The sequence below is a fragment of the Babylonia areolata genome, chromosome 25 (genome assembly GCF_041734735.1).
Source record: "Babylonia areolata isolate BAREFJ2019XMU chromosome 25, ASM4173473v1, whole genome shotgun sequence".
Classification (NCBI taxonomy): domain Eukaryota; kingdom Metazoa; phylum Mollusca; class Gastropoda; order Neogastropoda; family Buccinidae; genus Babylonia; species Babylonia areolata.
In genome coordinates, this window is record NC_134900.1 from 16,182,101 (window position 1) to 16,465,598 (window position 283,498).

A 283,498-nucleotide genomic window follows, 5' to 3' on the forward strand; every position below is an offset into this window, starting at 1 on the left:
ATTCGCCCGCAGTTTCAAGTGGATTGTTCTAGGCTCCTTTCCTGCAATGTTCAAATGTGGTTTAATTGGCGGAGCTTCCTTTCCTGTAATGTTCAAATGTGGTTAATCTGGAATCTCTTTCCCATCGTGATTTCAAACAGGCTTAAATCATGACTTCGGGTAACATCAGTTTTATACCACATAATACTTTCATACTTGGTTTTTGTAATGCATGCCTATTCTTCTTGAATGGCGATATCTGGACCGGAAATGGTAAATAAAAATGACCATAAAAAAACCCACCTCACTCTCCTGGTCAAACTGAGAGAGAGAGAGAAACCGACCGACCGACCGACAGATTTGGGCAGAGGGAGAGACAGGCCGTTTGACAGGCAGAGAGACAGACTGCTTGACACAAGGTCAGTGACTTCATTTATTTCAAGACCACTGCAGTGCATACTGTATTTAGTATTTACTATGTGTTTTGACAGAAGGTACTATTTTAGCGTCCTAGATTCAGGTACCTATTTTACCGACAATTTTCGTTTATAGGCGAAACGATATAAACGGATATTACCATAAGTATATGCTGTTACCCCTTTTCTGTGGTGTTCGACTCTGTTTTGAGGATTTATTTCAGTCGCTTTGATGAAGATTCAGTCGCTATCACTGACGTGCCGCCATCTTGCTCTTTCCGAATTTAGCCCCGCAAACTGAACAATGAAAAGGTAAACAAAAAACATGGCGGCTTGAGACGACAAGTGTCGGTTCGGGTTCATGTTATGGGTCATTCTTCGTCGTATTATGCCTAATTTTTGGAGGGGAAAAAGGTTGATTACATGAAAAATGTCATTTCTCCCATGAATCTATCACAAAACACACGAAATTCCTCATCTGAATAGATCCCAGAATTTAGGACGCAAAAACATGAATTTCCGAAAGTAAGGGCGGAATGAATGTTGGAATTATAACTTACCTGTGCCGCGAAAGAACCAGAAGTACCCAACGACGACAAAAAGCACACAAAAGCAAATCTGTAAACAGCGACGACACTGCATAGTGTTTCTTTTTTCTTGCTTATCCAGTTAATATCCACCCACGACGTCACTGTTTACGTCACGCTCGACAGTGACGTAATTCGTTTGGCCCATTGTTCTGGAATCTAGGGTCGACAATTAATCGTTTGCGAGGAATTAGAGAGAGAGTGGGAGATAGGCAGATAGTCAGACAGACGGAGAGACAGAAACAGATATGCTGACCTTGTCAATATTTCACATTAATTTTAAAAGAATTTTTAAAAGATCAATAAGAATGGTGCTTGATAATACTGTTTGCTGTTGTTGTTGTTTTTTTATGCTTGCAGGAAAAAGTTCCTAAAACTCTTAGAAAACAGGCACTCATAGCCGAAGTAATTAACAGAATGCTTCAATGAAGTGATGTTTTATCATAACACATATTAACGATGTCTCAAACAAAACATAACCACAGAATCTTGACGATTTGAAATGTGAGAAGTTGGGGAGAAAAAAAAAAAAAAAATATATATATATATATATAAAGACGAATATGTTCGATATTGGGAGATCTGGGGGGGGGGGGGGGAGGATCGAACACACACACACACACACACACACACACACACACGTGTGTGTGTGTTTAGTTTTTTTAGTCACATTTTGGTGTGTGTGTATGTAACATTGATGTAATATACTTTTATAATACTTTTAATATACTTGTATAGCACTCTATCCAGAAATCTGCTCTATGTGCTTCACAAAAACACTTTGTTTACATAACACATTACATCAATGTTTCATACACACACCAAAATGTGACTAAAACACACACACACACACACACACACACACACACACACACACACACACACACACATTTGTATATACTGAACAACACTTCCGAAATCTCCATCTTCCGTCCATCAAATTTACCACTTATCATGGTAAACAGGCAGAATACTTTTACGATAAGTTAGAAATAAAACAAGGGGAAATAGTCACTGGTGTGTTCAAAGGACACTGTTGTTGATTCCTACACCCACCCCCATAATTGTAATTCATCAGCTGCGTTCAAAGAATTTATCCCAGGTGAGGGTTCCAGGCTGAGAATGACCTGTTGTGATGATCAGACTTGGGGTAGAACGGGTTGGGTGAATAGAAGAAAGAGAAACACCCGTAGGTGCTGGGGAGGACCCAGAGAAGCACTGTCTCCACCCGCCCTTGGAACAATCCTGCACCACCCTTGGAGGCCTGCGCTGTGTTCACGAAGGGTGCAGGCACGCACAGGACACTCCATTAAGAAGTCAAGGAACATAACTGCTCCCGAACAGAGGCAAAAGAGACCACATGATTCAACTCGCGACAGCCTTAAAAGACGTATCCCCATGGGTGTTCCAGCCAGCATTTCATGACTGCAGAGCCCACCGGCAAAAGACACCACCCTCCAGCTGCTGAGCACACCCCACAGACCAGACCGCCCCTGCCCACAGACAGATGAAGACAGTGCCACTCCAGACACAGCCATACGGTCTTTTGTGCCCTCAAGAGAGAATCCCAAGTTGTAGTCTTTCCCACTGTAAACAGGACTTTCCCTGTGGTCAGTGGGTCTTTCCTCACCGTCACTGGACTAGGCTGACCCTGGAGAAAGGTCCAGTGTTTACCATGATAAGTGGTAAATTTGATGGACGGAAGATGGAGATTTCGGAAGTGCTGTTCAGTATATACAAATGTGTGTGTGTGTGTGTGTGTGTGTGTGTGTTTATTTTTTTAGTCACATTTAGTCATATACTGTTTTGTGACGTCAGGCAGGAAAGCTCAGAAAGCCACGTTAGACTTTTAAGTCGGCGCTTGTACAGACCGCAAGACTATTTGAAACCAAGCACGCAAACAGAAAAGTTACGAAACTGGCATGGGTATTATCTTATGACCCCAGATTACCACACAGAGAGAAAGGGAAGATGGGGGCGGGGATAGAAAGCCAGAGCAAAATAAGGAAATCAGAGAAGGAAAAAGACAAGAGGTTACGGAGATTTGTAAGGATATGGATGGAGTCCTCCGCTTTTCAATTAAAGGGAATAGACTCAGACAGACTGAGGCTAAAGCAACGAGTTTCGATAGCCTCCCTTCCATGGACTCGACTGTGTGTGTGTGAGAGAGAGAGAGAGAGAGAGGTAGAGAGAGAGAGAGAGTGTGTGTGTGTGCGTGTACGTGCGCGCGCGCGTATGTGTGTGTCTGTGTGTATGCGTGCGTGCGTACTTTTGTATGACACTGCCAATCACTTTTCCCCACTGATACTTGGAAGGTGCGCAATTCTTCATTCTCATTCTTGCCTTTCTCTTCAGCAACAAACAGAAACACACACACGACTTCACAAAGAAGTATATGCATTTAATTGAATGAAACAGACGATAAATACTTCCAAAAAATCACAAGTAGTGTTAAATACTGTTACGTATGTACAGATTGCGAACAACGTCATATTATGTCACTGAGTAAACAGACATATCACGTGGACGGCTTCTCTCTGAATACGATATCACAATCCCCCAAAACAATCAGGAGTGAATGAAAATGTTAGTATTCTTGACAGAGATAGAGACCGGGGGGGGGGGGGGGAAGACGGGTGTGTGGAAGGAGGGGTTGGGCGGGAGGAAGAAAGAGAGAAGAGGCAGATGGAGAGATGCATACAGAAAAATCAATAATCATCAAAACACAGCGTAACATAAAGGGTTAAGTTATTGCCCCCCAAATTCCCCCGCACCCCCTGGGCTCCCTACCCCCACCACCCTGACTACTCTATTATCACACACACGTACATAGCGGCAACGTCCACTTCCCTTCCTAAACCTCATCACATAATTTGTTTCCGGTTACTTATCTAGGGCATGTCAAACTTGGCAGCAACTGATTTGATCATCACAACTGGGTTATAGACATGTGCTTGGGAGTAATGATCGTAATACATCATAATATGAGCCAGAGATACCCACCTCATCTCGTTTTAACTTTATGTATTTAAAGAATAAAGAGCGCATGTCATGCAGAAAATGCATGTTATTTCTGTCAGATGTACATTTCAGTTTACTGTCGACGTTATTATTGGCTTGAAGAATTTACGTCAACCTTTGATTTTTGAAGTTTTGAGACGTTGTCGACGTTATTATTGGCTTGAAGAATTTACGTCAACCTTTGATTTTTGAAGTTTTGATTTATCAAAACACGATGTTCTGCGATTGTGGAGAGGAGTATGGTTCATTTTGACCGGTTTACTGTTGGCTACCCAAGTGCTATAATAAATGAACGTGTGCATTACATATGCATTTGCTTAGTCTGCTGTGTATGATACTATCTTCGAAACGACTGAACGTTGAACAGAAACCCGAACTGGAGTTAACAACCCTGAGATTTATATTTAATGCTCGGGAATATGTTTGCATAATACTCACACAGACATAACAACATCGACTTGCCACCAATGTTCATGTAAATTTAAACATATATCAACTCTGGGTATACATTTTAACAATACTGAACAGTCTCAATGCTGATAGCTTTGAAGACTGTGTAAACAGTGAAAATCACATTTGTTTTTTGTTCTTAAGAAACTTTATGCCATTCGTTTGTCAATTTTGATTTGTATGTATAGAATGTATCACATCGCCATATTAATGTTTTTTAATGGTATGTAAACATACCCGGTTCTCGGTCATGATTCTGTAAAAAATACTTTTGCCTTTGGAAGCACCCCAGATGTACATCACTGAAGACGTGGAATAAGGCATCCTAATATGATCACACATTCTGCTTGAAATGACAAATCGTATTTCACTATACTTAGGACAGCGCAACATTACTGTTTAACTCAACTTCACATCATATTTAATGCGGGTCGACATCACGGAAATAAACAATTGACTCATCACAGCTCTGAACGTTACATCAAAATTCGTAACATCACTTATCACATTCATAGCCGTCACACAAAAATTCGTAACGTTTTCTATCACATGTGGATTATTCAGATCCCCCCTCTCCACCACCCGAACTTTTTCAGTAGTCAACAAACCTTTCTTGCCCATACACCGTAAATATAAAGCAAAGCGCCAGACACACTAGTCGTGACACAAAGCTATATTGGGCCTCTGTCTGGACAGCTTGATTCACAAAGCACTAAACTAACAGGATATCTTCAACATGTGAACTTCTACTCGGGGAATGGTCATTTTAAGGTTCTAATGTGCCTGCGTGGATGCCTACAAGCTCAAACACAATTACCAGTCAATTATCCTATGTGCGAATGATTGCCTTTTTTGCTTTGGTCAGAACTGAGGTGTCATGTTATCTGTCGGTCGACAAACTGCATGTGCAGAAATTCCCCATCACAAGAATCAATCAGCCGGGGGAAAAAGAAAAGGAAGAAAGAACCTAACGACTGACGCAGAACCATATTCATTAAATAGTAGTTATTCGTTGCATATATAAAGAGGAAGAAAACGTGATCAAGCTTCTTCAATCGTACCGATTGAGTAAATATTGAATGTTCTCGCAAAACCATTGTACTGCGTGAAGTTCTGCAAAATGAGAGAAACAGAAAGAGATGTTGTGTTGAATTTAAGGGTTGAGCAGAAAGACTGAATATTCTACGTTCAGTTTACATGTCTTATGTGCACCTTTATAAACAGATTGTCAGAATATGTGTAAAACAGATAAACAAAAACACCGTGTGCAAATACTGCCATTAGGAAAAGGAACATAATATATAATAACAGTATGTCAAGATTTGTTTACACATACATCCAAACACGAAAGGAAATGCGAAGCAACTATCAACGTGAGCCAAATCAAGGCAACTGGACAACCTACACTGTGTGCCATGTCATCAAGTGTAATTTGCCAAGAAAAATAAAACTATATGAACTCATACGGAAAAAAAGTAAGAAGAAAACGAAAAAAAAGAAGCGGATTTTCATCACATTATTCAACTGTCACACTTGTCAAGCTATTTCACTGGGAACGGTGACGAAGAATGCTGACATAGATTTCGGTTCAAAGGGAAAACACACATCTGTAACAGTTTAATTAATTCCATTTCAAATATCTTCAATCAAACGACTAAATAACCAGTCGATCATGCAGAGATCATAAACAGAGCTATTTGCGAGAGAGAAAAAATTAGGGGCGAGGAGGTGGTGGGTGGCACACACATTCCACTTTTCAAAGGCAATGTTTTATTATAAATACATATCTAGCATACTCCCCTAGCAGACATAGAGGATCTTTAAGTGTACCGACATCATGAAGCGATGGTCGCCAGTCTCCCCGATACTAAGCGAAGTACATCTTGCAGTATGGTGGTTCAGAACATATTTGTTTGACTTTACATTGGTTTTTACCCTAAAGACACTCGCCTCATTCATTGCTTCTTCGCCCTTTTGTTACTGACACGACAGTCTCCTTTACAAGACAAACGGGATGTAAAACAGACTGCGGGGAACGAAAGAAAGATTTTGTTGTCAAGGTCGCTGAAGTGGTCTTTTGCGAAAATGCAATACCCTCACGAAAAAATTGTCAGTCTTTTAAATTCTTTTTGGTTCCGACCGTGAATGTGAAGAAAATTCCCCTCAAGTTTATTCAGTTTAGTATAAGGTACCCGCCCGTCTGTAATCTTGCCTAGTTCACGAGATCTTGCTTGGACAGACATAAAACGACCTCTCCTGCGGAATATAACACTATGAAAATGTGCTGCTTTCAAACCAATTGAGAGCAAGGGCGAGTCCAGTGTTTGAAAAAAAAAAAGCACCCATTTTGGTGATATCGGAAAACACAATACAGTGCAATGCATCGGAATAAAATTCAGCACAATACAGTATCGTCCTAAGACCATCAAAGGCGTTTTACGGACTTTGTTCTCTTTTGAAGTAACTTTGTACTTTGTAAGTTTGTCCTGCGGTTGTATCATGTGTAAAATGGCGACGTTTTCCATCATGTATAGTTAGAAACTATATAGCATTTGGTATCTTTACGTCATGAACCCTGTTTAAATACAGAACCATAGTATAATACCATTCTGTATCACAGTTCTCTTCTATGCCAATGTAAATGCAAGTAAATGCACTCAGATAAACTAGTTTCTTGTTTCAATGTAAATAAAAGAAACGGTAGTGGACGAAATTATTCTGAGGAGCTAATTAAACCAAAGATGTACACAGATAGATACACATGTGTATTGCACAAACAGGCACTCTGTGCACATAATTCTGAATACAATAATGTATTCAACCCATTTCCCAACACAAACACATACATGCAGCATACATCTCTCTCATAGACCAAACTTGTACATGTGCAACACTCAAAAGTCTACACTGAAAAAGATGGTTGCTGAAAAGCTGTCCAAAAGCAATAAATATGACCAAAAAAACCATCTCTCCAAACAAGAAAAAAACACCCAGAAATGTCAATGTTGACACAAAATATACAGAAAAATCAATGTTAACAAAAAAAAAATACAACTCACATAAAGTGCAAAGATTCCAGACTTACTGCCAGCATGAAAGATCAGGCGTGAGAAGGTACAGGAGATTCAAATCATCTGCCATACTCAAAGCAACATATTGCATTTTGCAAATCGAAACGTGATCTGAAAAAAACAAAGGTGGAGAGGGAGGGGTAAGAAAGATGTACAAGGGCCAAAGAACTTATTAATAACAGCTTAATTTAACAAGTCAACAGAAGGTGAAGGAAGCAGGAGGCGTCCAGAAAAAGAGACTGCGCAAACGAACAAGGATTGCATGCACTTCCGCTCACAGACCAAAGAACTTATTAACTGACAGATTAATGTTACAAGTCTGAGTCAACAGGAAGTAAAGGAAGCAGGTGGCGTTCAAGAAGAAGACGAGATTGCGCGAACAAACAAAAAAGGTTGCATGCATGCAACTTCCGCTCACAGAATGGTGCAGGTTTTGGACTGCTGGACTGGACGCTGCTGCTGGATGGCAGCCTCGTTGCTGATGGCCACCTGCCGCTCCGCCGTCACCAGACGGGACCTCGTGTCGTGCAGCTCCTCCTGCAGCTTCTGGAGGCGGCGGTCCTTGTCGGCGTCCTCCCCGGCCAGGGCCGCCAGGCGGTCTTGAAGGTCCTTGACCTTGGCCTCGTTGTCCTTGCCCCACTGTTCGAACTCTCTCAGTCTCGCCTGCTCGCTCTCCAGCTCCCTGATGTGCTTGCCCTGCTCCTGGCACGTCTCCTTCAAGGCGCTGGCATCCTGCTCCCAGTGTCTGCTGCTCTCCTCCAGCGCCACGTATCGGCCTTTCAGGTCGTCGAAGTCCTTCTGGACCTTCACCTTCTCGTCGATGACCGTCTGCAGGGCCTCCTTCTCGGCTTGCTGGTTCGCAAGGGAGGACTGCAAGACCAGCTCTTCCTCGGACTTCCACTGGCCTTGGCCTCTGGAATCCGAGCCTTCTTCGCACTGAACCTCGTTCCGGTCCTCGCCCCTCACCTCGCCTCGCTCCTCGGTGAAGCTCCTGCCGTCCGACTTCTTCATGGGCATCGGCACGGGCACGACCGCCCCGGCGTCGGCTCGGGCCTCGTCAGGGCAGCTCGGTGTGGGCGACTTTCTCTCCTGGGGCGTTGTTCCGTTCATATCGGCGGAAGTGGCGGCAGCCGTGGCTCGTTCCGATACCTCGGACATTTCAGAAAAGTCATCTTCGTAGTGGGGAGCTTGTGCATCGTCGTCGCGGTTCTCCGCCACGACTCCCGGCGCCCGCTCTCCCGTCTCCTCGTGACCGTCGTGGTTGACTTCAGCGGGGGCCGAGCCCTCTGCTGTCCCGCTGTCTGTGGGTGCGGGTGGGGGCACGGCGTCTGGGGTGGGTGACGGCTGCTGGGTACCTTCCGCTTCGGACGTTTTGGGTTCCGCTGCAGAGTCTGGAGAGAGCAGTCAACACATATGTCTACTTAAATTTTTGAAATGTCGTACGGTAGCGGTGTTTAAGGGAGCTAGAATCATTCAAGTGAATATGGAATGATTGTCTCGATTCTTTCGATACTGTAATGAATGAATTTTAATTTAATGCATGCCTGAAATTTAAATTTTACTTTCTGAGGTATCTGGATGATTGTTCGAGAAATATGCTCATATTGTGAGTGGGCGTATATATATATATATATATATACATGTGTGTGTGTGTCTGTGTGTGTGTGTCTGTGTGTCTGTGTGCCTGTGTCCGTGTGTGTGTATAAGCGTGCGTGCGCACTTATGTTTTCCTGTGTGCGCAAGTGTGCATGCATCTTTTTTTCTATATTATTTATCATACGACTTTCTGTTGTTGTTTTGTATCCTTGTGGCAATGCATTCACTGCCGCTTATTAAAAAAAAACCCACACGGTATTGCTCTAGGTGGTCATCTTATGAGATATCCATACATTCGTGTTTGGACGCAGCTTTGGTTGTTTTGTGCGACATAGTATATGAAGTATGTAGTGTATAGTTTATATATATATAGTATATAGACATATCAACAAAGGTTAAAAAATGATACAATGAACAAAATGTTCCTGATGGTAATATCTATCTTTGTTTACGTGCAAGCTTAACCTATCTGTGTCTATTCAAACTCACATACACAACATGCACACACACACACACACACACACACACACACGAGTAAAAAAGAGAGTGGATGGTGAGAGACAGACAAAAAGAGAGACAGAGACAGGCAGAGACAAAAAGACAGAGACTGGATTCACAGAGAGAGAGCGACAGAGTACTTAATTGTTTACCATTCTCCACTTTGTCCTCCGCCGTCGTGACATCGGCGGGAGAAGCCTCCTCCTCGACCGCTTTCAGATCTCCTGCCGTTCTGGCCTCAGCGTCCATGCTGTCCCCTCTTCCCTCCATGTCGGTGACGTCACGTCCGCTGCTCTGAGAGTTGTCCCCCTTGTTGCCTTCTTCTCCTTCCTCTTCCACGTCCTTGTTGCTTTCTTCTTCCTTTGTAGTTAAGACTGAGTCGTTCCCCTTGTTGTCTTCTTGGTTGCTTTCTTGTTTGTTTGCGGCTACAGAAGAGTTTTCCCCCTTGCTTTCTTCTTTGGTGCTTTCGATCTCGATTGTGAAAACCGAAGAGGTGTCCCCCTTGTCTTCTTCTTCTTCCGCCTTCTGATTTCCTTCTTCGTTTGCGGTGACTGCTACTGGGTCGTCCCCCTTGTTGCTGCTGTCCTCTTTGTTGCTTTCTTCTGTTGGGATTAGTGAAGAGTCTTCCTCCCCCTTGTTGCCCCCCTTGTCTGTCTCCTTGTTGCTTTCTTCCTCGTTCGGGATCACCGGAGAGTCGCCCCACTTGTTGTCTTGCCCCTCTTCTGCCTCTTCCTTGCTTTCTCCCTCGTTTGTGACGACTGGCTGATGCTCAGCTGGGGTCGGAGGAGGGGTGGATTCTGCTTGATCTTCAGCTGAAGTGGTGTCTTCCGAGGAGGTGGAGGAAGCGGAAGTGGTGGAAGAGTTGTCTGCGGTAAACTGATCGGCCTTAGCGGAAGGGGGGTCTTCTTCCGGCGCTAGAGCGGGTGTGTCGTCTGGTCGTTCTGTGCTGACGCCTTCTTCAGGGTTCTCTTTGGTCATTCTGTTGAGAGATACCAGACATTTTATGATTTCATAAGCGTCACGCGTTTTCTACCTTTGATCATTCTGTTGAATCAAGACCTGACTAAGCGCGTTGGGTTACGCTGCTGGTCAGGCATCTGCTTGGCAGATGTGGTGTAGCGTATATGGATTTGTCCGAACGCAGTGACGCCTCCTTGAGCTACTGAAACTGAAACTGAAACTGTTGAAGATACCAGGCATTAGTTCATAAACGTCACATATTTTCAATTATAAATTTCTAAAAACCAACCAATAAATCAATAATCAAACAGTCCATGATCATCGAATGATGATCATGATGAATGTGGGATCATCATTTGCATAATAATTATGTTCACGAGACGCTTGGGGTTAAACAAAGTACAAGCTCAACCTGCACATTTTTTTTTTTTTTTTTTCTTTCGCTTTACCGTTTTCCTTCGTGTCCGCGATCGTGCTAAGGCCTTTGACTGAAAACAGCAAAACTATCCATGGAATAAATACTGTAAGCAAAAGTAACAGCCTAATCAAGTTAAATATATATGTATTTCAGACATGGTACGTCGATCACGCGGGCGTATTTTTGTTATCTGGCATGCTGGAGTGTAAACAATGTGACATCTGACTTTGCAATCATCTGTATGTCTCTCCCTCCCCTCCCTCTCTCTCTCTCTCTCCGTGTGTGTGTGTGTGTGTGTGTGTGTGTGTGTGTGTGTGTGAGTGCCACGACACACACACGCACATACACACACCACCCTATCCGCCAACCCACTTGCCCACACAAGATGAACCCCCAAATCCCTTGTGGTCGTGTTGGCAGTGAAGCAGAAAATAAGTTTGGCCGGTCATTCAGAAAGCTAATCAAGACAACAAAACACACGCGCTGTAAATGGTCGGCACGCCCTCGATACAGTCTCGCGCCATGCAGTCATCTCGCCCAGATTGCCCAACCCAAACGTCCCGGTGCAACTGCCTCAAACTACCCACCCCCCACCCCCCCCCCCCACCTCCGCCCGGACTCATTTTGGGCTAGCCTCGAATGATCCCCGGTGTTATTTGTGGCTAGTGAAGATGCCCCCTCACCGTAGCAGGAAATGACCCCTTTTCTGTGAGTTTCATCAAGCCATGAAAAACAAAGGGTGGTCCTTCTGGGCTGGCCTTTACTGACTCTCCACCTCCATCTCCATGACAACAACTATACCGAAGCAAAGTCCTACCTACATAATCTGTACAGAAGCAACTCGATCCCCACAACAACGTGACGAAAGTGAAGGAAGTGGGTAGGTCTGGGTTTCCACTGTAACTGACACTTCTCCATATTATGATGTGTTTGAAGAAAAGGAAGGGATTCGCTGCAGACCAGCTTATACAGCCCCTATCCCCACCACGCTTTATTACGTGGGAAGTGTGTGTGTGTGTGTGTGTGTGTGTGTGTGTGTGTGTGTGTGTGTGTGTGTGTGTGTATGTGTATGTGTGGAGGGGAGTAGTGCTTAAAATCCAACTGGGAGGGGGTCAGTTTTCACTGATTGGCGTTTAACCCCTGGGATCTTCTCGTGCTGTGAATGATATTTGCGAGGTGAATCGTTTTATCTCATTTTGATTACTATATCTCCTATTAAAAATAATCACATCAGTTGTAGTTGTGATTTGTTTTTACTGTAACATACACACACATATATAATATGTATGTATGTATATATCCATTGGAACTCCTTGCCACATGAAATTAAGACACTCCCAGTCCATTTGTAGTTTCAATAAAACAAAACAAAACAACAACAAAAAAACAAAAACAAAAACAAGACAAATATTTTTTTAAACTTCCATCAACTGATCTTCTGATGCCTGCGAGAGTGTGGATATGTGCTTATTTCTGTTTGAAGGGTATGTTGTTGAGGTGTTATGTGGAGGGGAGGGAGGGAGAGTGGGTCTGATTTCTCGGTGTTTTAGATGGGTTTTTGTGGTGTTGTTGTGTACGTGGTTGGTTACGGATGTTCGAATTGTTTGTCAGCGGCATTGAAACTATTGTAATTGTAAAGCGCGCAGAGCAAAAATCATTTGATTGGGCGCTAAACAGATAAATTTATTATTATCATCATCATTATCATTATTATTATTATCATCATTATTAATATTTATATTATTCAACATTATAACCCATAGACATATCCACAATAAACCGTTTTATAATCTTCACGTCGAACAGATTTCCATAAAAGAAAACAAAAATTCATATTATAACTCACAGTGCCTTACATACTCCCTTTTAGCGTGTCGCCACTGCGGGTTATTTTCCTTTCAGACAGTCTACAGCCGTTCCACTCAGTGCTAATCGTTGAGAAAACACGGCACGTTTGTGTCAACTAACTCAGCTCACCTGAACGGAACGGGGAAAACTTGGAAACAATCGTACACCTTGGATCGATCTACGTGATTACTCTGTAACACTGTCAATACTGGCTGTACTTTTCCTTACTTACTCCTTCATTGACGGAAAGGGGGCAGAGGGAGGCGGGAGAGGAGGAGGGGAGATCACACACACACACACACACACACACACACACACACACACACACGTAAAGAAAACAGGCCGAGGTTAATGGTTCCAAGTTACACACGTTTGCTGAAACAATGACGACTCTGATTCGATGTAATTAGTTGTTTGAATGTTTCTAAAGGAAGTGTGTGTGTGTGTGTGTGTGTGTGTGTGTGTGTGTGTGTGTGTGTGTGTGTGTGTGTGTGCGTGCGTTGTTGTTGTGTGTGTGTGTGTTGTGTTGTGTTGTGTTGTGTTGTGTGTTGTGTGTCTGTATGTCTGTCCATGTCTATGTTTGTGTTGGTTTAAAAAAAAAAAAAAAGACGAAAAAGAGAAATAAAAAAGGATAGTAACTTCTGCTCTTCAAAGGTCTTGGCGGAGTAAAAGTGCGTCTCCTTGTTCAACATTTCCTTCCAAATCCGCCGGCGATTTTCACGGCTGTCTCGGTATAAATGCATTCGAAAGGAAATCTGAAAGAACCATTCCTTACAACACGTCCCCATAAGATGTTATCATTGGAAAAACACACTTGCCTATTGGGCTTTTAATGCTAAATTTCTCTAAATTATACAGGTTTCTCCTGTTCTGGAATTGAATATCGCAATGCCTATACATACTGTTCCTCTTTACAAGGTTATAATTCAACAGAAACTGGTGTGTTCATGATCCTGAATATAGACATATTCTTCTGTCTTCTTCCAGGTATGTTCAGGGTCAACGCAATAACCGCCATCCTTGTTTTTCCATCAGTTTGGCGCGCAAGGCACTAACAAAGGAAACGCTTCTTCCAGATTCGGCTTACAAAAAAGATCTTTAGACCAGTCGCGCATATTTCAAGAGGAAATATCTCCACCTGACCAAAACCGGCATGGCCGTAGATATCTTGCTGTACTTAAAACTTATTTTCGCATGAATTCTGTGAAAGCATTTCTCTGTTGTTTTTGTTGTTGTTGTTGTTGTTGTTGTTGTTGTGTGTTTCATTCTCCCTCTATTTCGTGCCGAAAAGAATAATTCTTTTTCCCCCTCACGATACTAGTAACGCGTTCGTAATCCCATCTCTGAGATCGATTTGTGACAGATAGGTCCAGTTTTGAAAGATAGATAAAAAAGGAAGAAGAAAAAAATTGGAAGGAAGGAAGGAAAGGGAAAGGAAAAGGGGGAAAGAAAAGAAAGGGAAAGAAAAGAAAGAAAGCAGAGAAAATGATATATTTTGTTAATGAAAGAAGAAGAGGTAGCCAGTCAACCTTGTTTTAGCCCGGGTTCAAGCAGTGGAATCGAAAGAGAACCGACTGACAGTTTCTTCCGGTCATGGTAAGCCTCTACGTTTCCATGGCAAAATCCATCTATTTGCAAACCACGAGTCCATTTCGCATGGAGCGAGCTTGAGGCGGAAAGGAGAGGGCACGATCAAGCACCCACTGTGTGTGTGTGTGTGTGTGTGTGTGTGTGTGTGTGTGTGTACGTGAGTGCGTGCGTGCGTGCGTGTGTGTGTGCGTCCGTGCGTGTGTGCATGCGTCTGCATGTGCGTGCGTGCGTGTGTGTGTGTGTGTGTGTGTGTGTGTGCGTCCGTGCGTGTGTGCATGCGTCTGCATGTGTGTGTGTGTGTGTGTGTGCTTTCGTGCGCGTGCGTGTGTTTGTGTATGCGTGCGCGCGCCCTCGCCTGTGCAAATAGCTTTCGCCATCAACTCCCTGTATTTCATGTTTAGAAGTTTGTGCTCGTACAATCTACCTATCCATCAATATCTGTCAATCCATATGTCTGCCTGTGGATGAGTATCTGGAACTCGCAACCTTCTGAGCGCGAGCTCAGCGCTCAGCTATAAAGTGAAATATGCAGGCATCCACATAATCTGATCAAATCCGATGTTGTGAAAACATACCCCGTGTATTTTGATTTTCTGCGTGCCTGCACACACACAACCAGAAGGTCTCCATACAGTCATGACGTTACGGGGACTGAAAACCAAGACCCCAAGCCCTGAACAGGTTGACCTTAAGGGTGTCAGCCAATAGGTCGTTAAACTCAACTCTGACAGGACTAAAAACAAAAGCAAAAAACTCTTAACCCGCCAGACCCTGACGGGATTTGAACCCCACACCGCTGATGAACGTGAATACGACCCTCCCTCGGCAATCTACATCATGTTGGTGCAAAGATCGTCCATGGTAACTTCAATCCCACCCGCGATAATCCATTTTGACCTCTTCCTCCCCCTCCCATCCCCATTCCCTCACACACATCCATCTCCCACCTCCCTCCCCCCGCCTAACACACACACACACAATCCTTCCCCTTCCCCTCGCTTGACGAGGGGTGCGGTAGGAAGGTGGATGGGTGGGTGGAAGGGAGGTATAGGGGTGGGAAGTGATCAGACCAGTCCCCGAACAAAAAAAACAAAAAAACAAAAACAAAAAAGTGCAGCCAGGTATCAGAAATCGTGTTAATCGGAAAAAAGGGTAAGAGGTGGGGGGACAGACGGGGGAGGAAGGGGGTTTAAAGGGGGTGGGGGGTGAGGAATGGCCGTAGGTATAATTGACACAGCTTGATTGCTCCCTTCAGCCCCGTGCAATGTGCCCTCCAGGCTCCCCCCCCCCCCCCCGCCCCTCACACCCCTCCAAAACCCCCCACGCGGAGTTTTGGCAGATCCACACGTGGTGTGGTCACGACACCACGGCACCGTCTGGTAATGGCCTGCCACGACAGGTGCTGACCACTCGGTAGTGGGTGCAGTCCTACATTTCAGCCTCAAAGGTTTTCATTCGACACAGATCCTTCATGGTATGTTTTTGTTGTTACTTCGGTCGATTCGCCTCCTCCCCCCTCCCCCCCCCCTTCCCCTCCTCCCTTGCCTCTCCCCACCCCATCCGCCCCACCACTAAAAAGTATTGCTAATCCTACTGGGTCCACTTTCACTTCACCACTTTCCGGTTCAACCAACACAAATCAATAAACCGATAAACAAATGCATAACCATCTAAACAAAACAGTTAATATCGATATAACACATACACAATATATATATACATATATATACATATATATATATATATATATATATATATATATTCTGATATATATATACATATTCTGATATATATATATATATATATGTGTGTGTGTGTGTGTGTGTGTGTGTGTGTGTGTGTGTGTACCTACTTGCCTACCCATAAATATGTATGAATATGGAGATGAACGTTGACATAAGAAACACATAAAAATGCATACATATATATATATATATATATATATATATATATATATATACACACACACACACATATATACATACATATATATATAGAGATAGATATATATATATATAGATATATGTGTGTGTGTGTGTGTGTGTGTGTTCTACTTTCGTAGTGGCCTGAGACAGTTTTCTGCTAGGCTTGGGTGTTAAGTAATGCAAGACAGGAAACCTTTTTACCCATATATATCTAGCATCACACCATGATCGTACCATATATCAACGAAACATTTCTACAATTAAAAAAAAGTCTCAGAAATAAGTACAAGACTAAGTTCACCCGCTTGACAGATGGAAACCACCTGTACAAACGAAGCAAAGAGACCAAGAGGGTGCACTTAAAAACGCACCTACTATACACACGAAACAAAGAGAACAACGGCATGCACTTGGGAATGCTATCACAGAAGAAACAGAACATGACACGAGTTTCCCTGGTTCGGATAATACCTCGTAATGCCCGAGGTCCTTGCAGTGCTTTGAATCCTCGACACACCACATTTACCACAGATTTCAAGGACGGTTCTAAAGCGGGCTGATCTGTCTTCTTCTTTAAAGCCTGAACCGGACTATAAATGGCGGGCGATTTGAATCAAGCCAGTTTCTCACCAGAGTCTGACACTGTGACGTCGGTGAAGGTTTATTCAAAATAAAAGCCTAATAAAGCTACGGTTTGGCTTCATTTATGGCAGAGAGCGAGATTTGCCTAGCAGCTTCCAATCTAGACCTGAATTGACTTTGGAAAGTACAAAATGTGTCAGCTACACGTAATACAAAATTTGAATGCAGAGAAAAGGGGCGCAACCGAAACCTTGCTCTCGGGAGTTAAGACTTTAAGTTCGAAACAGCACGACCAATTTCTTCAGATTTCATATCATCACAAAAGCAAACGTTAAAAAGATAATTTAGAAAAGAAAAAAAAAGAATTCGTATCACTGTCTACGGAACAATTATATTGCCTGTGAAAAGATCATGTGCACCTTATTGCATGAAGTGGGAGAAGAGCAGAAATCGTTTTAACTCTCTCCATACGAACGGCGAAAGAGACGACGTTAACAGCGTTTCATCCCAATTACCATCATCAAAATATTGCAAGCGGAAAGCTCTTATCCTGAAGACGTGAATGTTGACAAAGAATACCACAATTCTGACGACGGAAGCTAAAGGTTGGGTCATTCAGACAACCACTGGACATCCGAGGTGTCTGTGTAGAGGAGAAGAGAGGACTGGCCGTACTGAGTGAGTTAAAATGAAGTCATCCACTCAGGGTGCTTGCACTTCAGCCGACCACAAAGGCCACCTCATAAGTTGTTAATCTATTCAAGACAACAATAACAAACCAAAATCATGTCCAAAACCCCCACAATGGTAAGACCTTTAAAAGACAACAACCGTAACCCCATAATAATCTACACCTTCCACAGAAAACAGGGCACACATTAAAAGAGATGTAAATGAGGGTACATGAGCATCAAATATATCACAGCAAGTTTTCTTCTCATTCCCCGCCCCCACCCAGTGGAATTCATTGCTGTATACATTAAGACACTCCCAGTCCATTTCCAGCTTCAGAACCAACCTCAAGACTCAGCTGTTCAAAATTGCCTTTGATTAATTGTTACGTATACGTGTATGCATACATGAGTCTATATGTGACAGTTTGCAATGTATATTAAACTTAGTGTGCACTTTTTTATGCTTGTCTTGTCACAGTCTGTAATTCTTATCACCTAGTTGGACTGTATGTTTTGATGGACGGTGTAACATTTTGCAATGTAGTGTTACTGGATCTATTATTTTGCAAAGCGCTCAGAGCATTGTTGTTTTTTTTTTTTGTTTTTTGATTAAACGCTACTACAAAGGAACTTATTATTTTCGTTATTATCATAACTTTGGATTACCTATATGGAAACTGATGGTTGCTGAAGGGGGTTGGCCAGCAATGAATTCAGTCACGAGCCAGTTGCAGTTACTGTCCTTGTTTGCAGTCGAGAGCACACACACACACACACACACACACACACACACACACACACACACACACACACACACACACATCTTTTTTTTTTTTTTTAACATATTTTCAACTACGCCTCCTCTCCACCACATGCCTCCTTTCATTTCCTGTATGTCAAATGTATTTACTATTATTTCATTACTTATTACTATCATTATTTCTTGACAATTACTTTTATTGTACTATTATTTCTTTATATCAAGAATCTTGTTGTACATATCAACATCAGCCTGCACAGGCAGCCATGACATATTTAGTGTGTGTATATCTGTATATTACGACAGAACTTTATCTAAGACCTTCTTGTTCTCTTGTCGATTTTATGACTACATTTTTTTTATAACGACATGCTTGAAATAAAACACTGTTTAAAATCAAGTGAATGCACATAGCTGTCATCTGTTCCATAAACCTCGTCGTGTGGAGAGGGGGACAGAGAGGGGCTGAGAGTGGTTCCAATCGATTGCGCTCAATATTCCATTAGCGGAAGCAAAAGATCTGCGGGATTTGTAACGAGAATCTACAAACGCATTCGGGTGTGTAATAACCATAAAACGGCAGCAATAAAATGTAATGGGCAGGTATCATAAAGGTATATACTATTTCGATACTAAGCTGCCGAGCACTTCAGGTACGCGAAATCGTCCTTGATTCTTCACAAAGCCAAGCACTCTGGATTTTAATACGCAAAATAGAAAGAAGAAGAAAAAAAACATAGAAAGAAAGAAATGCAGAGATGAAAGCATTTATTCAGCGACACCCCTTCTCATTACCCACATGTCCTTAATTCTTGACAAAACCACGCACTTTCGATTTTGATACACGAAATCGAAAATAGGGATATTTGAAAGAAAGAAAGAAAGACGCAGAGATCAAAGCAACTGTTGGACGAACACCCTCTCGTTTTTCACATTATTCCTTGATTCTTGACAGAAGTCAACAAACTTTGCACACACACACACACACACACACACACACACACACACACACACAAGAAGAAGAAAAAAAAATAGTCTGGAGGATGTCCAGACAAAAGGTAAGGAAATGTTTACCTGTCGGGTTTTCTTTCACTCTCCTTTCCAACAGACACCAATCACCGCCACCAGAACTAGGAGCCCCAACGTACCGCACTACAGGAGAAGGGAGATCGGAATGAACTGGGTAGGGGGGGGATCGGAGGGGTGAGCAGTAGAGTGTCACCACCACCAGCCCGCATCGCAACGCTACAAGACCAATTTGCCGGCAGTCGAAACAAAACCCCGACCTGTCAACCCTTACGGATTTCCCCTTATACGGTGACGGCTGCAAAATAGCACTGATTGTGGCGGCATTTTTTTTAGGTTATTACTACGATAAAGCGACTACTGTTGTTGTTGTTGTTGTTGTTGCTGCTGCTGGTGCTGCTGGTGCTGCTGCTACTACTGCTGCTGCTACTGCTTCTATTACTACGACAACGGCGACATCGACTCCTACAACGATGTTTTCTTGTTTGTTTCTGTTTCTCTTTGTTCATTGTCGCATGGTACAAACTCTGTAACCATGCTTTGAGTTGAACAGAAAAAAGACACTCACCCACTTTGAGCTCTACGTCAGAAAAAGCGCTGAATATTATCATTATCGTTATTATTATTTTGTTGTTGTTATCGTTATCATCATCACCATTATCATTATCATCATCATCATCATTACTACTACTACTACTACTATTACTATCATCATCATTATTGTAGTAGTTGTTGCTATTGTTTACCACCATTAAATCTACAGAAACCTTTCCATGAAATCACAATCCAACGGACCCCAAAAAGCTATCAATGAAAAGTAGATCTCAGATGAAGATGAAGGGGAAATGATATATTCCGAAAATGAAGAATAAAAACAAGTAACTATTTGGCCATCCAAGCGGAAACGCGAAGGTCAGAAAATGTGAACAACAATAATCAGCATCTCCGTACCACCAACCGAACACTATAATCAAGCAAGCAAAAACTTGAGAGGCAGAAACTAGTAAAGTGAGGTTTACGTTATTCTGCCTTTAATTACCAAATCAAAGAGTAGCAGGGAACTGTCATAACAAACGGAATTTGAAAGCGGAAAAAATCCTCAATACTTGGCGGAGGCAGATTTGCATAGAATGATCCTCGTTTTGATCATCGAAAGGAAGGGAAATAAGACTTATTTCAAGGTGGTTTTTTGTTGTTGTTGTTTGTTTGTTTATTTGTTTGATTTTGTTTCCCCTTGTTTCTGCTTTCGCTTCACATATTGTTTCCAAACTTTATTTTATTATTAGTTGTGGTTGTTTTTTTTACATTCTAGTGCTGTTTATAACGGTTTGAGACAGTTTTCTGTTTAATAGTCCTGATAAAAATGAAATGTGAAATAAAGTGAAGCAAAACAGTGCATAAACAAAACAAAATAAAACACTCCTTGACATGGCAACATCCACTCTTTAAACTAAAATAATTATCAAAAGCGACAACAAATTCAAAAGGTAACCTGAAAAGGAAAGAAAAGAAATCATGTACACGCGCGCGCGCACACACACACACACACACACACACACACACACACACACACACACACACACATACACACCATTATTGCAATAATTCTCTTATAATCACATTAGTAAACCTGTGATTCCACGTGGGAGACTTCAAGTGAACAGCCCACAGAAATGTCCCCCAGGAAACAAGACGATCATTAACAGAGGGGCGGTGGGGGTGGGGAGAAGGAAACTGAGAAAAAGAAAAGCCCGCACCCCACCCCCCCTCCTGACCCCCCGGAGACTTTTCAGCTGCGAAGGTCACTGGAGGGGGGGCAGAGGGGTGTGTGTGTGTGGGGGGGGGGGGGGGGGGGGGGGGTTGTACGACAGAGGGGAAAAAAATTGTCTCCAGGGAACTTTTCTCTCTGGGGAGTATCTCTTGGAGACTTTTCAGCTGCGAAGAACGGTCACCATGTGTGTGTGTGTGTGCGGGGGTGAATGAGAGGTGGGAGGTGCTTTATACAACGACACGAACAACAAAATTGTCTCCAGGGAACTTTTATTTCTGGGGAGTATCCCTCACGTCGAAAAACGCTGCATTGGTGTATCGGTGTCGTTTAAACATCGCCCACAAGGAATTTCTTCCCCTCTACGTGAAAACTGAGCTATCACACAAAGATTTTTTTTTTTCACAGGTGGGGGATGGGGGAGGTGGGGGGGACCGGGGGGGGGGGGGGGCGGATGGGGGCAGGGCAAATGCAGATGGTGGTGGAAGAGATTCGTGCAACTGTGTGTGTGTGTGTGTGTGTGTGTACGTGCGCGCGCGCGCGCGCACGCGTGTGTGTGTAAGTATGCGTGCGTGCGCGCGTACGTGTGCGTGTGTGTGTGTGTGTGTGTGTGTGTGTGTGTGTGTGTTTCCAGTCAGCAATATATTTTATACTCCAGCTTTCTACCTGTTGTGTTTTCGATTTCTTAATTTTGTATCTGCAATGCTTTCTTTCATGCGGCGTGCCTAAACTAAATCTAATTCGGTGGAGCCCATCCCTCTCCAGATCGGATTTTCTTGTTAGGTTAACTCCCCACATGCGGCTGGTTGCACTGGTTTCCATGGCTACCAGTGGCAGAGTCGAAAGAACCTGTGACCTGATATAATCATCCAGGGAAAGAAACTCGGAACTGTTCAACACTGCACTGATTCATCACCAGCAATGGAGGATCCAAATCAGAAATCCTGTCTAGGGTAGCAAAGACAACATCACTGAAACCTAAATGAAAGGACAACGTATCCATGAAACACAAGACCAGGCCCCTGGTTGCACTGGTTCATTCCATCTTCCTGTATTCATGCGAGTTTCTGACCCTCACTACGGTGGATTTGGGAAGAAGAATTCAAGCCATGGAATGAGGTGCTATTGCAAAATATCAAACATGAGATACACTGATAATATTAAAACACTCGTAAAAAAAAAATTACGTGTAGTCCTATGGTTGTTTTTAATGGAGGCCGAAGTTACTACGTGTAATCATGTGGTTGCTTTTCAGGGAGGCCGAAGAAAAAAAACACAACCCAACTACGTGTAGTCCTGTGGTTGCTTTCCAGGGAGGAAAACCAGCAACAACAACTACGCGTAGTCTTATCCTTGCTTTGTAGGGATGCCGAAAAGCTGCTGTTGGCCTATCTGTGTTAGCAGGGGGCGCGGAGAGGGAGGGATTTCAAAAGACTGCTGGGGAACGGCACCAACAGTGAAAAGAACGTCACCGTCACTGAAACAGCCACGGGGGGTGGGGGTGGGGGTGGGTTGGGGGTGGAGGTCCTCGTGAACTTGCCAAGAGGTTTCGGGAGACGTTTCCATCCTACGTGAGACCGATTTGTAACTTCGATCAACGGACTGCTCTCCCACGGGGGACGTTAAAAAAAAAAAGAAGAAAAACAGAAGAAGATAGGTCACTCCGGGAGGGGGGACGTGCAAGAGGAGGCTAAGCGGGAGGGGCAAGTTTCGTGATGGTGAACGTGGAAGTAAGCGATACATACGTAAAAACCCATACGTTGAAAGAGTGAACGTGCAATTTGCAGTCCAGGTGCCAGTTGCATTGCTTGGTTCTAACTTTCTGACAGTTACACGTGACTAAATGCCTACGTTGACCGAACTATGTCACTGGTCAGTTCCACACTACACACAGTTAGTAGCGGGTTACGACCATACTAGGCTCTTCCGTCCGAGCAATGCGACTGGCTCCAGGAGCACAGACGTGGAAGTTTGTAACATAAGGGGTTTTATTTTGCACTTTTTTTCTTTCTTTTTTTATACAATGTGGAAACAAAAACAATGCATGGGCTAAAGACCGTTTTGTGTCATATTTTCTCGCAATATAAGGAAATTACATTTAAGTAACAACTACCGACGATATATATATATATATATATATATATATATATATATATCATTATATATATATTTATATTTATATACCTGTGGTTTCTCTCTCTCTCTCTGTTGCCTGTTGAGTATTTGTAATAAGAAATAAAAACAATAGTTTTACCATTACCGATAGCCATGTACTTCTGCTGCTTTGAAGACATGTTTGACTGTCAGGAAAGGATCAAGGAACATCCAACATTAAAGAAAAGTGGAGACATGAGACGAACAAGGACACTTATCATCAAACAAGTGCGTCATTTTTCTCCACGAGAAGCTACTGACAAGCAATGATAGTTTCAAATAACACTGATGATGATAACCATGATACGGATACTTATATAGCGATTATCTTCGGTCGGAGACGAAACTCTAAGCGCTTTACAAACACGGATATCGAGTCGAGCATTTGCAAAACAGGTTGCCTACCTGGGTAGAGCCGACTGACAGCTGCCATTAGGCGCTCTTCATTCGTTTCCTGTGTCATGCAATAAGGTTTCAGTCAAGCACGCACGCACTCACTCTCTCTCTCTCTCTTAAGATTAAGAAGAGTCTATTGAATACTGATAAAGATGTGATTGTGTTTGCCTGTTACATTGTACCTGAAGGAGGACCGGCGTATAACAACACAGAGTTAAGAAATGGCATTCATATACTTGAAGAAAATGTTTTACATTGTACAGATAATGATGATGTGTATGTTATGGTGTGTGGTGATCTGAATGCGAGAACGGGTTCTGAACAAGCAAGAGTGGAAGACATGAGGACGTATGTGATTGATGATGACAGTGAGGACGAGGAAAGGGAGGATGTGAGACGTTCTTCAAAGGATCATGTTATCAGTAATTTTGGTAAATCACTGTTAGAAGGACTATGACTCTCAAACTAGGAGGCAAAATTGCACTGGCTCTTTGTGCTGCAACCAGGGAGCTAGTTGGCCTTTTAGAAACCATTCCCATGCCGCCTGTCCTAAAACCCTCTTGTCCGAGAGAGTGGGGATGTAACTTGGGAAAGACACTCCTCACTGTAATCAAATTCTAGCCCAGATAGTCGGGGCAACAGTTACCTCCTCTGCTGTTCTGATGGTCATAGTCGAACACGACTGACTATCACACATACATGTGATTGGAAATAGAATACGTAGAGGGAGGACACATCTATCAGCCTGACATGCTTGCACGATTCTGTGAATTCATAACAAAATGTAAGATGTTTCTTGAAAACGCTGCTTTTCAACAGCTCTCAAATGCACAGGCGTATAATTCATCATTGGACTGAAGTACTGTTTCAGTTTGAAGAGTGGGTTTATTGTGGTTCTTGTCTCATGATCGATATTTGTCGGTATGACAAAACGAACTATTTCAAACAAGCAGTAACTTTTTTTTTAATTTAAAAAAAGAGCAGAGAAAAAGAAAAGGAAAAAAAAAGTTCTCGTCCGGGTTCGAACCAGCGATCTCCGTGTCTTTGTATTTGAAACTAGACCGAGGCTGAATCAGCGGCACACACTTAGCGATGCCAGTGACACGTACACTGCTCATCACAGTGTCGAAGCTCAAGCACTATTCGCACGATAAGCAATGATGGCGATCGCATGAGTGACAAAAAAAAAAAAAAAAAAGCAAAGGAACAGATGCTTTCAGATGGGAATGCTTTCAGGTGGGAATAGAGAGAGGCACTGCTTGTTCTACAGGGGAAACAAAATATAGGTTCCTTGGATGCACCAAAGATCGACAGACAATCTCTTTTTTCAAGTCTGAGTTAAACGGCTGCATGGTTGGAGCTCAGGAAGGACACACACAAAAGACATGAATTTCCCTCATCATGGCTTCTACGAAAACGATCACCGGTGAAAAGAATTAAAAAGAGACCAAATTATGAAAACAATAAAATAATTTCCAATCACAAACAAGATTTTTGTTTTAATTCCCACGTCCAGTATCGATCGTATGTATCTAACCTCAGCGCCAACTAAATGCTTACTTCCGAGTAATCGATGACCGCCGCATCGCCTCAATTTCCACCAGTTGGAAATTCTATATCTATTAACAAGGAAATCCTTATACACATTAACAGTTCGACTCCCAAATTTGCCTGGTAAGAAGAATGCGTAAATCGCAAAAACTCAAAATGATAGATATATGCTTGACTAGTTTAAAAAAACGGAGAGCCATGCTAGCATTAAAAAAAGAAGACAGACAACAGAAAAAAGAGGCAGACACTTTAGTAAAACAAGCAAGAAAGACGCTTTGGACGACCAAGGAGAAGAAACCGACACGAAAAAAAAAAAGCATATATAAACAACAAATAAAAAATCTTTTAAAAGTAAATAAGTAAACAAATAAACAGCGAATGAATTAAACATGCAATAATAACAAGTGAACAAATGAACGGCGAATACAAATAAATAAACAAAAAAATAAAAAACAAAAAAGAGGTAAATGAACTCCATTACAAACCAGTGCCCAGTCGTCCCCACGCCATCACTCGGAACAGACGACTGAAGCACTTGCTGATCCTGTCAACACTTGTCAGACTCCGCGGCGCGCGAGACAATGGCAATGGTTCTGGAAAGAAACCATAAAGACCTATCGACATTTATATTCTGGTCTACCTGCATACGACCCCCGGGGACTATATAGCCATACAGCAGGAAAAGTGGGAGGCTCACAGCAAGCAGCGGAAACAAGGACTGAGCCGGCCACGTAATGCTCCAGCAGCTCTTACGCACGCTGCCAATCGTCGTATGTGGTACAAGACCTCCTCTACTACCTCCAAGCTGCACTCAAAGTTAACTCCCAAGAACTGAAAAAAGGGGGTGGGGGAGGAGGCTTCGGGGGCGGGGGGGCGTAGTGTGGCTGATGACTGAGGTTGAGGTGGTAGGTAGGGCAGGGGGCATAGTACATCGCTGCTTCTATTCAATCTCAGTGAGGGAGCAACCCCCCACACCCCCACCTCCCACCGCCTTCTATCATGTCCGACGGACACTGAAAGACAATCGGGGCTACGGCTGGTAGCAGACCCCCCACGATACTCATCAGTGCTCCTCTCCACTCAATTCCCTCCTGATCTTTTACAGTTCCACCTCCCCACACCCCTCTCCCCCGACAGGCCGCCAGCTGCTTCTCTCAGTGCGTCATCACCGTGGTGATGGTCTGCCTCAGTGGAGGGTCATGTCTTGGCGGTGCCGCCTTGGGGTCGATCACAAAAGGGGTGACGTCGGTGGCAGAAGCGACTGCAGAGAGAGAGTGTGTGTGAGAGAGAGAGAGATGGGGGGTTGGGGGGGTGGGGGTGGAGGGGGGGAGACAGAGAGAGCAAAGCTTGTCTTTGTATAGTTTTATAATTTCCTTTTGACACCTTGTACGTCATCACTGAGCACGCGAGGGTTGGGGAGGGGGTGGGAGTAGGGGGTATTGGTCTGCGTGTGGCTCAGGAGGAGAGACCATCGCTGTATAAACTACCAGAACCAGACATACCACCACCACCAACAACAACAAAAATGATGATAATAATAATAGTAATAATCATAGAAGAAGAATCTCAGTTCTGCTTTTTCTTCTCCTTAAGTTTGTGGTGAGTTACCGGAGCGCTGCACAGAAGAGCTGTTGTTCATCAAAGTCCTCCAGGCTACATGATAACGATACGCATAGAGCTTCAAGAATATGCGCTATAGTAAGATGTCTCAATGAATAAATAAATAATACTCTTTATGATGCGGTGTAACTTGAGTTCCTGGAGTCAAATCTGGTGGAGCCCATCCATCTCGATCCAGAGTCGGATTTACTTGTTGGTTTTACCCCCCACGCCGATGCGGCAGGCAGTATCTTGGGTTACGTGGTTACCACTGAATAGCAGAGAATTTCTTACCTGACCTGACCCAATAATAATAATAATAATAATAATAATAATGAGACGAAAATGGTTGAGCGGCATTTTTTTTTTCTTCCTTTTCTCTCAATTTTTACCCAATAGCATAAAATGCTTCACATCCACAAAGACAAAATATGAACGTGATACTTAGAGGTTAAAAAAAACAGGGGTAGGTCTATGCTATTTTCCAGTGCAAACAGACGTAGAAATTGGTGTACAACCCCGTATCACATTAAAATAAATAAATAAACTGATTAATTTATCAATCGGCCAGGTTGTGTGCTTTCGATTTCTAAAATCGAACTATCACCGAAGACATCGGAAACAGAATATCTGATAGAAAGGCAGCTATAAGAAAAGGGTGAAACTACATTGTTCGGGCACATAAAACTTGGAAATGAAAATAAGAAGGAACAAATGGAATGGATCGAGAGACGTAACTGCATGCTGATGACTGGATTCTAATTAATTTTCCATGACCACGTGTATAACTGAACCAAACCTTGCCATAAGAATGATCAGATATAGGCATACTAATTAGATTAACTAAATCAAATGCTTCGAAAAATCAGTCTGGCTTTTCCGATAATGCTTGACAGCGACTCAGTGAAATATATAGGTATACCTACAGGTCCGACTCAAGTGGAACGTGTACTGCTTAATATGTCGCTTGTGCAACATTGCTAAAGAAGACGGATAAGATCTATTATTTGGATTGCTGTCCTGCCCTATATGACTTAAGACTGAAACTGGAACCAGATTCGAGCTGGAAAGGGGGAACTACGTGGACACAAATTGTCCTCAACTTCTCCAAGGCCTTTGACAAGGTCAGTCACGCTCTGCTTGTTCACAAATTACAGTGCTCCAGAAACAAACAAACAAACAAAAAACCAAACGGCGATGCCTGCACTAAACCATGACATTCCTACCTGCAGGACATGGTACAGAAGTTTGTCTTTCTTCCCCCGCACCATCCCGGAATGGAACACTCTGTCCCAGGAGTTTTTCACAACTGAGTCCGCATTGGACTACTTCAAGTCCACACTGGCCTCCTCAATGCATGTGACTCAACAAAGTAAATTTCAAATCCCACCACCTTCTGTTTCTTCAGTAGTTGCCTCCATCCCGCTTTCTCCAGCGAGCCCCAACCCCCGCCCCCCACTTAAAAACAACAACAATTCTGGTAAGTAGTGTCGTAAATGACTAGGACTGTGCCGCATATGGGTCAGGATTATTCCCGGAGACCGCTACGGTAATCTAACTGGCCAAGCTGGAGATGCGACATACACACACGCACTGCGCCTCCCCTCCCCTCTTAATCAACAGCACGTCCCTCTGCAGCCCAGTTAAATCGCACCAATAGCAACCTCCCACAAAACGACAGTTTCATCAGCAGTGATGTTGGTCGTCATGTGGAAGAAGAAGTATCTTGTAGTTACTGGAACTGCCTGCCCCAAGTAGCTGTGGAGGCCAAAACGCTTGACACTTTTGTGTCAAGGGTCTCCAAGCAGTAAACACACTTTCAGTGCCCACCACGCCCCACGCCCTACGCCACCTCCCCCACCTCTCCCACCCCGATCCCCAATCCCGTTACCTCCTGTCCCTCCTCACCCCCCAATTCCCCTGAACAGCAGTGGAATGATGCCACCTTCACCTCTACCTCTTCTTCACATCAAGGAACACCAACTACAAAATAGTAGTAGCACACACACATGCGCACATAAATACGCACACATACATGAGGACCTGCGAGCATGTGTGTATGAATGCGAGAATGCATGCGTAAGCACACTGCATTATGGGCAGACTGGCAATCGTTTGCTCAAGCCACATCCATCTGCGTGTCAATGGACTGAATGCCTTGGTCTGTCACTGACTGTCCTGCTGTGTGTCCACTTGACATAGGACACAATCAAGGCCTTAAAACATGCTCAGCTGAGGTAAACAGACTTACTGTATGGAACCAACTTCCAGTGAAAGAAGGGATAAGGTTCGTTATTTACTTTCCAGATTGCTTATATTATGATAAATTTTGCTGTGGGACAGGCTTTTTAACACTTCCCCACCACTCTCATTTGTGATGTACAGGACAAAAGGCAGACATTGCATGTGTATGCGAGCATGTGTATGCATGTGTATATGCACTGCATGTGTGTGTGTTTGTGCGATGATGAATGTATTGTGTGTGACAATCGATTTTGTTATTTCCGGCAATGAGACCATTGAAACAACTTCAAAACAGTTTGGGTTAATCACTACACATCGTAAAGTCCTGTGGAAAAAAAATGGCACTCACGATAACTTTAAATTTTCTTCAAGCTTTTAAAAAATTTTTTTTAATTCATCTGTGTTAATGATTTGTTTCTTGTAAACCAACTGACATTAATGAATTTTCACATAGGCCCCCACGAGTACCAAATGACAAATTCAACTGGAAAAGAAACATTCCTAACTCCAAAGTACATGATTCTGATCAAAACCAAATTAACAAACTGGGAAAAGTGTGTCTGACCGTGGACATTAATGTCTCACAAATGTTTATACTTCTTTCATCATGGTTAGGCCTGATGTACACAATATTTCATAATCCCTTTAAAATGATTCACCACTTTCCACATGGTTGACAATAAAGCTATCTTCTCCTTTGGCCTTTCTGCTTATATGATAGGGAGAGAGGAGGGGGAGAATGAAAAGGAGAGAGAGGGTGGGGGCAAGGTGAGACAAAGAGAGAGTGGGAGTGGGGGTGGGAGGGGGGGGGAAGAAAGAGAACAGACTGATGGTCAGAAAAAGAGAAGGGGACAAGCAGGCAGTCACTATAACGATAGATGAATGAAAAGACAGAAAGACAAAATAAACTGAAATAAACAAACTTTTTTTTCTGATAAAAATATGGCTATTATTGTATTAATGTCAGGCACATAAGCGAAATACTTAACTATATTGCATTGATGCACTGTCCACACACCTGTTCTAAATGTTAACTGCAGATTCTACTCGATCACATCTTTGCAATCAAAATGGTCATTTAAGAAATCACCTCAAATGATGAATGCAAGACAGCAAACAGTTCTTGCTCTGTCACCTTTATAATTCTGGTTTTCTTCTCAATCAGGAGTAAAAAATGAAATAGAAATAATGATTACTTAAAAAATCTTCAGAAATTCACAATCCATACTGATAATTGTAGCCTTAATATTAAGCTTATATTACTATAAAACAAAGCACATACTCTTCCCTAGTTTGAGTTTTCAGGTATATGCATAAATCTTCTTCTTTTTCTTCTTCACTGACACGTACTGTGCCCTTGAATCAAACTGAACAAAACAAAACACAATTCATAACAATCCCCTTCAAAAGAAAAGAAAAAAAACCCACCCACTTATATCTTCCAGTCATGAGAAATGTACAACAGACATATGATATTAGCTATACTGTTGGTTTACATTATGAGCATCAAGAAACATCAAGCAAATGTATCCTTTCTTGTGTCTGTGAGCCTCTCAGTGTATGTAGATGTGTATGTATGCATATGTGTGTGTGGGAGGAGGGGGGACTGGGGGGTGGGGGTGGGGCGGAGAGAGGGTGATGGGTTGTGCAGGGGGTGGGTGGGTGGGGATTTCACACACCTGCATAGAAATTTAAGGGTGTGGGTGCATTTAATTTTGAAGCAAACAATGCAATTTGATATACATATATAATAACCAGTCCACATAAAGTATCATTCAACGAAAAAAAACACAAAAAAACCCGCTAATATGAATCTAATCTCTTTGGGGGGGTTCGGTGGAGGGGGGGGGGGGAGGCAAACGATAAGTATACATCCGAAAAGGTGCCAAATAGTTCCAAGATATATTCAGTTTAATGTTCCAGGAACACTACGATGACTGAACGTTTTGAATTAAGAAGAATGAATATGAGCCTGCAAATAACCTACAAAAACACAGAAACATAAAAACCGGATAAAGAAACAACGTGTGAAGCCCTGGCATGATCTGATCTGAATATTGTTTCGGTTTCCTAGCAACAAAGGAGCCGATGCTGGATCTGCGTTAAAAGCGAAAGTCCAGAACGATAATATATATTTTGAAGGATATTTATTCCTTTTTAAACGAATGCTGCATGCCAAGCACAGTACGGTAAACATAACAAGACTGCTTACCAGCTTTTCCATTATGACTAGAAGAATGGTCTGCATTGTGATGGAAAGAGTCGTCTGTTCTTTCGGTGTAAACACACATTGCTCAACTTCCGGTTTACTATTGTAAGGTGCGTCTGCGCCTAAGAAAATACTTCCGTTTCACGTGTGTGTGTGTGTGTGTGTTTAAGCGATGCTTTTTTCACAAGCATTGTCACACGGCTATTTTCCATGCAAAACAACAACACACACCGGATATATATATATATATATATATATATATATATATATATATATATATATACATACATCTATATACATATTTCTACCATATTAGTTGTGTACATATATAGTACATGTGTGTGTGTGTGTGTGTGTGTGTGTGTGTGTGTGTGTGTGTGCGCGTGTTGTGTGTGTGTGTGTGTGTGTGTGTGTGTGTGTGTGTGTGTGTGCCGTGCGTGTGTGTGTGCCGTGCGTGTGTGTCCCGTCAGTGTGCGTGAATGCGTGTCGTATGTGTGTGCCGCAGCGTGCCGGTGTGCGTGCGCAGTGCGTGCGTGCGTGCGTGCGTGTGTGTGTGTGTGTGTGTGTGTGTGTGTGTGTGTGTGTGTGTGTGTGTGTGTGTGTGTGTGTGTGTGTGTGTGTGTGCCATATAACAATATAAACGGAAGGAAGAGAAAAGGCCGAGGACTGGTGGAGGTGGAGTGCACTGAGAAACGCATTTGAGACATTTTCGGGTTTCGTAAGAACACACAATCTGAAAAGAACAATAATTCTTTGTGTACAGAACGAATAAAAAAAAAAAAATTAAAAAAAAACCCTCAGTGCATGATTCCTTAAATATAATTCGCCTATATGTTGTAACAGAAGTACATGTAAAATGACAGTGAAGGTGGATTCTTGAATTAACCATCTGCATTTGTTATTAAGATTATTATTGTTGTTCTCAATAATAGCTGGTTGCATGGTCGGGTGATATGGTGGTGGTGGTGTGCATTTATTTATCTGCAAAGCTTTGTCTCTTGTATAGACCCTTTCACTGAGACATAGCATGTTTACTGGAAGCACGTTATGATGGAAACACGTAACCAAATTTAATGTTGTGGATTGGTTATTCATGTAGCATCGTCATTAGTTATTTTAATGTGGAGTACATGTACTGAGTCGACGGCGAATCATCTTCAGCCGTGTGTTTGTTAAGTGCTTCGACTCATGCAAAGGAAATGTATGCATTAAAAAAAATGTCAGTTGAAATGCGCATCATTTAAGCAATAATAACTGATACAATCGCTTTTTTGTCATTAGCCATTACAAGTTCATAGGCATACACACTTAATATCGATCAGTTGTCTCAGTGTTGCCGGAGGTCACCCTCCCCCCACCCCCACCCCCCCTTTTTTTCAGATACTGGAATTATTTGTCATGAACGATGTTTGTTACAAAAGAAAAACATACAATAATCAGTCCCACGTGATCTCAATAACCGCGTGCTTGATTCATTTGTTAAAATATGCCATTGCTGCTTTTTTTTCTTTTCTTTTTCCAAGCTACTGACAAAGCTTGTAAAGAGAAGAGAAACGGAAAGACGGGTGGAATTTTGAATAAGATAAAATTATCATATTGAAAATTTATGATAAAACATAACAACAAACGTGATGATGAGTCTATTACGCCTACAACATATATTTCAAACATGAAACAATGACCACAGAGCCCTTTCCCCAGGCACACACGCACGCTCCCTTCCCATCATCAGGCCTAACATCCGGGCTTTCGGGCACTGTCTGGGGAGGTCGCCATTCTTTCGTGAGTGCATTTGTCAACTGTCCATCGAAATAATCATAGTTCAAAAGTGTTTGTGTCCATACTTAATTAGAATACAGCTTTCTGTTTTTGAAACATTTCCCTTCATTTTGCAGAAGTAATCGAGGCTGATCATCGTTTGTGGAAGGCGATATGGCAATGCGACGTCCGTTCGATCCTGCAGCACACGAGTTGGATCCCAGTTTCCGACTCACGAAATTTGCTGACCTAAAGGGATGAGGGTGTAAAGTCCCCCAAGAAGTTCTGCTCAAACTTCTTGAGGGACTCCAACAGGACAGCAGTGCTCAGGATGCAGAACAGTCGCAATTGCAGTTCATGGGAGCTGTTCCGCGCTATGGTAAGCTTTATTTTTAAAATTAAAAAGTGGTTTTTCATTCGTTTCCAAAGATTCTAAATTCCGCAACAAAGAAAGAGCGTAAACTACAGTTTTGTGATGTTACTGGAGAAAGACCAGTGCAACATTAAAAAGATATTAAATTTCATGATTACTTATGCGATTAAATACATTGTCAGTGCATTATTATAGTGATGCAATCTGTGGAATGAAGACTTCCCATCGAACCATCCATTTTCAAAATGGCGGGCGTGGGCAAGCAGACACTTTTTTTCCCGCATGATTCGCGCATACTCATTTGAAAAGTCTGGAAGGGAGGAGGCGGGGCGTGAGAGGGGTTGGGGTTCATCAGTGTCACTGACAATCAATCAAATCAGTGTGTGCAAACTGGGAAACAGAATATATTTCAGCTGAATATTCATCAGCATTTTGTTTACTTTAACCCTTTCGCTGCCAGGAAAATAAGATTTAAGTGAAATCTATTTGCCAGGGTTTTTTCACAAAAAAACCGGGTATAGATTTTAACAAAATTCTGTGCTCATTGTTATTGGAGAAATACCCATAAAAGTATGTATGTTCTGAAAGGTAAATGAATAGAGAATACAAAATACATGTTTTCCCATTTCATATATTTTTAGTGACATGCTGTTGTTTTGAAATCAGTGTTTTGTTTTTTGTCACATTTTCAACTTGTTCATTGCAAACATTAGTTGGGTAATTTGCACTAAAATATCGTTTTTTCAGGACAGATGGATATCTCCACACACAAAATCGTACTGAAACAACCACAATAATAAATAAATTAAAAAAGAGATAGATACACAATGCATTGTGACTTTTCCAAGTGATGATGTGGATGTGAGGCCACGCCCCCGCAGTCTCCACCCCGCCACCCCCCTCCCCTCCTCTCCTCTTCACCCTCTCACATGGTCACTTTATCCAGTTCTTATCAGAATGCCTTGGCCGAGTGCCCAAGAAAATCACTTACACTGTGTCCTGCTAAACATTCCTGTCACTTTATGGCATCTGCTACACCTGTACAGCCGACATTAATCACTGATAGACATATCTTGGCCACTCTCTCGATTGCTTCCTTTATTTTCTGTCAAATCATCATATAAATGTTCTTCACTATTTTCTGCTTCGAATTTACGCTTCAATTCTTTCCAAGCATCAGCTAAAGAAAGCAGTCTTGGTTGATTTAGTTCGCCACGATCGCATGTCTTGAGCACGGCGTCAGTCTGACATTTTGTTGAGCAAACGAGGAGAGGAGCCAGACAAACACTGCAACCAGTAACCCAACCAAAACGTTCAAATAAAGGACTGCCTCATGACCTTGATGGTGTTTCTAGCTATGAATAGAATCTAAGAGATTCCCCAAGCTAAAGCTACCATTATTTTTGTCAACAAGCTTAATGCAAAGCAAGGAAAAGTCCGAATATTTCGATGACGAGTTATCTCGTCATTGTGGCAGCAAAGCATACATGCTTGCAATGACGAGTTATCTTGTCATATAGGCAGCCTAGGGGTTAAAGCATTAAACAAGCTTGTTTTTTCTTTTGACACTAGGGTCTGGTTTGCTGTCAGTTTCATCTTTATCCTGATTTTGTCTGATTCAGTTCCCCAGACCAAATAATTTTCATATCTTAAAGATTAAATCTCAACAGGGGACAAGGTGATTAAATATCACAGGGGGAAAAAAGGCTTTTTCTTTGTTTTTGGTTGTTAAGTGAACATTTTTTTTCTGAGTGCATTTTTGATTAGTGATACACACACCTACTGTACAAAAATATTTGGACAGTGATAAACTAAACACAACAAAAGGATCCCACTTTCGACACTGTATACAGAGAAGAACACCTGGCAATGGTATCAAAATTCATCCCTTTCTATCACCTGTATTAGTGTATAGTACTGTCATTGATGTACTTTACTGACCGCATCAAATTTTATTATGTGTGTGAACGTGATCATCTGAGGCTGGTTCCCATTCACTCTACTTTCCAACTTGTAATCACATTTACTGTTCCCTTTCATTGGGGGCAGGGGGGGATATATATATATATAAAGAGATAGAAAAAAAAGAAAAGTAACTAAATCACTATACATTTCTTTCTTTTTAAAAATCAGCATATCATCAAGGCAGGAAAAGAATCAGACTGTAGGAGAAAAGTAGCCCATAGAAAAACTGGTTTCACTTATTGTTGGATCAGACAGAAAATGAAGTTTGAAGCATGTGTTTCTCATTTCTCATTATTCCCTTTTGAGTGTTATATCCTGTATTTGTACACTTCGTATAACAGATTTTGTATTTGTTGCTCATTTGATATTTATCTCACTATCATTTTGAAATCTTGGTTATGCCATGGTTTATATTAATGTAAATACTTTTGACAAGATAATACTAAATAACAGTGTACTAGTGACAGTAATGAGGTGTTTCAAAATATCAAAAAGTTGGGGAATCTAGCTGGATGTGTATATTTACTATATGTGTTGGGATCCTCTTTAGCTATTTTCTGTAAAACTAAAAGTGGACTTTATGTTTGTGAGATATCTAGACACAGGTAAGGGGAAAATGTTGCTTTATTTTATATTTATCGTGATTATTTTAGTTTTTCGGTCCCCTTTTCAGCTGAATTTTACAATGTTTATTCCTATTTTGGTACCAGAAACAGGAACACTTTTGATAAAGAAGAAAAGTGTTGTTTTTTTTTGTTTTTTTTAACCTATAGACAGTGGAAGAAGAGTTAATCACTTCAAGATTGGTTTTGTTCTTGTTCGCCAGGTATCGGAATGGACTGTTCCATCACCCCACTGCGCCATGGTGGCCTCTCACTCGTTCAGACGACAGATTTTTTTTATCCTTTGGTAGATGATCCCTTCATGCAGGTAAATAGGATCTTGACACGCCTCCCTTTTTTATGAGGGGGAGAGTATTATCTTTCTGTTTCATCATGCTAGTGTTAAATCAGGTAGTATGTTTCAGCCAGATCTATGCAAATGTTCCAAAAAGACTTTAGCTCAAATTATAATTGTAAAAGGTAGAATACGTTTTTGTGGGAGCCATTGTTTGCTTTTAATGATGAACTTTAATATAACGATTTATTTTTTATTTTATATAGTGGCTTTTAGACTAAGCAGCAGCAGTTTTACTAATTGATAGGGTAGTTATTCAAACTGTATGTTAATGTTGCATCATGAGAAAACTGGTAATTGTTTTTCTTATTTTTGAGCAGGGAAAGATAGAGGTGGTTCGTATTTGTTAATATGTAGAAGTGGAAAATGAAGCTACAACAGGGGTTAACATGACAACATTTACAGTTATCCTTCAGGGATGGGTTGAAGGAGTAGGAGAAGAAGGGGGGTGGGGGGGTTGTCTTGTGTATTCACAGTGCGTTGTGTCAGGGCAAGATAGCCTGCGCCAACACTCTCAGCGACCTGTATGCGATGGGTGTCACTGACTGCGACAACATGCTGATGCTGCTGGCTGCCAGCAACAAGATGACTGACAAGGAGCGGGACACTGTCATGCCGCTCATCATGCACGGCTTCAAGGTCAGGGGTCAGCTCAATAGATTGGCTTCAAGGTCAGGGGTCAGTTCGATAGATTGGCTTCAAGGTCAGGGGTAATTTCATAAGATTTTTTTTTTTTTTTTTTTACAATGGTAAAGGTTCTGTGATTCTGGGTTCAAGTTCAGTTGTCAATTTAATGTCACATTTTTTTCCTGTTTTTTTTCCATAGGTTTTCTGCTGTGAGATGCAAGGTTAGGGGTCAGTTCAAAAAACTTTTTATTTTATTTGGTTGTTGGTTGTTCGTATTGGTTTTCCAATTCTGGATGGTTGTAGAAACTTTTTTGTTGGTTGTTCGTGTAGGTTTTCCTATTCTGGATGGATGTAGAGAAAGTTTCCACACTGGATCAAAAGTTGGAACTTAGCTGAATATTTCAGTGGTTTCACACTACCACTGCAAAACTAATGCAGGAAAGTCTTGGGTTGGATAGGTGACTTTAGGTTCTAAATTAACTTCAACATTTCTTTGTTGTTTAGCAGCAATGAAATTAGTCTTTTGTTGGTTCTGACTTAGCTGCAAATTTTTGTTTATTTCTGTGGATATTTTTCCAGGTTGTTTGACTGATTGACTTCACTTTTTTTTCTTTGTTCTGTAATGTTTTATCAGTATATCTACCTTTATGTTGTTCATGTGAAAACAAATTAAGAAACAAAATATCTTCAGTAAAAAGAATTTTATATTAGATTATCGGGGGAAAAAAGAGAGAAAATGTTACTGCATAATCATTAATGTTTGCAGGTTGGCAAGGCTAAGTTCACGAATATTTCTTTAGGTTTGATTACATTTGATACCTGTTTTTAATCTCAGATATGATATGTTTGATGTAATATGCTGTTCTTCGAGTTGAGTTGTTCTTACTGTATTTGAGATGATTTAGTGGTATGTGTTATTGGGCAGGGGTGGGTTGAGTAATTTTTACAGTATTTGAGATGATTTGGGGGTAGGTGTTATTGGGCCGGGGTGGGTTGAGTAGTTTTTACTGTATTTGAGATGATTTAGGGGTAGGTGTTATTGGGCTGGGTTGGGTTGAGTAGTTTTTACTGTATTTGAGATGATTTAGGGGTAGGTGTTATTGGGCCGGGGTGGGTTGAGTAGTTTTTACTGTATTTGAGATGATTTAGGGGTAGGTGTTACTGGGCCGGGGTGATTGAGTAGTTTTTACTGTATTTGAGATGATTTAGGGGTAGGTGTTATTGGGCCGGGGTGGGTTGAGTAGTTTTTACTGTATTTGAGATGATTTAGGGGTAGGTGTTATTGGGCCGGGGTGGAATTGGGGCCAGAGGATGTTACAGTGGACTGTCCAGAGGCCTGAAGGAGTATGGGTTTCCATGTGACAGGACTGTGCAGAGGAGGCAGGCGCACAGGTGACGGGCGGTCAGACCGTGGTCAACCCCTGGCTGACCGTGGGAGGTGTGGCTACTACAGTCTGTCAACCTAACGAGTTCATTCTGTGAGTCCAGTGAGCAGATTCCCCTTTAGTGTGTTGTCTTTTTGTTGTGTCAGCTTGACTTATCATTTATCTCTTATCCCTAATTTTTTTGGGGGGAAATATTGTTTTATTTTTAATTTTAGATAGAAAATTTCCTTTTAATTACACATACTTAACCGTGATCCAACTAGTGCAGACTCCGGCAGGGGTCTGACATTCCTGTCCTGTGCAAACCGATAATCCCTCGGAAGTAGGTAACCTCCCCTTTGTCCTGCTAGCTAGGGCCCTCTTTTTCCGGCAGCCATCATGACTCCTGTTCCTGTGTTCTTCATACAGCTAAGCTTTTTCGTATTTTCTGCCTGTCTGTTGATTCTCTGGCGTTCTTGTTTTTTGTCAAATTATGTCTCCAACCAGGTCCCATAATTATGTAGCTCGATTGGGCAATCGTGCTAAAATTAAGGTGCGATCGCAATCGATTCGCTGACACTCTGGGCCCTCTACTCCTTATCCCTACTTTTTTGGGGGGGAAATAGTGTTTTATTTTTAATTTTAGATAGAAAATTTCCTTTTTGTTTGTTATTTGATGTGCAAGTTTTATCCCTTATTTGATGTGCAATAAAGGATGTAGCGGGTAATGATTGATAGGTAATGAATCATATCATCACCACCACCACCACCCCACCCCACCCCCCCCTCGCCCATTGTTTCCATGCCGGAAGGTTAATTGGCTTAACGTTCAGAACTAAAAGATTTTCTAAGGAAAGCAGATTGATCCATATTTGACACAATACTTAGCTGAGCAGACCACTGATGAAACCAAGGGAGGTAGGTTTTCAATATTAGAAATTTAGCCCTTGAGAGAGCAAAGTTTTATGCTTTGATACCCCACTTGACAAATTATCAGCTATGTTTTTTTCCTCGGTATTTTTGCCCTTCCCAGATTAGATGTACTCTGCATGAAAGATTATCGGATACATTTTTTTGCCCTGACATTTCTGCACTTGGCACTGTTGCCAACAGCCCGGACAATGCTGTGGTGGGTGATGTGCTGGTGTTGACCAAACCCCTGGGGACACTTGTTGCTGTCAATGCTTACCAGTGGCTGGACCAGCCAGAGCGCTGGAACCGCATCAAGCTGGTGGTCAGTGAAGACGAAGTGCGCAAGGCGTATCAGCGTGCCATGTTCTCCATGGCCCGTCTTAATCGTGTTGGTGAGTGCTCAGGGTTGTCGCTTTTGTTTTTAGGTCTTTTACGTTTTGCATGTCTGTGCTATTTTAGATATTTGGTCTTTTGCATTTCTACCTATGCATGTGAGTATTTTATGACATGACAGTTTGGGAAGGGATTATACTGTTTTTCTGCACATGCCTTCTGGGGGTGGTGCAAGGGGATGGGGTGGTCACCTGATTTCTTGTAGCTGAAAGGAAGAAAGAAAACAACAGTGCACTCCTTCTATTCCCTGTTCCATAGAAAGACAAACAGATAACTCAGTGCAACAAAAAAAGATAATTTATCATCATTTTTAATAATTACCTACTATCGAAAATTGGAAGAGTTTGTTCCCCTGGCATGGGATTTCATTGGTGATTAGTGCTGGGGGTAAGTGGATTGACTGCATGAAGCCACTGTCACTGACACACAGTTCACTCTGGTACTGACAATTCAAACACGTGTTTGCAGCGGCTCGACTGATGCACAAGTACAATGCCCATGGAGCAACGGACGTGACGGGATATGGGTTGCTGGGCCACGCCAACAACTTGGCCAAAGTGCAGAAGAACGAAGTGGGCTTCGTCATCCACAACCTGCCCATCATTGCCAAGATGGCTGCCGTCAGCAAAGCTTGTGGCAACATGTTTGGTCTTTTGCAGGGTCATGCGTCTGAAACATCAGGTTGGGTGTTTTTGTGTCATGTCCTTGACATTAGCTCTTCCCCCGACTTTCCCCGCTCTTTTGTGTATTTATTATATATGCAAAAAGTAAAGGAATATGGTTGCCATCATAAGCCCTTATTTGTAATGTGTGGCCCTTATATGTAATGGGCGTTTATGGTTAAATGTCTGTGACTGTTTCGTTGCAGTCTGCCTGTAGTAGTTTTAGTCTTTAACACTTTCTTTCTTTGAAACAAAAAAAGAAACCACAGTTAAACTACTAATTGTTAGTATTTTTTTCTTCACTGTATAGATCATGTTTTTAGTTCTGAAGTGTGTATGTTTGATACTTTTGAAACAGTAAAAAAAAAAGCCAGAGTTTAATTAATGATGGACTTTTTACCAGGTGGGCTGCTGATAGCATTGCCACGTGAGCAAGCTGCGGCCTTCTGCAAGGACATTGAGAAGCAAGAGGGCTACCAGTCTTGGATCATCGGCATCGTGGAGAAGGGTAACCGCACTGCGCGCATCATCGACAAACCGCGCGTGATTGAGGTTCCTGCCAAAGACCGCGAAGGGGAACTGTGGTAGCGTTGCAGCAGCTGATCATGTGTGTGAATGTCTCCATGACTCGCCCACGTGGGCCCAGCAGGAGAGGGCAGGGCCTGGGAGGTACAGAGGTGGCAGCTTGTCCTTGCCTGGCTCGCAGTGCGTTCAGCCATGTCTCGATTTTCCGTTTGAGCAGGGCGGGGAGTTGTGGCCTGGCTGAGTGACCTGCACGTCCTCTGTCTGCTGGCCAAGTGGTTGAGGAGTGTGACCATCTTATCATTGGGGAGTGTGACCATCTATCATCCGTCATGGTGCAGATGTTGAGCAAATGACAGCTTACCTGTGTAATCTTTTGTGCTTCTTATTTTAACCACATTTATTTTTAGCTGTTGTTGTGACTTAAAGATTGTAGAAGGGATTTCTACTGGTGGAATATATCCTTTAGTACTTTTTTCTTTCTTTTTTTTTTTTTTTTCTTTTAAGAGTCTTCTGGGTTATGGAATGGGTTTTACCATCAGGCTGGGACTATGTATGTACGTTTGCATTGAAATCTCATTTTTTTTCATGCCACCCACTTATGTGTTCATCATTTGACTATGAATTGGTTGTTATGAGAAATCACTTTGATATAATTATTTTCAGTACTTTTGAACCAGCATTGTTTGTGTGACGATATTGGGGCATTTGGTCCACCCCATTTTATGAATGAATTTAAAATAGACTGTGCTGAAAGATCTATTTTAGAAAGTGTTAATGTTCTACTTCTGTCTTTGTTGAATGGGCTTGATAACCTGACATTCAGGCAGTCACACTCTTGTTTCGGTGATAGAGTGCTTGCTCGACATTTTCCAGTTTCCATCAAACACTAATACATAATCTTAAATGTATGTGGTGTCATCTCCAACCATGACCCAGTGGGTATTGCTAGGATTCAAACCATTGACCATGCAGACCCAGGAGACTAACCACTCAGCTAATAAGCCCCTTTACATGTTTGAGATGGAGTGGTGGTAATTCAAAGCAAGTTGGTAGAAATATACAGGTAATATGCAAAGGTTGGAGCAAATTCTGACAAGTAGACAGAAATGGCTGTTGATGTGTGGGTGGGATTGGAGGGGAGAATATTTTGAAAGGTATGTATTTCAGTCAAATATCAAATGCCAGTCAAGAAAATAAAAGGTTCTGGAATCCATGCACTGTTGACTGATTCTTGTGAAGGAGCAAGCATTTCCACCCAGTTTGTGGTGTGCTTGAAGTATTGTGTATGTGTGTTGCATGCGGAGACTGACTTTGGTTGTGATTGCAATGGGTCACGGGACCACATGATGCAAAAGACAGTGAACCCTTTTAGAGGTCAGATGGTCAAAAGAGTTAAAGCTCTGCTCATACTTCTGCTGTCACACTTTTTAAACTTTTCACGTTTTTAAACTGTCCAAAGCAATCATTTCCTCTTGCATCTGCACTAAAATGTTTTAAATTGCACCCACACCCACACAGAACAGCTGCCTTCACATTATCATTCCTGGTAGTTCTTAACAAATGACTCGTATAATTTCAGTTGTAAAATCATACTGAAAAAATTGGAACAAATCAATTGTGGGTATTAATCTGCATTGTTTGGTTCAGAAAATGAAAAGACAAATTTGTTACGAGAACATTATCTTTTAAATTGTGTTCAAACAATTCAATCTAAAATCTAAAAATCTAGATTTTTACTTGAAAATTTAAAATACAATTTTTTGTTCATTTATATAACCATGCTGGATATTTATGTGTTACCATAACCCACCAGATGCCAACACAGATTTAAGGATTTTGAATGTGTATATTGTATCTGCCAACTGTGCTTTCAGGGGAATGGGATTGCGGCACAAGCAGATCAGCACATTCATTTCATGACCTCACAGTAACAGATCAGAAATTCATCACTTACTAGACACTGGAGATACATTACCAGACAAGATGAAGATTACCAAACAACATCAAGATTAAAAATCCATGACCCTTTGATTTAAAATCCAACTCTACAGTCTAACCACTTGACTAATGCACCCTTATAAAAAATGTATGAGAATTGCCACATGTATTCGTAGGTGCATGAATGCACATGTGTATTTTGTAATTGACTGACCATGTGATTGAGACTTGAAATTTCTGTATAATGTACTTATATAATTATGTAAATGAACACACCAAAAGTGCTCACTTGACATTGAGAGCCTGTCACCATGTACTGTGAATTACAGTAGTATCAAGTGAACATGTGTGCCCTGAAAAGGGATTAAAAATCAGAAGGGGAAGAGAGCAGGAGAATGTAACTGCAGAAACAAACGAGTTTTTAGGTCATAAATGTTGAAGTAAACGTAACCTTTTCCGTCTGAAAATTGAGAGCAAAATTATTGCATACCTGACTTATTAAGATAATTATATTCCTTAATTTTATTAGTGGTTCATGATAATGGCAAATATTTTTGTTTGATTAATATATTTTCAACTAAAAAGAAGAAAAAAAAACCCAAAGCAATCACACAACTAATCAGTCACAGTTTTTGTGGATTTGTAAAACGTTTGTATTGAAAACCTGTGGACAAAGTGGTCGGTTGGGTCAAAATATGGTTGAAAGAGGTTCAAGGTTCTAATGTACAAAGAAACAAAACATAAAAGCACACATGCACACTACAGGTCTTGGTAGTCCTTCGGTTTCGATGATGACTATAGGAAAGTAAGACAAAAGCGTACCCCTAATCCACACAAAGTTAATTATATTACAAAGTAATATCCAAACACACAAAGTGTGTATCTTTACAAACATTTTATCAAATCCATAACCTGTACATGTATCCAGAGTAACAATGTTCAGTAATGTGGTAAAACATACCTCCCTGACGATACCATAGACTAGCCCTTGCACATACAGAATGCCTTCAACACCATCTTCAGCACCTCAATGTAAAACTACTCAGACAAAAGTAAAGAACCTACAAATAAGCAAGCAAAATGTCTGTGCTTAGTGAATGGGGGTGGAGGGGGAAGGGAGAGAGAAGAGATGAACAAACATTGGTTCCTGACTTATGACCAACATGACCGTACAAGTATGTCCAGAAACATACGTTTCTGGAGAAGGGGAGAACAAAAGGTTTGGCAGGAACATTGTATAATGATGAATATGGCCACATCTGGTTCCACTGAGGTTTTCTACAAAGCTGACCCCACGCATTGATGAATATGGTCACATCTGGTTCCACTCAGGGTTTCTACAATCATGGAAGTCTGGAAAAGTAGGAACCATTTCCAGGTCTTGGAATTTTAATGAAGCCCCTTGACCAGTACCATTCAGCAAGCCCAATGCATTTTAACAATCAAATTAAGGCTTGAAATTGAATAGTAATACTCAAGTATCCACTGATGTCCTTCATTAGTGGTGTTGCAGATTGGTTTGAATTCAATTTGGCTTTGTGTTTGGTACAGGAAAATTTCAGTCTGCTCTGGAAAAAGTACAGAACCCTGTCCAGAGCCCTAACATGGTCAATACATACTCTGATTCATTCATTTCTCTTTGGAAAAACTTTCAAAAGGTGACTAGTCACTTAGAACTGGAGCAGGTACAAGTGTAGCTTTCAAACCACACACACACACACACAAAATCTTCATCACTGAAAGGTCACTGCAACACTAGAATCTCCGGGCAGGGGAGATACTCTAAGAATTTTACAAATATGTATGCAACAGCAAACTGAACTTTTATGCGAAGGATGCACAACAAACGTTGGGTAACAGTCTCAACTGTTCATCACGCAAGTGCTGTATTATATTTATACATAATATATGTACACAACTCTGATGAGTCAAACCACCATGAACACAATTCAGCTCTGTCCAGGCCACAAACAAAATTCAACTTCAAGCTGTCACATTCTACCACAAATGGCCAAACATCATACGTTATAATGTCTTCATGTTTAAGATCCAGACACTATTGGTGTGTGTGCTTGCATTTACATGGTCATTTCATGTCTCTTCTTGGGACACATTTACTTCAACAACTAAATCAACTAACACAGTTACAGACATCAATATCACAAAATGCTTATGGGTTCTCTGGGGATGAGGTGCAGACAGTGGAATCCACCTATATACAATGAAACTGGATTAACAAAATCCTGTCATTAAATATGCATGTTTCTGTTTGTAATCAAGCACTGAACTTTTTTCCTTTTTCACTAGAAAAGAGATTCTGTCAACCATGATATGAATAAATGAAATTAGATTTTCAAAATAAAGTTTTAACTATATACAAAAGACAGTTTAGTCACACGCTGCTGTCGAACTGACTTAACTCATTCAACCCTGCACCTGCCTGAGAGGCATGTGCCGCTGATCCCCGTTGTCTGCCTGAGCCCGCCTGACAGGCGGGCAAAGAAACCTGTTTATTTAAACCAGTTCATCAGCTCATTAACATGCATTAAACTGCTAGGTAAGGGAAGTAACTCCAACTCAACTTCCTTCCTTACTGACACACGAAGTTTCACTCCAAAAATCGAACGATTAGCGTGTTCTTTTTATCTGGTTTTCCGCATCAATATGGTAAAACGTCAAATGCTTACTGCGCTGTTTTGAGCTCAATGAAATTATGATGGACTCTTGCAGCGAATTCGACCCAGATAATGATGATTTGTCGTTTAATTCTTCCGATAATTCTTGGGAAAGTGAAGGAGATGAAATTAGCAACTGGTCTGGACAAAGTGTTAACTGGTTCCTTTTAAAACCAGTCTTCTTGCACTGCAGTGGCAATTTTCATTACACTGTTTGGCTGCTCTTTTGTAGTTGTGCTCCTGACTGAATTCTTTCTGAGATAAATTAAAATCTGCAACATTTTTTTCTCTTCTAAGTTATGATCAAATGATGGACAATGTAGGTATTACAACTGTGAATCAACATACAGAAAGTTTTTAACTGTAATCTTACACTGCGAAAGGGCAAGGGAACGGGAAAGTACAATCAACTCAAAGGGTGAACACATCTGGTGACAACAGAACAACATAAACAAATGCCCTCTCCATACAAGCCATTTCAATGCATTTCTACACACACCAGCAGTGTAAGAGCTGTACAGAGACTAGCAGTGTACCATTTTAAAATCCCACGACTGAAACAATCACACACGCACAAGGAAACTGACAGTCCATTTCACTTTGTTTCTCCCAACTGAAGAAGGCATGTCACCCAAAACCTAATCTGGTACTTGAAAAATTAAAACAGGAACTTTTCAGTAACATGATTTGATATAAAGAAAAAAGTTAAAAAGGTAGTGAGGGTTGAAACTCAAGAAAATGATTAAGATATAAAGAAACAAGTTTCTAGTAATTCTACAATCACTTAACTTTTTTTTTTCATTATATTTATGGGAGGGAAGCTGGTACACTTTGAAGTAAAAAAAAAAAAAAAAAAAAAAGTTGCAAAAAATGATTCAGTTGTCTGTGAAAGCACTTCATCAAACTGGACAGGAACAATTAGACTTTATCTAAGCTGGAATGCCACTGCAGAAACAGACCAACTTCAACAACCATGTGTTGGAGACTGCCCCCACATTAAATCATAAACAGAGATGTGGGTGGTGACAGTGTTAACTTCATGCCATTATAGGCTGATCCTAGCTATGCAACATGATTCAAGGAGAAAAAGTCTTCCAAAAACATAACTCAATGCTTTTGCACCTGGAAACATTTAGATTTTATGACATCATTTATCTCATCAAGGCCAACATACAGAAACAAAAAAAAACCCCAAAAAAACCAAGACCTGCAAAAATACCATCCCTCGCATTAACACATATGATGCTTTTGTTTATTTTTTGATTAAAAGGTTAAAAAATAAAAAGAATACAAATATCATAAAATGTGGTTTATCACATTCTTCCAAATTTCCCATAATGAAATTCCAAAATGTTTTCCAGAAACCTGTAGGCAGCCATAAATCCAGTGCACTGGCTCTCACCCACAATGGTAAGATCCCTCCAGCCACACTCAAGTCCAGTTTAAAAAAAACAAAACAAAAACAACCAGCTTACTCGCATTCCCCTTTACTGCTGCTGACAAGTAGGCTTGTCAGTGAAAAGTTGTCAGCTCACTGAGACAAGACAAGGATTAACAGGTCAGGATGTCAGTCACCACTCTGTTATTTTGAACTTCTTCCTCTACGGATTGCATCGCCTTTTTTCGAGCAACATCAATTACTTCATCAAAAAGTATACAAAAACTAGTAACTACATTTCAAAACACATGCCACGCTGACCTCATTTCACTATCATTCAGCAGTCAAGGGGTTATGGTCTCAAACTGACGGGCGCAATAGCCAAGTGGTTAAAGCGTTGGACTGTCAATCTGAGGGTCCCGGGTTCGAATCACAGTGACGGCGCCTGGTGGGTAAAGGGTGGAGATTTTTACGATCTCCCAGGTCAACATATGTGCAGACGTGGTAGTGCCTGAACCCCCTTCGTGTGTATATGCAAGCAGAAGATCAAATATGCACATTAAAGATCCTGGAATCCTTGTCAGCGTTCGGTGGGTTATGGAAACAAGAACATTCCCAGCATGCACACCCCCGAAAACGGAGTATGGCTGCCTACATGGCGGGGTAAAAACGGTCATACACGTAAAAGCCCACCCGTGTGCATACGAACGCAGAAGAAGAAAAATGGTCTCAAACTGCTCAGGGCTGGGGCCCTGCGCCCGCCACAGGTAAACAAGCCTACTTGTACGAGTCAGCTTTGAACTTGAGGTAGTCCATGGCATGCTGATGAAACATGCGCTTCTGTTTGAGAATGTTCACGGCTTTCTTCATCTTGGGCTCGTTCTTTCGGAGATACATGGAGGTGTCCAGATTCATGACGTCCAGCTTCTCTTGGCGAATCTCATCCAGCTGGAGGTCTTCGGACAGGTAGGGGTTGAATCGGAAGTAGGTGCCTGGAGGCATGAGGTCCGTCATCATGATGTGCACACCTGGAAGACAGGGAGAGATGGGAGAAAAGGCATAAATGCAAGAACTCTTTTAAGGATTTACTTTACTTAACTTGCAGGAGAGAGACAGGACAAACAGCGTTATTGTTGCAAGAATCTATTGTGGATTTTGGTGGGTATTTCAGAGAATATGTGAACAAAAACAGGGATTTTTCTTCCCCTTTTTTTTTTTTTTTTCTTTGCAGCTATTTTTAATTTTTCAACATGGTTTGCACAGGACAGGAATTAAGCCAGTGCAGAGTCTGCACCAGCGGGTCACAGTACAGTGTGCATAAAACTAATAAAATGCACATCTCAATCCAGCTATTCCTGTTCTCTTATTAACCCCCTGACTGCTGCTGACACATACTTTTGTCAGTGAAGGGCTGTCACCACACACGTGCAGAGCTTACAGGTCAGGGCATCAGTCACCTTTATCTATTTGGTCTACTTCCTCTCAGGATTACATTACTTTCATCCAGCAAAATTAACACTTAAGAGTACACAAAAGGTAGTAATAACACTTAGAATCCATGCCACGCTGATCGCTTTTCACTGAAGCTCAGCACTCAAGTAGTTAACACCTCTTGTAAAATCCAAGGCATTCTTTCCACTCTTTACTCCCTCTCCACCGCCACTCGCTCTCACCTTCGGTGTCGGTGGCGCTGTCCACGATCTTGGTGACCTTCTCCCTGAGCGAGACTTTGTTGCTTCCCATCAGTTCCAGGATTGGTTCGAACCTCCCGGTGCCCAGGGACACCACGCACTGGATCACTTCGTTGGGCCACAGCAGGCGGCTCTCGTGGACCGCCATCGCTGTGGGGTTGTTCACCGACAAACCTCCGTCCTGGTTTCACACACAGTTAGTTTTTCTTTTTAAAGCAGCTGCAATGTTTCAAATACATGAGAAACTAACTCACTGTTTAATAATTAGATTTATAATCTAAAACTTAATCACTGATGTCTGTATTATATTAAAAAAAATTACATATATTTTTCTATTCATTAAAGAATTAATTTCACTTACAGAATGTACAAAATGCAGTGATAAAAAATCACTCAGATGTAAACACAAGGGGGTGGTATACTAAGGGAGGCTACGAGCCACAGCCACTTTCGATCTCTCTGCTTGGATGACCGAGAAGTTTGCACAAGACAAGATTTAAACCCCTGCCAGAGTCTGCACCAGTGAGTCACATTATAGTACATGTAATCCAAGAAAAATGTCCACTTACGGAGTGCACATAGTCTCCCAAGGGGAAGTCTTCATAATATCCCGGAGCGGCTGAGGAGGCACGAATCACCTGCCACAGCTCATGGATACAGCTCCCTGGGTAGCTGGAGTAGGTACTGGGGGGCAGGTTGTAGTTGCGAAACACAAAATTCTTCATGCGAGGCGTGTTCATCAGGGTGGAGATGGCTGACATCTGTCACAGAACAAGTTCATAGTTTGTGAAAATCAACAACAACAACAAAAAAACCCACCCCAAAAATAATACATATTCTTTCGTTCATCCCTTAATGTCTTGAAACGACTTATGCAATGCTTTTACATTTGTATCTTTGTCATATATTAGATATGCTTTTACAATTATGTTTCTGAGTTGATTACTTGTTTATGTTGTGATAATGTGCCTGACCAACTTATCTGAAATAAAGCTATTCTAGTCTCATCACCATCAGCCATATCCGGCTGGGGTTTATTTGCCACAGTCTTCGTACAGAGTACAAGGAACTATTGATGTAAGTTCATGAGACAGTTCACTATTTTAAATCCATGTGACAGTTTATAACTTAAATCCATGTGACAGTTCAGTTATAAACTTATTTCTGCTACTAGACAAAAACACATACTGCAATATATTACTGAAAAGAACCCATTGTCATCAAATAATGGTATGCACACACAAATGGTGAAAAAAGAATTCATAATTAGGCCAACACCTGATACACCTAAATCAAGTAAAAATGTATTATGATACATACCTTTGGTACGAGAGGATCACGGGAAAATTCAATCATAGTTTGATGACCGATTTCACTTCTGAAACAGAAAAATATCAATTTTTCAATTAACTGACCACCTCTTTCATTAACTGATTAATCTATTGCCTGAGAACTCACCAAATACAAATTCTTTATAAAATAAGTTACACAACCCTGTAGCTCTAAGCATCTAGATCTAACATGCACCATGCTATGAGATCTGTAATACTGTCCTGATTTTTCATTTATATTATCAAATTTCAATGAATTGTCATAAGTTATACTTCACTTCACCTGCTCAATATCTTATCTAATAATGAAAACAATAGCTATTTGCTATGACAAATCAAAGTGAACTTCCATTGAAGCCTTTCTCAATAATATTACCTCATACGAAAAGCAAAAATGTTAGCTAAAAAAATGTGTTACACAGTGTCCATGTGGCACATGCTGAAGAAGATCAGTCAACACCAAAAAAACAATCAATCAATCAAATAAATAAACCAAACTGTCCAAACAGTGCACTCTGAACTAAAATCCTCACACACACACACAAGCACATACATACGCATACCACATCTCATATCACTTTTAGAGAAAAGACGCTGAAATAAAGAAAAAACAAACAAACACACACACACACACACACACACAACTCACTGCAAAATCTTCTCCCACTGATCAGAGTCATAGAACGCGTGGTTCCAGACAAGGGCACCAGTGCCCATGACCCGACCGCGGCTGAACATCTGGCGACTGAACTCCAGGTACAGCTGCTCACACTTCTCCAGCGGCAGTCGGTACAGGCACACCATGGCAGCGATCAGCGCCCCCGTGCTCACACCGCACACGTAGTCAAACAGCTCAAAGATTCTTCTTCCGCTCAGATTCTCCAGTTTCTTCAGACACTGAATGGTCATCAAGCCTCTGAAACAAAACAACAGCACATGACAAGTGAGAACAGGGCTGAACATAGATCAATTAAAAATTTTAAAAAAAATCAATTCACCTTGTTTACATCCCAGCCATTGGTCATTTTTTTAAACTTTTTTAATCAGTTCACCTGGTTTATATCCCAGCTGACTACAAAGTGGCTGTTTCAGGGCTGAACATTGTAAAAAAAGCAAAAATAGACCACAAAAATTCTTCAGCAGAAAGAAAAGGATTTTTTTTTTCAAACCAACTCCACAAAGCATGTTTAAAAAAACATGCAAATTTCCCACAAAGTCGATTCCACTAATTCTCATCTATTATAAACTACCAGTCTTGTTGAGCTGGCTGAAAACAAGGAGAGAAAATCAGGGTTTTCTGCAGGAAATTGGCTTCAGTGGTACCAAAAGTCACGATTAACCATGAAAGAAAACCTGCTGACCAGGGAAATCTTTTTTTTTTTTTTTTTTAAATCACCCCTCTCCACTACAGTGATGCCTAGGACTCAAACCAAAGACCTTCATCCACTGCACTATAATAATGCACCAGATAATACATTTCTGAAATGGAAGCTATCAATGTACTCACCTGTGTGTGTGTGTGTGTGTGTGTGTGTGTGTGTGTGTGTGTGTGCTTGTGTGTGTGTGTGTGTGTGTGTGTGTGTGTGTGTGTGTGATTTATCTGTTGCCCAAATACACTAATGACAAACAGTATTCCGTACATGATGTTTATCAGCTCATGAATCTGTTTTTAATTTTTGACAATTATTAAGTTTTATCGCATCAACTGCGCAGTACATGATGGCAAAAACACAACGAGAGTTACTAGAAAATTGCATCATAACATAAATAATGCACCAGATCATACATTTTTCAAACAGAAGCTGTGAGTGTACCGACCTGGTGCCTCCTCCATCTAGTGTCAAAATGCGGATGCCTCGACCACGCACAGGTTCCGTGTATCCCAGCAGGGCCAATGCTTCCCGCGCTGCCCCTTTCAGCTCTGTGTCTCCCGAGTCCGTCATACGCAGAAGAACAGGGACAACCTTGCTCTGCAATGCAACCCTGACGTCTTCAGTATTATCAACTTTTTTTTTCTCTTTTTTTTTTTAAGTAAAGAATATCATCATTGTGATGCTTATCATTAATTCTTGTCACACTTAATCACTTACAGAAATAAAATCATAAAGAATATCATCATTCGTTTCTTGCAACAACCTTTTTCATGAAATGGAAACCAAAGAAATCTTTTTTTGTTATTATTTAATGTTGATGTTGTTAAATAGAAAACAAAGAAGCCTGTAACTAAATATAATGTTCTGTTTTCCAACTAATAACTGAGTTGTAAGTATAAAAGATTTTTTTTAAAAAGAAGTACACAAACGTACACACACATACTGGAAAGCAAACACACGTTTACACAGGTCTATGATAATTGTCTACTGTTAATAAAAAAACAAAAACAAAAAAAAACTACCCACCTCTGTAGCTTCATGTCGGCCACTGGGGTACTGCTTGAGATGCCGACACAGGTCCTGTGTTCGACTCACTTTGGATGACGTGGACTGGGCGGTTCTTATGCTGGCCACCAGGGCACGCGTTCTAGCCTCAATGGCTGTCCGTGAAACAAAATCTTTCCTGATCACTGGCTTCTTGTTTGATGCAGTGGAACTGTCCATGAATGGCAGAGGTATCTTTCTGAACACACCCCAACCCAATTCCTCCTCAGATTTGCCATTTTTCTTGACTTTCCCTGGTACAGGAATGTAGTGTGTACTGGAGTAAGCGGCATGGAAGTATGATGAAATGCCCTGGTTCGTGTCTTCCACTGATTTTTCAAATGTATGTTGCTCACGCTCTGTCTCTATGTCTGCAGCTTGTTCCACACAGTGAACAACATGTTTGGGCTCTGGGACTTGTCTAGCCGACTCTGAGATCATGTCCTTGTACTGACCATTTCTGGTGGATTCGCTGCTTTCCTGACTTTGTCGCTTGCTGGGTTTGACAAGTCGGCCAATCTCTTCCACCAGACGACCGGGCGCATTTGCAGCGAAAGATCCGAGTCCATTGAATACACTGCTGAGGTTGCCTTTAGCCCAGCTGGACAGATGGACCTTGGTCAAAACCTTACTAACCGACTGACGGTGTGGACCTCTGCCCCTGCCGACCCCGGTTTTCCGATTGTCTAACACTCTTTTGAATGCATGTTTTGACTGCATGTAAGTGGACTGAGGATTTCCCGTCTGGCAACAACAGGAGGTGCTCAACACTGCTGCACTGCTTGGAATGAGACGAGTGATGTTGCTTGCTGACCCATCTGGCTGAGGAGGTATATGAGAAAGCAGCGTCTTCCTGTGAGGGGACAGACCCCTCATACTCGCTGACCGTAAGGCGCTCATCTTAATTCTGTAGACAGGAGGATACATAATATTATCATCAAACATGGAAACAATCACATGGTGCTTTGAAATATTTCCATTTGTTTCCAATTATCATTCCTGTCGCCTCTGAACCACTTTTTGTATTGACACGATTCCATTCATTTAAATCAACCAAGGTTTTAATAATATAAAAAAAAGTGTGGGTTGCAAAAGTGATTACATTCTATTCATGTACAAACAAGTTTTTTTTCTGGTCACCTATTCATGTACATGTGTGAATAAAACAACAATGAAAACACCAGTTTCAGTTTCAGTAGCTCAAGGAGGCGTCACTGCGTTCGGACAAATCCATATACGCTACACCACATCTGCCAAGCAGATGCCTGACCAGCAGCGTAAACCAACGCACTTAGTCAGGCCTTCAGAAAAAAAAAAGAACTGCTGAGGAGAAAAGAATATTCCCCACTGGGGATGAGAACAGACAAACAACAGTTTCCAAGGAAGATGACATAGACGAACATGTCAAAATGGTAAATAAAACAGGACACAAATGAAGCCCATGTTTACACCGTGAATATAATGTGATAGCAGATGACCAGAACTTGACAAACACAATGAGTTCCACTGCCTTCCAACACATTCTGAGAGGGGTTGAGAGGGAGAGGAGTGAGGGAATGATGAGAGAGAGAAAACATCAACCCACAAACACTTAAATTACACTGATAATGCAATCATAAAGAGCAGAACACACACACACACACACACACACGCACACACATTATAATTACTCTTCAGATAATTTTTTTCAAAAACAAAAATAACTGAGTACAAAGTACACAATAAGAAAGAATAAAAACTAATCACAATAATATATGTGGATGAATGAAATCAGATGTGAGAGATATGAGAAATGTTTGGAATATGTGTGTGTGTGTGTGTGTGTGTGTGTGTCATTTACCTGTTGCCAAAATACACCATATATCTGACATACGGTACTGCGTACGTGACATTTCTCAGCTCATGAAGTTACATTCAACTTTTGACAATTGTTAATTTCTATCGCATCTATTGCGTAATACAGGACGGCGAAAACATAACAACAAGAGTTACTTTAAAAGGCGTTTTTTCACTCGTGGAAATAAAGACTCTAGTATCTGAAAAAGTCACATGACACTTCGCAGAGCCAGAACAATGTACGTTTTCATCATGCAAGAAAAACAGTTGTGGGTATAGTCGGTTGTGTTTCAAGACAAATGAATGACAACATTTAAATGTAACAAAATCATCAGCCCTTAACAACCAACAGACGCTACAAAATAATATCCGAACCGACGACAAAAAACAACAACACGATACATACCGAAAGTGGCCGAAATCGGTGTCAGATGTGGAATGATACGTGTACTTTCTGAGCAGGTGCCTGACTAAAAGTCACTGTGCTGAATGGTGACGAACCCACTATTCTCACACTATAAGTAGACTTGAGGGTGGAGAACAACGCCTCAACCAGCCTGTATGACTAAATGTTTGTGTGAAACCGTCATACACAATCTCTGTTGCAACAGACGTCGTCCTATATCGCGTCAGAAAGCTTCCTGTCTGATCAAAATATTATGGCGTGAGACAGAACCACCCTGAGACGAAGTGTTTGATTGGGTGGTTCGTTTCTTCTCCACCTTCTCATTATAATTTCCAGCAGCACTGCCAGTCTTGCTTGTTTGGCAACTGTTAGCAGTTGCGTCAATCGTGATAGAAGATATATCTTTAGCGTGCTTTTCGCATGTGACTGTGATCCGGATTAACATATTTTGTTTCTGGTTGACAGATATAAACAAAACTGCGCATGGTGACGAACTCATGTATATTCATTACAAACAACGCCCTCGATTGTGACCAATGGTAGGTCGTTTTACTCATTACACTTAACTGATTTTCGGTCGAGGTGAAGGTTAGGCTTGGTGGTTTCAGTTCGTGACCCCACAGAGGTCATTATATTGCGGCCGTTTCGCACTCGGGGATTTACACACTATATTATCATTCACAACTGACCTCACTACTACTTCACCACTGTTAAGTTTAGGTCTGCGGGGTTGGTGATCTGACCGAATTCCTGCTTCACTCTTGTGCTGGAAAACGTGAATCGGACTGCGCCAGTTACATAAAAGTTCGTAAGGTGATGGCCTTGGAAGTGGCGGTGGCCTTGGAAGTTACTGAACTGACGTCAGTGTTGTACTGTTGGGCTAAAATTCGGTGTATGATATTAATTTACCAGGATATCTTATCCAGGCGCACGTACGCGCGTGTGATAACAACAACAACACGCGCACACAGAGAATAATATGACCTAATGAACTCTGCTCCAAATAAATGTACCTTATCGGCAAGGGTTAACGGTTATTAATATTATCATCATCATTATCACCTGTTATCGTCATCATCATTCTTCTTATTATTATATTTTTTATTCTTCTTCCCTCTTGTTAATTTATCTGAATTCTTCATAGGCGCCTTACCTGTTGCATTATCAGCAGGGTGTGACAGGCCATAGAATTTTTATGTCTTTCTGCACTGTATATTGCCCACCAATCAGGTAATATGATATCATGCTTCCTTTCTGGTGTCAGTCAGATATACAAGACAGGCATGTACCTGCACATACTGTTGTTCAGGAAATTTGAGCGTTTGCAAAATTGAAATGTAGGAAATGATTATTTCATGTACATACTGACTTTTTGGTTCCAATCTTCCTGTTTGTCTCATAGCACACTCATCTCTCGGCAGTTTGACTTATTTATCATCAAAGTTGATAATATTATTCTTGGAAAAGCAAACTTAAAGAACAGAAACAATCTGTATATATTTAATTATATATACAACAAAAAACAAACAAAAAAAATATGTTGAAGCAAAATTCTAGTCAGGAAGCTGTCTGGTGAAAGTAAAACAACAACAAAAGCTATGATAATAGTATGTGGTTTATCACTTGGGTTTTGAATACACAACTTACCAGACTTCTTGCAAGGTGATAATAACTGCTCCACTGTGGTGGTTGTACTGAGAAGCAGCTCCCTGGAATGATCAAAGAGTGAAAAATAAAACATATATAACATGCATACACAGTGAATCTGTTACTGTGCCTGCATGCATGCGTGTGTGTGTATGTGTGTGTGTATCTGTATGCGTGTGTGTTTGTGTTTGGTAGAGGATTAAGAACCCACACTGACACAAAGACACGGAAACCAATGATTTCTGCACTTGTTTTGTGCTCACCTTTATTCTCATCATAATCATAAATCCTCACACTTTAACATCAGTTCATTAAGTGCACAGACACCAGGACAACTTTTTGTTTTATTTGTAAATCTGAACAGAAAAGTGACTGTCAAATCATCATTCCAACTGTGGAACAATATACTTGTGAAAATCATGCATTCATGATTTATATCAAATCTGAAAAAGGTATTCAAGGAAGAACAACCAGTAAATCAAGTCTAATCCTGGTAAATTAATTTCCAATTAATTGTTATTGAACAAAACCCCACCAAAGTGATGTCAATATAAATGCAATGAACAAAAATGAAACAACATAATACAAACGTATGTGAACTGCCATGTCTGGCAATTTACCACACCATAATTTATCACATCAGAATTCGTCACCCCTTCCAATACTTCCAAGTACATCCCATTACCTGGATTTCCATTTCAACCTTTGAGGCCGATTTTAGTTTGCAAAAATCAAATAATCAGGATACATATTTCAGTCTTGAGTAACTGTGAATCTAAACAAAGGTATCAAATCCTAGAATCATTTCTCCAGAAAACATATATGCAGTATTATTATCAGCTGCCTGAAGAATTTCTGTCTAAACGCCCTTCTCAATTGTGTTATCTTGAGCACTAAACAACACCATGTAAGACGCCATGTTGCCCATCAGGAATGTTTCTATGCTACCAATCCAATTTGCACTGTACATCTAAAATGCAATTCCTCAATATCGATTTGAACTGTGATTATACAACAACAAAAAAGTCCATGGCAAAGTTATGGCATCTTGCCAGAGGGCAGATTCATTATAAATATTAATTTATGAAAAAATGATATTTATGATTTACTGTAAAATTAGTTTCAATAGTCACTAAGAATACTACACCATAAGACTGTGAATCTGTATAAGCACTCAGTCTTTTTTAACTACAATGATTTTCTGAATGTTTCTGATGTGCACATTCTTAACTTAAAAAACAATAGAAGAAAACGAACAAAAACACAATAAAATAACTGATAATTAAGGGGAAACAATTGGGGGAGGGGGGGGCGAGGGGGGCGGGGGGTTTGTTGCAACATTAAACCAAAGGTAGGTGGGGAATAGCATATATTTCTTTGGTCTGTGTGTGAGCATTGGCGCTCATGTAAGTATGTGTGTATGCAAATGTATGAAGTGTACAGGGGTAGTTTTCGGTCACTGTTATCAAACTTTGAATAAATGAGATATTTTATGACTTGAAGGGAGGAAGTTTGGAGACTGGGATACAACAGGCATGTTATCAAATACAGTTCACCTGTGTATCAATTCAACAAAGGATTAAAAAAAAAAATAATAATAAAAAGTAATAATAAATTAAAAATTTAAAAAGCCTGTAAATCTTAGTGCCATATACACAGCCAATTTCCATTAAAACAATGAAATGTGAAATCTTTCCTTTTTTACTTTTCCTGCCATATTTGTATTTTCCTAGGCAGAATTGAGCAATGCCATGAACATTAAAAAAAAAAAAAAGTTGAAAGTCCTTTCCACAATCATCTTTTATTCCAAGTGTATCCTCTCTCTGTCCTTTTTATTTCAAAATAATCAAAGATAATCTGCAGACATTAAAACCATTTAACAATACAAAAGTTCAATACTGAAAATAAAATTCTATGTTCAGTACTGGAAACAAACGAACAAACAACAACACAAAGCTGTGCTGCAATTTTGGAAATGGGTTAAAATAGAATTCCATGAATTCATCACTGAAAACCAAAGTAAAATGCTTATGGCAGTCAAAGTAAAGACATGCACAGAAAATGAAAATGAAGCAATATGAAAATTATTACCCACACTGTAATACTGCAAACCCTTTCAGTAGCAGCAAAAATAAAACCAGAAACTGCAGGACCCTTCACCCTCCCTGTCTACTACCCCAGAACACACCCCACCATCCAAAATTTTAGAATCCATAGTTTACCATCCAAAATTTTAGAATCCATAGTTTCTCTCAAAATGTTCAGCTTGGAAAGAGTGCTAACATGGGTCCATGCCATGATTACTCCAAATCTAATTTTAAAGTTGGGCCATTATGTAAAACTGTAAAGACTGGTTGATACAATTACATATAACTTATAATGCAGCCTGAAGAAAGCACTGAACAAAGGCATTAGGCACAATGACTTGAAAACACCGACATACTGAAAACTGTCAATACTGAAAACCGTGGAGAGAATGCAAGGCAGTATAGTGCAGCAACACATTTTACCACACAGCAGACAATACATCATCAGCAAGCAGATGGCTGAGAGCCCAATATTCTGTGACCAGTTCAAGAGCAAAGCAACTGTTCAAGGATTGTACAAGAATGACTGTATTTCTTTATTTGTTTTTATGACAGAATGTACACTCCACACAGTTCACATTAGCACAAACAACATGATCAAGCAACTCAGTCACCAAATTTGATTACCATCTAATCTGCTCGAAGGACAAAACAACATTTCCAGATTTGATTTATACTCGCTATAAGAGAAATGTATTAACGAAATGATTTTCACAGAAGAAATATATTCAAATAATCATGTTCAATGCCTGTTGTTTCTGGTTTATATTAGTGAGATGAAATGAGAGAAACCTAGAGAGAGAGACAGAGATAAAAAGAAAAATCCTACTGCAATCACAAATCACTATACTCATTAATAGCAATCAAACAATCCTCTCAAAACAATAAAATATACATCGCAGCAACAAATAAAATTATCATGGTCACTTTCATGTGATTTGAATACACAATTAAACAGTGGTCATGTTCTGATCAAGGTTTGAAACTCAAATTGTAAAACTGGAATGCATGTGCACTGGTGCATACACACACATGCACACACATTATCTTCCTCTGAATATTTCGTTTACAAGCATTAACTGCTTCACTTTTGAGAGACCTTTGCTCTTTGATTTTTTCAACAGTAATGAAAAAGAAGAGAGAACTTTTTAAATTATCGTAACAGTATTTTCCAGTTCACATACATACCCGCAGTCCAATAAATGATTTTGAATTATGCACTTATTTACACAATTTTAACTGCAAGTACTCTGATAAACTAAATCATATTTTGAATTATGCATATAACAACACAATCTGCTTCCTTTGCCATTAACAATTAATAAAAATTACATATAAAATGACTGTAGCTAACAGGTGAAGTAAATCACAAACCTTTGCAATAATTTCTGAACAAAGATGACAAAAAGCATCTTCAATAGCTTAGTATTATTTTCATGCTGAAAATAAAATATTTGCGAGTTTCATACTGTATCATTTTTAATCACCTTCATCATCAATGTAGCTTATAGCCCAGCTGCCTACACTAGGCAACATCAGAGACCTGAAATCCCTCTGACTGACTGAGAATCAACAAAACTTGGAGAGGTTTAGATAATGTTTTTAATATTGTACCCCTTTGTCTAACCAAAAATTGATGAATTTCACAGAACACAAAAACACCTTTCCGAGCCTCCCAAATATGTGATTCATATCATTAGAGGACACAAAAGATGGACAAAAAATTTCAACAGCTGTGTTACACAGAAAGCTACATTGTGTATTAAAAAAAAAAAAAAAAAAAAAAAAAAAAAAAAAAATTATATATATATATATATATATTTAACATTGTTGTCTTAGTCCAGCCAACTGCACACAGCCATAATGACTGCCCAACTTAAATAAATAAATTAATTAAAAAAACAAATCACGTTAAACACAAAACTGTCACATCTGAAAAAAAAAGCCCAACCTGCAAAACATCACAGTTCAACTTCAAGACAAATTATCTTGATTATAAAACTCCTTTAGGCAAATAAGACGGTGCTGTGCTGAGGTCATAAGCCCTTCCGGTAAATCTATCATCTCCAGATTACAAAAAATTGCACAAAAAAGGCTTACAAATACGTCAAAGCCACACAAAATTATGAAAAAAAAAGGACATATAGGCAAATAACACAGCAGAATTGGGCGGCTAGGGCACGTCCCAGAGTTGACTATATTACTACCAGATCACCAGAGCAAAACAGCACAGACAGTACATCACTGACTGTGCAAAAGAAACATAAGAGTGACAAGGCTTTATCGGAAAAAGAAGTGGGAATAGACTGGGAAGGCAGAAAAAGTAGACAACGGTGAAGGAAGGAAACGGAACATTATGAATGAGGAAATTTCCAGCACAGCATTTCCGGAAGGCGGTGATGCTATTTCACTCTGAAAGACTCCAGGGCATTCCATCAGAGAGTTCATTGTGAATGCCAAGATTTAAAACTGGAGTGGCACAGAAAAAAAATAATACGCATATCAATAATTCATGTGTTTCATTTGTTATGAAAAGTTTATACAGATTCAACTAACTGAGAAGTGACAGAAAATGAAATAAAATGAAATCAGCCTTCCAACATACAATTTCAGTTTTGTGGCAGCATTAACTATCTAAAGTTTTAAGCGATAAACAAAGAACGAGAAATTCCCTGTGAATTAAAAATGACATCACAAAAACAGCAAGAAAGCAACTAAGCTTTGATTTGGTTGAAAGTCATCTTCCCACGTTCGTACAAATCATTTTCATTCAAATCAATTTGATACAAATGGAGTTTATAATGTCTAAGAAGATATCTGATTCTACACACTGATGCAGTGGACACAAAATACAAATCATATCACCCAATCATCAAACAAACAAACAAACAAAAACAAACATAGAGACATAGAGAGAGTAAACTTAATAAATTCCATGAATATAATCACATGATTTATTTAAGTAGAAAATGATGTGGGCTGCAAAGTACCGGTAATATGTGTGGGGTAAGGTGGGAAACAGAAATGGATGGTGGGAGGGTAGGGGCAGGAAGGCAAGAGTAAGATTTCTATGAATCCACACATCATGGTAAAGAAACCACAGTCATTAGTTGTTTTTGTTTCTCTTTTATATTCAGTGTTGATTATTATCTTCGAGTATGATGTGGTGTTAAATGCAATTCATCATCATCAACAAACTCTTAGATTCACACACGTGCGCAAAAAAACAACAACCCCATACACACAAAGAATTAAAATGTTATCCACAACAGTATCTTCTTATGTCAATTCATAATACCAGAAGCAGCAATACTGTACATATCAGTTCAAAGAGAATATCCAGTACAACTAATGAAAAAACCAAACTGTGTGTGAAGTTAAATCAAATCTAACGAAAACAGTGTGTGCGAATGCAGCGTCTTGACCTCCTATGCCTTCAGGTTCCTATCCCAGCAACATGAAAACAACACTTGTCATTTTTCCAGAAACAGCTGACAATGCATGGCAAACTTGTACAACACCAAGCCCTGCCAATTTTTCTTACTTTTTCTCCCTGGAAAGAATATTTCATCCATAACCATGGGTCAACCAGCAGTTCTTGTATAATGTAAAGCTCCATAGTTTGGAAGTAAAGGTCGATGAGTTTATTTACAGTTTTATGCTTACACACACACACACACACACACACACACACACAAAGACAGGTATGCAACTCGTCAGTGAAAATTCTATCTGATGGGAATTGTGATAGATACGCACTGTTACACTGTCATAACTGTCTTATTTTCAGTCACACATATGAAGTCTCTACACTGTTATCAATTATTTTATTTCAAATCTCATCATCAAATATCAACTTACATTATTATCATCACTGTCTTTCATTTTCAACAACACATGTAAATTCTATTCACACTTTCATCACTTTTCTCATCTTCTTGTCTCACATGTTAAGCCTCTGGTCATACTGTTATTGCAATGTTTTGTTTTCGCTTAGACATGTAAAATCTAAAAGACTACACAGTTTGCAGACAACACTCACATACATCCTCACAAAATATCAAGATTATATTCAGGGTAATCCTCACCTTCTTCCTTAACATGACCTGAACTTTGCTTGCAGAACTGATTCAAAGACAATTACCAAAACAAACTAACATATAAAACTCAATTCTGTCACAATTCATGCACTGTTTTTGTTTTTTCTCCTCACAATTAAGGGAACTAACACTATCATATTGCCATTATCAATCAAGATAGTAACAGCGTGCATTATAATATTATATTCATGTGTGAAAATTACACCATTGTACTTTTACAGTCTATTTTATCAACATTTTACCTCTTTTTTTCAGAAGACACAAGCTGAACATTTCCCATTTAATCATTTCACCGAAAAAGAAAGAAGGGAAGGATTTAACAAAGGAAATGCAAAGTGAATATGAAAAAAACTGCCTTCTTTTTTTTATTCATTCTGTTGTGAAAAAACAAACTGATAATGATATAAAGACACAAGAACTGATCAATGCTATGGATCTGATTAAGAACTGGCTATTCATACACAATCTCCTTCGTCAGCCCTCATGTCCCCCAAACAACTCCTAAGTTGATAACTTGGGGGACTGATGATGATGATGGCATGCAATCACAATGCAGCAGTAATGATGTTCTCCACCATTTCTGGGACAGAACCAGACTGCTGCAGTGGAACTGCCCTTCATTCCCTTGCTTGAAAACCATGATTATCTCTTTCAAACAGGAAACCTCTAGCTACTGCTCTCATCTCCAAAGCTTCATGTAATTATGTTGTGGTTCTTAGCTATGTCTAGCCAGTCTCCTGCTTAATATAACTGGTTATGGTTTGAAAAGATGATGATTTTTATATTCAGCATCATTCTTTCCTCGATTGTATTTGTAAATTTCATTGTCCCTCTTTCCTTTGTATCACTTTCTCACCTCCTACCCTCTTTGTCTCACTCTCCTCCCTTTCCACTCTCCATCCATTTCTGTCCTATGGATGATCTTCATTAAAAGTATAAACATATGATTAAAATAAAAGTTATCTGGTGTTTATATCAACTTCAGGCTTGGCTCACTGTTGCGTTGGCTTCTGTTCATCTGAATTACTGTACAGCAGGCAGAGGTGGAGAGAAAAAAACTTCTGTTTTGATATGATGATCATATTTTCATTGCTGTTCTTATCAGCCTGCCTGCCTGTATATCTATCTATCTATCCATCTACCTCTGTCCACAGAGCATGAACCTGCAAACTGGAAACTAGTCTTTCTTTAAAGCTGCTGCTGCAATTTCCACTATATCAGATACTGCTCCCACCCCTCTTACTTGAAAAAAAAATCTGAACAAATTTCCATAACATAATGGGTGTTATAACTCGATTATGTCAGAACAAACTGCTATGTAATTACTGAGCGCATCATACAGTAACTATATCACATGGGTGAAATGTTCTCACCACTCATGATGACAACAACACCGGGTCTCTGTCATTTCAGATCAGTCATTTATGATGCTAATATTGAATCACTCTGTTTCATCATGAGATAATGGAGAGATCAGCATGTAGATAAAACCAGTTTTGCCACTGGTGTTATGAATCAGAACTTCAAACGATGCATCACTGAAACCTCCAATCGATGCTTCATATTCCTCTTCCTGTGGGAGACGCACTGTTTAAAATTTCACTTTTCAGGTTCAGATATCTATCAAACAAAAGGTCTGTGTCGTGAGTGTGCACTATGCCTTATTCCTTCCACTCCCATCCCAATCTTACTGTAGTAGTAGGTTCAATTCACTTCTTTCATTTGCTGTACGTACAACTGCAGTTGTTTCGCAGGTGGGATAATCCTACTTCCAAAAATAACCATCCAACATCAAACAACTTCTGAAGCTTATCCAGAAAAAAAAGTATCAAACAAAACAAAAAAATATATATATAAGGCTCAATGACAGCCTTCAGACTGGATACACACACGAGCATACATGCAGTGACTATTCTGGTATGAAAGAGTCGGACATTGAAAGAGAACAAACAAAATGGCCCAGCAAATTCTTCATGCAGTGTTCAGCAGCACAGTCGATGTTGGGTGTCATGGGACATTTACTTTGGTTTAGCTGTGGTTGTTGTAAAAAGACATTTACCATCCGGGGATGAGCATACCGAAATGGGACTAACAGAGAGCTGTGTAGAACGGGGTCCCATAGCAGAAGGCTTGAAGACTGAGATAGACACCCATGCTTTTAAGTTACTGCAAAGCTGTTAGGTCAGTTTACAAGTGGACAGCATTGCTGTATACAGTAAGTTCTGGATGCAGGGACTAACATTACTCAGGGGTGGTAAGTTCTGGTCACCACTAACAGACAGTTGTCTGTGCAGGAAATGTTGATGGCAAGGATAATCAGTGTGTTCTCTTTGTATCAGCAATGACAATGATGAAGATGAACAGGTTCTCTATGTAATGACCATTGATAAAGAGGATGACTCCAGGATTCGTCCTCTCTGTGAACTGACCAAACTGTATTCAGTTATCAATGTAAGGACTTGGTGACTAGGTTCTATACTACTGACCCATGACAACAAAGTACTGATAAGTTGTTTGTCTGTATTATGACTGCAGCACAAAGAGAAAGAAGAAAAAGTTCGCTACAAGCATAGTTGATGATTATACTCTCCCATGCACTAACCCGTGACACTCAGGATGGTAACTTCTCTATTGATCAAAGAAGAGAATGACTAATTAAGTAAGTCTGGTACTGAAATACTTGTAAGAATAAATCATCATCTAATTCGATCATACATCTGCAACAACAAATGATAATAACACGAATGGAATAGACAACAACAAAAAGAAAAAGAAAAAAAAAGGAAGCAAGTAGAGATCTTCTGTGTACTTCAATAATGGAGAGAAAACTATCCTGACAAAAGATGTGTGTGTGAAGGGAGGGGTGGTGGTGGTATTTTGTGCCGTTTTCCTGCGATTATTCATATCTGCAATTTGTAGTATTGTACTGGTGTATATGGATTTTGTTTTTCCACTTCTATGCCCTCATATGCTCTTGTGTGGTACAATGCACTATTGTATATATGTATTGTCTCATGTGAGGTGCTTAGAGCCCATTATATGGGGAGTTAGTGCCACACAAGTACAATATGTTATCATTATTATCAAGAGATCAGCTGAAGAGCTTTACATTTGATGTTTAAATTCACAGAGAACAAATATCACCCCCAACGGCTAAGTCTTGTTTGGAGGTGTCTCTGAAGAGGAGCTGAGGTCTTATACACTGTTGGCCTTTTCCCTCAGCCAGTTCTCCACAAAGAGCACATGATGCAGAACAGCTGAAGGAGAACTCAAGACCCTCGAGCACACCTGGGGTACCATTCAGAGACCGGCCAAAAACAGACAAGAGTGGCAGAGCTTCCTTGTTGCTCTACATGCCAGAGGGCTTAATGGGCAGTCAGTAAATAAGTAAGATCTCCACAGACCAGGTTCCTGGGAATGCAGCCATTCCTCTTCAGCAACTAAACAATAACAGCATCCCCTCTTTCCGAAACCAAGTGTTTCAGCTGTGGAAATATTGAGCGCGGTTCTGACTCTGAGAAACAGGGAAAAAGACCTGCGCTGGGCACATTTCAAATCTTACATTTATTGCTATGAAAATTTACAAAACATTCTAAGTTTTGTTTTTTCATTTAATCCTTCACTTCACCGTCACCCTTGTCCTCCCTATGTTAATGGTCTTTGAGGATAGATACCGTTGAAAGAAACATTCATGAAAGAAATATTCATGAGACATATTGTACAAAACAGAGCTGTGTCAAAATGAGGTAAACGTCTGACCCACACACTTCTGATGTCAAAATGCCTTCGAGTGAGAAAATTTCTCACACAAACTGTGTTATGATTTAAAAATAATGCAACACAAAGTTCTCACATAAACAATAATCATATATTTGAAGAAAAAAACAAGTTTGAGTCTTTATCATGCGCTCCAGTCAGATTATAACTGGTCAAGATTTAAAGTAATACTTCATTTTAAAACATTAAAACAACAAAAGCATAAAACTAAAAAGACCCTTTCACACTCTTTGCCTACTCACATACATTTCCATAAAAAAGTAGAAATACAATTCTTGTTTTTCCGGTCACAAAGGATAACAATTATCATGCTGTATATACACAAAAACACATTCACCTCAAACAGGCATAGGTGCAATGAAACATAACTTTACCCTTAAACTGGTGAAATATTTCTAGGATACTTCGTTGATATGCATTTATCCGAGACAGACATTTTTTTCCCCAAGTGAATGAAAACTTACGGAATAAAACCCTGCCTGTTGTCACTTCCTGCAAAGTGTCGCCACGTTGAGACCCACTGAGTGAAGTCTTGAAGCAGCGGGCTTCAACTGGCAGACACTTATCTGCAAGTTTTCATTCATGTGCTGGAGACAATTGAGTCCTGTACAAATTATTCCCCTTCCCCTCCACCACAAACACAATTCAGCATGCACAAATATAACTCCTCACAGAATGCATTTCAGGTCCATTTAACTGGAATGTAGATTTCATTTCATTTACCCTCAAACAGAGAATTTAGAGGAGCATGTGTGTGTATACGTGTGTGTGTGTGTGTGTGTGTGTGTGTGTGTGTGTATGTGTGCGTGTATGTGTGTGTGTGTGTGTGTGTGTGTGTGTATCTATGTGCAAACACGTGTATGTTTGAGTGTGGTAGCAATATTTTCTTCCAAGTAAAAAAAAAAAAAAGAAAGAAAAAAAGGAAAAAAAAAAAAAGAAAAGAAGATGAAACATCAACAAATAACTGAACATGGTGATAAACACATTCACACCACAGCACTCTTTTGTATTGTACTACTAACCCAACCAATACACACACTTTCTGCTATTGCACTCGGATGTATGACTGACTAACATCACATACACCTGACTCAATACTGTCCATCCCAACACCAATGGCCCCCAAAACAAGTCTTCCTCCGCCTCACGACTGGTCAGTTACCCACAGGCAATTGCTGTCTTCTCCCCTCCTCCATTGTTTCTGGGACTGCCGCACACAGACCAGTTACCTCGTACGTATCCAGCATGAGCTTCCAACTGACGACACACACTTTAGGTTCTGCATGGTGTTTGAATGATGCTAACCTTGTGTCAGCCCTGTTCTCATATCTGATGTTTTGACTGGTAAAATAAAACGCAGTGATTTGTTTCCCCAATTGCTCTGAGAATCACTGATTGAAGACACAAGGTACTCTTGATTAAAGATGATAGTCCACGTGATGCACAACAGCAAGATCCTTTGGTACGGATTGCCTAATCTGCTGGTGACCATCACAGATATACACCACACACTGTGACACAGCACAAGCCTACATATGAACCGAGTTCCACAGTCTTTCTTCACTTTCATAAATAATGCCCTGTACTAAAGAACAGAAGACAAGTCATACTTCTTGTTTGCAGGATGCACTTTTTTACACATATGGATATCACTGACACATAGCTCAACAGAACTCCTGTTGTGTTGAGCTGAACACAGTTCCTTGACTGTTTTTGCCAATACAGTGGAGACTGAAGGAGGAAGCAAGTAGCTCCAGAGTGTGGAACAGTCAATGAATATTCATCAAGTCTTGATGACAGTCTGCAAGTCATCCGGCAATGCAGACACGATGTTTTCCAGGTGTTTCTGCAGTTTAGCAACACTCTCCCTCTGCACAACAGTGTGGTTGTTGCTGGCAAACTTCTGAAAACAGCAAAGGCGATATGTTAAGGCAATGTCGTATGCTTAACATACTGGAATTAGAATTATAAAATAAAATTTTAAAAATAGCAGTAAAGTGCAAGCATATACACACAAACCCAACAAAGTTCCCTAATGTTACATTTTACATTTAAGTGTAAAGGTCTCATAGCCTTTTTACCACCCTCAGAGCAGTTAATTCATTACCACTGTGTCTAGGGTTTGGCAAAGGAAGGCAGGGCCCAATCCTCTCCTTCAGCCATTGTAACCTTCCCCAACTTAAATCAGATACTCCATTCACACCTGGGTGGAGTGAGGAAAATCTGAGCAAAGCGCCCAAGGACACAACACCATGCCCAAACAGGGCCTCAAAACCTGATCACTGTTGAACACTGGATCAGAAGTCCAGTGCCTAACCAGCTCTGCCACAGTGTCTCTTAACGTAACCTTTGCAATAAGCCCCTCTCCCCACCCACCTCTACCCCCCAAAAGTTTTCCACCACCATTGTATGTGTATGACCAATGTGAACACAGTAAGGAAAGAAGGTGGCAGAATGGTCAAGACACTCATCTGCCAATTCAAAGAGTCTGTGAGGGTCTGGGTTCAAATCCCACTCTCGCCCTTTCAATCCCAAGTTTGAATGGAAAATCGAACTGAGCGTCTAGTCATTCGGATGAGATGATAAACCGAGGTCCCGTGTGCAGCACGCACTTAGCGCACTGAAAAATAACCCACGGCAACGAGAGTGTTGTCCTCTGGCAAAATTCTCCAGAAGAAATCCACTCTGACAGATACACAAAATATGCCTGCACTCAAGGCCTAACTAAGCACGTTGGGTTATGCTGCTGGTCAGGCATCTACCGAGCAGATGCGGTTTGGTGTACATGGATTTGTCCGACTGCAGTGACCCCTCTTTGAGAAACTGAAACTGTGATTGTGACACAGTGTTCCCAGTGAAACCATGGCACTAACCAGCTTCTCCTTGATTCGCAGGATGAGGTCCACAATCTCCACCTCCTCTTTGTCTCTGATCCACTCCTCCAGGTTCTGCACACAAACCATCACTCTTCATGTCCACTGCACCACCCGACAAGTGGTGTAAGAAAACCACTACTTTCCAAGTCTGTCTATACTACCATGATCCAGTCTACACAAGCATGATCCAGTCTATATATAACAAGCCATTCACTTCCAAGTCTCTAACTTCATGATCTAGGCTACACTAGCATGATTCAGTCTATAATAGCATGCTCTAGTCTATAAATGAGAAACATCGCCTTCCAAGTCTATACTGGTATGATCTAGTCTACATATAAAAAAAAAAAAAATCACTACTTTACAAATTCTATACCAGCATGATCTGGTCCATTCATTCTGGAAAACAGCAGCACGACTCCACACAATTTTTTTTCCCAAGAGTACAGAAAAGTAAACAATACTAGGCTTGGATTTTCCTTGTCTACCATAACCATACAATACAATACCATACCATACCATAACCATATAGTAGCATAAGCAGCACTGACTTGAAGTTGTGTACCTTGTGAAGGGAGAGAGTTACCACTCTTCACTATTTGTTAATCATACGGTACCATACCATACCATAACTCTACCATACCATATCATAACATTCTTCTTCTTCTTCGTTCGTGGGCTGCAACTCCCACATTCACTTGTATGTCCACAAGTGGGCTTTTACGTGTACGACCGTTTTTACCCCTGCCATGTAGGCAGCAATGCTCTGTTTCCCAGGGTATCATAACATACTGAACTTGGGAGCTGCAGCCGAAGAACACAGAAGAAGAAATGCCTGGCACTTACCGAGTCACAGAGCGCATCCATGTGCAGCACCTGCAGCTTTTGGTTGACTTCCCTCTGACGCTGGTAGTACCAGCCCTCAAAGTTGGGCGACTTGAAGTACCGTCTGCACACACAATGCTCCAACATATGTAGATAATAATGCCAACGGACATAGCTAATTTTAGATTCGATTAATTTCAACGAAAATAACAACATGATGTAAATAAAAACAACCATATAAAAAGCTGAGAGAAAAAAATGTGAAAAGAAATTAACCAATATCTTGTTAAGTAACTCACACTGGTTGTCAGCATCATCTCTTAGTCTTTTCAGTCAGCTGCAGGAGATTGGTTTATGGTGTATTTCTGTTCCTGTACAGGACAGTGTCCGGACACATTTTCCAGGTTTTTTTTTGTTTTGTTTTTTCTGAAGAAAAAGTAGACATTTTTGGGGAGATTGTAGACTGAAGACATTTTTTTTTCTCTTGATATTAACCTACAATGTGAGCTTTACTATATCTGTCCAAGAATTGGGAGAAAAAGATGAAAAAAATATGAGCATGCAAGAGAGCTTAGCATGTCTCATGTGTCAAGAGTACAAACTGAATGCTCTAGATAGATCATATGTGCATGCAATTTTGGATCAATGTTTAACATGTGAAACAGCAGAAATTTTCTGACTATAACTGCATTCAATCGAACTACGACTGACTCAATATTTTTTCTATGAATACTGTCTGCACCTCATCATACAAATACAATGGTTTGCAATTTCTTAACATTACCCTTTTATGTCCAACACTAAATCTCACTCTCAAAGTCCCACCCATACTGATTTCTCACCTGTACAAACCCTCCCAGTCCCCCTTGATTCCTGAGGTCAGCTGAGGCCCTGAGTGTTCCACTGTCTGCAGAAACTCCTCCGTGTCAAACGGCCGCAGTCTTGGGGGGCCCTGTAAAGGATTACAATTGTATTCTATCTCCAAATACCTTTTTCTTGACAAAAATATTTCTATAGTTCCAGGTGTCAAGACAAGATTTTAGAAGAAAACATTACCACTGGTTCTTGATTCTTATTACTGTCTTTTTTTCTTTTCTTTTTTTTGTGATATGTCAGCAACCAATTCTTTTACACATAAATAACTTTGGGATGTGATCAAAGAAGGCCTCAAGAAGAAATGTTCCCTGCTATACTATATTATGCATGACAGTGCATCACATGTTTGAAAATTCCTCTGATGTCCGTGTTTTCTGTGTATTTCCTGCAGCAGAATGTCAACACTGGAGGTCTTCCTGAAATACTGCATGGCCCGTCCTGCTGCACACCTCTGAGTCTTCTTGATGCGGGTTGTTGTGATGGGGTCCCGTTTAGAACGTTCTTTACTGCAGCACAGGTCTGTCCAAGGCCTTGTATGCAGCTGTCTTTGCCATTTACAATCTTAATTTTCTTCTTTTTAAAAAATTTCAGCACACAAATGTAGTTTATTCAGCACACACGACATACAAGTGTAGTTTATTTGGCATAAAAGAGTCGATTCTTATACACTGTTCTAAAAAATAAAAATACGAAAAAAAACCCAGCATGCTATGCGCTAGTCTAGTTTATCCAGTGCACAAGACATAAAAGTGTAGTTTATATGGTGCCTAACATTTTTTCTTTTCTTACTGGATGCAAGTCTAAGTTCATCCAGCATATAAGACAAAAAAGTACACAATATATGATATGCAACACAGAATCAACGTTTACTCAGCATAAATGCCCAGTTCATTCAACATACAAGTGTACTTTATTCTGCATACAAGAAAAAAACAAGTATATTCAGCACACAAAGCATAAAAATGCACTTTATTCAGAAGACATAAAAATGTACTTTATTTGGCATTCAAGTGCAGTTTATTCAACATTCAAAATGAATAAATATAATTTATCAAGCATACACGACAAAGCATAATGTAATCACCAGACAATTCCAGTTTATTCAGCACGCATGTGTACTTTATTCAACATACAAGAAAAAACAAGTATATTCAGCACACAAAACATAAGAATGTACTTTTCCTAGCATACAAGTGTAGTTTATTCAACATTTAAGACATACACATATAATTTACTCAGCATACAAGTGCTGTGTGCATATTTTTTTCACTGTACAAGACACAGAAGTGTAGATTGCCAGCATACATGTGTAGTTTATTCAGCAAAGAAGACATGCAAATGTAGTTTATTCAACAACCAAAACACTACAAGTGTGATTTATACAGCATACAAATGTAATCCATTCTGCATATTTGTATCAAAATTTAAAAAATAAAATTCAAATAGTGGAAAAGAACATTACCCACATCTGTTCTTAAATACATCCATAATTTTATCATCATAACTTGCAGGGATGTTAGCCATCAACTATAATTCACGGCAAACACCGACATACACATGAGAGCATTACATTACCTTTTTCTATAACCTCATCGCTTTTAGTGAAGAGACATAAAACTGAAAGCACAATCACACACACATATTCATACACACCAAACACACAGAATACTGTCTATGTACCAAGCAAAATGTTTTTCATCATCAATAGACAGCTTTAAATTTCTATGTCATGTTTACATTCAGAGAGCTTTAAATTTCTATGTCATGTTTACATTCAGAGAGCTTTAAATTTCTATGTCATGTTTACATTCAACCGGATCATATTAGGTGATTTCAGCAACATCAGTACTGGACATCATGCCACAGAAATCATTCTTATTATTATCAAGATTTAATATGATTAACCAGATTTTTTTGATTTTTTTATACCAATCAACACACAAAGAAGCTGTAACAGCCTATGACTGACCTTGTGTGGAGAAATATTCCGCTGCAGGGGCATCAGACTGGCCATGTAACGCTCCTACACATGCCAACAAAACACGCTATTAATAACAGTTTTATCTGATAACAGTTATGTTTCTGCTGGCACACTGAACAAATAAACTCCTCTTCCTTTTTCTAAGATATGTTTCGTGGGATAGAGCAGGATTGGGAGTAAGACTGAAGCTAAAACTCTTGGTCATTCATCAACACCGTATCATTTTGAATATTTGTTTTCTTTCTAGAGCTCCGCCTTAAGTTTTTTGTAGGACAGAGGAGGTTTTGGAGTAAGGTTGAGGCTAAAGCTCTTGCCATATGTCAGCACCATGTTATTTCCAATATGTGCTTTCTCTCTAGAGCTCTGCATTTAGTTCAGATTTTACTCGCAGGCTGAAGGGCTGACATGATAAGTGGAGAGTGTTCAAAACTTTACAGTTTGGTATGAATCAGGGTTTGTGACAGCTGGGATTAATATGACTTCATATGGAATGCACTGACAGGCACAATAGCCGACAGGCTAAAGCGTTGGACTTCCAATCTGAGGAACCCAGGTTCTTGGTAATGGTGCCTGGTGGGAAAAGGGTGGAGATTTTTCCAATGTCCCAGGTCAACATATGTGCAGACTTGCTTGTGCCTGAACCCCCTTCATGTGTATACGCAAGCAGAAGATCAAATGCACACGTTAAAGATCCTGTAATCCATGTCAGCGTTATGGAAAACAGAACATACCCAGCATGCACACCCCAAAAAACAGAGTATGGCTGCCTACAAGGTGGGGTAAAAACGGTCATATACATAAAAGCCCACTCATGTACATGGGAGTTGCAGCCCACGAACAAAGAAGAAGAGTTTCAGTTTCAGTTTCAGTGGCTCAAGGAGGCGTCACTGCGTTCGGACAAATCCATATACGCTACACCACATCTGCCAAGCAGATGCCTGACCAGCGGCGTAGCCCAACGCGCTTAGTCAGGCCTTGAAAAAGAAGAAGAAGAATATGGAATGAATCACAAACACATGATACACTGATGTTCTTTGAAAACCATGTTAAACTCCTCTCCAGACTCACCAAGGGGATCATGAAACTCTGAGTCATCTCCAGGAAGTGGCGACGAAGGATGGCGTTCTGTGCCTCCACTGGCCGCTTGGACTGTGTGCCCTGAAATAGTCACCACCGCTGTTGTTGTCATGGGTTCCCTTCCTCAACATCAGTGTGTCAGATTCCTGATTTGATGTTCTGTTTATTGAACTTGAGCTGCAACTGTTATTGTATGTTCTTTTTACAGAACTTGAGCAACAGCTGTCATCATGTTTTAAGTGTGTTTTTGATTTTTTTTTTTTTTTTTTTTTAGTACAACTTCAGTGATAGCTGTCATCGTCTCTTCTTTTTTTCTTTTCCTTTTTTTTTTTAAAACTTTTTTTATATTTTTTTATAGAACTTGAGTTACAACTGTTATCATCCATTCGTTAAACTCACTCCGGACGAATAGTTTTCTCCCTTGCTTTCCCCTGCAGACGACCCATTTGTTAGGGTTAGTAAAAAAAATCATAAAAAATACAAAACACAAAGTAACTGAATGAAACTCCCTGTATTTGACCCACTTACCCCTCTCCTCACTTCGTGTGTATGCCCATCTCCCTCCCTCTCTTTCACAGCCCTCAGAAGCTGAGTCAGTAACTTCTTGCTGGTAGCTTTCTTCACTGCAGATACTTTATTCAACATCTTCATCATCATCCTTGATGTCGAAACCTTCAGTCTGAAGCATTTCAATCACTTTAGCAACAGTAAAAAGCCGCTGTCGTGATCTAGTTTGCTCTAAAAATTTCCACTTGTATCGCCTGCGATGCCATTTTCGATTCATATGCAGATTAGCTGTCATGTGGGGTACCAAGGTCAACAGCTCGCCAGTGAGTGTATTAGTATAGTTACGGAACCTCACGAAGAAACTTTCCATTCGACCCTTGACAAGTTCACAATGCCTGGTGTAGGTGCGATTTTTATGCTACCCCATGAGGAAAACGTGGAAAAAAATTTAATTGTCGAAACCGCTATAGCATTCTGTCATCCGGAATGCTACCTTACATCAGGAATGCTATAGCTTTCCATCATCCAGAGTAAGTTAATAGAACTTGAGCTACAGTTTAAATCATCTGTTCTTTCTATAGAACTTGAGCTGCAGCTGTTATCTATAGAACTTGGGCTATAGCTATCATCACCTGTTCTTTTTACAGAACTTGAGATACAGCGATCATCATCATGTTCTTTTTTCTTTTTTTTTTTGCCACCAGTGATTGTTGCAGAATATCAAATGTTCAGCATACAATGATTAGAATTACTTCTAAAATACATTTCAAATTACATTTTTAGAATAACTGGAATAAACTGCAAAAGTACAGACAGAAAATCTCACAAGACTTCAAAAGAATTAAATAAATGTTTTTATTTATGGACAAAATCCATTTTATATCAGGATATATGTGGTGACCTTTTTGAGGGGCGTTTGGAGGAGAAGGATTAACAAACACAGAAAGGACAGACATGGAATTAAAGTGAAGTTCTGATACCTTCATGAGCCGCTTCAGAATCATCTTGTCTTTTGCCAGAAATGTTTTGAACTGGGTGTAGACACCTGTACATGTTAAAAACACCATTAGCATACCAGGTGTGTGATGCTAAAAATATCAAAATGAACAGCTTTTCGTGATTATATTTCAGCAATACTCTAACACGGTAAAAAATATCAATTACATAATTAAAGAAACGTTTAAAATGTTGAACAGTGTTCACACCACTGCTTCACACATAAATATGCTATACATGTCAATTGTTATTTTCAAAGTTTTTAGCATCACAATTCTTTCACTGAAATTGATTTGTTCTACACTGTGTTTCATGTGTCTGTTACATTTATAATAACAATATTGCATAATAACAAAATGATTGAGACATATCAATATTTTTTACATAACTAAAAAACATATTCATGACATCATTCTAAATTTAATTCATTCTCTCAGTAACACACAGCTTAATACAAATGTCACATTAAACAGACAATATTACCGAAACATACTGTCCTGGACAACTTGTACAGATCTTTTGACAGGGTATCTCCACACTAACAGACACACACACCAACCCTAATACATTCTCAAAAAAAACACTACAGATATATCTTTTTCTGTTAACAAAGAACTAATGCCAGAATATTCTAAGGTGCTTCAGAATCAAGAATACCTGTACCAGTGCTTTAATGATCTGATTGAAAATATGCATGTCACTAATGAACAAAATTCTATGTATGTACGTATGCAAAATCAAACAGATCCATTAAAGACAGCATGGAGTATTATTCATGAAAGAAAATTATCATAATCACTGCACAAGCCAAAGTTTTTGTGAATTAACAGTGAGAAGTGAGTCAGGTTAAGTGCAGTGCTCTGTGTACTTCAGCTTGATGAATCTAATCAAATTATGTTGCTTATCATCCAGCCCACAATGACACTTGTCACTTTATACATTCACACAAATTCACCACATATTAAAGTCACTGAGCCAACAATTCAAGTGAGGAAGACTACAAGAAGAACACCACGTAAAATATCCCCCGAATACATATCAAGACAGCCAGCAAGTCACCACAGCAACTCAAAGCAACAGCAACATTCATAACTGTTCATTGTATAACTGTCTTCAAGCTTTCAGCTTTTGAAATGCTGAACTAAGTTATGAAATACATGCAATATACAAGTTAATGTAATAACAGTAAAATTCACAGGTACAGTGTGTGAATTCAAATAGTTACAGAAATGCATGTGTGAAATTAAACAGTAGTTTCAGAATAAATACATCTCAGAACACCATACATGTATGTGAAAAGCAAAGATTAGGTTCACTTTCAGAACATTATATCAGGACAACATAAAGAAGCCATGCACACTGGATTAGGTCCAAATACATACACAATAGACGTTCATTCATATGCCTTAATCATACAACTGGAAAGAAAACAAAAATATCAGCTTCAAAATGATAAAATAAATAATGCAGCCTACAATTCAAACCATCCCAGAACTGAACAAAACTGAAATGAGAAAAGAAAAAAACAAAGAGAGAGACAATACTACTTGCAGTACGCAGGTGTGTCTAGAATGGAAAAGAAGAAAACATGTCGATAAGAAATTGAACAGAACACTGAATGATCAGCTGGGTCGTCGCAAGGACATCAATGTGCAGCAGAACCATGTTCAAGACCAAACCTTGAAGACATTGACTGCACCCTCTTTACCTGGTCCGGTTTTCCAGTTATAGTTCACTCCATGGAAAAATAAATGAGAAACTGAATGAATATACAGCGCAGTTGCTTAAACCCACAAAGCAAAATATTTGTGCATACAGCTGCACCATTATTTGCATGCGTTAATGATTAATAAAGAATGTGTTTCCAGCTGCTGGCTCAGAACTGGAGGTAACTGTTTTCTGAAGATTCTGATGCCACTTCTTACTACCTTGAAAAATTATAATAAGAAAATTAAAATAAAATAACTTACAAAAACTGCTTGATACATTTTATAAGTTTATTCATAATATTATGAATGTGTTCCAGATGTGTGTGTGCAAGTATACATTCAAGCATGCACATTCACACATGCACACACACACACACACACACACAGAGAAAAGTACAGCTACATCTACAGGGAGAGATTAGTGACGAACAGCTAACATGCACTACTCTTCACCAACATATAACACACCTTTGGACTCTGAAACCAAATGTTACAAACAGGATCTAACGACACTGCCCAAGACACACTACACAAGTACAAAACACATTCTAAACTGGTCAATGCTCACAAAATCTACCTGAACACAGACCACAAGAAAAACAGGACATTTCATATAAGGATGTTTAGAAACAGTGTAGCTGAGGATGAAAAACCTGTGCACTTAAATAACACTTTTTGTCATTTGAAAAACAGATTTGCAAAGAAGCTTATAGAAATTTGCGTGTGAGGAAAGATGACAGTACAGCACTGACAATATACATTTCGCTCACAGTACCTGTGGTCCACTGGATTATCAGTTATCATTGTTGCTTATCGTCCAGCTGACCCCACACTTCTTCAAGGAAGAGGGCTTTTAATTATGCCGGACTGAATCAAGTATGTATGGCAGGAGATCTACAAAGCGCATAGAGAGAGCTAGTGTGTGTGTGTGTGTGTGTGTGTGAGAGAGAGAGAGAAATTTGAAACTTTGCTGCTGCCCAACAAGAAGTTGACTCTATTACTGACAGATCCTGAATCAGTTGATAATTAGTAAGAAGAGAGTCACACAAAACCACAAAGACACATTGGTAAGAAGAGAGTTAAACAAAATAATGAAAGCACATCAGTGAGAAGAGAATTAACTCTTTCACCACCACAGGCAACTTTTGTTGACTCAACAGTGCACCGCCGCCATAGGCGACTGTTGTTGACATCAAGAGGTCATGTTGATAAGGCAGTTTTTCACATTGTAACAAAGCTTGACAGCTGCTGCTAGGTTGCCACCAATAGAACAATGACTAACCTTTGCCCCCTGATCAAGTTTGAAGTGAACAAGTCCATTGTGTCATTTTGAGATGAACCGAAGCCTGTGACTGATAGCATCATTTCTAAAATATCTGGCGCTGGGGAGTGTTTTTCACACAGAAACTTGGCGGTGAAAGAGTTAAACAAAACCATAAACGCACACTGGTAAGAAGAGAGTTAAAACAAAATCACAAACGCACAATGGTAAAAAAAAGAGTTAAAGAAAGTCACATACACACATTGGTAAGGAGAGATTTACAAACACACACACACACACACACACACACACACACACACAAAGAATTGCAAACACATATTGGTAAGAAGAGAGCCACACAAACCACAGACAGGCATCAGTGACAGGTGGGTTGCACAAATGGCAAGATGACCAGCACACCAAAAGGTCTAGGTCTACGTTAAGCCACACATTATCAGCAGGAACAGTGCTGGTGACAGCGAGTTCAGAGAAAGGGGAGGGGGGGGGGTGTTAGGAAGGAAGGGGTGACCACGGCAACCAAAAGGAGAGCTCAGCACAGCCACAAGGATGGGAAAGGCTACAAAAAACTGACCTGGTTTTGAGTCCAGTGTCTTTAGAGAGGCAGCTTTCTTTAATTTGTTCAGAGGTTTAGGTGAGCTACCTTCATAACAGAATATAAAGCAAAAAGTTAAGTTTCAGATTCCCTCATTATTGTCAATTCATATCAAGGTGTTTAGTCAAAGGTGGAGGAACCTTTGCTGTTTACACAAAGAGATGGGACTATGAAAACAAAATAAGTATGTGCAGTCATCTGTTAGCTGTTACAAAAACGTTAAGAAGTATCTAAATCAAGGCTGGATTTGAAGCTGCTATAGTTACTTAAATGCTTTTATTATCAAATAAAGGTTTCATTAGGAAATAAAAGAAACTACTTGTAAAATAAAACTAACCAACCAGACACCATGGAAACATATCAATCATGCAGTATTAGGCTGAAGATCCTTTTCGAATAGGTTCGCTGACGACGCATCTTTCAACACCATTTTATTGGACATCCACCCAGAATGCCACTGTAGCAAAAATGGGATGAGGCAGGGAAACTGATAAAATGCATCAGCAGTGATTTGCGAGGAGAAAAGGAGAAGAGAATAAGTTTACATGAGTAACACATTTTCTTGTCCTCAAACTTTACTTTTCAGCACTTTTTCTTTATCAAATCTATAGGCATTAATCTGCAGTTTCAGTTTGTTAGTGAAAAGTGACATACATGTATCATTCTCCACCGTACAAGCGTGAGTGTGAGTATTGTGAGTGTGTGTGTGTGACTGAGTGCATGCATATATGTTTGTATATTTGTATTTCTATGGATGTGTGCGTATTTTTTGCATGTGAAATACCCACAAATCAACGCAGACACACAGACACAGACACAATGAAGGCACTTTCAAATCAGAGAAAGTTAACAGCAACATCTGGGGGAAAGGGAGGCAATAATTTAGACAAAATTTAAACAAACACTGTTAAAAACACTTTGAAAATCAACTCAAGTTGCATTATTTTCCTTAGAAACATCAAGTTGGCACATGATCCAACAAATACTTTGCTTGCTTGTCTGATTTTATTCAACCAACAAAACCTGAAAAAAAACAAAAAAAACCCAACAATAGGTTGTGGCTAACAGCCGTCATCTGACCTCATGGTCATGTCATAGTCATGACACTTTATCCCTTTTCAGATGTATGCACATATGTGCAAACATGAATACATGCATACAAACAAGCATATGTGCACACACAGACACAGACACGCACACACACACACACAGACTGAGACACACACACACACACACACAGACAGGCAGACAGACAGACACACAGAGACAGACAGACAGACAGACGAACACACGCACACACACACACTCTCTCTCTCTCTCTCTCTCACACACACACACTACAGAAAAAACACACACATAACCCTTGAAAAAAAAGAAAAGAGGACAGTACCAGGAAAAAATGATGTTGTGAATCTAGTTTCCTTGATACAGTGGTTAGCATCACAAATGAATGGTTAGGAGGCTGCTGGTTCCATTCCTCTCAATAGTGTCAATACAGTTATATCATTTTCCCTGCCCCCTGCATTTTCTGGTTCCTCCCCACAGCTGGGTGTGCTGTGGACTCCAGAGGGAAGACTGGGACCAAACAGTCAGGGCTCGTCTGTATTTCTTGGGTGTGTGTGAGTGCGCTGCTCAGATCTGTTGACCAACACTGTGTAAACTCCCCACCCCTCCCCGCCCACCAACCCCATCCAAACTTCTCTGATTTATCATTATTATCATTGTTATAGTTAAAATTTTGTCTATATATACCACACAAACAGCATCATACAGATATGGAACAGAATCACTTGATGATGTGGAAAACAAAAAAACACATCCAAGATAAACATAACACCAGTTTCATTCAGTTGATTGTTTAATTCCTTTTTCTTTCTCATGGACTTTTCTCTTCAAAGCTAATAGTAAATAAACGAAACTTTCATTTACATATTTGCACAGTGTCAAACACACTTGTATACATACAGCTCAATAACACAACATTCAAGCTATCTTGGTCACACTTTTACAGGTACAATTTCAATTTTCAGCTTCCTTGACAGCAAAACACAAAAAAAGAGAGATCAACTGTTTCTATTTAGTCCTATCTTTACAGAAAAAAGGGGGGGGGGGGGGGGGAGAAGAATTTTCTTAACCACATCCAAGCACTGGCTACACTGCATACAGGGTAACAGCACAGTAAAATATCATCATACATTGCACATTTTTCTACAAACTTAGAAACAGGCAGATCTGTTTGCTGGTAATAAAAACAAGATAAAATTATCACTTCCAGTGTTCATCTGCTCCACTTACTAAAACTAACAGTATATTACATTCTGCTAGCTAACCTAAAATGAATAAAAACTAGTTGTACATCACTTCTGAAGAAAAAAGAAACTATAAATAATTTCAAGAAGCAAGCAAGCTAGCTTTACACTGCTGGAGATATATTACCGTACCAACAAGGAAAACACTGCATGGGAGGGCACCCAGTTTCGTATAGACAAAACAAAGCAAGCAAGGAAAATATCTCAATAGAGAAGACATCTACCTTTATAACCATACTTACCAAAGCCCCCCATTTCTCCGATGCGAATGATGTGAGGCCAGTGCTGCAGAGTTTTGGCAAAGAAAGGATTTGTGACGCCCAGGATCACCGGTGGTCTGAAAATTAAACATAATGCTGCGTGTAAAACCACATGTGAAATCATACCACCCCATGAAAAAACAACACCGCATGTAATCTTAACACCACATGAAAAAACACCACCACAATCTATCTTAACACCATCTGAAAAAGCAACAATTTTTCTTTTTTCAACTGTCCATGCATTAAGTTTCATAGAAGTCCACATTTCACTTGGCTCATGAGAGATTTCAGAAAGAAAAAATCCTGTCACTCAGTTTCTCAATGATCAGAAGATTTAAGTTATCAACCGTACAAATAACTAAAAAGGAAACAAACCTCAACAAAAGGAAACAATGACCTCAAACACTGTTCCAGGTACACACACACACACACACACACAAACAAACAAACAAAAAACACACCACCACCAAAATGACATGAACAAGCAAACAAAGTGAAATGAAAGCAACCCCCCACTCCCCTCTCCCAGTGAACTTACGGAGCTTGCGTTCTGGTGGTGAATTCCTTGAACTCACTGTCATGTATGGTGAAGTATGGTCTGAAGTCATTACAGTACTTCAGAGGTGCTATCATGCTGCAAAGAGGTATCAAATAATTAACGCCTGCAACAGGTAAAACATACTGCATTAACACCTTCAAGATTCATGAGTGATAACCACTTAATTGGATCAAGCAATAATTACATAAAAAAAAGTATGGGTATGCGTATGGGTATGGGTAAAAAAATATAAATATCAGTTTCTCTGAATCCAAGGAGTTCATTGTCATGATTAATCTTAGACTGAAATGGATTAATCATTGTATACTGAATCCAGTTCAAGATGAGGTTTATTGTTATTCTCCCTCTCTCTCTCTTGCAAGCAGTGTTCATCTAGATATCTTTAGTCAACAGTTTGCTATTAACTCATTGAGCCCTGTGTCCAAACATTGCTCTGGCATTCAGATTCATCTCATTAAAACAGTTTTCATGTTCCTCCTTATGCATAAACTGCAGAAAAATTGAATTATCTTCAATAGTATTTCCGGGCGTGTCCACATAAAATTAGGAGCAAAAACTGTAAATTTTCTGCTTTTTTTCTGCATCATTTCCTTTGTGTGTGCTGTGCTTGACTATGTGTGTATGCATGTGTATGTGTACATAAATACATCCATGTGTATAAATGTATTTGTGCGTATGTGTGGTGGGTAGCTAACATGTACATATGCATGTTGAAATGTATGTATGCATTGTGTGTGTGTGTGTGTGTGTGTGTGTGTGTGTGTGTGTGTGTGTGTAGTTTCTAGTCATATTCTGGTGTGTGTACATAACATTAATGTAATGTGTCATGTAAGCAAAAGCGTTTTTTGTAAAGCACCTAGAGCAGATTTCGGGATAGTGTGCTATATAAGTATCCATTATTATGATCAGTATCATTTGTCTTCTTCTTCTTCTTCTTCTGCGTTCACTCGTATGCACACAAGTGGGCTTTTACGTGTATGACCATTTTTACCCCGCCATGTAGGCAGCCATACTCCGTTTTCGGGGGTGAATGCTGGGTATGTTCTTGTTTCCATAACCCACCGAACGCTGACATGGATTACAGGATCTTTAACGTGCGTATTTGATCTTCTGCTTGCATATACACACGAAGGGGGTTCAGGCACTAGCAGGTCTGCACATATGTTGACCTGAGAGATCGGAAAAATCTCCACCCTTTACCCACCAGGCGCCGTCACCATGATTCGAACCCGGGACCCTCAGACTGACAGTCCAACGCTTTAACCACTCGGCTATTGCGCCCGTCATTATCATTTGTCAACATGGCATGAAAGTTTTCAGAAGCTGTAAACTCCCCAGGGTTCAATGGGTTAATACGCCCATACCTTCATGTGACAAGACCTTGGTCAGAGACAGAGAAGACCGAGTGTGAAGTCCGGTATAAACTCACTTGACTAGGGCTTGAACACAGGCACAGGTGACTGACGGTGATGCTGCCATGACTACAATAGGCTGCAACAACCAACAGGTACACTTTTACACACACAACACCTTCACTGTATGAAGCCACACAGGTAGGCATATATATCATTATCTATTCATAGTCAGATTAACAATTTATTGCACACACACACACACAAACACACCAACACACAAACACAGACCCTCATTCACACTAACATTCATCCAATCACTTCTGTATGTGAAATGGAGCTAACACGTTGACAAACACATCCTTTAAAAAATAGATATTCTAACTTTGCTTAGTTTCTTCAAGGAACCATCAGTTATTCACACTACACCCACATCTGTAAAGCCAACTCATGAAAATTTAAATGAATAAATAAATAAACAGACAAAAAAAAAAAAAAAAAAGAAAATCAAAAAGGGAGAAAAGAAGAACTGGGCAAAAGTGCAAAGCAGAAATTATGCAGAAAGCTTGCATACTGATAACACCTTGTGAACCTGTTTAAGATCTGTCCTGGCGAATGTTTCATATTCCCAGTGTGTTTGTTGAGATATGTTTCAGTTTGTGTGAGTCTGTGATCTCAATGCACAGCATACATGCGAACTCTGTATTTCTCTGTTGTATTTTTCTGTACATAGAATTCATCGTTTATTAAATATATTGTGGTATTTCAATACCCATCTATTTCTTTAACACACACACACACACACACACACACACACACACACACATGCAAAAAATAATCAAAAATAAAGTTTATTCTTCAAGTATGTGCTTACCTCACCCAAAAGGACTAGTTCCCACAGCAGTTGAACATGAGGTAGAATGCTCTGAAATGCACTGCAACCAAAAGCAAAGACACCTCAACATTAACACACATTGCGCTCAATGAGTCTAATTTCAAAATGCATGCACACACACATGCTAACCTTGTCTAGATGAAAATCATTGTATCTGTAGTCCAAGCAGTCAAAACAGAGGGCCACTCCATTCACAAAAAATACAATTTCAAGACTAATCAGACAGGCGCAACAGCCAAGTGGTCAAAGCATTGGACTTTTAATCTGAGGGTCCTCAGTTCGAATCCTAGTCAAGACACCTGGTGGGTAAAGGGTGGAGGTTTTTCCGATCTCCCAAGTCCACAGATGTGCAGACCTGCTACTGCCCGAACCCCCTTCGTGTGTATACCCATGCAGAAGACCAAATACATAAATGAAAGATACCGTAATCCATATCAGGGTTGGGAGGTTTGTGGAAACAAGAACATACCCAGCATGCAACCCCCCCAGCAGCCCCTCCCTAACCCCCACTCCAAAAATGGAGTGTGACTGACTACAAGGCAGGGGTGAAAACAGTCATATAAATGAAAGCCCACACATGTATATGAGTCAACGTGACAGTCGCAGCCCACCAATGAAGAAAAAGAAGACAACTAATCAATGATGTTATGTAGGATAAAGTATTAGTGACAAATCTCCCTCTTAAAACATGCACATGTTGTTCATAGCCAAGCAAACCACAAAGGCTATATATATATATCCAAAAACAATAAAAACCACAAAACACTCTAAGAACATCAACATGGTTGGTAACTATAGTGTAATCAAACCAGTCTCCCCAAAAAACAAACAACTGGACACAGATCTCAACCTCATAAGCATGTGTCCAACACATGTGCAGTATGATGCAGTAAACCTAAGCGCAATTTCAAGGGTAGATGGTTAAAACAATATGAACATGCAACAGAAGCTAGGAGGCAACCTGAATCCCCCCCCCCCCCCCCCCCCCCCCCCACACACACACACACCCACCCCCGACAACCCCCCCACACATCCCCCAAAATAAAAAAAACTCCACAGGAAAAAAAGAAAAGAAAAAACTATCCACACCGGCTGGATTTAAAAGAGAACAGAGAACAAACAAACAAAATATAAAAACGAATAAATGAAACACCTTGGCATTAAACAGCAATGTATCAAGGAAAAGAAAAGTCTTACCTGTAGATGTCCACTTCATGGAGAGAAGGGAGTATGCTGTGGGCAGGGATTGTATGCTGCAAGAAACAGCACATACCATCACTCACTTCAAACACTAAACTTCTTTTTCTTGCTCCTTGGAGATATCACAAACAAAACAAACTCTGCCTCATAATAAACACAGAGAGAGAGAGGTTCCTGCACTCACTTACACTTGAGTGTGCGCACACACACACACACACACGCATGCTTGCATACACGTATACATGCCTGCACATGTGTGCTCCCACACACATGCTTGCACAAATGTACATAAGCCTGCACACATTTGTGAACACAAACGCTTACGTCAAATAGACTATCCAGCAAAAAAAGTATTCAAAAAGAATATACCACACAAATTTTCTATGGCACAAGCAAAAATAAAAAAGATTTACTGACAAAGATCCTTTATAAAGTCATTTGTAAGAAGACTTCCATGAGAGAAAATCTATAATGCACAACAAAAGGGACAGCAAAGAACTGAAAACAAAAAAGATATATACCATAACAGATCATCTGCAAGACAAGGGAAAGCAAGACCAAAGCAAGGAAATACAGGCATGTCATACTGTAAGTTCTTTTTTTCACAACAGAGAGACAGAAAGAAAGTTCTTCCCATTAAAACTTTCACATTCCTTTCAGAATACAATATGATCCACTACCAGTAAGATTCTTTTCAGAATGCAATGAGATCTACTATAACTAAGAAAAAAAACTTGCTTTTTTCTTTTGCCTGTGTGTGTGTGTGTGTGTGTCTGTATGTGTGCGATTGCACACATATCCACTTGAGTATTTGTGCACTGGAAATAATGCCACGCTCATATAAGCTAAGGCAGCATGTATTAAATGCATGAAAAAAAACCACAAAAAAAGAACAACTGTACATTTCATCCAACTGTATTGGAAAACTTTTTTTTTTTACAACAGATTTCATCCTTTAATCTCAATTTGCTCACTTTACTTTTGTGTGCATCTGCACATACGCTTTGATCATGATTTAACTCTTCATAAACATGACATCCTCTTATGTGGAAACTTAACAATACATATTTTCAGGACGATTTTCCAAAATATGTACAAAATGTTAAAGAACCCATTATGTGTTGCTTCTGACAAAAGCAAACAGAGAATACAAGAGGAAAGTGGCAAACAACACTGGAATATTCTGGTTAAACAGCACATCAGCTTGTAAACATCACCCACTGATTTTAATTCAATCAAGAAGCAAAAATAAGCCACAGCTGATATATAAGCCACAAACAAAGAAAACAGAAGTATAAATGCAGGCATCAGTACTTCACTGATGATCAAGCCAGCCACACATTCAAAGACATCAATTTTTGATTTATCTTGTAATTAATAATTTTGTAAAGATGCTCCATAATTAACAATGTGACAGGCACAATAGCCGAATTGTTAAAGCACTGGACATTCAATCCCAGGGTCTCGGGTTCGAATCTCAGTAACGATGCCTGGTGGGTAAAGAGTGGAAAGTTTGCTGATCTTCCAGGTCAATATATGTGCAGACCAGCTAGTGCCTGAACCCCCTTCGTGCGTATACGCAAGCAGAAGATCAAATACGCACGTTAAAGATCCTGTAATCCATGTCAGCATTCGGTGGGTTATGGTAACAAGAACATACCCTGCATGCACACCCACGAAAACGGAAGATGGCTGCCTACATGGTGTAAAAACGGTCATACACGTAAAAGCCCACTCATGTACGTATGAGTGAACATGGGAGTTACATCCCACAAACACAGAAGAAGAAGAAGAAGATTTACAATGTCTCTGGGCACATAATTTGGAAAGGACAGTATTTGATATATCTATAATGTCTAGAAGATTTTTAAAAATCTCAATGCAAACAGGGTCCTCCAACTCTGGACTTCAACAACTGGATCAACTCAATTTTAAACCTCGTCAATGTCCATCTTTTTTTTAGTGGAAATTTTTCATTCAATCTTCATCTACTCAAAGGCAGGTAGACAATGTAAAAAAATGTCATATAAAGTACAGCTTTAGTTGAAAAATATCTTGACAAAGATCATGACAGTTAATTATCATCTTTAAAGCATGAATCATATGACTGAAACTGAATTTCTAACGCAAAAATCATTGACCTCTCAAACGTTAATTGTGTTTTGTCTATGCATTGCTCCAATGAGAAATTTTACTAGTGGTAAGTTTGATTTTAAAGCAAGATCTCTTATGAAAATGGCTGCCCACATATTCTGTGTGGACTATGCATTAACTTTCAACCAGCAGTGTAGAACTGAGGCTTGTTGTGATGTCAATAATATGTTAAATCATTAAATTTACAATAGGCCCAAAATAGGTTAAACTGTAAACGTTCCAGTCTGATTAAAAAAGAAACTGAGAATGGTATTCAACCAGAAATATATTCATAATGAATACCTGCTTTCTGTGTTGGTCTTGTTCATAACCTATTCAATAAACAAGCAAAATAAACCCCATTGAAAACCCATTCACTTCCCAAGCAAACAAAACAAAAAGAAATGAACAAGCAATCAACAGCCCCAGAGCAGAGCATCACACATCAACCTGAATTGGCGACATCAACCATACCAATGTGAGTAATTACTTTACTAATCTAACAGCTTCTGGAACATGACAGACTGCTTGAGCTTGTCAGTTACAAACATAAGGAGCGAATGAGTCAGAGGGACAATACTGTAGGGACACAGCCACGTCTAACAACAGTAACTGCTGGAAGTATCACACAATGAGACAATGACAATATCACCTGAGATTTCTCTGTGTAAACATGTGCTCAGAAAACTGCTTTGAAAATAACCGAATGGTACAGAGCACATTTGAAAAGGAGAGCTCTGCTTCTTGCTTTATCCTGTCAAAATGATTTGTCTAAATGTACCTTTTTCTTGTTAATGTGGATGCATAATGCACTGACTTTCACAGTTTCTTTTCTGTTCTTCATGCACTTTCTCCCAAAAGATTCCTCAAACCCAGTTTCACTAATTGACGGGTTATGGAAAAGCACAGCAAGTATTTCAAATAGATATACTTCCCGAAGCAGTAGTGGATAATATATGAGTTCCAGCACTACCAGTGGATATATATAAGTTCCAGTACTGGATATATCATTTCTGGTACTACCAGTGGATATGTAAGTTCCAGTACTGTCAGTGGAGGTATGAGTTCCAGTACTACCAGTGGATACTGAAGCTCCAGTGCTACCAATAGATATATACAAGTTAGTTCTGGTACATGTACAAATTAGGAAATACCTTGCAAGCCAGTTATAGCAAAATCTGAAGGTAAGTTAGTTCCTGTACTACCAGCTGACATGTTATTTTCAGGACTAGCAGTAAGCAAGTTAGTTGCAGTATTATAAGAGGTCGTGTTACTTCAAATTCAATTAAAAAATATTAAGACAAAATTTTTCTTTTGGCTCATTTCAAAGGTTGAGCCTCCAGTCAGTAACAGAGTCACACCCCCTTCTAGCGCTGCTAAATGGATACATCAGTTTCAGTACAATGCTACTGGTAAACATTGAACAGTGTTTTGGCTGATAGCTAACATATAAACACTGAACAGTGTTTAGACTGATAGCAAGCTAACATATATTAGTTCCAGTAACCTAGAGTACTCATTACTTCATGCACTACTGCCGAACTAAAGGAGGTATCTCAACTTCAAGCACTGTCTGTCTCTGAATTAAAGTAAATATCTCGACTTCAAGCACTGTTAGTGTTAGTTTCTGAACTCAGATAAATATCTCAACTTCAAGCACTGTTAGTCTCTGAACTACAAGCAAATATCTCAACCTCAAGCACTGTTAGTCTTTGAACTACAAGTAGACATCTCAACTTCAAGCACAGTTAGTCTCTGAACTACAAGTAAATATCTCAACTTCAAACACCGTTAATCTCTGAACTACAAGCAAATATCTCAACTTCAAGCACAGTTAGTCTCTGAACTACAAGTAAATATCTCAACTTCAAACACCGTTAATCTCTGAACTACAAGCAAATATCTCAACTTCAAGTACCGTTAGTCTCTGAACTACAAGTAGACATTTCAACTTCAAGCACTGTTAGCCTCTGAACTAAAGTAGGTATCTCAGCTTAGCACTGTCAGTCTCTAAACTAAGCCAGATATCTCAACTTCAAGCACTGTTAGTCTCTCTACAAGCAGACATGTAAACCTCAAGCACTGTTAGTTTCTCTAAAAGCAGGTATCTCAACTTGAAGCACTGTTCCTAGTGTTAGCTTCTGGACTAAAAACAGATGTCTAAACTTCAAGCACTACAAGCAGATATGTTAGTCTCTGTCTGTGAACCACAAGAAGACGCCTTACAGCGTTCTGGCTGATAGCTCACCGTGCTCTGGATCCTGGCCTGTGTGGACCCCGTGACTTTATCAGAGCGATTGGGCACTCTCACCTACATCACCCAACACGCCAACACCACCACGGGGGCAACACCACCACAACACAGGAAAAAAAGAAAGAAAAAAAAAGAAAAAGAAAAAAAACAAGCTGCACTCAAAACTGAAAACATAGCAAAACTAAAAGCCCACTTCACAACAAAAGGGGATAAATTCATATTACGCTGCAGGAACTATCACCAGTCCACAAGCAACATTCAATGTTTAAGAAAAATGACCAGAAAAGAAGAAGAATAAAAAGAAGAAGGAGAAGAGGAGGAAGAAGAAGAAGAAAAAGAAGAAGACCTCAAACATCAAAACAAAAATTTATTATTGTCTTCGATACTGATTTGTCTTTGGTAAAATTTGTAAGACAAGAGAGGCAAGGCCTTCAAGACTCACTTGTGATACACTTAAAAATTTTTTTGTTAAACTGTGTTCTGTATTTGTTATTATAAAGCTTCGGGTTAAAAAAAAAAAAAGAAAAAAAAAAGGTCTGAGCAGATTCAAACCCAGCATGTTCGGGTAGAAAGAAATTGTCTTACTCACTGCACTGTTACATATCCACAAATGATGTTCAAAAATTAATATCTAAGCATGCTTTTTTAAGGGTGATAAATCGATTGCGGTATTCCAAGTGATAATGCTGTTTAAGTCATATCATTTTGGTGTATCTTGGGCATTTAAAAATTCTTTAAGGGCAATAAAGAATTCTTTATAGTCTGTGGTAAAGGAGACGTGGCTATCGCAACAATCACGCTGCAACATTTAGCCGTTTTTCTCTGGATCCAGATAGATGTACAAGTTTAGTTACACCCACCAGGAAAGTACAACACGGTCGATTCAATTTCTCTTTTTTGTTCATTCTAGTTAACTGAGTATCCACTTTAAAAGATTCATATGCAGTAAACACATTGATGATGTAGTCTGTGTCACTGTATGTGTTCTGTCCAGAATTTGTATTTCTTTCCATTTAATTGCGAACAAGAAAATTGATGTCACACCGTCACTCACTAAGCATAGCCAATGCGACTGCAACTGGGATGCGATTATTTGGTGTTTTTGGAATACTGGAAATGGCCTCAACGAAATAAACCGTTAATTATACAGGAAACATGGCTTAATTCAGGATCCTTCCAAACTCTTATTGGTATGGCTGTAAAGATTTTTTTTCCTATGATTTTTAAGCCAAAGTTGGTATTGCTGGACAAAGTATTTCCAGAGAAAATGGCAATGTTAAAGTTTACCATGGACACACAGACAGACAGACACACATACACACACAGACAACCGAACACCGAGTTAAAACACAGACTCACTTTGTTTACACAAGTGAGTCAATAATGCATTGAAAATGCAAAGAAAATCTCAAACATCATATGATAATGCATTGGTAACACAAAGAAAATCTCAAACATCAAAACAAAAAGTAACTACTGAATTTGAAATCAATTTGTCCTCGATAGGTGTTGTATGATAATGCACTGATAATGCAACACTTCATAAATAACAACATTCAGAACTATTTAGAAGTGTCTACAGCACAGTACTGAGTACTCTAGATAACATTATTATCAATTAATTCAAATTCATTAACTTTATGAACATTTAGTAAGAAAATGAAACTGTGTTAAAAGTGTTGAAATTTTCTAGCTATGTTTAATATTTACATACTCATACTGCTACATTATCAATAAGCAAGGAAAAGTAACTGGAAAGACAGATAAGGTTGTAAGAAATTCACATGCATGAATGCATACCAACACAAACAAAAAACGAGTACACATATACATGCACAAACGCGGACTTTTTAACACTGATCAACGTCACCCATTTCAATGCAAATATAACACACTCAATAAGAACTGTGTTCTACAAAATAAAAAAAGATAAATGTTTCTGATCTTTAAATTAGGTACAAAGCAAAATCTAAATGAGGCTGATTATCGAAAAAGAAACAAATGACAAATAATATCACAACACACACTGTGCTTAGTGGATGCCTGCATCTAAAAAAAGAACAGAGATTAAATAAAACTGATACAGGAACAAAAGCAAGCGCAAAGGAAAGCAAGACTGAAACAAAGCCCAAGAGACTCTACAAAACATCATCCAAGTAAATAAACATTTTCAATTTTTTCAGTTTATTCAAAACATAAATAAACAACCAAAAATTTCCCACAGGCACTGCACAAGAAAAAATGTAAGTGATCTCCCTACACACATAAACAAACACACACGAAGATGCTAATGCTCTTTTTTGCACAGCGCACACTCACACATCTACATGGGAATTTGCTGACCCAGTATTTGTCCACTCTCTCCTCTCTCGTCTTTCAGTTTCTCTCTCACACACATAAACACACACACACAAGATGGATACAACAGCTGAGTGGTTCAAGTGTTGAACTTTCAATCTTAGGGTCCATGATTCCCAGTTACACTGCCTTGTGGCTTAATGGTGGACACTTTTTCTGATCTCTAAGGTCAACAGATGTGCAGACCTGAATCCCCTTTGTGTTTACATGCATGCAGATCTGATTCACTTGTTAAAGATCCTGAAATCCATGTCAACAGGTGGTTTACAGAAATATTAACATACCCAGCATGGAAATCTCCGAAAATGGAGTGTGACCGCATACTGGCAGGGCGAAAATAGTTATAGTATGTAAAAACCCACTCATACATACGAGTGAACAAGGGAGTCACACACATACACGCAACACAAACACACCATGCATTCACACAGTCTGAAACACACACACAAATTCAAAATAACAGTGTGACTGTTCTGTTCACAGATTCATGCAAAAGCACACCTGGTGCACCCCACAAGCACTTACCTGTATGACGGTACCCATGATTGGCAAATTCAGGGTGTCGCCTGGCACAGGACATGGCCACTGATCAATGTCATGACAGGCTGAAACCAGATTTTTTTCACATGTTGTGTTAGTTACTTTTGATTTAAAACATGCATATTTGTTTTAGAATTTTTTTGTTTTTGTTTGTTTATTTTTGCCTGCTACTTTTATTTTCAAATATGCATGTTTGTTTGGAATTTTGCTTGTTTTTTTGTGTGTTTTTTTGCATACCTACAAGCATGGGATGGAGATGCTCAGGAATGGAAAGGTATACACTGCACACATGCTTACTAAGGAAATAAACATGTAGCCCTCAATCCACCAAACAATGCTTGGATTCAAAACATCTATTATCTAACCTCATATACCTGTCAAAACAACTTTGTAAAAATATAGATTATCTGTAACCATTTTTGTAAAAAATATCTATAATTATCAGTTTTATTAACAAGCACTTTTTGTCTTGGATTTGAAACATGAGCTTACTAAATGGCTGATGTTTGTTTACAAATGTTTTCTTCTTAGTATAGACTCCTTCTGTGTTCAACTTTCAAGGCCCCTTTGTTTGATTGTTCTTGTTGTTTATTGATTATGTGACAAAAATCATGGATGATTTCATTGTGTAAACTTTCAGCAAAATTACTCTTTATGGACCAATATTCAAAATATACCGATACCATATATAGCACATATTCATGAAGAATCAATACTGCATAGCGCATCTTACAATACCTGCTTCCAAGCTGGGCTCCCCATTGTCAAAATACTCTGGAGCCACAATACTGACGAGTTGGGAGAAGAGGGCCACAAAGGGCAGCTTGGTGATCAGCACTACTGACTGCAACACAGCAACACTTAAGACTGACCTATTTTCCATACACGGGTAAAACAAATCAATGTTTGACACGTGCAATCATTAAAATAAAATTAAAATAAGCTAAGAGCTGGGTAAGTCATGAGTAAGTTAAGAAAAGTATGTACATTAAAATATAATCACACACACACAAACACATATACACACACAGCACACGCACACACACACACAAATATATGTAGTTCTCCTCCTCCCATCTCTAACCTATAAACAATCATCCACTGGTTCCACAGCGACAGTCTGGGAAAAATGCCCTACAAACTGACCTTTCTTTAACAGTTTTCTTCTTTGGTTGAAATCAAATTCCCTTGCTTGCACAATGTATCAAACAAAGACAAGTGAGCAACTTCTGCTCTTTAAAGAAATACATTGTTGCTTTGTGCTTGCCATCAGTCTGTTAAATATGTCAAGAGAGAGAGTGAGAGTGAAAGAGAGACAGACAGAAAGAGAGAGAGACAGATACAGACCATGTATGTAAAAATCCACTCATACAAAAACAACAACAAACAAACAAAAAGAAGAGTTGCAACCTATGAATGCAAAAGACAATGAAAGGCTAAGAAGTAAGATTATGATTATTATTATTATTTAATTTTTTTCTTAAAGGTTATCATCTTAGAGGATGGAAGATATGCAAAATATTGATAATCATAACAAACAATTAAAGGTTATTGTCTTAGAGGATGGAAGATATGCAAAACATTGATAATCATAACAAGCAATTAAAGGTTATCATCTCAGAGGATGGAAGATATGCAAAACATTGATAAGCATAACAATTAAAGGTTAACATCTTAGAGGATGGAAGATATGCAAAACATTGATAATCATAACAAACAATTAAAGGTTATCATCTTAGAGGATGGAAGACATGCAAAACATTGATAATCATAACAAACAATTAAAGGTTATCGTCTTAGAGGATGGAAGACATGCAAAACATTGATAATCATAACAAACAATTAAAGGTTAAGATCTTAGAGGATGGAAGACATGCAAAACATAGATAATCATAACAAACAATTAAAGGTTATCATCTTAGAGGATGGAAGACATGCAAAACATAGATAATCATAACAAACAATTAAAGGTTATCATCTTAGAGGATGGAAGACATGCAAAACATAGATAATCATAACAAACAAACAAACAAAAAAGCAGCCTCGAATGGTTATTTTCTTTTATGGTCATCATGATACAAATACAGGCACCTTCTGAAAGTATCCTCTTCTGATGGCTCTGTCTTTGGTCTGTCGGAAGTACACAAATCCGTAGTAGAATGCTGTCTCACTCTGCAAGCACACACAATCGCAAATCATACCCAAACAAAAAATTAAGGTCAGAGCCTTACATTTGGGACAAGCTCCCTCTTTCACTTGGTCAAATCTTTGCACTCAGCTTGGCCTTTAACCTACCTCTTTCCAGCATAGCTCTGCCCTCACTTCCCTCTTTCAAGTCTACTGTTTCTCTAGCTTTCTATTCACATCTATTTTTTAAGTACTGTCTTTCGTCCCTCTAAATCAGTGCTATGAATTGTATAAATGAAAGCATTAAAGTACTTTGGTTTGTCTCTGGACCAGATTAAGTTCAATATAAACATTTTTATTATCATCATCATCATTATTGCCATCATCATTATTATACTGTCATTATCATTATTATTCATTATAAATAAAATCATTATTGTCATTAAGGACACACCATTTCAACAGCAAGCTTCAAATTGCTATGCAGAACACAACGGACTTCACTAGCAAATGTTACTGCCATTCCTCAAGAATCTGTTTCTCGCTTTTGTGAAAAAAACTTGGAAAGAAAAAAGTTTCACATAGTCACATGATAACTGATGTCAACCTACCTGTAACGACACAGGGCAGTCTCTGTTGTAGGAGTTGTGTGCCTTCACAGCTGGCTTCCTACCTGGGCACTGTCGTATACGGAAGTGAAACTGGGTGTCCCCCATGCACCCTGAAGCAAACAAACACCACAAACAGTCAGGCACCTGTGCATTCTGATCACATGCATTTCTAACTAAACAGTGTGTTGAATAAGCTTCAAACTATCAGAAATTGACAGTCTGTTCACTTTGCTTCCAGAAACATAGGGTTATGCATAATTTCTTGCAGTAATTAGCGTGCTATGATTGTTTAATCATCAGTCTCTGCAACTAAAAAGCTGCCTGGCAAACAGAAAGCACAAGCCAAAATAATGCCCGGCACTGAAGAGGTTAATATTTAGTCACCATTATACCTTTAAAACCTTTAACAATAATTATGACCTCCAAAGGTATAACCTGTATGATTTCTCAAGGTATAACTTGTGCTTGTCAACCTCCTTTAATTCACCTGTCAGAATGATTTATCTTATGAGCTCTTCTTTTTTTTCTTCTTTTTTTTTATATGAGCTAAATTTTGTGAGCTTGTTCATTTACATCATGCAAAATGAACAGTTTTTTTTCCCCCCAAATCAAGGATCTTTGATCCTAAGAGTCATGAAATATGAACCCAACACCTTGTTCAATATGGATTCTAATATCATTCTGGAGGAATATGTAAGGTATGAATCAATGTTCAAAATAACTATTAAATGCAAAGTTGTGCAGATGAAAATGTATTAGAAACTGCTGTGTCTCCAGTTTGTCACAACACCTTTAAATAATCCTCTTTCATTTTTTCAAATGTTAACTTACCAGAATTTGAGTCAGGGAATGACAGGTAGCATATGTTCATTTTCTGGAAAGAAAAAAGTGACAAGTTAGGACAGAGGCTTTCTAATTCAATCTTATCAAAATATTTAAACAGGTTGAAATGAATATAAAACAACATCTTTTCTTATCAATCAACCAATTTTATCAAAGCCGGACTGTTAATAATGTAACAATTTGGCTTGTCTGAAAAGATGTATTTGTGTGTGTGTGTGTGTGTGTGTGTGTGTGTGTGTGCGTGCATGTGCATGTGTGTGTGTGTGTGAAAGGAGAAGGGGAATGTCTGGTCTGTTGTTACTAGGGGACAAACAAGCTTGGCTAAAGGTTTGACTAGCCTGGTTCACATTGCTTGCAAACAAAAGGCAACACTTGAAAATGTCACTAGGATCACGCATACATGCGCACACACACACACACACACACAGAGAAAGTTCCACCCCTGTGTGGTCTTTTCAGACTGGCATTTCAGGCTATACACACTAACTGGCTGCATGCCCTACAGTGCAGCTCTTCTGGGCGACATGCCAGAGTGCTGAGCTTCCTGTTTTGCTAATTGCGGATGCTCAAAGATGCAGTTTCTGTCCTGCTGTTGCATACTGGAAATACAGATGGTACTTGCCAACACTGGCCCCCTTCCCTTTCCCTCCCCTCTACTTCCCCCCCACACACCCCTCACTTCTTTCTCCACTGTATATGCTTCCTGATTATATTCTTTCCTGGGCCCTTCTGATTTCTAGGCCTTTCTTACTGTCTTAGCAGAGAATATAAGAGAGGGAGAAAAGAGCGTATTAGACTTTATGATTGTTTTACACATGAAAGCACTGTTTATTATTCATTTCAGTCTAACAGTGGCCCAATTAATAGACAGTAATCACTAAACTTTCTAAAGTATAGAGTGTGTTTAAGATGTAAATCATAATCTTTGAAAACGAACAGAAACTGACAGGGGAAAAGCATTTTAAAAAAACAACAAAAAACACACACAGGCTGATAACATTATCCTGCTGTCAGTTGTAAATCTGAATCAGTGAATGTATCCTACTAAATATTCTTTCCAGGATCTTGATCTAACATGGACATGCAACACACTATTTTACAGAAAATCTCTAAACTGAAACTATCTGAAAGGAGTGGACACAGTATTTCATCCTGGCTAACCCATCCATAGTCAAGTTATGAACACACTACATCTGTGGCAGTTTTTCACCCTGCCTTTCCATGCTTCTCCTTGCTGAGGGAGATACAGAAGGTGATTCATTCATTCATATAAAGAGTAAACAGGGGACAAAGTGAACACCATTCTCCTTGATTATAAAAACAACTTTACAAAACCGAACACGCTGAGCAGTAAACAATTCCCACCAAATGTATTACTAATCAAGATCAAGTGACAATTCAACAACAAACATGATATCAAGCAGGAAACTGATGATAAACCAGACCATCACCAAGTCATAATATCTGTCTGTTTTCCTCACTCACCTCCTTATCAGACAGCTTGATGTGGCCAGGATAGATGAGCTGAAAAAAGAAAAAGGAAAATGGAACTGCTGAGTAGTGATAGAAAACAAGTGCAGGAAAACAACTCAATCTTCTGTTATTTTTGGAAATTATTTTGCAAATAATTATGGTTAGTGAAAAGAGGGTTGATTGGGGTAGAGGGTGACTGTGACATCATATTCTCAATTCTTATGAACTGCTGAAACGATCCTATCTGCTCAAGTGTAGGCTTAATAAAAAAAGAAAAAAAAAAGAAGCAAACACGAACCAATAAAGAAGCAGAATTCATTCTCTTTTTTAATAAATAATAATAATAATAATAATGGATACTTATATAGCACACTATCCAGAAATCTGCTCTAGGTGCTTTACAAAAACACTTTTGTTAACATAAAACATCATATCTATGTTACATACACACACCAAAATGTGACTACACACACACACACACACACACACACACACACACACGCACATACACACACACACGCTGCATACATACATTTTAACATACATGTGTATCTAACAGCTACTCTAACACATACGCACACATAGGCAGGCACAAACTTACATAAACACACGCACACGCACACACAATACACATTCATATACATGAATGTGACATAATGTGACACTGATGACAAGCATCATTTATCATTTGATGCTTTGTCAGTTTGTGCATATGTATGTGTGTGTGTGTGTGTGTGTGTGTGTGTGTGTGTGTGTGTGAGAGAGAGAGAGAGAGAGAGAGAGAGAGAGAGAGAGAGAGAGAGAGAGAGATCTATACATAAGGAAGATGATTGTTTTAACACCAATGAACAATCTGTGGGATTTTCATTTGTTCATACTGATCAAAGATAACCATAACCAAATCACAGCACTGATTAGTAAGAGTATTGCATATTCATATTATGCATTGATGTTGTGACTGAATTAACATTGAAAAAAATCAGTTACACTGGGCATGATCCAGGTTAAGGAGACAGAAAGACACCATTGAGTCTTCCAATTTTCTCAGTTCCTTTGTGCATGTTCATAAATTCAGTCTGTATAAATGCAAGCACTTTTTCAGTAGTTAATTACATCCCTGATGATCCTGTGCAGTATTTTGCATAATTATTTTCAAAAATTATAAATGCAGAGTGATGTGACATATATATATACCAATTACTTGACCTATGTTTAATGCTTATCTGGTTAATGTACACATCTTCTATATAATTAGGGCATACTTTGCTTGTATTTATTTGATCATGTTCACAGAGTGAATGAGAAAGGTTGAAAATATATTCATAAGAAACATGTGGAAGCTGATTGTGTCACCATGTATACAAGTATATAATGTTTCATCACACACATTATACACAGAAACACACTTACACTGACTGAGGAAGGAGTAAAATGCATTTGGTCAAAAAGGGAGTTCTGACACTACCAGGTCTGCACATTTCTTGACTCCAGAACTTGAAAAATCTCCAACTTCAGCCAATCACATATGCCTTCCCCTGAACCATGCCCCTCCCCCCACTTCCCCATCCAACTCAAGTCCTACAATCTCATCAAATACTTAATCATACTTTGAGATGGATGATGGACTGAGGCACAAGAGTGTGGAAAAGGAGAATTTAGAGTGCAGACTGACAGGTTCCATACCCACTCATATCCCATTCAGGAAAAGAAAAAGTTCAAACATTCCTACTACTTTTTTTTCCCCCTTTAACCAGTTTAGTGCCAGAGAATTTTGTTTTAAAACAAAAGTGCTCTCCCCTTGCCAGGGAATTTTGAGGATTTGGGGGTAATAAATTACAAAAAAATCTAGCATAAAAGCTATGGGCGATACAAAAAGAAAGTAAACATTTTTGTGAAGGAAAATGAGTGTAGATTATGCTTCTGGGCTTTTTTCCCCCAATTAGGTTGATAACCAAATTAGGTTGTAGATAAATGTTCAGGCATGTAAAGTCAAGGTAATAATTTTTGTACAACAAAAAAGTATATTTCCAAATTCCACCTCTACATAATGACATCTGTAAAGAAAAGAAACAAAATACTGCTAGAAATAGCATGCCTACTGTCAGATTATACCTGTAGAAGAAATTAAAACAGGCTATAAGTTTATAATTTTAAACAAATCACAGCTCGTGCAGACATGTAAGTAAATTACTGTCCTAACAAAGCTGGGTAAAGACAACGTAAAAGTTCAATCACGTTCTCAGAAACTGAGCTCACAAGCTTTTTGACAGCAAAAAGCATTTTCAAGTGAAAGGGAGAAGTTCTTTGATGACATTCACTCTCTTGAAGTTGCACGCAGGGCCGATTAAAATGTCTGCTGTGCATCTGGCTTGTCACCTCTTCAAACAAGTCAGCCATCTGATTCAGCGGAAAAAACCCCCATTAAAAACAAAAAGCATGTGTTTCACGTCCAATGCAAGTTCAACCCTGCGTTTCGTGAAAATCGAGGGGCATTGGCGGTTCTTGATTTCCTACAGTCTGTATTGAAATGCGAGTACACCCTTCCCAAAAGCCACACCCCCTTGATGACCTCTGTCTGGCATTCGACCTATTATCATCAATCACTCCTCTCCCTCTCCTCCTCTTTTTCCAACACTAGCTGCACGTGTTCTGTCAGTCACAGCCACTTGTTCAAAAACGCTGTCTGATTGGATGGACGATCTGAATTACCATCAAATGGGCTGTCAGTTTTATCACTGTCATTGTCAATCACCTTCGTTTTCAAACCAATCATCAGACAAGAGAGATCCTTCTCCATTGCGAAAGATGTCCATAATCACAAGCAGAGCTTTCAGAATTGTGTAAATCTGCTGACTGTGACTATTTGCTTTATTGGACAGTTTTCAATGTTTTTTTCTTGCACATGATACAACCCCCTTTTCCACACGCGTATCACATGGTCAGTTAGCAAATTATTATTGAGTAGAAAGGGGTCTTCTACCTGATGTATGTTAACTTAAATAGTATTTTTATAATCCAAGACAGGTCATCTTTTCACTGTTAGCCATGCAAAATTTGGCCAAGCAGAGCAAACCAACAGGCCTAGTTTGCATCAGTTTGACATGGTGCAGTATACGACACCAAATAGTATTTTTATAATCTAGACACATCAAACTAACAGTTCAGAGTCTGTTTATGTGAATTGAACCAAACTCCAATGAACGAAAAATCGGAATATATGCAGGATGTCACTGGACGTCTTATAGTTATAGTTATAGGCACTATGGCAACACTTTTTGTAGGACGTCAGCTCATGTCTTACTGGCATTCTACTGGTTAATAGAAAAACAATCATAATCAATGGTCACCCAAACACCAACCCAACACCATTTGGATGCAGTATATCTCCCTCCTCCATTCAGTTAAAACATTGTTTGATCCATTTATTTTCCTAACAAGAAATGACTGGGACATGGGAATGGATGGATAAGAAAACTATGCATCTGTACATGTATGCATGTATACTCATGCTGAGGGAGAGACACAACAGCTCAATATTGCTTATGATTTCTGAGAATAATAAGGTCCCCACCCTACACAGGGTCTATACAAAATAATAATGCATGAAAGTGAGAGAGAGAGAGAGAGAGAGAGAGAGAGAGAGAGAGAGAGAGAGAGACAGACAGACAGACAGACAGACAGACAGACAGTCAGACAGACAGATAAACAGACATAAACAGTAACCGGATAATGGGAAAGAGGACAACACAAGGCAAGACAAAATTCTTTATTTCGAGGATAATAAATATATAAGCACAGGTGTGCTTTTTTACATCCAGTCCCCGCCCTGAGTAAGGTTTACACTGCACAACACTAAATAAGATTAAAGCATGGTGTTTGCAGAAATACATAACAGAGGAGAAAAAAAATCCAAAAAATTATCTTTAAAAATGAAAAAAAAATGAACACACACGCACACACACACACACACACATGCACAGAGAGAGAGAGAGAGAGAGAGAGAGAGAGACACACACACACACACACACACACACACACACACACAAACACACATGGCATATTGGCACAGCAAAGTGTTAGTAAAATGCATAGGAAAAAATGAACAAAATGAAAGAAAGAAAAAAAAAACAAAACACAGAAAGCACACCGAAGCACAAACCAGAATGGGGGATGGAGGGTGAGGGAGGTTCTCAGTCAACCATACACATTGACAAACAGTATCCTTAAAATGAACGATTTACATAACACATTATGGCATAAGGTGGAAAAGGTAATGTTTTTTTCAGGTGGCTGGACAATTGCGTGTGAGACACACACACACACACACACACACGCACACAAAGAGAGATCGTGAGAGTGAGAGAGAGAGAGATGGGGAATATCCGTTCCAACCAACATTTTCACGTCTGCTTAAGAGAACAGAAATACGCACACATACTGTTTCTGACTGTATTTATTTACCTCATACTCCATTAAACCAAAAAAAGAAAGAAAGAATTAGAAAGTGTGAACGCAGAATAGTTTTAATCAATCTATACTGAGTGAGAGTGAGAAAAACAGGAGAAAGAAGAGGGAATATCCATGCTACCAGACGACATTTTGACAACTCGGACACTTCCAGTGTACCATTTGCACATTGTCTAGATATCACTTAATCTGATGATATACCTCCATTGCCTGGCCAAGCTCAAGATCAAATGTGACAACGCAACAGCAATGGATCCAATTTGAAAATCGGTCCCATGGCAAAACTGTCGGGGACTGAAGTTCTTCGTCGTAATTCCTTTCTTGTGTTTCGTCCATTGCTTCCATTTTGTTTGCTTTATTTAAAATACTCTCCAAAGATAACTCTAAAATTGTTTCTGATTTCATCTATTGGAGAAAACTATTCATATTACCAAAAGTTTCGAGATGCGAATAAGTACATGTCTTTGCTTATTAGTAGTTTCAGTATGAAAACACGTTTCGCTAAGTATACATTTTGGATATTTGCTATATCCAGGAGAGTATGTTGTGGAAAAATTTCAAGATGGCTGTCTCCTGAAGGAAGTGAAGGGGGTTGGACAAAATGGTCAGTGTGCTACTTTTCTTTGTTTGTACTGTTAATAAGCGGATAAGAGCGTGTTAAACAATTCATAGTTTCTCCGTGTATACCATTGAAATAACTTTGTCGTGGGTTTTCAGATTAAGCAACAACACGTCCTTTTTCAGCAAAGAAGTATGGTGGTGTAATTTATAAACAATCGTTCATTCAATATAGAATTCAGTCTTAAACTTCACTGTTACAGACATTGAGAGATGAATAAAGATCAAGGCGGTTGTCTTCTTAGATTGTAAAAGCTCTACTCCACTTCCTTTCCCAAACCCAAACGGTTTCTTGTTTCTTGCGTTTGTGAATAGTTTTCCATTATGATATGAAGTGTACCCCGAGATCTCCGTGGATCCACAGCAGAAGCGAAAACTAATGAAACCAAAGTCATAGACAGCGGAATCCGAAACAGAATCGCACTGGATATTGTGAAAGCGTTAACACTTTATTTTATTTTACTTTATGGGGGGTGAGGTGGTGGTGGTGGTGAATAGTGAATTTTCAACATGTATCAGCAGGTTGAAAAAAAAAAGCAGCTCTTTTTTAGGGGGGGGGGGGGGGGGGGGGGGGGGGACGGGGTTGGTTTTTCTTGTGTTATTATTTCAAATACGGCCAAATAGAATAATAAATTATTCATCTTTTAAACTGATCACACCATAGTTTAATAACTTAGTGAAAAAATAGTTATCTTTGACGTTAAAAATGATCACACCTTAGTTTAATAACTTTGTAACAAAATGATAAACAAAAGAAAAAACTCTTACACTTGAGAGTTTTTCTGTCACACCAAGTAAGCAGGAAAATGTTTTGAATGTGTATGATGATACTAATACCAAGAGTATGAACTAAGACACTTTTTCACTTTGTAAAACTAATGACTCCCACTGTTTAAGTTTAGCCAGTTTAGCTGTTATAACTGTCTTGCATTGTTGGGGGGTAAAAAAAGACAAGGGGGGCGGGAAGGAAAGTATTCCAACTCCAGTGTATGGAAATTGTTTTCTGATTCTGCCTTCCAGCAGATAAGAAATCTCCTTCCACCTGTACTGCCGAGGAACCTGTGGAAAGCATTCAGTCTCCTGTTGAACTTTTTTGTCAGGCAGTTTGAATTGGTTCTTATACAATGCCCCAAAGAGGTAGTTTTGTCTTGTGTCACTCACTGTTTGTTAGGAGGGTTGTGTCCTGTCCATGTTGAAAGAGTCTTAGACACAGTCCTTCCAGCTGTTACCACAACCAAGCTCAAAACAGTCTTGACAGAAGTCTAAAGGTGAGACAGAGTGTATGCCACAGCTGACAGTATAACTACAGATTCTGTACCTGTAAGTAAGTAAAGTTTCATGATATTTGACTTATTCCAAACTCAGTGATTTCTTTTGATTTAATTTTAAATGTATCAGTATTTTATTTAATGAGTACACATCTATTGACATATAGCACACTGTTAGTACTGTTACATAGAAATTCAGGACATTTATTCTTCTATTCCCACGGTTGTTTTAACTAGCGCAAAATTAATGAAAGTTATGTTGTTATCTGATCTACTATTTTTAGGAATTTTTTTTATATCATCATTATATAAACACAAAAAAATTCTCAAGTAACACTTTGATACTTTGGCAATTAACAGTTTGCCACTTTAGCAATTAACCCTTTATCTGTGACCAGATTCAGAGATTGTGATGGAGATGGTAGACCTCCCCCACACCCACCTTTTCCTGCCCAGTGATAATTCATTATAAGTAATAATCACATTTGAGTCATGGAAAACATTGGTTTTCTGGTTTTTGTTTTCATACAACCATAATTATATGTGAAGCTGCTGGAAACTGTAGACTCTGGTGCATAGGTGTTTTTGTTTGTTTTTCTTTTGGGGGTGAGGGGGGAGGAAGAGTATTAATATTATCTTATATCTATTTTGTTTTCCGCCTTAGTCATTGCATCAAAAGCAAGTCCACTGATCTAGAGATTCGTTTTTATGTTCTTGTATTTTAATCCATGTGAGGCCTTTTACTGCATAAGTGGAACTGTCTTATTGCATTAGCCATACAAATCGGCCAAACAGTGCATACCAGTTGGCTGTAGTTTACACCGGTTTGGATCATTACTTAAGTACACCAGCCAAACTGGGAGTGTATGAAAAGTGTTTGTATTTAGATCATGGTTTGTTTTTGTTTTTTTAAATTTTTAATTTATTTATATATTTATTTTTTTTGCTGCCTCATCATCCCTGCCATTTCAGTAGTATAACCCAGAGTCTGTCATCCCAAGTCCCCATATACAGACATACCCAGGTACATTTGCTGCAGCCCCAGTGCAATGTGTTCATGTTATCATTTGAATGATTTGAACTGGATGTATTCTGCATGTTTGCTCTTTGCTAAGATGCATGAAATCATGTTCAGGTGGAAGAGGAGGAAAGTCTGCGTCCTAATATGTGTGCGTTGGCAATCTTGTCATGCCGACCCAACTCGCACCCTTTCCAAGAACGACACATCTCCCTGCATGAGCCTATCAAGATTGGCCGCTCCGTGGCCCGGGCTCGCCCTACAGCAAGCAATGGGATATTTGACTGCAAAGTGTTGTCTCGACACCACGCCATGCTGTGGTATGAGGCAGAGAAGGTTTGTGCTGTTCTTCTTCACAAATAGTTTGACGTCCTTTTTTTTCTTCTGAATTTGTGCTGTTTTTCTTCTCAAATACTTAGATGTTTTTTTTGTTCTAAATTTGTGCTATTTTTATTCACAAATATTGAAATAGTTTGATGTTTTTTCTAAGTTGGGATTTTGACAGTAGTTAGGAAATATATGTGTGCGTTTGTGTGGATGTGTACATAATCCTTTGTGCGAAATTATACTGCAAAGAAACACACACAAAAGCAACAATAACATTAAAAAAAATGACCAGTGATTATACAGAGGAAGAATTAAATATGAAATGAATAGTGTCTTGTGAGTGGAAGTATGTGTGTAATCCCTCTCCTCTCTTGTTGAACTGCATAAACGTTAGAGACATTGGGTTAATTCAAGTGAAGGTACATTGTGAAAGTTGTCATCAGCTCATTGAAATGTGTTTCTTGGCAGTACCATTCCATTGACTGACTGAAGGTAAAGCACAAACATTAGTGATAGTGTTTTAATATCCATGTGTTTAATATCCATGCAGTTTTGAGTATCAGTATTGGTAGCTCAAGGAATCGTCACTGTGTTCGGACAAATCTTATACGCTACACCACATCTGCCAAGCAGATGCCCAACCAGCAGTGTAACCCAACGCACTTAGGCCTTTAAAAAAAAAAAAAAAAAAAAAAGAAATAAAAGAAGAGGTAAATGAATATTAAGAACATTTTTTTTTTTTTAATACACACACACACACACACACACACACATATATATATATATATATAAAAGATAAGATGATGATGATAATAATAATAAGATAATGATGATAATAATAATAATTATAATTTATTTAAAAAGAAAAAAGATCCAGAACTGAACAGACTTCACATTCTGTGTGGCCACAATGATTAGTATTCTTACTCTAAATGCTTGTGACAAAATCTGTCAAAGCCGCAAACAGCATTGTTGATTAAATCATACTTCACCAAGTCAGATATGATGAAACACAAATTTCTTGTATAAAAGTGTGTGGGTGTAGGGGCTTGTGTTAAAATCTGTTTGGTAGAGTGGGGGTGGGGGGGTGGGGGTAAAGGAAGTTTTGGAAAACAAAGTTTATATGTTTTTTTGGTTTTTGTTTTCTAATGATGATTGCATATAATGGTTGCGTGGGTGAAAAAAATGATCAGACATTTACTTTATATCCCCTTGTATAGTTGTGTACATATATTTCACAAGCCCATGTTGGTGACTAACAAATGACCAAATTGTGGTCAAGCTTCACTTCTGATGACTGATCCTAAAGGTCACATTGCTAATCATTGTACTTCCCACCCTGATACACCAGTGAGTTGCGATGCAGTATTGGAAAGCCCTGTCTAAGCTGCTGAAGCTTGTAAGTTGCTGTGCACATGTTGAGGTTTGAAATGTTATGTTATGCAATTCTCTGTACTTAATACACTTGTGTGGACATTTAAAACCTCTCTTAGGGCTCCCAGAGTTTGGTTTGTTTTTCTGGTGTTAGTACTTTTTATGAAAATGGAGAAAAGGGTCAAGATGTCCTGAATCATGTGGTGTAGGTTTGTATTCTGTGTTTAACGAGGAATATCTTCTGGAAACATGTTATTTATTTCACTGCAGAGCTTAGTGTTAAACTTTATGTATGTTTGTTTTATAAGAATCTGGAGTTGTTGAAGCGGTTTCTGTGAATTAAACTCAGATTCATCCTGTGCTTGTGTCTCTGTGTGTGTGCCTGTGTTTGTGTGTCTGTGTCTGTCTGTTTCAGTTAAAAACAACCAGACAAAGAGAACTGGTTTTTGGTTTGATGATAGAAAAGATTACCCACTAATTATTGACCTGATTGGTTTACAACCAGTTTTTAACCCAGTGTTCCATATTTGTGCTTCCAGTTTTATATACAGGACACAAAGAGCAGCAATGGAACATTCATCAACAATCAGAGGCTGTGCAAAAGTGGCGAGGAAAGCCCAATGCGAGAGGTCTTCTCTGGTGACCTCATCCAGTTTGGTGTGGAGGTCATGGAGAACAACCGTCGGGGAGAAAAAAGTGAGCTGTCACTTTTCAGTAATAAAATAACAATGACATAGCGAGAACAACAGCTCAAAACAATAACACAGCTAGAACAACAGCTCAACAACAACAATAATGCAGCAAGAATGACAGCTCAACAACACAGATGGAACAACAGCTCAACAACAACAGCACAACAACAACAGCACAGCCAAAACAACAGCATCAAACCAAGTATAACAAACAGCCAGATGCTACCAGCCAACCATGTAATTTTGTGCATTCAGTCACAGCGGCTGCGTTTGTAAAACAGATGGCTTTCATTGTGTATGGGCTAATGTAGATTTGCCAACTTAACTATGAAATGTTTAAAGTAACAATACCATTTTGCTTGTGTTAAGTATTTTAAAAAGAATGTCATGTTTTTCATAAGCAGTTTTCCTTGCTAACAAGCTAACAGCGTAAATTTATCTTGCTAAGTGTTGATTATTCCACTTTGCGTGTTTCAGTCACACACGGTTGCATCATTGCCACCATCACTCTGTACCATCCGGACGGCAGAGAAGCCAAACCAGCGTAAGTCAAAACAGTGACAGTGTATCCATTCCTGCCATCTAACTTGATTTCTCAGTGAAACTTTAAAGATCTTTTTCATTCATCGCTGTCTATTACAGTTAACTGCTCTTGAAGTAAGTCAGTGAGGCAAACCCAGTATGTTGCTTCAAAGCATAGCCATGCCCCCAGTGAGTCCATTCCCATCACATAGCATGGTTTTCAAAGTAAAAGTGTAACCTTCAACCACTTCCTTATTAACCGATTTTGTTGATTGCTTTAAGAGAAGGGCAGTAAGACTGTGTAGTTTACTTCTGTCAGCTTGCATGGATGTGGAAAGCTGTGTATTATCACAGTTGTATAGCAGCAGCAGTTTATATGCCTGTCTGCAGTCACTGTGAGCACTGCCACAAGCTTTCTCAGTTCTGGTAGAGTTGTTTGCACAATGCAAATGATCAAAACACTAACAGTGTATTGGTTGGTGACATTTCTGATGCATCCATTATTGTGTCTAATTAAGGGCACTTACACGCCTGTGGACTGAGTTAGGGTGAAATGCCTCCTCACATTTTGTAATCAAGTCAATGGGGTGGGAGAGAAGAGGGAGGGACGGGAAGTCCTGTGACATATCCATATGTTTAGTTTTTCTAGTGTTGATTCACTCAGTTGTAGGCTGGAGAGTGGAGTTGTCCTGCAGGATTTCCTGGACTGTAACTATGTGTTACATTGACTGGAGTACAGAAAGTATAATTAGAGCATAATTAGATGCCGAGGACTGTGCAGTGTTTACTTTGAACTTGTGCATTGTTCACTTAAAACTTACAGAACAGTGTTTGAGGCTATCCAACTCTGGTAACAGTTGTCTGTGACTGAATAACAGTAAAAATAATGTCTCCATTCATTTTAAATAAGCAGTTGTATGTATGTTAAATGATGAAATAGAATATAAAAAGACTGAAGAATCTGCTGCCTCCATGATTTTGTTGGATATAAATGTCATAAGAATGCCATAGAACTATAAAAGTGAAGCCAGAGACAGTCATCATGTTCAAGTCAGATTTTACAGGGAATGATGAATTCCAGGTTGATGAAAATCATTGTGAGAAAGTAAAATGGGATCAGACAATAAATAATGAATTTAGAAGGAAAAGTGTTTCGAGCAACAGTGTGTCTAGAGTGTGAGGAATCACTGTGTTGAATCAGTATGGTAGAGGCCAGTTTATAGGTCAGTAGAACCATGGGCTGCTTGCTCACCTTGTTGGCCAAGAAATCATCTGGTCAAACACTAGAACCCAGGTGAGTTGGAAAAAGAAATTTAAACAATAGTCTTTAAAAAATGAATTTGGTGAAGAAATGATTACCAAATATATAGAACAATATATAGAAGGACATAGAACTTGAATTTGATGTCATATACTGTACCATGTCAAACTGATGCAAACCAGGCCTATCGGTTTTTGACCAAAATTTTGTGGAAGCTCGGTTATAAGACATCTAGCTATTGGTCTGTTGTCTGCTAGCCAGTCAAATGCCATTTCCCCATTTTGGTCGGTTCTTGCATAAGTTCTTTCTGTCTACCTGTTTGTCTCTTCCCATCTCTCCTGTCTCTTGATCCGGGCTTCCTCTTGTCCACAGTACACATGGCAGAGCAGAGCAGTAGCTCACTTGACACAATGTAAAAACAAGATCCTGCTGTGTCTTGAAAATTTGTGTAAAAAATGTAGAGACTGATGTTTTTTGACATTTATGTACAAGATGTTTTGTTCCTTTCAGACCTTTCCTGAATGACCCCAACCAGCCTGGCACCACAATCCAGTCACAGGATCTCTATCAGCTTGCTCATTATTTACAAGTGAGTCTGTGCTGCATGCTAAATTCTTGTCTCACTTTCTATTTTGTGGGTTTTTTTTTATTGATGCTTTTGTATTTTTTGTGTTTTAGTTATGAACACAGAGGCACATGAGTTTGTGCCGTGCACACATTTGTATTTGCTCAGAACTGTAGCATACATACATTTCCTCAAAATGGGAGATATGATACCAAAATTATAAGAGAAGCTGTGATGTGTGGGCATTAATAGTTCACTGTAAACAATGACATACCCCCATAGTTAATTACAGAGAGAAAAGGAATACATAAAGTTACTTTCAGAAAGGATCTGTTTGATAGCAAGGTTTATTTTGCCTAGAACTCTCCTACACATCCCACACTCATGTTGTTTATGTGAATACCACTTGTATTTTGGCATACGTATGTTTACGTCTTTTCTTTTTTTTTCTTCTTTAACCCCATTCTCTCTCGTTTTGTTAAAAACTGGCTACAGCTGATGTTGGGATTTTCAGTGATCACTGCCATCTTTGAGAATTATAAATTATTTATAATTTGTTGATACTGTTCCCAAAGTAGACAGTGATCACCACAGTTTTGACTTTAGGGGGCTCTCTCATTTCAGTTTAAATTGATTTCATATTCTCATTTAATTTTGACTCTTGTGAAAGTGCTTTGATTTGTCTGTGCACAAGATTCATCACTAAAATGGATGCTGTCATTATTGTTGTTATTATCAGGTTTTTCCTTAACTATCTGTTGTTGTTTTGTCTGTGCACTGTGTGTGTGTTTGCAGGAAGCTCTGCACAGGGAGAAGATGCTGGAACAGAAGCTGGGCAGTCTTCAGCAGTTGGTTCACAACACACAGGAGGCAGCTGAAGGGGGGTGGCAGGTCAGTCAGTCAGTTTTATATTGTATTATTGTATTGTATAATGTTTTTAGTGGGGTTTTTTGTTACTGTTTTTTTGTCAAAACAGATTTCTCCACATAAGATTGAGGCTGATCTCCCCAGGGAGAGTGTCGCTACAGTGCAGTGCCATCATTAAACAAAATCTTAAATTCTTAGAAAGATTTTTGTCTGCAAGTGTATTTGTTTTTCTATCAGAGTGGATTTTTCTACAGAATTTTGCCACGCACAACCCTTTTGTTCCCATGGGTTCTTTAACGTGTTTGAAGTGCATGCTTCATATGGGACATCAGTTTATCATTTTACCTGAATGACTAGCATCCAGACCACCATTGTAGTGGAGAGAAGAAAATTCTTGGGTTTGTGGGATTCAATCCAGCACCCTCACGTTCTCTCGCTTCCTAGGTGGATGTGTTACCACTAGACCACCACCCACTCCAGGTGGTGAACATCTCAGGGACACCTGTGGTGTCGTGTTCAGAATGTCTGGAGTCATTGCTTCAACACTAAAAATAAGAGGATGATAGTAGAATTGTGTAGTACTTCTAAAGAGGCACTTTACAGCAGTGGCAAGATAAGGAAAAGTGATCTGGGCAGACTAATTGGGGAGGTGGCACAGTGATAGTTTTTCTCTCTGTCTTCTTTTCCTAAAACAGCAGACTGGCAACTTCTGTATGCTGCTAAAGGGGCACGCAGAAAATTGGTGATGTCAGTTGTTTAAGAGACTATGTTACTTTAGCAGACACTGTGTCAAGTAAACTTTTTTTTTCTTTTAGTATTTGAAAGGTGAGAAGCGCACATAGGGCCCAGTATAGCGTGCGGATCCAAAGCCAGTGTATGGTGTTGTTTTCCAAAGGGGTTATGGCACATTCCCAGTATGTGTAATTAAAGGGGTTATGGCACATTCTATTGTTGACATGAGAAAAGTGATAGAGGAGATCGACTCGGGTGTCCTACCGACTGGCAGGGCTGAGAAACGCGGATCGCGTCGACTTCGTTCGCGAATTGAAAAGGAAAGCATCAATGGCACCACTGACCTGAGTATGGGGTAACGTACCCCTAGAAGTCGCCGGAGAGGGTGCAGGAGGTGGTGGAGGTCTGGAGTCGACCGGAGGAAGCGAAGGAAGTGGGGGAGGCGTCGGGTTAGCGTTGCTGAGAGGGCCAGAAATAGAGGGCCCAGAGTGTCAGCAAATCGATTTCGATTGCACCTTAATTTTAGCCCGATATCTCAAGCGAACCATATAATTATGTGACCTGGTTCGAGACAAAATTTGACAAAAAACAAGAACGCCAGAGAATCGACAGACAGACAGAAAATACGAAAAAACTTAGCCGTATGGAGAGCACAGGACAGGAGTCATAATGGCTGCCGGAAAGGTTATCGGCCGTAGTTTCGTTTTCTCCGCATAGGCAGATAGTAGTTTGCACAGGCAGGAATGTCAGACCCCTGCCGGAGTCTGCACTAGTTGGGTCATGGTAAGTATGTTATTTAAATGTAATTTTAGATAGAAAATTTCCTAAGTATTTGAAATGTGTATTCAACAGAGTATGTTTGAAATTCAGAAGTTGGTATCACGAGATAAGCTTCATGGTTGACAGGCATACATATTCATTTATCGTGTATATATGTGCATTTTGCATTCACTTTGTTTGTATACATATTACATATTGTTGATTTTATTGTGTGTGTGTGTGTGTGTGCAGGCACTGATCGATGAAGATAAATTACTGTCTCGCTTAGAGATGTTAGAAAATCAGCTTCATATTTATTCAAAGGTGAGTTATCACTGCTTTCCTATATTGTGATCATTGTTGATAAATTAATATGGTCCTTTAAACAGCTGATATGTAACCCGTCTTTCTGAGGTGTTGAAAATTATGGTGCTTATAGTCGGGTATTTTTAATATGATTTCGTATCTGAGTACTTTAATGACAGATTTCATCTTCCTGCGATGAATAGTGAGCAAAAGAGTTTGAAAAAATTATTGCAGGCCAGTTGGTTGGCTGGTTGGTTTCAGTTACCTTGCAGGCACAGTTTTGTAGTTTTGCAGAAATCTTAAGTCAGATTCATAATTCATGATAATTTCTTTTCCTTTCTGTGTGTGTGTGTGTGTGTGTGTGTGTGTGTGTGTGTGTGTGTGTGTTCTTTCATGTATGTATTCATATATACATATGTATGTTTCCTCTGTCATTTGAACAGAACCACAGTGAAGACACATTAAGACAAGAGTTGGTAGCCTTACAAGAAGACAAGATTAACTACGAAACAACAGCAAAGGTAATTTTCTGGGTTCACATTTCATAGGCAGTAAAGTACATGCAGCAGAATGTGTTATACATAATTGATGAATCTTATATTGACTTACGAAAGAAAATGAAAAGAAAGTGATGTTGAATGTTTTTCAGTTATTGACCAAAACATGTTGAACATTTTTTTGATTAATGACCTGTGTATCAAGAATGATTAAAGGATTGATTGAAATTTGAAGATTGTTTCAAATCGATTTTAAAGTGAAGCTGAATTTTACTTTGTTCAATTACAGCTGAAGTGTTAAAGATTGGTTGAAAAAATTAATTGGAGATTACATTAAATGGTTTCTTGAAAGTGAAACAAGAGCATGACTCTATGCTGAAACTGCGGCTTTGAATGCGGAGTAAAGTATAGGCACACATGCTATGCTGATTTATTTATCATTCATCATTTATTTGGCAGTAAGTTATCTTGCTGTCTTTGCAGGAATCTTTACGACGGGTACTTCAGGAAAAGTTAGATGCTGTCACAAAGTTATCTGATCTTGAGGTACGATTGTTGGTGTGATTAGTTACATGTTTGTGTCGGTGCTGTGTACTGGTATTTTCAAGATTTCTGTCTCACAGTATATGCAGGCTATCTGTTTTTGTGTCTGACTTCCAAGGATTTTATGTTTTGACATTTTGTCCAATGTTACTCTGACTTCCTCTCATTCCTGTTGCTTTTATTTTATTTTTCCTCTTGCCTGTGTATCTTGGTAATGGAATTCACATGTTCTAGTAGTGTGGTTGTTGTTGTTTTTTACCCCTTCCACTGTTTCTTTTTTTCTTTTTTTTCCATCAGTGTGTTACATTTATTTGTCTGTTCATCTAAATGCCTTCTTCTTTCCTTATCTTTTCTGTCACTTTATATCTGTTTCACATTGTCAGATATTGGATTTCATTTTCACCTTTTTTTTTGTTTGATTATCCATAAATTTGAAGATTGATGAAGAAGGTCAGGTACATTCTCAAACTGATATACCTTTTTAAAAAAAAATATGTAATAGGATTTGTTAACCTTTTACTTTGTTGTCATAATCTTTCATAGTGTGCAGAAGCAAAAGTAAATCACAGATTGTTACATATTTCTCAGTGTGTTTGAGTACCTGTCTCAAAAGTATTTACATATGTTGTTTTTGGATTCTGTCAGTGTTAATGACTAAGTAAACAAAACTTCTCCAGATAGATAAGTGTGACTGTCTCGTAGTATGTCATAAACTATCAGGTTTTTTAATTTCTTGTATTAGTTTGTTGAAATTTGATTTTGTTCTCAAATATTTTGTAATGGTATAAGATCACTTACAAGTACAACTATTGGTTGTTGTTTTTCTAGTTTTGTTGAAATTTGATTTTGTTCTGGAATATTTTTGTAATGGTATATGTTCACTTACAACTATTGTTGTTGTTTTTTCTAGTATTGTTTTGTTCAAATTTGATTTTGTTCTCAAATGTTTTGTAATGGCATACATTCACTTACCCCTTCATGAGGGTCCATGGCCCTGATGGACAAACCATTCACATTTGCTTAAGTGTGAGACTGTTGTTTGGTGGTGTAGTCCATGTGATGAGCCTCTCACTGTGACACACATGCTCCTTGACTGCTGGGATCTGCATGATGTTAGACACAGACATTACGCGGCGGTTTCTCTGAAGGTTTTGTATCAGGATGTCCCTCTGTGGACGCTGATAGACTTCTTGAAAGAAGTGAACATTTTTGATCAGATTTGAAAGTTTTAAACTTTGAGTGGATAGCTTGAAGTTGTGACTAGGTTTTATTGGTTTTTTTTGTTTTTTTTTTTACCCTTGTCTTTAAGTAGGTGCTAACATGGCGATCGCCTTGAGATGGCCGTAGTGGTCGGCGAGGCTCTTAAGCACCGTGATTTGATTTGATTTGATTTTTGTTGCTTGGTGCAGCGGTCGTTGACGTCTGCGGAAGGGGAGTGTAACCACCTGAAGGAGATGTGTGAGTCGAGTCAGGAGGAGCTGAAGCAGCTGGCCACTCGCTACCAGGACCAGCTGAAGGAGGTGCAGGAACTGCAGGACAAACTTCAGGTCTGTGTCTTTCTGTTCCTTCCTTCCACCCCATGTCCGTCTGTGTGGGGGTTGGTGTTAGTTTGTGTAAGTGTCCATTTATGTGGGTGTCGGGGTGTGTGTTCATATGGGTGTGTGTATGTGTGTGTCTCTGTGTGTGGGAGTCTGTGTTTGTGTATTGGTGTCTGTGTGTGGGTGTCTTTGTGGATGAGTCTGTGGGTGTCTGCGTTAGGTGTCTCCATGTGTGCATGTAATCATGTACTGTGTGTGCTCTGTTTGTGGGTGTTGGGTTTGCCATAAAAGAAAACACAATAAAAGATCAATAAAGAATGTAAACCCCTCTCCCCCTAAAAACAAAACAAAAAAAAAACACTTACACACTCCTAAAAAAAACTTCAAGACTGTGCTTTTGTGTCCCTGTGTGTGTATGAGTGTGGGGTATGTATGTGTGTGAGAGAGATATAGTGTATGTATCGGTGTATATGTGTGTGTGTGTTTGTTTTCAACAACAGCAACAACAAAAATCAATAAGGCAGAATGTAGCACAGATTTTTGGAGTTTTTTTCTCTCTCAAATAGATATTGAAGACCAGTATGTTAGTTTCATGCATTAAGTTTATCTTGCTGACTGATTGGGAGGATTCCAGTTAGATGTTCAAGACTGGTATGTCAGTGTCATGCAGTAAGTTAGTTTGTTGACTGTGTCTGGTAGGCTTCCATTATGTATTTCAAGACAGGTGTGTTAGTGTCCTGCAGTAAGCTTGTTCTTTGTGACTGTGATTAGAGACAGGTGTGGTAGTGTCCTGCAGTAAGCTTGTTCTTGCTGACTGATCAGAGACAGGTGTGTTAGTGTCCTGCAGTAAGTTTGTTCTTTGTGACTGCGATTAGAGACAGGTGTGTTAGTGTCCTGCAGTAAGTTTGTCTTGCTGACTGTGATCAGAGACAGGTTAGTTAGTGTCCTGCAGTAAGTTTGTCTTGCTGACTGTGATCAGAGACAGGTGTGGTAGTGTCCTGCAGTAAGCTTGTTCTTGCTGACTGATCAGAGACAGGTGTGTTAGTGTCCTGCAGTAAGTTTGTCTTGCTGACTGTGATCAGAGACAGGTTAGTTAGTGTCCTGCAGTAAGTTTGTCTTGCTGACTGTGATCAGAGACAGGTGTGTTAGTGTCCTGCAGTAAGTTTGTTCTTGCTGACTGTGATCAGAGACAGGTGTGTTAGTGTCCTGCAGTAAGTTTGTTCTTGCTGAATGTGATCAGAGACAGGTGTGTTAGTGTCCTGCAGTAAGTTTGTTCTTTGTGACTGTGATCAGAGACAGGTGTGTTAGTTTCCTGCAGTAAGTTTGTTCTTGCTGACTGTGATCAGAGACAGGTGTGTTAGTGTCCTGCAGTAAGTTTGTTCTTGCTGACTGTGATCAGAGACAGGTGTGTTAGTGTCCTGCAGCAAGTTTGTCTTGCTGACTGTGATCAGAGACAGGTGTGTTAGTGTCCTGCAGTAAGTTTGTTCTTCGTGACTGTGATCGAGACAGGCGTGTTCGTGTCCTGCAGTAAGTTTGTTCTTGCTGACTGTGATCAGAGACAGGTGTGTTAGTGTCCTGCAGCAAGTTTGTTCTTGCTGACTGTGATCAGAGACAGGTGTGTTAGTGTCTTGCAGTAAGTTTGTTCTTTGTGACTGTGATCAGAGACAGGTGTGTTCGTGTCCTGCAGTAAGTTTGTTCTTGCTGACTGTGATCAGAGACAGGTGTTAGTGTCCTGCAGTAAGTTTGTTCTTGCTGACTGTGATCAGAGACAGGTGTGTTAGTGTCCTGCAGTAAGTTTGTTTTTGCTGACTGTGATCAGGAGGCAGAGAAGAGCTACCAGGAAGAAACGGAGCGGGCAGAGAAGGAGAAGCAAGAGCTGATGGAGAAACTGGAAGACATGATACAGCAGGAAAGCACCCTGTCCGCTAAGGTGAGCATACTTTTGTCTTCTCGTCTCCTTTGTCCTGCGGTGCCAGCCGTCCCGATTCTATTGGGTTTTGTTTCAAAAGGTTGTAATTGGTTCTGATGTTAATGCTGATGTCAAGATAGTTACGACAATCAATTCATTTTCGGCTATCTAGAGCCACCCCATCAGCTTTCTTGTTGTGAGCTGCTTTGTTTTATTGCGATGCAGATAATAGACTGAACATGGGTTGGGGTAGCCTGTTGTCCCTGTCTGTATTTATTCATGAAAATCAACAAAAATGTCACTGTGTTACGAAAATACACACACACACAAAATTGTGGTGTAGACAGCGTAAGCCTGACAAGATGGCGTGGAGAGCCTTGGCCAAAGGAATGATTCAGCGCTTATAGCTTTTAGAGGCGTTTGATTGGCTGAGAGCGGACCGGGGCAAGACTGCTCGTCTTTTCACTGTTAGCCACGCAAAATTTGGCCAAGCAGAGCAAACCGATAGGCCTAGTTTGCATCAGTTTGACCTGGTAAGTATATGTAACACCAAACATGGAGTATAATACAAACTCCTCCTATTGCAAGCATTTGATTCCTTTAGATGATTCTTATGGCAGTTTAGATGTGCCAGCATTCTGTCCAAACCAGAAATTTAGAAAGATCACAAAATGGTGTGGCAAACCAACAGTGTGATAAAGAGGAAAGCATGTGAAAACTGCACTTTAAGCAAAATCAGCGTGAGTGTCATCTTTAGCTATAACAAGCTCAGAACTGAATCACTGTAACTTTTTTCACTTCTGACAGCAATGTTGAGCTCTTAATCATTCTTTTTTTTCCAGCTGCTATTGAAGCTTGAGAGCTGTGTATCTTTTGAGTTTGACTGGGCAGGTCTGATTAGATGATTTTTTTTTTAATTGGATCATGTCCTTTTCTTGAGAATAACGATATTTGGGGCTCTGACAGAGCAATGGCCTTTTTCCTTTCTTTATATGAGTTGGGTGGGTTGCTTTCTTGATCACAGGATGCTTTATTTAAGAAAAAAATGAATGAGCTACCTCTCTTTTTTTTAAAGAAAGAATGATTAGTTACCTCTTGCATTATCAGGAAAATATAAGAGGAGATTTCAAAGCAGAAAGTGATACAAAATAAACAAGAGAGGCAAGGCCTTCAAGGCTCACTTGTGATACACTTAAAAAAAAAAAAAAAAAATCCAAGCTTTTTATGTATTGAGTATAATTTCAAAATGTAATGTTCAAGATGAGAAAGATCAGTTTAAAGCAAATTAAGTCCCCTAGCATTAATTACAGAGTAATTTCCCTTTTTTACTATCTGCACCAAAACGTTTGCAAAATAAATAAAACTTCCATGCTTAGCAAAAGAAGTTCCTGTTTGAACAAAAAATGATAATAATGACTGCTCTTGTTGTTGGGTAAGAATATCATATCAAAGTGCCAAGTTAGAGAATACAAAAAATATAAATATGACAGTAAATGCAGTTTGCATATAATTAGGCTTCATTTTTTTTTTTTTTTTTTTTTTGTTTTGTTTTTGTGCCCATCCCAGAGGTGCAATATTGTTTTAAACAAGATGACTGGAAAGAACTGAATTTTTCCTATTTTTATGCCTAATTTGGTGTCAACTGACAAAGTATTTGCAGAGAAAATGTCAATGTTAAAGTTTACCACACACACACACACACACACACACACACACACACAACCGAACACCTGGTTAAAACATAGACTCACTTTGTTTACACAAGTGAGTCAAAAATCACTGTGTGTGAATAAAGATGAAAACTGACATTCTTTATTCCAAGAGATCCTTCAAAAGTGGCAGCCAAACTCCGAACAGCTAAGTGATTGGGGCATAGCTTGGTCAGTTCCCAAGAGCTTGATTTAACATCTTCTCACATTATATCTGCTACAGAATCTGCAGTATATCAGTTTTTGTTTGTTTGGGTTTGTGTCTGGGTGTGTGTCTGGGTGTGTGTGCGTGCATGTGTGTTCTTTTCTCTGTGTGTGTCTGTGTCTGTGTGTTTTCTTTTCTGATAAAAAGTTAGACTTTTTGACCCCTTATTTTGACAGTAATCACACTCTGCTATTGTGTATAATACATATATTAAACACCCTTTTATTAAACACCCTTTTTTTCTAACAGATCGAGTCTCTTCAAGCTGACAATGATTTCGCAAGAGAGCAGTTGGCAGCTATGAAAGGTACATTGTTTTGATTTATGCTCTGAAGTCCTTTTCTTTTTTTTTCTTTCTTTTTTTCTTTTCTTTTTTTTCTTTTTTTTGTTGTTGTTGTTGTTGTTGTAAATATTATCCTTTTTTTCCCCCTTCTCTTTCATCTTCATATTGCTGCAAGTCTTGCTGGGTGCTCTGCTGTTTTATTTTGTTATTTGAAAATGGTTTTCTAAATGTTTATTTACTTCCAATGTTTTGATGTGTGATTCAAAATTTGTTAAGACCAAGGGAAGAGAAAAATACATAATGTTTTAAACAAATGAAGAAATCTTTTGTTACAGTTGTTTGGACAGTGGAAAACATAGAAAAAAATCTGAATAGGAACTCAACAGTAACTCATATTTAATTGAACACAACAAAAGGTACTTGTAAGGTTTTTACTGACTTAGTTTATTTGAAATCTATGACAATATAACTGCCCAATAGTCTAAAGTAATCTTTGTAGATATTTTTATCAGTGCAAGATTAGACATCAAACAATAGTCTCTCACTGTGGATGCACATACTTTCCAATGGAATAAAAAAAATTCCAATCCAGTAGAAAATACTGATCTGTGTGTCTGTCACTATTACAGAAACCATAATCAGATCTGTGATTCTGAGTGACTTCTTTGTGAAATGGCATATAAATTATTTGCAACTTGGATATCTTGCTGAAGATGCTGGCTGTTAGCAAACAGTGAATCATGATCAAAGGTTTTATTACAAAGTTTCTCTGAAATGTTTATCACACATTTTGTTATCTTGTGGGAAAAGGTGCACTTCAAATAGGTTTTGTGCAGTTGTGATTGACATATCATATGGTGATCAGTTGGTATCATTAACATTTTGCATTAGCAGCATTCTATAAATGAAAGTTAATGCAACCCAGATCTTTACAATGCATGGCAGAATTAAACTTTTTTAAGATTTCTCAATTCTGAGTTTGCTGTTGAAATGCAGATTTACTCTGAATTTATTTACAAATGCACGTGACATAAGTATGCATGTACACAGTTGCACATTCGCTTTGTGTCATGCAGTTTGAATCTGTAAGTTTGTGTGGACATGGCTTTATATATATATATATGCAAACATAACCAAGATGTATTATTACCTCATGTTCTGTTTTCTTTGACGTCTTGTTTTTCTTTGTCTTCTTCCCCCACCTCCCAGTCCCCCCTTCGCTCCCCCCTCCCCCCCACTCCCCCAAGTTCTCTTCTTTGTTTAATGTTGGGGACTGGGTACAGTAATCAAGTTTTTACTAATTTTTTTTTTGTACATACTCTTCCTCGACAGCGAAACTAGAGTTAAAGAAGGAGACAAACCAAGAGGAGGACAAGGCTTTGGACCTAGGCTTGGAAGGTGATCAGTTGTTTGCTTCTTTGCTTTGAGACTTGTGCTGCTATGGACATGTTTTTTGTGTGTCTGGCAAATGGTTATGACATGAGTGTACTGGTGTTTTCTTTTTTTCCTTTTCTTTTTTTTTTTTTTTTTTTTTTTTTTTTTTTTTTGTTATGGGTGTGTGTGAGCCTGCTGAAATACCTTTAGTGATACTGCGCAAACTTCATGTCTGAATTCTGGTAATAAGCAAAATGAAATTTTGCAGTGATTTTTATTTTTTATTTTTTACCATTATGTTTTTAAAGGTGCTTATGCCGCTTCCTCGTTTCTTTATTTTCAGCAATTTCCTGTGTGCAGGAGTTGGGTTTGGGTGTTTTTTTTGTGTGTGTTTTTGCTGACAAGGTGTTTTACTAAAGAGTTTTTAAGTTTTCAGTTTTTTGGGGTTTTTTTTTTCAGTTTTATGTTTTGTTTTATCTTTCACCTTTTGTATTGCCCCAGTTTGTGTATGAATAAGTTGATTTTACTAATAGGCAATACAGAGAAATTTGAGAAAAAGATAAGGAGAAAACAAATTTTACCTCATCCAGTTATATGATCACTCAGTGTTGGTTGGTGATGCCTGTTAAAAGATGCTGAGGTGACAGTATTATATTGTGTTAATTGATTTCATTGGTAAGGCTAGTTTTGCCTAGTGATGGAAACAACTAATGGAAACAACTAATTATATGTGTGTGTGGCAGGTGTAGGGGGTGTGGGGTTGAGGGGGATTGGAGTGAGGTGTGTGCATCGTGAGTGATGCTGCACTGTTTTTTAAAAAGCATTTTGAACGAGTTTGTATCTTAATATTTTTTTTATTATGTTCCTGTATCTTGTTCAAACCACATGTTTTGAAAAATGTGCTTAAAGCCGCTGGGTAAACGCTGTGTAAATGAAGATTGTTATCATTGCTATCGTTGTTGTTGTTATTGTTATTGTTAGTATGACATGTGCTGGCATGTTGTACAGGTATCTCATCCGAGGACATCATACCTCTGGGGGAGAAGGACAGCGTACCTGAAAACCTGGAAGGTATGTACAGTGTGTGCATGGTGAAGGGGAAGGGGTTGCGAGCAGTGGAATTAGAAGGGGAGAACAGGAGTGGAGAGGTGAAGAGGGTGGTGTGATGTAGCGGCTGTAGTTCTTATGGTTGTTCTCATTGTGTACTTCTTGTGTGTGTGTGTCTGTGTGTGTGTGTGTGTGCTTTCTTGTGTGTGTGTGTTTGTTTGTTTGTTTTTTTAACAGAACATGAGATTGAGAAGTGTAACAATCTACTGCTTGTGTCAGAATAGTGTGTGACATTATTAATCTCTTGTTTCATCTTGTTTACAATCATTAAGAAATAATTTGGAACTCAATATGTTTTATTGCAGAAAAACTGAAAGAACTACAGTCGCAGATAGAGGTCTACAAAGGTGAGCTTGGGTTTTTTCAGTCGTTTTTTTACATTCTTTCATTGTGATGTTTATGATCTGCCTCAGCTGAGTAGCCTTTGAAGATATTTAGATGTTTTTCTGAGGGTGTGAAAGACTGGCTAAAAGGTCGTACAAACAAAAGCTTGTGAGCAACGTTTCTTTTGTCATTTCATTTAGATTTGTTTTACTTATCCCTTGGGGATGCCAGGGTCTTTCACTATAAGCAGCACCCAACCTTCTGGAAACACTGTGCTACAAATATTCGGTTTTCTGTCACTCTCTTTGTTTTTCCCTTTTACCTTCCTTCACTGTTGTCAGTTGTCATTTTTTTCTGCCTTCCCAATCCATTTTCCTTTCTTTTTTCCAGGAAGCCTTTACACTTTTTTCACTCCTTCCACAGTGTATGATGTACTGTCTGTGCTGTTTTTGCTCTTACGATTAGCTTGTGATATTGTTAACACTGGGATGGGCACTTGCTGTCCGTTCTACAGTGTTAACTGCTTACATGGCCTTATTTTTGTTTGAGGGGAGTGGAGGGGGGGGGGGGTGAAGATTTTTTTTTAATCCTATTATACACTTTTTATGTAAATTGGGGATGATGAATTAAGCGGTAGGGCTGTTGAAAAATTATCTTTGTGGCCAGGTTGCTTTCTTTAATCATCTGGCAAACCATTTACAGAATGGTCAACATCAGTGGTATATCCATGGTTTATATATGAATGTGACTATACATGTGCCTTTTTTTTTCCCAGTCTTTCTTTTTTCTCTGGGTTCTATGTGGGCAGCTGGGCTATAAGCAACTTAAAAAAAAAAATTAAGAAAAGATGATGATGATGATAATAGATAATAATCATAATGATAATAACAGTAACAATAATAAAAATAATCCAGATTTCTTTCTATCTGTGACTGCAGCCAAGCTGGAGGAATCGGACGTAAAGCTGAAGGAGAGCAGTGACAGAATAGAGCAGCTTCAGAGTAAGTATCGGTTTTCACCTCCGCCGACAAAGCTTGGTTTTGCTCTTGTTTGCTTTATTCCTCTGTCACCAGGACGGCACAAAACACTGTGGATATCTTCTTTTTTTCTGAAATTTTGTGGGAGTCTCGTCTGTGGGTCAAGGACCAGTCCTTTAAAACTGAACAATTTTCATCCTGATGTTTGATCAATATCTTGATATAGGGATTTTTTAAATTTTTTTTTCAAGGATTATCCACCATTCAGCGACAAGGAAGAAAGTTAGAGTGACATGTCAGGAAAACGTTGGTGGGTTTCTGTGAAGCTTTGTCGTGTGGAAGGTTATGGGACATGGATGAAATGAAAGGTTCTGTTGCTGATCCTGTTCTGTATCTGCGTCAGGATTGTTTGCAAAATTTGTGTCCATTGTCACATTAGATAACTGTCTAGTGTCATAGCTATTATGTTTTATAGGGCACGTTTTAGTACTTGTATCCATGATATTTTTTTCCCTCATTGGTCGATTTTAAATATTCTGTATCCAAGTGTGTTACTTTTGTCAAGGTTTTTTTGTCATGAGTTACATAAGAATGATAGAATTCTCTGGAATATTGTCTGTTATTCAGCAGTTTGAATATGACTTTTAACTCCTTGCTTGTGTGTGTGTGTGTGTGTGTGTGTGTGTGCATGCGTGCATGTTTGCAGAAGAACTTGAAGTTGCTCAGCAGGATTCCAGACAATCTCTTGCCAAAATCACCACTCTTGAAGGTCAGTGTGTTTGCAGCCAGTGTCCCAGTGCCCCAGTCGCTGCTTTGGTGTTTGTTCCCTCCCCAGTGCCTGTGTTCTGCTGTTCTTTTAGTTACAGTTTTTGGTGTGGTGTTTGTATTCCCTTCTTTGTTCTTCTTTTTTTTGTTTAAAGAATTGTTGTTATGCTCCTGTTTTTACTCACATGTCGAGCCATCGGTGACTGATTAATGATAGCAAATTGACACTGTAACACGATTCATTTCAGCAGTACATTTGACACTGTAACACGATTCATTTCAGCAGTACATTTGACACTGTAACACGATTCATTTCAGCATTACATTTGACACTGTAACACGATTCATTTCAGCAGTACATTTGACACAGTAACGTGATTTGTTTCAACATTACATTGACACAGTAACATGATTGATTACAACATTGTAATACACTGACACAGTAACATGATTGATTACAACATTGTAATACACTGACAGAGAAACATGATTAATTACAACATTACATTGACAGAATAACACACAGCATGTGCACCCAGTTTCTCGACCCCTCTGTCTTCTGATAACGTCCCCCTCCACTCCCCACCCCCACCCGTCACACCCCAGAAAAAGCAACAACAAAAAAACACAAATTTAAATGAGTCAAGAAAAATGTCGACAACAACAACAAAAAAAGAGAGAGGGAAAGGGAGAATAAGCTTGGTTTATTTTTGCTTATGGACAAATAAACTGTTGATGACTGTGTTGATTATTGTGAAAACTGACGGTGTGTATTGAGAAAAATAATGGAGAGTGTGTGTGTGTGTGTGTGTGTCAGTCTGATAGAACAGTGTATGGTGTACCTGTTGTACCTGCTTTTAGCATGTACTAGATCACATAGAGTCCTGCAATGCCACGCAAACAGCACAAAGTCATTTAGTCAGGAAAATTGATACACAGTCCCCAAAAAGTGAGGGGATAGGAAAGGATGATGTCACTGGAGCCACTTACATTATTTCTTCCTTTTTTTCTCACTCTCTAATATATATATATATATATATATATATATATATATATATATATATATATATATATATATATATATATATATATATATATATTGTGTTTCATGTTTTGGCTGTTCTGAGAGCTGTTTGTGCATTTCAGGACATTTGAAAACTGAGCCTCTGTGAGCTGTTATCTTGATTTATAAACATTTGAATAAACAACAATAAATGAATAATAGATAGATCCTGGGTCCCTTTGTAACATCATCCTGACCTGTATGAATTATTCATTCATGCATAATCATACACATGTGCATTTTTCCAAGATTTGATGAACCTGTGAATATTTAGAACAGAAAATTTTGATTATACATGTCGTAAATGTGTAAATATTATAGCAGCTTGTGCTAAATCTGAATTTGGTTTGGTGGCTTCTTAGCTTGCTTGAAAGTATTGAATGAAAACTAATTATGAAATTGAATAGACACAGAGAGACGGAGGAGAGATGGTATGGACTGAGAGAGAGAGAGAGAGAGAGAGAGAGAGAGAATGCTTTTATATCTTACAGCTATTAAAATAAGTATTTTATTCACACTCTCATCCCTTCCTCCAACACATTAGCATACATGTTGTAAGCACATCTGCACATACTTTGTAGAATATTTAGTAGAGTAGAATCTCCGATAATGATTGATCCCTTTAACCATTTCTTGTTCAAATGACCCCAAATTATTGTGCAGCGATTTTACTGTGTCATGTTTAGATTTGATATAGAAATTTTAAAAAAAGAAATAATGATAAGATTTTCATGGTTTACTCACAAGTAGTTTCCTAATATTCGAATCTGTTTTGTAATTAACTGTTAAATTTGCCTTACCTTTTTATAACTAAATCTTTTTTTTTTTCTTCTTTTTTTTTTAAACATGTGGCTCTTTTGAGTGTTTCTGAATATGTTTTTTCTTCATGAACTGTTCTAAACGTAACAATCATTGTTAAAGATGTTGATCAGACATGCTTGTTGTGGCAGTTTGGGTTTTTTTTTTGTGTTGAACTGATTGCATTAACTGTTCTGTTGAAGTGAGATGTTGTTGATTTTCTTTAGTTCTTTGGAACCTGCTGTGAGCATTTCTGCGAAATGATGGCACACACATTTGGGGAAATTGTTGTATCATAGACATGGAAGGATGTAGCTTCATATTGATGTGGACTCTTCACCCTATTATTGAAAATACAGAAAAAGAAAACCAGTTGTTTTTCACACAGGAAGCGTTTGAAACAAAAATGATGGATGTGTATGAAAGGAAGGAAAAAAGAAAATTGAAGTCCAAATGGAGGGCACATTCATCTGAAAAACACAGTCTTCAGAAATATGTATCTTTTTACGAGAACTTTGAACATTCAGAACACATGAATCAAGCAGGTGGATGATGATGTTTTTAGGAAACAGATCAGCACAACTCAAATTTATACCTACATCCTCTCTAGCTTACTCAGAAAAGTGTCCTTTAAGTTTTTCTACAGCCTAAAAACAAAAAGTGTAAAAAGCAAGATTTTCTGCAGACTTCCTTTCATAGCAGGTTCCAGTGGTTGTGCTGCCTGGTTGTGTTTGAATTTGATGTTTGTTTTACAGAGAAAGCTAGCCAGTCAGATATACATTTGAACGAAATGATGGAAAATGCCTTGGATGGCTTAAAACGTAAGTGCTTCGCTGCTGCTGTCTGTTGGTGGGTGAAAAGTATTGACTGAGAGAAGAGCAGTTAACTCTGAATGTCTAGGAACTGTGTAGTGTCGCTGTGCCTATGAATATATATATATATATCTCCTGCAAGATATGTATCTGTACACAAATGTAAAAGTCCAGCCGATGTCCTGTATCCAGAAACCTTTTGAAACATGCCTTTGGCTTGGAATGTTATTGGTGGTTGTGACATTTGTTGTACACTAGTACTGTCTGTTTTAATCATGGTTAACGGCTTCAGAAAGCACTTTATAGCAGTCAGTTGCTGCACTAATATTTGTTTAACCTCCCGTACCCACATAACTTGACTTGTGCAATGTTTGAATGTTTAGTTTTAACTACACATACTTAACTGTGACCCACCAGTTTTAATGTTTAGTTGAGTAATTTAGATTGTTTGGGTGTAGTCTCTCAGAATATTACTGGTGGTTTAATTGCATTTCCATCAGGAAAGTGTGTAGGACTTTTCACTGGCATTGTGGATGTGCATGGCATGTTTGGCATGCTGTTTGTGTCAACGGTCAGTCACCAGTCTGAGTGGATGTTTTGCTGCATGTGTTTTTTTTGTTGATGTTGTTTTTTCCCCTGATGACATTGACTGTGTTATATGTTACAATACAGAGAGTGTTACGATAAATGACGGGTGGTATTTCACTGCTAGTGGTATGTGTTCATTGTCCTGTTGTCAGTATTCATGCTTGTGTGAAAGAAGTTCTCTTTAAGGTCAGTGTACCTCCCTTCTTTGTAGTTAGGGTTATAATGTATGAAACCTCAAAAAGGAGAATGTACATTTGAACATAGAATCGTGGAATGATGGTTTGTTTTATTAATCTAATCTAAATGGTCGTGAGTAGTGTAGGATTGCCTGATGACACGCAGATAGGTGCACGCATAAATGTAACTCAGATGCTCACATGCATGTGTGTTTGTGTTTGTCTAAGAGAGTGTGTTTGTGAGAGAGTTTGTGTGAGAGAGAGAGAGTGTGTACGCTTGTGCGTGTGTGTGTGTGTGTGTGTGTGTGAGTGAGAGGTGGAGGGATGGGAGGATATCATGGTGATAAAGAGAGAGCAGTGCCTCTGTACATTGGAACAAATTCCAGAAAACATCCTGAATAGTAGTGCGAGTTACAAGACCTCTTTCTAGCGGAAGTCAGCGATATGTGAATTCCAGATAGAAGCTTTGTTTTTCTATTTATCAGCATTGGAGTCCATTAAGTTCATGGACAAGGTCCTCTCAGAATCCACACCTCTGTTGCTGATGTGTCATGTGAGGGTAAATGAGTACCTGGCAGATTTGTTGGAATGATAGTCTTTGAAGAAAAAGTCTGGGAACTTTGTATGAGCTTTCAATGACAGTTATGGACATTCTTCATGCATGTGTGTGTGGACGTGTGTATGCTCTGTGTGTGTGTGTGTGTGTGTGTGTGTGTGTGTGTAAGCAAGGCATGAGAACAACTACAAGTCAGTGCATGCATGTGAGAAGGCAAGTGTTAAGATGTGTGTGTGTTCGTGTGTGTATGTGTGTGTTCGTGTGTGTGTGTGTGTGTGGATGAGTGAATGAATGAATGTACATGGTCATTTACAGATCTATTTGAATAAACTTGTGCTGTGCTTTTATCGTCCAAAAGAAATTGTCAGAATGAAACGATTGTGGATGGCATAGCTTGGCATCCAAGGAATCCTGTCTTGTAGCCAGTTACTGAAATGAGGCCATGACACACCTCTGACCATGTGTGCAGTTCAACTGAAGGAATCCAAAAAACAGAGCGATAACAGTGAGGAGCTTATCCAGTCCTTGGAAGGTGAGGTGGCCTTTTTGTATTGAGTATACTTTCACTGATCCTTGTCTTTTTGTTTGTGTATCACACTTGTACACCATCAGTCATATACTAAAAATATGCCCATCTATCATATTACACTAAAAGAGATGCATGCATACATGCATGAATAGCCAGGAGTCCGTCATGAGTTATATGTTTTTGTGCACAAAAATGCACACACTGTTCACACACACACTTTTACGCATTATGTGATATCACAAATGTACACACGCTTTTACACATTATGTAATATCGCAAATGTAAAAAGATATTGAAGTACTACTACTACAGTTTAAAACATGCATACACTTTATCACATGCGCATGCATTCATATATATATGTGTATACACTTGTACAAACATGCATGTACCATACAAACACATATACATAGCTGCCAACCTCTACAAAAATTTGGGTTTCAAATGATGCTGTTACACATTGAATAAATCTCTACCTCAGCCCTTCAGAAAAAAAGTGTTTAGGGTATTTCACCAGAACTGTAATGGTACAGTAGAAAATGTTGATGATTTGGTATAATAAAATGTACTTTTCCATTCAAAACATTCTGATTTGCTTTGTACAGAGTAGTACCCGACAAGTAAAAAAAGCATTTCAACACTAAAACAAAAACTTAATGCACAACAGACATCCAGCCAAACACCAGTTCATGTGCGTACACACATGGTGATTATGATGATGATATTGATACTTGAGTAGGGCCTATCCTCACTCAGAGACCAAGCTCTGAGCTCTTTACAATCTCGGGGTCATTTGCTCAACATGCCACCCATCTGGGTAGAGCCGACTGATGGCTGCCATTGGGCGCTCATCATTCGCTTCATTCAGTCAGATTTCAGGCACGCACACATACACACTCAGACAGACACATACAAATCATCACACTCCGCATCATACATATACATCACAATACTTTAATGGTGCCTCTTCTTCTTCATTCGTGGGCTGCAACTCCCATGCTCACTCTTATGTACATGAATGGGCCTGTGCGTGTATGACCGTTTTTACCCCACCATGTAGGGAGCCATACTCCATTTTCAGGAGGAATGATACATTTTTTCCTTCTCCACAGACCACATCAAGGGACTGGAGGAGCAGCTCAAGAACCAGCCTCCAGTGGACCGGCTAACGGCCTTGACCTCTTCCCTTGACCACAGCGCGGACGACACGGTGTGCGAGTCCGACACAGACTCCGTGGCCACCCTCAACGGGCACAGCCCGGAGTCAGCCACGGATTCGAACCTCCTGGCGTCCGTCTCCTCCGCCTCCTCCAGCCTGACTGATCTCACCGGCAGCAATGGTGTGTAGCTGGAGATTGCTGCTTTTTATATGTTTTTATGTTGTTTGTTTGTTGTTGTTGAACACTTTTGTGTGTGTGTGTGTGTGTATGGTAGGAGTAGGTTGTCAGTTTAATGTCTTTCCACTTTAAGTGAAATTAGACAGAAGAATAAAGAAGAGGATGGTTGGGAAATGGTTGGAAGGGAGGTGGAAAGAGTGTGGCAGGAGTTAAAGAGGGAAGAGTGGTTGAGGAATGCATGCATACAAACCGTATGTGTGTGTGTGTGTGTGTGTGACTGTGTGTTTGTGTGTGTCTTGTATGCATGCATTGTTGTTGTTGTTTTTTGTGTGTATGTGTGTGTTTTTAAAACAAGAAGGAATTCAAATTGGTCTCAAATTGGACAAAAGTTCAACCCTGACCTGATGAGGTGTGGTTCAAAATGCATTCCCAGGCATGTGATGCCTGTGGATTTAGATTACCCAGACATGTATTTGAATTGTAGCTGGTGTCCCAAATGTCAGTAAATGATCAGACAGCTCTTTGCACATACACTTCTTCGGTCATTACTGTTATAGTAATTATTTGAATCAGAGCTTATGTCCCAAATAGTGAATACTCCTTTGTAAATGATCTCACAGCTTTTTGCATACACTTCTTTGGTCATCACAATTGTGTAATAGTAATTGGTCCGTTTCACAAATTGTTTCATCTCTTGACTGAAAATGTGTATTGACTGAAAAAATAATGACTGGCATAAGTGATTGCATGGATTCACACATTGGATTTGGCATGAACTTTAGCACATTGCAAACATTTATATTGAAATAGCTTTGCTGTGAATATAGTTTGCCACAATCTGATCATAGCCCAACTTTCATTGTCAACTGATGTGGCTGAACTGACCCAGGACTGTTGGGTCTTATCAGGCATTCATATTTCAACCTTGTTTTCATGGGTTGTGTGGTTTGGGCCAACCGTTCTTTTGTCAACATGTCTTTTTGAAAAAAATTGTTGAGAAGGAAGTACCATTTGGCACCAGAAAGCCACTTTACGGAGGGAAATACATTAATTAGCTGCTGCTTATTGGATCTAGGTCTTTCATCCAATACAGACTGTATATGCATCCTTATGATCCAATGGCCGTGCTAAAACAATCTTCCAGTGAACTGTTGAGGGATGGAGACGGAGGGGAAGACTTAAAAAGAACAATGGAGTGACAACATTACAGAATGGACAAAAGGGAAGACATAAAAAAAAAATGGACAAAAGGGAAGACATAAAAAAAATGGACAAAAGGGAAGACATAAAAAAAAATAAAAAAAAGGACAAAAGGGAAGACATAAAAAAATAACGGACTGACTTTGCAGAATGGACAGGAAAACTATCTGCAGAGACCCAGGCTTTGACACACAATTGACAGACCTTGAGGAATCTGGTGAACAGTTGTTCTGTGCGATGCCCCAGCGATTGTTCACAGACTTAGGGGAGAAGAAAAAGAAGAGACTTTATTTGCTTTGGGACAGGAAAGTCCGTCTGTGCTGGGAATCTGCACAAGTGGGTCACACAGTATAAGATAATTTCATGGGGAATAATGTCCCTTGGGAATGATAACGGACCAAGAGCTGTTATGAGAGTGCTGTCATCTTGTTTCAGAAATCGTGACTGAAGCCCGGGAAGCCCAGAAAAGAGCGGAAGCAGAGACACAGAAGTACAAAGGTAGGGCAGTGCGTCACACAGTCCACCGCTGTGTGCCTGTGTTTGTGTCAGTGTGTGTGTACATTCCACTGTTGTTTTGCTTGGAGGATTAACAGGAAACAGAACACAGAAATTTACTGGGTTTTGTATATGGAATTTAAAGAGTTCCGTTTCTTACCTTTTATTTTTGTTTATTTGATGTAAATTTGGTTGTGCATGTAGCTGGTTAGAGCTGACAGGTTTATCGTTTTTTTTTGGCAGCTCTGCACATTTCGGCCGAGTTTTATTTGCTGACATTTCTGGAGCATAGGCTTTATTTTGCGTAGCTGTAAATGAACAGATGTGAGTCCAGTCCACCTTTCTAACACCCTGCCCTGCTGTTTCAGAAGAGATGAAGGAATCCAGCCTACAACTGCAGAAATCCAGTGTGGAACTAGATGAGCTGAAGGTTCAATATTTCGAGGCTCAGCAGCTGGCCAAAGAGAAAGCTGACTTAGTTAGCGACTTGCAAGGTAACTTGTTCTTCTGTGGCCTTGTTTTCTCTGATTCTGGTTTTTTTTTAATTCACTTTTTTTTCTTCTTCATTTCTTTTGAGTGTTGTAGAATATGCAGAGGCGCATGCACACGCACACATGAAAACGCTCACACACACACACACTACACACACTCACAACACACAAACGCACACACACACACACACACACACACACACACACACACACTCACTCACTCACTCACTCACAATACAACACACAAACTCTACACAACACACGTTCACAGACACAGAGATGTCACAGACACACACACGCACACATGTGCGCGCGCACGCACGCGCACACACACACACACATATATATTTACATTTGAAATTGTCTTAGGCAAAATAGGCATGAGTGTCATCTTTAGCTGTGCAACAAGCTAAGAACCACAGTGATTGCTGGCAAATGTGGCGTGGCTTGGTGTTGCTGATGACTTGAGTGTTACTGGACAATTTCGTTTTGCTACAGAATTCTTTAGGCTGTAGTACTGACAGTCAGATTTTGGGGCAGGCATGTCTGTATGTATGCAGCTTAGATATGTTCAAATGAAAACTGGAGGTGTGTGCCTTGTGCCCTGTATATCTATGTGTCCAGGAAGGTGAGATGATCATGTTTCACACTATGCATTCTGTGTCACAGATCAGCTACGAAAGGCAGAATCTGCGACAAAGGAAGTGAAGCAGCAGATACTGGACTTGCGAGGTGAGCAGGCAAAGGATTGTTGCAGTGCTGCCCATGCAGTGTTGCATGTCTCCATGCATGGCTCTGGTTATTTCCACTTTCTTGTGCATTGGTACAGATAACCATTCCACTGTAGATGGAATGAATTGGTTCATTGTGTGTTTTTGTTTGTTTGTTTTGTTTTGTTTCGTTTTAATATACAGTGATAATGAGACAGCCTTGAAAGAATTGAAAGGTCCTAGTCTTTTGCAGCTGTAGGTGCAGTGAATTCTTTTCCACTGTATTAAGGGCTTAGCACAAGTAAGGCAGGACCCAGTTCTCCATTCCTGCCACTTTTCCCATACCAAAGTCAGGTAAGCCCCCTGTTCACACACACATAGTGGAGTGAGGAAAATCAGAGTCGAGTGCCTTCCCCAAAGACACCATGCATTGCCAAGATGGGGCCTTTGATCATAGGATGAGAAGTCCAGTGTCTAACCGGTGTGGCCCTGGCCTCACCATCATTGATTACACATAAAAGCATACAAAGCTTGTAAGGAGGGAGAAAAAAACTTGATACAGAAAACACTTTTTATCATTCATGGCAGTTCATTTTAGGCTGCAAGTGATTCTTGTTCCATCCTGTGGCATGGATGATCAGGGGTGGTTGGTGTGGAGATTCTGCGAATCTGAGCATGTAATCTAATTTTATGTACAAGCATATATGATCTGATTGTGGAGATTCTGCGAATCTGAGCATGTTATACAATCTAATTTTATGTACAAGCATATATGATCTGATTGTGGAGATTCTGCGAATCTGAGCATGTTATACAATCTAATTTTATGTACAAGCATATATGATCTGATTGTGGAGATTCTGCGAATCTGAGCATGTTATACAATCTAATTTTATGTACAAGTATATATGATCTGATTGGGGAGATTCTGCGAATCTGAGCATGTTATACAATCTAATTTTATGTACAAGTATATATGATCTGATTGGGGAGATTCTGCGAATCTGAGCATGTTGTGGAAATGAATTATATATACACATATATGTTCTGAAAGCATCTCTTCTGTTCTTTGCTTGTCATTTCCATTTATTGTTTAACAACGACATATATACAGGCATGAGATTTTTCCGACTATAGTCGGATTTCCGACTGAAAATTGGCTCCAGAGGCCATTTTTGAGATTCACGTAAATCCGTTGAGAAAATCAGAGGGGTGGAGGGGGGGTGAGGTTTTTTTCCGACCCACGAAGGTTGCACAAACGTTGTCTGACCGATCGACAAGACAGACCCACAGCGTTTGCTAAAACACCCCATGTTTGGATAAGCGAACCAATTGAGAATAAGTGTTCCGTTGCTCCTCTGTCATCATTCAGCTTATCCGTATTCGGTCGGGATTACAAAACTCACTCATGGGCTTCACGACTTGCAAAGATACCTGATTTCGTCGATCGTCTTCAGTCACTGACAAAATGAGAAAACTCACAAAGGATTAGAGGATTTTTGCAGCAGACATCAATAAAGGAGTGAATAATAAGTGGAACTGGGTCTGGCAAGATGAGATCGTGAAAACAGAAGTGAAGAATAAAAAAATAACTTTACGGGTAGGCGACGCCATTCACAAAATTGACACCGCGGACAAGGCCAAGTTGATGTCAGATTGTATGGGTGCAACTCTTCAGTCCAGGCACAGAAATCTGTTTTCACATTTGCATTAAAAATGGAGCGTCCGTTTTCTAGAAGAAAAAAGAAAGAAAGAAAGAAAAAGCCGATGGGCTGTTCTATATCGTTTACCAATGATCTGTCAAAACTCAGTGAAAAAGGAATGCTCTTTCCAAAGTGTCGCCGGTTTGTTGACCTGTTGAGAGGTGATCCAGTGACTTGCCAGAGCACCAAAATTGAAGTTGAAAGTTTCCTAAGACACTGTGAAAAGCACGCACACTCGCACAATAACACACACACACACACACACACACACACACACACACACACACACAAGTGCAGATTTCATGGTTTGAAACTGAGAAAAACCTTCAGCCCCCAGGCCCCCAACTTTCAGACTCAATCACAATTTCCCAATCTCATGCCTGATTTATTAGCATGTACCTTAACAGTTCAGTAACTGAATTATTCCACACAAAAGCTATTTAATTACACATACTTAACATATTCTTGTGTAGTGGCTGTGTTAAGAGAGTTGACAAAAGAATTGATGTTTTGGGGTTTTTTTTGTTAGCACTGTAAGGTACAAAAGAAATGAACTGAAATTTCCCGAAAATGTTTCTGTCCCCTCTTAAACAGAATGAAAATGTAATTATATGCAATGGTCATAAAATGTTGTGAAAACATCAGTAGCACAACTGAAAACAATTGAACGCAAGGGACAGACTGAAAAGTCAGTTCATATAGTCAAGTTCAAACTGACTTTTGATATTTTACTGGACATACATCACTTTCCAAAACTTACCAGAGATGGACCATATGGTACTTGTCTAGAAGAAACAAACAATGCAAACATTGTTGGCAGTGGTTTAGTAATAAAAGTGGCAGTAATATATAATGATAATGGACATTTATATTGCACAGTTTTTGAGAAATACTGCTCAGTGCGCTTTCCTTTTCGTTCGCCCCCTGCCTTCCCCCTTTCCATACCCCTTCCCACCCCCACCCCACGTACCAGATTACACTCACGTTAATGAACTGAATGACCACCCACCCACCCATGACACCCTCTAGAAAACATATGTATACTACACATGCTCACACACACTCACACACAAATACACGGACACTTGCAAGCACCCTGCCAGGATTGGTGTACAGGTTTGATGAAAAGGGGGTGTAGAGAACCCAACACATTCTTCCTGTCCTGAAGATGAGCTGTGTTGCTTTGAGTTACACTCGTTGGCACTCAGGGGTCCATAAGTGTCCTGCTTGTCTTGTAGATTTTGGCAAGGCCTGGTCATGCTTGTTCCTGTGGGAACAAAAGTTGCATGTTTATTTTGGAAATTTTTGACTGATAAGTTGCCAGCTTAAAAGTCTTTTTTTTGGTTTTTTGTTTTGAATCAGCAGCAGTATGTGTTCTGAAGCAGACTTATAATTTATGTCCTCAATTGTTTTTTTGAGACACATCTGATTATGTTCTGTTTTGGTTGTTTTATATTTCATTTTTGAAAATGTTTGTGCAGCAGCATGTTTGTGTGTATACTAACTTTTACCTGCCTGCTTTTCCCGATGTATTGGGCATGTTCCCCCCTCCCAACTCCCCAAATGGCCAGACGGTCTTTTGGAAGAGCAGGAACAGTCACGCGTAAGCCAGGAAGCTCTGGACAGTCTGAGAAGTGAGTGACGGTCTGTTGCGGCCTCATGATACTCTCCCTGCTCCCTGTGTGGTCCGTCGGCTGTGTGTAGCTTGGTTGTAGGCGCCTGTGGGTCGACATAATGCTTGACGTCGTTAGTGTGGAGACCAAGGGGAAAGCAGTGACATTTTTTTTGCTTGTGAGCCCTGCTGAATAGTGGGTCTTGTTAGTCAAGCTGTCCCTCCAGCCCTCTTGTCTGTTTTCTCTTCTGTTTTGTTGTTTCTTTATTTTCCTTTATTTCTGCCATCATATATCTGTCCTTGATTGTTGATACGGTACTGTCAGTTTTGACTGGGTGTAGTGTTTGGTTTCAGTTTCTTTCAGGCCTCCGTGATGTTGTCGCTTCATTAATCTCTGGCAAAGCTTCTTTGTTTTCGTTAGTGTGGTGTTTGTTTTGTCTTGATTTGCTGTAGATGGGGAGAGGGGAATGTCTGTTGTTCAGTAGATGACGTGCTCAGAAAAGACAGGATGAGTGATAGTGCATATCTACATTATGATGCTATAACTGTGAATCCTGAGTTGGTGATGTTAATATGTATGTGCACCATTGTCATTATCTAATGTCATTATTGGTGGAGCTGACTTCATTGAATATCAATGTTTTTTGTCTCATTACATGTTGGACGAGGATTGTGTTGTATTGATTGAAAAGAAAAGAACCTTCTCTGCTAGGAGGGAAAATAAAAAGACCGGATATTACTACCAGACTGACAGGCAGCAGAAAACAAATGACTGATCTCCTGCACAGTCTGTTGCACTTTATCTCACAGGCTGTCAGCTCTCGTCTGGCTCAGTGTGAAAGTGGAAAGGTTCTGCAAAAGGAGAAAATATGCTAAAAGAGGAGCAAAACAAAATATAGATACAATACAATACATTACAATACAATCTTTCTTTCTTTTTCTAATAGCTGGAAATTATTTCTGCACCAGCAGGCTCCAAAAATGATTCCACAGATTGCCCTGAGTTTCTCTTCTCTTCTGGAGTGTTTCAGTTTTGTCTTGCCCGTCTTTTATTGAACCACAGACCATGTTTCATGTTATGCAATACGTTTTCTACCTCTACATAGTTTGAGCTGGCTGAAAGTACGCTGCCTAAAGCGGACAGCCAGTGAGGCATTGTGTGACAGATGCGGCGGGAGACTGGCTTATTTCTCATCATGGATTGTGCTCTTGTGTCACGAACTGTTGACATGGGAGGAAAAAAACAGTCCTCTCACTGTACCAGTCAGTGAATTGCTTTCTTGTCAAGGAATGATACAACCCAAATGATTACTTGTATTACTGTTTGTCACAACAGATTTCTGTGTGATATTCAGGCAGCTGTCCCTGGGAGACTATGGTCACTAGAGTGCTGTGTCGCTCATGTTTTTTTTTGTTTTTTTTCTTTCATGTAAAAAGTGTATTTGTTTTGCTTTTGAAGTTGAATTTTCCCCAGAATTTTTTTTTTTTTTTTTTTTGCAGAGGCATTCCTTTATTGCCACAGGTTCTTCTACATGTGCAAAATGCATGCTGTACATGGGGCCACAGTATATTGTCTTATCAGAAAGACTGGTACCCACACCACCACTTAATGTCTAGTTGAACTTTACTCGGACGTTCCAGCATCTTTGGATGCACGAGGCAGCTGAAGTGCTACATTCTCTCTTGAGTGGAAGGGGGAAGTAAAAGTCCACACATGGGGCTCAAACTCATGGACACTGGGTGCCAGGTCCTGTGTGTTACCACTTGGCCACCGTCCCACTCACGTTAAGTAATCTGCAGTGTTGCTGCTGTTTGTTTTTGACGGGCGCAATAGCCAAGTGGTTAAAGCATTGGACTTTCAATCTAAGGGTCCTGGTTTCGAATCTCGGTAACGGCGCCTGGTGGGTAAAGGGTGGAGATTTTTACGATCTCCCAGGTCAACATATGTGCAGACCTGCTAGTGCCTGAACCCCCTTCGTGTGTATATGCAAGCAGAAGATCAAATACGCACGTTAAAGATCCTGTAACCCATGTCAGCGTTCGGTGGTTTATGGAAACAAGAACATACCCAGCATGCACGCCCCCGAAAGCGGAGTATGGCTGCCTATATGGCGGGGTAAAAATGGTCATACACGTAAAAGCCCACTCGTGTAAATACGAGTGAACGTGGGAGTTGCAGCCCACGAACGCAGAAGAAGAAGAAGAAGCTGCTGTTTGTTGTCAACAGTATTGGTTGTCAGCCAGCCTGGTTGTAAACTGCTACATTGTCAGGGAATCCTGTACAGTCCGACTTGACTGTTTTTTGTGACAGTGGAAGAGGCGTGTGTTTTATATTGCCAAGTAGTGAGGATGATGCTGTATGTGTTTTGGGATGGAGGGGGGAGTGGGGACTGACTGACCGTCCTTAATCATGGGGTGTGGATGACCGGAACTGTAACTGATTACCCCATGTTGCATTGAAACTCATCCCTGTGAACTACATGGTAGCGTTGAAACTCATCCCTGTGAACAGCATGTAGCATTGAAACTCGCCCCTTTGAAGTACATGCTAGTATCGAAACTCGTCTCTGTGAACTACTTTGTAGCATCAAAACTCACCCCCTGTGAACTACTTTGTAGCATTGAAAAAACTCACCCCTTTGAACCACATGGTAGTATGGAAACTCATCTCTGTGAACTACTTGGTAGTATCGAAACTCATCCCTGTAAACTGCATGTTGTGTTGAATTGAAACTCATCCTTGCGAACTACATGTAGCATTGAAACTCACCCCTGTGAACTACATGTAGCATTGAAACTCACCCCTGTGAACTACATGTAGCATTGAAACTCACCCCTGTGAACTACATGTAGCATTGAAACTCACCCCTTTGAACTAAACATAGCATTGAAACTCACCCCTTTGAACTAAACATAGCATTGAAACTCACCCCTTTGAACTAAACATAGCATTGAAACTCACCCCTGCATGTAACATCAAGGGCTTTGGGTACTTACTGATCTGTCAGGGAGAGAATGGAGTATATTTGGCTCTGGTAAATGTAAGTAGACAAACGGCTGTACCTATTTAAACCAGCAGCATCAACAAAAACATCACTGCATCATGTTAAAGAACACATGGAGGAAGCGTACCTGATACATACCTGTTCAATTAAACAAGTGCTTTTACATCCACATGTGCAGTACTGAAAAGACTTTAAATTAAAGAAAGAACTAATATTAGTAACAGCCTCCCTTCCCCACACAAGTGTATGTGTTTCTGCATGCATTGACGGATGAAAGAACATGATATTTATGTTGATTATTATTTGCACATTGATAAAGGAAAGAACACATTTGTATTGATAAATATCAACACATTGAATAATGAAAGAACATGTAAATTCATGTCGATCAGTATTATGTATAATGCAACCTTGCATGTACTCTAGTAGTTTCTGACCAGTAACAGCAGTTGGGCTTGTATTCTGTCGCTGGTACATATTTTAAGAGTTCTTTCGGTAGCAGCTGTATTTAACAAGACACTTCACATACATAGTCTGCTTGTATGTGGTGGTTCTATTTCTGGTTGAGGTGAAGAGGGAAACATGTACCTATTAACAAGGCAGAGGCTGTTCCACTTAACCTCGTTTCTGTGGGTTTAAATTGTTTTTGATTTCTTGTTCTTTTTTGTTCATGAAATGAATGCGTGTGTTTGATGTGTGTATGTGTATTTTATCTCTGTGTGTGCAAGTGTGTGTATGACAGAGAAAGAGATGTTAAAATGCATAGTGTGTATGTGTGTGTGTGAGAGGCAGAGACATGTTATATGCATGTTTAATAATCAGTTGTATGTGGGTGTTGTTTTGCAGCCACAAATTTCTCAATGCCAGTAACAACATTTTGACTGTACTGAACTCTTAAGATGCATCCGGTACCAGTGATGTGCTTTGACAAAGACTTTTTTTCACAGAAACTGGACAGACCAGAAGTGACATGATACAGGCATGCTTAGCACCTCTTTGGAGATGGTGGATGCTTTTCATTTACCGATATTATCCCACCCCCACTCTTGGAGGATAATCCACACTAGAAATTGTCTTTATCTGTTGCTTTCTTGTTTTTCTGCGTGTCTCCACCATTGATTCTCTGTTGTCTTACCCTTGTCTATCTTCCTGATCCATTTACTAGTAGTGTTCTTTTTTCTTTTCTTTTTTTTCTTTTTTTTTTTTTTTTTTTTTAGGTACATATGTATCGCCTATCCATGGTCAGACTCAGAGACCAAGTTTTAAGCGTTTAACCTCTGTCTTACCTCTTTGCATTCTGTGATACACTTGATAAGCTGTTACATCTGATTAGGTGGTGTGATATTGTAAACATGTTGTTGGGCCCTGCTTGCCCATTCTGTAGTGTTACTTTAGAATGTGGCCTTTTTAATGTATTAGGTGTTTGTTATTCCCCTTTTTTTTCAATTCTGGAAGCACTACATTAAATAGAATGGTGGCACCACCAGCATAATGTTCAGTGATTCATAAACTTTTATGTTGTATATTAATGTGAAAGGAACCTAAATGTTTTGATCATAGATTTTGATCTGAGGATATGTTCATCATGTTTTCAGCCTTAATATACTATCCAATGGCTGGACTGGCCATAGTCAATAGTAAATTATAAATAAAGTCAACACAGTGATTCCATTGTCACCATAATAGACAAATGGTTGTTGGTTTTTATTAAATTCTATTGTTACCATGGCAGACAAATGGTGGTTGGTTTTATTATAGCAGTGCTTTTCCTTGTAAATGACAATGTTAGATAGCAGTGGATGGTTGTAGAAGGCAGGGATATTGATGATGTACAAGAGCAGAACAGCCATGTGATATAGAGAACCTTAACAGTTAACTCCAGTGGTGCCTGCGCCCAGCAGTAAAGTGACTTGCTGTGTTGTGATGAGATGAGGCGAACAGATGACTTGCTGTGTTGTGTGATGAGATGAGGCGAACAGATGGTCTGTCTGATTACCATGAAACAAGGAGGAAGTGAACAAATGCAGACAGGTTGGCAAGTCAGTCACCATTCTGTGTCAAAATTTCTTTACAGGCTGGAATTCAGCGATACCTTTGTCATCTGCAGAACATACCAGTAGTATGATCATCGTCTGTCCATCTTTCCTGTTTCGCGTTGACCTGGTTATGCCAAACCAGTGGCTTCTCTCAAGGCATACATACAGAGTATTTCTACTGTCTCTCTTTTCTCTTCTTGTGTTATTTGTGTTTTAGGCTGAGGTTCAGCGGTGAAACGGTTGAAAGAAAGTGATCAAGTATGTTTGAAAATGTTTTCTGTTTATTTTTAGGAGAACTTGAAAGTGAAAGAACAAAGCATAGCCAGACAGCTGCTGATCTGGAGGAGAGCAGAAGTAAGTGTGTGTGTGAGTGTGTCTGTGTGTGTGGACATGCGTGTCAGTGTGTTTGTATGAGTGTGCATGCATGCAAGTTTGTGTGTGTCTTGTGAGCGCTCACGTGTTAGGTTCCTGCTGATAAACTTGGCACCATGAGTTCTCAGGAGAGAATATTTGTAAGATGTTTGATTGAATAAAGAATTGTTTCCGACACATGACAAACCATGTACGGTGATGTTTTGTCATGCCTGAAGCCACCATTCTATTCTCCCTGGCCGAGTCATTTGTGAACGAGTGTGATCATGAAAAGTGTTGAGGAGAAATTGGAAAAGGCCGAGTCATTTGTGAACGAGTGTGATCATGAAAAGTGTTGAGGAGAAATTGGAAAAGGCCGAGTCATTTGTGAACGAGTGTGATCATGAAAAGTGTTCAGGAGAAATTGGAAAAAAAAATTATTGTGTGTCTTTTGATTGATTTTCATTTTAGCTGCATTGAGCTTGTTAGTGACAGAATTTTTTATGTACATTGGGATTTAAGATTTTTTGCTGTCACTGGCTTCCTTTTTATGTTCAAACAGCAGCATAAGAAATCATGATACATTAAAAGATATGTATTTATTTAAAGAGAATATTATATGAATTCTTGATAGATTTGTGCTGTCATGTTTGACTGAGATGGTGCTTGTCTGCAGTTGTTGTGTTATTTGATGATTTCTTTCGTTTTTTTTCTTCTCTCTTTTTTCCCCCCCCCCCCTTCTCAAGTCCAAAATAACATTGTCATTTACCTGTCCATTCAGGTCAGTTGCAAGCGGCTCAGCAAGCAGCCAAACAAAGCCACAACGAAGCAGAACAACTACGCAGTAAGACCTCTTGCGTTTCTCTGTTACATCTTTTCATTAGCTCTGCCAGCCTAGTGAAAGCTGAATTATAGGCATGGGTTTTGGGTTTTCAGCTAACATCCATTCACTGATCCTTTGGAAAAAAAAAAAAATGGGGGGATGGTTGAGGGGTGGTGGTGGTGGTGGTTATCAGTAAACGTGATAACGATGGGCATGATTGATTGATGTGGATACTTCTATAGCGCCTATCCTCGGTCAGAGACCAAGCTCTAAGCGCTTTACATACACAGGGACATTTGCACCACAGGCTGCCTACCTGGGTAGAGCCGACTGACGGCTGCCACTGGGCGCTCATCATTCTTTTCCTGTGTCATTCAATCAGATTTCAGACGCACACACATACGCACTCAGACAGACATGTAACATGATAGGTGAGTGATAAGTGCATTGAACTTAACAGTTGAAAGTTCTGGCGTTTCAATCTCTAGGGTGAAGGTTGGTGATTTTTATCAGCAAACATGATGGCAATGGTAGGTGAGTGAGCAGCACTTCAGACTTAACAATGAGAAACTGAAGTTTTGATCTCAGGGGGTGAAGGGAAAGGTGGTGGATTTTTTTTTTTTTTTTTTTTTTTTTTTTTTTTTAAATATCTTTCAGGTCAGCATTTATGCAGACCTTGTTAGTGCCAGATCTTGGGCTTCATGCGTTCAGCATGTAACATAAGATCAAACTGTGGGTATTAAAGAGTTTGTAATGTGTGGCAGAATCTGGAAACAGAGATAATCAGCCTGTCCTACTTTTGGAAATTTAGTTTAGAGGCCAAACAGTGGTGATAAGACTAAAAGGGTGGAATTAGCCTCTTAGAAGAGAAGGGAGGTGAAAAAAAAATGTTTGTGCAAATCATGTTTGAAAAGGCATGACTGTTCTTTTTATTCTTTGAACTGTTAAAGATGAGTTGGATAGGGGGAGAGGAGGGGGCAGGGTCAGAAGCAGATGAATATAATTGTTTCATTGTTTATTTTAAGAAACGTGCATTTTTTCCTGTGCATTTCCACCATCCATGCCCCAGACAGTTAAAGAAATTGAGCAGAAAGAAATTTTAATTTTGTTAATGTTTAAATCCAGAAGAAAAAGATTTACAGAGTACGGTGCTTTCAGTAAGAAAAATATATGACATTTACACTTTCTGCTCATATTTTTACAGCTATTTGTTCTGTGCAGCTTAGCAGAGAAACTGCATGGTTTATTTTTGAGATTTTGCATTTATTATTACCATTTGATTAATGTGGTCCCATGACATTACAGTGACATATATATATATATATATATATATATATATATATATATATATATATATATATATATATATGCAATGAACATTTTTTTCATTGTCGGTATTATCACACTTACCTACATATTACTAACACAGCTTATAAAAAGTCACAAAAGCAAATGAAATGAGCCACAATGTTTGCGCATTGCATTATTTTTCACGTCTTAATTCTTGCATGATAATGTGTGGACCATTGCCAAACGTGCAGTGAATATTATGTCTTGACTGCGGGCATGAGTGCTGCATGTTTCTTTGTGATGCGAACAGGACTTTTGACACTTCTGCGTTGTGTTTGCACTGTTCACTATGCATAGCATGTGAAGATTTGACATGGCGTTTGGTGTGCAGATTCATAGACAATGCAAAGATGGAGTAGTATTCATGATAAGTGACTGTTTTACACTGCAGTTTGTTGGTTGTGAAGTTTGGAGTGTTACACCATCAGTGTGTGTGTGTGTGTGTTAGGTAAGGAATTTTAAGTAATGGGTGTGTCTTAGGTCATGTTCAGCCAAATAAGGAGTCATGTGTCACAAGGGTGTGTCATAGTTTGTGCATAGCTGAAATATATTGAATGTTAGAAGGATGTATCTTATTTCCAGTGAAATGGTATCATTTGTCACATGGATGAAATAACTGAAATGTTTTGTATGTTACTAGGATGTGTCTTAGTTCACGTCAGCAGAAATAGTCTCACTTCTCACAAGAATATGCCTCAGTTCTTGTTTAACTGAAATGATATCTCATGAAACTGAAATGGTATGGTCATATCACAAGATCAAACGGCCTTGTTAAAGTCATCCTCCAGAACGGTAGAGGGGAAGAGAAGAAGAGGCAGACAGAGGCAAAAAATGGTCTGACAACATTGAAAAGTCGACAGGGCTGACATTTGCTGAAACACAATCACTGACACACGATTGTCCAGAATGGAGAAGGCTAGTGCACGAGTCATCATTGCGGTGCCCCGACTCTTCCACACAGATCTAAGGGACCAAGGCAAGGCCAAGGCGTCTCATGTCTCAAGAATTTGTCTTAGTCTGTGTTCATCTGAAATGGCATCTCATGTCACAGAGGTGTGTCCCAGTTCTAGTTTGGCTGAAATGATATCATCTCATTTCACAAGCGTGTCTTAGTTTGTGTTCACAGGAAATTGTATCTCATGTCACAAGGTTGCGTCTCCATTCACATTTAGCTGAAAGGGTGTCACATGCCACAAGTTTCACAAGGTGTTGTGGTTGCTACACTGCAATATAGTGATTGCAGGGTGGCACTGCTCAGTGCTTTGTGAGGTGTGGACGGGTTTTCTGAAGCAGTTGAACTCGATGTATATTTATTTCAAGATGATTTCAGACAGATGCAGAATAGTAGAGTGCTGCTGTACTGCAGAATAGAGACACAGAATAGAAGAGTGCTGCTGTACTACAGAATATAAACACAGAATAGTTGAGTGCTGCTGTACTGGAGAACATAGACACAGAATAGTATAGTGCTGCGGTACTGCAGAGTAGTCACAGTATAGTTCATTGCTGCTGTGTTGCAGAATGAAGAGAGAATTATCACAGTGCTACTGTTCTGCAGAATATAGACACAGTATAATACAGTACTTTTGTACTACAGAATGTTGTTTCGTAAACTGCATTTTGTAGCTTTTGTCAGTGCATGTGTGGCAAAGAAAGGTTTTGCAGTGGTGGGTCACCCAGGGTGCCTATTTTTTTCTTATAAAATATCTAAAGCTGAACCAGTACTGTACATAACAGTATAGTTGGATGCTGTTTCTAACTGATTTCAGGTTTAAGGAGAATATAGGTGTTCAAGTTGAGAGGACGTCATAAGAGCAAAAACATAGGTTGAAGAAAGAGGAAGAGACCAAAACATTGGTGAAGTGTTTAATGTTTTAAGTATGGCATGTAATGGTTAAAGGTAAGGTTTTGGACGAAGTGGGGTGCTCTGCTTTGAGTTAGATACAAGATTTAATAATGGCATGATGCTTAGTTAAAACTGAAAAAAAGATCAATAAAAAATAAGCAAGGAAAAAAAAAAAGAAAAAAAGAGGAGGGCATGATTTGAGGATGTTTTGGGAGGGGGGTTGGGGGACTGACCTGTAGATATTGAGAAGGAAGTCTGTGGATCAAAGTCGGCTTTAGTAATAACAGTATGGTGGTGGTTAGCACTCTGTAGGACCAGTGGCATGGTGTAGAGAAATGGACTGTAGGTTCCAAACGTTCAAGATTAGTGAACACTGGGAGGATCCACCTTCATGAAGACTATTACATTTTTGTAAAAAAAGAAGGAAAAAAAGTATTCATATGCCCTGTTTGCATATGCGCTTGAGTGCTGCTCTGTGTGTGTGTGTGTGTGTGTGTGTGTGTGTGTGTGTGTGCATTTCTCCAAGTGCCATAACACTTACACAGTATGTCTCTTGCATGTGTTCATATGATGATGAATAACGCTGAAACTAAAAAGCAAACTCTAATGAGATATTTGATTTAAACCTTCTCTGAATCGCTCCCTTCTGAGAATGGAGAAGTGCATGTGTGTGTGTGTGTGTTGCCAGTAGACACATCAGTCTTCATGGCGCTCCAACCAAGCATGCTGTGATGTGGTGTGGTGTTTAGGTAGAAGTATGTATGCACTGAACAAACGCCGCTGTTGTCTTACTCCAAGCATGCAGCTTTTTTTGGGGTTTTTTCCCGTTGGGTGAAGAATACTTTGTCGCTGAGACCACGACTGGTCATTTTCAAGCGAAAGATGCTGTCTCCCCCCCCCTCCCCACCAACCACCCCCAGTCGCTGCATGAGGGGTTACTTTTCTTTGTTCGCTTTTTTTTCACCGTCTTCTTCCTGCTTGGTGTGGAACTTGGGTGTGTTGAGGGGAGAAAAAAAAAACACAAAAAAAAACGTGGCCAGCTTCTGTCTTGTTTTCTCTCCGTGCTGCTGCAGTAACCTCCTGCTGACTGACCTTTGACCTCTGTGCGCCCACCCGCCCGGTCTTGATGTGGCTGCCCGCTGTCTTGTTGTTGCCTGTAGGGGTCAGGGGGGTCATCCGGGTTGTTGAGTAATGTGTTGGCGTTGCTGGTGTGTTGTGTAGACAAGATCAAAGTCCTGCAGGAGGAGGTGGAAGCTGAGCGGAAGGAACGGCCGCGGCACTCGCATGGTGACTCTCCCTCCTACTTAGGCCGTTCCTCTAATCGCAGCAAAGGTAAAAATATAGAAATTAAATTTTTTTTTTTTTTTAAAGAAGAATAAAAAAGAAAAAGAAAGAAGAAGGAAAAGAAAAACCAGCCTGGCCTGGCTGTTGTTGTTTTTTTCCTTCAGCCAAGCGATGGGATGTTGTGCTTTTTCCTTCCTTGTTCCGTTCTTCGCTTCTTTTGATTCTTTCTTTTTATTTAATTTTTTTTTTTATCAATAATTCATCCTGCCCCCCTTCCCCCTTCCCCTGCCACCCCCCTCCCCTCCTACATTTTTTTCTATGTTCATCGCTTCTTTGATTTTTTTGTCTTTCTACACTTCCCCTGCCCACCACCCTCTCCCTCCCACCCCCTTTCGCCAACCATTCCGCTCACTGCCACCTTTCTTCCCCAAACCCTCCCCCCACCCCCTCCCCCACCCACCTCATCCCTCCCCTCCAACCTACCCACCTATGAAGACACTCTGCATGTTCAGGTTTCAGTCATGTGCAGCTTCTTTTTTTTTCTTTTTTTTTTTTTTCTCTTTTTTTCCCCATTTTCTACTTACCAAGTGGATTTACTTTTCCAGTGGATTCCAAAGTTTTGTGTGTGTGGTGCCTGTAAAACACCAGTTGGATTCCTTGGTTTTCTTTGTTTAGGTCTTCAGGTGTTCTGAGATGGTTGGTTATATTGCTTTCACCTTCGGAGGTCGTGGGGTTATTCTGCTGTGGTTTTTTTTACTGGTGTCACTTTGGTTCTTGTTTTTTCTTCATTTTGATCGGGGAAGTAATTTTGCCGGGATTGGTTTGTTTTTTGGTTTTTTTTTTGTCTCTGAACATGTACGGATTATACACTAATGTGGATTACCTGCAAAGTTTTTGAAGAGGTGAAAAGGAAGTTACAGCACTCTAACAGGAAGAGTTTTTCTTCCTTGAGCTATGTAGTGTTGAAGTACAGTTTTGTCCAGCTTGCTTTTTTTTTTTTTTTTCCAGTGTGGCTGTGGGTTTGTGATGTTTGTGTGTGTGTGTGTGATTTATTTTGTGTATTGCTTCCCCCCTCTCTCCCCCCCTCGCCCCCCACCCCCACCCCCACCACTTCCTCTTCTGAGTAGTGTTGTTTTGCATTTTTGTGTTGATTTGAAACCCTCGCTTCTGTCAACTTCTCCATCTGTCAGAATGAAGGGAAAATAAATTATTTGGAATCAAGTTTGTTACCTGTCATTTATTTGTTTATCTGTGTTGGACAGAGGGAAAGGTATACATCTGGCACTTGTTCATTGTTTATGTGTGGTTAAATTGACACTATCATTGTCATTGCATGAGCAGCTTCATGGGTTTTTTTGTTTTTGTTTTTTCTTCTTTTTTTTTTAATGATGGTGATGATGTCCATGATTTTTGTTTTTTGCTTTTTGTTCATAACTGTTTGCCAGTTCATGGGTCATTGTTCTGTTTCCTTTACTGTATTTTGCCATGTTTACACCACTTTGGTTGTTTGAGAAAAAGAACATTCTAAAAATATCAGTCTTTAACAGTGCCTGTGGGTAAGATTATAGAAACCAACCGAACATTGGTAGGAGTGCGGTGAGAGGAGTTTCTTGTTCAGTTTTCTGCTAGAGTGCTGTTGTTTTATTTTACTAGATTTAGGAAACAATGGGTGTTGTTGTTTTTTTTAACATCCAAATGTCTTGTGATGTCATATGTGTTCATTGTCTGGATTTACAGACAGAGGGCTGGTTGGAGAAGGTGTTGCACATATCAATTCAGGTTTTGTTGTCGTTCATAAGTGAGATATTTATGTTCTTTCAAAGCATTGCCTTGTGTGTGTTTGTATGTTGTTGGTTTTTTTTGTTTGTTTGTTTGTTTTTGTTTTTTATTTGGTTCTTGTTTGGCAGGACCTGGGATTTTTTTCTCTTGAATTTGGTGGTTTAAAATGCATGGATGAAATATCTTGACGATTGCAGTTGGGAAGATTGTGTTTGGATGGTCTAATTTTCCTGAATGTGTTGATTCTGTTATTGTTGTATTGGAAAAAGTAATTGAAGTAAATTATTTTGTGATTTCATAAATTGACATTACAAATATATTGGATAAATCCGAACACAGTGTGTTAACGTCAGATGGCTGAGAATTGAAGATGAGATGCTTGCTGCCTTTAAAATGCTGGATAGTGAGTGGTGTTGCTAGGAAGTTTGTTTTGAAAAAAAATGTATCGAACCCCAAACCTTTTTAGTGGTTGCTGTAGTATCAGATGACAGTCACTGATTAACTGCATTGTATGTGAAATGTGTGTCAGCTGTACACCTTGGTGTTCTTGGCATGTTTTTGTTGGGTTTTTTTCATCATGAAAACCTGTGTGTTTGCACAGTACTGAGAGATTTGTTTACAGAGAAATCTTGCACGTGTTTGCATATTTTGAGGATAACGTATACGTCCTCTTCAGTTGAACCGTGCTGTTTTCTTGGCATCTTCTGATTCCAAGCTTCAGTGTTTGGTTCCATGCCAGTCTGTAAACTTTGGATAAGATTAAGAATCATTCTGATATGGTGATTTCTTGAGCACTGTACTTACATGCACTAACATATTTTATTATGTAATTTATTGCACTTACTTTAAGCTTATATTACACCTGCTTCTTTTCCAGGTTTTTTTTTTTTCTTGTAATGGAAACAGGATGACTGCTGGACTATGTGGTAAAGCAGTAAATGAAAATGAAAGATGTTATTAAAAAAAAAAAAAAGGGTGAAAGGTGTACAAGTTGGCCATGAGCATGAGGTGCTCAGGATAAAAACTTGTGACCATTGCATCAACCATCCTTTGCAAACGATGTCACCACTGGCCGGGACAGAATCACACACCAAGCCCTGAACTGGACACCTACAGGCCAAAGAAAGAAAGGACAAGATAAACTGGTGGCAAACACTGAAGAGAGAGAGATCTCAGACTTGTCGACAGACGATGAGGTGACACCGGCAGACTGGCTGAGATCCTTACAGAATGGAGCGCTCTGGCCGCTTCATTCGTCCAGGGACGTAGGAGCATCTAAGTCAGTGTTTCATGAATCATGTCACAAAACTTTGGTCACAAAAAGTGTCTGACCTTTTGGCCAACTTCCACTGCCCTTTACATTTTTGTTGTTGTTTTTTTTGTTGCATATCCAATGAGAGTTGAGAAATCCACATTATTCTTATTGATTATCAATTGTGCATCTGTTTCTGCAGCTGAGTTTCTTGCTCTCAAGGAAGAATGCAGTAACCTCCGAAAGAGGATTCAAGCTATCGAAGCCGAGATGAAAATGTGAGTGGGTTTGATGATTCGTTTTCTGTCCACTGTGTTTGAATAAAAGGAAGAATAAATGTTTTCTTGGATGTGAAATGTACGCGATTTCTGTCCATTATTTAGTTTTTCAGTATTCTTCTTCACCATAAGTAACGTTTATGTACATGTAATTTACTTTTGTTTTCTCTTCTTGGTAACTTTTATTGTGCTTTATTTGTTCATTTATGTTATTTCAGGGGTGAGTGGGGGATCTTTAATGTGTGCATTTGATATGCATCAAAACAGGAGATCAGTCTGTAGAAACTCAGGCGAGAATAAAGTATTCTATTGATTCATGTCTGGCGCCCATCTAATTTCTTTCTCTTTTTTTCCATGACTGCGTATCGCATAAAAACTTGCAGCTTTTATCAGAGTACAACAAACCGGCCTTATTTTGAATGGGGATTGTGTGAGATTTCTGCCCATTATTTAGTGTGACAATGTACTTAGTCAATGTCAGTAACATTTATTCATGAACATTTTGAAATATTTCTCCATTGTTATTTACTCTTTAATTGTGATATCCTAGATCATTGATCTTGCTGTTTTTTTGGTGGGGGGGATCTTTTATGTTGGCGTTAGATCTTCTGCATGCATGTACACACGAAGGGGGTTCAGGCACTAGCAGGTCTGCACATATGTTGACCAGGAAGATCAGAAAAATCTCCACCCTATACACACAGGTGCGCCAAATTTGAGAATAGAACGGGGGGGGAATTCAGGTGAAAATCCAGCACTCTAACCATACAGCTGTGACAACCGTCTTATTTGATTAATTTGACCAAGGATCGAACTCGGGAAGGTTGGGTGAGATTGCAGCGCTCTAACCATTTGGCTGCCAGCCTTGTCCAATTTAGTAATATTTCAATACAGTTTTTTTTTAATTTTTTTTTTTTTAGAGCAGGTCACATAAAGAGAACCTTCAGCTTTCGTCAGAGTACAACAAACTGCAGGAGTAGTACACTTTGCCTCTCTGTACCCTACCCCCACTCTCCTTTCTTTTTTTTTCTCAACCACTTTGATTAATTAGGCCCAGGGATCAGACTTTGGGGAAACTTAAGCCAGAATGCAGCAGTCTAATGTTAGTCTAATTTAATAGAATCTAATTATTCTTCCTCTTCATTGTTCATGGGCTGCAACTCCCACGTTCACTTATATGTATACGAGTGGGCTTTTATATGTATGACCATTTTTACCCTGCCATGTAGGCACCCATTCTCCGTTTTCGGTGGTAAAAAAAATCTTTTTTTTCTTTTCTTTTTTTTTTCTTTTTTTTGCCACGAGGGCAGGTCACGCAAGGAGAACCTGCAGCTTTCGTCTGAGTACAACAAACTGCAGGAGTCGTACAAGCACCTGGAGGCCCTGAAGGAGAAGCTGGCCACCAGTGAGCTGGCCTGCCGCCAGAACCTGACCGACGCCCAGAAGGACGCCGAGAAAAGCAAGCAGGAGGTGAGAGATCCCACCACCCTCCTGCCTACTCCTCCTCCCTCCTCCTCCTCTGCCAGTGCCGGTGTCGATGCCGGTGCTGGTGCCGGTGCAGTGGTGGCTGAGGTCACCGACAGTAGCTGGCAGGCCGAGGGCGGGCTGTTGCAGGTAGTGAAGGGATGTCCGGCGTTGGGTGTTGGATGTTGCACACGCTTTTCGTTTTGGTCGTGGTTTTTTTTTGTTTTTTGTTTTGCTGGGTGTCTTCTTAGCTCCTGTTGTTGTTTTTTTTGGGTTTTTTTTTGTTTTTGTTTTTTTTGCTTTGTCTTTTCCCTTCCTTCGTCTCTCCTCCCCTACCCGCCTTCCCTTCCTCCAGCCTCCCTTTGGTTGTAACACATGGATCATCGCCACCCAGCACTGGTCTCTGTGGTTTCTCACAGGTCTTGTTTGGAGTTTTTGGTTGGTCGTTGATTTTGTTCTTCCGGTGACACTGTGCGAGCGTAAGTGTTCATTTCATGTTTGTGTATGTGTGGGTGGGGGTTGTGGGGGGTCATTTGTGTTTCCTGATGTTGGCTGCCTGGCCTTCCTTTTGTGTTTCAGTCGCTGGCTGTGTTTGCCGTCTTTTGCATTTTGTTGTGGAATTGTGGAGAAATTCCCTTTAACTCTTCTGGCTGTGTTGCTACTGAAGTTACAGGCATTTTGATCGCAGAATGGTTGGTATGGTTGAGAGTGATATTTTGCAGATTTTTTTTTTCTGTATATAAATACAATATCAAACACCAGATTTTGTTATTGTAATTTGCAAGCAGATTTCATGATGAATGTGGGTGATTTCATGGATGGTTGTATTTTTTGTGTGTGTGTGTTTTGTTGTTGCAACTTCGATATACCCTCAAAACGTTTTTGGTGGTGTGCAGTGTTGGCCTAGTGGTAACACATCCACCTAAGAAGCAAGAGAATCTGAGGGTAAAGGATCGAATCCCACACTCCCCAGAATTTTCATCGCCTCCCTAGACCTTGGATGGTGGTCTGGATGCTAGTCATTCATATGAGATGATAAGCTGAGGTCCCGTGTGCAGTGTGCACTTAGCACAATAGCAAGAGAAGGGTTGTTACTGGCAAAATTCTCTAGAAAAATCCTTTTTGATTGTAAAACACTTGCAGAATGGGAAAAAAACAAAGAAGGGGTGGACGCTGCACTTTGGCAACACACTCTCCCCAGGTAGAGCCACCAGAATTTCACACAGAGAAATCTGTTGTGACAAAAAGTATTACAATACTGAAGACCCCTCCCCACTTCTGCCCCCTGCAATGCCTCAAAAAAAAAAAAACAAAAAAAAAAAAGGAAAAAAAGAAAAAGAAAATCCTACAACAAAAACAGATAATAAGAAAACCCTTCAGAGAATGTGTGGTGTATCTGACTTAACAAATGGGGTAATGTTGCTGGCCAAGCTCTCAGTAATTAGGGTGGTTTTTTTCTTTTAGTTTGGGGAGTATTTCAAGATTCAGTCAGCATAATTTCTTGATGCACAGCAGACTTAGATCACCACCGTTGGTTTGTGGTTTTTTTGCCGGCATAAGACCAGCATTTGTGAGTGTGCATTGGTCAGGTACACACTTGGTCAGTGAGATAATTTTTAAATGAGTCATGCTGTTTTAATCACTGTCCGATTTAATTGCTGCCTGAACTGATCTTATGATGAAATTTCCTTTAAAATCTGCCCATTCTGTTACACTGTGACAGTCACCCTCAAATTTAAAAGGGTGTCTTTCAGGTCTGTGTGTGTGTGTGTGTGGACATTAACGGTACTTCTCATGCGTGAACCATTCTGATTCCTGTTTCTGTGCCCTTGTCTTCCCTGTGTGTCCTCACTTCCTGCAGCATCGTCGGTCCTGAGCAGACACATGTCTTGTGTCTCTTGCTTTCTTTGGAGTGTCGTGTTTTTCTTCCACCTTGAATGGCCTGGTGTCAACAAAGTGACTAATGGTGTGAACAAACTGAATAAACACTCATTTAATAGGTGTAAGATTTTTTTTCTTCTTCAATTTTTGTATGTTTAAATGAATCTGAAATATTAAGAACTCAAAATTTTGAAATGTGTGTGTGTGTGTGTGCGTGTGTGTGTATGTATGTGCGTGTGTGTGTGTACGTGTGCGTGTTTGTATGTGTGTGTGTGTGTGCGTGCGTGTGTGTGTATGTATGTGCGTGTGTGTGTGTGCGTGTGCGTGTTTTTATGTGTGTGTGTGTATGTGTGAAAATGAAAACAACATCCCATGAACATTTTCAGCAACTGCATGAAAGATGTCCACCAGCTGTCGAATCTCCAGTCCTTTCTCTCATATTTACTTCCCGCGCATTTCTTGTCTTTGAGATATGACAAAGTACTGGAGGAAAACATTTAAACATGTTTCAATATGGGATGACTCTTACTGGAATAACATTAGTGAGCTCACAAAACAGTGAATCATGTGCAAATCACATATTCCCTTGAAGAGGCGGAACTGTTTCTTGAATGCCTATGCGTAGGTGTGCATATCAGCAAAAGGTGGCCATAAAATATTAGGAAATTTTGCAAAATTAACTTCTGTATGTCTGTCGTAACCAGATTTGATGGATGAAGTACACCAGATATTTTGTTACTGAGACGGAATTGACTCTTTTTGTTCTTAACAATGCTTTCAGCCTGATATAGCCTCTGTGGTTGTTAGTCTTTGAAGGAGTGTTTAACTTTGCATGAACTTAGGCATAAGTGTCAGCATGTACTACTACTACTTTGTTCACTTGGTATCTTCAGGGTGAAAAAATCTTCCATGCATATCAGGAACAAAATGATGATGACATAACATTGTAAATGTTTCCTTTACAGTGATGATTGATAAAAAAAATTTACTCTATTGTGATAACTGATTGACTGTTGCAGTAAGGAATTCCTGCGAGTTTGATATTGATGTTTGAAAAGTGATGTTTGATGATAGGAAAGTATCAGTAAGTTGGATGCTGATGTTTGAAAAGTGATATTTGATATAAGGAAAAGTATCAATGAGTCTGATGTTGATGTTTGAAAGGTGACGTTTGATGTGGAGGAAGTATCAATGAGTTTGATGTTGATGTTTGAGAGGTGACATCTGACGTTAGGAAAAGTATCTGTGAGTTTGATGTTGATGTTTGAAAAGTGATATTTAATGTTTAGAAAAATATCAGTGGTTCAGGGTGTTGCACAGGAAGCAACAGACCGTGCAGTATGGTACAGCTTTGTTATCATCAAGTGATGTGTAACGGAGGACCTGTTGTATTGATCGTGACTGCGTCTTCATCCACAGCTCAATGAGTCTGGGGAAGAAGTTGTACAGCTTCGCTCACAGTGCCAGCAGTACTCCCAAGAGCTGGCCTCCCTGCGATCTCAGCTGCAGACCATAGAGGCTGACTACAGTGTGCTGGCCTTGCGCAGCAAGAAGGTACGCCATCTGCCGTCTCTTTGTGTTCACAGCTGGTGACTTCACACAACAGAAGTTAGAAATAGAAACGCTGTTTCAGGCAGAACAAAAATCATTGAGTTCAGGGATTTTCATGTATCCATTCTTTTGTCCTAACCATTTTGAAACTGTATCAAAGCACTAGTTCAGAAATAGAAACACTGTTTCAGGCGAAACAAACTCGCTGATTTCAGTGATTTTCTAATATCCTTTCTGTTGTCCTAAACATTTTGAAACTGTTTCAAAGCTTTGCTGTGTGATGTCTGCCTCAGGCTAGCTTGTTTAAGACGTTATGTGTGTACTTTATGATAATCAGAGCAGATTGAGAACTCATGCTTCATTTCTATGATATCTTACTTATAAAATCACTGTCTTAAAAGATGACAGTTTATTGATTCCAGTTCAGAATTACGTATAAACTGGCACTGGTTGGGACGTTAGTGTGGGTAAAAAGGAAGTGATGAAATTTGCATTTGCAAAAAAAATGGGTTTTTTTTTATCAATTTACATGCACCTTGATAATAACTTCTGAGATTCACCAACTTTTCCAGAAAATCACACAAAAATCTGCATGTTTTTGTCCAAGAAGTGAAGGAAATTAAACTGCCCTTTTTTTTTGTTGTTACTTAACCATTTATAGCACTGGGTGCATGGTGTTGTGTGAATGCATGTGAGAGCATTGCCATTTATGACAGATATGAATGAAATACTTCATCATAATTTTCCGAAACATTCCTCCATGTCAGTGATATCTTGACCCCCCGACATTGCCAGAGGCAAGATGAGCATTGGATTTTGATCTTTCTGCTTTTATGTTTCCTCTTTTTCTTTTTTTTTCTCCAATCGATTGCTTTCTATTGAATTTTACTTATCTATTTTGCCTGATTATCTTATTCCAGATCGGGCATCTGCTTCTCTCTTCTTTTTTAAAATTATTTTTTATATATATTTTTTTTAGTGGTGTAGTTTATACAGATCTTTCTGACTACTCCTTTGAAAAAAAAAAAAAACGAAACTGAAACTACATTTTTGGTTTGTTTTTTGTTTTTTCTTCCCCCCCACACAACGCAGATATCGTTCGTATCCAGCATCCCACTGCTGATACTGCTGTTCGCCGTGTTGCTGGCGCTGTACCCCACCCTGGAGCAGATCACGGCAACCTCCTCATAGTCTCCTCCCCCCTGTCCTCTCTGCAGCGGCACCGGGGACTCTGTCGTTGGCATGGCAGCCGCCTGGAAATGGGGTAGCGCATTGGCTCCTCCACCTACCTGCTACCTTGCCTTCTTGGAGGGGTTACGCGAGGGATGGAGGGGGTGGGGTGGCTCAGTGGGGGCTGTGGTGATGCAGAACCAGTGTTGTACGGTGCGGTGCAGCGTTTTCTGTGTGGCACCTGTTTTTGTTTTGTTAACATTGCTGCTAAGAAAAACGTTTTTGTTTTTTGTGGGTTTTTTTTGTTTGTTTGTTTTTTTTCTTTGTTTTTTTTTGTTAGGTTCTTGTCATAATACCCATAATTTGATATTGGTTTTCTCTTTTCTTTTTTTTTTCTTTGTTTTTCGTATTGACTACTTTTTCTTTTTCTTTGTTTTGTTTGGCCTTACATTTTTTTTTTCTCATTTATATCATATTGACTTGCTACCAGTGCTGAAAGAGGGAAACAGAAAAAAAAAAAAGATAAAAAAGTTTGTTTGATTTGAAACCCACCGAATCCGGATAACCCTGCTCCTCACATGTGATACCAGTCAGTTGACAGTTTGCGTGTAAGAGTAGTGTGTGTGTTTTTTTATGTATGTGTGCTGTGCGGAATTCTTTCAGGGTTCAAGAGGGGAAAAGGTATATATATATATATATAGATATATACATACATATATATATATATAGTAGTTTACATAAGTGTGCGGTGTGACACATTTCAGGGTTTCGAGAGGAAGAAGAGACGTGTAAACGTGAGTACGAATGTGGTGTGTTCAGGCTGCGTACCGTCACATGATGATCTTCATGAGAGGTCTTCCCTCCCTCCCTCCCCCACCCAAACCCTGCTAACACCTCCCCTCCTCCCTCCCCACACCTTCCCACCCCTCCAAATCCTTTCCAAAACGTCACGACTTCTCCACAGAGGGGTAACAAAAATAGAAAAAAAGAATCACATGTTGGATTTCAGAGCTATTGATCTTTTTTTTATATATATATATAGTTCCAGATGATATCTGATAGTTAACTTTTCTGGGTTGCAGTGTGTTCTGTGGGTGCCCCTCCATGTTTCACTTTGTTCCAGTGTGTGGTCAGGATAACAGCAGACATCTGAAGGGGCAGAGTAAAGAAGAAGTGGAGGGTGTGGGGTGGGGGTGCTGGGGGGCAGAGGGGGTACAGGAGCTTATGTTTTGGAGCAAGGGATATTCTTGAAGTGTTATTCAACATGTATTTGATATTTTTAAGAATAATTCAATATATATATATATATAAAGAAAGTCATTTTATAAGAAGTTTGGGAGCTAAGTTTGTTACAAGATGGGGTTAAGATTTGTTTTCCATTTGTGTGATTTTCAAGAAAAAAAAATTGTTTTAAGCAAATTTTACATAAAAAGCATTTGAAGAAATTGCTTTGGACAATAATAATGAAAGATTTTAAAACATTTTGAGGAAAAAATATGACAGTAAAAAAAAAAATGCCACTCCCACCAATTCGGACAAAAATGAAATAATGTTTATTATATACTTTTTAAGTTAATTTTTTTTTATGTGGAAAATTGTAGATGTATAAAATAGCTCCTGAAAAAAAAAACCCAAAAAGATGATGAGTTGTGGATTTAGGTTTGGCAACGGTTACATATTTCATTCAGAAAAGACACACAAAAAAACAGAGTGTAATTTGAAGAGAAGTCGCACAAAAAACAACAACAAACAAACAAAAACAAAAACGGGGGCAGCCTTTTAGAATGGCTAGCATTCTGTTGATTTACTCGGCCACTTGTATAGAATATCTCTTGCTCATTCCCGTGTGGTATGTGTTGTTTAAAGGGAACCAAATGTCTGGTGGCAGACAAAACAAAAGAACACACACTGGAAATTATATATATAAAAAAAGAAAAGGAAACCCAAACAGGCAGCCAGCCTCCAGGGATCTGATGACTAAACTTGTTTTGTGCTGTGATGACTGATTAAGTGGGTCACAAGGGGTGTCACATGTCTGAATATATTCAGTTTTGGTTTGTAAATGTATGTTGACGCTAACCCAGACCTATAACATCAGAATCAAAAAGGTCCATTTGTTGATGTGTACATAAGTAGGTTGTTGTAGGTTTTTTTTGGATTGGTTTGGTTTGTTTGTTTTCATGTTTTTGATGGCAACAGCAGAGAGAGTTGAAGTTTAATTAGCATTGTTTAATTCCTGTATTTGATTGGTCGTTTGATGGTTGTTTTGTTGTTCATTGCATGTTTGGAATCCAGATGTGATAATTGGTTAGAGAGAGAGAGAGAGAGTGTGTGTGTGTGTGTGTGCCTGCACATCCTTCCCTGACCCAGACTCCCCTCCCTACACATTGATGTGACATTGGACTCAGAAGGCAGCCTAGAGGGCATGTAAGCAGAAGACTTGTTAGTGCAACTTCAGTTATGGAAAGCAAGCAAAACATGGTTGATGTGATCACACACCTGATCTTGCTTCTCCTGGTTTCAGTTCTTTGTAGTGCAAGGTGTTGTTTTGCTTTGTTTTTTGCATTGTTTAAGTGTTGCTTTTTTTTTTTTTTTTTTTTCATTTTGAACTGGCATGTGTTACATATGGTAGGGTTTCACTAGTGGCTAGATCCCGCCCAAGTTCACCACAGTGTTCATAGTTTATAGGTAACTTTGGAAATCTTCACTGGATCTGAAACTTAATAATTGAACGTCTTGCTGGTATGGAAGATGTAGCAGTGTCGTCGGTTGTCATGAGGTTGGTGTGAACATAATGGAGATCCTATTAGCATTGTGCCAAGTCTGTCAGGGCCAAGTTTTTCCACAGAGCTGCCTTGTGGAAACCCAAGCGTTAGAACAGGTGCTTAGATGTCTGTCCGTCTTCTGTGTGTGTCTCATTTTATGCGGATTTTTAAATGCACTGATGAATAAATAAGTGATGATTATATTAGTGTGGCACTGAGTTATCTGTGCCAAAGTTTGCAACCAGTAAAAATACCTTGGGGGTTACTGTTTAACAGGCACTGCATTTCCTCTCCTATCTGTAAATGGCAGACTGGAAAAACAAAAACAAAAAAACGTTTGTGCTTTCAACATCAGGTTTTGTTTCTTTAGTCACTACTAGTGGACTTGCACTATGAAATTAATATGCTCAATCTGCTGCTTTAATATTTTTCAAATCAGATTGATTTCTTGCCAACTAACCTCATCAGCAAACCTCATGAATTATGCATGTTGATGCTATAGCATAACTGTAAAATTATTTGGGGCACATGGGTCAGGGTGATTTCAAGTACATGAGTTGTGAATTGTTAAACATATATTGTTCTTAATGGAAATTGACCAGCTGTGTCAAGCTTGTTGTGACTGGTTGGCGGCATCAGAGATGCACCAGATGAACTAAGCTTGACCCTCTTTGGTTTGAGTGCACATGCTTACTCGTTAGTACATGGAGTGTGTGTTAACTGCAGGTTGAGTGATATATGGAAAGAAAAGCTTCTCTTCCCATTTCCCTGTACACACAAAACATTTCATAGATGCATGTAACTCTCCATTCCAAGCAACAAAGAAATTTGTGAATACCAAACAAGCGTAGATACTAGATGTCAGAACATGCTCAAGAAAAAAATAAGGAAGGAAAACATAAATGGACGTATAGTGAATTATTTCAGAACAGAAACAAACAGGACATGTTTGTCTGTGTGTGTGTGTGTGTGTGTGTGTGTTCAGTATGACAATGAATGAGTGCCTGCGTCCTGTGGAATAGCGAATGTTCCTCAATGGTTAAAACTGCATACAGGAATGATTGGCAGTCATGAGTGATCCCAAAGTGAAGTATATTCAGGTTTAGATCTCTCTCTTTTTTATATTGGATGTACAGCTGTATTTCTCATTCAACCACGTATCATTTTTTGTTATTATGTACACTGTGTGAAGTGATATTTATTTTGGCTTGTGTGAGAGCATTGGCACTGGCTTGTACTTCAGGCCCAAGGCCTTTTCCTTCTGTCTTGCTGTTAACACTTTTTGTCAGTACTACATTTAGTGTAATTTCACCCAGGTACATGCCTGTAGTGTTAAACACTCATGGTGATCCTAATGACTAACAGAGCCCAGCTAAATCTGGGGAAAAATAAAAATAAAATAACAGGACAAGACAATATTTGACGCTGCTAACTCCAAGTCAGATTAATCCCTATCCCACATACATCAGATATACTCGCATGAATTGGAGCGTCTTCCAAGAGAAGTAAGCGAATTGTGTCCATTGTTTGACAGCTGAGTACATAAACCAGGAAGTTTGTGTGTGTGTGTGTGTGTGTGTGTTGGAGAATCGAGAGAGAAATCTGTTTATATCTCAGATATGTTGTTCTGTTGGTAGATTACCTCTATTCAAAACCATAAACATGAGTATGTACATAGTGTCATGTTATCCATTAGTTTGTATATTATAGGTGTGTGTGTGTAAATATCTGTTCCGACATCCATTTCAGAGGATTCATCCATTTAAAAAATAAACAGTTATCATGAGGAATATTTGTGTGACTGTATTTTTTGTTGATGGTGCGTGTGGAAGATGCTCATGTATAATGTCTCAGTGACCACGGGGGCACATGAAATAAACTTGCCTTGCCTTGTTTCTGTGCAGTTCATTTTTCCCAAAATTTTTGTGTTTTTACCATTCCTAGTGACAGCAAATCCCCCTTCTAGAATGAAAGAAACTTTTTTTTCTTTAGTCATTTTTTGAACAAGAAAAATCAAGTGCAGTAGTGCCTCTAGGTATGGCTTGTGTGCAGACTCTCAAGCTCGTTTCTGACAGCAGTACTTTTTTTTCTAAGTCAGTACATGAGTGTGTATCTGCATCTCATCCATCACACTCCTGTGCTGACCATCTGCCCTCCTTACCTGTTGATTAGCCTTGCCAACTTTCAACTGATACCATGTTCGGATCACCACCAGAGAACCACAAACCTGCAGGTTATTAAACATATGGTGGGAAAGTGGCTCAAATTTGCCTGTCTCGGACGTTATTATCTGCAGCTTTAGTTGCCTCAGACTTCTTTATCTGCAACTCTGGCATTATCTGTAACACTGGCTGTCTCACACCTCATTATCTGCAACTCTAGCTGATATACATACCCAGAATGTGCGACAGTATAGGTTCAGAGTATATTGTCATCTTTGTTGACGCAGACACAAGGGTGTAGTGGCTTGTTCAGAATAATTGGTCAGCCATTCTGAGCAGGGATCCTGGTTTAGATTTTCTTATTAAAGGAGCCATGTGGCAGTACAGTGATTTGATAACTATCTAAAGTTTCAAATCAAATATATCGAATCAAAAACACTTATTAATCCACTTGGAAATTAACTTGTGCAGTCACAGGCTCGTTGTAAACACCAACATACTCTGATCATGCGCAACATAAAAAGAGATTAAAACAAATCAAATAAGAATTCCAATAGCTGACGACAATCTAAAACAAGCCTCCTCCCCCCCCCACCCCCCCACCCCCACACTCACGCACACATCATACACACTTAAAGACAATAGGGTATTGCACAACAATATTTACAAATAAGAAACATCCAACAATTAAATATAACTAAAATAAAATGCACACACACACACACACACACACACATACATACACACACCTGTGCACACGCACAGACACATATGAAGACTATAGGGTATTGTACAACAAAACATATATGTATAAACATTCAGGAGATAAATCATATAAGTAAAATGCACACACGCATGCATGTGCGCACACACATGAACTCTCTCTCACACACACACATACACACACACAGACACGTTAAGACCAAAAGGTACTGTACAACAAATATATATGCATATATATATATATATATATATATAAACATGCTGGAGATAAATCGTATAAATGAGTAAAATGCACACACTCACACTCACACATGCATGTCACGCCAATAAATTCAGTACACTTGAGATACACGAAATCCCTTGCATAAAAAAAAAAAGGTGATTAATTAATAAAAATCTCACACACACTATGGCTGGCCCGTGCTCAGCCACTCAGTGCCACATGCACACATAATGTCTGCACCCATGCACTCGTCTGATGGTGAAGTTCATGTGTTGCTGGGGAGGGGGAAGTGTGTGTGTGTGTGTGGTGATTCGTGTCAGTCCCACGAGTGAGTGTATTGCATGCTTTGATTGTATGAATGAGTGAATGAATGTGACGAGATGTTCTTGCGCGTGGAGCTCCCGAGTCTGCCACTTATGTCTGACCGTCTGCTACTAATGTCATCATGTAGTGGGTGTGTTTCGTCTGTCAAAACTGTTTTGAGTCTGTCAGCCAGTTTCCTAGCGTGCGTGTCGCTGAAGGTGTCTTGTCTTATACCCACCACCCCACCCGCTTTTCTAATGACTTTTTCCAACCTGTCTTTGTCATGTTTGGTTTTTCCCAGATGTAAAACAGCATGTTCCTTGCTTATTAATCAGATAAGATACAACTTTATTGTCTGTAGATTCTCAGAGATTTGTATTTTGGCTATTACCCTTGTTGGTAAAGAATTTGTCCTGTGATTTGTCTTAGTCTTACATTTGACATGAGGCCATGCAGAATACTAGAAGGCTGTTGTTTTGACACAGACTATGACAAGACTATGACATCATAATCGTACTGCGCCGTCTCCCAGCACGGCCAAGCTGTCGCAGTTCGACAGTGATTCATATATTTTGCATAGAAAGGTCGATTGTATTACTTAGTTGGTCAAAGTTTGTAGGGTTTTTGTTTGTTTTGTTTTTTTGTTTGTTTGTTTTTTCATTTGTTTTCCTGCAGCTACATGCCTTGTGAGTGTGAACACCTGTTTGCACCACTAACCTCCAAGAAGTTTGTTCAGTGGAGATGATAATATGCTATTTGCTGAACATCCTTCAGAACAGTCTGGTAAAAAGTGGCATTCCGCCACAAATATTCTTGCCACAAACAGGTCTGAGTCATTTCCCTTTTTTTTTTTTTTTTTTTTGGTGGAACAGTGGAAGTGTTGTTTTCTTGCATTTCACTGTAACAGGACAGAATGAAATAATCATGTGACCTTGACTTTTGACCTCTGAATAGTCTCATTCTCACTTTCTATTGGAATCACGGAATGATTAAGCGCTTATAGTTTTTAGAGGCGTTTGATTGGCTGAGAGCGGGTGGGCCCGTCTTTTCACTGTTAGCCGCGCGAAATTTGGCCAAGCAGAGCAAACCAATAGGCCTAGTTTGCATCAGTTTGACATGGTAAGTATATTTAACACCAAACATGGAGTATAATACAAACTCCTCCTTTCTATTGGAATCACGTTCTGGCTATAACTATTCACTGTTAAAAGTTTTATGGAATATCTTTTGCATAATAAAAACATTAAAAAGCTGCTGAAAACCTTATCTAATAACTGAATACTTCGCACAGCTCAGAAAATGTTTTGCATGATTTCAGAAATATGATGGATATGTATGGTGTAATCAGAGTTATTTTCCTGGATAGTTTGCTATATAAGTATCCATTATTATTATTATGATTTAAAATGTTCCATGTGGCACGGTGAGAACTTTCAGAGCAAACCACATGGTTGTCAACACATTTCTGTCAATTGTATGATTTCCATGTGGCATGGTGAGAACTTACAGAGCAAACCACATGGTTGTCAACACATTTCCGTCAACTGTATGATTTCCATGTGGCATGGTGAGAACTTACAGAGCAAACCACATGGTTGTCAACACATTTCCGTCAACTGTATGATTTCCATGTGGCATGGTGAGAACTTACAGAGCAAACCACATGGTTGTCAACACATTTCCGTCAACTGTATGATTTCCATGTGGCATGGTGAGAACTTACAGAGCAAACCACATGGTTGTCAACACATTTCCGTCAACTGTATGATTTCCATGTGGCATGGTGAGAACTTACAGAGCAAACCATGTGGCTGTCAACACATTTCGTCCATTGTCGCTGTATGGATCGTCTTGTGCTCCCTGGAATGACTGAAATGTTTCATTTTTTGCATGATGGGCTGTATTTATAAACGCTTCCATGTTTTTTTTAAGCAGATACACTTTGTTTCCAGTAAACTGCAGCTTAGAGTTACTAGAATAAATGCACACACACAAACGTGCACATGTATGCCGCCCCCCCCCTCCCCCACATACCCCCCCACCCCCCACCCCCACCCCCCCCACACACACACAACACACCAAGAAGCAGAAGCTCATTTCATTCTTTCTTTGAACTGAAATGTGTTAACATGTTGCTGTTTTTTTTTTGTTTTGTTTTTTTGTTTTGTTTTGTTTTTTTAATAAAATGATAATGGAAGCCTGAAAAATGTTCTTTCTATGGCTGCTGCTTCCAGTGAATGTTATCTTTACTTGGCGGCTTCATCAGCAGTGCCTTCAGCAGCACCAGTGCCTTCAGCACCAGTGCCTTCAGCTTTTGCAGGTGCGTTCCCTTTCTTGCGGCAGTAGTAGACCACAAGGGCAATGCCCAGTGCAAATCCGCCCAAACCACAGCTGACACCAATAATGGTGAACATGCTGCTCAGGTCCAGTGGTTTGTCTGTCAAGTTGGAAAAACAAAACAAAAACACAAAAAACCCACATCAACAACATAGTTTAATCTGATGAAAGTAACAATCCTGCCTGTGCATTTATTTCTTTGCTGTTTTGTAATTGCATGCAAAACAAAAAAAAAAAAAAAAAAAGAAAGAAAAAAAGAGAAAAAGGCAGATTGCTGAGCGTCTCGACATAAGAAGGTTGCTTGATGTCTTTGTATGCTGTCAGTGTATTAGATTTTTTTTAAGGTTCTACAGCTTCAATATATACAGTGTTCTGGCCCCGATATGGCCCTTTGTGGTCAGATGGGCGAGAGCAACAACGATGATTAACCATCAGTGGAAAAATGTATCAGCTCAAAAGTGGTAAACTCCCATTGTAGAATCTGTGGCACATCCTTTTAGATTTTTGTTCTTTAAAGTTGTTCTGGGAGTGGGATGGAAGGCCTCTCCAATGGCATCAACTGCCATTGGAGAGACCTTCCAGTAAGGAAATTTCCATGAATGTATTTCATGTTTTAATCATGACTGCAAAATTCTGCGTGAAGAGATAAATACAATGCACACATTACACACAGCACAAGAGGACATACCAGTACACTGATAACATTAGCAAAGCGACTTGTTCACAACCACATAGCAAACGGTAGCTAGGCTCTCAACGCCTGGACAGTGCATTGGGTTCATGCATTGGTTGTGCATCAGGTTTTCTTTCCCCCGTCCCCCACCCCCTTTTTTTCATACTTTGTTACTGTTTATCACGGAGTGGTGGTGACGATGGTGTACGAGCGTTATATGGATGGAGTCTGTTGGACCTATCTGCCTTTAATGTGTTTCCATCCAGACTTTTCTTGCTGCCTTCAAGTCTGTATCACATTTATATCTGGTGAGGGTTTTTTTTAACTTTTCCTTTTGGAAAAGGAAGACATTATCACGACTGTGAACTGGACTTGTAAAAAGTAGTGGTGATGTGAAATAATGTGTGGTGTAGCAGAGCATACAGACAGCACTGAATTGTGCACTAGTAAAAATGTGATCACTTACCGATAACGGCCACTCTCAGTGCAGTTGCACTCATCACCACCTTTTTTGGGAGGACAGTGTTTTCACCTTGGCACTGCACAAAGAAGGCTGGCATGAAGGATGCAGGCACCTTAAACTTGATGGTTCTGGTCATCTTGATCCTGCACAACAAAGTTTGAAAACAATGATATTAATTACCGTTTGAGTAATCAGCTAACGCAAGCATCGCACAATGTCCACGCTGCTGAGAAAGACAGACAGAAGGACAAAGATGTTTTTGGACCGCGATAATTCTATCTACAATGCTGACATATTCATAGATTTGAATTACTAATCTTGCTGCCATATATTGTTTTTAGTGTGTCGGGAATCAGATGTATAAATCAACCCATGTGAGTTGTGTGAGCAGCAAGTGATTCTTTCAGTTGAATTTGCCAGACAGTCTGTGTTGTAGTTTTGCAGTTCAACACTGAGTGCAGCTGCGTGTTCCTAGCAGGTCAGTAATGTTGCGGTGGGGGTGAATGTACCTGCTTCCTAAGCAGGTGGGTTATATTACATTTGACCATTGTGACTGAACCTCAGGGCTCAATATTTACCCCCTTTTATTCATTCATTTTGTTTACTTTCCCAGCCGAGCAAGTTCACAGAAAATTCACTTATCCTGATAGACTTTGTACTTGCCTGGCTTCCAGAAACTTACATGTATCAGACACACACACACACACACACACACACACACACACACACACACACACAGAGAGAGAGAGAGAGAGAGAGAGAGAGAGAGAGTAGAAAAAACCCAGTCCAAACATACATATCATCTGTCTACGTAGAGAGACACAGTGAGAGAGAACGCGCGTGTGTGTGTGTCTTAGGGATTCACACTGTGTACGTGTGAGTTTGAGAGAGAAAAGAAAATATATATATATATATAGTGAGCAGTGGCAAAATAAGACTGAGAAACGAGAGATCAAGGCTGCAACACTGTTCCTGAGAAGAAGATGGTGAAACAGCAGTTACATCCACAGGATGGTTGCATGGGAAGAAGGCTTTCCGCACTGCCCTTTGATATGTGTCTGACATCAACAGAACTGGACTTTGAGGCCCCTCATCCCTACCCTATTCCCCCCGTGGGGATGCTGGGGGTCTTTCAGTATAAATAGCATCCTCGCCTTCTGGAAATTCTGTGCTAGAAATTTCCTCTTTTCGGTCACTCTCTTTGTTTCTGCCTTTTTTTTTTCTTTCTTCACTGCTGTCTCATCGGTTTCTGCCTTCCCAGTCCATTCCCTTTTCATTTTTCAAGCAAGCCTTGACATTTAAAAAAATCTTTTCCACAGTCTATGATGCACTGTGTTGTTTTTGCTCTGGCAATTAGGTAGTGAGATGTAAACACTGGGATGGACACAAGATGCCCATTCTGCAGTGATATTTTTTTTACCAATATGGCCTTTTCTGTGTATTTTTTGTTTTGCTTGGAAGTATTGTTTTTTCCTTTATGATTTTTTTGTAATCTGGGGATGATGAATTAAGCAGAATGGCTGACGTCCTCAGCATGGCCTAGTCTTATTTGCCATGAGGAGCTATATGGTTGGGATACTGTGTCATGAACTGTGTTTTGTGGGTTTGTCTTAGTCAGTCAGTGTTTTTTGTTGATGTGACAGTTTTGTGTTGACGCGGTTGGCATTTGTATGGTTTGACAGTCCTGATAATGGCCCTGAGCGGTCGGCTGGACTATAAACAACAAAAAACAAGAACCCCACCCTAATATCTCTGCCTCCATCCCTTCTGTCATTTAACAACGCAAAAAAAATGTGTTCTATGTAAGGACTGGGGTGATGGTGAAGGGGTATTTATGGAATAGGGAGACGGTAAAATGAAAGGAAAGAGAAAAGTGGGTGGGAAAGAGCTATCTGGGGTGTACAGGAAAGGGGGTGGATGACTGTGGTGATTTGGGTCATCAATGGCTTTACATAATGGATTTTTGTGCTTTGTGTTAATGGCGGTACTTTTCATTCTGAGTGACACACAAAGCCGTCTGAATGAGAATGTATGCATACATGTGTACACACATGCATAAGCATTCTACCCATGCATTGGATCATTATACGTTGGCTGTTGCTGAGAGAAGAGATGAGTTCTGAGGCCAGAAAATCACAGTATCTGGGATTGTCGGGGAGTCTTAAGGGCTTAAAATGGAAAAAAAAATAAAAAGAGGGATCTTTGTCTGTAAGTCTTAGTTCTGACAAGAGGTTTTTTACGAAGTTGAGTATCAGAAGAAGTGCGGAGCAGTTGAGGTGGGATGGAGAATAGATAGCACATGCTACAATCACAAATGACAAGCAATTACACCTAATCATAAATCCCCACTGAAAAAAAAATAAGCACCGTGGGAGCTAAAGCCCAAGGAACCAGAAGAATGGGAAGAAAGAAAGCGACTCGGTGCCATCATGTACGAACTTCAAAGGTTTACTGTCACTAAGTGGTTCGTAATGCCTCTCGCCATCGGGCTGAATGGACAGGCCAGGCTGGGTGCTGATCTTCACCCTGTACTGGCCAACATTGTCCACCGTCACCTCCTCAGTCACACACTCCCAAGTGAAAGTCGTGCCCGCCTCCACCTCCTTTGAGCCACGAATCTCTGGCTTTGTCTGCTCTGGAAGTAAAACACAACAAAGAAAGGTCCAGGGTTACTCGTAAGAAAATGTATTCTGTGTAGGGACTCCATAAACTGGGAGATGTTGTTCATAATCTCCAGGCCAACTCTTTAGAAATCATAACATATTGTCACGGGTGACGCGCAGAATTTTCATGAACTGGAGATCACCATTTATGACCCGCAAAATACCATTCACGACCCACAAAACACCCCTAACAAAGCAACGGTGGTTAATGTACAGGACATCCCAGTGCTGGAGGAAGTGTCACAAGTGTAACATTTATCAAGAAGCCAGGATCTGGCAAAGTGGACTCACTGAAAGCGTACAGGTTGTCCGTGGCCTTACGGGCCTTCTCCAGGCCCGTGGCCGTGGAACCTTTGGTGAACTGCATGGAGCAGGTGAGGTTCTGCTTGTGCCGATCCGCCGTCAGCTGCATGGGCAGCACAATCACGGAGGCCACGCGGGTAACGCTGCCGCCCGTGATGTAGTGGATCCTCTGCAAGACAATGGGGTCGGGCAAGGCGGGAGCTTCCTGGGCGGTGATAGACACGAGGCTGAGTTCTTTGCTCGCCACGCCCCAGGCCTTGCAGGTCAGGTTGAAGTTCATCCCCACTTGGTTGGGGAACGGTCCGCTGTGCGTTATGACGGGCGTCAGCTCCTTCAAGTTCAGCAGCTCCGTGAACTTCGCGGCGTGCGTGTCGTTGGCTGCAACAATGAATAAAACGAATGGTTGGTTTATGTTTCAGGCAAACAATAGAAAACAGTTTCTATGACATGGGATGGGATGTTGGATATATCTGTCTTTCTGCCTGCCTGTCTTTTTCTCTCTCTGTCTGTCTTTGTGTCTGTGTCTGTGTCTGTCTATCTCTTTGTCTGTCTGTCTGTCTCTCTTTGAAAACCCACGCAACGTTATTTTACACAGCTGTTCACATCAAAGAACTGAAGAAGTCACAGATCCAAAGGGAAAGAAGGCAATCATCTCAAGTGCCAGCTGATGCAAAATCCTGCAGCATTATACCGCTCAATAGAAATTCCTCGTGAGCTGGGCCAGGCCTTTTTATCCTGGTCGGCCTAAGAACTCGAAGAGTAACATTCACCCCCAGCAAATGGCTGGTAAATTGAATTGTGTGACCACTGGATGTACCACCAGCCGAAAAAAGGCAAGAAAAAACATAGAAAAGAAAGAAAGAAAATGACACAAAATTAGAAAGAAAGAAAATTTGTTAACAGTGAAACACTGTGTGTACTTTCTGGCAAATCCCAGTGTTTGATTTACGTCGATTTTTTCTCCAAAAATAACATGTTTCATCGTGTGAGGTTCTGAAGCCAGCCAAGAATTACTTCCCTTCTCTCGCGCAGAATGTTGTTGCCGCTGCTATCCCGGCCGGTCTTAATTAATTTAACTATGGGACCGTGCAACATGAACGGCGCAGAATGTTGTTGCCGCTGCTATCCCGTTCGGTCTTAATTTAACTATGGGACCGTGCAACAAGAACGGCGCAGAATGTTGTTGCCGCTGCTATCCCGGCCGGTCTTAATTTAACTATGGGACCGTGCAACAAGAACGGCGCAGAATGTTGTTGCCGCTGCTATCCCGTTCGGTCTTAATTAATTTAACTATGGGACCGTGCAACAAGAACGGCGCAGATTGTTGTTGCCGCTGCTATCCCGCCGGTCTTAATTTAACTATGGGACCTTGCAACAAGAACGGCGCAGAATGTTATTGCCGCTGCTATCCCGTTCGGTCTTAATTAATTTAACTATGGGACCGTGCAACAAGAACGGCGCAGAATGTTATTGCCGCTGCTATCCTGTTCGGTCTTAATTTAACTATGGGACTGTGCAACAAGAACGGCGCAGAATGTTGTTGCCGCTGCTATCCCGTTCGGTCTTAATTTAACTATGGGACTGTGCAACAAGAACGGCGCAGAATGTTATTGCCGCTGCTATCCTGTTCGGTCTTAATTTAACTATGGGACCGTGCAACAAGAACGGCGCAGAATGTTGTTGCCGCTGCTATCCCGGCCGGTCTTAATTAATTTAACTATGGGACCGTGCAACAAGAACGGCGCAGAATGTTGTTGCCGCTGCTATCCCGGCCGGTCTTAATTAATTTAACTATGGGACCGTGCAACAAGAACGGCGCAGAATGTTGTTGCCGCTGCTGTCCCGGCCGGTCTTAATTTAACTATGGGACCGTGCAACAAGAACGGCGCAGAATGTTGTTGCCGCTGCTATCCCGGCCGGTCTTAATTTAACTATGGGACCGTGCAACAAGAACGGCGCAGAATGTTGTTGCCGCTGCTATCCCGGCCGGTCTTAATTAATTTAACTATGGGACCGTGCAACAAGAACGGCGCAGAATGTTGTTACCGCTGCTATCCCGGCCGGTCTTAATTAATTTAACTATGGGACGTGCAACAAGAACGGCGCAGAATGTTGTTACCGCTGCTATCCCGGCCGGTCTTAATTAATTTTAACTATGGAAACTTGCAACAAGAACGGCGCAGAATGTTGTTGCCGCTGCTATCCCGTCCGGTCTTAATTTAACTATGGGACCGTGCAACAAGAACGGCGCAGAATGTTGTTGCCGCTGCTATCCCAGCCGGTCTTAATTAATTTAACTATGGGACCGTGCAACAAGAACGGCGCAGAATGTTATTGTCGCTGCTATCCCGGCCGGTCTTAATTAATTTAACTATGGGACCGTGCAACAAGAACGGCGCAGAATGTTGTTGCCGCTGCTATCCCGTCCGGTCTTAATTTAACTATGGGACCGTGCAACAAGAACGGCGCAGAATGTTGTTGCCGCTGCTATCCCGGCCGGTCTTAATTTAACTATGGGACCGTGCAACAAGAACGCAGAATGCTGTTGCTGCTGAGGATCTATGTGTTTGCAAATAATCAGCAGTTGAAAAAAACTACACCACAAAGACCATCTCTTGCAAAAAGAAGATGAGCAGTGGGTGTAAGCCTGATCAGAGAAACATAGTCTCCATATAGAGAGGGTGTCGCGGTCCAGATTCACCTATTCCCGATTGGCCTATCACGAAATTGGTGAACCCGATTCGCCCACTCTCATTTCGCTTATGTACTCAGTTGCAGTCTCTCTCTCTCTCTCTCTCTCTCTCTCTGTGTGTGTGTGTGTGTGTGTGTGTGTGTGTGTGTGTATGTGTGTGTGTGTGTGTGAATGTGTGTGTGTGTGTGTGTGTGTGTGTGAGAGAGAGAGAGAGAGAGAGAGAGAGAGAGAGGGAACTGTACCATGTTCGCTCGGAAGTCACGGTCACTTCCGTACTGAAAGCACTCACAATATTTTTGCCTTGTCTCAAGACTGATTGAGAATTCTGAGCATTACATGTGTTCATGGAAGCTGACAGTAGTAACAGTGCGCAAACATAATTTTGAACACTCATCTTTAGATGGAGAGAGAGAGAATAGGCGAAATGGGGATGGTAGGTATAGGTGAACCAGGACAAAGTGCCTAACTCTCTCCATTGCGGCCAAAACAGGAATAGGCAAATCGAACCATAAACACTAGAATTCCCTTAGATATTGGTGTCTATGATCGAACCCAGTCTATAAATGTGAAGGCTTGTGCTCCATATAAAGTCAGCTGCGGAAATCGTATCGTAAAATCCAGGCAGTTGTCAGTCATCACTTTGTTCGCGAGGCCACGCAGGAATGCGGAGGGGTCTAAAAATAACTTGGCAAATATGAGGCAGCCGCTTTCAAAACAAAAAAACAACATTGCCCCGATCTCGTATTCGCAGACTTTGTGTGTGTGTGTGTGTGTGTGTGTGCGCGCGCGCGCACACGCGCACACACACACATTTACGCTCGCACATTCACTCACATAATTATTGCACACACCCACACACATGCGCAATTGGACGCACACCACTCCCTTATATACACACACACACTCTTTCATTCTCTCATACAAGTATGTTATCTTTCTCTCTTTTGATGCGCGCGCGCGCGCGCGCGCGCACACACACACACACACAAACAAGCAAACTAACACACACTATATACACACATACACATATCATAATTTACTGTTGCAGAAGAAAACAAGTAACACCCGCAGCAAACACCCGCTCCCCTCCCAACACACACACCACACCACACTGCACCAACCCGTCTACACCCATCTATACACCCACACAGCCAACCACCCACTCACAGACACCGAGTATACGCACGGAAACAAGTAGCGCCGATACAATCGCCATCGATCTTGATATTCTGCAAAAAGCCACCATGGTCCTGGCAATCTGTGTTGCCAGCGTTGAAACTGGTACACGAATCTGTCATATGACAACAACAATAAGACTATAATGATTATGATTGTAATGATAATAATAATCATTATTTGTCACACTGAGCAAAACTATGTTGTTTATTTGTTCTGCTATTTTTCCTTTTCTGGTTCTCGAAAGAAAACAGAAATTTCATATGGCTCGTCCGTTCTGCTTCTCGGCACTGGGAAGATTTGTCATCTCCCCTCTTTTCTGTATATTCATGTAGTCATAATTTTGTGCGTTCCGCACGTGTGTTTGCTGATGTATTTGTGACGCAGGAAAGTAACTGTGTTCAGGGTAGTTGATGTCGTGTTTGTGTGTTTCTGGAAGGGCATTCTGATCTTTTCTGTTCAAAGGAAGGGTCAGGGTCCTCGACCAGCGAGTCGAGTAGGTTGTTCTTTTTCTTCTTTCTTTAGTGGTCATTCTCGTGGACCTACCGTCCTTTATGACCAATTTCTGGAAGCCGAGTGCCTTGCCATCACAGCTGGTCGACTGGCGCTGGGTCTGTGAGCTGGTTTGATCAGCGGGTCAAGTCTAGGTTCATCCCCGCCTTCTGGAAATTCTGTGCTAGAAATTTCCTCTTTTCTGTCACTCTCTTTGTTTCTGCCTTTTTTTCTTTCTTCACTGTTGTCTACTTTTTCTGCCTTCCTGTCCACTCCCCTTTCTGTTTTTCAAGCACTTTTTTTTCCCTCTTTTCCGCAGTCTATGATGGTAATAATATCTGTGCTGCTTTGCTCTGGCGATTGGGTAGTGAGATGTAAGCACTGGCAATGGCACTAGCTGCCCATTCTGCAGTATTTGCCTGAATGGCCTTTTTAATGTATTTGTCTGAGTGGGGTTTTTTTGTTTTTTGTTTTTTTGTGGTTGTTTTTGTTGTTGTTGTAGTTTGTTGTTGTTGTTGTAGATGTGACAGTTTTGTGTTGACAAGGTTGAGCATTTGTATGGTTTGACAGTCCTGATACAGCCCTGTGCGGTCGGCTGGACTGTAAGCAACAAGGATAAGTCCAGGTTTTCTGTGTGTTGTTGGACCTTGTCTGTGCGCGCTTTACAAGCGTGTTTTTTCATCTGCTGCTGCTGTCGTCCTAGCCTGCCTCCTCTGTCGTCGTCGTCGTCGTCGTCGTCTTCGCTGCATCTTTATCGTCGTTGTCTTCACCTCAGTCTTCACTGTCGTCGTCAACGATTCTGTCATCGTTGGTGCCAACGCCATGGCTGACTTTATTTCGTGATTTGTGTGTGAGTTTTAGGGTGTGCACATGTGTGTGCGGATCAAGTGTTTATATGTATTTTTGCTTTCGTATAATTGGTTGTTTCCGTAAAATATTTATGTTCCCTTCTCTGTGGCTCCATATTATCTTGTTTTGCTTTGTGTGATAGTATGGGGGTTTCATTAGTTTGGAAAAGGGGAAATAAGTCTTGGCTTAGCGACCGTGACATTATCATCATTATCATAGATTGTTAGTAGTAGTAATAGAGGCCTAGCATAGTTACTAAAAAAAAACCCCAAAACAACAACTAATGCAGCGTATACACAACAGTGAGATTTTTACCACATCAACAAGGAATGGTTATCGTGTTGTTCTGGCCCGGGTGCCTGCGGTCTTGTGGGTATGGGTATGCAGGGAAATGAAACTGCTGACCGCCATCCATGCCAAGGATGCCTTAAAGGGAGCGATTTTCTAAGTCGTTTGTCCCTTACACTGACTTAAAAACAAAAGTTCAGTGTCATGTAAAGAATCTCTGGCAGGAGATAACCAGACAGATAACGAACTTTACCACATCCGTCCAGACTCAGTTGAATGTTTTACTACCCAATGATTTCAAAGATGAAACAGTGTTTTTGTCGACTGAGAACGGGTCACACTTTTCTCACGCATTCCCACTTGGTGAAGAGAGAAGAGGCTCCTTGGTGCGTTCCGTGTCATGCACCACTGACGATGAAACACCTGCTGAGTGATGCTGGGACTTGCATGACACGAGAGTGAAAAACTTAGCTGCTGATTCTCTGAGAGTTTTGTTTTGTGATACCCCCACCTTGGGCAGTTGTTGAATTTTAAAAAGAAGCGAGGATTGTTAATAAGATTTGCGATTTTATTTACAATATAAGATTTTTAACTAATACAGGGGCGATTTTGGTTGTTATTGTTGTTGCGGTTTTTGTCTTTTCACTAGGTTTTTATACTAATCTGACACGGGTATGGTTTTAACGTAGTGTCAGCCCTGATATGGTCTTAGTGGTCGGCTGGGCTATAAACAACATGATTTGATTTGTGGCCTACGGACAGGAAAAAACAAATATGTTAATAAACAACCATGTGCATTCATTCACTCATGTACACACACACACACACAACCTAAACTTAATACACAATATATATATATATATATATATATATATATATATATATATATACGTTATGTATATGTAATATATATAATATGTAATGTATAAAAGTGAATAACCAAATGTCCATCCCTAGGAATCAAATAGACTTGTAATCTGTAGAAAATATGTGAAAAAAAAACTACCAATGAAGAACTGAGGTATGTTGATGCACAAAAGAAGTAAAGAAAAAAAAGAGAAACATAATACAAAACTCACAAGCCTCATTTCGTTCACACAAAGGAAGGTTTTTTTTCTGTTTTTTTTTTTTTTCCTCTCTCCTCAAAATCAAATGTGGAAATAGTGCACCATCTGCACAACGTACGACGTTGTACAGGGTTGAATGAGAACATAACGAGGGAACTTTGTGTCATTCTACCCCCCTGCCCTCCCCTCCCCCACCTTCACGTCCGCCCTCACCACACCTCACATTCCCTATTTTTGTGATCATACACAGTATCACAAGCTTGTCACAGGTCTGTTAAAACCTCTTCAGCAAAGATGGTGCCAAAAAGTATGATATCTTGGAGTTAGAATCAGTCTGTAAGTGTATGTTTTACTGATTGAAAAAAAAAAAAAAAACAGTAATGTATTTGAAACGTATTTTTAGGGAACATTTTTATATTCATAAGTCTACTCATGTTCCAATGATGAAAACAAAACAAAACAAAACAAGAGAGGCAAGGCCTTCAAGACTCACTTGTGATACACTTTAAAAAAAAATCCAAGCTTTTTATGTATTGAGTATAATTTCAAAATGTAATGTTTAAGATGAGAAAGATCAGTTTAAAGCAAATTAAGTCCCCTTGCATTAATTACAGAGTAATTTCCCTTCTTTACTATCTGCACCAAAAACGTTTGCAAAGTAAATAAAACTTCCATGCTTAGCAAAAGAAATTCCTGTTTGAACAAAAAATGATAATAATGACTGCTCTTGTTGTTGGGTCAGAATATCAGATTAAAGTGCCAAGTTTAGAGAATACAAAAAATATAAATATAACAGTAAATGCAGTTTGCATATAATTAGGCTTCTTTTTTTTTTCTTTTTTTTTGTTTGTTTTGTTTTGTGCCCATCCCAGAGGTGCAATATTGTTTTAAACAAGATGACTGGAAAGAACTGAATTTTTCCTATTTTTAAGCCAAATTTGGTGTCAACTGACAAAACAGTTGCAGAGAAAATGTCAATGTTAAAGTTTACCACGGATACACAGGCACACACACAGACAACCGAACACCGGGTTAAAACATAGACTCACTTTGTTTACACAAGTGAGTCAAAAAACAAAACAAAACGAAATCGAAAACAAAAACGAGTTATATTTTGAGTAACTTATGGTTAAAGAGGCATTACCAAAAGTGAACGTACATGGTTTGCTGATTAAAAAAAAAAAAAAAAAAAGAAAAGAAAAAAAAAAGAGATGAATACCCCCCCTCCCCCCAACAACAGCACCACCACCACCACCACCGACAACAATAACAACAACAGCAACAAAAACGAGTCATGTATTGGAACATTCTCTCAGGGAACATTTTTCTCGTTGTGGGAAGGACCCTATGACACCAGAAACCCACCTTGCAAACGGACCGGAACAATCGTGCTCAGCAACACCACCACCACCTGCAGCAACAGCAGCTGAGGCTTGAGCATCGGCGGGAAGCGAACCCCCCATTTCTGGATGCTCATGTTGTCCTGCACAAGTTTTTTTTTGGGGGAAGCTACTAAAGTTGAGACAACAACGTTTTCCGCCTCCACTCTTTTTCTTTATTTGTCCCCCCCCGCTTTCACTTTGTTTTGTTCCTCCTCAGAAAAGAAATACGGGTATTAAAAAAAAAAAAAAAAAAAAAAGTGATTTCCCGACTAATAAGGCGAAAGAAATGATTTCTCACGTGTAAACTGTATAATCTCTTCCTGATGAGTCAATGTCTTGTTCTGGTAATAAATGGTTTTTGAACGGCCGTATGCAAAAGAAAATTGTGTTTCTTTTCTGTCGTGTGTTTCCAGGCGAACGCGCGCGTGCGTGTGTGTGTGTGTTGTTGTTTTCCTCCACAGTTTTTGTTAACTTGTTGCAGCAGTGATTCAGTTTAGACGAAAGGTTTTTGCCCTGTCCCCCCCCCCCCCCCAACCCCCCTGCCAACCCCGTTCTCTCGAGGCACCTTCCTCCACCCCGTCTACTCTACACCTGAAAGAACATTTTTGCAAGAAAGAAAGAGCAAAGCTTACAATAACATTGATTAATGTGGAATGGGGGTATTGTTTTTAATGATGATGATGATGATATTACTATGATTGTTATCATTATTATTATTATCATTATTACGTTGTTCTGAAAACTATGATTCATTAGCGAATTAATTCTTCATTTTTTTATGTAATTTTATGTAAACTACTGATTTAAAATCTACACACACACACACGCACGCACGCACGCACGCACACACACACGCACACACACAGAGAGCTAACACACAACTGTCTACTCATAACTGTCAACTCACAACATGTCATAAAGGAATGCCTGAATGCATTCAGCTGTTGCGAAACTCACCTCTTTTCAAATGTTCTGTATTGAGGAACCCTACATCTTGAAAGAAAGGACGCGGCTCATGTACGTTTCAAAATCTGTTGAGGAAACACGTGAATTATTTTTACCACTAACGTGAAACTCGTATATGCCGGATGTAAGTTTATCATGGATATTTGTTGAAATGACGCGATTAATTGAGCGCATTCGGTGAACTCATTCAGAAACTGGAGACTCAACACAGACTTCAAGGTTCAAACAACCGTGTGTTTTTTTGTTTTTGTTTTTGTCCTTTGTCTCTCTGTATAATTCATGTTTACTATTTATGCGAGTTGAAGAACTGACGAAGCCTTCTTAAACAACGGCCTCCTTGTTACAAGAGATTATTGGTGCATTTATCGCTAATAATGTGCAGGCAGGAATGAGTCATCTGCATTAAAGGTGAATGTTATGAAATAGTTATGGCTGGTTTATTACCAGCAGCAGTTGTAACAAGCATTGTTGGCGCTGTAACAGAAATGACCTACTAATCTTAGCATTTAAAAAAAATAGTCATCTTAACACTTCTAACGGCTGCAATAAAGGGTTTGATTATATTTTTGTTCTCTCCAAATAATGGTATTGTTCATTTTGAGATGGTCTGCCAATATGAACTTTGTCTTTCATAGGTGATCTAAACAATAGGAATATCAAGACTGTTCGATAAAGGATCATGCATTTGCTTGTGCGCGTGTTCGCACATCAAAAAGTAAAGTAAGTAAATATAGTCATGGGAACCTATAATAAGCCGTGTGGTAATCTAATTCTCTCTTGGAAGTCCATTGTGGTTCGAAGATGACGCAGTCTGTCATCTCAACGATTGGAGCACAAGTTGGTCCGCAATCCAAGACTGTAAGCACACGACCGCCTACAATGGTAGTCTGTTGTTTGGACGCTGTTTGCTCTGTGACATCTGTAATGTAATGGAATGGATTGAAATGGAATGGAATACTCTGCCAGTTTAACAGATTTGTGTCAGTTCTAAACTTCAGGAAAAACCGACACAGGCTCAATGTTAGAGGAAATTTGTAAGCAAACAAGGTTGTTTCCCTCTAGATCGAACGACTTACCGGGCAGGGAAGTAACTGCACCCTCTATCAACTCCTTTAAAAATCAGATCGACTGTCATTGGAAAAATCTGCCCACCCTGTATTCCACCAGCATATCAGGATCAGGTAGTTTAGGACGCTGTATGGTTTTTGCTTAGCTTCATATGGCTGCCGCGCATGTTGCTAAGTGTATTTGTTCTTTCTCTGCGGGACGACAAAACAGGCCCCTTAGAATGGAGCATCCAACGTCGAACAAGTTATAAATGACAGCAGAAGAAACCAAATGCATGTACGTTTTTGCACCATTTCTTTTCCATTCGAATTGTGATGATTTTTGTCCACAAAAATTTGCCGCAGAATATTTTTAGCTTTTCAACAAGATGGTACATGACTATGCGGAGGTGGTTTTTACAATACCAAGAAAAACTACGAGCCATGACGTCACAGTGCTAAAATCAGTATATCGCGCTGCATGTATCATTGCCCACTTTTGACATGTTTAAGTGAATCCTATTCTTGTATATTTCAATCATTTCTATTCTTTTTGCCTCCCCCTTCCTTCCCCAGACTCGTGTTTTCATTTCGCGGCTCTCCCGCACTATAGGCAATTTTGGGTTGGGCTGACCGAAAAGCGACCCGTGATTATTCATCTATTTATCTGTTTATTCATTTTAAAAAATATCTATAAATCTATCTATCTGATGTTCTTGTTTCTTTACTGATTCATTTTCATGTCTCTCAATGTATTAATCAATAGCAAGTAGATACTATACTTAACTTATGGTCGTTTGAACATGAAAAAAAAAGAAGAAAAAAAAAACCCAAACAAATGAGACCATACATGGACTACCAGAAGGTCTTCAGTACATCACTGCAGACTTTTGACAAAAGTAGTAGCTTATGGAATCCGTGACAAAGTATTGGACTGGATCACCGACTTCCTGACAGGCAGACACCAACAGGTAGTTCTTAACGGCACACATTCATCAGAAGCAGTCGTGGCCAGTGGAATACCTCAAGGCAGTGTTCTTGGATCCATTCTTTTCGTCATCTTCTTCAGTTACCTTCCTGGACACGTGAAAAGTAACGTGAAGATGTTTGCTGACGACACTAAGTTCTACGCCAGGACTGATACTGACCAAAGCCCTCAAGACCTACAGTATGATCTAGACCAAATACAGAACTGGACAAACAAATGCTTCGAGTCGCAGCTGACGCTGGCAGAAAATAAGGTATACAGGGACCTAAAGTGTTGATCGACAGCGGATTATCCTACAGGGAACAGGTAGCACAGTCTACAGCCAAAGCTAACAGGATTGTTGGCATAATTCGCAGATTTTTTTACCATCTGACACAACTGACATACAAGGCCGTTGTCCGTCCACTTCTGGAATATGGTCACTGTGTCTGGCAGCCACAACAGAAACGTTGTGCAGTGAAATAGATTGTGTAGAGCGCCGAGCAACAATGCTGTTGTCATCTTTGAAGGACAAACCATATCAGGAGAGACTGAAGATTTTGAGACTGCCAAGCCTAGAACATCGGCGCCGTCGAGGGGATATGATCGAGGTATATAAATAACTCCAGGGCTGTTACGACATTCAACTATCAAAGTATATAGTAGGGACTGGCATGTCATCTGCCTAGACCTCTCGTCCTTTTTTTAATGTCCCCATCTAAATCTTCATGTTCACTTTTTTTTCTTTTTTTAAAAACTATTTTCTTCTTTTGTTGTTGGGCGGGATACACAAGTGTACTTCTGCAAGAACTTTGCTTTCATTCATCACAATCAAAAAAAATTCTTTTAAGATGGTATTGGTGTCAAGGAGATTTTTGAACGTGTTCGTATTTTGTGCAAGTCTTTGTTTTAGAATTTTTTTCGTCAATACTATAGTTAAGTGGTTTCTTAACAAATGATATAAGAAAAATAATGTTACATTGAAGAACATCAGCGCTCACCTTTTTTTGTTTTTCTGGCTTCTCATTTCCTTTCATGAGCAGCGCCAGTCAAAGAGGGAGGTAGAATAACGTGTGGATGACGAAATACAAGTAATGGTTTTGACGTCTCTGATCCGAGTGCGTCATGTAAGAAAAAAGTTCGAAAAGCGTGGTCTTTTTATCAATTTGAAGCAAGGGACTCATTCTGTTATATTTTTGTGTTGATTAAAAGATTCATTTCCGAAACACTTTTCAAGGTCAGGATACCTGACCATGTCCAGTCATGACAATTCCTAATGACAAAATAAATAAATAAACAAAACAAAATAAATCTAATTTTGAATATTCCCTTTTCATAAGAAAGCTGCATGCAGTATGGTTGAAATATTTCAACGCTCACAATTTCAGTTAGAGGAGAACATTATCGGTTGTTCAGATTTATGCGAACAGATGAAAGATAAATAGACAAATGAATACAACAGTAGCCTACTTTCATTGCTCTACAGGAATTCTCGAAAAGAAAAAACAACAACAAACACACACAGAGAAAAAGTCGCACAAAACAGCTGGCGTCTTTTAATCTGTGTGTGGAAACTGAACTATTCTAAAACCAAACTACGTTGGAAATGTTACTTGTTACACATATGTGTCAGCCACATAACAGGTGACCACATATTAACCTGTCACATGCTGAAATGACACATTCCTGTCCTGTCATCAGTTCCGGTGTCGTCAATATTTAGTAAATAGTTGTTAATGTATTAATTTGATAATAATAACAAAACAACAGTAGCAACAACAACAATTATAATGATAACAATGAAGATGGAGATGATGATGATAATGATAGTAATACAGTAGTAGTAATCAACTGATGACAACAAGTATAATATATATTTGAAAAAAATTAAAAATAGATAGTAGCCTACTTATATGGCGCAAACTCACATAAAACAATATATACACAATAGTGCATTATAACATGCCTCTGCACATGAAAACAACAACACATAGGTATATATGCGTATCTACATACACCAAGACGACAGTACTACAAATTGCAGATATGAACAATCACAGAGAGAGAGAGAGAGAGAGAGAGAGAGAGAGAGAGAGAGAGAGAGAGAGAACGTCTTTACTGAAAAGTTCAGTGGTTTCGCTGTCACTGGTTGGTTTTTCGTAAAATTATGTTCCATTTCAATGGGTTTGTATTCTTATTCATTATGTTTTCAAATTTAGACCAGTGGTACCAGTGGTCCTATGCAGTTAGTGAGGTATAGTTCAAATGTGTGGGGGGTTTTGGTGTGTGTCTGGTATCGCATTTTGTGAAAAGTCGATAAATCACACACACACACACACACACACACACACGACTGATACACATGTACACACACAAGAATATCAACGCGCACGTACACACACACGCGCGCGCGCGCGCATGCGCGCACACACACACACGCACACGCGCGCACGTACGATGCGTATTGCTGCAAACTAAACACAACACATTACCACTCTTTATCCCTTTGTCATTTGTTTTCCCCATTCGGGTACCCGGTGTCTGTTTGAAATAATTGAACACAGCTAAACAACCAACACAATACCAATAATGCCCTGTCAACATTATGCACAAGAGGACTGGACCTCCAGCGAATGGGTTTGCATAGCTCACCGATGAGGAGTAATGAGACTCTGATGAGGTTTCACAGGGATTCCATCCTGTTCACTGATTGCAGCCACCAGTGTTGTCCATCAGAGGGCCCAGTGGGCGTTGTCACGTGTGTACGTGCGTGCGAACTGCGCGTGTGCGAGAGACAGTGTGTGTAGGTGTGTGTATGTCGAAGTCGAAGTCGAAATATTTTAATTGTCAGACCACAGATCTATAACAATGGAGTTCACAAGGACAAACAGAATTAATACAGGGAAATGAATATTAGGACAATCATTGAACTACATGGGCATTGATAACGATTTTAGAGCATTAAATTTTGCTCGTAATGAAAACGCCTTGAATACAAATTTGCATATACTGGCACTCAAGGTGTGTGTGTGTGTGTGTGTGTGTGTGTGTGTGTGTGTGTGTGTGTGTTCCTTCTTTAGTTTAAAGAATTTGAGTGCATATGTGTGTGTTTGTGTGCCTATTATACCTATAGTTATGCTCTTTTTCTTGGGGGGGGGGGGGGGGGGGGCGTGGGGGGGGAAGGGGAGGAGGGTTGATTGGATGGGTGGATGGTTAATGCTCGATCAGTTACATTATTGTGGTTAATGAGCTCAAAATCAATGTGTGCATGATTTGTGAGTCACACAGGTTGGCTGTTGTGTGCGTCTGCATGCATCTTCCCTCCCTACACCCTCCACTGGCTAACCCCCCTACCACCTTTCTCACTTTTTCCACAACACACACACACACACACAAACGCACACACACACGTGCGCGCTCACACACACACACGTGCGCTCACACACACACACGCGCGCGCGCGCACGCACGCAGACGCACACACACACACACACACATCGGCGCCAACATCACCATTATCAACGCAACAACACAACGCGCCATACAGAGAAATTCAGAAAGAGAACCCCAGATAGAATGTTTAACTGAGGGTAAAACGATGACGTGTTTTATCACCACGTCCCTGCTAAAAAGGCAAGACAAAAAACAAAAACAAAAAAAGGAAAAGAAGAAGGATGATGAGGACATGCAGGAAGAAATCTAACTGAACTTGCTGTGTTATTTTTGATTAAATGAAAAGTTGAAAAGGTAAAAACCAGAACTAAAATATGCATCTGATGAAACTCGAAAAGCAAAACGAGAAATCCTATATATTCCTCCAATAACAAGAAGAAGAAGAAGAAGAGAAAAAAAATGACGGTTAAAAATCAAAAACCAGGTCCTGCCCAGTTTTCATCAACGTCAACAAAAGCATCACGGAAACCGAAACGCCGAGGTTCATCACATGATAGTACAAGAGAGGCAAGGCCTTCAAGACTCACTTGTGATAAATTAAGTCCCCTAGCATTAATTACAGAGTAATTTCCCTTTTTTACTATCTGCACCAAAACGTTTGCAAAATAAATAAAAAAAATTCCATGCTTAGCAAAAGAAGTTCCTGTTTGAACAAAAAAATGATAATAATGACTGCTCTTGTTGTTGGGTCAGAATAAGAGGTCAAAGTGCCAAGTTTAGAGAATACAAAAAATATAAATATAACAGTAAATGCAGTTTGCATATAATTAGGCTTTTTTTTTCTTTTTTTCTTTTTTTTTTGTGCCGATCCCAGAGGTGCAATATTGTTTTAAACAAGATTACTGGAAAGAACTGAATTTTTCCTATTTTTATGCCAAATTTGGTGTCAACTGACAAAGTATTTGCAGAGAAAATGTCAGTGTTAAAGTTTACCACGGACACACAGACACACACACGGACACACACACACACACAGACAACCGAACACTGGGTTAAAACATAGACTCACTTTGTTTACACAAGTGAGTCAACAAAGAACGTGCTTCTCACTCTGTCACGAGCATGCAATGTTGATCAGTGACACACGCAGTGTTTGCACTGCCAGAAAGTTTGTTCCATCAACTCATGATGCACTATTTATATTGCAGGAATCGTGCGGTACGTATTCCAGTTCCCTGTAGAATTATCCCATCACCCTCATAACAGTGCATTAGCAAAATAAACAAACCATGGAATGAGAGGGGTGGGGCGTCTGAGAGGGGTGGGTGGGGGGGAGAGGGTGGGGTGGGCTTCAAAACCGATAATGTTGATTGGTTCTGGCGAAAGCTAGTGGTTCAGTTATTCTGCTTGCCGCAGCGGAAGAGCGCGCATGCGCGGTAGCTGATTATAATGTAATGAATCAGGCCGTGAAAATCATGTGCATTTTGCGGGTTTTGCACAGAAGGCTTCATCCCGCTGTGATGATTAGTTTGATACATGCTTCGGACGGTGACTGATTCACAGCAGCATCAATAAAAGATTTAAGAGACAATCCCTTTTAATGTAATTTATTTTGGATCTGTTGTGATTATCGTCTGGGATTGTTCATCTTGAGCAGAGAGATTGAAGTTCACAGGAGAATTGTTTCTGGACACTGTAAGCCATGGGAGGTCCTGCCACTGGAGTTGGAGGTTTGGGTAAGGACGTCATGTGAAGAGGGATGGTGGATTTGTCTGTGTGTCTTTCTGTCATTGTCTGTGTTTCTCTTTGTCTGTCTGTCTCTTTGTCTCTGTCTATCTCTGTCTATCTCTTTGTCTGTTTCCCTTTTATTGTCTCTGTCTCTCTTTCTACCCCCCCCCCTCCCCCCCTCTGTCTTTCTGATCTGTCCCTGTGCTGAAAGAGAAAGGTTAACTGACCTTGTCCAGTCATGACAAATTGTATTCTCTCTCCCTCTCTTACCTGTCCCCGTGGTAGTAGAGAAATGGGTATAACCTTGTGTGGTGGTGGTGGGGGGAGGGGGAGGTTGCTTAAATTGTGTGAACGCTTTCGCGCGTGCATTCCAAATCGGAAGAAATTGCCTTCCTGAGGTTCGTCAAAGGTCCAGGTGTCAGTGTGGTTCCACGGTCGACTGAAGCATTCACTGGCTGCAACTCCTACGTGGAGTTAACGATTTTTTTAAGTTTGATTTTTTCTTTTCTTTATCTTTTCTTAAGTATGTATCACAACTGAGTCTTGGAGGCCTTGCCTATCTTGTTATCATTTCAAACTGCTGTGTTAACACTGTTAGCTCTCTTAACTAAAACTCCACACAGGCAATTCTCCATTCAGATACGTACAAGGTGGATGGAGGCGTTTCTGTTACTCCCTCTCTGTCTGTCTGTCTGTCTGTCTCTCTCTCTCACGCACAGAGAGAGAGAGAGAGAGGGGGGGGGGATAAGCATAACATTCTGCAGTGCCACAAATTGTCAGTGCCATCCGAAGCTCCTCCTCCAGCCTCAGTTAGTCCTTCGTCATTCTCACACAATGTACACTGCATGACATGTAGAGAAACCCCCCAACTTCAAAATCTTATATTTAATCAAGGATGAAGAATGACGAAGAATGAGAATGTCATGAGTTGTGACAGTGGACATGCTGGGGACGGTGTTGTTCACAACAGAGTGAAGGCAAGTGATCTTCAGTAAGGCACGTGGAAGGCACTTGGCATGATTTTCGAGAAACGATAGCTGGAGTTTGTATCCGATAACAGCCCATGTGTGAGCGCCTCTTTATGTCTTGTCTTAGAAGGAGCGACTTTGTGGTATCATTTCTTTGACTCTGAACTGCTGAAACTCATTCTTTTCTTTTTGGGGGGCGTGTTTTATTACAGTTCTGTTGACCCTGTGGACCTGTGTGGGCGGACTGGTTGACAGTCACCAAGACCCCTTTCCTTCATCCCTTCTGGAGGACTACGGTCACAACTATACGAACGGTAAATGATAAAAAGAATGATGATGATGTGATTGTGTTGATGGTGATGGTGGTGATTATGATATGTAATGGTGATTACAACAACCGCAACAATTTTAATGATAACAACAATGACAAATAAGTACATTAGCAACAATAATAACGATTACAACAACCATAGCAACAGTAATGAGAATAGCAGCGGTGATGATGGGGGGGTGGTGGTGGTGGTGGTAGAAGAAAAAGTTGATGCACGAAAACAACCGTGGATGAACAAAACACAGAATACCGCCGTCATCACTGCAACCACACTGCTGCCACCACCACTGCTATGACCACAACCAACATCAACACCAATACCAGCAATAGCAGCAGCAGCAACTACAACAACAACAACTATCTTAATCATCAGTTTGCTGAACAGGTGATTTTCTACCAATTACAGTATTTCATTCACGGCACTGTGAACAATCTATCTCTTAAGCATGCTTGAATTTCACACAAGATCATTTCCTTCTCAAAACCTCGTTCACATCAATCCAACCTGTCACATTCACAGGGTTCATTATATTGGTTTGACTCTGTGTGCGTGTGTGTGTGTGTGTTGCAGATACCAGAAGGGACCAAGTACAAAGAGTAACTCCACATGCACTTGCTACAGAAGATGACGATGGCAGATTCCACAATGATATGACGGTTGGCAGGCTCTTTGAAGTGCCGACAACCCTCCAAAATATTGGCGAGGACATTACAGTCTCTGTCTGTCGTGCTTTGTCATGTGAAGGGAAATGTTTTTCAGTTATTTCATCCAACCAGTCTTGTATACCTTGCCAGTGCGACGAGTTCTGTGTTCTTGCTGGAGACTGTTGTGCAGATTATTTCTCTCAGTGTCACAACACCTTTGATGTCGGTCAAATTGCTGACAGCATCAGACAAACCCTCACCAAAGCCTCGAGTTCAGGACCTGACGACGTGACCTACTTGTTGTCAGAGTATGGTCAATGTACCTTTTCAGACTGGAGCCCGTTTTGGGCTGTCAGCTCTTGTCCTGCCGGGTTTCCTAATATCAGCCTGAAGAACCAGTGTGAAAATGCCTCCAGTGTCTTGGCACCAGTCAGCCACTCTCACAATCCCGTCCTCGTGTTCAAGAACTCATTCTGTGCCCTGTGCCACGGGTTTGGACTGAACGTAACGACAGAATGGCTGCCTGTCTTGCAGTGCAATATGGCACTTGAACTTCCTACCATTGAGAACGTGATGAAGGCCATCAAAGAAAATCGTTGCCTTAAGACACACCAACCTTCTGCTGTGGAAGAAACCAGCATAAACATGGCTTCTTCACAGCTGACTCCACGACTCTGTGATGTGTCTGTATTTGATATGAATCAACAGTTAGAGTTGTCTTTGTTTAATGTTTCGTTTTTAAATGCTTCTTGCACAGAAAACGATAGCCTGTTCTGCTTGACGTTTAACTTTCCTGTCTTTCGAGATGATTTAAAGAGTTCTTTTGTAAAGAATCCATATTGCTTAAAATGTGAGACGGGTTACTTTTTTAATTATCCATGTCGAAGTTGTTCCGTTTGTGGAAAAGAGCCCATCGGAATAGTGAAGTTGTTTTTCCGCTTCAACGATGATGAATCTGGGGTTGAGATAGATGGGCAGGTGATGGCCTGGCCTGACCTCACCTGTGGCCCAGATGAAGTGTATGACCACAATGACAAAACATGTCGGACACTGACCTGCTTCAAAGGATATCAACTTCACAACCACCAGTGTCTGCCTGTCAGCGTGGTGGTCGACGGACACACCCAACTACTCGGCAACGGATCTGATTTCCTGTCAGTCCAGGTAGACTTGGTTGACAGTGAGTCTGTGGGATGCCAGGAAATCATGGAAGGTGTGAAACAAAAACTTGCAGGTTTCTATTTCATGCATCCAGACCTGACAATCTTCTGTTCAGAGGACAACCTTAAAATCATTGCATTTATCAAAGTAACTCGTGGTTTTGATGTTATTGAACTTTACAGCAGGTCTATGAATTTACAGGAATACATTGATAAGGTAATTTATGATGTTATAATTAATATGACGATGAGCAACGTGAAATGTGAACTTGATGAAATCATGACAGAATGCCCGGATGGTGCTCAGCCTTTGATACTGACTGATGCTAATGTCACGGAAAGGAACGACAGCCTGTTTGTTGTTTTGATGAACCAAGGTGTCCAGCAGCTGTACCCATTAGGAAACCTTCCATTTCGTATAACTTTCATCTATCATGAGTCTGATACTGATGACAATGAACCAGACCCAGATGATGAAGCGATGGCGCGGAACACAGAAAAGCAGTTTAAAGCACAAGGAGATACTTTATCAGGAAAGAAGGACGGGTTTGGAGATGGAGACAACAATCGAAACACTAATCACTATCAAGAAAAAGAAAACTCTGGAAAGGTGATAACAACTATTATCTGCAAGCAGGGCATCTCCAATTCATCACTAAATTGTGTGGCTAATGCTTATCCCAAGAATCAAACGAGTATTGAAAATGGAACCCTAAGAATTCAAGGAACTGAAATGGTGTTTGGTGAAGATGAATATGAAGTACATGGTAATGAAGTTCTCGTGTGTTCACGTTATAAGAAGTTGAACAGCTTCTGGAACTTTGATTCTACTCAAAAGCATATCATGTTGGTCCTTAGTTGTTTTTCTGTACTCAGCCTCATGTTTGTTTTGACCGTTTACTGTCTGCTTCCAGAACTGCAAACACTACCAGGTAGATTCATAATGTGTGTAGTAGCTTGCTTGATTGTGGGTCACTTGACACTGGTAATAATTGTTAAAAATAAAACGGCGTGTCGTGTGCTTGGAATATTATCCCATGTTGTCTGGCTGGCATGCTTCATGTGGATGGCTGCCATGGCTGTCCACATGGCCAGCACGTTTTCTTCCCTCTCAGCCAGCATGAAAACGCGCCAGGAAGCCAACAGAACGTTTCGTATCTATAGTCTGGTGTGTTGGGGCTTGCCCTTGGTTGTAGTGGTCATCTGCGTCACCCTAGACGCCGTTCCATCAGTTAGCTTGGCAATGGACTATGGTGAAATATGTGGCTGGATCGGAAACTGGACGGCAGGACTTTGGACGTTCTTTATTCCTGTTGGAATGTGCCTGACTGTGAATTTGTTGGCCTTTTTGGCAACTGTTGTTGGTATTGAAAGAACGACACGTGCGTCTAGCTTGGCCAGTTCCCACCGTTCAGAGGGACAACGTCTTCTGGTGTATGTGAAAATGTCTGCCGCTTTGGGATTCACTTGGGTCTTGGGGTTAAGTTTGGCCTTTGTGTCCTATGTCTGGCTGAAGTGGGTATATCTGATTCTTAACAGTTTGCAAGGTACCTTCATTGCTCTGGCCTATGTTATAAATGAAAGGGTGGCGCAGATGCTGAAGAAAAAACTGGCTGGAGTGTTTAAAAAGGAAATGTCATCAACTGCTGTTCAGCATCAGGCCCAGATCAATTTTGCATCAACAAAGAGTAGTGCAGATCGGTAGATACAGAGAGGCAGTTCTTTGTGCTTGTTTATTTTTTGTCCAGTAACAAGCTATAGTTGTGTGAATCAAGCTATAGTTGTCTGAATAATCCTCTTTATGCTATAAAAAGTAACAGTACTTATTTCATGTCTAATGTTATGCCAGGTGAGGATAGCGCAAATGCCGATGGTTTTGTGATATGTGTTTTGCTTATTAAGTTTGTAAATCGTTCCCTGTTATTATTTTGCTGAAGAATTTTCCAGCTTTCATTCACACTATGGGCGATTGTCTGTACCCAGGCACAGTCTCCTTGACTTTGGGTTTTTTCCTGTGTAGATAAATTTGAAATATTTCTTTGGATAGTAATTATTCTGCAACATGAAACCTTCATCTTGCTAAACCATATGTTTCATTGTTATGCCAACCCTGTGTGTTTGTACAACTGTTTAATACTTCTGTGATATGGAAATCACTGTTCTTTCTAAATGACCGAGAACATGAGCTGCGACAGCGTTCTGCTTTCTACGTTCCTGGGCCTCTTGGCCATAACTTTGCATATCTCCTTATCGGTCATATGCCTTTTTTGTTTTCAAACTGGTGGCTGAATTTCCTGTGTGTTGGTGTATTGTTTCACGTTTTATGCCAGTCTGTTCACTAAGGACTTCCAAGAGATATCAGTGTCACTGTTGGTGATCGTCACAGCTTTGAACCTTCCGAATGATACCTGGAACATTTCCCTGTCTGGTTCCTTCAAACTCTCTGTACTGAACCAGACCCGAGGACACATGGGTCAGCAGCTGAAGTCGGCTTCAGCGTCGTGGGTTGTTCGTTTCTGGTGACATTTGAACCCGCTGAAGTGCTGAGCTTTGGGCATGGCTGTTGAGGTCAGAAACATGACTTGTTCGATTTTGTCTGTGGTCGAACTTTTTCCCCCTATCAGTGAATATGATATTGGTCAAGAAAACACATGCAGTCAAATTCCATATCAAGACGTAAAGATCACTAAACACATAATCAGATTCCATCAAAATCCAATAAAGCATTACACAGTAAAAGTTATATCAACATATTATACACAAACTTCGACAAATTCACTTCACTAAATTTATATTAGTTGGAAAGGATTCACTTAATTCGCATACCCCCTCTCCCAACACACACATCCACGACCACCCTCCCACACCCACCCTAAACACGCGCGCGCGCCCACACACACACACACACACACACACACACACACACACACACATAGTTTATACTAACAAACAATTTGAGAGAATAGGATGTGACAGTTTTTTTTCTATGACACATGAAAAGAGTATGTAGTCTAACTGTTGGGAGTCAGAAACCTGAATTATTCCACCTGGGATTAACGGTCTGGGTCAAGAACATGAACTGTTCGACTTGGGCTAACAATTTGGGTCAAAAAATAAGTGATTCGACTTGGTTTTATCACTACTGGAGTCTGGAACATAAATCACTCCACCTGGGTCTGAGTCCCTTGTCTCCAGAACCTGGAGTTATTTTTCAAGTACATACAGATTATTTCTTATAACTTATACCAAACATTCATCAGAAACCTGAACAGAACCATATTTTCCAATGTCTTAATCAAATTAATTTGTACATTTCTCAGGAAAATTGGATACAAAATTACGTGTTTCATATTCCAGACATACTTATGCTGAAAATGGATATTACGTCATTCGCAGAAAGCTACAAACAATACAGCCATTAAAGAAACGTTCTGAGCTACAGGTATACGACGAAAAGCGATATAATTATTTGTTGATAAATCAAACATACATTTCGAGAACAGCCCTTAAACTGGGTTTCCTTACAGCTTGGATGTTCATCACAGAAAGAAATGAAATCATGTAACAACATTCTCTTCAGTTACAATATTAAGCCCAATCATTGTCAAAAATGTTATGAGGAATTGGAGGCCGAAATCGTCTGACAGTCTACTTTTGAAATGGCCCAGGGAATAGAGAAAATTAAACTAAAAGATTTTTTTTTTATTAAAACGGATTCAGATTAGAACAGTAAACACTGTATTAGCAATAAACGTAGTCCAATAATTAACTGGGAAAGAAACTTATAAGAAGAGTGCGTTTTGCTGTAACACGTGTAACGGAGATGCGCACTTGTAAAACGTTTCTGCACATGTGTTAATAATCCAGCACTTAATACACGTGCACTTGTTACGTCATTTTTACTGAATGAATCAATAGTTAGCTTTGGAAACGACAGTAGGTTTAAATCAGACTGTAGGTTATATTTTCTTTGGAAACGACCAAAGGTGTTTTACTCGATTTTCATTATCGCAGGATTTACTTTCCTAGGGGGAAAATCATGTCTATGAACGCAAAATGAATAAAGGAATGCTTGAACTCGATTGTTCAAAATGATTCTATGATATCGATATGGAAAAATATACCAACATTTCATAATTATGTAAATCTCAATTCAGTTTACTTCCACCTCTGCTGTTATTTCTAAAATAGATAAATAAATAGATGGTTAATAAATTAATAATAAGCCAACAAACAAACAAGTCAATCAGTGAATGAATAAATGAACTATTGATTAAAACACAGGATGTCTATATGCATTTAAAATTTCATTTTCATACCCAGGAGGAGAAGGAATTTGTACTAACATGCATGAATTCATGTTAAGAGTATAGGCCTAATGCCATATGCAATTGATTCATCTGGATAAATTGCGATCATATGATATGTATAAATAAACATACGTGGACTGGTGTTTCTGGTAAATGTACATTCTTGTCTCAAATGTCAGTATGTGTTTTATGTTGTTTTGTTTATTTTGTAACCACTCTGTAGAACCATATCTTCACATGGTAGCTCGTGCGCTACAGCAAACAGTCCTCTGAAATCAGTGTATGCGTACTTACGTAGATTTCTGATTTCTGGTGTCTTTTTTCTTTGCTTCTGCTGAATATAGAATGCAAAATCTAGATTAAAAAAAAGAAAAGAAAAGAAAGGTGAAAAGATATTTGTGCGTCTTCCATTATGATTCCAGACTGAGTGTGAGAATTCCCTTGTTCTGTTCTTTGAGAAGAGAGAGAGAGAGGAGAAGGAGAAGAAGGAGATAAAAATGAAGCGTGTGCGGGTGCACATGCGCCGACACACACATACACACAAAATCAACACGCACACACACACACACACACACACACACACACACACACACACACACACACACATGCACACGTACAGAAAGAGGGGGGACGGTTTCGAGGTGAGTAAGCTTACATGATGTGTTATCCTGCAAACAAAAACACAACGCCACTGTTTGTCCTTAATTTGTTTTCCCAATTCCGAAACCCAATGTCTTAAATAACTGAACACAATTCAACAACCAACACAACACCAATAATGCCCTATCAACATTATGCACAAGAGGACTGGATTTCCAGCGAATGGGTTCGCATAGCTCACCGATGAGGAGTAATGAGACTCTGATGAGGTTTCACAGGGATTCCATCCTGTTCACTGATTGCAGCCACCAGTGTTGTCCATCAGAGGGCCCAGTGGGCGTTGTCACGTGTGTACGTGCGTGCGAACACGCGCGTCTCCTTCTGCGCATGTGCGAGAGACAGTGTGTGTGTGTGTGTGTGTGTGTGTGTGTGTGTGTGTGTGTGTGTGTGTACGGGCATGTGTATGTGTGTCTGCGTGTGTGTTCATTCTTTAGTTTAAAGAATGTGTGTGTGTGTGTGTGTGTGTGTGTGTGTGTGTGTGTGTGTGTGTGTGTGTGTGTGTTCTTTAGTATAAGAATTTGTGGTGTGTGTGTGTTTGTGCCAGTTGCACTGTTATGGTTATGCTTTTTTTGGGAGGGCGAGGGGGTGTGGGATGGTTGATCGGTTGGGTGGGTGGTTAATGCTTGGTCAATTACAGGATTGCGTTCAATGATTTCAAACTTGTGCATGATTTGTGAGTCGCACACATAGGCTATTGTGCGTCTGCATACATCTTCCATCTCCTCCCCTCTCCCGCCACTGGCTAACCCCATTCCACCTCTCATTTTCTCCACAACACATACACACACACACACACACACACAGAGAGAGAGAGAGAGAGAGAGAGAGAGAGAGAGTCCATGCCATCATAACCATTATCAACACAACAGTACAACACACCATACAGAGAAATTCAGAAAGAGAACCCAAGATCGAATGTTTTATTTAGGGTAAAACGATGAGCTAAAAGTGTTTTTTATTACTGTGACCTGACAAAAAAAAGCAAGAAAGACCGAACAAAATGAAGAAAAAGAAGAAAATGGATGACGAGGACATACAGGGGGATATCTAAGATGTGTTAACTCTCTCCATACGAACGGCGAAAGAGACGACGTTAACAGCGTTTCACCCCAATTACCACCATCAAAATATTACAAGCGGAAGGCTCTTACACTGAAGGGGTGAACGTTGACAAAAGAATACCACAATTCTGAAGACGGAAGCTAAAGGTTGGGTCATTCAGACACCACTGGAGGGTGTCTGTGTAGAGGAGAAGAGAGGACTGGCCGTACTGAGTGAGTTAATTCTTTTTGATAAAGTGAAAACTGAAAAGGGTAAAATTAAACTAATGACATATACATTCACATCGTAATGTAACAACAATAATGATACAATGTTGAAAACTGAACAGCAGTACGAGAAAACATCTATTTTACCTCCAACAATTAGAAGAAGAAAAGAAAAGAATGGTGGGTGTTTAGTGTGTGTGCGTGCTTGTGTGTGTGTAGGGCATATTTGTGCCCTTTTTATGTGATTATTCATATCTGCAGTTTGTAGTATTGTCCTAGTGTATATAGATTTTGTTATTTTCTTCTGTGCCCTCATGTGCTGTTGTGTAGTATAATGTACTGTTGTGTATGTATTGTTTCATTTGAGGTGCGCACAGTCCATTATATGGGAATTTGGTGCCATATGATTACTATATAATATCATTGTTGTTGTTATCATCATTATTATTACTATCATCAAAAAAGGATGATTAAAAAGCAAATCAGACCCCCAAAACAGTTCATGTAAATAGCCTACTTAAGATAATTAGACAATTTGAAAAACACAAATTCAGTTACCCTCATCCCTTCCAATACTCCTCACCCCCACCAACCCACACACACATAATGAAAAAAGAGAGACAGACACAAAGAGAGACAGAGTCGGAGCAATAGAGGTGACTATTATCATTCAAAGAAGCTTTCAACACACAAAAAATAGTTAACATCCACTTAGCAGATGTATGCAATTAGTTTGAAATGTGGAGTGTAAAATTTGTGCAACTCACATGCACACGCACGTACGCACACACAAGTGCACGCGCTCTCTCTCTCTCTCTCTCTCTCACACACACACACACACACACACATACACAGAAAGAGAGAGAGAGAGAGGGACATCCAATTCTCATCAACCCCAACAAAAAGCATCACGGAACCAACTCCGAAGTTCATCACGGTATATACAAAGAACTTGTTCTACTCACTCGGTCAATAGCATGCAATATTGATCAGTGACACACGTAATGTTTGCGCTGTCAGAAAGCTTGTTCCATCAACTCATAATGCACTATTTACATTCCTCGAACCGTGTGGTACGTGTTCCAGCTCCCCGCAGAATTATCCCATCAGTCTGATAACAGTGCACGAGTCGCCTTACAGCAAAACAAACAAAATCATGGAATGGGATGGGAGAGGAGCCTGAGAGGGGTGGGTGGGGGGAGACGGTGGGGTGGGTTTCGAAACCGATAATGTTGATTGGTTCTGGTGAAAGCTAGTGGTTCAATTATTCTGCTTGCTGCAGCGGAAGAGCGTGCATGCACAGTGATTGATTGCATATTCAAAATCTGGCCGTGAAATCACAGTGCACGGTCAAGGCTTCATTGCGCTCCAGTGATTTAAGTGATAGTTTGATACATGCTTCGGTGACTGTTGCACAGCAGCATCAATAAAAGATTCAAGAGACAAATCTTTTTTTTTAATGTAATTTATTTTGGATCTGTTGTGATTATCGTCTGGGATTGTTCATCTTGAGCAGAGACATTGAAGTTCACAGGAGAATTGTGTCTGGACACTGTAAGCCATGGGAGGTCCTGCCACTGGAGTTGGAGGTTTGGGTAAGGACGTCATGTGAAGAAGGATGTTGGATTTGTCTGTGTGTCTTTCTGTCTGCCTGTCATTGCCTAAGTCTCTGTCTCCACCCTGCACCCCCCACTCTTTCTCTCTGTTTGCCTGTCATTGTCTCTGTCTCTCTGTCTCTCTCTTTGTCTCTCACTCTGTCTCTGTCTCTGTCTGTCTGTCTCTCTTCCCATGCATGTTACAAATACAATAATATGTGGAGAAACTGGTAGACACCCTTTATAAATCAAATCATATGTTAAATGTATAAAGTATTGGTTTAAATTATCTATGCTGCCTGTATCAAGAATTTGTAAGCAGGCATATGAAATGCTATATACTGAGCAAGACAAAGGGAAAGAAAATTGGGCATACTATGTGAAGAAGATTTTAACTATGCATGGACTTGGGATTGTGTGGATGTGTCAGGGAGTAGGATATGAAGAAAGCTTTATTTTGGAATTTAAAGACAGATTAATTGCCTCATACAAACAAAATTGGCACTCTAAAATGGAAAGTTCTGAAAAATATTATTTGTTTTTAGTTTTAAAAGTATGCTCAAGCCAGAGAAATATATCAGAACAGCAACAAATAAATGACACAGAATAAGCATTGCCAGATTTGGACTTGGAACGCTTGGCTTGAACGCACATCCAAGGTGGTTATACACTGAACCATCCACACTGTCCCCTTGTCCAATGTGTGGGTTCCAAAGGGAAGATTAAATGCATTTTTATTCAACTGCAGAGCATATGATAATATTCGTGAAAAATATGTTATTTTCAAAACAAGTGCTGCAAGGAGTAAAGATATCATCGGTGTGTTGAAAGTGAATCACGATGACGATACTGTAAGATCACTGGCGAAGTACATTGCTGAAGCCTATAATATTGGAAAGAAGAGTTATTCATGTCAATAGATTAATTACGTTGATTGAAAAAGAATGCTTTTGTTTTCATGAACTCGGAAAAATGGACGGTCAAGCGTCAGTTTGTTTCTTTTCTGTCCTATTTCGTTTCATTAGTCTCATTATTATTGTTCTAATTGCACCCCCATGTCAGTAGAGCTGTATAGCTAATGGCATTAAACCTTTCAGTGTTCAGTGTTCTCTCTCTTTCTCTCTATCTGCCTGTTGTTGTCTCTGTCTGTATCTCGCTCTCTGTCTGTCTGTTATTATCTCTGTCTGTCTGTCTCATCTGTCCCTGCTGTGTGAGAGAGAAAAAGCTATAACCTCATTTTCGTGCCTGCTTGTGTTTACGTATTGAGGTGGTTGCTTGTGTGAATCCGCGCGTACATTCCAAAACGAAACAGATCGCCTTCCCGAGATTTGTCAAAGATCAACGTGTCAGTGTGATTCATTTGTGGACTGAACGTCTTCTTCAGCATTCGTGGGCTGCAACTCATGCGTGGACTCGTTTCCACTAGATGTTTTTTGTGTGCATTACCGTTTATACTCCGATGCATAGGTAGCTGTACTCTCTGGGTATATGATGAGTGTGTTCGTGTTTTCAAACTTTAACTTCCAGTCTGACTGCCAACCAAGACTAACGAGCAAAGACTGCTCACAGAATCTTTAATGTCCATATTTTGGTCTTCTGCGTGCGTGTACGCAGGAATGGCTTCAGGCGCACCAACAGTTCTGTTCATCTGGGAGACAAGACAAATATGCCGGGATTCGAACCCAATACTTTTGATTGGGAGGTCAAATATATCTAACCACTCAGTTGTTGTGCACTGCTTGTCCTTATCTGCTTTACCTACTAAACTGCGTACCTGTGTGGCACTATGGTTCAGAAGGATGTGACCTAACTGAGAGTGAAAAAGAGTGAGTGTGAGAGAGCACATGCACACATCCGAGTGCACACACACACACAGGCACACACACATCACCAACACCAACACCACACCACACCACAATCCAATACACTCCTCTATCTTCCATGGGGACGGGTTGGCAAGCGCAAGTGTGGGTGCTTTGAAAAAGCTGTCGGGAGGAATGCCCACTCCTCTTGTCATTTCCCCTGGACTCCAGGCGGAAACAGGTTATATGGCCGAGTGCATTTTTAATGCACGTTTTACGTCACCGGGAACGATAAAATAGATTTCCCCGGCAGGCAATACCGGCACACTCATCTGTGGAATGGTGTTTCTTCGGATTTAGGTCACTGTATGATAACATATAGAGAGTATGACTGATTATATCTATCGATTTACAACAACAGTGCATATCGTTGATTAGGTCAACACGTGAGTGTTCCTTCTGAAGTTTTGCCACGCTGTAATCGCCAGGGATAATTTGTTGCTTTTCATGCGTTGCAGATATGGATAACTGGATGGATAGGCATCCGTCACTCTCAGGATACGATAGAGTTGCGCTCTAGGTGGTGATTTATACAGTATCGGTGTGGCTGGACAGGTAAATACTGGAATAACAACAGTTCCTTCCGCACAGCGCACACCTGAAGTCTGACGGTGGTGTGTGTGTTTGGCTTTGGACCTTTCTCCCGAGTCTCTTTGCCCCGGAACGCTGGGCTACCGTCTCTTCGAAAATGGAGAGGTCTTTCTGCACTATCTGCCACCATGGCGATAGTTCCGAGGCTACAGATTCCCAGGTGTTTAGATCGACCTTTAAGGCCTTCAGACTTCTCTACCTCTCGCAGATACGTCTATAGTGCAGTCGGGGTCTGCCTGTGGCACGTGTTCCCTGTACCAGTTCTCCGTAAAGGAGATTCCTTGGGAATCCGGCCATCATCCACTCAGGCTACGTGACCGAGCCAGCGCATATTTCAGCAGGGTGTACATACTGGGGATGTTGTCGTTTAGAACAATGTCCTGCCAGGTAATGTTCAGGAAGGCGTGTGCAAGGCCTCTGAGCTTTCCTTCCTATCGGGGCCCCGTAGGTCCAGGACTCACTGCGTCATATAACTGGAAATGCCTTTATCGGTAAGGACACGGTTTAGATTATAAGTAATAAACCCGAATCTTCCTTTTTCCCATTAAAGTAACCAAACCCCAGTCTTTCACTTTCCCAATAGAAATAAGAAAATGTTCAGATGTAAACATAGCTAGGGTACGTGAGTTTGTGAAAAAAAATGTGCATGGATTTCCGAGAAACAAGGGATGGATTTAGTATCAGCTGATAGCCATTGTGTGAGAGCCTTTCTGTGTCTTGTCTTAGAGGGAGCGAGTTTGTGGTTATCATTTCTGTGACTCTCGTCTGTTGAAAAGAAAATCTTTTCCTTTTGGGTCATGTTTTATTACAGTTCTGTTGACCCTGTGGACCTGTGTGGGCGGACTCGCTGACAGTCACCAAGACCCCTTTCCTTCATCCCTTCTGGAGGACTACGGTCACAACTATACGAACGGTAAATGATAAAAAGAATGATGATGATGTGATTGTGTTGATGGTGATGGTGGTGATTATGATATGTAATGGTGATGACAACAACAGCGACAAAATTGATGATGATAACAATGACAAGTAAGTACGTTAGCAACAACAATAACAGTTACAACAACGATAGCAATAGTAATGAGAATAGCAGCAGCAGTGGTAGTGGTGGTGTTGTGGTGGTGGTATTAGTCGGAGGAGAGGAAGAAGTAGCAATAAAACAACTGTGGTTGAACAAAACACAGAATACTGTCGTCATCACTCCAACCGCACTACTGCCACCACAGCTACTATTACCACAACCAACATTAACACCAACAATAGCAGCAACAGCAACCACAACAACAACCATCATCATCATCATTTTGCTGAATAGGCGCTTTTCCACCAGTCAAAGTAATTCATTCAGGGCGCTGTGAACAATCCATTGTTACTTGAATTTCACACGAGATCATGTTCATCTCAAAGCCTCATTCACATCAATCAAACCTGCTCAATATCAACCTGTCATATTCAGGGAATTTGTTATAATTATTTGATTCTGTGTGTGTGTGTGTGTGTGTGTGTGTGTGTGTGTGTGTGTGTGTGTGTTTTGCAGATACCAGAAGAGACCCAGTACAAAGAGTAACTCCACATGCACTTGTTGCAGATGATGATGATGACGATGGCAGATTCCACTATGACACGACATTCGGCTGGATCTCTGTAGAGTCGACAACCCCAAAAGATAGTAGTGAGAACATTACAGTCTCTGTCTGTCGTGCTTTGTCATGTGAAGGGAAATGTTTTTCAGTTATTTCATCCAACCATTCTTGTATACCTTGCCAGTGCGACGAGTTCTGTGTTTTTGCTGGAGACTGTTGTGCAGATTATTTCTCTCAGTGTCACAACACCTTTGATGTTGGTCAAATTGCTGACAGCATCAGACAAACCCTCACCAAAGCCTCGAGTTCAGGACCTGACGACGTGACCTATTTGTTGTCAGAGTATGGTCAATGTACCTTTTCAGACTGGATACCATTTTGGGCTGTCAGCTCTTGTCCTCCCGGGTTTCCCGATATCAGCCAGAAGAACCAGTGTGAAAATGCCTCCAGTGTCTTGGCACCAGTCAGCCACTCTCACAATCCCGTCCTCGTGTTCAAGAACTCATTCTGTGCCCTGTGCCACGGGTTTGGACTGAACGTAACGACAGAATGGTCAACTGTGTTAAAGTGTGACAGAATACCTATTGATCATCCTACCATTGAAGAAGTGATGCAGGCCATCAAAGAAAATCGTTGCCTTAAGACACACCAGCCTTCATCTGTGGAAGAAACCAATATGAATATGGCCTCTTCACAGCTGAGTCCACGACTCTGTGATGTGTATGTATTTGACATTAATAAACAGTTAGGGCTATTCCTATCAAATGTTTCATTTTTAAATGCTTCTTGTACAGAAAACGTTAGCTTGCTCTGCATAACATTTCACTTTCCTGTCTTTGAAAAAGACTCACGCAGTCCTTTAGTGAAGAATCCTTACTGCTTAAAATGTCAGACGGGTTACTTATTTAAGGTCCCATGTCGAAGTTGTGCCTTTAATGAAATTGGCCCTGGTTTGCCCCTCGGAATAGGGAAGTTATTTTTCCGCTTCAACGATGATGAATCTGGGGTTGAGATAGATGGGCAGGTGATGGCCTGGTCTGACCTCACCTGTGGCCCAGATGAAGTGTATGACCACAATGACAAAACATGTCGGACATTGACCTGCTTCAAAGGATATCAACTTCACAACCACCAGTGCATGCCTGTCAGCGTGGTGGTCGACGGACACACCCAACTACTTGACAACGGATCTGATTTTCTATCAGTCCAGGTAGGCTTGGTTGACAGTGAGTCTGTGGGATGCCAGGAAATCATGGAAGGTGTGAAACAAAAACTTGCAGGTTTCTATTTTGTGCGTCCAGACCTGACAATCTTCTGTTCAGAGGACAACCTTAAAATCATTGCATATATCAACGTAACTCGTGGTTTTGATATTAATGAACTTTACAGCAGGTCTATGAATTTACATGAAGACATTGATGAGGTAATTTATGATGTTATAATCAATATGACGATGAGCAACGTGAAATATGAACTTGATGAAATCATGACAGAATGCCCGGATGGTGCTCAGCCTTTGATACTGACTGATGCCAATGTCACGGAAAGGAACGACAGTCTGTTTGTTGTATTGATGAACCAAGGTGTCCAGCAGCTGTACCCATTAGGAAACCTTCCATTTCATATCACATTCATCTATTACGAGTCTGATACTGATGACAATGAACCAGACCCAGATGGTGAAGCGATGGCGCGGAATACGGAAGAGCAGTTCAAAGTACAAGGAGATACTTCATCAGGAAAGAAGGACGGGTTTGTTGGAGACGGAGACAACAATCGAAACACGAATCCCGATCAAGAAAAAGAAAACTCTAGAAAAGTAATAAAAACTATCATCTGTGAACAGAGCATCTCCAATTCATCACTAGATTGTGTGGCTAATGCTTTTCCCAAGAATCAAACAAGTATTGAAAACGGAACCCTTAGAATTCAAGGAACTGAAATGGTGTTTGGTGAAGATGAATATGAAGTACATGACAATGAAGTTCTCGTGTGTTTACGTTATAAGAAGTTGTACAGTTTCTGGAACTTTGATTCTACTCAAAAGCATATCATGTTGGCACTTAGTTGTTTTTCTGTACTCAGTCTCATGTTTGTTTTGATCGTTTACTGTCTGCTTCCAGAATTGCAAACACTACCAGGTAGATTCATAATGTGTGTCGTAGCTTGCTTGATTGTAGGTCACTTGACACTGGTAGTAACTGTTAAAAACAGAACGGCGTGTCGTGTGCTTGGAATATTATCCCATGTTGTCTGGCTGGCATGCTTCATGTGGATGGCTGCCATGGCTGTCCACATGGCCAGCACGTTTTCTTCCCTCTCAGCCAGCATGAAAACGCGCCAGGAAGCCAATAGAACGTTTCGTATCTATAGTCTGGTGTGTTGGGGCTTGCCCTTGATTGTAGTGGTCATCTGCGTCACCCTAGACGCCGTTCCATCAGTTAGCTTTGCAATGGACTATGGTGAAATATGTGGCTGGATCGGAAACTGGACGGCAGGACTTTGGACGTTCTTTATTCCTGTTGGAATGTGCCTGACTGTGAATTTGTTGGCCTTTTGGGCTACTGTTGTTGGTATTGAAAGAACAACACGTGCGTCTAGCTTGGCCAGTTCCCACCGTTCAGAGGGACAACGTCTTCTGGTGTATGTGAAAATGTCTGCCGCTTTGGGATTCACTTGGGTCTTGGGGTTAAGTTTGGCCTTTGCGTCCTATGTCTGGCTGACGTGGATGTTCGTGATTCTGAACAGTTTGCAAGGTACCTTCATTTCTCTGGCCTATGTTATCAATGAAAGGGTGGCGCAAATGCTGAAGAAAAAACTGGCTGGAGTGTTTAAAAAGGATGTGTCATCAACTGCTGTTCAGCATCAGACTCAAAGCACTTTTGCATCAACAAAGAGTGGTACCGATGGTTAGATGTAGAGGTAGTTCTTTGTGCTTGTTTATTTTTTGTCAAGTGACAGCTGAAAATGATAATTCCAGATATAGTTGTCTGAATAATCCCCTTTGTGCTATCAAAAGTAGCAGTACTTATTTCATGTTTAATGTCATGCCAGGTAAGGATAGTGCAAATACCAATGGATTTTATATTATGCATTGTTGCTTACTAAGAGTAACAGTTATTATTTCTTGTTTCATATAATTTTTCTGTATGTCGCTGGTGAGGCTGTTGGTTTCTAAATCGTTCCCTTTCAGTACTTTCCTGCAGTATCTTCCAGCTTTCATTTATACAAAGGGCGATTATCTATACCCAGGCAAAGTGTCCTTGACTTTGGGTGTTTTTTTCTATGTGGAGATAAATCTTAAATATTTCTTTGGATAATGGTCATTCTGCACATGAAACCTTCATCTTGCTAAAGCATACATTTCACTGTTATATCAGGCCTATGAGTTTGTATAACTGTTAAGTACTTATGTCATATGGAAGTCACTGTTCTTTTTAAATGACTGAGAACATGAACTGCCACAGTTTTCTTCTCATTCGTTCCTGGGCGTCTTGGCCAGAACATTGCCCACATGCTTAACGCTCATATGCCCTTTTTTCTTTTTCTTTTTTTTTAACCTGTTGGAAGCATTTCCTTGAAGCGTGTTGGTGTATTGCTTCACGTTTTATGCCAGTCTGTTCACTAAGGACTTCCAAGAGATGTCAGTGTCACTGTTGATGATCGTCACAGCTTTGAACCTTCCGAATGATACCTGGAACATTTCCCTGTCTGGTTCCTTCAAACTCTCTGTACTGAACCAGACCCGAGGACACATGGGTCAGCAGCTGAAGTCGGCTTCAACGTCGTGGTTTGTTCGTTTCTGGTGACATTTGAACCCGCTGAAGTACTGAGCCTTGTCTGGGCATGGCTGTTGAGGTCAGAAACATGACTTGTTCGATTTTGTCTGTGGTCTAACTTGTTCCCCATTCAGTGAAGGTAATATTTGTCAAAGCATTTGCAATCATATTCCATATCAAGACACAAAAAAAAAGAAAAAAAAGAGATTCCATCAAAATGCAGTCAAGCATTACGCAGTAAAAACATATTTCAAAGATTATACACACAAACACTGACAAGTTCACTTTGCTGAATTTATAATCATTAGTTGCAAGGGATTGACTTTTTTTGCATACCCCTTCTCCCAACACACACATCCACACAAACACACCCACCTCCACCCCAAACACACACACACACACACACACACACACAGAGAGAGAGAGAGAGAGAGAGAGAGAGAGAGAGAGTTTGTGCTAGCAATCACTTTCAGTCAAAAGGCTTATGCTAGCAATTACTTTGAGAGAATAGGGTGTGACAATAATCTCCCATGCAACATGAAAGGAGTCTTTGGTCTAACTGCTGCGGGTTAGAAACATGAATTATTCAACCTGGATTTAACGGTCCGGGTCAAGAACAGGAATTGTTCGACTAGGACTAACATTTGGGGTCATGAAATAAGTGAATCGACGTGGTTATATAACTGCTAGGGTCTGGAACTTGGGTTATTCCACCTGAGTCTGTCACTTGTCTTGAGGAGGTAGAGTTATTTTTCAAGCATATATAGATTATTTCTTATGAATTATACCAAACATACATCAGAAACCTGAGCAGAACTATATTTTCCACTGTCATTATCAACTTTGACTGAATGTTTCTCAGGGAAAAAAAAAAGGATACAAAATGACGTGTTTCATAATCCAAAATTACGTGGAAAATGGAAATTACGCCATTCACAGAAAGTTACAACTACAGTATGAAAAGTGAAACCTTCTTAGCTACAGGTATGTAACGAAAAGCGATACACTTATTTGTTAATAAATTAAACATCCATTTCGAGAACAACCTTTAAAACAAAAGCTTTAGACACGACAGTTGGTTTAAATAAGACAGTATTTTACTCGATTTTCGTAATCGCTGAATCTATTTTCATGAGGGGGAAAATCATGTCTACAGATGCACAATTAATAATTAAATAGGGCCTAACTGAATGAATATATTCAAAATGAATATAATTATATTCAAAAACTGTTTGATAATATCGATATTGAAAAATATGTAAATCTTAATTCTGTTTACTACCACCTCTGCTGTTATTTCTAAAATTAATTAATCAATAGATTGATTAAAACACAGGATATCTAAAACGGATTTACAATTTCATTTTGAAGGTATTTCCACGCCCAGGGGGAGAAGGAATTAATACTAACATGTGTACATGTATGTTAAGAGTATAGGTCTAATGCCATGTGCATGTGATGAGAAGAGTTGTATGCATCTTTTTAATTTATTTTTTATTATTTATCATTTTTTTCTTTTTATTTATTTCATTTTATTTGTTGTTGTGTTTTTTTTTCTCTCAAGGCCTGACTAAGTGCGTTGGGTTACGCTGTTGGTCAGGCATCTGCTTGGCAGATGTGGTGTAGCGTATATGGATTTGACCGAACGCAGTGACGCCTCCTTGAACTACTGATACTGATACTGCATCGGATATGCATATAACATTTTCTGACCTGTATATTTGACAGCAAACCGCTGTCTTCTGTATCGATCAGCTGGAGTTGTTGACATGCCAAGGCGTGTCGAAGGGAAGTCACTCCTGTAGTCCTTTGTCAAATCGAGGCAATCTAAGCAGACGACCTTACATTACATCCCCTTTCCTTTGAAATTGAGCGAGAAATAATGCATGTGCCTGGAAATCTAGAGGAACAGCTAGTATCTTGCTTCTTTAACATTCATAGTCTTTACGAATTCCAAACTGAAATAAAACTGGAGTAATTCTGGATCAGTTCACAGGAAATTTCTGAAGACGACAACAAAAAACAAAACGAAGGTATGTATCCTAACACAACACAAATAATGAACGTTGTATTTTTTCAGTTCTTGACTCATCAGACTACACATAGTCTGTTAGATAGACTGGTGGTTTCACATTTCGTCCAGCTTGGTTCCAGTAGCCCAGGGGATGTTTGTACTACAGCGTTCTCTCGAGTTGAGTGTTTTTGTTCAGTACCATTTCTTTATTCTTGTAACACTCACTGTGTACACTTGTTCAGGAGTCAACTTCATGTCATTTTTATCTGAATGTCAGTTCTCCATCCAGTGGAGCTTCTTATGACCTTACAGCTGAATTCCTTTTTATGATCGATCCATTCTGTTTTTTGCTAGGGGGAAAGAACGTGACTCCTGGGGGTTCAGATATGTTTAGGAGTTTTCCGAGCATTTGTGTCTCTGATGTCACGTCGATTTCTTCTGTATTTGCGTTCATTTTCAGTGTGGATGTTGTATGACCTGACCTCCACTTGTAAACTTGAGCTACCCGGGGTTTTTTGGTGTGTTTTTTTTAAAATTTGTTTTGTTGTTGTTGTTGTTTTTACCCAAGTGGTCGGAAACGTGTAACTTGTCCAGACTTCAACCTAGTTAGTTCTGCAGCTCCTTTGTTGTAATATCTAACCTGTTCACTCGTTCTGTTGTGAAGTCCACTTGTGGCTCGCACCACTGAAGGCTTCAACAGGCACCTGATAACAAAGTATTTATGTCCTCGTTCTTCTTGCAAACAGTCTCTGTGCTGGAGAACTGTTTAACATATATGGAGTGTTTCTCAGCTCCAACAAGGTTAGATAACCATCCAGGCCGATTTCATGACATTTTTTCATTGTGTTCTTGGCAAGATTTACCGCATTTTCAGTTTCCTTTCCCATTAGCTTGTGCATAACCAAGTGAGCTGGTGACATGTTGAAAACAACAAAGCTCAGCAAATTTCACAAACTCATGTGAGTTGAAAGGTGGCCCATTGTCAGTTGTCAGCCTCTATGGGATCCTATGCTTTGCGAAATGAGCTTTCATCTTGTTGATGTCTTAAACACTATCTTGTGGTCTCATTTCTGCAGTCTGCGCTGTCACTAAAGCTTGAAATTGGACTGGAATGGCCACACACACACACACACACACACACACACACACACACATGCGCCACCACAACCACCATCAGCACTTAACAGCACAATGTAGAATGGTCGAATGCCAATGTTTTATCAATTCTTTTGAGTTTGTTCTGTTTGAAAGATATTAAGAACGTCACTGGATTTTAGGCCGCCTGAATGATAAAGTGGACTTGTCTCACTTCCAAAAATGAAACGACGCCCTCTGTGTGTGTGTGTGTGTGTGTGTGTGTGTGTGTGTGTGTGTGTGTGTGTGTGTGTGTGTGTGTGTGACCACAAGATAACCCATCATAAATATTGGCAAACCAATCTGATACCGATTCCTACTGCGTTTTTCTGTCTGTCTGTCTCTCTCCATTTGAGGCCGGGATATTCCCATGTACAGGAATAAACACAAATGCTTGATAATTGATAGGTATTTTTGGATACTTTTTTTTTTCTCAATGTCAGTGACCATGATAGATTATCAACTGTAATCCCAAGAATCTTATAGTGTTCAGCTTCTTCGATCATCTCGCCATTAATGTAGACAGACGAACAGTTTAAAGGCAGATTTTGACACTTTTGTCTTGTAATTATCAAATATTTAGTTTTCTTCTGATGGAGATTCATATGTTAAATTCAAACCATTTAGTCAAGTGGTCAATGCTTTTCTGAAGAGAAGAGGATACATTACACAACACAGAATTATTTACATGTGTAGTTGTATCATCAGTAAACAATTCGCACGGTGATGTTATTGATCAATCTTTTCTTTTACGAAAGTTAAAGATTTATGGTTTATCTCTCAATACGTCAGAACCCATTTCACGATTCCTCTGTGACAGAAAATAGAATTGGTCCCGAAACAGAACTTCGAGGTACGCCGTAATTAATTGGCAATAGTGCGGAATCAGATCTGTTATCTGATACAATTTGTTTTCTGTCAGAGAAGAATCGTGAAATGGGCTCTGAAGTATTGAGAGATAAACCAAAAATCTTTAATTTTCGTAAAAAAGAAAAAAAGAAAAAAAAAAACACACAAAAAACAATGATCAATAACATCAAAACAAAAACCATAGCAAAATCAACAAAAAGAGCGGGAAGGGGGAGGGATGGTCGCGATGGTCGTTATGGGGGTAGTTCCACAGACATGTTGCAGATGATGGGGCAGCAAAGGAAAAACCCTTCTTTTTATTTTAAGGGGTTTTTTTTAGAGAAGGAGAGAAGATGACGGGCTTGTTGTGGTTGTGCGAAATTTGAGAATTTGGGAAGAAAAGGAGAGGAGGTGGAGGGGGAAGGGGGGCGTGGATACTGTCAAGCTTTGAATCAGGACAATGTGTTCTGTTTTCATCATCGAGCAACATTATTGATCAACTCAGCACGCATGGACAGTTTCTGTTCGATTGGCCGAGAGACCAATAAAATCATTGTCCCCCGCCCATCCCGCTCTTTGCTTTCAGAGTTGGTTTCAATGCACTATAACACGTGCAATTTGGATTCAAACGCTGAATCCAGTAAACGAAAGGCGGAGTTAACATCAGCCATATTTGGTTCCATACTTCCATGTCTCCAAACAGGGGCGGGGCATAAGGTCTCGCGGTGCACATGTCATAGATCTCCTCTGTCCCTAGAGCACGTGCTTTTGATTGACGTGTTGCTGCGTCGTAAAAAGGTGGATCCATTACCTCTTAATGCATTCTGTTTACCCAGCTGGAAATCTCTGTGGCTTTTTTTCCTAATCAGTCATCCACAATCGCGTGACTACCTGACAGTAAAATCAACAAACATGAAACGGATGTGTGCTGTGGTTGATCTAGTGATAAGGTGTTCATGTGTGGCCCTGAAAGCCACAACTATGACTGAAAGAATGACCACTGCATTTTGCGCGAAAGGTTGAATCGGAACTCCTCAACTGCACAGTGACCGTTGTGCAGCAGTGACGATAAGCCATGCTCTAGGTTTAAGAGAACTTTTCGGATCCCAAGATCCACGCCTGGTATTCTGTTTTGTTGACGAAGAGACGACTTGATTTGACACCATGGCCATGGAAGGTCACAGGACTGGTGTTGGAGATTTTGGTGAGCAGTGTTGTTGAGTCTGTGTGTCTGTGAGCTTGTCTGTCTGTCTCTCCTTTTTTGATTTGTCTAGATACATATCTAGATATACCTGCAGATGTATGTATGTGTATATATACATATCTTTTTGTAATACAGCCCATTGTTCTCAACGATTTGATTGTTTATAATTGTAACTCCCCCCCCCCCCCCCTTTTTTTCTTTATTAAGAATTTATTTGTATCTATTTATTTATTTATATTTTATTTCATTTATTTATTCATGTATTTATTCGGTTTTTTTTTCTTTTCTTATGTTTATTTTTTTTTTTTTTTTTGGTTGTTTTATAAATTCTATTATTATTGGCATTCTTAATCTTCTTTTGATTATCTCCCCCGCCCCACTCCCCTTAATTAAAATTTATTTTCTTTCTTTCTTATTTTAGATATCTATTTATTTTCTTTCTTTATTTATCACTGATTTTTATTTCATTTTTGACTCACTTGTGTAAACAAAGTGAGTCTATGTTTTAACCCGGTGTTCGGTTGGCTGTGTGTGTCTGGGATGGGCACAAAAAAAGTAATAAAAGAAGCCAAATTATATGCAAACTGCATTTACTGTTATATTTATATTTTTTTATTCTCTAAACTTGGCACTTTGATATGATATTCTGACATAACAACCAACAAGAGCAGTCATTTTTATCATTTTTTGTTCAAACAGGAACTTCTTTTGCTAAGCATGGAAGTTATATTTATTTTGCAAACGTTTTGGTGCAGATAGTAAAAAAGGGAAATTAATCTGTAATTAATGCTAAGGGACTTAATTTGCTTTAAACTGATCTTTCTCATCTTAAACATTACATTTTTAAATTATACTCAACACATAAAAACCTTGTGTGTTTTACTCTCAATGTACAGGGCTTTCACTATGTTCATTTGCCCAAGTGGTCTTTTTCGGAAAATACTAAAATCAATACGACGAGTGGACTTTATAGATCTATTGGCTGAGCCCTGAAGGTCATGGGCAAAAATCAATTGCGTACACATATTTATACTTATTCAAAGCGTGTGCTCATATTCTTCGCGAACGCTAACGACGCCATTTTGTTTCAAGTTGTTGACCTGCCCGTTCAATCCTATATTCAATCGACAATACACGATAACATGTGATGGAAAGTTGGAGAAGGAGACCGTTAAATATTTATTCAGAGAAAGATTTGTGAACGTCTCATCACTTAGTGGATTATGCCCCAAACTGCTATAAAGATACCCATTTAATCAGTGGAATTCACAGTTAAAAATAATAAACCATGAGAGTTAATACCCTTGAATTGATGAAACGCAAAAATTTCCAGTCTTGACTTTTCTCAAAATGAAGCCCTTTTCACTTCATACAACGTTTAGAAGTACTTGTACTTGGACCTACATGTTATTAGTTTAACAAAATACTCAATTTTCAAAAAAAAAAGAAAAAAAAGAGCATGTTTAGATATTATATTTTTAAACGTCAGTTAAGGAGCCATGATAGTGTAATGGATAAGACAGTTTCTTCTCATCCAAACACGTAGGGTTCGAATCTGCCGTTATGACTTCTTTTTTTTTTTTTTTTACCCGAAGCTTTATAATAACAAATACAGAACACATTTTAACAATTAGATTTTTTTTAAGCGTATCACAAGTGAGTCTTGAAGGCCTTGCCTCTCTTGTTCTTATTAATGTTATTATTTATCGTTTCATTTCTCAACTGCTGATTGAGTTATTCAGTAAGTTAGGTTTTGAGGAACTCGTTTTTTGGCAGTAGAGAAAAATAGACAATTGCAATTCTTTAGGCTCTGGGCGAAACCTGGCATAGTGAAATTGCATCACAACATGTACGTCATGGCGTGCTTGCGTCATAATAGCTGCGTAAGAGTGACCCTGGTAACATGTAAACAACTTATCCCTTGAGGGAGGAACAAGATCGTTCCAAAAATTTGGAATATTTGACAGATTGATGTGTTTGCTTTTATTTTTTCTTCTCTCTCTCTCTGTCTCTGTCTCTCTCTGTCTCTCTGTCTCTGTCTCTGTCTCTCTCTCTCTCTCTCTCTCTCTCTCTCTCTCTATATATATATATATATATATATATATCACGTGCGCGCGCGCGCGCGTGTGTGTGGCAGATGGGTGTGTTTTTGTTGCTGTCTGATATTGTATGTACTTTCATTTATTTTAAATACAGCATAATACAGCATAATTTTCAAAGGATACAATCAGAAAAAATGATAAAATAAACACAATCCAAAGAACACGGATCGACAAGAACAAAAATCAAATTACAAAAATATCACCTGATTTGCTAGTATATCATGCCCTATCCCCACCCCTATCCTTCACCATATACACAAAATGTATATTTCTGTATACCGAATTTCCACTTGTTCGATATCATGTTTGTACATGTATAAATAATATTTTTAAAATCACGTATTGATGTTCTGTTTGCACGGGGATGGGCGTGTCTTGTTACAGTTCTTCTATCGATGTTGTGCATCTGTGTGAGCGGACAGGCAGACAGTCACCAAGACGCCGTTCCCTCGTTCCTTCTGGACTACAGTCACAGCTATACAAACAGTAAATATTGAAAAGAGTTATGATGATGTGATGATGGTAATGATAATGATGACGACAAAAGAAGTAGTTGTAACAGTAGTAGTAAAAGTAGTCATGATGATGATAACGTTAAGAAAAATAGCAGTAATAGTTGTAGTGGTTGTTGTTGTTGTTCTCTTTGTTGTAGTAGTAATCGCAGTGTAGCAGTAGTGCTGGTGGTGGTAGTGGTAAGCACAGTAAGAACAAACAACCATGGTACGACACACTTGATAATGCCGCCCCCAACCTTCACTGCTGCCACCACCACCACCACTTTCATTACCATCACCACCAACACCAACACCACAACCAGCAACAACAAGAACAGTAGCGGCAACAATAACAGTGATGATCATCATCATTGTGACTTTTGTGTTCTGTTGGAAGCTAGCTGGAGTGTCAAGAGATTGGTGCAGATGAATGAAAATTTATGCTGTCTTTGTGCCTACTCCCAGCCGTTCACCTTCCTAAAGTGTTGTTAAGTCTTGTTCACTTGAGCATACAAACATGCATTTAAGCTAGGCCGTATAATTATATAGAGATATGACACTGACAATGACAAATATTTTATTGAGGGTAGAATAGTTAAGCTGGAAGCTTCTTTACACCATGCCCTCACACACGCATACACATACATACACACAATATAATAAATGAAATAAGTGTGAATAAATAAATGGCATAGAACAAATCAAATATATAATGATAGATAGTTAGACGGATGAATCATAGACTACAATTACGGAAACATGAAAATCACACAAAACACTGCCACATGAAAATCTTCAAACACACTCTTGTGTGTACACACAGGCATCACACGCATGTGCTCGAACACACAAGTACATAGACATGCACACTCATACTTACAGTGCACCTTTTTCCTTGCTTACACACTATTGGAGAACAATTCATCAAATTATGTTGGCTTACTAAGATCTCATCATGTGCTTTGATTTTGCTGGGACTAATTACATTTGTTGCATCAGATAATTTTTATACGCTTTTTTGAAAGATGCTATGGTAGATCTGTTTCTGAGATACTCGGGGATTTCATTCCACAGTTTACCACCAGAATAAGTGAGAGAACATGAAAAGGTTAGTTCTGGGGCGAGGGGTAAAGACGGTACTCTTGCTACGAATGATTTTTTTCCGGGAATTTACTATAAAGATTGGGCGGTGCAAATTTCATCATAATTTTGTACAAAAAAACACCCTTGTAAAGCGACATTAATTTTAAGATGAAAGGGGAGAATATTTAGTTCAACATAATCATTTGCTTGAATACAAGATTTAAGCTTAAATCACTAAAATATTTCTTTTTGGCAGCCCGTTTCATTGATGTTACTTTAGTTCTCTATTTCTTAAATTTCTCATCTTTTCCTGTACTTTTTAATAATAGTTCACGAGCTTTTATTTCAATATCTATATCTTCTGTCAACCACGGGGCCTTATCATCATCTCTAACGCGTTTAGTCCTTAAGGGAACATGATATTTGAGATATAGATATTGAGAGAGATATAGATAGATAATGAGATAGATAGATAATTGTGTGTGTGTGTGTGTCTGTCTGTCTGTCTGTCTGTCTGTCTGTCTGTGTACAGATACCAGAAGCGACCAGAAACAAAGAACAACTCCACATTCTCTTTCTGCAAAGTCTGACGATGGTGATGGAATCAACAATGACACAACATTCGGCTGGATCTCTGAAGAGTCGACAACACCAAAAGAAGAGGATGAGGATTATGTCTGTGACAAAATGTCATGCAGAGGAAAATGTTTTTCAGTTATTTCATCCGACCAGTTTTGTATACCTTGCCAGTGCGACGAGTTCTGTGTTTTTGCTGGAGACTGTTGTGCAGATTATTTCTCTCAGTGTCACAACACCTTTGATGTCGGTCAAATTGCTGACAGCATCAGACAAACCCTCACCAAAGCCTCGAGTTCAGGACCTGACGACGTGACCTACTTGTTGTCAGAGTATGGTCAATGTACCTTTTCAGACTGGAGCCCGTTTTGGGCTGTCAGCTCTTGTCCTGCCGGGTTAACTGATATCAGCCTGAAGAACCAGTGTGAAAATGCCTCCAGTGTCTTGGCACCAGTCAGCCACTCTCACCATCCCGTCCTCGTGTTCAAGAACTCATTCTGTGCCCAGTGCCATGGCTTTGGACTGAACATAACGACAAAATGGACAACTGTCTTGCAGTGCTACAGTTTGACACGCGAAGTTTCGTCGATTGAGGAAGTGATGCAGGCCATCAAAGAAAATCGTTGCCTCAAGACACACCAACCTCCTCCTGTGAAAGAAACCAACATAAACATGAACTCTTTACAGTCTGGTCCTCGACTCTGTGATGTGTCTGTATTTGATATGAATCAACAGTTAGAGCTATTTTTGTCAAATGTTTCATCTCTAAATGCTTCTTGCACAGGAAACAATAGTCTGTTATGCTTGACGATTTACTTTCCTGTCTATGCAAATGGTTTATACAGTCCTTATGTGAAGAATCTATATTGCTTGAAATGTCAGAGGGGTTATTTCTATGATGCTCCATGTTACGGTTGTTCAATTTGGGGAATAGTTCCCACTGGAATAGTGAAGTTATTTTTCCGCTTCAATGATGATGAATCTGGGGTTGAGATAGATGGGCAGGTGATGGCCTGGTCTGACCTCACCTGTGGCTCAGATGAAGTGTATGACCACAATGACAAAACATGTCGGACACTGACCTGCTTCAAAGGATATCAACTTCACAACCACCAGTGTGTGCCTGTCAGCATGGTGGTGGACGGACACACCCAACTGCTCGACAACGGATATGATTTCCTATCAGTCCAGGCAGTCTTAGCTGACAGTGAGCCTGCGGGGTGCCAGGAAATCATGGAAAGTGAGAAACAAAACTTTGTAGCGTTATATTTTCTGCATCCAGACTTTGATCTGGCAGTCTTCTGTTCAAAGGATAACCATAAAATCAATACACTGATTAACCTAACTCGTGGCTTTGAAATCAAGGAATTTTACAGTAGGTCTATGAATTTATATCAACACATTGAAAAGGTCATTTATGATATGATCATGAATATGACGATGAGCAACGTGAAAAGTGAACTTGATGAAATCATGACAGAATGCCCGGATGGTGCTCAGCCTTTGATACTGACTGATGCCAATGTCACGGAAAGGAACGACAGTCTGTTTGTTGTTTTGATGAACCAAGGTGTCCAGCAGCTGTACCCATTAGGAAACCTTCCATTTCGTATTACTTTCATCTATCACGAGTCTGATACTGATGACAATGAACCAGACCCAGATGATGAAGCGATGACGCGGAATACACAACAGCCGCAGTTCAATGACAAAGCTCAATGGGATAGTCCAAAAAAGGACTGGTTTGAAGACAGACACAACAATGGAAACGCTAATCACAAGCAGGAAAAAGAAAACTCGAGAAAGGTAATAAAAACAATTATCTGCGAGCAACGCATTTCCAATTCATCACTAAATTGTGTGGCTATCACTTATCCAAAGAACCAAACAAGTATTGAAGACGGAACCCTTAGAATTCAAGGAACTGAAATGGTGTTTGGTGAAGATGAATATGAGGTACATGATAATGAAGTTCTCACATGCTCACGTTATAAGAAGTTGAACAATTTCTGGAACTTTGATTCAACTCAGAAGCATATCATGTTGGCATTTAGTTGTTTTTCTGTACTCAGCCTCATGTTTGTTTTGATCGTTTACTGTCTGCTTCCAGAATTGCAAACACTACCAGGTAAATTCATAATGTGTGTCGTAGCTTGCTTGATTGTAGGTCACTTGACACTGACAGTGAATGTTAAAAACAAAACGGCGTGTCGTGTGCTTGGAATATTATCCCATGTTGTCTGGCTGGCATGCTTCATGTGGATGGCTGCCATGGCTGTCCACATGGCCAGCACGTTTTCTTCCCTCTCAGCCAGCATGAAAACGCGCCAGGAAGCCAATAGAACGTTTCGTATCTATAGTCTGGTGTGTTGGGGCTTGCCCTTGGTTGTAGTGGCCACCTGCGTCACCCTAGACGCCGTTCCATCAGTTAGCTTGGCAATGGACTATGGTGAAATATGTGGCTGGATCGGAAACTGGACGGCAGGACTTTGGACGTTCTTTATTCCTGTTGGAATGTGCCTGACTGTGAATTTGTTGGCCTTTTTGGCTACTGTTGTTGGTATTGAAAGAACGACACGTGCGTCTAGCTTGGCCAGTTCCCATCGTTCAGAGGGACAACGTCTTCTGGTGTATGTGAAAATGTCTGCCGCTTTGGGATTCACTTGGGTCTTGGGGTTAAGTTTGGCCTTTGTGTCTTATGTCTGGCTGATGTGGATCTACGTGATTCTGAACAGTTTGCAAGGTACCTTCATTTCTCTGGCCTATGTCATCAATGAGCGGGTGGCGCAGATGCTGAAGAAAAAACTGGCTGGAGTGTTTAAAAAGGAAATGTCAACAACTAGTAATCAGCATCAGACGCTAAGAACTTTTGAATCAACAAAGAATGATGCAAATCGAAAGCTGCAGGAAGGCATTTCTGTACGGATCTTGTGATTGTCAGGTCATGGTCTTGAACGTTTGTACCCAACGTGCAGTGGAATCCAGAATGCTTGGACAGATTTTCCAGTTGTGCATTTTGCTTCTCGTAAAGGTGTGGTGACTTTGTCCTTGCATTGCTTCTCTTTCCTTTTCCTCTAATCTGCTGATTGAGCGGCTGGTTGCTGTGTCATTCTTTTCCATCTGTTGCTGCAGAATCTCTGGTTTAATGGGCCATTTTCTGTCCACAGTTACTTTTGCTGTTGTAGCTCTTAGCACACCATTAGCCTTCCTCTTTCCTCTTTTGGCAGACAATACATTGCAGTCACTCACCATATAATGATTCTTCTTATTATTATTCTCCTCTTCCTCCTCCTCTTCTTCATCCTCCCTTATCTCTTTGAAGAATAATTGGGTCGCCACACAGAAGAACTGTTCATCAGATTCCTCCAGGTCTGTCGGATGTGTGCCAATGTATGGGTCTGATCAAAAGGTTTTACCGTCCATTCTGCAGTATACTAGCAGGTCTGTCTCTCTCCTTCAATAGTTGCTCGAGGGATTGTTTGACAAGGCCATTGGTTCTTGTTTTGTGGAATATCGAAGAAGAGTAAACCATGTTGTTATGGCCACGTAAAAAGATCCAGAATGCATGCATCTTTTTCAAGCACATATTTCACAATGTTATTCCTCACAGACTGATTGCATCTTGTCGAAGCATATTATGTCACTGTTCTATTCTTCATATAGAATGCTTACATCTTGTTAAAACGTGTATTTCACTGTTTTGTTCACTTCAACATGTTTGCGTCTTGCTGAAGCATATATGTCAGTGTTGCATTCATCCGAGATCTGTCGACACATCTTGTTATGATGTAAATACTTCACTGTCGTCGGCATGACGGTTTAGTCTCATTTTGCGGTGGGGAATCCGTTGCCTGCTTTTTTGCCACTGAGAACACGAGCTGTGAGAGCTCACTACTCACACCCCTGAGCATTTTGGCCACAACATTGCGCCTCTGTATGTAGCGTTCATGAGCATGTTTACCGTTCGTTCCTGTGGTATCAGTATTTGCCAGAAGTGTATTGCTTTATGTTTCTATGTAATATTCTTAAGCCTTACTGTTCTGTTCCTTCGTATGAAAAATATATATCATCTCTATTGTTTGGGTTGGTTGGTTGGTTTTTGCTGCTTCATGTTCAATGAACATCTCTTTCTTTAAGGATTTACAATCGGGATAAGTATCGAGAAACTCATCCAGGACAGGTGTACGCATTCTATTGGCAGTTTTGCACAGCACGTCAGACATGTCATTGTCAGTGTTGGTAACCTCCAGGTTTGTGAGCCTTTCACATACTGTAGCTCGGAACATTTACACTTCTGGTACCTCCGGATTCTCAGCACGCGGGTGGATCTGAGGACAGGCTGCATGAAACAGCGGTTATGGCCATTGTTAGCGTCGTGATTTGCTCGTTTGTGATGAAATTTGAACCCGGTGAATTGCCGAGCCTGGTTCGGCCATGACTGCAGGAGTCAGAAGTATGGCTTATTCGACTTGGGTCTAATCTCCACGTGTCTGAAACACGCACTATTCAACTTGGGTCTATGACTGTAATTGGGATCATGGAAATAAGTTGTTGTTTTGTTTTGGGTTGCTTTTTTTTTTCAACGTTGGATTGTAAAAGCAGGGTCAAGCTTAGGTATTATTTGACTGTTGGGATCGGGTGCGTGAGCTTTTCGAACTGAACATGTAACTGCTGCAATCAGAAACATGATGTACATAATGAAAAAAAAAAGTATGCACGCCACTCCAGCGTATGTCAAACTATGTACCCGGTGAACTCTCCTGATATCAATTATTCATTCTACAAGGATTACAGTCATTGCTGTTTTCTTGGACAGTTTCGTTTTGGGATTTCCCCCCTTACAATCCCAGTGATTATGAAGTATTCCAAAACTTTGATGTTTTTTTTAAATGTCTAGAGAAAATTCCAGAAGTTTTCTCAAATTAGTATGGGGCCAAAAAGAGATGTAAGCTACTCCGGTGTATATCAAACTGTGTACCTGTTGAGCTCTTCTGCGATTGTTCATTCTGCAAGGATGACAGTCAGTGCTATTTTCTTGGACAATTGTTTTGGGTATTCGGCGGTTTTGCTCAAGCTTGAACATGTGTTCTGCATATGTTGAAAAAGGTTTGATTTGTTTGTTTATTCCTTTGTTTTGCTTGCTTCTTTGAAAAAGTTTAATCTTGTTGAGATTAAAATTTGTTTCAAATTACCAGCATTTCTAGAGTACTTACAATGTTGAGACCACTGTGTTACAATTGATTTCTTGCCCGTCAGACCTGTTTGTCTTGTTTTTCTATCAGTCATTATTTTACTCCTGCTTCGCCGGATTGTTTTCAGAATTTCAATTTAAACGTTTTGTCAGTCGTTCTTTTCTCTTTCTTAATTAATGATCGCAGAATTTATTCAATCGAAGTTGATAAATGATATTTCTACTTACTTCCGCTGTACTTGAAGACCATGGGCTGGTTGTTCAATCGTCAATGACAGTGCGTTTGTATACTTTTTGTGTTTTACTCAGGGGACAAATTATGAACAACACTGTCACTTGGTTGTACTGGTTGTTTGAAAAGAATTTAATCTTTAATCAGTGATGACAATACGGGAAATATCTTTATTCTTCTAAATGCCTCCCTCTCCTCCCCACACATACACACACGCATGTCCAACCCCCTCCCCTCTCCCTATACGCATATGCACCCCTCCGCACCCCCCCCCACACACACACACACACAGTGTGAAGTTTTTCCATTTGGAGTTTATTCTGTGTTAGTGTTTCAAACATTAATTAATTCAATTATGTACTTCGATGTTGTGTGTTGAAATGAAAGTGTTGTACATTAAACATTTTTTTGTGTGTTTTATGCCTTTCAACAGACACAAATTTGAAAGAACGAATGAAGGAAGTAAACATAATGGAAGTGAGATAGATAAGAAAGAAGAAACTACAGGTAAATAGACAGACAGACAGACAGAAAGCAGGAACGAAAGAAAGGCAAACAAACACAACACAGCACAGTCAAAATCATATACAGAGCATTACAAACGACTTCGTAGAAAAAATCAAATTTGAAAAAAAAAAAAAAAAAAAAATGATGATGTAAACAGTCTTCAACATCTGATGCTGAATATTAACGGTTGCGAGATTCGTCTGATCCAGCTTACAAAGCAGCCTTGACCTTGCACACGTGTTCCACAGAAAGAAAAAAAAACAGATCCTGTGATGGCACAATACAAAGTAACTGATGAATTTAGTATTACTAAAATAATATTTATGCATCAACAACGCTAAGTTATACAACAAACATTGCAGTAGCTGTGGTGGTAGTGATGATGGTGGCGGTGGTGGTTGTGATAGAAGTATAAGTAGTAGGCCTAGTAGTAGTCGAAGTAGTAATCGTCGTGAGTAGAAGTAGTAGTCTCTGTATCTGTCTCAGAAGACAAAAAATGTGGACAGCGACTGATGATGTTCACACAATGGAGTCAGAACAGCACCAGCGATGAAGGGACAGTCCTATAGTGGGAGTGGCAGTCTCTTTTGTAGTAACGAACACGCTGAGCGGAAAGATACCATTTTATTTTACTTTTTTTTTTTAAACCCACACACAACCACTTTATTCAGAAAAGCACCCACTTCCATATTATTCCAAGCTCCAGTACCACTTTATAACCCTTACTAACCATGTTACAAGCATAAGGTATTTCACCAGCTAACCATTTTATAAGCGTCAGCTGGCCATGTACACATTATGTAAGCAAAATCTAACCATTTTATCTTGATAAGCACCAACTAACCATTTTAGTTTATGAGTACCGGCTGACCAGCTTGACATCTTTATAAGCACCAGCTAAGCATATCACAAATACCAGCTGACCATGTATACATCTTTTAAGCACAAGATATCCATTTTATAAGTATCGGCTAACCAGCTTGCTTTTTTTATGAGCACCAATTAATCACTATTATTAGGGCCAACTAACTACATTCACAAGCACCAAAAATAAAATCATTTTCATAAACACCAGTAAAAAACGGTCATTCTTATAAGCACCAACTGAGCCATGCACTTTATATGTACCAGCTAACCATGTTTATAAACACCAACTAACCATTTTACAAGCATCAACAAACACTTTGATGGCACAAACTAACCATGCATTTTATAAGCACCATTTAACCATGCACTCTATAAGCATCTGCTGACCATTTTGATAAGAACAAGGTTACTATTTTTGTAAGCACCAACTAACTATTTTTATAAGGACCAGCTAACCCTTTTTATTAGCACAGGATAATAATTTCTTTTATAAGCACCAACTAACCACACATTTTGTAAGCACCAGCCAACCTTTTTGATAAACACTGACTAATCATGTATTTCATAAGCACCAGCCAATCATACATTTTAAAAATAAGCACCAGCTGACCACTTTTATAAACACCAACTAACCATGTTTATACACACTGACTGACAATGTATTTCATAAGCCCCAACTAACCGTACATTTCATAACCACCAGCTGACCATTTTTATAAGGACTGAACGACCATGTATTCTATACACACCAACTAACCATATATTTTCTAAGCACTAGCTAACCACTGTCTATAAACACCAACTAACCATGTTTATAAGCACCAACTGACCATACGTTTTCTAAGCACCAGCTAACCACTGTCTATAAACACCAACTAACCATGTTTATAAGCACCAACTGACCATACGTTTTCTAAGCACCAGCTAACCACTGTCTATAAACACCAACTAACCATGTTTTATAAGCACCAACTAACCATACATTTTCTAAGCACCAGCTAACCAGTCTATAAACACCAGCTAACCACTGTCTATAAACACCAACTAACCATGTTCTATTTTATAAGCACCAACTAACTATACATTTTCTAAGCATCAGCTAACCACTGTCTATAAACACCAGCTAACCACTGTCTATAAACACCAACTAACCATGTTTTTATAAGCACCAAGTAACCATACGTTTTCTAAGCACCAGCTAACCAATGTCTATAAACTCCAACTAACCATGTTATTTTTTTTAATAAGCACCACGAGCTAGCACCGTGTCAAGTTCAGAAAAGCGCGGCCACCGCCGACACCACCAGCAGAGACGCGATGGTCGTGAACGCCACGCAGACGACGCCGGGGCCGACCACCAAAGCCGCGGCGTCAGACTTGCCCACGTTGTCGTATTTCTCCGCCGTCCCGACGTTGCACACGCAGTTGTACGGCTCCTTGAGGTAGTTGTTGAAGGTGATGCTTTGGTGGGGCTCCGGGGGGCAGCAGACGACCTTTTTGTTGAACAGCCCGTGCTCCGCCTCTGGGTCTTTCCGCCACCGGCTGCAGATCTCCTCTCCGATGAAGCAGTGCAGCTCTGGGCGTGTCAAGAATCGAGAATACTTTTAAGTATGATATACTAAATAAGGGAGATAAATTGTTGACATTGTTGGTACGAACCAAAAGAAGAGGGGGGGGGGGGGGGGGGGGGGGGGGGGGGGGGGGGGGGGGGGGGGGGGGGGGGGGGGGGGGGGGGGGGGGGGGGGGGGGGGGGGGGGGGGGGGGGGGGGTGGGGGGGGGGGGGGGGGGGGGGGGGAAGGCGATATATAGAACAGTATAGGCATCACATTCACAGAACCTTTTTTTTTGTGAATACTTGTTATCTCTAAGGGTGATCAGTTGTTGACATTGTTTGCTGGTATTAACATAAAAAAAGGAAGAAAAAAAAAAGCGAAATATAGAACAGCTTAGGCATAACATTCACTGAACTTGTCAACACAAAGTTCGATTACGCCGCCACGTTTCAATGAGAACTGGTTATCAACATACATATACTGATATATATATATATATATATATTATGTGTGTGTGTGCGTGTGTGTTTTACACTGTATAAGCTAATATAATAATCATATATCACATGCTCAGTGATATATGCCAGAGATTTATGAAATCATATATATATATATATTTTTTTTTTAATGTATCACTTAGTATCAGTGGAAGAAACTGAAGATGTAGTGAGTTTTATAGTTATCGGGTTCTTGGTGTGTGTGTCCTCTAAAACGGCCAGGAAATAAAAATTATTGTATCGTCCGTGGACCACCAGTGGAATGGTTGAAAATTTCACGAGTTTCCTTAACTCAGTGAATTTTGTAGAGGTTTGATGGATTCCCTGGTATACAAACACAAAATAAAACTCTGCAATGTGCAATCCTGTATTTACTCATCCCACAGAGAGAGACCGAGGGGGCATGAGTGCAGGCAGTCAGACACTATTTTGACCTGGGAGATCTGGAACACAAACCTACCATCACTCACTAAAACCCTATGTAGTAGCTGGTAGTAAAGTCATTGTTGGTCACGTTGTTTTACTGACTGTTCTTCGTGCGTTTTCATCACTGGTGTGGTTCGAAACGACAACCAATTCCATTAAATTTAGTTCCAAAAAGCCTTCAGGTGGCCAACGGTGCTTCCCGGGTTGAAAATGTCCTGTCGGCCGATATCTTGAAGCAAAATCACAGAGGACTAATCCCTCATGTGTGCGTGACTAATTGGTGTGGCAGTTATCTCCCATCCATCGTGTGTTCGTGTGTTTCAATGAGGTACATAGTGCATGCGTGTGCGTGCGCGCGAGAGCTTGATGTGTGTGTGTGTGTGTGTGCGCGCAGTGTGTGTGTGTGCGCTGTGTGTGTGTGTGTGTGTGTGTTTGAGAGAGCCCTCGGTGAGAGAGAGAGAGAGAGAGAGAGAGAAACAGACGCTTTTTAATTGAACTGATGTTGGCCAACTCAATGCTTTTTCAGTGCACTATTCTCAGTTCAACAAACAAACAAATAATCATTAATTTTTGTCAAAATGCGAAACGGCATCAGTTTCAAGAATATATGAATAGACAGATTTAGGTAAATAAACTAGTAAGCTGGTAAATGAATAAATAAATATTTTCAGAAAGGGTCATTTTGAAGTCACCACCATGTTCAGCTCGGCCCGAAAATACCGAGCACGAACTTGTTAATAACAGTCACGATTCTGTCCTGTCGTCATATTAGCCTGGCCTTTTTTTTTTAAGGGAACACTCCAAGTAAAGCACTCTCGCCTCAAGACGACTCACTGCTGGTCACGGCGATAAAGACCACGTCATTGGCCTTGAAGCAAACACAAAGCCGCTCCTTGTTTTGCATTCACTGAGGGGACTGGACACGTGCACTGACTTTGACATCAGCAGCACGAGTTTCCCGGTCTTCGTCATCTTCTGCGTTGTCAGTTGGCTCGTTGACGTTTCTAAGAATAGGTTTTCCTGCGTATAACTAATCACTAAAAAAAAAAAAATTTTCCATCTATTTATTCTCTTGTTTTTTGGGGGGTCGGGGGGTAGAACAGGTTTTCAACATCGTATAACTTTTTTTTTTTTAATGACCCATGCCCTTTAGACAAAAATTTTTATATACTGTGTTTATGGACATGGGCCGGGTCGCAATGAGGCGAGGATTATTTTTTTCGAGTTTGCACCGCTTAGTTTGCTCAGAGTTAAGAATGTTCCTAACTACATATGGAATTAACCGTGCAGTTAAGAACATTCTTAACGATAAGCAAACTTACCGCTGCTAAGTTCGCTCATCAGTAGTGCAGCCTACCCCTGGATATATATATATAGGCTTGGTATCATATGATAAATTGTATTCATGGTTTCTCGAAAGGCCAGTCCACTGCAGAGCGCTGACATAAACTGCTGATCTTGTATCTGTGCATTACTTAAATTCAGTTTAGATTTCTCTGAGTGGAATCCAGACTGTTCTCCCCGGGGTGAGCACGTCTGTCGCCACAGAGCAGCGCCACATTTCTTTTTCTTTTCTGTTCTTCCCCCCCCCCCCCCCCCCCCCCCCCCCGCTGTGCGTGCATGTGTATTAATTGTTTCATTGACAATCAGGGTGGATTTTTCTTTAGAAATTTGCCATTGAGAACTGAACAAGCTTTTTTTGACAAGGGTTCTGCGCACTGCGGCGGGACCCTGGTTTATCTTCTCATCCGAATGACCGTACAGCGATCACCACTCCGTCAAGGTTTAGTGGAGGGAGGAGGGGGAGCGACGGGGGTGACTGGGGGTGGGGGTTCTGGCGACTGTCGGGGACCATGGTTCGATCCCCGGCCTGGCATAGTCGCACTAGGTTTCTCTCGGTCGCTTCAGTCCTAAGCGGCGGATGCGTTACCGTGTACTGGGCCGGGCCACTGATCAGTGACTCCTCAGCTTGTGTGTTAGATCTTCACGGCCATGCGAATAACGAATGCAGGGGTTTAACTCACTCAGTACGGCCAGTCCTCTCTTCTCCTCTACACAGACCCCTCGGATGTCCAGTGGGTGTCTAAATGACCCAACCTTTAGCTTCCGTCGTCAGAATTGTGGTATTCTTTGTCAACATTCACGTCTTCAGTATAAGAGCCTTCCGCTTGCAATATTTTGATGATGGTATTTGGGGTGAAACGCTGTTAACGTCGTCTCTTTCGCCGTTCGTATGGAGAGAGTTTAGATACTATATATAACAGGTCTGTACGTGTGAAGTACTGATCTGAGAGAGAGAGAGAGAGAGAGAGAGAGAGAGAGAGAGAAAACGCAATAAAGAAAAACTTAAAAAAACAAAAACAAAACAACTTAAACCATTCACCAGGCTAAATCAATTTCCGCGATTTCATGCATGGGCTCAGTTCCGCGACACTGGTGCCACCGTAACCGTCCACCCCCTTCACAAAACCACAGTAATAACATTGATATATGTATATATATTTTGTTGTTGTTTGTTTTTGTTTTTTTGGTTTTTGGGGGGTTTTTTTGGTTTTTGTTTTGTTTTCTTTTGGTTTAACAAAATGGGTGTTGGTTTTCAACTTTAATTTTTTTTTTTTAATGTATATATATATATATATATATGTGTGTGTGTGTGTGTGTGTGTGTGTGTGTGTGTGTGTGTGTGTGTGTTCATAAAACTGGCCGCTCCACTTTTGATGATTATCATCACTAAAGTGTTGATCAAGGCCATTATACCGGGGGTGGAAAGAGACAGGATATACTCTCACTGCTCTATAAAGTGCGTCCATGATGGCGTGCGTCTCCAAGAGTAGCCTTAGCTTTTGTTTCTTTACTGATGGCAGTTAACTCACCTGTCGCTGCAGCGAAGGACCACGTTAAAGCGAAGAGAGTGATGAAGACCATACTCGCACGAAGATGTGTCATCCTGGTCGGCGTTATTGTTCAGCCTCTGCTGGTTTTCAGTGTGTCTGGAAAAGGTGTAAAAAAGAACAATGATGACTCTGGTGACATCCTGAACGCGAGAAAAAAAAAGTGTCTGATTCTGGACTCCTGTTAAAGACCAGTTATGATTCGTATGATGAAATGACTTATGTAGGCTACTTTTCATCATTCTGTCATAGTTCGCAATGTTTGCTCACTTAATTAGTTGGGCCAGCTTACATGTATTTGGTGGATAGTGTAACATATGTGTAACATATCGTAAAGTATTCTCATTGTAACCATTGTATTGTCACAGTATGGCGCTCAGTGCAAAATTATTTGATAAGGCGCTATAGACATACACTTCTTCGTCTTCTTATCATTATTATTATCAATTCGTTATCATTGTCATTATCACTGCGTTGTGGTCAGTGTCATGGAATGAACATTGTCTAATCTTCTTGTGGACTATCAGAATGACAAATGTAGATACAAAAAAGGGGGAATACACACAAAAGGCGAAAGAAAGAAAGAACAATACTGAGAACATTTTCTTCAAAAAGCTAAAACCAACTTATTCATTGACTACCTTCAGTAGTACTACCCGCCGACTAATGCAACTGATTGGCTAACCTTTTAGCCAGCTCAGTTAACAACCAACATCTACACGTTATGCCATTTCAAATGTTCACATTCAGCTGTGGAAGCCCGCAACGTGAGAAAAAGCAGTTAGACGTAATTACACCGAAGTCTTATTTGCGCATTCAGTTTTGTCATTCACTTGAAGTTGTCTTCGACACTGTAGTGTTGGCTATGTTTAGGAGATTGACTATATTCCTTGCAGTGTTATTATTGTTGTTTATTCGTTCACCCTTTTCAAAAACACTCACGGCTAAACAACCATCCCGTACACTGACGGGGAAAAAATATACGAAAGCGTGTTATGAATATGCACTGACATTTTCACTTGCAGCTGTCGTAGTGTTTCAAATCAACTTACCAAGTTTTTACAAACAAATAAAAAAACAACAAGTCTTTCACAAGTATGCACAGAGCCAGGCGACCGTATACGTTAAACCAGTGAACTTAGCGAAAGCACTGGCTGTATCCGGCAGTGAAAATGTTGCTCTGCAGTCCCCGTGGAGCGAATTAATGCGTAAACGAGCTGACGCTCAACCATTAAAGTGAGCCACGTCAAATTTCCTCGAACGAAACACTTCTGGCGTCAAGTTTCAGGCCATGTCACACACGCCAGGCCCTTAATATGTCGAAAGGTGCAGTATGCGGTACTCCGTTTCACAACGGAACTCGCGATCTCCGGCTAACTCTGTGTGTCTGTCTCTCTGTTTCTGCCTCAGTCTCTTTATCCCTGTCTTTTTCAGTGTCTGTCTCCGCCTTCAGTGTTCCTGTTTCTCCGCCCCCGCCCCCATCCCCCCACCCCCATACACCAGCTGTCTGCCTCTGTATCTGTCAATCTTTGTATCCTTGAGTGTGCATGTGCGAGTGTGTAATAGTCAGTGGTAGTTAGTTGCATTAGTAGCAATTTCTGTCAACGCACTATTGCGTTTTGTACGGAGGGGGGAGGGAACACAAGCAATGCATTAGAAAATGTGTAATTTTGCGCTGGCTGAATTATTTCATAAAACGGTGGTAAAATGGTGTAGCGTGCGTGTGTGTGTGTGTGTGTTTGTGTGTGTGTGACACACAGACGAACAGACAGACACTCATACACATATAAAGTGTTAGTGTGTGCCAGCATATGTGTGTGTGTGTTTGTGAGTGTGTCAGCATATGTATGTGTGTGCGTGTATGTCAGCATATGTGTGTGTGTGTGTGTGTGTGTGTGTGTGTAAGAGAGATCTGGGCAGTACAGAATTGGTCAGTTGAATCATTCCTTGCTGGTCAAGGCCCCCACCTTGTGAAGGAATTTGCGATCAGTTCATGATATATGCAACATAATGTGCCAAGAACTAATCATATTGAAACCGAAAACAAAATAATGCATTGATTAGGAATGATAGAACAACTTATATGAAGAAGCTGTTTCTCTAAACTTGAACTTAAAACCACGCACAAGTACAAAGATTAATTACGTGCAACAGTAACGCGAATGGTCAGTACTCGACAACAATAAACTCAACTTTAACACATGTGACAGTGCTGTTTAAATATTTAGGTCGAACGAGTCTTTCTGTAACGTACGTTACTCAGTGCTTAACATGAAAGGACAAAATGTACCCCATCTTCTTTTGATTCCTTGCATAATGGACACACACAAAAATCAGATTCCTTAAATACTTTTTTTTATGATGAATAGCCAAGTCAGGTGTGAGTACCATATCTAAATTTTGTTGTAATACACCTGATATATCTCAGTAATCAACATTAATCAACAGATATGGTTTCAAATCATGACTACTGGCAAATGTTCAATGACCTGGTTTTTAGAAAGCCGAGCGAGCGAGAGAGAGAGAGAGAGTCAGCATTATGATGTGTGTGTGTTTGCCGGCGTGTCAGTGTGAGTGTGTGTTCGTGCGCGCGCGTGTGTGTACGTGTGTCAGTGTGTGTGTGTGTGTGGGGGGGGGGCTTGGGGAGAGGGGGGGGGGGCTAGGAGTGCCGGAAAACAAACAAATAATCATTTTGTCAAAGTGCGAAACGGCATCTGTCTCAAGCATATATGAATAGATAGATCTAGGTAAATAAATAAGTAAGTAAGTTGGTTAAATGAATAAATAAATATTTTCAGAAAGGGTTATTTTGGAGTCACCACCACGTGCAGCTGTGCGTACTTGGCGTGTGCCAGTGCTGTGTGTGTCATGGGTTTTGACACCGGCGGCGTGCGTAAGAAACGGATTGTCGGCAAATCGCTGACCTGGCACGACTACTTCCGTAAACTTGTATAGCCTACTACTCGGTGTACAAATATGGGGGCCTTCGTAGTTATCAGTTCCACTGGCTGGCGAACTACATGATCCGGAAACAGCGGAACACTGCTGACACCAACACTTGACACTTCTAAAGGTCAGATGGACTGTGTCTGAGTGCTGTTCGCGTGTCCGTTTGTCCCTGCGTTTTGATTGTTTGTCAGTCAGTCCTGGCTGTTAGTTCGCACCCACCCCCACCTCCTCCGCCTTCTTCTCTCTCCCCCTCCCCCCTCTCTCTCTCTCTCTCTTGCAAAGGGCTGCCTTTGTGGTCATATATACAGTATCATCATGTTGACTCCATGGTAAAACTAGCTGTTGGACTGACTGGAAATGAAAATGCTTTGTTTTCAGCCGCTGATGTTACTGACGGCCACTGCCGGAGTGATGAAAATTATTATCATCAAATTATATAGGGCCTACTCCCAGTATATTCATTAGGCCACATTTAAACCTAAGTAAATAATCTAGTAAACTGAAAGATGCCTGACGTACAAGGCAAATAATTTCAGTTAGTACGGCCGGAAGGAATACAATAAGAATAGACTGAAATAGGCACGGTGTACCATCAGTGCAGCGGCCGCGAACTTGTGCGCAAGTAACTCATACGCGTGCATAGTGCTCACAGAAGTGTCTCTCTCACACACACACACACACACACACACACACAGGTTGCTGTCAATTGCTGCACAAAGTTGTGGGCTCGACGGAAGGTGGCAGAATGGTTAACTGAGATGCTCATCTGCCAATACAGAGTCCGTGAGGGTCTGGGTTCGAATCCCGCTCTCGCCCTTTCTCCCAAGTTTGACTGGATAATCGAACTGAGCGTCCAGTCATTCGGATGAGACGATAAACCGAGGTCCCGTGTGCAGCACGCACTTCATTAGCGCACCGCTGAAAAAGAACCCATGGCAACGAGAGAGTTGTCCTCTGGCGGAATTCTGTCGAATAAATCCACTCTGTTAGGTAATTCGGGGCAAGAGGCCCCCCTTTAGCGAGAAGTTCGATTTCTCTTCTTGTTGAAGCAACACCACTTCGTAACCAAGTGTAAACGATAGAGGCCCAGCCACGCTGCAACATATCCCAAGCAATCGAAAATTGAAACAAACGATTATACGTATGAGGTGATCAACTAAAAAAAAAAATTAAAAAAAGTTTTGGCCTTCTTGCCCCATACGCGGGGCAAAACGCCCTCACGCGAGGGGCAAAGCGGTAAGTGTGGGCGTTTTTCCCCACATTTCGGGCGTTTTGCCCTTCGATATATTAACAAACTTAATAATCAAAAAGGTATAAATCGCGTTGCATTTGGAGTGTAACTGGCCTACTTAAGTAAACTGGCAATGCTTATAGCTTTATTCATTGCTCTCTCTCTCTCTCTCTCTCTCTCTCTCTCTCTCTCTGTCACACAGCCTTCATTCTTTCAGCTTATCACTCCACTTCAGCAATCACATAAGCACGCTCTCTTATAGTCTTGACAATTCAATGTTGTTGGTGTCTCGTTCGTCATTTATCAGATGGATTCCCCCGTCTCCTCGACAAAGGCGGCAGTACGTCGCAGGTCCTCCAGTCCTCCGAAGAGCTTCCGGGCCGCTGGGATTGGGTCGGGCCAGATTTTCTCTCGGAGCACTTGGTGGAGTGGGCAGGACTGCAGCAGATGTTCTGTTGTCTGGCTGCCTGTTCTGCATGGGCACTGCTCTGTGTCGCCGATACGGAGTTTCGTGTATATGCGGTGTTTCAGGCGGTTGTGGCCTGTCCTAAGCCAGAAAATGGCTACCTGCTCTCGACGAGTCAGCAGGTAGTACGGGTCTGCAGCTTGGCCTTTATGATGGTCCTGGATTCAGAGTATGTTGGTAGACCTGTCCATCTGCTCTTTCGTAGTGCCTTCCTTTGCCAGGGAGTCAGCAGTCTCGTTGACAAGCACGTTGCAGTGGGAGGGAATCCACTGCAGGGTGACTGTGTGACTTAAACGAAGCGAAACGAAACGAATTTTTATTTAACGAGGGTAGTGGAGTAAGCACAGCTGCTTTTTTTTTTTTTTTTTTTTTTTTTTACATCCAGGCCTCAAGGGCAAAGAAGAAGAAGAAAACAACAACAACAACAACAACAACAACAAAAAACAAAAGCAAACAAACAAACAAACAAAAAAACTTGTGCAGAGGGAGGCGAGAGAGGAGGACAGATCGTTGAGTTCTGGATCTATGTTGGGCCAAAGGGCCTGCAAAATGGACAGGGCGTCGGTCAGGAAGACAACGTTGTGGCTGGCGTAGGGGCTGACCTCGATGTGGGCTGCTGCTGTTTTCAAGGCTTCTGCTTCGGCTCTGTAATTGGTTGAGTACAGGCCGGTAGCGAGGCAGGTCTTTTCTTCTCTGCCTCCTAGATACTGAACATAGACTCCTGCCCCTCCGTTCTGAATGGCATATGTCGCAGAGCCGTCGGCGTAGACATGAGTCCAGAACTCTTTGGGGAACTGGGTGTAGAGGTGTTCAAGGGTGAGGGACTTTCTTTCAGGGCCGCTTTGTGGAATCTTTGGGGCCAACACCAGGGATGCTGCACTGGATGAGGGGAGGGGTTCCTTCGCTCCAGGCAGGGATGGCAAGACACCAGGGTATCACTTTGGGGGCATGGTCAAGGATATCCTCGGATGTTGCCGTTCTAGGATCATGCTCTGGTGTACGAAGCTTCCTCTCTTCAGCCGTCCTTTTGTTGGCTGGGACAGTCTGTCCTTCATGGGGTGGCCTTGCAACCTCTTGAACTTGGCAGCCTGGGTCAGGAGTTTGGCGTCTCTGCGGTCCTCAAGGGGCTGGAGCTCTGTGATGGTTTCAAGCTCCTGAATTGGCGTAGACCTCATGGCCCATGTGATGATACGGGTAGCTTGATTCTGAACCTTGCTGATCCGTTCAAAGTTGGACTTGGCCGTAGTGCCCCATGCAGTCATGCCATACTCCAGCACTGGCCTGACTCTACCAATGTGCAGCCTCCTGAGGGTCGTGTTGTCTGCGCCCCATAATGTTCCTGCCAGCTTCTTCATGAGGGCAAGTCGTACGTTGGTCTTGATTCTGCTTTCTCTGCTTGCTTCTTCCACGTCAGGCGTTTGTCAAAAGTGACTCCCAGGTACGTGGGGTTGTTCTCAGCAAGCAGAGTTTGTCCATTGATGCACAGGTTGGCCTTCTGTTCTTTGGGTGAGAGGCTGAAAACAATATAAGTGGTCTTTTTGGCATTAATTGTCACCAGCCACTGTTTTGTCCAGCTTTCGAGAACATTCAGCGCCTGCTGTAGTCTGTAGTTGGCAGTTGTGAGTTCTTCCGAGCAGCACAGGACAAGATCGTCTGCATAGATGGCTCCCTGGACAATTCAATTATAATCCCGTCAAAAGTAAATTCTACAATGAAAATGGTCAACAAAACTGGTTGCAAACCTCTCCCTCCCTCTCTGTCTAATATCATCAGACTATAAATAAATAAACGAATGAAGCCTCTCTGTCTATCCGTCTCTTTCTGTGCAAGTTTGAGAATCCAAGTTTGTAAATCAACCAGTGTCACTTGAATCGCAGTTAGGGCAGACAAATTTGACAAATCTAGGCATGTGTTCAAGCAGCCATTGGAGACACATAAGGTGCTGTACCCGCACATCACGAGGACTTGGGGGACTGTATGGCTGACGACATATTAAACAGGACCAGTCCTCTTCTTCCTCATTCACCTCTTCCAGTTTTCTTTTTGTGGTTCTTCCTGATTCCTCCCTAGTCTTGCTGCTATGCTGCTTATAGGTGACTTTTTTCCTGGAAGGAGTTTTCTTTGCCGAATGAGTTGCAGAGTCATCCACAGTCTTTTACCAGACAAGTTCAGTTCAAGACAGGTGTCAGGCAAAACTGCCTATTTATGTTTTTTCTTCCTACTTGTCATTGATTGTAGTCTGAAAACATTAACAGAACAGAGAAGAAACAATCCGAGTCCAACGGACACTATGGAAGCAGATAGATGATCTAGACTTCGCGGATGATCTTTCCCTGCTGTCCCATAACCAGCAGGAGATGCAGGATATAAGATCACAGTACCAGCGGACACCTCATCACCTCAAGCAGGCCTCAACATCCACAGGGACAAGACGAAGATCATGAGAACAAATGCAACCAGTGCTGAGCCAGTCACACACAGACACACACAGACACACAGACACACACACAAAAGTTGTAAGTTTTATGACCCAGCCAAGTGTTGGAGATAACACGACGGCAAAGATGAAAGCGCCAGATAATACAGGGTGCGATCCCCGTCGTGCGCGCACGCACGCAAGCACCCACTTACACACACACACACACACACACACACACACACACAACTTCAACGAACTTTCACACACAAACACACCTTGTAATACGCTCACGCATATACTCACACATACTCACACACTCATGCGCGCACGAACACACCACCACCACCAGCACAACTACGCAACTGTTGAGGTGATTCCCGGCGACATTATATGCCGCAATATGTTATGCAGTGTCGCCGGCGCAGTTGATTTTTTGTTGTGTCATTCCTGCCATACATTACCGGCGACAATGATTGTGTGCATGGCGACACTATGTGCCGCAACATGTGTAAGCCTCGAGTTCGTGAACAAAATGGTTATTTCAATGAGTTCCGCTGACCTGACTGTGTCTTTTAAAGATCTGATACCGTGGAGAACTGATTTACTATCAACACAAAATAGAATCTGAAAAACGGTTTTTCGGAAACGAGATTATACATTTTAACACCATCAGAATTGTTCAGCAGTGAAGAAGAACTTTTTAGAACTTTTCCAGATGAAGTAACTGTTGAGACTTAAGGTTTTGGAATAACGAAAGCAGCACTTGACTTACTATTCACAATCCCCACCAGAGTAAGCATTACCATTTGCTACACTAAAGATTATTGAATAAACTCACATACACCTACACGTGCGCGCATATACAAGAATCCACTCGCCCCCCCTCCCCTCCGCCGCTCTACAAACACACGCACGCACGCACGCACGCACACACACACACACACACACACACACACGCGCGCGCGCGCGCGCGAACTCGAGGCTTACACATGTTGCGGCACATATTGTCGCCATGCACATAATTATTGTCGCCGGCAATGTATGCCAGGAGAGACACACCAAAAGATCAACTGCACTGGCGATACTGCATGCGAGCATATTGCGGCATATAATACATACATTTTCAAAATTCATATGATGCTTAGTAATGATGCAAAGAGCATATATTACGTAATTTTGAAAACGCACTCTCTAACTTAACAATACCACATTAAATACACATAATTAAAATACCTGTCTGAATATCTGTTGGACTGTATCATAGACTAATGCCTACACATGTGTACACTCTAGAAGCTTGATTATTGGGTGTTTGAAGTGATTTATGAATATTTTTAATCTGAAAGTGCTGTGTCAGGAATATAGTAAATTAAACACAATAAAATGGAAATACAATCAGTGTACATTATATAGAGTTGCACTATTCATTGGAAACTCTATACCAGCATCACCATCTGTCTGCCTGTTTATCCATCCATCTCACTCTCTCTCTCTCTCTCTTTCTTTCTCTCTCTGTCTCTCCCTCTCCCCCCCCCCTTTCTGTCCTTTTTGCCATGATGAACTGAAACTGAATACCATTTATTGTTTGTTATATGTTCATTGATTTGCGGATGAATTTCTTCAAGACTGTTTAAATATGTTTCCAAGGACACTTCTCCGATCAAACAACAAGCAGATGAATTGTCAAGTATCAAAATTTATTTTCCACGTGATCAAAAGGAGAAACAATCTACTCAGACCTAATTTAGTCAAATGTCACGTCCATGAACAGAATAAAATTGTGTGATGCTGTTCAAGTATCATAATACCCCTTCCCGTGCCACCCTCCAGTCCCCTGGTTTTGAATTGTGGTCCATAGCCAAAGTTTATTAAAAACATTTTCGTTCGCTCGTTAGTTCTCTCTTTGAACTCACCGCACTCTTTCTTCTCTAGAAGCCACATCAGTCCAATGATATATTCAACTCTGTCTCTGTCTTTGTCTGTCTCTGTCTCTGTATCTCTCTGTGTCTCTGTCTGTCTGTCTCTCTCTCTCCCTCCCTCCTTCCCCAATTGATTTACATGATATTTAACTACACAATTCATTTGAAACTCCACACCCCTCTCTCTCACTCTTTCTCTGTCTCTGTCACTGTATCTCCCTCTCTCTGTCTCTCTCACTGTATATCTCTCTGTCTCTCTCACTGTATCTCTCTCTGTCTCTCTCACTGTATATCTCTCTCTGTCTCTCTCACTGTATATCTCTCTCTGTCTCTCTCACTGTATCTCTCTCTGTCTCTCTCACTGTATCTCTCTCTGTCTCTCTCACTGTATATCTCTCTGTCTCTTTTTCTTTCTCTCCCTCCTTCATTTTCTGTTTCTGTCTGTCTGTCTGTCTGTCTGTCTGTCTGTCTGTCTCTCTCTCTCTCTCTCTCTCTCTCTCTCTCTCTCTCTCTCTCTCTCTCTCCTCACATTTTCTCCACCAGATCAACGATCTATTAACGAATATAAGGACCAACAATATGTTTCGAAGGAACACAAAGCAGAATGTTAAGGTCGTAAACTAGTGTCCCAAATTTACTACATTTTCAAACACACACACACACACACACACACACACACACACACACACACACACACACACACACACACACACACACACACACACACACACACACACACACACACCCCAAATAAATACATATATATCTTTCTCCATTCCTTCCTCACCTCCTATCTCTTGGTACAAAGAAACACACGGACATTCTCTCTTTCTCTCTCTCTCCTGTCCAACAAACTGCCCCATCTCCTCCTGTCCTACTCTCCCTCAACCCGTCTCCCCCATCTTCCCCCCTGTCCTACTCTCCCTCCCCCATCTCTCTCCCGTCCTACTCTCCCTGCCACCCCAATCTCCTCCCCAGTCCGACTTTCCCATCTTCCTCACCCTGTCCTACTCCCCCCTCCCACTTTCCCCTCTCCTGCTCTGCCATCCCCCCTGTCCTACCCTTTCCCCCATCTCCCACATGGTTCTACCCTCCCTCCTCCCCCATCCCACCTTCAACACACCTCCCAATCTTCCCCCCTGTACTACTCTCCCTCCCCCATCTCTCTCTAACCCTGTTCCCCCCCCCATCCCTATATCCCCAATGTGCTACTTACCCCCCCCCCCCCACCCCAAAGTCCTTCTACCCCCCAGCCCCCATACTCTCCCTAACCCTGTCCCCCCCTCCTCCACACACCCCTATATCCTCCCTGTCCTACTTACCCCATATTGCCCAACTCTCACTCCACAGATTTACCTTCCATCTGGCCTATTCACCCACAGACATATATTAAATAAAAAATAAAAAAAATTAAAAAAAAGGATAAAAGACCCCACATTTTCCTCCAAAGAACGGAGGAGTAGAGTTATAGAGTGTGATCCCTGCTGAGATCGCCCTAACTCAGAACTAAATTTGGCCAACATTTTTCCCGCTACAATGCCACCCAACCAAACTAAAATACTCATAATGTCCTGGTGTATCCACTTTGCAAAATTTTAGCATATTTCCTTTGGGGATTTCTTTTAACTTCCCCATCTTTACTGCTTTATCAATGATACTAAAGCCCCATATTCATTTCATATAATGTTCTTGCATAATTTTATTTGGCATGATTTTCATATTTTGTTGCTTTTTTCGCCCTTTTATCCCTCCCCCCCAAAAAAAGTCCTGTCATGCACGGGATTGAATGATAAGTGACTTCAACACCACCCTCCCCCCCCCCCACCCCCCCCCCCCCACCCCCCTCCACACACACACATACACACGCACACTCACACACACACGTGTGCACACACGCGTGCACCAAATAAATACATTGATATTTCTCTCCATTCTCCTCCCTCCCTCTCGGTACACACACACACACACACACACACACACACACACACACACACACACACACACACACACACACACACACACACACACACACACACACCAAGAGAGGGGTGGGAGAGGCTTGGAGATAGATTTATATCTGTTTGTTTATGTGTGTGCGTCTTTTTAAGCCACTGATGATTAGATATGTTCAATTCCGTCCATGATAAGACAATATCCCAAAGTCTGAGCACGTTATATTTTAATCTTGATGATGAATAAGACAGAGAAAGACAGGAAGGTGGGATGGTGAGTACGGATATGACTCAGTCGATTGTTGAATATTGGCACAAAGGGTAGTGAAAGTGGATGTTCCCCCTGTTAATCAACTAAACCCATTGGCTTTTTTACCCAAACAACATAATCATTTGATTTCTCCACTTCACATGCGGTTTGACACGATGGTGAAACATTGTTTGCTAATGAGTATACACGCTGAGAGCAGCTGAGTAACTTTAGTGATGTATCACACCTTATCTTTTTGTCATGTGACGTCTTATGCTAATAAGATAATTATGTAAGATTTGCTTTTGTAAAAGGGTGAAAAACCAAGAAAATATGGTAATCATGCCCTATCAAATTATGCAAGAACATTGTATGAAATGAATATAGGGCTTTAGTATCATTTATAAAGCAGTAAAAACTCGGGAAATGAAAAGAATTGAAATATGAAATATGCTAAAAATTTGCTAAAGTGGATACACCAGGACATTATGGGTATTTTAGTTTGGTAGGGTGGCATTGTAGCGGGAAAATGTCTGCAAAAACTAGCTTTGAGTTAGGGCGATCTCTGTGGGGATCACACCCAATAACTCTACTCCTCTGTTCTTTGGAGGAAAATGTGTGGTCTTTCTTCCTTTTTTTTTTGTTTTGTGCACTGTGTGACAGGTCAGATGGAAGAGGTTAGGCAGTGGAGGAAGGGAGAGAGAGTAGGATAGAGGGTTGGAGTGAGGAAGAGAGTGTAGGATAGTGGGGGTGGGCAGTGGGGAAGGTTTGGGGGGAGTAGGACAGGAGGAAAACAGGGCAGGGGTTGGAGTGGGGAAGAGAGTGTAGGATAGGGGGGAGTGGGTGGGGTTAGCAACCAGGGAAGGAAGGGGGATAGGAGGAAAATAGGTGAGTGGGGTAGGAACCAATACTTTGGAGGAAAATAGCTCATCCTTTTTACTGTTGCGAAGTGTCTGCAGCTGATTGTGTCAGAATAACCTCCTACCCTCTGCAGTAACAATCACCTGCAGACGCTTCACAAAAAAACAAAAAGAAAAAAAGAGCACACATTTTCATCCAAAGAATGGGGGAGTAAAATTATTGGGTGTGATCCCCTCCCACCCATCTCCCCCCCCCCACCCCCCACACCCCACCCCCACCTCCCCACACACACACCCTCTGTCCTACTGTCCTTTCTCCGTCTTCCTCCCATCCTACTCTCCCTGCCACCCCCATCTCTTCCTCAGCCTACTCTCCCCCCCCCTTCCCCTATCTCGTCCTCATCCTAATCCTCCCTCAATCTCTTCCCCCTGGCCTATCCCCCCACCCCCCTGTCCTACTCCCTCTCCACCCATCCTACCCCATGTCCTAGTTCTCCTCCCATCCCCCCCATTTCCCCCGTCCTACTCTCCCTTACCCATTCCATCTCCCCGCCTGTCCTACTCTCCCTTTCCCCACCCCATATCTTTCACCCGTCCTACTCCCCCTATTTTCCCCTCTCCTACTCTCCCATCACCCCATCTCTTCCCCCTGTCCTATTCTCAATTTCCCCCCGTCTCCAACCTGTTCTACCTCCCCTGTCCTACTCTCCCTTTTCCTATTTCACCACCTGTCCTACTCCCCCTTACCCCATCTCCTCCCTTCCTACTATCCCCCTCTTACATGCTCCTACTCCCGTTACCCTCAGTCTGGCTACCCCCTTCACTGCTGGACCTCCTACCCCCTGCAGTAACCCTCTATTTGACCTAATCACCTGCAGATGCTTTACACAAAAGAAAGACAAAAGAGCACATATTTCCCCCCCTTGTCATACTGTCCCTCCCCCACATTTCCCCCACCTAATCCTCCTCCCCCAGTCTCTCATGCCCATCCCCTGTCCTACTCTCCCTTCCACCCCGCCCCCCTGTTCTACTCATCCATCTTCCATCTCCCCCTTGTCCTACTCTAACTCCACCCATCCTAGTCTCTGCCCCCCCACCCCCCACGCCCCCCACCCCCGCGCCCTCCCCCCTCCCCCCACCCCCCGTCCTACTCTCCTTTTCTCCTATCACCCCATCTATCTTAGTCTCCCATCCCCCCATCTCTCACCTGTCCTACTCCCCCCATCTCCACCCTGTCCTACTCCCACGTCCAACTTTCCCTCAATGCCCCCTGTCTACTTTCCCACTCCCCCCTCTCCCACTCTCCCATCCTCGACCCCCCCAACCCCCACCCCCTCGTCCTACTCTCACTCCCTCCTGTCCTACTTTCCCTTTCCCCCATCTCCCTCGTGGTCCTACTCTCCCTCCTCCATCTCTCCACCTCTCCTACTCTCCCATCCCACCTCCCCCCCTGTCCTACTCTCCAACTGCCCCATCTCCTCCTGTCCTACTCTCCCTCAACCCATCTCCCCAATCTTCCCCATCTTCCCCCCTGTCCTATTCTCCCTCCTCCCCCGTTACCCTCAGCCTGACTTCCCCTCCACTGCCCATCCCCCTACCCTTTGCAGCAACCCTCCATTTCACACAATCACCTGCAGACATTCAAAAAAAAAAAAAAAAAAAAAAAGGCATAAGACCTGCAAAGAAGAGAACTATTGGGTGTGATCCCCTCCCACCTTTCTACTCCCCATGTCTTACTCTCCCTCCCCCATCTCACCCCCCTGTTCTGCTCTCCCTTCCACCCCCATCTCCTCCACACTCCTACTCTCCATCTCCCCATCTCGCCCTCATCCTTTTCTCCCTCTTCCATCTCCCCACCTCTTACTCTCCCATCCCACCTTCTCCCCACCTCTCTTACTCTCCCATCCCACCTTCTCTCCCCTCTCCTACCAACTGCGCCATCTCCTCCTGTTCTACTCTCCCTCAACCCACCTCTTTCTTCGTCCTACACTCCTTAAGACGTCCTACTCCCCCCCCCTCCCCATCGTCCCACTCTCCCTTCCCCCAGCCCCGTCCTACTCTCCCTCCCCCATGCTCCACTCTCCCTCCCCCCTCTACCACTCTCCCCCCCTCCTCCCTGTCCCCGTCTCCCTTCCCCTCATCTCCCCTCTTGCCCACTCTCCCCCCCCCATCTCCCCCTGTCCTACTCTCCCTCCCCCCATGTCCCCCGTCCTACTCCCCCACCCTATACCCCCATGTAGTACCGCTCATACCAACCTGTCTTACCCTGACTCTGGGTGCCTGGAATGTTCGCACCCTTTGGGACAGAGACGACAGACCAGAAAGGCGCACAGCGCTCATTGCTTGAATGCTAGATCGCTACCAGGTGGACATAGCAGCCCTGAGCGAAACCAGGTTTGCCGGTGAAACCCAGCTGGAGGAAGCTGGAGGGAGCTACACCTTCTACTGCATTGGGAAGGCACCCCAAGAACCTCAGGCGTGGATTTTGCCATACAAACCAAACTTGCACGACATCTTGACAGCCTTCCACGTGGGATAAACGATAGACTGATGACCCTGCGTCTGAAACTGTCCGAGGATCGCTTCGCCAGAGTTATCAGCTGCTATGTCCTGACGATGACCAACCCTGATGACATCAAAGAAGCTTTTTACGAGGAGCTCAGCCGCACCATTTCAGCGGTAGGCAGAAAGGACAGGCTAATTATCCTTGGGGATTTCAATGCCCGCGTCGGCGTGGACTTCTCCTCGTGGCCAAAAGTCCTAGGACAGCACGGCACTGGCAAGTGCAACTCCAACGGACTGCTTTTGCTCTCGCTCTGCGCGCAGCATGGACTGACCATCACCAACACACTCTTCCAACGAGCGGACAAGTACAAGAACATATGGATGCACCCCCGCTCCAAGCAGTGGCACATGCTGGACTATGTGATTGTCCGGCAGAGGGACAGAGGTGATGTTTCCAGTACACGCTGTATAAGAGGAGCAGTCTGTTGGTCGGACCATCGCCTTGCACGCAGTAACATCAGACTTGCACGCAAGCTCCAGCCAGCCAGGCAGAAACCCCCTAGGAAGCTGAACATCCACCGCCTCCCCATCACAAAAGACGTGCTGCATCGCCGGCAAGATCTTCGCCCGCATCATACTGAACAGACTGGTTGACCATGTCTCCAACACTGTCATCCCTGAAGCACAGTGCGGCTTCGCTCAGGCAGGGGAGCATGTGACATGGTGTTTGCCGTACGCCAGATGCAAGAGAAGTGCCGTGAGCAGAACAAGGAGCTCCACGTGGTCTTTGTAGACCTGACTAAGGCCTTCGACACGGTAAACCGCCGTGGTCTGTGGAAGATCCTCCTAAAGTTCGGCTGCCCAGAGACCCTAATCCAGCTGATTGCGTCAACCATGATGGCATGCAGGCGAGAGTACAGGAAAATACTGACATGTCAGATCCGTTCCCTGTGGTAAATGGAGTGAAGCAGGGCTGCGTCCTGGCACCCATACTGTTTTCCATTCTCTTCTCTGCCATGCTGATTGACGCCTTCCAAGACTGTGACCTGGACACCTACATTCAGTTTCGCACAGATGGCAATCTTTTCAACTTGCGGCGACTCCAGGCTAGGTCCAGGGTGTTTGGGGCAATGTTGAGAGAATTCCTCTTCGCTGATGACTGCGCGCTTGCTGCACACACCCATGAGGACATGCAGTTCATTATGGACAGGTTCTCAGCCTCCTGCAGGCGCTTTGGAATCACCATCAGCCTCAGCAAGACCGAGTCCATGTATCAACCAGCTAGCTCACAGAACGCCAGTGCCTGCCCCCAACCTGCAATCAAGATCGATGACACAGAGATCAAGTCAGTCGACAAGTTTTGCTACCTGGGCAGCACCCTATGCAGCAACGGAGCCCTTGATGCAGAAGTGACGCTGCGCATCGCCAAGGCCAGCTCCGCCTTTGGCAGACTCAACAACAAGCTGTGGAACAACAAAGGCATCAGGCTCAGCACCGAAATCAAAACCTACAGAGCTGTTGTGCTGACCACCTTCTTGTACTGTTTTGAAACATGGACGACGTATCGCTGTCACATTCAACAACTTGAGCAGTTTCACCAGAGATGCCTATGAAAGATCTTCGGCATAAAGTGGCAAGACATGGTCTCCAACCTCCAGGTCCTAGAGAGGAGCGGCCTACCCAGCATCGAAAGCCTGCTGATCCAGTGCCAGCTACGCTGGACAGGACACGTTGTCCGCATGACAGACAGCAGGATCCCGAAGACGCTACTGTATGGCCAGCTGAAGGAAGGCCACCGCGAACTTGGAAGACCCTGCAAGCGCTTCAAGGACACCTTGAAGACAAACCTCAAAGCCTGTGACATAGAAATCGCTTCCTGGGAAACTGATGCCCTTGACCGCTCTTGCTGGAGGATGCTGTGCTCTAGTGGCATAAAGACGTTTGAAAACAAGTGAACGCTGGCCATTAAGGGGGAGCGTGAGCGAAGGAAGCAGGGCTCAACTTCTTCCGTTGCAACACCTGTGGGAAGTGCTGCGCATCCAGAATCGGCCTCTTCTCCCATATGAGGACACACACCGACAGATAAGCCTGCCTGCCTACTCATCCGTCGGTCCGACGGGAGACTCCATCATCATCATCATTATGTTCTCCCAGGTCAGCCTTGGTCAGTGACCAGTGGTGGTCTTGTGGTCAGCGACGGTCAGTGGTCAGCAATGGTCATTGATGGTCAGCGGTCATTGGTGGTAGATCTTCAAGTGACCATAACCCCCCCCCCCCCTCCCCCCCGCCCCTCACACACACACATACACATCCCTTTACCCAGGCGGTAGGGGGGGGGGTTCATAATGATTTCCCGAAAGTTTTATCAATTTGCCATCCAAATATATCTGTCTGCCAAAAACGATTTACGGTATGAATATACCAGGGTATGATTAAAAAAGACACTGTTTTTATATTGTCGAGAAAGTGTGTGATCAACAAAAATGATATGTTGTTATTAAAGAAGTGTCCTATTTGACTAAGATTACTGAGGTTTGTAGAGATTCATTTTCACTCAGTCTTTTACTATCAAGAATGACCAGCTAAAATGTACCCTAGCGTTACAGGCATTCTGTTACTGACCTATTTCTTTCCAGTGGTATTTTTCTTTCCAGTTTGAACTCATTCCATAAAGTCCTTCTTGGTTTTCTTTGTAAATTGTGACAAATTACATTGATTAACTTTAAAACCATCATCAATACTGAATCTCATATCGCGGCGAAACAGTGTGAATGTGTGTGTGTGTGTGTGTGTGTGTGTGTGTGTGTGTGTGTGTGTGTGTGTGTGTGTGTATGTGTGTGTGTGTGTGTGTGTGTGGTGTTCACCGAATAATGTATTTACTGTGTGTCAGCGGGATGCACACAACGTATATGTTTGTGTATAAGTGTGTGTGTGCCGGGGCAGAGAGACAGAGAGAGAAAGAGACAGAGACAGACAGAGAGAGAGAGAATAAGAGAGAGAATTAGAGATAGTGACAGAGAGGGGGAGCGATAAAGAAACAGAAAATGAGAGACGGAGAGAGAGAGAGGGAAGAGAGAGAAGAGAGAGAATGAGAGATACAGAGAGAACTCAGAACTGTTTTAATGTACATCGGCCTTGAGAGATGGAGAGAGAGAGAGAGAGAGAGAGACAAAGGGAAGAGAGAGAATTAGAGAGAGACTGACAGAGGGAAGAGATAGAATGAGAGAGAGAGAGAGAGAGAGAGAGAGAGAGAGAGAGAGAGACTGACAGAGGGAAGAGAGAGAATGAGAGAGAGAAAAAACTGACAGAGGGAAGAGAGAGAATGAGACACACACACACACACACACACACACACACACACACAGAGACAGAGACAGAGAGAGAAAGAGAGGCAGAGAGGGGGAGAGACAGAGAAACAGAAAATGAGAGACGAAGACGGTGAGAGAGAGACAGAGAGAGAGAGAAAGAAACTGACAGAATGAGAGAGACAGAGAGAGAGATGCAGAGAGGGGGAGAGACAGAGAAACAGAAAATGCCGAGAGACGGATAGTGAGTGAGAGAGAGAAAGAAAGAGAGAAAAAAACTGACAGAAAGAGAGAGACAGAGAGAGACAGAGAAAGAGAGAGAGAGAGAGAGTGGCAGAGAGGGAAAGAGACAAGAGAAACAGAAAATGAGAGACGAAGTGAGAGAGAGAGAGAGAGAGAGAGAGAGAGAGAGAGAGAGAGAGAGAGAGAGAGAGAGAGAGAGAGAGAGAGAGCGTTTCCCCGCAGATACACTGAGTCGTGATGAAAAAGTCAAAGTCCACTCCACACAACAGCGGGCCCAACACACAAGTCGCTGCTACACTCTGAAGGCGGATGGCTGGTATGAAGAGAACACATAACACATTCATCATTCCACAACACATCTTTGATCAAGCAGAAAGCATTATCAGTCACAAATGTATACAAACATCTGTATTTGACTGTTTTTGGATCTTTGTGAGAGGAGTATCGACACGGGGGAGTATCGACACAGGGGATCGACACGGAGCGACACGGAAACGGAAAAAGTGTCATTGGCTCGCTGTGTACCATGATCTCCGTAACTGAATTTGGGAGTGGGTGTTTGACCCCGACTGGGATTCTTGCCCTGAATTACCCTACACACACACACACACACGCACACACACGTGTGTGTGTCAGTGTGTGTGTGCCGGGTGTATGTGTGTGTGTGTGCATCACTGTGCACTCAAGAACCGGGCCCGACCGTGACTGACCAACCGTGTTGAGTTATGCTGCTGATGTAGTGTAGCGTATATAGATTTGTCTGAACGCAGTGAGGCCTCCTTGATAAAACTGAAACTGCACGTGGGCTCGTCAGTCCACTGAACTTAAGATGTGTAATTTTCAACGGAGTTTCAAAACTCAATATTTCAAGTTAGCGTCGATGTCTTAGTCATGAGTATGGGTGATGTTTCGACTATTGTCAACATGCCCTTTGCATCTTTTGACAAGGCCGACAGAATGTTGTAGGGGCCGTTGCGAACGAGACAAAGGGAATGCCGGCCGGGATGGTGGTCATTTGTCCCCGGCAATCAAACTTTCACGGTTTAACTGAATAATAACCAGTGAGCCTGGCCGCGGGGCCGCGACGGCGTCACGGCCATAGACCGGACCGGGCATACCAATCCGTATCGGCTGCACCATATCTGATTTGTGGTGAAATAAAGACTTGATAAGAAATAGCAGGAAATGAATCACTAATCTGCTTGCCGGTGTCATTAGTAAGAGACAGCAGTGCCAATTCTTTTGATTGGGTGGACTGCAGTGTACTCTCCCGTTTCTCTGAAGTTCGGTAAATCGACACAAGAAAGTCTGGGGACATAACTCTTATTCCGGGCTTGACTAGGAAACAAAAGTGCCTGCACATGTCGTCTGTTCATGGGCAAACGAAGCGCTTTCTTCGGTGTTAAAATTATCAGTAGAACATAAAATGCCGCAGCCAGCATCAAAGAAATCGCTGTTTCAAACAGCCGATGAACCTGTTACAGTGGAGGTATGTATCTTTTTTGCGCAAATTAAGTAGTCACAGTCACACGCTGAGCCAACAGACTCAACACACAACTCAGTACAGTCGTTACTTGCATGCACTCCTAAGTTAAAGTCAAGTTTTTCTATATTGAAATTTGATTAAATGTCGACTAGTAGTCGGGACTTAACTCAACTGGTGGTGAAAGGTTAAGCTGGTTGGTTGCATTGCGAAAAACCCTTATTCATATGTTCTCAGGCAGTTGCTGTTGTTCCCAGTGATAGTCACTGGCATCATTCAATGGTTAAGTTGAAGCCCCCATACTACCACAGTTTTCGTTGTTTGAGGTGGCATTCCGTATTTTTCTCCCCAAAACTGTCAGTACCTTTGGGCAGCCAGTCATGTTTACCTGATGACCTGTATCATGCTGCACAAGACTAGCTACCAGCAGAAGGAGCAGAACATTAACGAACCACCACCCACTTCCCCATTAACCTCCTTGGAGCCATAAAGTGAGAACTCATCTTGCGATACTCCATCCAAAACAGTTGGTGGTGGACTGCAGGAGAGTGATACCAATTGAACCCTGTCCACTTCCATTGCTGATGGAAAGCCAGAGACAAGGCAAGAAGCACAGTATGCTAGCGCTTGACAAGAAATGATATCAGTATTGCACCCTCATCCCCACCCCCAACCTTCCTCATGACCATCACCTATTTCGAGTTAAAAAAAACAACAGGGAGTGACAGTTGGCAATGTTGGCCCACAAGGCGGCACTCCTTATAAGTACTCAGAACAGGAGTTGGTGAGCCTGCATTGGCACAAGCCGCTCCCTCAGGCATTGTCCGTCAGACAAGGATGTGCATTTTTATTGTCGCTCACTCACTGTCAGTGACTCAATGTATGTAGTTTGATTGGTCCATGACCTTTGGTACTTAGGCTCTCATTTCAGTTTCCAAGAATGATGTGGTCCCAGGTTTTCCCCACTTAAAATGACTTGTCTGCAGTTATCATCATTGTAAACTGCCAAATTAGTAAAATTGTGCTGTGCACACGTAAATTGTATTTTTGACAACACACACACACACACACACACACACACACACACACACACACACACACACACACACACACACACACACACACACACACACACACACACATGCATGCATGCATGCATGTACTCATTGACATGCGCGCATACACACATACACACACACATGCACATGCACACACACACACACACACACACACACACACACACACACACACACACACAGATTCATACTGACATGGCTGGGCACACATACTCAGTGCATGTGACATTTAATAGTGCACACACGCACATACACCCATTAACCCATCCTTATCCCCTTTGCCCATGCATACAGTCACATACACACACAAACATATAATGATATATGCATCCACACAAGCTTTCATGCACATTCTCGTTGCTATAATTGAAACTTTTTCTTCTGCTTATTTGTTATACAGCCCATTCAGCAGGCCACAGTGATAGTTATCCAGCCTGGTTCATATAACTTGCGTCTTGGTCGTGCCTCTGATGCCTACCCTGTGACAGTACCTCATTGTATCGCTCGCAGAATCACAGGTCCCAACACTCAGCAGGTTCCATCAGACTGGCTGCTTCGTGAAGAATGCATGGTAATCTGTCTCTTGTATTATGTTTAGGTTGAAAAAACAGAAACCATGTTTGTTATATGATGGTGTGTGTCTAAAGTGTAGTGTGTGTGTTATATTTATGTATTGGTGTATTTATGCATTGGGGGGGAAAAAAGGCCTGTCTATATATATAATTTGTGGTTTGCTTTTCAAGGATTTTGTGAGTGTTTCTATGTGTTAGTGAGAATTTGGGAGTGAGGAGAAGAAACAGAGAGAGAAAGACCAAGAGAGAGAGATTGGGAATGTTTTAATCCTTTTTCTAACTTGAACATAACTAATACTACAGTGATTTTGTTCAAAATCTTTTCACATATGAAACATTACATGATAGTTCTGATGTTTAAAACATGAAGCCTGTGTATCTTTTGAAGTGTGCATTTGCATGCACGTACATCTGTGTAAAGCCCTGACATTTTGCAGCATGCGGAAAGTAACCAGCAGGTGAAAGAAGGGATTCAGGCGGTGGAGGAGCTGCTGTTGTCTCGCCCCACACACACTGGGGAGTATCGTCAACTGGTGCCTGTCAAGCAGGTGAATGATCTGTTGAACATTTTTCTCCAATTTTGTGATGTTATATTGTATTGTGTTATACTACATTATTCTTTATCACAACAGATTTGTGTGAAATTCTGGCTTCTTTTCACTAGGGACTCAGGGAGACTGAGATTTGTGTGAAATTCTGGCTGCTTTTCACTAGGGACTCAGGGAGACTGAGAGTGTCACCCTTTTTTTTCTTTTAGTTTCTGCCTGCAGTTGCTTTCGTTTTCCTATGCAAGTGGATTTTTCTACAGAATTTTGCCATTGACAATCCTTTTGTTGCCGTGTTTTTTTTGTTTTTTGTTGTTGTTGTTTTTCCATGTGCGCTAGTATGGTAAGTGTTGGCTTCTGTTCTGATTATACAGTATTGTAGTATTAGGTATTGTGGAAATAGATAAATGGCTTATTTAGGTATTGTGATGTATGATATGTATGTGTTGTGTGTGATGTTTTTATTTAAAAAAATTTAAACAAATACAGACGTAGATTAGTGTTTGACTTTGAGTGTTTTGGTTGGATTTCTGTGCAAGATTATGCATGTTTTAATCTGTTAGTATTGTACATCAGTTTTTACACTATACAATGCAACTGAGGTTTTTTTGTCAAAAGGTGCTATATAGATTAGATTTATTATTGTTATTAATGTCTTAACTGTGCTGTTGACTGCAGTGTAAGTCAAAGAGTTTTATTATGGAGTGCTCTTTGTCTGTATTCCAGCTTTAATTTTTTTAAATTTTATTCCAACTCCAAGTGATTTTTTGTTGGTGTTGGTCTATGTACAAAATAATTGAGAATCCAGGAAAGAGTGTCAACTTTCATGATGTTTTTATCTGGTATAAGTTACACGAAATCACACTTATGTACGATGGCACTTTGACAGTATTTATTATTATTATTATTATTATTATTATTATCTCTTATTAAAAGAATAGAGGAGGAAGACATTCCTTGGTGACAAATACTTGGTTTTTTGGTTGTTGTGATGTAAATAGTATAGATAACTTCAAACAGTTGACATTGCTTTGTACCGAACACTTTTCCTTCGTTCATGGGCTGCAACTCCCATGTTCACTTGTATCTACACAAGTGGGTACATTTGTGTGACCGTTTTTACTCCGCCATGTAGACAGCCATACTCCGTTTTCAGGGGTGTGCATGCTGGGTATGTTCTTGTTTCCATTACCCACCGAACGCTGACATGGATTACAGGATCTTTAAAGTGCATATTTGATCTTCTGCTTGTGTACACACACAAAGGGGGTTCAGGCACAAGCAGGTCTGCACATATGTTGGCTTGGGAGATCGGAAAAATCTCCACCCTGTACCCACCAAGCGCCATTACCAAGATTCAAACCCAGGACTCTCAGATTGAAAGTCCAACTCTTTAACCACTCGGTTATTGCGCCTGTCGTACTGAATACTTGAATTCTTGGTTGATATATAGATATGTACTTCTAGAAATCAGCTTGACATTGATTGTCTGCTTCCTTGTTTGTTTTCTCCAGCTGGTGGTTCACAACAGCAAGGCCACGGTCGAGAAGTCTGAACGCATCTGTTCCCAGAAATGGACAAATATGGACAGTCATCCCCCCTTTGTGGTTGGGGAGGAGGTAGGTATTCAGACCTCATACTCTGCATTTATAGTGATATATGCAAGTGTGGTATTTGAAATGACACATCCCATAACCAGTGTGATATGATGTACAGGTTATAAATTTTTAAAAAAGAAAAGAAAAAAAAAGCTCTAAGTTTTGAAACAAAATTATGATGATGCTGAAAATATTCAGTGATAAACAAAAACTGTGTGCATTATCTTGTGGTCTGTGCATATAAGTGTGCTGATTTGTACGGTCAGGTAATTTGGTGACTGAACGTCTTAAACTGATGTCGTTTTGTGCGGTGGAAAGTGGGTGAGAAACCAGTATTACAGGGGAGACAATTCGTAAGTTAATCTGTCTTTCTGACTTTGATTGTGTTCGTTTTTCTCATTTTCACACAGTGTCTAGGTTTGGAGTCGGTCTTTAGTCACTGACGCATACAAATTTGAAATGAAAAATCCATGTGAAAGCAAACCAGTCACATGACTCACTGATTTTTCAGAAAGTTGGTCAAGTGAAAAGAACTTTTGTATGTTTCTTTTTTTCTTCTGCAAGATAATTGCAGTTGCAGTTTTTACGCTGAAAATTTTAATTCACAAATTGTCACTGTTATTCTTCTGCGGTTTGACATCTAGCAAAGTTTAGCCAAATTAAAGAAAATACGGAAACTGTTACACAGTATAAAAATGCATGGAATTTGTTTGTGAATAAATTGTGGTTTAAAATTCTTCTGTGTGCTTTTTGTATTGCTTGTATGAATGGTCCCATAAAATCAAAAGGGCATAAGAACACTCTCTTGTGTTTTGTATAAATGGAGTGTTCTGTTCTTTTTTCTATTTTTTTTTCTAGTTATAGCAATTGAGTGTTGTTACTTTATTTATTATTTATTTATCTATTCATTCTTTCTTTTTTTTAACCACTTTCAAACATTAAACAGTTGCTTTTATTCTTTTATATTCCATGTTAATTTTATTCACTGTCATTATTAACAAATGTCTGTATGTCTTAATGTAAAATTTGAATAAAAACTGTTTGAAAAGAACACACAAATTTAGTGTTTTGTGTTATTTTTCAAATACTGGCATCAGCAATCATTGTCTTGTTACACAGCTGCTTTGTATTTGTTTTATATTTTATTTCATGTTCATTTATAATTACTGTCATGATTAACAAATGTCGAAATGTCTACAATGTAAAATTTGAACAGATTTGAATTAAAAAAAAGAAAAAGAAATAAATTAAAAACCCAAACCCAAACCCACAGCAATTTAGTGCTTTGTGTTGTTTAGCAGGTGCTTGCATCACCCATCATTGTCTTGTGTCCTGAGCTACTACTTCAGTGATAAAGTGCCTTTTATTTTATTTCATTATATTTTTTCTACAGATTCCTACTACTGACTGCTATTCAGTGATGCATGTGTGTGTGGGTTCTTTAGGCACTGTACATCAACCCAAAAGACGGCTACCAGCTGAGCTGGCCGATAAAAAGAGGCCGTCTGAATTTGCACAGCAAGGCAGGGGGCTCCATGACGGCAGTGCTGGCGGATCTGGAGAGCATCTGGAGTTCTGTCATCTACAGCCAGCTGCAGATCCCGACCAAGGATCTCAAGGTGGGTCTAAGATCTGCTGCTCTCTTTTCCTTGTCCTGCGGTCAGTGCTTTCCTTTAAACTTGTATCGTCATGGAAACATGAAACAAACGTTCTGTTTTGCATTCATTTCAGCGCTTGGACTGTCCATCATATTTCACTTAACAGCAAACTGAAATAATGAACAGTTTTAGATATAAAAGAAATCTGTTAAACTTTTAAAAAGTAAAATGAATATCTAAACAGGTGTTTGAACAGTGCGAACAGTTATGAATGCACATAGATTTTTGTAATGTTTTGGCAGAAAGAGAAATGTTATGATTCATTATGAGACTGTTATAGTTATGATTGTGTTAGCATCTGGTAAAAAAAATGCATTTTACAGAGATACCTTTTGTTGTTTGTTATAGCAGCATTCCGTGTGCATGCAAAAAAAATTGTTGGGTGTTGAATATAGATGTGGTACACATTATGCCAGCACTGCAAAGTCATTCATTGCACATGAACCTGGCATTGTAGAGGAAAATGCTGAGGTGAAATGAAGTATGTGTTATGGGAGCACTACAGAGCCATTCAGCTAAATGTGGTATGTGTTATGGCAGCACTGCAGAGCCATTTTGCTGAATGTAGTATTGTTATGGTAGCACTACAGAACCATTCTGCTAAATGTGGTATGTGTTATGGTAGCACTGTAAATCCATTCTGTTAAATGTGATATGTGTTATGGCAGCACTACAGAGCCATTCTGTTAAAAGTGGTATGTGGTATGGTAGCACTACAGAGCCATTCTGCTAAATTTGGTTATGTGTAATGGCAGCACTACAGAGCCATTCTGCTGATTCCGGATGTGTACAACCAGAAGCACGTCAAAGCCATGTTTGAGCTGTTGCTGTTCAACATGGGCTTCGAGGCAGTCATTGTGCATCAGGTCAGACTTCAGTGTTATTCCTAGTTAGTTATATTGATTCAGAGATGTGGATTCAGAAATCTGTACATGTATTTTAGCTATTAATCCAAGTTACATGGATTCAAAGCTCTGTGCCTGTATTTTAGCTGTTACTCTTCGTTATGTGGATTCAAACTCTATTTGTATTTTACCTGTTACTCCTGGTTATGTGGATTCAAATTCTGTATCTGTATTTTAGCACTTAAACCTAGTTAATTAGATTCAAACTTTGTACCTGTATTTTAGCTGTTACTCCTAGTTGTATGGATTCAAACTCTGTATCTGTGTTTTAGCTGTTGATCCTAGTTATGTACGTGGATTTAAAATCTGTATTTTAGCTGTTACTCCTAGTTATGTGGATTCAAACTCTGTAACTGTAGTTTAGCTGTTACTCCTAGTTATGTGGATTCAAACTCTGTATCCGTAGTTTAGCTGTTACTCCTAGTTACGTGGATTCAAACTCTGTATCCGTAGTTTAGCTGTTACTCCTAGTTAGTTATGTGGATTCAAAATCTGTATCTGTAGTTTAGCTATTACTCCTAGTTATGTGGATTCAAACTCTGTATCTGTAGTACAGCTGTTACTCTTAGTTATGTGGATTCAAACTCTGTGTCTGTAGTTTAGCTGTTACTCCTAGTTATGTGGATTCAAACTCTGTATCTGTAGTTTAGCTATTACTTCTAGTTATATGGATTCAAAGTCTGTAACTGTAGTTTAGCTGTTACTCCTAGTCATGTGGATTCAAACTCTGTATCTGTAGTTTAGCTGTTACTCCTAGTTATGTGGATTCAAACTCTGTGTCTGTAGTTTAGCTGTTACTCCTAGTTAGTTATGTGGATTCAAAATCTGTGTCTGTAGTTTAGCTATTACTCCTAGTTATGTGGATTCAAAATCTGTATCTGTAGTTTAGCTATTACTCCTAGTTATGTGGATTCAAACTCTGTGTCTGTAGTTTAGCTGTTACTCCTAGTCATGTGGATTCAAACTCTGTATCTGTAGTTTAGCTGTTACTCCTAGTTATGTGGATTCAAAATCTGTATCTGTAGTTTAGCTGTTACTCCTAGTTATGTGGATTCAAACTCTGTATCTGTAGTATAGCTGTTACTCCTAGTTAGTTATGTGGATTCAAACTCTGTATCTGTAGTTTAGCTATTACTCCTAGTTATGTGGATTCAAACTCTGTAACTGTAGTTTAGCTGTTACTCCTAGTTATGTGGATTCAAACTCTGTATCTGTAGTTTAGCTATTACTCCTAGTTATGTGGATTCAAACTCTGTATCTGTAGTTTAGCTGTTACTCCTAGTCATGTGGATTCAAACTCTGTATCTGTAGTTTAGCTGTTACTCCTAGTTAGTTATGTGGATTCAAAATCTGTATCTGTAGTTTAGCTATTACTCCTAGTTATGTGGATTCAAAATCTGTATCTGTAGTTTAGCTATTACTCCTAGTTATGTGGATTCAAACTCTGTGTCTGTAGTTTAGCTGTTACTCCTAGTCATGTGGATTCAAACTCTGTATCTGTAGTATAGCTGTTACTCCTAGTTAGTTATGTGGATTCAAACTCTGTGTCTGTAGTTTAGCTGTTACTCCTAGTTATGTGGATTCAAACTCTGTATCTGTAGTTTAGCTGTTACTCCTAGTTATGTGGATTCAAACTCTTTATCTGTAGTTTAGCTGTTACTCCTAGTTAGTTATGTGGATTCAAACTCTGTATCTGTAGTATAGTTGTTACTTCTAGTTATGTGGATTCAAACTCTGTATCTGTAGTTTAGCTATTACTCCTAGTTATGTGGATTCAAACTCTGTGTCTGTAGTTTAGCTGTTACTTCTATTTATGTGGATTCAAACTCTGTGTCTGTAATATAGCTGTTACTCCTAGTTATGTGGATTCAAACCCTGAATCTGTAGTATAGCTATTACTCCTAGTTATGTGGATTCAAACTCTGAATCTGTAGTATAACTGTTACTCCTTGTTATGTGGACTCAGAGCTCTGCACATGTCTTTTACTTTTAGTTGTTATTCTTATTTACATGGATTCAGATAGCTGTGTGCGTCTGCTCTCTGTGTACATGTATTTTAGCTGTTACTGTTAGTGACTTGGATTCAGAGACTTGTATGTCTCTGCGGTATCCGTATGTGTATTTTGTCTGTTTCACCTAATTGCATGGATTCAAAGAGTTGTATGCCTCTGCTGTATATGTTCATGTATTTTAACAGTTAATCCTAGTTACATGGGTTCAGAGTTGTGTCTCTGCTGTCTGTGTACATGTCTTTCAGCATTGCTCAACATATAGAACTGAGAAGCTCAAACCTCTAGATGTCTGTGGAAAGTACCAGCCACACTTTGAATGTGGAATAGAAGTGTGTGTGTGTGTGTGTGTGTGTGTGTGTGTGTGTGTGTGTGTGTGTGCAAGCTCATATGTTTAATGACTACATGATGAATAAAATTCATTTGTGTTACTTTTACCAAATTGATAAATAGGAGTGGAACAGTGTTTGAGAAAAGTGATGTGGAGAGGTTGATGGTTGTGTCGCAGGAATCGGTGTGTGCCACGTTTGGTGCTGGTCTTCCCAATGCCTGTGTGGTGGATGTAGGTGATCAGAAAACCAGCGTGTGTTGTGTGGATGATGGCATGTCTCAGCATGCAACCAGGTGAGTTCTGTGTGTGTGTGTGTGTGTGTGTGTGTGTGTGGTATATGTGTGTGTGTGTGGTGTGTTTGTGTGTGTGTGTACATCTACATGTACATGTATGTGTGTTGTGTATGTGTATGTGGTGTGTGTGTGTGTGTGTGTGTGTGTGCATGGTATCAGGTGAGTGTGATTAAGACAGAGTTAGATCAAATGTGTGTGTGTGATGCCATTCCATGTACCAATGTAGTGGTGATAGTTTACACAAAACTGTTGAAATCAAGTTCCTGCACTGTTAAGATTTTGTGTCACAGAAGTACTAATGAATTGATTTATTTATGTTCATAGACCATTCATGGCCCGTATCACAATGGAAAATCTGTAGTCAACTCATCCAGTTCCTGCATTTGCTCATGGGTTGCCAGATACTCGTGAGCAGTTTTTCTTCACTAATGTGCCTATCTGTTTATAAAAGAGTATGTATACACGTTTGTAAACATAATGTGTGTTTGTGTGTGTGTGTGTAAATTTCCAGATGGATGAATAAGATGTGTTGTATTGTATCACACATATTTTCGTATGCCATTAGATTTTGTAGAGCTCTGCAACTTAAGACAATATTTCTATGGACTGTAGTGTTTGAAATATCCCCAGAATATACATGGATATGCATTTTTGTTTACTGGGTCAATTTATTATTTTTAAGGTATGGATAGATGAAAGTTTTGATATGTTGTGAGGAAAATCATGTTGGAATATGGAAGATTTGTGAAAGTTTTGACATATTGTTTGCAGAATCACAATGGAATACGGAGGCAGCGACATTACACGATGTCTGTACAACTTGTTGAAACGCAGTGGTGCTCATCTACCTGAGATGAAGCTGAGCGATGCTGTTGGCATTCTTCAGCTGCAGGAAATCAAGGAGGCTTTCTGCCACATGGACCAGGTGTGGATTTTATGGCACTGCATTCCTTGTCTGTATTCTGTGGATTAACATCTGTTTCTTCTGTGCGTGTTTGTGTGGGGGGTGTGGGGGTGTTTGTGTGTGTGTGTGTGTGTGTGTGTGTGTGTTTGTGATAATGTGAGTTTGTGTGTTTGTGTGTGTTTCATAAGGTGTGTTTGTTTGTTTTGTGTCTGACTGATGTGTTATTGTAAAATGCTTTGAGAGATTTGAAAGCGCAATATAAATGTACTATTATCATTGTTGTTTCAGTTTTGTTGTTATTTCAGCAGTGTTGTTTATAATCATAAGAGCCGTAAAGTTGTATTAGAATAATTTTGAAATCTGTTTGTCAGTAAGTGTTTGTTTCTTGTCATGGTTTCCCTATGTTTGTTTGGTTTGTGAGCGTAGTTTGTGTGCATGTGTGTTTATTGTTGAAATAAAAAGTTTGAGTTGTGATTAAAAAGTGTATCAGATCTTATAACATTTCCAAGTAAGAGCATTCAGTAGTGAGAAATGGTCTGTTTGTGATGATACGTTAATAGATTTTTCCATTCTCTCTTGTTTTTATATTGAAATGTAACCTTGGCCAAATGAATAGTGGTTTTGGACAAGTGTAATACTGCATTTAACAAATGTAGCAGCAAAAGTAAATTTGAACTCCATTCCGTATAGTCACTGCTTGTATTAAAGGGACGGATACTTCCAGTTTTGTTGTGTAATGAAAGTGAAAACTGTTGTTGGTGTCACTTGTGGCATGAAGATAATACAAAGTGACAAACACTTTGATGTTATTACATGGTGACAATAAAACTTGTTGGCGTCACTTATTATTATGACATTGTGCTGAAACATTAAATGATGATGATAAGGATACTTATATGGTACCTATCCATGGTCCGAGACCAAGCTCTAAATGCTTTACAAACATGGAGTCATTTGCACTACAGGCTGCATTTGGGTGCTCATCACTCGTTTCCTGTGTCATTCAGTCCGGTTTCTGTCACACACATACACACACTCACTCACTCAGACATGTAACTTTTTACATGTATGACCATTTATTTATTTACCCCACCATGTAGGCAGCCATACTCCATTTTGGTGGTGTGCATGCTGGGTATGTACTTGTTTCTATAACCCACCGTACGCTGACATGGATTTCAGGATCTGTAACGTGCTCATTTGATCTTATGCTTGTGTAGACACACAAAGGGGGTTCAGACACAAGCAGGTCTGCACATATGTTGACATGGGAGATCGGAAAAATCTCCACCCTTTACCCACCAGGCGCCGTTACCAAGATTCGAGCTGGGGACCCTCACATTGAAGGTCCAGTGCTTTAACCACTCGGCTATTGCGCCTGTCAGAACTGCACATTTAAAAAAACGTTGCCATGTCTTTTCAGGACCGTCTAGGAATCCGTCCCCATGTGATCCAGATCAAGCTTCCACAGCAGAACATCATGAAGTACGGCCTGCGGCTGGGGGACGAAATGATCGTGGCCGCTCTGTCCATCTTTAAGCCGGAAGCCTTCGGCCTGCAAGGTTCTCACCTCACCCGCACCCAGCTGAGGGGTGAGAGTGACCCTGAGGATCCCCACGACCATGACTATCTGCGCAGGACGGCTCGACAGTCAGGGGTCAGTTTTTTTCAGTTTCAATTTCTCAAGGAGGCGTCGATGCGTTTGGACAAATCTGTTACGCTGCTCCACATCTGCTTGGCAGATGCCAGACTAGTAGTGTAATCCAATGCACTAGTTTGGCCTTAATATGTATTTGTATACCTGTCTGAGTGGACTTCAACAGAATTTTGCCACAGGACAACACTTACATTGCCATGGGTTCTTTTTCAGTGCGCCAAGTGGATGTTGTACATGGGACCTAGGTTAATCATTTCATCCATATGACTAGATGCTTAGTTAGATTTTCCAAACTTGGAAAGACGTGGATTCAAACCCAGACCCTCACAGACACAGTACTGGCAGATAAGTGTCCATTCTGCCAGCCCCGTTGTGTTAAAGTACCAGCCATTGTGGTTCACACCGCAGCCTGATGACTAGGAGCATGTGGGCTTGAGCCACATCAGAGATGGTGGCTTTTGTTGACCAACTCTCCAGGTGTCTGCATCTTTCAGCCTGGTTGACGCTGAGATATTTGATATTCCTAGTCAGGCACATTACCACTGGGCCACCTGATTCAAGTCTAATGGAACAACTGGTTATTGTGTGTGTGTGTGTGTGTGTGTGTGTGTGAAGGGCATTTATTGCGAGTGTTTATGTTTGTGTGTGTGTGTGTGTGTGTGTGATTGTTCATATCTGCAGTTTTTTGTACATGTATTGTCTTGATGTATAAATACACATATACGTGTTTTTTTCATGTGCAGAGGTCTGTTATTAAGCACTATAGTGTACGTATTGTTTCATGTGAGGCGCTTAGAGCCCCTGGGCAGTTTGCGCCATATAAGTACTATCTATAATTATTATTATCACTGTCACCTGGTTTGACACTATCTATAATTATCGTTATCATTACTGTCACCCTTGTCTGACATTACAGGGAGGGAGGCTAAAGAAAGACGCGGCAAACGCCAACAGAGAGGCGGACACTAGTCTCGGGAATTTGGACGACCTTCCGCCAGCAGCCATGGAAGACGACTCCAACGACATTCCCGACAGTCTGACGAACGCAGAGTCTGGGGCCAAGACCAGCAGGAAGGAGGAGGAAGAGGAGGAGGAGGAGATCATGGAGGAGGAGGGGGACACGAGTATACTGCAGCTGATGGGCATTGACCAGGCCATACTGCACAGTATAGACAAGTGTGGTGAGTGTATATCACTATGACAGGAAGTGTAGAGTACTGCCTTGTCACGTATTCCCAAACCTAAGTGGATCTCCATAACAGCATAGTCATCACCGTCATCATCATTTTCGCCGTCATCCTCTTCTTCATTATCAATATGAAAAAGAAAAGCCCCAAATTATTTAGCCTTTCATGTCCTGCTGTAGTGGTGATCTCAGTGGTGATACCCCTCCAGTTCTGCATTTGGGTTGAGTCTTGTCAAGGCCTTCAGCGTTGGCACATTCATGGGGGACTGCAGTTGGAAGGACATGGTGGCGGTCTCCTCTCTGGGGGAGACGCTCACTCAGTCTGGTTCCATGATTGAGCTATTATTATCGTCAGTAAGGGGCTCAGTAGGAGGTGTCCTAAGGCTGTTGAATCAGAACAGGCATTACCAAACACCACCAAAGTGACTCAGCAGCGATGCAGGGTCTCCTCTGGTGTGTGGCCTCCTGGCGACTCAACATCGATGGTTCCATATGGACTATCGGCACTGGGACTGTGATAGATATACCTGGGTGTGGCTGTGTATGGGGGGCTTGGAATAAGCAGCATGGGAGTAATGCCTCTGAAACTGTGCAGATGAGAGGGCAGTGTATTTTGCACAGTATAGATAAGTGTGGTGAATGTATACTGCAAAGTATAGATAAGTGAGTGATTGTTTACTGCACAATATATATATATATATATGTGGTGAGTGTATTCTGCACAGTTTAGGTAAGTGCAGCAGTGTATACTGTACAATATAGATAAATGTGGTGAGTGTATACTGCACAGTATAGATAGTGTAGTGAGTGTATACTGACAGTTTAGATAAGTGTGGTGAGTGTTTTCTGCACAGTATAGATAAGTGTGGTGAGTGTTTACTGCACAGTATAGATAAGTGTGGTGAGTGTATACTGCACAGTATTGATAAGTGTGGTGAGTGTATACTACACAATATAGATAAGTGTGGTGAGTGTATACTGCACAGTATAGATAAGTATGGTGAGTGTATGCTGCACAGTATAGATAAGTGTGGTGAGTGTATACTGCACAGTATAGATAAGTGTGGTGAGTGTATACTGCACAGTATAGATGAGTGTGGTGAGTGTATACTGCACAGTATAGATAATTGTGGTGAGTGTATGCTGCACAGTATAGATAAGTATGGTGAGTGTATACTGCACAGTATAGATAAGTATGGTGAGTGTATACTGCACAGTATATATATAAGAGTGGTTAGTGAATATTGCACAGTTTAGATAAGTGTGGTGAGTGTCTACTGCACAGTATAGATAAGTGTGGTGAGTGTCTACTGCACAGTATAGATAAGTGTGGTGAGTGTATGCTGCACAGTATAGATAAGTGTGGTGAGTGTATACTGCACAGTATAGATAAGTGTGGTGAGTGTATACTGCACAGTTTAGATAAGTGTGGTGAGTGTATACTGCACAGTATAGATAAGTGTGGTGAGTGTCTACTGCACAGTATAGATAAGTGTGGTGAGTGTATACTGCACAGTATAGATAAGTGTGGTGAGTGTATACTGCACAGTATAGATAAGTGTGGTGAGTGTATGCTGCACAATTTAGATAAATGTGGTGAGTATTTACTGCACAGTTCAGATAAGTGTGGTGCACAGTTTAGATAAGTGTGGTGCACAGTTCAGATAAGTGTGGTGCACAGTTTAGATAAGTGTGGTGCACAGTTCAGATAAGTGTGGTGCACAGTTCAGATAAGTGTGGTGCACAGTTTAGATAAGTGTGGTGAATGTATACTGCACAGTATTGATAAGTGTGGTGAATGTATACTGCACAGTATTGATAAGTGTGGTGAATGTATGCTGCACAGTTTAGATAAGTGTGGTGAGTGTATACTGCACAGTATTGATAAGTGTGGTGAGTGTATACTGCATAGTTTAGATAAGTGTGGTGAGTGTATACTGCACAGTTTAGGTAAGTGTGGTGAATGTATGCTGCACAGTTTAGATAAGTGTGGTGAATGTATACTGCACAGTTTAGATAAGTGTGGTGAGTGTTTGCTGCACAGTTTAGATAAGTGTGGTGAGTGCATACTGCATAGTGTAGGTGAATGTGGTGAGTGTATACTGCACAGTGTAGATAAGTGTGGTGAGTGTTTCACTTCATTCCATCCTTGAGGAAGTGTCCACACATGCCAAGTATCTAGCCTCCAAAGTCAGAATGGTGGCTACCAAGAAAAGGTTATACATGAAATTGCCCACTTGTGGTTGTAGTAATAGGTGAACATGGGAGTTGGAGCATGTGAATCTTCTGCATTAGCAGCAGTTTTCAAAGGGTTTTTGTTGGTTTTGTTTTTTGTGGGTTTTTTTGCTTTTTGTTTTTTCCAAATCAGCAATAAGATACACCAGCCTTCAAAAGAGGGTCGCAGGACTCATTCTGAGAAAAATGTAAGAGTGATCACATTGCACCACTTCTGAAAGAGCTGCACTGGTTACCAGTTAAGTTCCGCAGTCAGTACAAAGTGGCAGTTATTGCCCACTGCCATTCTGAGGGGACAGTTCAACCTTACCTGTCTAAAGCACTCCTCACACACAAGACTTTGTGTTCCCTCTGGTCCTCAGGGGAAAAACTTCTGACAGTACCCAAAATGAACTTAGTCTTTCGGCTATCACAGTTTTAGTTTTGTGTTTGCACTGTTTGGAACCGAATTGACATTCGGATGAGACGATAAACTGAGGTCCCGTGTGCACCATGCACTTAGCGCATGTAAAAGAACCCACAGCAACAAAAGGGTTGTTCCTGGCAAAATTCTGTAGAAACATCTACTTTGATAGGAAAAACAAATAAAACTGCATGCATGAAAAAATACAAAAAAATGGGTGGTGCTGTCATGTTGCAACGCGCTCTCCCTGGGGAGAACAACCCGAATTTCACATAGAGAAATCTGTTGTGATAAAAAAGAGAAATATGAAATACGAATTTGCTGCACCAATCAAAATACCCTCTGTTCAGATTCCAACTAAAATCTCACTTGTTCTGTGAGGTGTTTTTGTGATTTTAAAATTTTTTCTCCACTGTTAATTTGAGCTGTGTTTGCCCATGGGTGTGAGTGTGGATGGTTCAGTGTGGTTAGTTATTTTTGGGTGTGGCTGCAAGTGAATGGATGGTTGCCAGCATACTGAGTCTAAGTTTACTTTGAGAAATGCTTTATACAATTGCCATTCATTATCAAGGAAATGGCATTTGATTAGCAAGCAGAAGGCAGACTAATAGTGAGACGTCTCATCACTGAGGTGCCGCAAATTTTGGCCAACCAGAGCAAATCAACAGGCCTAGTTTGCATCATTTTGACATGGTACAGTATATGACAGCAAAATTATTGTTATAGATTGGGGTGTCCTTCAAACAAACGAAAAGAAGAGGAAGAAATTATTATTATTATTATTGTATAATAGTCAGTCCTGTCTGACTATGACCATCAGAACAGCAGAGAAGGCAACTGCTGTCCCGACTACCTGGGCCAGAATTTGATTATAGCGGAGAGTGTCTTGCCCAAGTTACATCACCACTCTCTGAGTGTCAGGACAGTTGGGGTTGGGATGGTTCCCAAAGGCCAACTAGCCACCAAGGTTGCAGCACTAAGAGCCAGTGCAACTTTGCCTCCTAGTTTGAGAGTCATTGCCCTTCACAAAAGACTAAGCTGTAAATCTTTTTCCCATCGCAGTGGAGGAACCATTGATATTATTATTATTCATAGAATAATAGAATATCCATGCTTTTTGGAACTATTGATGTTATTATTCATGGAATAATAAAATATCCATGGTTTTTTTTTTCAGGGGTGGGGGAGGGGTTGTTTAGTAGAAAAGATGTCATGTTAGCATCTGTGTGACGTGCAGACGGGGAAGAAATGAAGCGGCGGATGTACAGCACCATCCTGCTGGTGGGGGGTGGGCTGAGCATGGAGGGGGCGCACACCTGGCTGCAGTACCAGGTGTGGATGAACATGCCCCCCCACTACCGCTCCTCCCTGGAGACCATGGACGTCATCACCAGACCCAAGGTGGGCCACTCTGCCTTCCTTCCTTCCTTTGTATTGTGTGCCCCCCTTCCTTTGTATTGTGTGTGTAGGGAGGGGGGCGGTGGGGGGGGGGGACATGATTGATTGGTTGATGTGGATACATATATAGCGCCTGTTGAAATAGGTACATGTTATATAGCACCTATTTATATGGACACTTAAAAGTTATATAGCGCCTGTTGATGTGAATACTTAAATGTTATATAGTGCCTGTTGATGTGGATACTTATATGTTATATAGCACCTCTCGAGGTTAATACCTATATATATGTTATATTGCGCCTGTTGATTTTGATACATAATTGTTATATAGCGCCTGTTGATGTGGATACTTAAATGTTATATAGCACCTGTTGATGTGGATACTTAAATGTTATATAGCACCTGTTGATGTGGATACTTAAATGTTATATAGCGCCTGCTGATGTGGATACTTACATGTCATGTAGGGCCTGCTGATGTGGATACTAAAATGTCACACAGCACCTGTTGATGTGGATACTTAAATGTTATATAGCACCTTTTGATGTGGATACTTAAATGCTATATAGCATCTGTATAGCATCTGTTGATGTGGATACTTAAATGCTATATAGCACCCGTTGATGTGGATACTTAAATGCTATATAGCACCCGTTGATGTGGATAATAAAATGTCACACAGCACCTGTTGATGTGGATACTTAAATGTTATATAGCACCTGTTGATGTGGATACTTAAATGCTATATAGCACCCGTTGATGTGGATAATAAAATGTTACATAGCACCTATTTACAGGTATATGTATGTGTTAAATTGCATCTGTTGAGGCTGATACTTATATGTTATATAATGTATATTGACATGGGTGCTTATATTGTAATGCACCTGATGACATGCCTCCTTGTATGTTATTTAGCGCTTATTGACATGGATACTTACATGTTGTACAGCGCCTATTGAGACTGATACTTGTATGTAACATTATATAATACCTATTGATATGGATGCTTGTGGGTTATGTAGCATCTGTCAACATGGATACTATATGTTTTGTGGCACCCCTGTCCCCCAGTCATAGACCAAGTTTTGAGCACTTTACAAACATGGAGTCATTCACACAACAGGCTGCTTATCTAGGTAGTGCAGACCGAGAGCTGCAGTTATATGCCTAGAAGATGTGGTGTGTATGGTGGATATTGACACCGTGCCGCCTCTTTTAGAAAGTGAAAATTGTATATGTGTGTGTGTGATGTGTGTGTGTGAATGTGTGTGTGTGTGTGAATGTGTGTGTGTGAATGTCAGGACATGGAGCCGAGTGTGGTGAGCTGGAAGGGGGCGTCCATCCTGGCCTGTCTGGACAGCTGTCAGGAGCTGTGGATCCACCAGCAGGAGTACCGGCAGGCCAGCGTCAGACTGCTCCGGGAACGCTCCCCCTTCGACTGGTGACGGCCCCACCCACCAGCCTTCACCCGTCACCGTTCGTGTTCAGTCTGATTGTTGATAGTGCTGTCACTGTTGACAATGTTTGATGGTACTTTGTCAGTTGACGTTGCTGTCCAATGCTTGACAATGCTGTCACAGTTGACACTGCTATCACAGTTGAGTCCTTGACAATACTTGACAGTTGCTAGTACTTGGCGGTAGACAATGCTGTCACTGTTGACAGTACTTTTCGAGTGACAACAATACTTGACAGTACTGGACAGTTGACAGTGCGGTCACTGTTGACAGTGCTGGACAGTTAAGTTCTTCAATACTTGACAGTATTTGAAAGTTAACTCACTCCGGACAAATAGTTCTCTCCCTTGTTTTTCCCTACAGACGACCCATTTGTTTGGTGACAGTTGATTCAGGTCACAAAAACTGATTTTCTTCTTTTTCTGTGAAAAAAATGGTCTGACCAAGCAATAAACTTAATGTTATAGACATGAGAAAAGGTTTTGAAAATCTAACTTACTTTACGATGGGGATTTTTATTTTCACATTTCATTTTTTGAGGAACATGTCAGTAGGTGTTGGTAAGAGACCACACAGCAGCTGATGTCACTATCATCTCTCCATGTCATTTTGCTGTGTTGCTTAACCCTTTTGCTGCCAGGAAAATAAAATTAAGTGAAATCTATTTGCCAGGGTTTTTTCCACAAAAAAAAACAGGTATAAATTTTCCAAAAATTCTGTGCTCTTTGTTATTGGAGAAAGACCCATAGAAGTATATATTTTCTGAAAGGCAAATGAATAAAGAATACAAAACACATGCTGTTTTCCCATTTTATATATTTTTAGTGACATGCTGTTATTTTGAAAACAGTGTTTTGTTTTTTGTCACATTTTCAACTTGTTCATTACAAACATTAGTCAGGTAATTTGCACAAAAATATATTTTCTGGACAAATGGATAGCTGCAAACACAAAATCACACTAGAACAACCACAATATATATATATATATATATTTAAGAGATAGATACACAATGCATTGTGACTTCTCCAAGTGATAATATGGATGTGAGGCCACGCCTCCCTCAGTCTCCGCCCCCCTCCTCTTCATCCCTCTCACACGGTCACTTGATCCAGTTCTCATCTGACCGCGTTGGCTGCGTGCCAAGAATATCGCTCACACTGTGTCCAGCTAATAAATCGGTCATGTTCTGTTGTCTGCTAACATCTATACAGCCGGCATCACTCACTGATAGTCGCATCTTGGCCACTCTTGATTGCTCCCTTTATTTTCTATCAAATCGTCCTATAAATGTTCATCACTGTCTTTTCCTTCGAATTTACGCTTCAATTCTTGCTGAGCATCAGCTAAAGAAAGCAATCTTGGTTGATTTAGTTTGTCACAATCGCATGTCTTGTGCACGGCATGAGTCGGACATTTTGTTGAGCGAGCGAGGAAAGAAGTCAGGCAAACACTGGGACAGTGACCCAACCAAAACGTTCAAATAAAGGACTGCTTCATGAGTGTGGGGTTTCTAGCTATGAATAGAATCTAGAAAGATTCCCCAGGCTAAAGCTACCACTATTTTTGTCAACGAAGTGAATGCAAACCAGGGAAAAGTCGGAATATTTCGATGAGTTATCTCGTCATTGTGGCACTGAAGCATACATGCTTAACATGACGAGTTATCTCGTCATATAGGCAGCCTAGGGGTAAAAAGATATGTCGGGATCATCACAATAGATTATTACTAATAATGTTAGGTATCTGGTTAGAGTTGCAGCATCATTGCAGTCACGATGCATTAAAAAGTTTGCAGACAGCATGAAGTGTTTGGTTTTGAGATGAAACGAAGAGTGAATTGGAAATTTATTGTTTTCAGCCATTGGCATCTTATTGAAATATGTTGCACAGCTGTTGTCTGCATGTATTTTACTTTTGTGTGGGTATGACTCCATGCTCTGGACACTTTGAGTGTCACACTGAGTGGTTGAATGTGAACCATATGTGTTTATGTCCTTTAGCGTGTGAGAGTACCAAAGTGTGTGTATGTCTGTCATGGTGTGTGTATTTGTGTGAAAATGTGAATCCCGTCATCAAAACTGAAACTGTGTGTGTATTGCTGATGAGTGCTGAAAATTGTATGTAACATTTTTAATAAATTTGAAAATCCTGAACATACTACTATCATTTGTTTTTGCTGTTGTATATGTGAGGTTGTCCATCCATAAGACGTAGTTGCATTGTACCGCACAGGGGCCCAGTACATCTGTCTTCGGATTTTTTTTTTTTTTTTTCTCCGATCTGAGTTCCCCCTCTCATAGGTGATCTGCCAGTCAAGACTGAAGAACATCACCTGCCCTTGTTTTTCCTCAGGGTTGACTCCCAAAGCCTGTTCCCAGCTGCAAGGCAACATAGGTTTGGAATCAGGGTATTCTTTCCCCAAGATGGACTGCATCCCCAGGCTGACAAGCGCCATCTACTCGAAGCACTAGTTTTAAGGCGCCGTTTCTTGCCATCGCCCCTTTCCTTTTCCTTGTCAGTGGAAACAGTTCCACATGAAGGCCAAGAACTGGGCTTTGACTGACAGGCTGTACGAGACGCACGCCATGGGAGCATGTTATAGAGCACTGAGACTGTGAGAGCTCATCCTCACAGCTCACAACTGGCACTGTGGATGCCTATTGTTGCATATAAATATACATATTATGATATATTAATTAGTTAAAACACACTGGTTGTATGGATGTTCCTTGTCAATTTTGTTCTGAATGAATCACTTTTTTTTTACCATGTTTCTACTATTTGTTTTTTCATTTTGTCTTGTTTAAGTAAATGACAGTAGTTTTTGAGAATAAAAGAATATCTGGACACATGAAATTTGGTGGCTTAGTTTCCAGAACACAGCCACCAATGCACACAACAATGTAAAATGTCTCCCAGTGGGGTTCAGACAGTAACAGACTAGTATTGCACATGATTTATGCTTCACTGGGAGTAATGGGCATTTTAGCATTTCTGAATACAATATACTTCAACATATCAACCCATACAATTCTGTGCAAGTGCATATTTTGTTGGTGAATCACTATTGTAACTTTAGTCCGAGTGTTATGTCATTACAAACATAAAAAGTATTGTCGATTGCTTTCATACCTTCCATTCTTCCTCCAACACACACACACACATGAAAGAAAGCATCCAACATTCCTTTATTGAAGATACGCCCGTGGACACAAATGACACCATCTACAGCTTTCGCACACAGTTCAACATACACATGCATACATTCAACCCCCCGCACCCTTCCCCATTCCATAAGCTTACACTCTCAGTTTTGCACATGTACATGCATACATTCAAACATATTTCAAAACACTCCCCTCCCCACCCTTCCTAGATTCCACTATTCACCAGGCGGAGGCTTTTTTGCCCTTCTTCTTGATTTTCTTATTTTTCGTTTGCTGCTTCCTCATGGCTCTCTGATTCATCCAGGCAGGGTACTGTCCATGTTCATCCTTCTTTGTCTTTTTGTTGAAAGACTTGGACGCACTGCCCTCTATCTCCACGTACCCATCTGATGAAGAAATACAATACACACTTTTTTTAATAAATCTGTTCACAGAATGGAAGAGTGAAAACTTACTCTGATCTCAAGATAACATGATATTTAGTCATTTTGATTCAGAAAATGCAAAATAATTCGGGGGAAAAGACTAAAATGTAAAAATATATTCTACTGAATGTTTTAAAATGACAGAAAAAGTCTGACTCGCTACCAGTAATGATGGATTTAAAAAAAAAAAAAAGATTTCAACAAATTCAAGATAATTCTGTTCAGATATATTTAAGAAAATGTTCTAGATATTGATTTATAATTTGAAACACCTCTTTCTACTGTTTTTTTTCCCCTGGCAGTCAAGGGGATACTAATATGATATATATATATATATCAGGCTGCTAAAGTTTTAATTCATGTTGTGATATAAAACCTAATATGTAATCTGTAGTATATATAGTCTTCTAGTTTCATTCCAGCATTCCTGCTGCCTTAATCCCAAATCCATAATGTAGAAAGCAGGAACAGTGGAATGTGTTATCTTGGAAATAACATGCATTCAAAACAAATTATCATATATTAACTTCTGCTCTTTTAAACAACACAAAGGTGCCCACCTGCTGCTTTGACCAATGTCGGATGTGAATTTTAAAAGTCTTGTGGATGAAATCAAGTTATAGAACCAGTGTTCTGTGTCCATTACATGATATGACGTTGTCCATAACATTTCTAAACTCGTGATCGTGTATTTTTTGTTTGCAATGCATTCAATCTTTCTACATCATCTTTTGACAAGCTTTCTGAAAAAGCTGTAACAACAGAACGTGACTAAGATGTCTGTCCTGACCATACAGCAGACAGCTGGAAAACAATGTTTTATGTGTTCTTCAGTTTCACAATTATTATTAGTGATCTATTCACAAATATGTGATTTTTGATGGGGGGGAAGAAATATGTATAAAATTGTACAGGAATGAGGACTAAATGTGTATAATATAATATACATTGCAACCTATTAAAAGCAGAAGAAAGAATAGAAAAAAAAAGTTTAACAAATGTCCAACTGGACGGTGAAGCAAACTTTCAGGAAATATTTAACAATAACTACACATTATCAACATCTTAAAACATTCTGAACGATCTTTCCAGAAAGCCACATATAAAAGGCAAAGCCTCACATTCAAAAAGTATATGTGTATACCTCATGGCATGTTTATCAGTTTATTTATTTTGATACACAATTAAAGTTTAATCTGTAAAGTTATAAAATCATTTCCCATGTTGTGATGATAAAAATAAAACTGAACAAGTGAAACATTGAAAAAGGGAAATCAAGTAGACAGTTCAAAGTCACGTGGCTTTTTTGTGGAACAAGCAGCTGAGCAGTGTTCTGCTTGGCTGTATCATGCAACTTACGAGCCAGTGGGCTGTGTGAGTGTGTGTTATTGTTATGTGTTCATCATGTGATAATACAGTACCTTGCTTGCTTGTTGACTGTTGGTCTTTCAGTTCAGTTGCCGTCTTCACTGGAACATATGAAAGACAAAAAAGATAAATAATATCTAGTAACGACAGAACTGCATAAGGGGAGGGGGGCACAGGAATTCAGACCTCTGCCGGAGTCTGCACCAGTGGGTCACAGTAAATTATGCATAATTAAACATGCTTTAGCATCTGTTCAATATTTCCTCACACACAAGTCGCATTCATGTTGAAGACACAGTCTGCCCCTTTCCCTTCTGCAGTCCTGGTACTGTGTGGAACATTTTAATATATTGCATTTTAGATCATAAAAATAAGGCACATTTGTCAAGTCTGAAACTGAAAACTGTCTTGCATAAAAACTGCCCAAAGAAAGAAGAGAGGGTAAGGAGAGTGTGACACAAATACTCAACCAAGTCCATATTACTTATTATTAGATCTCGTGTATCCAAATGTAAGAAAAAGATTGAAGTCCATATCCATGATAAGAATTTAACAGCTGCTGATTTGCTGTTGCTCAGCACAGTTTACTCATTTAGTTAACAAAGCAGAATGAGTATGATCATTCAGAATGTTCAGTTTAATATTCTATTGATACTATTAATACCATACATCCGCAGAGCTAAACTTATAAGGAATAATGAAGCTGATACACAAGAGTGGATAATGAAACCAATTCTCCTTTCTACGTAAGTCTGATTTTGTGACAGATTATTCATGTAAAAAAGAGGTGTTCAACATACCTGTGACGATGTCAGACATGTCAACATCAGGGTTGTTCAGCACATCTTTTGATACTGTCTCCTTTAACTTGGCCACAATTTTCTTGTCAAATTTTTCACGCTTCACACTGCGCATCCGTCGCCGATGCTTGCTGCGGATACTTTTTGCCATCTGCCCACAGAAGGATGAAGAGGTGAAATATGGGTACAAAATTGTATAATTTAGCTTAAAAAATGAAATAACATCAATAATGCGAATACGATCCTTTAAGAATGTCAAATCAAATACATAACACATTTACTAAATATGTTTCTGGATACTAATATTATATTTTTAAGTTAATTACAACACTACAAATGAGAAAAACAAACAAAACCAAAACAACAACAAAACCTGTAGACTTTGCCAGTCTTGCAAAAATTGATGCACCAGACTTCATCAAAAGATCAGCAAAAAAAGTGAATATTGCACAAGAAAGTGATTACTTTCAAAGATTTATGTTGAAAAGAGAAAAAGGCAATGAACAAATCAAGTGTGATGTTTACTTTGTTCAGTATTACACCATCTTCATAGAGTGCAGTGCACCTAGCTTAGGTACAAAACACAGTAACAGTAACCAACACACATAAGAAACAAGTACTGTATCTGCTGCTCGGTGAGATAGAAGCATACAACATAAATCATTATAAATTGTTGCTTAATGCTTCCACTAGTTCCAGACAATGCATACATTGCATGACAGCTGATGTGGACCTGTAAATGATATTGAAAGTATTGAAACCAAATAACTACTGACACCAATGACTAACATAATATGATAATATCAGAGTGATTAAAGTTAAGCACTTTCAATGACATGATCCTGGGTTTGATCCCAGTCTTTGCCTGTTGGGTGGTTAAAGCCCAATAAAGGTTGAGATCCCTGATTTTTTTTTTCTTTTTTTTTCTGTCTCCCAGGTCAGTATTTTTGCAGATATGAGATATGCCAGTATTTTAAAGAAGTTAATTCATTTCATGTGAAAACATATGCAGAAGATTAAGTATTCAATATATATAATAATTAAATAAGCATATTAAAGATCCTGCAATCAGTATCACTAATATTGTTCATGTTTGTTGGGTTATTTATGTTAACTTTAACATAGAAGAATATACATCTATTCTAGTTTTGGGGCAACCTGATACTCCTACAGCCTTATACTCACACAGTCCCTTCTCCACAGTTCTTGGTTACTGTGTGAAATGGATTGTGTGCGTGTATTTGATATGTACTGATATAGTATACATGTGAGAGTGTGTGCATGTGTGTGAATGTGTGTGGGATGGATTCAGAGGGTCGGTGTGTGTGTGTGTGTGTGTGTGTGTGTGTGTGTGTGTGTGTGTGTGTCTTTGTGAAGTTTTGTGTGTGTGATCGCATGCAGTCTTCATGAAGGGCAGATAGATAACAGCCTCTTCAACTTGTCCAGTTGTTGCAACAGTTGGATGAGTTGTCAAAAATGGGTAACTACAGTACTAATGGACTATAAATCACTCTAGTATAACAACAGCTGAAGAAATGTGCCAACACTGATAATCATTTATTCAAGACTGTACAATGTGAAAAAAATCAACACTAAACTAATGGCTTACAGCTTGAGCACTTCACCGTACGCTGTGCTCACGGACCAGTAGCAGTGACAGCAGTGTCAGTTTTGTTACGTTTGTATATAAATTTCAAATGAGATTGTTCTATTCATTACTGTCCTGATCACAAGCTGATAATGATGTAATATTGCCGATTTAATTCATATAACCACCGCTACTCATGGAGAAACCTGGAAACTGGACAGAAATGTGTAAAACACATGTATAATCACACGTACCTTTATGTTCTGTTTTTCCACACGTGTTTGGGTTTGGTCTTCAATGAACACTATTAGCTTCCGGTAACACCGTTAGTTTCCGGGTCATGCGAAAGAAAATCTTTTGGCTCATTTTCAAACTTTTTTTTTGCAGAAAATATTTCCGCGATGTTTGATCTAGCGTGTGATATTTATGTCAGATAACCACGAAAAAGCAGTTCTGTAAACACAAGAAAGCAGAAATTTAGATTGTCCTTGATGTCATGAGTAGGACATGGAAGGGAAATCACTCCTGCTGCCGAAGCGGGCGACATGAAAAGTAAGGTGTTGTCCGGCGTTTGTCCGGCGGAGTTCAATGGACATTGTTGTGAGACCTCAAAAGGGTGCGTAGCAATAATGTTATATAAAAACCATAGAATAAGAAATAATGCCAAATTTTCGGCAGTGTCCTCTCAAGGCGGAATGTGAAGCGTGGGCAGTATCGTAAAAGTTTGTGGATATGGTCCAGTTTTCAATCCTAAAAAAGAACATTACTTCCTTTCATATATATATATATATATATTCTTTTCTCTTTTTTGTCAGTTTTTACAGCAGTCCAAACACACGCTCCTCACCAGTTTCCCCAAACGTGGTTGGACTATAAATAACTAGTTACTTCACTCTGTTGCTTTCAATTTCATATTTAATGTATTGTAATATCACTGTAAAATTATTGTAGGGGAGAAATGCAGAGCTCTGCACTTTGTAAACGTTGATTCTGATAACATAATTTGGGATTCAATGTTATGAGTGAACTCAGAACATTCATCTTGTCCATAGACACTAATATGTCATGTAGTAGTGTCTGCCTTGGTACATCATCCAGTAATCATGTTTGTAATGTTTTCCTGTGCTGTGGTGCAGCTGGCAGCATGTGTCTACAATAATGTCCTGTGAGGCCATCCTGAGCTTTCTTTAAGAAAAACATAATTCTCATTTATTTCATTTGTTCAAAGGATACTTACAACTACAAATTACATGTATTATCAAGTATTAATTTCATTGTTAATTAAATACACACACACACACACACACACACACAGAGGTTTTATTTATTTATTTATTTATTTTTACATGATATTGTTTGATAAAAATGATAATGATTATCAACAGAAGTATTATACAGTCTTTACTGTTGGTGTTTCTATTGTGGATTTAATAAAAAAAATTTTACTTAGTTTGATCATTATACTTTGATTTTTTTTTTCTGAAGGATAAACCATGCATTGAATTTTTACTCAGCTGTTTGGTTGCCATTGTAACACAATGAATAATTAATGCATAATATTTTAGTATTCTGTGCATCATCTGTGTGTGTGTGAGAGATAGACAGGCAGACACATGTCTGTTATGGTAGTTTGTTTCCTCAAAATATCACAAACATATATACTGAAATCAGAGAGAATCATGCATGCATACAAGATGTGAAATGCAGAAAATGCTTATGGTTTTAGTCATGGCATCATTCTCATCTCTGTTTTGTTGTGTCTGTTACATGGCAGTTAAACCCATCATTGTAATTATAATCAAAACTTGCTGAAAATGATTACTATTCTCTTTTTTTGTCTCTTGCACACTGATAAACACCTTATCCAAATTGTTTGAAAAACAAACTTCTCATTCTATTCACACAGCATTTTTATAATAACACAGCTAGAAAAGACACATGGTGCACATGAATTGTTCTTCAGTAGACCTTGAGTGGGATCCTCAATGTAGCAAACAGTTTCTTTCTTTTTGTAGAGATGTAGCTCCAATTTCACAAATTTTCTGAATTTGTGATGGAATTTCTTTCTTTTTATGTCTTCATACCAAGTTTACAAAATAGTCCACTGTCTTGTGGCTGTGGTTGAGAATTAATATAACATTCTGAGAAGATATACAACAACAACAAAATATATATATATATATATTTTCCAGGCAATGATGGAAGACATCAGCTGTGGGCTGGAAAGCAGACCAATTCCATGTGAACAGTGCAGAAATTCACCACAAGACCCATTCCCTATTGAATTTCGGGTGTGTGAGTGTTTCTGCATGTATAGAGTCATGCGCATGTTTGAATTGTGTGTGTGTGTGCGTGTGAGTGTTTACAGACTGGATTTTGCGTGCATGCTTCTGAACTGAAGATATAGTGAAGGTAAGTCAGCATTGGTGTGACAACGTTGGAACTGGTCATTGTGCCAGGCTCGAGAGAGTAATGTGATCATCAAATGTGCATCCACAACTCAGAACCACAGTGTTCCTTTATTGCGTGTGCTTTTTTTTGGCATTGTTGTACACACATGCACGCTTGCATGTGCGTGCGTGCACACACCCACACTTGTCTGGGTTTGTACTTTTATACATGTACCTTTTATTTACCTGTGTGCTAGCTGAATCGGTAGCATAAGTAGCATTGACTTGAAGTTATTTACCTTCTTAATGGAGAGAGTTACCACTCTTTTGTTGCTTTATATATAATGTTAATGTGTTGCAGTATGTGAGGAGGAGCATCCCAGGCCCGGGGTGTGTCAGGGAAGAGTTTGAGGAGCAGTTGCGCGGCTGTGACTGCCCACAAGGCTGCTGCCACCCAGACACCTGTGCCTGCCTGGCCCAGTTTGGCCTCAGCTACCACCCCCTCACTGGCCACCTGACCCGGGAAGCCGTGGGCTCTCCCTCCCTGAAGCCTGTCCTGGAGTGTAACAGTCAGTGTGCCTGTGACGCCACCTGTCCTAACCGGCTGGTGCAGCACGGACCCAGGGTGAAGCTCAAAGTGGCTCCTGCTGGCGCCAGAGGCTCTGGCCTGTTCGCCTGCGAAGACATCGCTCAGCTGACCTTTGTGTGTGAATATGCTGGAGAAGTGATCGGCTGTGATGAAGCACGGAGGAGAATGGAGAGGAAGGATGGTGGCATGAATTATCTCATCGTCTTGAGGGAGCACTGCCATACAGGCGTCGTTTTGACCTGCGTGGACCCGGAGCATGTTGGTAATGTTGGTCGGTTTGCGAACCACTCATGTGACCCCAACCTTGTGATGGTGCCAGTGCGTGTGGATAACAGCGTGCCTAGACTGGCGCTGTTCGCTCGCAGGCACATTGGTGCAGGGGAGGAGCTGACCTTTGACTACAGTGGTGACAGTGTTGTGGGTGGTGTGTCCACATCGGATGTTTGTCCAACAGCAGAGCAGAACCCTGTGAATAAATGTGACAGAGACAGTATACTGTGTGTGCAGTGTGGTAGAGACATTAGTCTGAAGGTTGAAGCCAGTGAAGGGAATGTGGCCGTCAGGAAAAATGACTGCAAACAAGAAGCACTAAGTTGTGGTGACAGTGCTATGGGTGGTGTGTCCACGACAGATGAGTGTTCAACAGCAGAGCAAAACCCTGTGGATGAACGTGGCAGCGCATCATGCGTACAGTGTGGTGAAGACATCAGTTTGAATTCTGATGGGAATGTGGCTGTCAGGAAAAATGACTCAAAGCAAGGAGCAGTGAAGAGTTGTGGCAGTGATGTGGGTGGTGAAGAGTCTACACTGCAGGTGTGTCCAGCAGCACAGCAAAACCCTGTTGATAATCATGAAAGTGCACTGTGCACACAGTGTAGTAAAAACATCATTGTGAAGGCTGGTGGGAATGTAGCTGTCCAAAAAGACTCCACACATTACATGCAAGGAGCAGTGAGGAGTGGTGGCAGGTGTCTGGATGGTGTAGAGTCGACATCAGCTGTGTGTCCAACAATGGAGCAAATCCCTGTGGATAAATGTGAAAGCACACGTTGCACACACTGTAGTAAAGACATCAGTGTGAAGGTTTGTGGGGATGATGCTGTCCAAAAAGACTCCAATGACTACATGCAAGGAGCAGTGAGGAGTTGTGACAGTGAACTGGGAGCTGCAGACTGTCACTGTGCCAGTGCCAACACTTCTATGATGGCAGAGCCTCAAATGTCAGATAAATGCAGTAGTTTGAATGTCAGTAATAAATGTGAGAAGAGTAACGCATCCTTCTCACAGGATTTCACAGGCTTAGCATGCAAGAGAAAAAGAAAACGAACACATGGCGAGGTTGAAGTTTGCTCAAACGATGGAAAATTGCCATGTATCAAAGCGTTACATTTGGTGGGTTCAGAAACAGACTTGAACCAGACATTGCTGAAAACATGTTTGTGTGGGACAGCTCGGTGCAAGGGATACCTACCATTTGACCCTCAGATTTTTAAGTCTTCATGATTCTTTGACTATGCTTTCTTCTGCTTTGCATATTATTATACATTCATGTTTACAAATCTGTTCCGTAATATTGAATGGTGTATTATTTTCAAATTATGTTAATCATATGTACAGTGAAGTGGTACATGCAAGAGTATCTTTTTAAAATCTAACACAATGACATAATATCATGACAAACTTACGATCGTTTCAGATTTCAGAAATAAAAATGTTTGTATGACCCAGACACTCTCGTCGTTCATTTATGGATTATCACTTAGTTTTTCAGAGGAGAAGATTAATGAATGGGAGACAGGAATAGGGTTGGGGTTAGAATCACTGTTCACATACATGTACACATACACACTCCTAGTTTTTACATTGTCTTTGAACTAGCGACATCAGCTTTTTGAACCAAAATATTCATCATTTCATACCTTGCATTTTTGCAATATTAAATCTGATGTAGACATGTGTGTTCCAAAATTTACTATAAAATTGTTCGATGTTGTGGATATTTTCACCCTCAGGAAAATAAAGGAGATTTGAGAAAGATGACTTCTGTTTGACAGCTTTGTCCAGGTTGAACTTACAAATAACATACATACATAATTTATGTGTAAACACTGAAGATGGAAGATATAAATATCATCAATGAATACTGTGAGAGCTCTATATTGCCAGTAGTGAAGAGACATTTAATTTGGCTGGATTTTGCCATCATGGACTGGAAAATCACTTTTGGGAAATGATTTTTATTACATTGTGTGTGTGTGTGTGTGTGTGTGTGTGTGCACAAGCACGCCTTTCAGTGTGTGTGTGGTTGTGCCTGTGTGCACATCTGTATAAATTATGGATCTAAGTAGTCCAAAAATGGTCACAAAATTACCAGTTTACATACGAGTGCATTTGTTGGGGGTGATGTATTCCTGATTGAATTGCTTACAGTGCTAATCACCTTAACCTTTTTTATATTCATCACATTTTGTATCCATTCTATTTCAGATGTCAAAAAAGGATCCTTTTTCCACAGTGGCAACAATGAAGTCACTATCCATCCATTTTCTAACTTCATGGGTCAAAAGAGACCCATTCTTTCCACAAAAGCAGTTCCTCTGTGTGTGCTTCAGAAGTCACATAAAACCTGTACATTTCCCAATCAAAACAACCCATCAAGTAAGTAAGGTATTACATTATTTGTTAATAATAGTTGTAAATCAGATATAAAAGAGTGAGGAGGGAGAGAGAGTCATAGTAATTGAAACTGATTAATCATTAAAAGTGGTTCACTATTTGAAGAAAAATAGAAGAAAAGATCGTTACATATTCTGGAATCATTCCAACAAGAATTCAAAATGTTTTGGCTCAAGATTGTGAGTCATAATATACCTTGGATGTCTCTGGGTCTTTCACAACCCAGTATGCTGATGAGATCCAGGGCTTTGCAGACAGGAATGACATGAAGAACTTCTATAACAGCCTGAAAGAAGTGTACGGTCCCACCACCTCTGGATCTGCTCCACTCCTCAGTGCTGATGGTTCTACCCTGATCACTGACAAGGACGGGATCCTTGAGAGATGGGCTGAACACTTTGACAGCGTGCTGAACCGCCCTTCCACCATCAATGATGAAGCCATCGACCGACTCCCCCAGGTGCCAGTCAGTGAGTCGTTGGATGCCATTCCAACTTTGGAGGAGACCCAGAAAGCTATACGTCTGCTATCCAATGGCAAAGCCCCTGGTTCAGACTCCATTCCAGCTGAGGTCTACAAAGAAGGTGGTATGGCGCTGACTGAGAAGCTTCATCAGCTCATCTGGCAGCATGAAGCAGTTCCACAGGATTTCAAAGACGCTTCCATTATACACCTGTACAAGCGCAAAGGAAATCATCAGGCCTGTGACAACCATCGTGGAATATCCCTGCTGTCTGTCGCAGGCAAGACTCTGGCCAGAGTGCTACTCAACCGTCTCATAGCGCACCTTGAGCAAGGTCTCCTACCAGAGAACCAGTGTGGCTTCCGGAAAGAAAGCAGGACTATCGACATGGTGTTTGCTGCCAGACAGCTCCAGGAGAAATGTCAGGAACAGAACGCCGACCTTTACTCCACCTATGTCGATCTGACCAAGGCCTTCAATACTGTTAGCAGATATGGCCTTTGGAGAATCATGGCGAAGTACGGATGTTCCAGAAAGTTCATCACCATCATACAGCAACTACACGATGGGATGCTGGCCCGAGTCCAAGACAACGGAGAGACTTCAGAACCATTCCCTGTCTCCAACGGAGTCAAGCAAGGGTGTGTTCTTGCCCCCACCCTGTTCAGTCTCATGTTTTCAGCCATGCTGACAGATGCCTTCAGAGATGCTGATGTAGGCATTGGTATCAGGTACCGCACAGATGGCTCACTCTTCAACCTCAGGAGGCTTCAAGCAAAAACCAACGTGAGGACAGACACCGTCAACGACTTCCTGTTTGCTAATGACTGTGCTCTCAACGCTGCCTCTGAAGCTGACATGCAACACAGTGTCGACAAGTTCTCTGCTACCTGTGACAACTTTGGCCTCACAATCAGCACAAAGAAGACTGAGGTGATGCACCAGCCAGCTCCAGGAAAGCCTTACGTTGAACCAAACATCTTCATCAACGGGCAACGACTGAACGCAGTGGACAAGTTCACATACCTGGGCAGTACACTCTCTCGCACAGTTGTCATCAACGATGAGGTGAATGCCAGACTCGCCAAAGCCAGCGCTGCCTTCAGCAGACTCAATAAGAACGTTTGGAACAGGAGAGGCATCACCCTGGAGACAAAGCTCAAAGTATACAAGGCCATAGTTTTCACCACACTGCTCTGTGGATGTGAATCATGGACAGTCTACAAACGCCACGCCAAAAAGCTGAACCACTTCCACACCACCAGCCTCAGAAAACTTCTTGGCATAAAGTGGCAAGAGAAGATCCCTGACACAGAGGTGCTCACTCGTGCAAACTTTCCCAACATCTACACCATCTTGGTGCAGGCCCAGCTGTGCTGGGCAGGCCATGTAGTTCACATGCCAGACCACCAGCTCCCCAAGAAATTGCTGTACGGCGAACTCCAACATGGCAAGCGCTCCCATGGAGGCCAAGAGAAGCGCTTCAAAGACACTCTGAAAGCTTCTCTGAAGGCCTTCAACATCAGCCACGACACATGGGAGCTGTATGCAATGGACAGATCAAAGTGGCGTTCAGCTGTCCACAAAGGCGCCAAATCCTGTGAGGCCAACAGAATCGCTGCAGCAGAGCAATGCAGACAGGCTAGGAAAAGCAGTGCCAGCAAGTCCACGACAGCCGCCACCATCCCCTGTCCACACTGTGTCAGAACCTTCCAGGCGCGGATTGGCCTGACCAGTCATCTGCGCACCCACAGAGCCCAACCCGCCCACCCCCAGGATGACTAGATGGTCCTCGTTGATCCCGACAGATGAACCACATGCTGACTGGACTTACATGTCAGTTATTTTGATTTGCAGACAGTATAATGGTGGAGGAAAACAAGGGTAGGCAAGCAAGTCTTTTTTTTTTTCCCTTTTTTATTTTTAAAGCAAAGTGGGGGAAACTTAAATTGTAATGGAGAGTCAATTTTTTTGCTGGATACCATTGCAGTTTTCCTCCACTGAGAGATTGGTTTGTTTTAAGTTTCATGGACACACCAAAGCATGCACACACACACACACACACACACACACACAACAAACAAATTTGCAGAAATAAAACCAACTCCAGAACCATTGCACACCCTTTCTTCTTTAAAGTTTATTCCAACACAAAAAATAATGATGATGACAAAATAACACCAAAAGAGAATTGTTTTCAAAATTATGCAGAACTTTACACAGCAAAATCAACGTTTTCTTCATTGCGACAGAAATTTCCCCTGGTGACCTGATTTGTTCACCTGTTTTCATTAAAGATTAGATTACCAAAGTTCTGCATTGTTAAGGAAGTGACTTTGCAAAATACTGTAAACACATACCGGTGCATGTGTGTGTGTGTGTGTGGATTTGTTTTTAAAATTTGTTGAGGATATAAACAAGAACAACTTTGAAAGTGTGTTATTTTTTTAATTGCATTTTTAACACACTCTTGCTGTTTCAGGTTTGGGTTTGTTTTTTTCTCTCTCTTCTTTCTTTTTTTAAATAATTTTTTTGTTTCAATGATTTAACAATTTCATCCTTGTCTGTACAACTCAGTTTATCAGTTTTAAAAGCTGACTGATTTGATTTATTTCTGTTGACCGATTTGGTTAGTTTTTTTGTCTGTGTTTTTGTTTTGTTTTGTTTTTCGTTAATGGGCTGCAAAGCCCACTTTCATACCTGTACAAAGGGGCTTTTACATGAAACATGTATGACCATTTCATGCCCCCATGAAGGCAGCTAGACTTATTTCTGATCAGTTAAAAAGACAAGAAATAATATTCAGCAGCACCAACATCACCAAATATGTACAATAATAACGATGATCATGATAACATTTACATAAGGATAGTAATATTTATAATAATTTTTTTAAGGCACCGCATCATGATTTTTAAAGATATTTTCATGAAGTAGGATCGAAGAAATATCCACAGTAGATCTGTTCACATGATTGATAGTGTGATAAAACCGAATTCTTGTTCCCTATGTAACCTGTGCAGTTTTGAAGTCCCTCTTTAATGTCTTTCCATATGTGTATTATATGTATCAAAATATTGCTAACAGATTGCTACTTAATGTCATCAGATGAATAATACATATAAATTGGTAACACCATGTCAGCTTTTATCTGGAAGAACACTTGTGAATTAATGCTGCAGACTAACTTGTGTTGTGAAAACTTAAATGCATGTTCAGATGAGCTGAGTGATGATAAACTGCAAACTCAGTTCTGTTAAAATGAATAATTTGCAAATTATGTGCTAATTTATAAACTGATCATGTGGACTTTTGAAGCACAAGACTTGAACTTGTATTTGTTTGTCTCTTGCACTGACTGGAAAAAACTTAAATTACTTCTGTCAAACAAATCATAAAAAAAGAAAGAAAAAATACACAGTAAAAACAAACAAACAAATATCACTTGTAATTTTTTAGGCTGATACATGCTCTGGAAAAACTTAAATTACTTCTGTCAAACTCCCAAGTCACATGGTATATAGAAATCGGCTGTGGTATACTGACATGGATTTCAATATAATTAACAAATCTTTAAAAAAAAAAAAAAGAAGAAAAAATACACAGTAAAAACAAACAAACAAATATAACTTGTAATTTTTTAGGCTGATACGTGCTCTCATGCAAAGTGCACGTCTGTGCGTGATCTTAGGCACAGCAGCACCAAGAGTCTTCTTGATTTGCTAAATATGTTTAGAGGGGAAGAACGTGAACTATCATTCTCAAACATCAGTCTTGCATCCAAATATGTGTAAAACATACTGATGCTTTGACTATGAAAGGGACACAACAGAAGTGAACACGAAATGTGTTTACTGAACCATCACCAAATATTTAGTAAAACATTTTTACAGTGAATTAAAAACTATTAAATAGCAGAACTTTGCTATCTATCACCTTGGAAGTGAACGACACTTCAAATAATACCACCACCAACCTTTCACATCATAATAAAATGATGAAACATTTGCATGTCTGCATGTACACCCACCAGATATGACTATAGCACCTCCCTTTTTTTTTCTTTTTTTTTTTTATTCATCAAGAGGAAGAGGAATGATAATTGTTTGAAAATTATTAATTGACAGTCATTTCTTAGCAGCCTGAATACACTAAATGAAAAGATTGGAGTAAATCGTATGGGGAGAGGGGGTTGAGAGGAGGGGATGTGGAGGAGCACCCAAATGAACGACTGATTTACTGATATGTGGTGGTGTTGACAGAAGTGTGTGAAACCAGTATAAACCTGTTCATTTGTAGAGACCATTACTTATCAATTTAGTGCTGAGAAAATTCAGCTTATCTGACAAAATATGTTTTTTCTGTCTAACCTGTAGTTTTTTTTAGATTTTTCATTGATCTGTGAGTAATTGGGGAGGGGTGCTGAGCAAAGAAATGCAAGCTATATCAGTACTTATGCATGATAACACTGACTACAAATACATATAGGCTGCAAGCAGCAGTTCTTTTTCCATCTTATTGGCTTTAACCTTCGCCGCACTGAGCTTCTGACTCAAAGATTCGTCCCAAGGTGGGCCTCTCAGACCCACATACCGCCAAAGAAGCAATGGGCGGTTTACCCCTTAATAATCCCAGCGTGGGCCTGTCAGACCCACAGGGTTGCAAAGCAGGCAAGCGAGCGATAGGGCCTAGGGCTGAATTCAGCCGTCACCGGTGCATCTTGAAACAAGCATGGCATCACAAGCATCCATGGTGGAAGAAGCAGAGCGAGAACTTCGCGCTGCTTTGGGTGTATTGGGGTAAGTAATTCGATCGCCCATGTTGCATCCTTGTTATTATTTATTTGTGTACACTTTTGAAACATTTAAGAAATCCTGCCCGTTTTTTAAATACTTTTCGTGTTGTGAAGTTAGTTGCATGAACTGCTGCCGAGTTTCAGGAGGCAGCATAGCAACACACATAGATCTAGCGCTCTATTACGCTCTGTGTGTTATAGGGGACTAGTTTATGAATATCCATTGTGTCTATGGCTAGCAATGGCTGCAGCAACTTATCGAAATTGAATCTAAACTATTTGTGCCCTAACAATATGCATTGTGAAGCTGGTTGTCTGCAGGCAAGCGATGGTGCCACGTTTACAGTAAATTTGGATCCCCTTTCAAAAAAAGCCTTTTCCAACAAAAACGCTTTTGGGGGATTAGTTTTTATATATGACACTTTTGCATCTATTGTTATATGTTTACATATGATGTACGTATCATGCGAGCTCAAGTGCACAGATTGCTCTGCATGTGTGTTGTGGGAGCTAAGATATGTATGATTGATTGTGTGTGTGTTTGGGGTGGAAATGTGTTTATATGTGTATTTGGGTGGGCGCTGGTGGTGGTGAAGTGGCACAGCCGTGCATGTTCCCTGCCCCTGGCCTTCATTATAGCCCTCTGCAAGTGACGCCCTACCTCCAATGGGCTGCAACCCCCACGTTTAGTGGTTGATTCCAGGTATTTCTGGAAGGCATTATCAAAGACCATATTGATTTGCCAAGCAGAGAAGGATAGAAAGCAAATAATAAAACTGACAGAGAACGACTGGCAGCAGAGTATAAAATCTCAAGAAGAACAGACAGCAGAGAAGGAGGACAGCAGAGAAGAACAGATGGCACAGAAGATGACAGGGAAGAACGGATATCAGAGAACAGATGGCACAGAAGATGACAGGGAAGAACAGACAGCAGAGAAGAACAGATGGCACAGAACATGACAGAGAAGAACGGACAGCAGAGAAGAACAGATGGCACAGAAGATGACAGGGAAGAACAGACAGCAGAGAAGAACATATGGCACAGAACATGACAGAGAAGAACGGACAGCAGAGAAGAACAGATGGCACAGAAGATGACAGGGAAGAACGGATATCAGAGAAGAACAGATGGCACAGAAAGATGACAAGGAAGAATGGATAGCAGAGAAGAACAGATGGCACAGAAAGATGACAGAGAAGAACAGACAGCAGAGAAGAACAGATGGCACAGAAAGATGACAAGGAAGAACGGATAGCAGAGAAGAACAGATGGCACAGAAGGTGACAGGGAAGAACAGACAGCAGAGAAGAACAGATGGCACAGAAGATGACAGGGAAGAACAGACAGCATCAGAGAACAGATGGCACAGAAAGATGACAGAGAAGAACAGACAGCAGAGAAGAACAGATGGCACAGAACATGACAGAGAAGAACGGATAGCAGAGAAGAACAGATGGTACAGAACATGACAGAGAAGAACGGATAGCAGAGAACAGATGGCACAGAACATGACAGAGAAGAACGGATAGCAGAGAAGAACAGATGGTACAGAACATGACAGAGAAGAACGGATAGCAGAGAACAGATGGCACAGAAGATGACAGGGAAGAACGGATATCAGAGAAGAACAGATGGCACAGAAGATGACAGGGAAGAACGGATAGCAGAGAAGAACAGATGGCACAGAGAGATGACAGGGAAGAAGGATAGCTCCTCTCTATTTCATATGTGGGTCTGAGAGGCCCACCATTGGACGAATAAGGGTATTGGCCTTTGCTCCTCTTTCTCATATGTGGATCTGAAAGGCCCACCTTGGGATGAATCAGGACAATGAAATTACATCATTAATTACTCCTTTCTTTGATGATGTACCAATTCCAAATTTTGTCACCGGAAAGGGACTTACGAGTCAGGAAAAGTCAGGAAATTTCATAACTGTAGCTTTAATAGTTCAGGAGATATGGGGACTTTTATGCGGCTGTGGGTCTGACAGACCCACTCTGTGCGGCGAAGGTTAATCTGTTGGCTAGCCTTGTGTTCAGTGGAATGTAAAATTCGCTTGTCAACACGTTCAGGTTTTTGGATATGGAACAAATATCAAAAAAAAAAAAAAAAAGATCCTGCCTGCTTCAACCCATAGGTGTTATAAACCAATCCAGCTTTGGAAATGTTAGTGATGGTACAACAGTTCATGTTTCACCCACATCTTTGATGGGTGAGGCTTTTGTTGTCAGTTTTTAAAAGGAACATAATATTCCATACAGAATACGCTCCCACATGTTTTCATCATAAACTTTCTGTCTCTTGTTCAGAGATATGCATAGAGATATGTATGGACAGCATGTGGCACTCACACTAGACAAAACTTGTGTGCATTTTAATGCTTTATTCAATAGACCTTAGGACAGATGCTGGACAGACTGTGTGTAATGGTTTGTCACTTTCGGGGCTGACACG

General features: G+C 40.5%; 9 protein-coding genes and 1 long non-coding RNA gene across 19 annotated transcripts; 5 read left to right on the top strand and 5 right to left on the bottom strand.

Moving 5' to 3' along the window:
* Positions 1–6,174: 6,174 nt before the first annotated feature.
* On the bottom strand, positions 6,175–31,417 carry LOC143299715 (uncharacterized). Of its 2 annotated transcripts, XM_076613089.1 has the most exons (4): positions 31,326–31,407; positions 25,756–25,863; positions 9,771–10,597; positions 6,175–8,915 (listed from the first exon to the last, which is right to left on the bottom strand). In XM_076613089.1, the coding sequence occupies exons 3-4, from the start codon at positions 10,594–10,596 to the stop codon at positions 7,939–7,941; spliced, it is 1,803 nt and encodes a 600-aa protein (XP_076469204.1). In that variant the 5' UTR covers position 10,597; positions 25,756–25,863; positions 31,326–31,407; the 3' UTR covers positions 6,175–7,938. The 2 variants fall into 2 exon arrangements, with proteins under 2 accessions (XP_076469204.1, XP_076469203.1); XM_076613088.1 differs by lacking the exon at positions 25,756–25,863 and having other exon boundaries at positions 31,326–31,417.
* A 1,644-nt stretch (positions 31,418–33,061) lies between these two features.
* LOC143299709 (inactive selenide, water dikinase-like protein) lies at positions 33,062–42,071 on the top strand. Its single transcript, XM_076613083.1, has 8 exons — positions 33,062–33,104; positions 33,218–33,459; positions 36,245–36,348; positions 36,865–37,014; positions 38,368–38,480; positions 39,480–39,670; positions 40,140–40,352; positions 40,737–42,071. Exons 2-8 carry the CDS (start codon positions 33,255–33,257, stop codon positions 40,919–40,921), a joined length of 1,161 nt encoding a protein of 386 aa, XP_076469198.1. The 5' UTR covers positions 33,062–33,104; positions 33,218–33,254; the 3' UTR covers positions 40,922–42,071.
* A 1,354-nt stretch (positions 42,072–43,425) lies between these two features.
* On the bottom strand, positions 43,426–54,990 carry LOC143299424 (calcium-independent phospholipase A2-gamma-like). Its single transcript, XM_076612608.1, has 8 exons — positions 54,531–54,990; positions 52,271–53,195; positions 51,690–51,841; positions 50,521–50,787; positions 49,861–49,918; positions 49,110–49,301; positions 48,523–48,721; positions 43,426–47,877 (listed from the first exon to the last, which is right to left on the bottom strand). Exons 2-8 carry the CDS (start codon positions 53,186–53,188, stop codon positions 47,627–47,629), a joined length of 2,037 nt encoding a protein of 678 aa, XP_076468723.1. The 5' UTR covers positions 53,189–53,195; positions 54,531–54,990; the 3' UTR covers positions 43,426–47,626.
* Positions 54,991–57,783: 2,793 nt separating this feature from the next.
* Positions 57,784–102,574, bottom strand: LOC143299410 (protein DENND6B-like). Of its 3 annotated transcripts, XM_076612592.1 has the most exons (21): positions 102,448–102,574; positions 97,792–97,830; positions 96,295–96,337; positions 95,464–95,573; positions 94,817–94,897; positions 93,464–93,569; positions 92,711–92,790; positions 89,822–89,884; positions 85,438–85,493; positions 84,220–84,280; positions 83,423–83,484; positions 81,973–82,068; positions 81,414–81,508; positions 78,842–78,910; positions 75,264–75,328; positions 73,768–73,857; positions 72,688–72,741; positions 70,685–70,794; positions 69,864–69,966; positions 69,015–69,089; positions 57,784–68,044 (listed from the first exon to the last, which is right to left on the bottom strand). In XM_076612592.1, the coding sequence occupies exons 1-21, from the start codon at positions 102,451–102,453 to the stop codon at positions 67,925–67,927; spliced, it is 1,584 nt and encodes a 527-aa protein (XP_076468707.1). In that variant the 5' UTR covers positions 102,454–102,574; the 3' UTR covers positions 57,784–67,924. The 3 variants fall into 3 exon arrangements, with proteins under 3 accessions (XP_076468707.1, XP_076468708.1, XP_076468709.1); XM_076612593.1 differs by lacking the exon at positions 89,822–89,884; XM_076612594.1 differs by lacking the exon at positions 78,842–78,910.
* Positions 102,575–102,794: 220 nt separating this feature from the next.
* Positions 102,795–160,481, top strand: LOC143299908 (uncharacterized). 7 transcript variants are annotated; one of them, XM_076613416.1, is made up of 31 exons: positions 102,795–102,850; positions 105,268–105,486; positions 107,391–107,547; positions 108,021–108,087; positions 109,837–109,915; positions 110,687–110,782; positions 112,502–112,573; positions 112,999–113,076; positions 113,536–113,598; positions 115,005–115,142; positions 116,953–117,063; positions 119,206–119,263; positions 120,572–120,637; positions 121,622–121,684; positions 122,026–122,067; positions 122,983–123,045; positions 123,728–123,790; positions 126,403–126,468; positions 128,249–128,311; positions 129,421–129,648; positions 131,281–131,343; positions 131,709–131,834; positions 132,501–132,563; positions 135,816–135,878; positions 141,189–141,251; positions 142,030–142,092; positions 146,489–146,599; positions 149,785–149,860; positions 151,171–151,330; positions 154,625–154,759; positions 155,849–160,481. In XM_076613416.1, exons 1-31 carry the CDS (start codon positions 102,848–102,850, stop codon positions 155,945–155,947), a joined length of 2,817 nt encoding a protein of 938 aa, XP_076469531.1. In that variant the 5' UTR covers positions 102,795–102,847; the 3' UTR covers positions 155,948–160,481. The 7 variants fall into 7 exon arrangements, with proteins under 7 accessions (XP_076469531.1, XP_076469535.1, XP_076469532.1 ...); XM_076613420.1 differs by lacking the exon at positions 146,489–146,599; XM_076613417.1 differs by lacking the exon at positions 135,816–135,878.
* A 47,827-nt stretch (positions 160,482–208,308) lies between these two features.
* Positions 208,309–215,556, top strand: LOC143299621 (uncharacterized). The gene is made up of 3 exons (XR_013057547.1): positions 208,309–208,540; positions 211,027–211,128; positions 212,752–215,556. It is a non-coding gene; the product is annotated as an uncharacterized LOC143299621 (long non-coding RNA).
* A 2,960-nt stretch (positions 215,557–218,516) lies between these two features.
* Positions 218,517–226,335, bottom strand: LOC143299620 (uncharacterized). Its single transcript, XM_076612914.1, has 3 exons — positions 226,012–226,335; positions 224,942–225,058; positions 218,517–221,168 (listed from the first exon to the last, which is right to left on the bottom strand). Exons 2-3 carry the CDS (start codon positions 225,012–225,014, stop codon positions 220,867–220,869), a joined length of 375 nt encoding a protein of 124 aa, XP_076469029.1. The 5' UTR covers positions 225,015–225,058; positions 226,012–226,335; the 3' UTR covers positions 218,517–220,866.
* A 17,075-nt stretch (positions 226,336–243,410) lies between these two features.
* LOC143299794 (actin-related protein 8-like) lies at positions 243,411–264,930 on the top strand. Its single transcript, XM_076613229.1, has 12 exons — positions 243,411–244,547; positions 246,018–246,188; positions 246,627–246,737; positions 248,249–248,353; positions 249,778–249,951; positions 250,746–250,856; positions 253,413–253,528; positions 254,300–254,453; positions 255,856–256,089; positions 257,006–257,270; positions 261,151–261,314; positions 262,619–264,930. Exons 1-12 carry the CDS (start codon positions 244,485–244,487, stop codon positions 262,760–262,762), a joined length of 1,812 nt encoding a protein of 603 aa, XP_076469344.1. The 5' UTR covers positions 243,411–244,484; the 3' UTR covers positions 262,763–264,930.
* Positions 264,931–265,971: 1,041 nt separating this feature from the next.
* On the bottom strand, positions 265,972–270,502 carry LOC143299535 (protein LLP-like). The gene is made up of 4 exons (XM_076612806.1): positions 270,380–270,502; positions 268,538–268,688; positions 267,791–267,838; positions 265,972–266,330 (listed from the first exon to the last, which is right to left on the bottom strand). The coding sequence occupies exons 2-4, from the start codon at positions 268,686–268,688 to the stop codon at positions 266,164–266,166; spliced, it is 366 nt and encodes a 121-aa protein (XP_076468921.1). The 5' UTR covers positions 270,380–270,502; the 3' UTR covers positions 265,972–266,163.
* A 104-nt stretch (positions 270,503–270,606) lies between these two features.
* On the top strand, positions 270,607–275,144 carry LOC143299534 (uncharacterized). Its single transcript, XM_076612805.1, has 3 exons — positions 270,607–270,741; positions 272,318–272,416; positions 272,877–275,144. The coding sequence occupies exons 2-3, from the start codon at positions 272,321–272,323 to the stop codon at positions 274,605–274,607; spliced, it is 1,827 nt and encodes a 608-aa protein (XP_076468920.1). The 5' UTR covers positions 270,607–270,741; positions 272,318–272,320; the 3' UTR covers positions 274,608–275,144.
* The last annotated feature ends 8,354 nt before the right edge of the window (positions 275,145–283,498 follow it).

Coding starts and splice junctions, on each gene's coding strand:
- LOC143299715 (XM_076613088.1), bottom strand. CDS start 10,596: ATGACCAAAGAGAACCCTGAAGAAGGCGTCAGCACAGAACGACCAGAC. Junction 8,916..9,770: donor GGAGGACAAAGTGGAGAATG/GTAAACAATTAA, acceptor TGCTCTCTCCAG/ACTCTGCAGCGGAACCCAAA.
- LOC143299424 (XM_076612608.1), bottom strand. CDS start 53,188: ATGAGCGCCTTACGGTCAGCGAGTATGAGGGGTCTGTCCCCTCACAGG. Junction 49,919..50,520: donor CAGTGGGAGAAGATTTTGCA/GTGAGTTGTGTG, acceptor TTTCTGTTTCAG/AAGTGAAATCGGTCATCAAA. Junction 47,878..48,522: donor CAGCGCCACCGACACCGAAG/GTGAGAGCGAGT, acceptor CCTGTCTTCCAG/GTGTGCACATCATGATGACG.
- LOC143299410 (XM_076612592.1), bottom strand. Junction 92,791..93,463: donor GGAGCCCAGCTTGGAAGCAG/GTATTGTAAGAT, acceptor ATCTGGTTTCAG/CCTGTCATGACATTGATCAG. Junction 68,045..69,014: donor TGCGAATCAAGGAGAAGCTG/GTTAGTGCCATG, acceptor TGCTGTTTTCAG/AAGTTTGCCAGCAACAACCA.
- LOC143299908 (XM_076613416.1), top strand. Junction 112,574..112,998: donor AGCTTCATATTTATTCAAAG/GTGAGTTATCAC, acceptor TCATTTGAACAG/AACCACAGTGAAGACACATT. Junction 117,064..119,205: donor AAAGCACCCTGTCCGCTAAG/GTGAGCATACTT, acceptor TTTTTCTAACAG/ATCGAGTCTCTTCAAGCTGA.
- LOC143299620 (XM_076612914.1), bottom strand. CDS start 225,014: ATGACACATCTTCGTGCGAGTATGGTCTTCATCACTCTCTTCGCTTTA. Junction 221,169..224,941: donor GTCCTTCGCTGCAGCGACAG/GTGAGTTAACTG, acceptor TGACACGCCCAG/AGCTGCACTGCTTCATCGGA.
- LOC143299794 (XM_076613229.1), top strand. CDS start 244,485: ATGCCGCAGCCAGCATCAAAGAAATCGCTGTTTCAAACAGCCGATGAA. Junction 254,454..255,855: donor CTTTCTGCCACATGGACCAG/GTGTGGATTTTA, acceptor ATGTCTTTTCAG/GACCGTCTAGGAATCCGTCC. Junction 256,090..257,005: donor GGACGGCTCGACAGTCAGGG/GTCAGTTTTTTT, acceptor CTGACATTACAG/GGAGGGAGGCTAAAGAAAGA.
- LOC143299535 (XM_076612806.1), bottom strand. CDS start 268,688: ATGGCAAAAAGTATCCGCAGCAAGCATCGGCGACGGATGCGCAGTGTG. Junction 267,839..268,537: donor CATGTCTGACATCGTCACAG/GTATGTTGAACA, acceptor CATATGTTCCAG/TGAAGACGGCAACTGAACTG. Junction 266,331..267,790: donor ACAGTCAACAAGCAAGCAAG/GTACTGTATTAT, acceptor TTTCTTCATCAG/ATGGGTACGTGGAGATAGAG.
- LOC143299534 (XM_076612805.1), top strand. CDS start 272,321: ATGATGGAAGACATCAGCTGTGGGCTGGAAAGCAGACCAATTCCATGT. Junction 272,417..272,876: donor CATTCCCTATTGAATTTCGG/GTGTGTGAGTGT, acceptor AATGTGTTGCAG/TATGTGAGGAGGAGCATCCC.